Source organism: Aquila chrysaetos, chromosome 24 (genome assembly GCF_900496995.4).
Source record: "Aquila chrysaetos chrysaetos chromosome 24, bAquChr1.4, whole genome shotgun sequence".
Taxonomy (NCBI): Eukaryota; Metazoa; Chordata; class Aves; order Accipitriformes; family Accipitridae; genus Aquila; species Aquila chrysaetos.
In genome coordinates this window covers 1,377,025-1,644,598 of record NC_044027.1, presented here as the reverse complement: position 1 = coordinate 1,644,598, position 267,574 = coordinate 1,377,025, and the positions used below count along the sequence as shown (strand labels likewise).

The following is a 267,574-nucleotide window of genomic DNA, read 5'->3' as shown; positions in this document are numbered from 1 at the left end:
ACATAGAAAAAAATTTTTTTGCTACCTCATTTTTAATATTCTCAGTGATTAGATTTCAATAACCCGCTCCATAGTAATGTGTGTCTCATTTCCCTGGACAGACAAAATAGGCCATAACTTCCTCTCCGTTAGAGCACTAATGCTGTAATTTAGAACTTCTGTCAAGATGAAAGATCTTTCCAGGGAGTTGCAGCAGGCCCATGGCAACACTTTGGCACAAGGCTGGATAATGAAGTTTTCATTATTAAATAAAGATATTTTAGGAATGTCATAACCCATAAATCCATTCTTCTACAACGCATCAGCACATTATTTTGTTTATTTCTCATCCGCTGATTCCATCCTGCCCCTCCCCACTCCCTTATTTTTGGCTACCTTTTGAGCTCTCTTGAGATGCCATAGAGATAAATTCAAGTATCTCTCCCTGCGGTCCTGGGGCGGCAGGGATTGGATGCAAAGGCCGGAGTGCCGATGGCAAGGGCAGGGGCTCACGCCCCTTTGCTGGCAGATAGTCTAAGCCCTGCAATTTGATGTTACCTGAAGGAAATGCTAATGTGGATCATCAAGCTCAGAGGCATCAAGAATTATGGAAGGAGGGTTTTTTTCAGGAGGAAATTTAGTACTGCTGAATGGTGCCAGGCTGGCTTTCAGGTAAAGGCAGTGAGCAAAAGCAAAGGCAGATTTGCAGTAAAAAAGTTTCCCAGCACTTAAGGCTCATTGAGATGAATCGATAGATATCAGCAGGGTAACTTGTTGCCTTCTGAAGACACAAGAAAGAAAATTATTAATTGCACAAAGACAAGCCTGCTCACCTATCAGAAAATTATACTTATTTTTAGAGTTTAAAAACAAACTGTAAACTCTATCAGCACTTGAATTAATTGAAAATAATCTTCCTGTTCCAGTGTTAAGCAAACAGGAAAGTTCTGTGTCAGAGCACGAATGCTGTCTGTAATGGTTTGCTAAGATTCTACTAATTAAAAAAAAAAAATCTCATTTGAAGATAGTTAATGGATTCTGCATTTCTACAAAGTATTAGGAAGGCAACATTTATCTGAACTTGGGGCCTGTGCTGATTACTACTCAATTTGTCGTCATTCAATTCACTAAAGAAAAATGCCCGTTTCATTAGCAGAAAGAAATAACCACTGGCCACAAAATAAATTTCTGGAATTGCTCTACCAACTGGTTTGATATTGTGTTAAGTTTAGAATTTTCATGCTGCCACAATGCTTTAATTGTAGCCCTGACTTCATGTCACTGGGCTCAATTCATCCTGTTAACGCTTTTCTCCCTTTCCTTGAGACAACCTCAGTGAATACCGCCAAATCAGGGAGTTTTTACTATTCAAATTAGATGCCAGTTTAGAATAACATTCTACAGCATGCGGGTAAAAGTATTTGGGACTTTGATCTGCTGCATTTTGATGACGGAGCACCCTTTGCCAAATTCAGTTGTTGCCTTCAGCACCATTAACAAATGATTCTGGATTCTGCAGAGCAAACACGTCCTCTACTGCTGCCAAAGACAGTAAGTATGGTTGCACAGGTAGCAGAGATGGCATGGTTTAATTTTGCAACTTGAAAGTAGCCAAGGATGCTATGCTAGCTCCCAAAATAAAATCCCATCACCACACTGGGACTTCAGAGCTTAGAGCAATCAATGTGAAAATCATATTTTTCCACTTACGAGAACATATAAATCTTGGTGTCCATTCTTGGGGGACAGGGGCACGTGTGCTGGATAGGACAAAACTAGATGCAACGAAACTGAACAAGGAGCTTCCTGCCTTGCTTTTTGCTGCTGCTGTTGGGACAACTCTTGATGAGCACTCTCTCTAGTATTATCTCATCATTTGTGTTGTCTCACAACATATCCCATTCTTCTTTGGGGGTCCCCCTCTTTTAGCAGTTTTGTTTTAAGCAATTTTTAACCTCACTTCCTCAGCACCGATAAAGTTGTTACTTTGCACAAATTGATTTCAGTGGCAATGCTGAGATATGTCAAATTTCCAGAAGGGGATCTATATTCCTATGAAAATAGCCTTGAATTCCAGTGTAGTGTTCCCACGATAAAGCTGAAGAACAGCTTGAGGCAAATCAGGACCAAAGGAAATGCAGCACATAGATAAGTATCAGCATTAAGATTGTGCTTTCGTCTTCCTTAAAATAAATAAATAAATATGAAGAATAAGGAAAGGAAGATAGTGCGAGGAGAGGATCTCTCCAAGGAACAAAGCTTGGGGAAATTCCAGCTCCCTGGCCACTAGGTGTCTGTCTTGACTCAGAATCATGACCTGGCCCCAGGGAGCCACCAAAGCCCGGCTGGGGAAGCTCGCTGGTCCCCAGCATTTGGGTAGATGAAAGCAGTGCTTTCCATCTTCCCTGGTTTTTATCATATTGACAGGGTGCTCAAGTCCTGGACTTCTTTGTCTCTCTTTACCGTACCAGCAGCATCTCTGGGGATGAAGTTCAAGCCCCCCTTGCTCCCCGCCTCCAGGAGCACTAATCTGGCTGAGGTGGTTCTCACCGTGCACCTCGGGGTGGGTGGCTGGGCTGGAGCCCTGTGCTGTTCTTGGAAGCTCTTCTATTTATGGAAATTAATGTCTTTCATTTCACTTAATTAAAGCACCCAGGAGCTATCAGGCTCATGTTTTTCAGGAGATTAAAGTGTGCTTTTAGAAGGCAGAGAAGGGCCAAAGCCTGAAGCTTAAATCTGAACCAACTATTAGTAAATCCATGCTGCTGGGATTCAGCGCTATCTCAGCTAAATTCTGAAGTATGATTCCTACCAAGAAGTTTAAACAGGACAAAATAACACAGGAAACACGTTCTGGAATATACTTCTGTTTCCACTACTGGCCAAACCCAAACCCAAAAGTATTCAGGAAAAAGACAAATAAAAATGACATTACAAACTATATTCCACTTTTTGGATTTATCCAGTTCTAGACCAATTCAAATATTCACCTGAAATACATGTTTTTCATTTCATAGCAAAATTGTGTGATAAAATTCTACTGACATCATAGAAGTACTACTCATAGCAGTAAAAACAGATAAATATCAGCAGGTCAACCCCACTACTCTACTACTAGATTGACTTACAGGAGATCCACTGGTGTAAAGTCAGTTTGGAATTTAGCAAAGGTACATGCTGGGAGTTATGCAGGTGAGGCCATCCATCAGAACCTCAGTATATTCAGTTTCCATTTCATATCATTATCTAGTCTAGCATCAGACATATATATTCTGATCTCATTCACTGCATGGTAAAACCAAAACCAATATTAACACTACAGGAGACAATGGACTTTTGCCAGTGCAACTGTGGTGAGATCAGCTTCAAGCCCTAGGCCATTCTGCGTTATGAGTGGCTATCTCAGGCAAGCACCTAAAGCCACTTTAAAATGGCAAAAAGCAGCTACACGGATGATTACCTATTTGTGTTTTCCAGCTAGCATCAGAAATATCTAAAACTGATACATATACAATGTGGGGTGAAGTACTCATTGTTATTTAATTCACCTAAACTTTCTGGGTCCAGAAGGTGTATGCTAATGACCCGTTCACGTGCAATAGCTGCTTTCTATCCTTCCAAGTTGCACAGAAAAACACATTTGTTATCTTGATGTTTTCAATGTCTATCCGATCACACTGCTGTCACTCCAAGACTGTTTTGCTACCAGTAATAGACTGTATGTACAATAAAATCTATACATACCTACAAAAGTTGACTTAGTTTTGTAACTTCAACCTGCATTTTAAAAGGGAGCAAAACTACTCTTAGCAAAAGTACTATGAGAACTCATCCTTTCAGATGTGGCTCAGCAGCAGAGACAACACCATGAGACACATGCTTGACCACTCTGTATTTCTTATCAGCGAGTAGCTGACTTTCCCCAGGGTTCCCCTTGAAAATGCCACATGAAAATATTCTGTGGTTCCAGCTGGCCAGCTAGGTATTGGAGCAGAGAAATGAATCTGCTGAGCTAATGCAGCTTAGGTCAGAACTGTGTAAATACTGTAGAAAAGAATTTGCAAACATTTGTTCAAATGAAGACTTTGAATTAGTTTCAATAGCACCCACGAGTCATAACATCTCTTATACGCTCTCCTAGAGTACTTGCACAAATGAACTGTTGTTTAAAAGAATATTCAGACAAAGCGTCATAAAAACACAGGCAAATACATGCTCAAATCTGAGCAGTTACGCAAATATTTCCTCTGATGACTAATGACACCAATGACTTTTCATGCTATTTGTGAACTTGGGAGTCATCTGCCTAGGAGTCTAGAATGTACCATGTGGAAAATAACACAGATCAGTAAAAAGCACTGTAGTCTGAGAGAGGTGTTCTTGTAGGATTTATTAGTTATTTCTACTAAGATTCAATCCAACAACTTTCACCTGATTAGAAAGTCACTTTAATATCTTTGGAATCTATTCTTCATATCGCCCAATTTATCTAAAAGCCTCTGAATTCCTCTTCGCAGGAATCTGTACATCCCAACGCTGTTGCAAACATGTCTTCTTAATACCTGTCACTAATTTCCTAATATCAAGGCTTTAACAATGCCAATATTCGTCTAACAAGTAAACTACCTACTTGAGCACTGGATGGACCAAAATGTTGTAAAATCAAAGCAGGGCAGCTGTTACTATATAACAGACACCATGTCTGAACAATATGGGACTTTTAAGGAACAAGAGGAGGTGAAAAGTGGAAGTCTAGGAAGTCAGCAGAGCACTAATGAGAAGTCAGCAGCAAGATATATGGGTGGAGAGTCCGGAGGCCCCACAGATCGCTGAGGTCAGAGATGGGATGAAGATGCACTGTAGAAGAGTTTCTGCAGGGTTCTGGCAATTGCCCACCCTAAATCAAGCTCCTACTAGCTCAGTTGAGCTCAACAAACCTGACACTTAGCCAAAAGTCTTTAACAAGCTGGATCTTGAAGAATAAGAAAACAACGCCCTGACAACATTTGTATTTGCATAAACATTATTTAATCAGTTCTGTGCCATCTCATTTCTACAGTAGGCTGTGCCCAGACAATTTCCAAAAATGAGTTTAAATGCATTTAATTCTGGTGGGAATAGTTTTCATTGTGACAGTTCCTGAAGGCAAAGCGCACTAGAGGAGAGGCTAAGCAGGGACAGATAGCACAAACATCTTTCTGCTGGGCTGCCACTTCAGACACAGCTTGGAGAGACACTTGCATTCAGAAGCAAGTTCAGCCTAAATGGTCCAATGCATTTAGCAAAGAGGCTAGCTCGTGGATGATTTTATGGCAACTTCTTTTCCAGGATTTTGAAAATAATAACTCATTTCTAAGAAGCTATTCAACAGACATTAAAATTATATATTGTGAGTAGTACTGATCATAGTTTCTGAGCTAGCAAATAATCCCTGTGCTTTCTCCAGGGCTTCTGCTGCTTGTTTCTCCAGAACATTCATGCACATTCGACCTATGACACTTCGCTTCTTTCCTTGAAAGAACAGATCTTTCTGGCTTCCTTTGACTTGGTAGATGGAGTGGGAAAGCTTGCTAAGAGGAACTCAAAGCCTTTGAAGATAATTCATACTTTGGTCAACAACTGTAATAATGTAGCTAAAATTACAATGTGCTCCAAGCACTAAACATTAAAGACTTTGCATTTTATAAAACTAATAAATCAAACATGGTAAGTGCTCAACTTCTGGCTAAATCTAGATAATAGGTGCAGCTTCACTTCCCTGAATTGCAGAGAGGTTATGCACTTGAAGTAACTCTGCCTCCAAAAATCATTGAATCAGCAGTAGATTTTGCAATGTCTGGTCAGCCTGTTTGACATTCAAAGATTCACACAGAACTGTTTATCATGAGAAGCTGATCAAGAGTGGCCTCTCTTCCTTTCTTTCTCTCTCTCATGTCTGGCTCTGAGTGCATTATTTTGTTGACACAGACAGAAGCAACTTCTTCCGAAGCCATACATTGGTGGTGACACATTTTTGAAAAACAAACCATGTATATGTTCTCATATACAAAATAAGAGGGTTTTTTCTCACTTTAGCTAAGTTAGAAAATGTGTCTGCAAAGACCCTCATCAACTTACAGATAAAAGTAAGGCTTTTAAGGGCGGGAAGTTGATGCTTACATTTTCATGGTGTATCTATCTAGTCTGTTCTCATGAGAATGCATGAGCAGCCTTCTCCCACCAACCTGAAAAAGTCCTGGAAAAGCAACACAAGCTAGGGCTAGTTTCTAGCTTTCTTCCTTTACAATAGTAATAATATTATACATATAAAAACAAGGAAGACGTGGTCTTTTTCCTTGAACAAAGGAGGAGCCCTTTGCCTAAGGTCAGTACAGTTGCTGATTTAGGTCCAATGGCAACCAGAGAGTTTAGCTGGTTTGTGTTACTGACAGGACTCAGTGGTACATGTGTGACTTCTCCATGCTTCTAACACTGAGAAAGAAGTAAAAAAGTACAGTACATGACTCCTTATGTTGTCATCTTGAACATCTTTTTCACTTTCTTGCACCCTCAGATTCCATATCAGCATAACGGGTGGTCTAGTAATGGTTGATCTGTGCAGTTCAGTTCAACTTTCTGAAGTAGCCTGAGATCCTCAGCTCAACGGCACTAGAAAATGCAGTGACAAACGCATAAGCAGATGTGAAACATCGTCAACAGGCACAAGGACTGCCACTGCAGTTCTCCTAACCTGGCTGTGTTTATGTACTGTCCTGTTCGTCCTCCTGAGGTTGTGGATTCACTTTGTTGAAAGCAGAAGCTCGAAACAAAGGGAATGGGGAATGGAAATTTACTTCCATTTAAGTGTGACTGGGTTTTATGTGGAAAATGCACCCCACCCTCTCTATCTGAGAATCAGCAGGAGTGTAACTCCCAGTGCTGTTGCTCAAGGGAAGATCTCCACTGTCAAGTTGATTTGTGATGCGTTTGAATTGACAGATTGCCTTGGGCAAGGGAGGAGGTGGGTTTGCAAAGGAAGGAAGGAAGGAGATTAAACCTCCATCAAAATGTGTGGTTACCTATGTTAGGGAAGGGGAGAGGCAGTGGGGGAGGGTGGAAAGTCGAAGAGCATATGAGAAAACTGCATTACCAAATAGGGAAAAGGTGAAAAGACTTTAAGATTTTACACAAGATCTCCAGCTTTCCAACCACTTCTAGCACAAAGCTTCACTAGGACTCCACAAGGTGTCAAAGACTTTCCTCCAAATCGGAGTCAAGAACCTTAAGAAAAGCTTTAGCAAGAACAGAGTCAGGAAGCACCAGGCATCTTGATATTAAACAGCAGTCTGCAGACAAGGCAGAAAAGCGATTATGTCCTAATTTTCAGATATGCTGACAATGTGCAACTCCGAAGCTGCTGGAAACGTGGACTGTTCAGTACCCCTGAAAAAAAGATTCCAAGTGATTCTAATGCTGTCCTCACACTCGGAGAAGAGTAACACACTGTACATGTTGGAGGCACACAGATACTCCCCATCCTGGAAAAAATACATAGTTACCATTGAGGTAACTGTATGACTCCTTCTGGTTGAAGGGGCATTTAAAAGTAATACCTTGAATGACACTGAAATTGCAAGTAAAAAAGTCAGTATATTTTTTACTGTTATGCCTGCAGAAAAGCGCATGAGCATGATCTCAGAGGAGAAAAATTACAGCTCCTCCTTCATGGCCACACACTTGAGTATCGCTAAATTTGGCTTATCAGACTTGATCTGTGACTGAACCAAGTAAAAAGTCAGAGTTATGTGTTTCCATCAGGTGGTTAAAATGCAAACACCACACACCTCTGTTCTTCCTCTCTTCATTCGTGCATTTTTTCAGACGTAACATCTGTCACCATCTTTGAAAACGGCATGGATTAATAAGGACCCTGAAAAGGATTGTGAAGCTGCTGGGTTCCTTTTTCTATAGGTGCAGCGTCCCCTCTCTCAATGGAAGCAGGTTACTACTGGACATTAGATGGGGTTTGATTTTCAAAATTTCTGCAGGTATAACCTTCACTTCTCTGGGTGCATTTCTACATCCACAATGTTGAAACGCAGCTGAGCCTTCTCTGGTTCGTTCCTTGTGAGTGGCACTTCCACTCACCTCAACACCACGAACATATGCAAGGTATAGCACAGACAGCACAGCAGATTGTCAAAACTCATGATGTACATGATGTAGCACAATGAACCATGAAGCCAAACAAAAAATACCTATAGCATAGATGGGAAAAATCTGTGAACCTTATGGATCCACCTCACACCTTCTCTTAATGCAGCTGCCAAGGGATTTCACACATAAGGTTATTACCAAAGACCAATAAATATCTAGAAAGAAATAGGCCTCCCTTATGCAATGAAGTCAATAAATTTAAGTCCCAATTTCAAAATATGAACATTTCAATAACTCTGTTCCTCCTCCTAACTTCACAAGCTGTGAGAGGGGATTAAGACCTACAGTTTCCATTCTGACTCTATCCTGACGATCTGTCCAAACGTGAATGTAACACCTCATGGGAGTCTGGATTACAGGTACCTCTTGGATTTTGTTATGCACTTACTGGAAAAAGGGCAAGGAGAGGGATTGAAATTGTCTAATGGAAATACAGCAGATATTATGCTTGGAACGTCCTACTTCAGTAACTCAGCTTAGTACGTAGCCCTAGCTAAAACATAATCATCCTGGAGGGAAAATGTAAATCATGGGATTAAATAACAACAGAGAAAGATCATTTACAAACTCAAATTACCTATTTTGCTTTTATTTCTATCATATTTCTAAGTAATAATTTCATATTGGAAAACACAAAAATATATTACCCAACCACTATTTTTTCCATTATAATTAATTACTTCCAATTCTTATTCTATTGCACATGCACTAATTCAGTTATATTCTAGTTCAGTTCTTGTTTAGTGCTTCAATATATTTATGTGGCTGTCCACCGATGTGCCTCAATTCCCTATTAGATCATCCCCATAAATCATTTCTTTATTACTTATCCTAGAATTCATCCAATAATTTACTTTTAAGATAATTGTTTGTATTTTTGTTTTCATATAAAATGCTGGACTTTGTAACAGTCCTGTATAGCAACCATCTTTTCCAGTAGCTAAACAATCTCAGCTGGAGACATAACAGACATTCCTACGCTCTCGCCATGCCTTAGCTTCTTTCCTCAGCAAGTTATTATTAGTAATTAATGTTTTACGTATTTAAACTGCCAAATATGTTGACATGTATTGCTATCAACAGCCAGATAAACTTGTCCAAGATCTTACTGACGTTTTACAGCTGTGTATTTGGTATTATCTTTACTGATCTTAAATCCATTTTCTTTGTTACTTCCTCTAATGTTTCAAACACCCTTGCTGCCCTCTGACAGTAACAGGACAAAAAGTTGCTACAGACTATTTAAACTTACTTCGTCCTGATGTTTTCACAGTCTCTGCTAATATTCTTTCCCAGTGGGATGTAAAGAGAAGCAGAGATGGCATTGTATAAATCCTATTACAAGCTCTGCCTTTTCAGCATTAAACAGCAAGCTTACAAGCTCTGCCTTTTCAGCATTAAACAGCAAGCTAATAATTTTACTGGAATTCTAAATTGTTGTACAGCCAAGAGATATCTTGAGGAATAGATATATATTTTCTTTAAAAGTTTATAAAATAATACATATTTTTCTGACCACATTTTCAAATTCCATTAAGCGGTTGAGAAACACAAAATTCTCTGAAAAAAAATTAAAGTATTTATTTTTCTGGAACTCATAGCAATACTTTCTTCCCATATCCTTTGTGCAAAGGCTAAGCATATCAAAGACAAAACTGGATGAACCAAAAATGGAATTTTATAGATCAACGTAAGAAGGAAGCATCAAGACGCCCAACATGACTACAAGGAACAATGCCAATCTGTATTTGAACACACACTATTTAAATATCATGAAGATGAGAGTGGTTTTAGAAAGGTAACTTGTCTACTGCATAAGATGCACGGAAACATCACCATTGGTAATTACGACCAAAATTAGTTAAGGAAAGACCTTGTTAAACTTTTCATCAGTGAAAGCTTTGGCACGACTTCCCCTTAGACTTATTCCTTTGATGAAGACAAGGATTTCACTCCTCCATACGCTATACCCAGGATTCAGTTCAGATGCTGGTAACACAGGGCTGTTTGGGGAAGGGAGAATTTCAGGGGCTGGTCCTTAGCTAGGTGCCAGGACAACTCTTGACAGTCAGTTTGTTTCTATTGATCACACTTTCAGTGGTGGCTTATGAGAGAAGTCGTTAAGAACTGGTAATGATTGCACACTGAAGGATTACCTCTTAAAACCATGAGGATCAATAGAAAAATCTTTCTGCTAAAAGTTCCATTGATAACTTAAGACCCCAAACACACAGTGGCATTGTTCTCTGTCTCAACACCAAACATTTTTCTTTTTAATTGCCCAGTGAATTAAAACTTTTGAAACTACTTAATTACTGGATTTATACTTCATGAAAGGATCAGCTGTAATTACAGGTTGTTTGGGGAAGGGGGTTTCTCTTTTAATTCTAATTGCAAATAATTGACTGTAAAACATTTTTGAGCATTAAATTTAGAACAAAGATATATGCTTTGAAGTCAATATTTGGTTTATACCTTTCTGCAAAGGGGATGCACAAGAAAAACACATCTTGCTTCTAGTAATATTAACTTCTTATTATGGCAGCCATTGCAGTACTTGATCAGAGAGCTAGACCTTTCTGTGCAAAATACTCCACTAAAATAAAATGGATAGTCCCTGCTCAGAGAGATCACAAGACTTTTACAGGGCGATTCAGTAGTAGGTATCAAGCAAAGAAATAAACAAAGAGGAAATGGTAAGTGCTGAATCAATCCTGACCAGTTCACAAAGTATCGTTTTCCATACCCTCATTTTCTAGTCTCCTTACCCTGTTTTTAAATGACCTGTCACCACCATGAATTACACTTAAGAAGGGAAGTAGAAGGAGGCAGTCTATCACTGTGGATTTTAGTTCCCATGGGACAACACACTTAAGCTGGTCTCCTGGAATAATGAAGCTTTCTACCGTATTACCTACTTATACAAGGAGAAGAGTTTTCAGGGTAAGAACTTCACACTTGAACACATACATTTCAAAGGACAGAAGAACTTGAAACAAGGCATTGAAGGCTTGGGAAACATCAACGCAGTTTGGAAACCTTGACATGAAGTACAGAAACCAGATGGTTTAAAAGTGAGTCTGATCTGGTAATCTCTTTGAAATTTCTACTCAGAGGAAGGCATGAGGAGCTCTGGAGGCTCCACACAGAGGTAAATTATGTGTTTATTTAGAAAAGAAAGACGCCAACTGAAGAAAGTACATACTGAAAGGAACACTGTTGCCTGTGCTGTCTCAGGAAAAAAAAAAGTAAAGTGTTTTTGTTCTGGGAGAGAATTTATTTATCTTCATTTTCTACCAGTAAAGCATGAAGCTATTTAAAGACATTTGATCATTCTATTCAGTAAAATAGTAAAATTATTCAAGATGACTAAAAAGATTTGGGCCTAGGCTTGCAAATTTTCATTATTTTCTCCATGGCCTTGAGGGTGTGATTCATCTGTCTTTAAACGTCTGGATCTAAAATAGTCACCTTAGGCTCCCTTGAGAGATAAGAGAGAGAAATCAGCACTTGCAAGGTGTGATTCATCTCATCCTAAAGTAGACATCTAAAACTGGTCCCACGAAGCACCCTTCGGAAGCTTCTCTCCCTCTATCTCAGTTGAGTGTAAGCAGAGCCTGGGCCACCCAGCCCTGCCTGGCCGCAACAGAGACCTTGGTGAAGGGTGTTAATTTCAGACGTTTTGAGGGGTCAGACTTTTCCTGACTTAATGCCTGTTTTCAGATGAGGAAATATATATGTGCCTGTGGTAAGTACAGAGACAGCCTAAAAAAAACCCAAACCTCTTAATTTACTTCTGAAAAATAAAAAGAAAATCAGTTAGTCTTCTTTCATCTCCCCTGTTTGATTGTACTCCTTGAACTCTCTGGAAAATCAAGTTTTATCCCATCTATTGAATAAAATATCTTTCCTGTTCTTGGTTGCTTACATTTCAGTAGCCAGTTATCATCCTTCTACTTTATTAGCTCTCCGATAAAAAAGGAAGTCAAGGTTTTCTGGATCTGATTCCCCCCTATATCCTAGATTAATGTATCCTAGATTAAGTTTGACAGAACTAATATTAGTTCGATTGTTCCTGGAATATCTCATCTGTAAAATGAGAGGAGAAATCAATTCAACAGAATACCTAGGGGAAGAGAACAGGAAAAAAGGACTCCTTCATAAAAGAAGGTTTTGCCATGATGAGGAAACAAGAAAAAGTACAAATATGGGGTTGTTTTGACAATAAGCTTTTGCCTGTAGGAATGCCCGTTTCAGGAAGCCTGACAGTTATGATATAGGCAAGTGGCTGTAGGAAAGTAGCAAGAAAAAAGAAAAAAAAAATACAGCAGAGAGAAAAGAAGGCCAGAGAGAAATAATAATAATGAGAAAAATGTCACATTAAATTTTGAGAACAGCATCAGCAGCTGCCTACACCTGGAGGGTGAATGAATGCAGACGGCAGCCAGGGCAGCATGCTGCGTCTTGCGAGCATTCCTGCGGCGAAGGCAAGTCCCTGCAGCCCCAGGAACATTCCACCGCCTGCCCTCCCGCCCCTCACACGGTGCTTCCAGCTCTGCTGCTTTTCAAAAAGAAATAAAATACACATATGCTGCTAACATGGCCCCAACCCTGCACTTTATGGTTAGCCGGGTCTCCTTAGAAATCCTGGAGTAGCACCACAGCATCTTCTGATTTTCAGTTAAGGTGGAAGCTGCGGAGGAGCAAGCCAGAGCCCTTGCAGGACAGCAAGGTGGGACAGTGTCGTGGCCCCCCAAGTAACCTCAGCTTCCATCAGTGGTCACACTGACTTTAGATATTCATTTGTAGGAGAAGGAATGCTATGCATGTACAATGGTTTGCTCAGTCTATGTTTCACCTCTGCACACGGATAAGGAAGCAGAGGAGACAATGCAGCAGTTGTAAACGATCATGAAACGCAACTATTAAAAGATAAAATGAGCCTTTATTTCCTACCCCATGCTTTACAGCCCCCTCTGTTTCTCTCCTGTGAGAAACTTTGCCCAATTTTTAACCAGCTACTGACCTAGATGTGAGTTGCACCTCAAAAAAATGTTAACAAGCACTTGATTATCCTGATGCTTACTGTTCTGTGTCTGTTCCTGGGAATACAGCTCATTCACTCTCCAGTACGTTATCTACACCATAAGGGGTCTAAGCACACACAAGCAAATCTGATTAATCTCAGGACTCCACCAGCTACAGTTCAATGGGACCAGAGCATCAACCAGGAGCATTGTCTCCTTGAACTGCTGCAGTCTGCAAATTTCTGGAACACAACTTTCAGGACTGACCTGGTACAGAGTTAACAGAGCGAATTTGTCTTCATGTATTCTGTTAGGATCCCCAGCTTGTACTAAAAAAAAGCCGGGAAAAGTAGATGGATGGAAACAGAAAGCAAGCATATAAAGGCTCAGTTCAGCAGATCTGTCTTTGTGCTACCTCCTTCCAATTCTCACATGCTGCCTGCTGAGCTGACAAGAGGTGTACTGGAGCTAGATTTTTTTTTTTTCTTTCGCCTCCTGTTGTCTTCACAGAATTTTAGAATATGCTGCCAGATGCTCATTCATGCCAGAGCACGATGAGTAATAGTTTCTTCATTCCTAAATGAGCCCCTCTGATTCATGGTATGTGCTAGTCATTTTCTCCAAAAGCCAAGGGAATCAAAGTTTCTCATGGGCCCCCCGTGGAAAGATTAACATGCTAGCAAAAGCTTGATTGGGAATGTGGGTAAATAATACTGGTTTGTGTATTTTTTCTTTGCCTGCAGTTCTTCCTCTCTAAGCAAAGCCCATCAGCATTTCCATGGATATTACATCCATTATCATAATGAGCATGAGGTAAATCTTGCTCACCATCTTCTTGCTAATTCTGCCCTGACTGTGCTGCTGTAATCTTCATCAGATTGCATCTTCTGTAAAGCTGCAATAGCTGTAGTTATGAGATCATGTCCAAAGAAGCCTTAGGTTCATATGCACTGCTTTATACATTTTTCCAAAGAAAACATGCACAGAGGAAACTCATACAATGTCTGCTCCTTCTTATGTTGCTTCAGAACTAAGAGACTTGTAAATCATTGCTGAATGGGATGGTATATGCTTTTCTGCCTCTATTATGTATTATGGGGAAATTAATAAGTAATGGGATTTGCAAAATGAAAAGCAAGGAAACCCATAGGGTAGGTGATGGAGAGGCATAATTTAAAAAGTCAATGAAAGGTTCCGTTAAATCACAGTTAAATTATGCTGATATTCACCAAAGTCCTGTGGTGAAACGCTTTTTTCATAAAATATTGAGACTCCTTTCTACAGTGACAAATGAAGGTTCCCAGAATCCCGGAGGACTGAAGGCGCTGGAGACAAGCCCTTTTTTATATCATGTGAGCAAGACAACATGGTGTAGCTTCAGAGCACTGTCTCATCATGTCCCAAAGCTGCTTTCAGGTGCACTGATCCTCAGGACAGGTTCAGAGAATGTGCAGCATGGGTTCAGACTTCCCAGGATATGTCCTCTCCCTTCTCACCTCTTGCTCCTGACAAATGTGCTCACAACATTAATTCAAATATCCACATAACTTGCCTTTAGGCTCTCCTAAAACCAGGCCTGCTCCACTCCCTTAGGTCCTGCCCTTGCTCTGCATTTTCAAGGGAAAAGGAAGCTCTCAGAGCTACCTTCTACAAACTGTGCAGAGGTCTGTGGGGTCGTCCAGCCGTCCATCTAGTTCACTCTGCACTCTACTCACAGTAGCGAGTGATCTCCTGTTTCAGCATGTGCCCCACAGCACAGCCCTGGTCTGGCACAGAGCTTGTCAGCACAAGTAAAATGTAAATAACCCTCCAGGCAAATCCCCTGCAGTCCTTCCAGTTCCTGCAGATCTATTGGCCTCCCAGTCTGGCATCATGTCTGCACAGCAACTTACCCGTGTGAATGAAGTGCTATGTTGGAAATTGGCGTTAATGTTAATTTTACCTTTAACCATATTGCTGCTCTATGTAGTATGAGATAAATCCATTGGTTTTACAAGTTGTGCCATGTCATCAGCACAAATTGGTACATAAGCCTTCCCTTTTTTCACAGAAAAGAAATGCCTTCCACTGAAACTTCAGAAGTTTTGCACTTGAGAAACCATTTTATCAATTTGGTTGATAAGGCAACGGAAACAAAGGGAATTGAAGACGGTCAGTACAACAGTATTGAACATTAGCTTTTTGATTGGTGAAAATGGGTGCAATTCCCAGTCCCAATGACAAACGTATGAGGGGAAAAGTATGTCAGGTGAGCAAGTGTTTCAACATATAAAACACAAATGCCTCTTCCTAACACCTATGGATTCAGAACCCCACTGGGCTTGATTTTCTCTCATTTACACTGGGATATGGCTCTTATAGTAGCATCCTCAGACTGCATAGGTTATGTTGAATTCAGTGAAATAATATCAGTTTGCATCCTCCATAACTTTGCCCTGCTGTTGTCAAAGGTAATTTGGCATTGGCATGAGCAAGGACAGACTCAAACCCTCTCTTACATGCAATCACATAGTATCTGCTAGATGAAGTCGTGTAGAAAATGGTTCAGCAGTGAAACTCTACCTTGGATCACATCATTTTAATGCCTTTTTTTTTTCCTCCTGTTAAAGCTTGTAAAAAGTAATCTCTGTCTTATGAAGAATTGTTTTGCATTTTGGGACCTTAGGGAATTAGATGGGGCTAAGTTATTATCAGGAAACTTTCATGAGTTGAATAGAAATGGACTAAATGGGCAGAAAGCTATACAATGCATTAAGATAAGGAAAGTAAAATTCGGGAAACGACTAATAAAGATAGTCTAACCTTTCTGTGGGCTTCAGCCCATCTTGAATTGATTTGAATACATATTTTAAAGGCTGTTTAAAACTGTCTGCTCAAAAGTGCCAACATACCTTTGTACATCAACACGGCCTTTGACCCAAAGGAGAAGAAATCTGCCTCAGCTCAGATCTTTTCAAATATTTATAGACATATTTTCCATTTTGACCTTAATTTGAATTTCACATTTATTTCTAATAAAATTCCAACATCTCCACTGTTGGCCAAATCTACTGAAATACTCACGGGAATGGGAGAGAGGGAATGAATATTGAGACAAGACTTAAAATTTGGAAGCAAATTTTGGCTTCATGTGAAGGGATGAGCAGAGGCAAAGTACTTCTGGAATAAGTGAAAATGGCACAGTTAAGCACATGGATGCACCAGAAGTCAAACCTGGCAGGGTGCGAGCTCACAGGATGGTAGTCATCCAGAGGACATTCAGGGACAGAATTAGCGCTGCCCCATAGGAGTGAGCACATGCTGTCAGAGTAAGTAAGGGACTGCAGAGAAAGTGAAGAAAAATCGCATCTAGAAAAACATATGACAAAGATTCAGTGGATAGAGGCCCATAGTCTTCCAAGCACTCTCAAGAAGTCGTATTCTCTGCTCTCAGCTTCATATTTAAAACAAACAATATTCCTTTCTCTTCCAATTTGACCATCTGTCATTCAGATTCAGAGTGCGACTCCTGCACATACCGCACAGCCGCCTCGCTGGCTCTGACCTGTGCCGAGGTGACAGCACAAAGGGCACCATCTCCAAGTTCCTCTAATGCAAACAATAAATTATTATATGCCATCAAAGTCCTACACATGGGGTACCTGCAGCAATTTAGTGTGGATTACAATTACACAGGTACAAAATTATGGCACCACCAGTGACATTGGCTACTCTACCCCCAGCAAGTGGTGCAACCAACGCCAGATTGAGCATGGCTCCAGGAGATGAGGGAAATCAAGCTAGAATTTCATGAATACAACTATTTGAAAAGTCTTCACCTGTAGATAGAAGGAGAGTTGCCTTCAGCAGTTCACACAAGCATTTATTACTACTTGTCACATCTTTTTTTAATAAAAAGAGAGAAAGATTTTTTTTCCTCCTTATTTGAGGAGAGACAGAAGCTGTGCCCTTCAGGCAGACCATGTGGAGGAATGTCCATCTCCACATCAAAATGCTGCAGTGACTTATTGCTATTGCCACTGCTTTTCCTCTGAGGTCCTGCACAGGCAGACGCTGCTTGAGATCACACCGTCCCCACAAAAGACAACAGTGTTGGACTGGGGAGGAATGGACAGCAAAGCAGAAGGCGAGGAGAGAGACACTGCTGTGCCTGGCTGGGCACATCCGTGCATGAAAAGCACTGTTAACAGAGGGCACCGCAGCTCAGCATGCGATCTTTCATGGAGCCCTCCGCTGGTAGCATTTCAAGACAACTGATCCCTACATTGAAGAAAGGTGATCACCTTCACTAGCTCCTCCCAAGCAGCAGCCCTTATAAATAGTGTTCTACAGCTGAAATTTGCTCTTATGCCAAGGGCTAACATAGCATCACACCTACACCTCGTTTTAGCCTGCTCCAAGAGGTCCAGGTCCCATGCAACCTCCTCCATATCCGTCCCACCACTGCCCAACAGCTCTGGGGGCCTTCAGCCTCGTTCCTTCACCATTCTGAAGATGCAGCTGAAATAAAGTCCTTTTACTCAAGGGCACAAGAAAGCTCACAGGATTTCATTTTAAAGCAAGTTATTTGTAAAGAGAAATCATCTGTTACTGAGGGTGAAATGGCAGGAGCAGAGCACAAAATGGCAACAGGGATTTTAATTCTTATTAAGTTCTGTAGTTTCATTACTTTTTGCATTGAATAGGTATGCAGTAATATGGCATTAGTGGCTGCATCTGTCCATAGTTTCTTCTCAATACTGCTGTATTCCTTCCAAATAATTCCCCCTGTGTTAAAGGTGAAACCTGAAAAAAATTTCCCTAATTTCCTACAAAAAAATTTCAGTATATCTAACATTTCCTCTCACCTTCCATCTGGGTCAACAGGTACCACATATGCAAGACTCAGATCAAGTAACTGCACAAAATTTAAGCATGCAAAATCTGATGCAGATTTAAAAATAAATAAGGATTTCTGTGCTACTGGAGCAGCAGAACTGATGCAATGGAGCCCAGCAAGTAGGTGTGTGTTGCCTGCAGAAACATCAGGGAGTGCCTGGTGCTTCCACTGGGCTCTGCAGGGGTGCCCATCACCTGCCTGCACACACCTGGGACGAGCCATGCCCTCCAAGAGCAGCCTGGTGCTCTTCTGTTCACACTCATGCTGAACTGCATGCCTCCCTGTTTCATTACATCCCATAACATATACATAAACACAGTCAAACTTTAATAAGGTCCTTAAAAGAAAAAGAATTCATTGATTAAATATAAATTAAATATTTTTTGCTGTAATTAACCAGAGCACATTTATCATAACTACAATGAAAAACAGAAATGAGATTATGGTACTGTTTAAATAGTTTCCTCGTTTGTTTTATCACTTATACAAGCACAGTGCATGATCTTACAAGTTTTTATTATTGAACATATTAAAATTCACACCAATATTAATTTTAGAGAAGATTGAAAGGGATTAAAGTAGTAATTCTCTTACTTTCTAAAAATAACTGCCTTTCCAAAAGAAACCACCCTCCTCCCAAAAAATATCTCTAAGATTCAGGATAAAACTTCTGCCTTGCAGAGTTACATCCCTATTTTTGCACCAAAAGCCGGTGTCTACCACTTGATTTTTACAGTCCAACAGAGAGCAAATTTGCTTAGAAACAGCATGACAAGTGAGGCTGAAATTTAGGAGCTTTACGACACATTTTTACTGGGTGATTCCACTTTTATCACACTGGCATTTTCCTAAGATGCTGTTACAATTACCCATTGTTCTTTCTTCAGTTTTCACTGGGGCAAATCCCAGTGAATTAGCAACTTTATATTACCCTTGTCACCAAGAGAGACATGCCGCATACCCCTGAGATGTAAATTTATAGTGCCACCGGCAGCATCTTGAAAAAATATAAAGACCTTATTCTTGTCTCCATCGTAAATGGCTCACAATCACAGGAGCATAAAGATAACACGGGGAAGACTAATTACAGAGAGGTTAGCACTGCCTCATGAAGACATATCTTGCTGTTCTTACTATGCTCCCAACTCTACAGCTCATGCCTCTGCCCCTCGTTAGAAAACTGCAATCTCACACAACCACAGAGGAGTCTCAGCAGCGTAGAACAGGATCAGGCCCTGTGTTTCCATAATTGCTGCATGAGGTGTAACATTAAAGTCTAATCCTGCTTTAATTTTGAGACACGCATGCACATCCAGGATAGCTGTAGGGAATCTTTCCATTTCAAGGGAGAAATGTGCAATTGTTTTTAATTTTGTTTTCTAATGAAGACAACAAGTCTCCCTACAATGATCACTGAAGGGGATGGGGCATCTTCCAGTCCTTGGATTGGCTTTGGATCCCCTGCCTTTAACCCCCAGTGACAGGCGTCAACTTGATTAAAGGGGCTGTATGTGCATGTGTGCTTAAAGGGGGCTTTGAATTGAAACTATAAGAAAACATCGGCCAGGACAGAGGTTTTTATTAGGGTTAGCTATTATCTTATGTGTGTGCGCACCTGATCCGGGGGGAGGAGGAGCTGGCTGTTAGTTTAAGACGCCCTTTTCTTTTGTGCTGTGTCTGGGCAGGACCCATATGTCTGGAATGCACCTTAAAACAGCCTTATCTCCAGAACCGATCATTACATGGCAGGTGGTGGAGCCTACTTTATTTTCTCATTTCTCTTCTTTTTCTTCTCCTCCCTCTAACTTCCCCCTCCACCCCAGGGTAGGAATTTCTGAACCTCAACCAGTAAACGTCGCATGGCTCACACACCTGGAATCCACTCCTCTCCATTATTGCTCTAACACAAAAAAATAGTGGGAGGAAGAACATGAAAAGCCATGACAGAAAGACCACAGGCTACTCCAGAAGATGAATGCCCATAATATTTTAAACTTGCACAGAAATTTAAAAATTAATGTTAACTTGTCTTCCTATTTAGTTGCCCTAGTCCACGATAAAGACAAATTGTTTCCCATTCTAAAAATCAGTAGAGGCCTCAGTGACACTTCAGAGGTGGTGGCACTTAGCTGGAGAGATGATCTGGCAATGCTCCATACGCAGTGCTAAAATGAGCATTTACTACTCCGCTCTCCCAGCAAGTGCTATTCACAGAGAGCTGCTGAACACCCCAGGGGTACAGCTCATTTTGGCAGCAAGCTCTGCCTAAAGTCCAAGCCAACCAAGTCCATGAGGCTTAAGTACGATGACACAGTTTTCACCTGGACAAGAGAACATGTAAAATGACCTTCTACCTGCTCACAATGCCTTGGAAAGCCTGACATTATAATCCTTTTAAAATATGTTTTGGTTCAGAGCTTTGTAATTGCAAGGGTTGGTTTAGGATCATTTACACATTCAGTGTAAACGGTGTGTTTCTGCTGTGTGGGCAGCCTTTCCCACGTTTCTGTGCTGCAGCATAGCCATCCTTAGCTTTGGTTTTCACATTTGCATCCCAACAGAGCCCAGTGCTCAGGTCCTTCATCTATTAATGCACAAATTTGTCTGCCTGGAACAAAGGAGGAATGGGTGCTGCAAAGCCTGGACTAAGCCTGGACTAGTCTGACTATTAAGAACTTTTCAGATCTAAGATTTGGGTGCAGGATGGGCATTTGAATGTGATATCCTCCAATGTGCGATAGGTCAACACTAACTGTAGCATATCTAGTTTGAATTAACTGTGAAAGTGCTGCCATGATCAGTTTCATGGCACTGCCAAATTTGCCATAGGGGGCTGATAAGAAAAAGAAAATCTGTCAAAGTCACTGATGGTTACTTTTGGTTATTTTCTGTTTTGCACTTTGCTTGTTGCACACCTGGATTTTGAGGCAGCTGAGCACTTCTGTAAAGACAGTCCTTAACACCTGGAAGGCAGAAGCCAGCTAGAGCCCCAGCCCCAGCTCCCCCACGGCTGCAGCACCTTCCATCAAGTGCGGCAGCTCCTGGGGTGGATTTGGGCAGAGGAGAGCCTGGCGTTGTTGTAACTTGTGCAGCAATGAACCGGCACAGAAGAGCCTAAGGATTAGAAGTATGCAAAAAGACTGCAACTGTATCGCCTTTGCTCTGCCATCCCTGAAAACATAGCCCACAGTTATACTTTCTGCGCTGGAAAACCCCAGAAACCACAGCACACGAGTAGCAGTGGAGCTGGAGGTTCTGGTTTAATTAAAGGAAGGTATTATCGCTTACAGACTTCACTGGGCTGCAAGAGTAGGGGCGGCACAAAGCTCATTTTTGGACGGGTTCAAATGCCTCCGAACCCAATGCCTGGGGGAGGTCAGCCAAGCCCGTCAGGCTGTCTGCTCCTAGCTAAATTATCCAACCTGCAAACGGGGGATGCGACTGTCCTGAAGGGAGAAGGGTGACGATGTTCTCAGCCTTTCCTTGTCTACTATTTTTAGCAGACAGGCACCAGACCTAGTTTTCTTAATACAGTTCAAAGAAAATCATGCTAATTTACAGGATTAAGAAATTAAAAATCTGCACGAATCCTTCCACTGTGTCTCATTTGTCTTGTTTCCCCTGAAGAGCTGGAAGATGACAGACCGGGGTGATGGGAACATTCACCCAAACACAGGAGAAACTCGACAGTGTTATACCCTGGTACTGTGTTCTCTTAATTATCTCAATTTACACCCATGTAAGAGGAAAGGGAACAAGGCTCTGGAGTGACCTACACCCAGACAGCATCTGACAGTGCTGGCATTTGTCCTTGTTTGCCTCAAGAGGTGAATAAATCTATCCCCCAAGCACAGAATCCACTGTGGGAGAAGAATCCCTGCCCTGAGGATGCGCATCTTCTGGTGCGCTGCTCTGAAACCCCGAGCATGGCTTTGGAAAGCATAGCTCAGGAAAGCCATGCATGCCCACATCCAGCCTTTCTTATTTTTATATTTTATTTTGTAATCTGCTAAGGCTAAGGTCCTTTTTGGCCCTATTTCCTACTATTAAGGGGATGATTATTTTCACATATTTCCTATCAATTCAGTTTTGCCCATCTGGAGCAGAAACAGCTGTACGCATTTGTTGAGCACCTCACAATACCCCAGCCCAATACAGACTATGGGTCTCTGAATACTCTTCCAGGTAGGTAGATGCTGACCACCTGAAAGTCTCATTCTCCAGAAATCCAGATTACACCCATTATGGGACAGGACACAAATGTGCTGTTTCCAAAGCCTCCTGAACTTCTCAGGTTTATCTTGCTTGTTCACTTTTGAAAAAAATCTGACTTACAAAGTTACTTCAGGTCTGTGCTTGAAACAATCCCAGGAATAAATGAATCAATGTAAGAGGCTAAACATAGAGAGGCATTTGGTTTTGTTTGATTCCTCAAACTTGGAACAATTCAGAGGCAGAAAATCTGCATAAATTATCTGAATAAAATTAATACTCAGAAAATCCCTGGAATTTAACCTTTGTCTTTTTTTCTGAGGCTAGAGAAACAGCCTATATACTTTTGTGCTAAGGAATAGATTGTGTCGTTTTAACCAAAGATGTTCCCAATATAATTTAATAGCATTAAAAGGTTTGCAAATTAATTTCAACATCACTGAACTGATTGTGCAATAAAGTCAAACAGAATCCTGTAAAAATTTCTGGACAATATTTTAGAAATCAAATTAATGATCTTTTTAAAAAAAATCATTTGAAAATAACTTTCTTTTGAAATGTTCTTTGCTCTCACTTTTTTTTTAAAGGAAAGTGTATGAAATATAATGAAATATTATGCTAAGAGAAAAAGAAACTGCTTAATTCCACCCCAACTTTTTACCCTTGCATGTCTGTGGATGCACTGAGGGGCAACAAGAGCAGGCTGAGCCTAGAGCCTCCAGGGATCTGATCCTCTTCATTGTTTTCATTTGTTAAGAGCTCTTCAGCTCATTGAACTGGACTTCTTTTATCAGGGGATAAGAGAAAACTTTGCTGAAAACTTTGTCAAACATCCCTGCTCCGAGCTCCACTCCCGTTTGTGGGAAACCATTGGGAAGCAGCAGGTACTTCTCGCTGTCTGGATCAGTCTTCTGCCTGACAGCACCAGGGATTTGAGACTAGCTGCGCAAACAGCCCAGTCAGAACATACCCCACCAGAGTTTCTTTGTGTTCCTGGTGTGCTGCCACTCTGAGACCCTCAGCGGCCGTCTGCAGCCCAAAGCTGTGACCCACAGTTGGGATATAAAGCACCATAAATACCAGGGGATGTTACAACAGCTGGAGCAGTATCAGCTGTGGCGTAACGGCTAAACTATGAGACTGTCCTACCCAAGGGCCCACTCTGATTTTGCTGCAGGATTAGCACTTTACTGCAGATGAAAGAATTCTGAACAAGGGAGAGGAAAAAAAAAAAAAAAAAATAGATACAGACTTCATTTATCCTGCAGAACAAAAGTGAATGGTGGTGAGCAGCTGTGTGTGCCTGTGCATGTATTTCTGTCCGCACAGCCAGCAGCCACTGAAATACTTCCTTCTCTCCTGCACATCATTATGTGTTGTCCTTATCTCCTTTATGAGCACTTATGCTAAAGACATTAACTGTTTGTGGTGAGAGAGAACCTCGGCTCTCAGAATGCCATTAACTTTGGTGAAAGTTGTGGACCTGGAGTGTAACGTTCCTGAACCTGTGCCTCTCTTTCCTATATTGTAAATTCAGGAATAAAAATCTATTCCTTACACCTAACTGCACAACAGCCACGCATCCACTTACACCGGGTATCAATTTCAACCCAGCGGTGGTAGCAAAACCGTGTTTGTGCTGCATGTGCAGAGTCTTTGGGGATTTTTACTTAGCTTTATTGTTACAGCTGAAATGCAGAAAGAAAAATTCAAATCAGGGAAATGCAATAATCTCTGAGCCTGCTGTTCATCAGCGCATCACCCGTTAAAGAGCAGAGTCCTTTATTAAAAAGGACACGTCTTATTAAAAAGATATGAAACAAAAGTGATTTTTAATTTTATTGGGGAAACAGAGTCATTGCCAGAGACAGCCCGTGGCTACGTGTGATGATCAAGTCAAGAGGGAGGGCAGTGAAGCACTAACACAAATATGAAGCTAATAACTTTTTTACTCTTAGGGAAAGTGCCGTTCAATTTCTGGTGCTCCAGGCGTGTGCAGCTTGAGTGGAAATTTAGAGAAATTACATCCACCTGCTTCCATTTCTTACATCCAGGGCCAGATCTTCAGCCAGCGTAAATCAGTTTATCTCCATGCAGCCAGGCAGATTTATGCCAGCTGAAGATGTAGCCCCTGGTCTTGCACTTCAGAATAAGAAGCTTTAAAATACAAATGAGCATGAACCCCTTAAAACATTCTCCACTCATAAAACTCAGGAGGAAAAACAGACCTCCCAGACTACCTCCTATCATCTCACAGATTGTGCTGTCTTTGGGGTAATGGACGATACTATCCATCACGGGGTTTTTTTAAGTATGTATCTAAACCCGAAAACACTGGTCAGGTTTTTTTGGTTGGTGGGGTTTTAAGTATTGATTTTTATTCTTTCACCAACACCTACCAGACCAATGTTTTTTTAATCTATTTGGATATACGCAAAACTAAAAGGGATTGTTTCCCTTAGGTCTCTGTGCCTGCTCTTAACCTTAGGAAGCTGCTTGGCTGCCCACTACCTCCAAAGACATGCACATACTGAATGTTTTTGTACATTGTATTCCATACATCTGCATGACAGCTACAGGAATAAATGAACAGCAGAGACACAAATATCAGTATCTCTTATTCCCTTACCAGACTCTCCTCAGAACAGACACAGAGCAAAAGTGAGACCATACCACTGCTCCTCGACAACTCACATAATACTTCTAAGAGAGTCACCAGATAGTAAACAAGGCCAGCCATGGGCAGAGAAGACTTGTTGCTTATCTGCAGTGTGTCGCCCACACGTCAGGTACACCCCTTCCCATGATGTCAATGAGATCTGAGTGTAAGGCACATGCGTGCTGAGCTCTGCTCTGTCTTTCAGAACAGTCACCTGAGCCCAGGCAGCTGCCACCAAACACTGCTCCACCATCTCAGGGATGCTGCTGTCCAACACGCAGCCTGGCACAGAGCTCCTCAGCGAGCCCCCAAAAGCAGACCAGGTCACTGCATGCTTGTAGGCAGATACAGGACTACACAAAAAATGAAAAAACTGTAAATAACAAATCTGGGATCTGGTGAGTCTAGTGTATTTTAGTTTTGCAGCAGGAGGGAATACCGGCTTCTCAAAGTCAGTGGCTTTGTGAGGTTTTGCAAGTACAGACAAAGAACGGTTTGCATGTGATTGAGAAACTGAATATACCTGTAAGACAGTGACTGATGTCAGACTCCCCCAGCTGCTCGATGCCTCTGCTACAGTAATTCCAGAGCAATACATTGATCAAGCAAGTTGCGTCATGTTTGCTGCCTAAATAAAAAAATAAATTAATTCAAAGCGGATGAGAATTTAGCTGTAGTATTGAATGTTGCTGGATACCAAGTGAATGACAGTTGCAGCAAAGTGTGGGCTGTGGACCTGCAGCACTTGTATTCAGATTTGTTTGAAAAGGGGAAGTCTTGTGAAATCGGTGGCAGATGCTCTAAAACTGTAATGAAGTCAAGGACCAGCCAAGGACCCTATTATGTCACCTTCAAATACATGTGTGCAGCAGGTCTTCTCAAGTCACTGACCTGGCTCGGGGGTGGGTGACAGACTGCCTGGTGCCGGGGCATGAGGCACTGATATGGCACTAAGGAGGTTTTTTATCTGAGCCCAGGCAGACAGACAGGCAGACACCTCCTGACACAAGAACGTCACTTGTTCAAGTCAGGTGAGATGAGCAGCAACGGAACCGCTGCTCCACCTGAGAGCTTATGGGTGACACAGCATGATCCAGGGAGGGCACACAGCTGGGTGCCACTGCAAACACCCTCTTTGATCAGGTCTAAGCCCTTGCCAAGAACCTGATAGCCCAAAGCAGGGACCACATCCCATCCTGATCCTGCCTGGACTTTCTCCCATGTCAGCCAAAGATGCTACTTGACATACTCCCAGCTAATGCCACATTCAGCCATGAAAAGCCTCAGGCAGAGGCAGAGTATGGAAATACTTGCAGAGTTTCAGCTTGACTTTCTACTTCCTTGTTCTGGTAGAGATCTGGAATAACTGCCTCAAAATGTATTCAGATAAAAGGAGCTTAAATAGGGCAGAGTGGTGTCAGATAAAACTCTGCAGTTGCGCCAGCCCTAGAACACACAGACAAGGAGATAACTTGTGCTTGTCCTGTCACAACAGCCTCTTACAGTCACATCATATAGATTGTCTCTGAACTCTATGTTCCGAGAGGTGCCTTGAGGACACCCTTAAAAGCAGGTTATCTCCCAGTGCACCAAGTGGTCCCAGGGCACAGTCCTTGGCACAGCTAGCTCAGCGCAGGCAGGCGGACTGTTCCCAGTTTATCACAATACGGCCAGGTATGCGTGGACAGGCTGTCAGAAGCATGGCTGGGATGGAGCAGGAGCAAACCTTGCTCCTAAGTTCCAAACTATTCTTTAAGAGCCACGTAGGCAACCTTATGCAGGAAAAGGAGACAGAGCATGTACAACTTTCAATTCACGGTGGAGTCTCCCATATCAGAGTCTTGCCCACACAGACCTCCCAAGAAAAAGCATAGCTAATATGGATGGAGCACTATTTGGGTGTGAATTCTCTTGATAGCTTTTGAGCTCAGCCCCTGGGTGCTCTGGCTCAGCTTCGCAGGGGCAAAGGAAAAATTCTGCATTTTTCTCAATAGGATGGGGGGGAGTGAGTCTTGGTTTTTTCCTGGGAACATCTACAATGTCTGCAAAATTACCTTCTGTCCATCCTGAGTCAAGACAAATCACTTGTATCTTTACAGCAGTTAGTGCAGACCTTTTCACTGTTCATGAAGTCAACCAAAAAAAAAAAAGACTTTCTAGCTGCGAAACAGTGTTAACTCTTGGCTGAATGAGACAGATTCCCTAAAGCAGCATCTATGTTTATATTTAACATTGGTTTCTTACACATCCAAAAACGCCCTCTCAGAACATGAAAATACAAGATAGCATCAGGAAAGGCAAGCTAATGCCTCACTCAATCATTAATAGAACAATGACATACTGGGATTCTGCATAAAGCCCCTATACATCAGGTCTGCAAACAGGCACAATGTAAAACATGGTCTCACGTGGTAGGGATTTTGCTGAGAGTTAGAAATCTTCAATTTTTAAAAAGGCAAAGGGATCCAAATCAAACCTGAGCTGCCTCTCTTCCTTTTTCTCATTATAATTGTCGTCATCAAAAATCCAGAGTTGAGATGTCACCTTAGACAGGAGAGCATGGGTATACACATTGCAACAGTAAATAATGCAAGAGAAGAATATTAAGACTATTAGTAAATAGCAACCATTTTATGTTTTTTGCTTCTGTGATGCTGGAAGGTAATAACAGACCACCATTTGCAAGTACAGTACCTTGCAGTTCTTAATTTTTTTTTTTTTCCCAAGGTGTGGTCAAAGTTACTGTTCATCAAATGAATATGCCCTGAAGCTATGCATCCCACACTGGGAGAGGCAGAAGACATAGGGAAAAGCTAAAATGGGAGCCAGAAGCCCCCACAGGTGGCAGCCAGCACATCGGCACTTTGGCTAACACACACAGGCCATCCTGGTTCTGATTCAGCAAAGCACTCAAAGACATATACAACTTAAACCACGTACTTCAGATCTTGCCAACAGAGTTTCTTTATTGCCCCAGCTACCCCAGTCTGAAACCAGCAAAGCCCATGCAGAGCATGTGCAGGTTTGGTGTTACACTGATGCTATTTCTAACGCAACTCATTTTTGTCAATCCAGAGCTCCACTGGAGTGAGGCAGGCTTGCAACTCACCACCTGTGGGGATGGGTCTAAGTAACTGCCCTGGTAAAAACATCACACTTCTAACCAAAATAATTAAATTAGTATTATTAGTGTTGGCTAGGCCTCAGTCCCTGTGACTTCCAGCAAAGCTGAGGCATATACTTTGAATACTTCTCTGAACCCTTTCATCTCCTGCTCAACTAAAGCCACACATATACGAATACTCCTCTGTTCCCCCCAATCTACATAAAGATCAGAACATCAGCTATTATGCAGAATGATTAAAATTATCCATCTCTTATTTTAATATACAGCTCTGAACAGAAAGGTGCAATCGTTCCCACACACAGGAAGATGGGAAGGAGCTGTAGGGGCCCCCTTTGACAGCCCCGACTTGCGAGTTCACCCCTGAGCCCCTCCTGAGCCACGCTGCCTTTGACCCTGCAGTACAGCCTCTGGCTGTGCTTCACCTCTTCCTCGCATTTTCAGGTGGGATACAGTACAGGGTTTGCACAGGGCCTCCCTTCGACCAGAGTTTCAAAGACCCCCCCAAAGAAGGTGATTTTGCCTTTGGAGATGTCACTTACAGACACAGAAATGGAAATTATTGTTTTTTCCCTTCAACACAGCAAGGTTCAAATTTCAGACTGTGTTAAACAGCTGCCAGTCTCCGTGTGCACATTCCTAAATGCTGCCAGTACACAACTTGGTCAGAAGGATGAAGCCTCAAATTGAAAATTATTTATTTAAACACCATATAAAAGAATCTGGGTGTTACTTGAACACACCCAACTAAAGCCAGGGTCCATGCACATGAGTACATGTTATCCACAACAGCATCTGGATTGCCCCAGCTTTTCAGAAGCCATCATACATGGCACACCAACCAACCAAAGCATGGCTACACTCAGATGTCAAGTCGTTTTCTTTGGATTTGAACAAGCATTACTGGGCACTGAAAGCTCACAGGTAGGGCTCGCTCACTGATGCACTGTTAGCCTAGAGAGCATCGCAGAACAAGTCAGGACAACACAAAGCTGAATAAGGCTAAAGAAAGGAGCGTTCCCAAAGGCGTGTCCTTGGCCCAGGCTGGAATTGCTGCTCAGATAAACCAGCATGTACCTTCATGTCAGGGAAAGGGAAGGGCTCAGGTTACTCACAAACTGCACTCTGAGCTGCAGACAAAAGGCCAGGAATGAGTTGACAAAGCCTTGCAGCTTGGCGTGCTGGAACAGCTCCGAGGAGCCAGCTTACAGGAAGGTCTGTCTCTGACCCACCAGGAAGCAAGCACAGGGAACGCGTGCATCCCACAAAGCGAGCCTGGCAGGGAGCAGATGCTGGGGATAGGCACCAAGGTCACGGGGAAGGAGTTAAAGCGGGGAGTGGGTCGAACCAGGACCTGTGTTGCTAAGTCTGTCCTCAACACGGTCACTTATCCAAGGAACTCTCTGAATTGCGTACGTCAAACGCTAGGAGAGACTTTTCCCCCAGCACACAGTCACAAGCAGATACATAGTCAACGGCTGCAGAAACTTTTAAAGAGTTGGTTCATACTTCTAGTCCATAAAAATGCAAAAAGAACCCAAAACAAAAAACACATCTCTCGGTGTTTTCAGCTTCGCTCAAGTCATAAAAAAAAAAAAAAAAAAAAATCACATCCTGACTTCTTATCAGTAAATGGATTTAGAAAAAATAGCAGAAAAGTCTAGAACATTATGAAAAAGCTTCCAGAAGCCAAGGATACTTATCCAAACTAAACTCAAATTTTTCACTACTACATTTACTACTTAGCTTTGTCAGCACTTGTAATTTTGTAAGGATGGAGTCAGAACAACCGCTGGTGTTGTTGCTCTGTGAACACATACGTACTCATAAGCAGCAATTGCATAATCCCCGTGCAGCAGTGCACGCCATTTCACAAGAAACCTTAAGCTTCCCAGAAAACAATCAAGATGGCACAAGTACTAAATAACACTTCTTCATCTAATAATTTTTTCACACAAACCAGGGGATACACATTTTTTACCTGTGCAGGTAGTTTTTCACTAAAGACTGGCATACCCTTTGTACAGAGCAGCAGAGCAAAGCTTACGATTTCCCCCCGAGCCTCTGCTCCACCAAGACAGCAAATCCAAACTTAGGGGTCTGAAAGGTGTTTGTGCCCAAATCCTTTATTTAGAATCTGGCGCAGAAAGGGCAGAGCCGTGGCTGCATGGTGCTCTGCATTCCTCTTTAAAAGGAACATGCTGGCACATGCTAAAGGTAACAAAAGCATCACTGCAGGAAACAAAACCTAGCCTGCAGGGAATCACAAATAGATTAATTGCAAGAACTGGGAGAAAACTGTATCTGCAAATAATGTCAGACCTTCCCATCCGTGCCCTAAGTATGAAGATGGCTGAAGTCAGACATAGCTGCTTCTGAAACCGTAAGATCAGTCTCACACATTGCAACACCCTGCTTATTAACGTACTGTCACACTCAAGCATTAGCCTGCCAGCTGCAAAACTGCCTTCATGCTGCTTTGCTTCCTGAATTGGGAAATCTAATATTCTCTTCTTCTACTTGCACACTGACAGAGCTGCCCAGGAATGGCCTGTTTGAGCCAGGTAACAGGAATGAAACTAAAACCCAACAACTTTTAGGAAAAGCTTTCTAAAAGAGCAGGCAGTACGTTTCATTTCAGTGTAGTAACTATGATATTGACTCCTTCCTGAGGGTGGGGGCTTTGTGTAATTTTGGGGCCTAGGTCTCCTGTTATAGTGGGTTTACAGCAATGTAATTCATTTATCTTCCCCGGACATACTGCCGCCACAGTTCATGCAGTTATAGATGCATGTCCATAGTGCTTTCAAAGAGGCTTGGCTTTATGGCTTTCCTAGTTCAAAAAAAAAAAAAAAAAAAAAAAAAAAAAATATATATATAGTGCCTGTAGTCCACAGATTCCTTGGAAAACAAGCTATCCGCTGTCCCTCCAACCTACAAGAATTATCAAATTCTTTAAAATGCCTGTTACTGTGGAATGTAACTTTTTAGTGTTGGTCTAAACTACAGAACAGAGGGAGGAATATTACCTCCATGTTTTCCAGGAAATAGCTTTCTGCATAATTTAATTTTCCATCCTGTGCTATGTTTCTCTGTACTTTTTATAGTATAAATAACACAGATCTCTAAAGACATGTATCTGTTTCTGTGATTCAGTTGTATCAGATTCCTGATAACGTTCCCTTCTTAGTCCTGAACTTCTGCCATCAGTTACTTCATTTGGTTGGGAGCGTGCAGCAAGCAAGACTCCAGCCTGGGAACAGGCAACCAGGGCTCTTAAAACGCAGCTGTGTATGGAGAGGTAGAGACCTCCACAGACCGACAGCTAAAACAATGCCCAATGTTTTTCTCAGGGCATTAAAAGGGCACTAAGGCATTAAAATTCACAGAGAAGTCAGAAATTTCATCTTTTCTGCTTAGAAGTTCATTCCCTGTGATGGTAGATGCCAAGACCTTTTTCTTGCTGCACTGCGGCCCCCCCCCCCCCAGCCTTTTTTTTTTTTTTTCTTTTGCAAACATAAAACTGAAAAGTATAGTCCTTAGTAGTGCTCTGGTGGGTTTAGGCCACATACATCAGCTTAAAAGGTTTATTTTTAAATTACTGTTGCATTAGTCTTGTCAGCAGGATGATACATTCTGCCTTCTGCTATCAAACCAAGTGTGCAGACCCAAGTGTGCACAGAGAGTTTTAATTCTGAAGTGACCTGTGACTGCAGAGTCTATTTTGCCTGATGGCTCTGCGGCATGCAGGTCTGGAACACACACCTCAGCACAAATATCTTTGTTCAATAAGGTTTAGACAGACTTTACAGCGGAAACTCACTAAGAGCAATGATTTTGAGCTACCCCAGCCAAAACACTATGTTAAGATGGTTTGTTGATCTGATCAATTACTCATGTGTGGTTTATAGAAGTTCTCACACACACTAATCCCTTGCACCATGCATAAAGTAGTTTGGCTTTTAGGTTTACTCACAAATACCAGCCAGGGAGCAATGTGTTACTGCAGAACTGTAACAAATGCAGGAAGAGATAAATTGACAACTAACACTTGCATTTTATTCATCTTCTAATGCTGCTGTTTTTAAACACAAATCTAAAGACCAAGAAAAAATTTAATAGCATATAGTTATGTTCTAAAATAGAAATTCAAGAATTACTATAAATTTTAGTTCTTGACCTCTTGCAGACACAGAAAATGCAACTAACCTTCCAGTAATTAAAACACAGCCAGTCTGTCTTATCTTCAAAGGCAGAGGAGAAAAGACCTGCTACCTTTAGAGCCTTGGGATACTGTTTTACAATTAAGGTATAATCAATCTTTAATTATTTCGTTTGAAGGTTATTTAAGCCCTTCCCTTGTGACAGTCTTAGCAGAGATGGGGCAGCAGCTGCCGAGTCTCCTCCCCCCCCAAAGGTGCTCTGGAGCAGCAGCATGAGCCAACATGGCCACGCTGCAGCTTTGGTCCCCGCACAGATTTTGTATCAGTGCAGCTCTATTGGCAGAGAGCACAGTTTTACACAGAAATTAATATACACTAGCACATCATCTAGCAAGAGAAGATATGTCGGCACAGAGGCACCTCATCATCTCCTCAAGGAACTTTGTGTCCATATTACCTCACTTCAGCAACACAATTGCATCCTGACACCTGCACCATCAACAGCTTTAGACTTGGCATTTTGTTAATGCTCAAATTTATGTACTTTTTCAGTTGTTCCTGTCAAAAGTCACTTTTTTCCCTGACACAAACCTGCATCACATGAACACTGGGGGCTGTTATTCTTCTAGTTACTGAAATAGCAGAAGAGACCATCTTATCTACAGTTAAAGGTTGTGCTTCCTTCTTTTTCCTGGTTTAACGCATCAGGATTTAGCTGATTAATACTTCATGCCTCCGAGAACGTGCAAGTCTGAAACAGCAAAATGAAAACCACTATGGAAGAAACAGCAAGGTTCTCAATTTTCTACTTTACTGGAAAGGCAGAAAAATCCTTTCCAGTGTCTCAGCACCCACAGGCATGCTCTTAAACTCAGCCTTAGTTTGTCATCCCATAAACATTGGTGGGAAATACAGAGCTAATGTGATGTGTCACCAGCGTCCTTTTATAAGCTCCGAGCACTGTGTTGAAACATGGACGTGGCACCTAAAAGTAACAGTGCAGGAGAGCAGGTTACAGCTTGTTGGCTTTTTCCAGTGGTGTCTTAAGTGAAGGGTACCTTCTGAAGCAATCAAGTGAAGCTGAGCAAAAAAACCATGTACAAATGATTTTTCCTCAAAAACTTCCTTCTTTTAAAGAAGCAATATTTTCATGGAAATGTTCCCTGCTGCAAAGACAGAATTAAGTCTCCTAGAAAATGGTTTTCCTCCTCCTTTTTATTTTCCATCCTTTCCTTTTTCTGCTTATTTTCATTTTACTTCTTTAGTGATGAAAGAGTACAAGGGGAAGATGGCAAAACCAATCTTGGACTAAAAGACTCTAAAGTCTCAATTTTTTTAAATTTTTTTTTTCAGAAGTCATAACAGAATGAAAGTCTAATACTCTGTTATGCTACCATGTATTTATTTTCACACTGGTTCAGTTTGAGAAGAGCTCTGCTGAAAACAACAGGGCAGGACATCTACCTCTGTGCAGGGAGCTCTCTGCAAGGAGCGCAGACTCCATGAGTTACCATGCCCTAGCATCTGCAGGCACCTTTTTTGTAACTTGTCTACTTTGGAAACACTACCTGCTATTTGTTGCACACTTGGACTTCACTCAGAGCAGCCACTGACCCTACCCACTCTGGCTTGCTTTGCCGTATACTCCCCGCAACCAGAGGCTGTGAGAGTTTGAGCATGGTAGAAGTCCTGTTCCTCGGATATCGCAGTGAGGAGAAGCTGGGAGCCTTCCTGCTCTGCTGCAGGTTCATCAATACTGAACTCTCAGGAAAGATGCACAGGACTGCCAAGGATACATACTTCAGTTGAATCGGATGCCTCTAAAGGAAGAAAAGAGCCAAACGTATTAAAGTGGAAGAGCCAGATACTTAACTATGCTGCAGAACCAGGTGTGCTAGCTCATGCCAACTCCCATTGCCAAAGGGGGAATGGGAACAGAACAGAGGCAGTGTTTTCTTTTAAATTTGGAAGTGGAAGGGAGAAAGTAAACTTGCATGGAGCCTGGGGATGGGGTGAAGATGACAAGAGAGGTTGGTGCAATTGGTTTTCTTTCCTCTGGAAGTTGCAAAGGAGCAATTATGGCTAAGAATATTTGAAATAAAATTACTGGAACCTGTCATCAGTTGATTGACCTCTGTACGCAGATGTCTTGTTGAATGAGGAATATGACTACAGTCTTGGCTATATCAAGCCGTTAAGGATCTAATACCATTTAGTGTAGACATGAATTCATCAGGACAAGTGCCCCAGAAACATTTTGGCACGTTCTTCCTTTTTCCTTGCAAGTTCCAGTAGATGCAGTCTTAAAGTTGATATAGGTGCCTTATGCCATCTCAGAGACATCTGCTTGTCAGGGATGAGCAGAACTCATCGAAATGGTGAAACACTACATATTTCCTGTATTGCTGTGATGTAAATGAGAACATACATTTCTGAACAGCTACCATCAGAAAGCAAGAATACCTGTGAAGCAAGCTTTAAAAAGAAGTAAAAGTAACCAGTAATTCAAATGATAGAGCTCTAGTCTCAAACAAGTGGTTAGGTGATGGTACAGGGATAAATCTCAAAGAAACCTAAGCAAGTCTTGATCTTTCTCCTTTTCTCTATTGTTCTGGAATACAAAGACTTTCTTACAAGCTTTAAGTCTTAATTTTGCAATAAGTATTTCTCGCTATTCACAGCAATAAGCTTCAGCACATACACATTTCCACAGAGACAGGAGCAGCTGTAGAAATGGACTGACTGAATAATGCACACGCTTTTGTCAGTGTTGAGCAAGACTGAACCGTGCTCCCACAGATGACTTGCAAACACTACAGGTCTCACCACAGCTATGGTTTGAGGAGACTGCAGGAGAACAGAGCGGGGAAGATGACTCCCTATGATCAAACAAGGTTTTTTGGCTTCACTTCAGAAAGGTTACAAGATGGTTTTCCTTTTATGCATGTGGGAGAGTAAGTGCTGCACAGGGAAAGGGTACAGGAAGGCTGGTTACACTACATACAGCACAGCAGAGTCAAAGAAACCATGTAAAATAAAAGTAAAACACGGCGTTACTCTGTGGTTCATTTTTCTGTAATGGGAAATATTAAGAATGCATAGTCTGAGGGCTCCATTTAATCCTTACTCCTATGTAGGCAGTTACTTTATAAAGATGTTTTTCACAATCATAAATAAACTTTGGAGGCAAACTGGGGAAAACCCTCAAGTAATTATTCTCCACCTGCCTGTGGACTGAATTTACAGTGGGCAATTTCAGGAGACGTGGCCCTGAGCTTTCCTCTGCTGTGTTTGATGTCTCAAACCTGCAGACCAAGTAAATAATTTGATTCCATTTATTGGACAAATTTAGAGGTCAAAGCTGACAAGCCTTCAAGACCACACAGGTTTCCTCCTCAGAAGCCAAACAGTGGAATGTGCCTTTCAGACACTGCAGGGAAGAGCCTTCATCCCCTGACATATTTCCATCAGCAGGGTTTGAGAGCTTGCAGAAGCATTTTTATGATGTGTTGGCAGCTTATTCCACCTAACGGGTACGTGTTGAAAGTTTAAGGGAACTGATAGCTGAAATGATTGGGTATTATGGAACAACATTACGTTCCTACCCAGCTATCCATGCCACAGCCAGTCCCACCACATCTGTCCTTGACAGTAGTAGTTGTAAACTTCAAAGGTATTGGTTATTTTGCAGCAGCAAATAAAACAAATAAAGAACTGATTTGTATCTAAAAGAACTACTGCCCTGGCTTCAAACTGTGCAGCAGTGCAAAATTGTGGAGAGTTTGGCTTATTGTTTCACACAGCCCTAAGAAAATAAAAGCAAGCAATAAATAGTGATAACCTTCAGTACATATTTCTCATATGAAAAACACTGACTTCCTTTTCTCTGAAAGTATCCAGCAGACATGTTTATAGGCTAGTATATTCACCTCCAGGTTTAAAATATGACAAAAAAATCAGAACTTTTAATTCCTAGTTGTGGGTAGTCACAACGGACACTGCTCAGTAGAATTCAGCGCAATCAAAATTAAAGCAGCAAACCTTGCAACCTGTGTCATAACCAAAGCAGCCTGAATTTAGAATCTCTCCTTTACCCAACGAACAAAGAGAAAAGCAGGATTCGTGTGCAGTCCTTACATGGAAAAGAGTGTGGAAGAACAGTAGCAAGTTGTTAGCACTATAAAAAGAAATAAGTGAATTTTTTGTTTGTTTGTTTACTCAGTTATCTACACCCTGCTCCACTGGAAAGGCAAATTAACTGAAATATTTTGATTTGTGCAGATTAGTAGACTTAAAAGATCCAGAAGTAATCTGCCTTCCAGACTATTTTTGCTAAATGCAAAGTACTGGCACCTCAAGCCTGGCCTGCAGAGCTCTCCCACAGCAATGGTTTGGGAGGCTGAAGGGCAGACCCTGCTCTGGGAGCGCCATGCCCACTCCCACGTGGCACCATCAGTGCCAGTCAAGATGGTTGGGCACCTTCCACCCCCGCACCCCATGGAAAAGGAGGGCAAAGATAAGGGTTTAAAAAAAGAATCAAAAAAAAAAAAGACTGGACAGATTCACATAATACACAACGCAACTCTAGGAGTCTCACTATAAACTGCCTTCCTTTAGAGCTGGAATTAAAACCATTGCATTGAAGCCCACTGGCAGAGCATCCCTACGCTTCACAAAATTCTTCTCTCCAAATTCTTTGCAAGGAGATACCCCACAGCAGCGCCTGAATTACTAGTTTACAGGGATTACATTACGGTCCCAATCTCACAACACATTGCATACTCAACAGCTAGCTCTCAAACACATTTTCTGTTTCTTCAGCAGCTCCAGAAAAGCAAAATGAAACGTTTCTTACACAGAAGAGTCAAGAAAGAAAAAGTTAGGCAACTCGATCCGAGAAAAATTAAAATGCTCTCTTTCAAATTGGTCGCTTACATTTTGTATTACTGTTGTTTTTAAAAACAACAAGCCCTTTGACAGCAAAAGGCCGCCTAGAGACGCTCGCTCCGGAGTTGTAAAAGCAAAGCTGCCGGCTCTTGTTGGGCCGTTTCAGCGCTTTCTGCAAAACTAAAGACTCCGGGGGCCCGAGGGTGGATGGAGGCACAGCCACAGCCGCAGCCTCCCGGGCCGCGCCTCCCCACCTAGCAGCTCGGTTCAAGCCTTCGGCCCCGGCGGCGGCCGGGCCCCAGCCTCGCTCGGCAGCGGGACCCCGACCCCTGGGCGCGGCGGGGCCGCTCCCCGCCGGCGGCCGGGCCGGGCCGGGCCGGGCCGGGCGCCCCCGCGCAGGGAGCGCGGGCGGCCGCGGAGCGCGGGGAGGAGCCGCCGCCCGCTGCCCTCTCCATTGGCTGCGCCCGCGGGTAAGCGCGGCCTCCTGAGCAGGCGCGCAAATAAAGACTGCACCTGCGGACACCACCTGGAAGGGGGCAGAGCTTCTCCTCTGCGCTCCAGCACTTGTTTTAGGAGCCCCTGCGCTTTTTGGTGTGTAAAGAGCGCCCTGCGCGCCTTTCCGCTCCTCTGCCTACCTCTCCTCCCCTAGCAAACCTCTCCCTCGCTGCCAGTCCGCCCGGCTGGACGGGACAGCCCAACGCTTAGTGCCACCCGAATAAAGGACCATCCGTTTTCTTCTGTTCCACCTCCTCTGGGATTCTGTTCAAAAGAAGGACGAAAAAGAAGACAAGAAATAGTCCCTGAATTTATTTATCTACCAGCTGTTTTATTGTCGTGTCCTGTCTCCTTAGTCTTTTTTTATTTTGGTTTAAAGTTAAGCAAAGCAGTTTCAAGACGGGATTGGTACCTAGTTAACCAAGACAGGTGAGTGAATGGTACGACCACGTGTTCTTATGTATTGTATAAAACTGTTGTGAACTGGGGGAGCGTCGTGGCTGGGAGTGACTTTGTATAAAGGTGGTTTATTTGGAAGGCTGCTGCGTTGGAGAGAAGATGCAGGAGGCTGTAATGAGGTGTATTAATACCATTCATACAGCAGAAGCGCTGCTCATTCCCTATGAACATCAACGCAGCTGCCCTTTGCTGTTTGGAAACTGAGGCCAGGAAACAGCTTTTAAAAGGAAAAATGCAAACATCTTAAACATTTTCTATGGGTATTTTAAGTCATAAATAATGGCAAAGTTATTCAAAGCAGCAATTGATGATACATGGAGAGACATGTCCTAAACTGGCAAGATTTATGTGGTTATCACTGACCTTTAAGAACAATGTAATTCGATTAGAAGTCATGGAGTTGCTCAGGATTTACACTAGTGCAATGAATACCAGATTGGAGCAGCCATCTAAACTACCATTTGTAAGAATTTAGCTTAGTTTCAAGCAGTTGATTCTTCTCTTGATTGTCTATACAAATCACTTGAAAAATGTTTTCTTACCTATCCAGAGATATCATGAAAAAGTGAAACATTTATGAAAGTAGTCGTATTTGTTATTTTTCCTTAAAGTTTTAACTTGCATTAGTTTGACAAGTACTTTGAAGTCCAAAAGTCCTGTATTGCTGTGTGGCATTATGGATACTGAAGTATTAGGCCAGATGAGCTTTCTCCTGAAGAGGCAGAGCTTATCTCTGGCATCAGAGGAGCCAGTGGGCTTAGGTTGCGGATGTCATTGTTTATGCTGGCTGTTGTGTACCAGCAAAAGAGAGAAGTCCAAAGGCCTTCTCACTCACTTTTAAAAGAGAATCATGAGCTTTGTAAATGACTTCAGCTACTGCTGTAAAATCAGGTTCTTCTCCAAGAGCAATGTGTGGCGGTAAAGCCAACCACAAATTTAAATTACTACGATGTTGTAAAACTCGCTCAAAATCAAGAGAAATGCAGAGCTGTTTTCCCTTTAAAAACCACTAACAGCCAGTTTCAAGCAAAGGCTTTGGAAAATTGTGAGGGTAACACTGGAGTAAGGCAGAAGAATGGAAACCCCTGAATGAGCAGCAGAACATGCTTTGAGTATGACCATTTCCTAGAAAAGGCCCAGGCAAATGTCATTTTCAGACATAATACCTGGATCAGGTAGGGGTTGCAGAAAAGTGTTGCCTCTGGAAGTCACACGTGTCAGATCTGAGCTTCAGAAAGCAGTTTTTACTTATGCCTAATTTTAAATACAAGCTTATGTTACAGCAAAACAAATTATTATATACTTTTCTAACCAGGATTATGAACTATACTGGCACTTCTGAGAGCACGCAGGGCATTGCAGTGAAAATTTCAAGGGCTTGCAATCACCGGGCCTAATGCAAAGTCCATTTAATGTAACAAATGCAAGGAGCTTTGGCTCAGAGCATCTATCTTTATCTCTTAGTTCCCCTATAGACAAAGAAATATAGAAACATTTGCTCACTTTAAAGTTCAGAGAAGTCAGTACAATTTTATCTGACCTTTAGTTAAAGGTTTGCCACTTCTGAGGATGCAGCAGATCTTTACTGCTGCTCAGGTAGATGCAAAAGACTACAGCCTGACTCTCAAGACTTCTCCCCAGGGAGAAGCAAAAACCAAGTGGTATCTCATTAAAGGGTTGAGGAGAAGAGAGGAAAAAAAAAAAAAAAAAAAGACCACCACCCAACATACTGGTAACCTTTAATTTACTTTAAATTGGTTGTTCAAGATTGAGGGGTGGTTAGCTGTTGGAGGTGGGTCCCTGGAGCTTGTATTTCAAGTTTTTATTACCATTGTTTTAATGTGTAAGATTTTGTTGATAAGCACCTTTACTTAATAATCTGAGCTGTTCCTGAAGGAAGCCAAAGCCAGCCTTGCAGCTGTTTATTTTCTCTCCTGGGCATACCGGCTTTGTGAGTTCCAGACACTAAGTGGTTAATAGCTGGAAGCTGTGCATTAGGCATTTATGGTGCTAAAGCCCGTTGTAACTTGCCTGATAAAAGGCATTTCAAATAAGCCAGGATTGCATAGAGGAATTTCAGTTGATGAGTTCCTGCCTAGGCCACCCTTTCTCAGGACTTACCCAAATGCTTTTAACATGTCTTGACAAAATGAAGGGAGAGGCTTCAATGCAGCAACAGACAGCAGGTTTATATTTAAAAGCAGAAGTGAGAGAGAAACACCCTAAGCTATTTATTCTGTTAAATCCTCTATCAGCACCTCCATAGTGGGGGGCTTTTGTGGGTTGGCTCTTTTTTTTTTTTTTTTTAAGTACAGGCAAGCATTTCAGTTCATCTTCAAGTCAAGTTTTTGCATCCCAACCTATCTCTTCCCAAGCAGCAAAATACAAACAAATTAAAAGTTGAAACATTAAGTTATGTAAGCACATGGGAAAGTTGCCAAAACACACTGCTACTCGGAACTGGACCCTTCATTTCACTAGGCTCTTTGAAAGTCCCAGTTTTCCCAGGTACCAAGGAGGCAGGAACTGTGACCTGGGTCCCTTGATTTGGCTTCATGTCCTTGTGAAGCCAAGCCACCCAAATTGGAAACGATATTTGCCATTCTTTGCTGGGATAGGGTGAACTTTCATTTCACTCATGGGATTTGTATATTTCAGGGTAGATTTTTTTTTTATGTTTTCAATTCTTTAGATGAGAAGCAACACAGAATGCTAAGTATATGCATTATATTCAGACTTCACTATTACTTTTACAGGTAAAAACAGGACATATCTCAAAAGAGTAAAATATTTCAATCTATAATCAGATTCCTTTGCAAGAATCTCAGAAACATCTTTACTACATAGATGCAGGGATGGGTTGGGTTAGGTTTTTTGGGGAAAATATTTCTAACAGTCTTAATTTTCTTTATTTTTGTCTCTTTCACAGATTGGAAGTTCTTTGGAAGAGGCTACACATCTTTTAGAGGGTTTGGATAGTACTTAGCTTAACTATTTGAATCTTCATAGTACCTTAGGGCAATCCCATAATATACATAATCCATTTCACAGATGCAGTAAGGTGTGTCCATAAGCAGTGGCAGCCTGGCAATGCCATGTCAGGACAAGTGATGTATTCCTTGCTCTGCTATCTGCCCATGCTTTACAAGAAGCCTGAAGCAAGCAGACTCCAATTTCCATATCATGTGGGGCTGTGACTAAGTAAGATTATTTCTCCCCTATCTAGGCTAAAGGGAAGTAGCAGCTTAACACATTCTCATTATTGCCAAAGGTCTTTAAAAAGAACCAGCACATAGAAGAGAATTGCCTACTGGCATTCTTTGGATTTTGCAAATTCAGGGGTTTAAAGCCAGAAGGGACTATGGTGATTATCTTGTTGGACCTCCCTTCTAAAAGCCATAAAAGCTCAAACCCTTAAGCGTTTAATTTGGAGAAGCTCCTAGTAGTTTAAGACCTGCAAAAGACAGGGAATTGCCCCGTCCTTTGGTAAGTTGTTCCCACAGTTAACACTACAAAGTTTACCTGGCTACTTTGTTACAGGCAAAAGTTAAAGTGAATTAAAAACAGGGATATGGGGGGGCAGGGGGAGAAATAAAGAGAGCAAGTGAATGTTTCAGCTCGTAGCATCCCCATAAGCACCAACTGTAGAGTTTCGTGCCTCCTACATATGATTCAAACACCACAGATGTACCAGCTGTGCTTCCCTAAAAGGTATGTTAACATGCGATAAACTTGCCTGCATTTTCCCGAGTGAAATAAGGATGATCCATGGGTTCTGTTGTCCTTCATTCCACCGGAGTCTGTCTCATACCTAACCAGATTTCAGTGGAGTGAAGCACAAGAGACATGGAGATGAATCAGCAACAAGAGGAACTGCTTCCCACTGAGAGAGAAGGGAAACTGCATGGAAATTTGGATACACCAGGCATCCAAACAGAGATCAAGCGTGCTGGGAAATGGAGAGGAGCAGTACACCGAGCATTTTAATAACCTGAATATTTCTTGCAAGTCTCCAGCAAGAACCCATTTTGAGAATGTACTTACTTTCTGCATAAGATGTAAAGATGAAAAGTATACAAAGATCACAAGCTACTTTCTAAAAGGCTTAAATACCTTATTAGCAGGAAATTAGACCTTAACATGGATAAATTAGATGTGTAACCTCATTGCTTTCAGTCATCTTCTCTCTAGGATGGTATATCCAGTAAAGAAACCAGAATGTAACCTTGTTTCAGTGCACGTGCACCACTCAACGTGCATTCCCTTGAGGATCTTTCTCCAAAGAGTCACATCAGCAATGCCTGCTTCCTTTCAACTCTCCTGCCACAATGCCTTCAGAATCTGGCAAAACTCCATTAGGATTTTAGACCCATTTATTTTGTAATAAAATGAATGTAAATAAGATTTAAATTGAGGGAGAATTTAGATTTTTCAGGCTGAGCATGAGATAGATCTTTTGAGGTGTCAGTGTAAATTCCTCAAAGGTTAATGCAGTTTATGCATCAAATATGTTTAAAGCATCACATCTAACACTAATCATTCACCAATTGTAACTGCCTTTTCAAAGTCCTCACCTCCCTGAGACAAATGCCCCAAAAAAATGAGGTCTGGCAAATTTAAACCAAAAAACAAATAATGTCCTCCTACCATCAGGACCTATTATTTGCTTTGATAGATTTAGTACCAGATTTCAAGAATTTATTGTCCTGAATTATTTCTCAGCTGCCTGCCTAATCCTTCTTCCTCCCTCCCCCTCCTATTTGACTTTAAAAGCTTTCAAAAACTACTTGCTGATGGCTTTTCTTACAAACGCTGACCACAGAAAGGGTTTGCTCCCTGGAAAGCCAACAGCCAGCTTCCACATACAGTGGTGCTGAGCGCTTCCAGTAAGCAGTGCAAGTTCTCAAAGCTTCTGACATTTATTTCCAGGCTCATTCTTAAGCATAACATATACCCTGTGTTGGGTATCTTACAAAAACTGTTTTCCCTACTTAGTGTTAATTAAAGTTATACTCTATTTCAAATCAAATCATTATAACAGGACCATAACATATTTTCAAACCAGAATCTAGACAACCCTATACTGTTTCAGTTTTCTATACGTTCTTATCCATCTAATACTCCATCTCTGTAGGTATCTTGAAATACGTAACAACCAAAGAGAGCTCTCGATATCTTTTCCTTAAGTATTTTTCTTCAGGGCATCCCAGAACAACTGAGACCTTAACAAGCCATTCCTTAGAGTTCTGGTAGTGATTAATGGTGGAGGGTAACAAGAACACCGAAAACAAATTGGGGTTTTTCCCCGTTATCTTTTTAGTGAGACGAAGAGTGAAAGTGCAAGGGGGTAAGTATCATGTGTCAAGCATAAGCAGATGAAAAATGCACAAGTTTGCTTATTTACCAATTAAGGGTAATAAAATAAGGGTACCTACCTTCCCAGTGCCTGGGCAGCAACAGGTCTGGACGGCAGGACCCTCTGCTGGGAAACTGCTTGGTTCTGCTGAAAATCTGTTAAAGCATGATACTGCATTCACCACCTTCTCACCCTTCCCTCCCCAGCTGGCTTCAGCTTCCCAGGCGTAAGAGGCCTTCATTTGTAGGGCACAGAGAGCTCCACGGATGGAGACAGAAACATAGCTGGGTATTAATGATATGCTAAGGAATATTTACAGCACTACCATTAATACATTACTTAGCCATTTGTTCTTTTTTTCCATATGAAGGACATTTTGGCTAACAGCTTTCTATACATTAAAGCAATGAATATAATGAGACAGCAGACAAACTGCCAGAGACACACATTGCTATGGACAAGTCTGTCAATACACTCTGCAGTTCGCAAAACTCCTTTAAGAGATGACAGGTGCTATGTAAATGCAAGCTCGTTATCAAAGAAACCATGGCTTGTTGCTCACACTGATGCAGCACCAGAGACAAGAAAAACCTTCAAGTTACTCTATGGAGTAATATGTTGCAGTCTAAAGACTGAATATTTCCAGACCTTAGAAAGCAACTGATGATATAGATCTGGCAATTCAGACAAGAACAACTTACTTTCGGGCAAGAGGAATGAGATCAAAGCAGAACAGTCAAAAAAGTACCAGCCACTAGTCTTTGTTCATGCATTTGGAAGCTGCTTCTTGGTGCTGCCAGCACTGGTACTTGGGGCATTATGTTAAACCTATACTTATCAAAGGGGCCTTATTAACACCAGGTACATCCATACAGAGAAACACAGCCCTTTTCTAGCTGCAACCCCCATACACACTTTACTATTTGCCGGCTTACTCACAAAGACACAAAGTTTACATGCATAGAAGAACATAAAACCCGGCGTGCTTTCCCTCTGCTATTTGTAAACACCAAGTCCTGAATAGTGTCTGTCACTGCAACTTGGTGAGGGAGAACTGGAGAACCTGGTTGAAATGGGGTCATTTGGGGCATATTTATTTGAAATGTTGGTTACCAACAGCCTCAGTATCAACTTCACAGAATACAGAATATAAGCCAGACAAATGCGGTAGCTGAGTCTATGGAGAGGGACCTCTTTCTGGAAAAGGACACATTAGCAAGAACGGGAACCACACCAACTTGTTTGACTTCAAAGACTGCGTTTCTTAGACTCCAGTTAAAGGCACACAAGCCATGAACAAGCACTTTGATACTGTTGGCTTTCACCACACTCTTTGCAACCTGTGAGCTGCTCTACTCCCAGAAAGGGCTTTGGCACAGAAACCACAGCACAATCCTCTGCATGTGTAAGTCATTTGCTGTATTGAGGTGCATTAAAAAAAAAAAAAACAAAAAACAAAAAAAAAAAAACAAACAAAAAAAACCCCACAAACCTCAAGCATGGTATAGACTAGAACTGGTATAGTCGAGGAAAACTATTTCACATAACTACCCCAAGCAGGGCAGTGCTTTCACTCAAGATTCATTTACTCGGCAGCACAAAAGCACGTGCACAGCCACTCCAACTTCCCTGTCAAAAACTAAAACTGGCATGAGCTGAAAGATGCCTGAAATGGCATGAAACCAGGCTAGCTTATACCAGTAAAATATCTGTCCTTTTTGATTCTCTCCCATAGGGAGGAAGATGAGAAATACTACTATTGAGCTGAGCTGAATGCCCAGGGAGACAGACAGGTAGAAAACCTAAAAGTTTTCAACCTTTTTAATAGTTACATTTCAGTGTTGTGCCTAAATTCCTTACCTAAGGTCAGTTTTTATTCAGTAGACAGCGAGGCCTCAAATATTCTCTCAATACAAACCTTACAGCCTTTTCTTTGAGTTGCTTCAAATAACCGTTGCCTTGTGTCTGGTGTTAACTTTGCAGAGCTCAGAAGTAGAGGGGAGGCTTGGATAAGAGGCCCTTTGGAAACCCTTTACAAATGTAGATTTGATTGACTGACTGATTGAACTTAATTGCAGACATTCTCTTAATTGTACACTTAATTACTGACACTGTGTCAAAAGATTTCTGATGCAGCACCTGGAGGACAACCTTGCAAGTGCCAGTCAAAGCCAGCTGCACAAGACATCAGGGAGGTGCTGCATATTGCTACAGCTTGGAAGGGGAAAAATCATAATATTTTAATAATATACAATTAGGGTTTCACCCACCCTTAAACATGCGTGTGCACATACACACAATCACAAATCTCTTCGCAGGGAGGGCATCTAATACATCAGGAACAGAAAAGAAACAAAGAGTGATAATTATGGGACCATGTGACAGTTCCACCCTTTTGTGGTCCCTCCTAATATCTACAGTATTGTGAGCTGCAGGGGGAGGGCAGTACGCCATCGTTTTTGGCAGGAGTGATACAGCTGCTGGCCACTCTCAATTTAGTAACTCCAGATTTTGTATGTTAAAATTGTAACCAGAAATAAAATCCATGATACTTGTTCAAAGGTTAAAACTGAATATTCTCAGCAGTGATTTTGGGTGACCCAAAAAGCAGGTCTTCCTGAAAAAGCTATGCATGGAGCAAAGACAACAGCATTCTTACTGTTTGTAATAAGAAGTGTCCACAGGAACTTTGTGATTATGGCTCCTATACTTCTCAGTAGACAAATTAGTATTTGTGAACACAAAATTTAAACCCATGCTACAACAGCTTGTATGTATAGTGTGTATGATGCACAAATAAGCAGAAACTAATCTGCATGCATGCTTTTTTCCCCCACAATATTTTTACCAATAAAGTCACATTTACAAAATCTTGTTATCAACTAGATGTGCCAGTCAACAAAAGTGAGCGGCTGCAGGGTATTAGAGATACTTCCACTACTGCTGCATGCAAATCATTGTGGGAATCACAATCATCATCAGTGCATTTATCCTCACTACATTTCCAAGCAGTAGCTCTGTTATTCCTGCCAAAGATCCAGGCACAGAGACTGACCGACCTATAATTCTTACCTGGGTCTTTGAAAGATTTTCTGGCCAGTGGTCAGGTCACCTACAAGGTCTGTGGAAGAACCAGAGCCAAGTTCTGGGCTAGTGACCAAAGGAGGGATAACTGAAGATAACATTATCCATACAGCAGTGTTCCCCAGGAAGTTTTTTTAGGGTCATCCCACAGCCCCATGCTGCCTGGCTGCACACTACCATGCACATATAGCTAAGCACACTTCTGCTTGAGGTGCCATGAAGGAGGTGACATCCTTCCCCTGCAACACATCATGCCTGTTGATATGTAGACCAGCAGAGCTCCACATCTCTGTTCAGAAGTACGAGAGGAGTGCAGTAGCCTCAGGTCAGTTATAGCAAGGGAATCACAGATGCAGTTACTGGTACATGCTGCACAAGGGAGGCCAGAGCCATTCCTCACTGCAGCAGCAAGACTTCTGCGTTAGGGAGGGGAAAGGCAGCAGATGAGCACCAAGTGAAAGGCAACAAGACACTGAGATGCAGGGACCAAAGAGAAGCTGAATGATGGCAAGTGGATGAAAAGGGAAGGACGTCTATTGCGAAGCACAGAGGCTGCAGTGGTGTTTACAATCTGGCTTCCTGCATCTGAATCCCCCCTTCACATCCAGGCACATACAGCAGCTGCTCACACATCTCGTTCAAGGCCATGATATAGAGGCACCATAACTCTCTGTGAATTAAGGACTGCCAACCTCAGAAAGATGGGGGGGTGGGGAGAGAGAGAGAATTAAACTTGTTGGAACACTGGTTACAAGTTCACAGTAGCATAGAATAGGTTGGGTTGGGCAGGACCTTAAAGATCATCTAGTTCCAAGCCACCTGCCATGGGCAGGGACACCTTCCCCTAAACCAGGTTGCTCAAAGCCCCATCCAACCTGGCCTCAAACACTTCCAGGGATGGGGCAGCCACAACTTCTCTGGGCAACATGTTCCAGTGCCTCACCACCCTCACTGTAAAGAATTTCTTCCTTACATCTAATCTAAATGTACCTTCTTTCAGTTTAAAGCCATTACCCCTTGTCCTCTCTCTACATGCCCTTGTAAAAAGTCCCTCTCCAGCTTTCCTGTAGACCCCCTTTAGGTGCTGGCAGGCTGCTCTGACGTCTCCCCAGAGCCTTCTCTTCTCCAGGCTGAACAACCCCAACACTCTCAGCCTGTCTTCATAGGAGAGGTGCGATCCCTCTGATCATATTCATGGCCCTCCTCTGGACCCATTCCAACAGGTCCACGTCCTTATGCTGGGGGTCCCAGAGCTGAACACAATACTCCAGGTGGGGTCTCACCAGAGCAGAGTAGAGGGGGAGGATCACATCCCTCAACATGCTGACCACGCTGCTTTTGGTGCAGCCCAGGATACAGCTGGCTTTCTGGGCTGCAAACACACATTGCCAGGTCACTGCCTCAATAGCTGGAGCTCCCTCTGAAGCACCTCTTAGTCTAGAATAGTAACAGAAACTGGCACAATCGCTGCTTCTGTTGGGTCAGAGCAAGTCTGAAAACAGTCTGGATATGCAGGCCTGGTCAGAAAAGGGAACATCTTCCAGAAAACAGTAGCTATGGATTTTAAGGATCTCTAAAATCAGGGCTATACAATATGTAGCATATCACAGAGAACCTATAAATACAGCTAGCTCAGGCATTGATACATAGCTACATTCCTCAAAAAAAAAAAAAAAAACCAAAAAAAAACCCACACCCACCAAAAAAACCAGAGCACACCAAAACTGTACAGACAACTAGCAGAGATCAGAATTGTTTTACATCCACATAAATGCAATTTGCTCAACACACCTGGAGTCTCGTTAATTTACCTGTGACATGTTGCTACACTTAATTGCCTTTGACAATTAGTAACATTTCAACACCTCCTTTAATGGCCCAATTATGAGAACACTTGTCGTCTTTGCAGTAGATAGAAGAAAATAGATGGGTGAATCTCCAATGCAAAACTCCTCTGCAAGTATTTTAATGAAGAGCTTAAAAAACAAACCCCAAAGAGGCCATTCTGACTTTGTCTGGCTCACGGATAGACAAGCTACGTTTGCTCTGCTCTCTGGTCATGCCCCTCCTGGTGCAGGGCTGTGACAGCCACCACTCTGAGAACCACACTGTGAAATTAATTACAGGGAAAAGTGCTAAGCATTTGCCTCCCTCCATTCTTGCACTTGATGTTTTATCAATTACTTCTGTACACCAAACAAACTGCATGCTTTGTAAAATAAGTCCCATTTCCAAACTGGGAGAGGCATGATGAGCACAGGAAGACAGGACCACCTCTTCAACTACACAAGCTCCTGCCTGTCTAATGGAAGCCTTTGTTAGACTAAAACTTTGCAGAATTGCTCTGATGAAATACAGTTACAATTGCTGGCTGCAGTCTGGTGGCCATTCTCTCTCAGAAATAAGCAGGTAACTTCATACACTACTTCAGGCTGGGCACAAATGCTGGATTTGACAACTACATTGAGCAGAAGAGACTGGGGGAACCTTGCTGCTGTTTGTAAATTTGAAAAATCCCTGCTGATAAATACTGCAGAACTCGGATATAAAATGAGAGCACAAGAGGGAGACTGACAGGTCCAGCCCCACATGCAGTGCTACTGCTGCTAAGCACAAGCTCATTACTGGGCCCATTCTGCTCCAACAGCAGTGGCAAATGAGTGCACTGCATAAAGACGACTAGGTTTTGCACACATTTTCAGTTCTGCAACATGCATTAGGATTTTCTGTGCTTTCCCTTTTCCTCCTGCTCCTCACACCTTTTCAAGTTCAGTTCTCTCTCCCCAGAGACTCTCAGCTGAGCAGCACGATTCATCCTCAAACTCCTGCAACACTGTTGTGAAAGGAAATTGAGAGTTGACATCTCTGCTGAACACCATGCTTCCTCTCACTCTGGTACCTGCATTTCTCCTCTTCCAGATATATTTAGTTTTGTGAATTATCTTCAGCTTCAGAGGTTTAAAATCTCCACCAACATCAATTACTGCAACTCCACTAATACGGTCAAGCAAGTCTGACTTGCACCATGCACACCAGTGACATACCACAAAAGGTTTCACTGAAAGCTTTCCAGCCAGATCTTGCAGGGATTGTGGGCTCTCACATCACCAGCATAACAACTATTGTTCTTTTGTGTTTCCTTTTTAACAGCAGCTCTTAAATTGTTTGGGTCAGGACATGATCTGTATGCTGATGGGCATTTGCTGACCAGTTTTTGCCTGGGTCCCAGATGACTGGAGAGCAGCAAGCACTGACACAGCTTCGGGAAGCACCCGCAGGGCTGGATGGGGCCACGCGCTCACTCCAATTTAATCTCTTCGATGCAGTTTTAGCAACAGGCAAAGCCTGTGGTGGGACTTACCATCCAAAATGGGGGGTGCAACTGTAATGACCCATTTCCACCTCTGTTGGAATTTCCTCTGCTGGATATTTTCTTGACAACTGTACTAATGCCAAGGACAGCAGCCCATTTCATTCTCACTGCAGGGCAATGTCTCCGAGAAGGAAGGGGATCCCGCCCTCGCTCACAGTGATCTCCATGTGCTTTCTCTCACTGGAGTTGTGCAAACTAGGAGCAAGTCAGAAGAAAGTTCACCAGCCACAAAGCTAGCCCAAACCATCTTCTCCAAAAGAGCCAGTGTAGTCTTAATGCTGAATAGAGTTTAAAAATAAAGCAATGTTTTATTAAACTACTATTACATTTTGATTGAATAGCATTTGGACTACATAGGAGCAGACATATTCCTGAAAGTAATTGGTTTTCCACATCTGCTTTCTCTCCTAATTGGACTAATTACTTCAGTGTAGGATCATGTTCACTACTCTCCAGAAAGCAAGAAACCTTGATTTACAGTGAGAAGAGCAGCAATTAGAGAGAATTAATTCATACGGCAACATCTAAATAAATCATATTATGAGAAGACAGCAATGTAATTATTGTGACTGGTGACTCCCTTGTGGAGAAACATCATCCTTAAGCCTAAATCAAGCAGCTCAGTTCTCTGAGGAATCCACCACAGCTCCTCCAATTTCACAAAGCATGTACTACCAATTTTATTTTTAAGACCTAATTGAGGTGCATTGTCAAAAACAATAGGGTCCAACACTCCTCAGGCAGCTGAGAAAAACAATCAAATCCTTGACAACTCCGTGTTTGTCCTCTGAATCAAATGTGTGTACAACAGCCATGGATAACATATGCCAGCAGCAGCTTCCAATCAAAGGTGCATGAATTTTACAGGTGTAACACCCTCCATGATGAGCCACCCCATCCAGACAGCTGATTAAAAGGCTTAGTGAGAACATGCTGAACTACAGGATTTCAGAAGATGATCCTGCTCCACACATCAATAATTTATCTTCCTACTTATACATTAGCATTCTGGTCCTACCTTCTTGATGGTGATCAGACATTTCTTTGCTACTTTGGCAAGTGGTGAAAGCCATTTTACCAAGGCAGAGCTTCCTTCATCTGCTTGTTATTAGTTCTGTCCTTAATGTCGTTCTTATCAAGTCACTGGGAACTTTGGTGTTCCTCTCACAAATGCCTCCTGCTAAGGAAAACGCTACCTTCCTCTCATATTTTCACGTACTTCCAGAAAAAAAATCCACAATTACTTTTTTGCAGGAGGAAGAGATCATTTCCATACATAAACCAGTCAGCACTGAATCTTCCATCCAAGAGCCCCATGGCTTAGAGTTTGCCATAGCTCTGGGCATGGAGGCAGAACAACCCAGTACTCCACCTCAGTTAATTAGTTCTCTTAATATAGTTGTTCTACTTCCAGAATGTGTCTCTGTACAACTCTCACCCTCTGAATTAGTATTGGGCATTCCCCATTTCAGAGACACTTGCTACTTTTACACATTAAGTAGTCACACCGTCTTACACTGACATATGACAAGCATAAGCATCACAAGAATTAGCATAATATGATGTTATACTTTATGTCCGCAACCTGACACATCATAAATCCCTTGCATCAGTAAGCCAAGTTTCACATCCAAACAATCACCCTCTTTTAGCAAATGCTTGATCCATTAGGAATTAGGGTGATAAATTTTCAGTTCAGACAGGTAGAAACATATCCATCTCGATTTGCCATTCTTTTGCCACGGCAGATAAATACAATCATCAGTTATAGCGCCTGCTTGCTACAAGCAAGGCTCCATGATTTGGAGGGAAAGGTGTTTAAGCTTGGAAAAAAACAAAGCTTGTAGCTTTGTGGTTTTAAGCATACACATTTAGAAGCCTTAGCTCTTTCTGTTATTGTTTACTGCTATTCAAATCTTCTTTCCCTTTCCTTCTGAGGAATTTCCATGGCTGCCATTAAACCTCTAAAGGTTTTCAAAAATCAAGAAATAATAAAAATAAAATCAAATAAAAACAAAGAAGTACCCCCTGCTCTGAGAGTTGATCCAGACTGTCACACATTTGCATACATAAGGTAAGGATCCCTTGGGTTGGATTTTCTATACCCCATAACTTGGAGGCCATTTATATGCAGAAGAAACACATAATGGGTGTAAAATGCTGCACCCCACTCCAGTTGCTTTCTGTACTCACTGTGTGTCACAGCTGGTAGAAATTTGAACTTCAATGACAGCAAGCAGTTTAACAGCTCAGAATTGAGCCCACCTCCGCAAACATCTACAGAAAAGATTCAAAGCAGTACAAAACTAGCCCATTTGACTTCCCTAGGTTGCTTCATTTTTACACTAGTATTTGTTGCATTATCCTGGCCTAGAAACAGAATAATGGAAAAATGGATCTGATTACTTTGGAAGCATGGAAGAAAGCAGAGATTTTTAATTTATTTTAGCCCTCTATATCCGTAACAAAAATATGGATGCATAATTATCAGAGGTCCTAAAGAAAATGAAGGCCACAGGAACCACATGCACATTAAAAAAGAACCAAAAATAAATACATTCAAGTATCACAACAATGTAAGAACTATTTTGAAGGTAAGTGGAACAGCTAATAATTCACAGCCATTATTCTTTTATCATTGTTCAGCTGAAGGTTGAGAAGATTTTAAAACTGCAATTATCAACAATAGATTTGCATTGAAATAAGCTTCTCTGCTGCATTTCCCACTCCTCTCCCCTCCTCCCCCTAAATAAAGAGGTGGAAGCAACAAAGAACACAACATCTTTAATATAACAGAGAAAGATTTTTTTCAAGAAATATCCATGCAGTCAGATATACCAAAAAAGGAAGAAAAGTAGAGCCTGCCTGTTCGGGCATTTTTTTTTAAATCAAATTAATTAAGACATTTTCTTTGTGTCAGGTTGGTCAAGTAAGAAAATAGGAGAAACTTACACACACACAATTTAGCCACGGTGATATATCTTTATATCTTTTTAGTCCTTTTGGCCAAGGTTCAGTTATTACTCCTTGTGGACCACTCTTATGAGGTCACCAGTAACAGGAAGTCTTATACAATTGGGAGTAGTGGAAAGGAAAAAAAAAAAAAAAAAATCAGATCCAAGAAACAAGGCTGAACAGCCAGACTGGCTCAGCACAGGAGCAGGCAGGGAGAGGTCTTACTGCACTTTGCAGAGAGGCAGCACCATTCTTCTATCTCCCCAGCCTCCATCACACAGACCAGTGACAGCTCTTCTAAGGATAGTTTACCCCCCTCGTTAAGAAATTTAAAATCAATTTTCTAGTAAAGGTATCACAGGCAACATACTACCCGCTTCGGGTTTGTTTTTCTTTTCTGGTGCTTTCTTCCACCAGTCTCCTAATAACCATGGATTAATGAACAATTACAAGCCTTCATTCTTACCGCCATATAATTCCAAGAAAGGAAGAGCATCTTTCTGGAACATTATGCTTGAAAAACAAAGGAGAGCTTTGACTGTCAAGTCACTGATGTTCCCTCTTCACTTAAAAGCTTTCCAATTTACTTACAAATTATAGTGTTTTTAATGCAAATTAAGCACTAGAGAACATTCTTTCCTTCCCCCAGATTAGCAAGAACCAAATTGACCAAGAAAGCCAAACATGGAATCTGGACTCAATGAATATTCAAAATAATGAGCCTGTTTAATTATTCTGATTGGTGAAGTATGAGGTTATTAAATGCCTCTGAACTGATGACAGGGTTTGAGCATATGGTTTTGCTTTCTGAACACAGAGAAAATGTTTTCTGATACTCTGTGTTCCAGTATTCTTTGTTGAATTAACTATGGAGATGACATACAGCTACACATGCTCAGATACCTTTGGGAAATATCTCTTGCTTCAGAAGCAAATACCACAACATGGAAGGCAGAGACACTCTAGGAAACGGCAAGTGAGAGCACACAATTGACCAATTTCTGCACAAGTTACCTGGCTCATTCTAGCTACTTAGGAAAAAAAACCAAAGTTCATTCAGTTCTGCTTTTGCTCCAACAGGTCACCAAATTTACATCTGCCTGGTAAGTTTCCACTCACTTATGCAGGAAAACCCTAAACCAGAGGGACTTAGTTACAAAGATACACTGTACTGAATCTAACAAGAAAATACACCAAATTCTCTGTATTTCCTATTAATATTGTAGTAAGCATTATCCAGCTTTCTTATTTTGAATACTGCAAAACCTTTTTAGCCATCAGGCCTCTAAATGCTCATGAGTTCAACCAGGCAATTATGCCTTCTGTGCCAAAAAGCTATTATATGGCACTTTCCTCCCAATATCCTGCATTGTATTACTGAGGAAAGCACACTCTGCAAAAGGAGAGCATGAACAGGGAAAAGGTGATATGCCCAGAGTCCCCAAACAAGCAGATAGCAAAGTTATCTCTTTGCTCTAACATCAGGGTAAAACTTTCCCTGCTCTGCTTTCATAGTATCCATCTGTACAACTCATCTTACTTAAGATACTACCAGGTTGCCTTTGTTCCTTCCCCACTGCACTCAACAGTTTGGACCCTCCCCTTTTATTTTGGGATTCAAATTCCAGAGCATTTGTGTTTGTTTACAAATACTCTCAAGTTCAGAGGCGCTTATCTCCAGACAGAGGGGAAAAAAGTGAACAAGCTTCTTCTACTGGAGGTTCTGATTTTTCTAGGTATTGAGCACCTGCTGCCTCTCTCAATTTCACAGACCTTTGGGTCAGTGCTCTCCACTTCCTGACAGTCATCCATATAGGAAAACTAATTACTCTGAAATAACAAACATGCTTTGCACAGAACTGAGCTGAAGCTTGTGACCCACCCACTCTCCCCATTATAGTCTCTATACCACCTCTTTGGCTGGCTCCAGCAGCCAACTTCTTAAAAGACGGCAGTTTCAGGACAGCACAGTGCTCTCACAGGGCCCATGAAGAGGTTACATGGGTGAAACAAGTTCATATCCCCATGGCAGCTCATTCACACCTCCCGATTCCTAGTGCCATCTGCTCCTCCCTGAACCTATCTTTGGCTTTAATTAGAGATTCTGGAACTTCTGGAGACGGAAGGGCAAAGACGTGAATGAGGGCATCTGGTCCACACCTCCTGGCTTGACATCTTGTACTTTAAACATCCCTAATACCTAATGACTCTGGGCACAGGGTGACTGCCTCTGCCCTTTGACATGCACTGAAAAAGGTCAGAACCCAATGGAGAAATTCACTGTTCTTAAGCTTTTTAGTATGGATTCCCATTCTCCTGGTTTCCTATGTTTTGGCTTAGTCAGTATGCACCTGACTCCCATCTGCCACCCCATCTCTTGCACTGCACCAACTGCTTCTGTTCCCTCAAGGAGGAAGCTGGAAGCAGCAAAACACAAACCGCTGTGATAATTACCTTGTCGACATCTTTCCTTGAGCTAGCAGGAAGGAGCAGTTGGGGATTCATCTGAATTAAACTCCCCTTTACTCTTCCATTTCCTCTTGGCTTCTTGCACTCTAATGCAATTATGTACCACGTGAAGAACATTTTAACCCTAAGCCCAAGACAGGTGCTCTGAAACAGTACAGGGGAACACAAGCGAGAACAGAGATCAGGCATTATTACCATGTGGGCTCAGAAGGACCAGACTGGTAAGAGTTTCAGTTGCTGAGCAGATTTCTCCATTATTTTGTCAAGGTGTTTTTTGTCATTTTTTAAAATATTTACAGTTAGCATCTAATTCAGAATGCTTTAAAGAAGCCTGGTGCCTAAGGGTAGGAGCCTAACCCTTTCCCAGAGACCAGGGCACCCAGCATGGGCAAAACCAGCTGCCTTGAGTGGCCACAGGCACCTAAAGCCAGGTCTGCTGTAGTCTATCCACCAGTTTACTGGCAAAACACATCCTAGTGCAGTTCCCACTGAGTTTTCCCACTTCTAAAGGGGCTGGCAAACTTCCCCTCAGAAAAAAAATAAAAATTCAAACTTCTACCTAACAAGAGTTACTGAACAACAACAACAACAAAAAACCCACCACAAAACCCACAAAAGCCAACTAAGCAAACAAAAAGGAGATAAAAGCAGTTTGCTTTAAGGCAGCAGCTTTTCTGAAAGCCCACAGTAAATCTTTAAGATTATCAATAATGAACACATTCAATGTCTTTTTTCGTCTTCTTTTAAATCACTTCTTCCAGTGGAAAGAAAGCAGTCCAGGGGGTTGTTCATATGCGAGCTGCATTTATTATCAAGGGATTGAGACTGCTACAGATGGAGAGAAGTAAAATGAGCCTCAACAAGGCTTGGGAAAAAAAAGCACACTGCCACTTTATAGTCCTTCCTCCACGTATTTGTCACAGCACCCCAGTAATGAGCACTGGAATTCATCTCTCTCTAATGACACTCACAGTGGTAGATGTTTTCCCAAATTTAGTCAAGTGACAATACAAAGTCTTTAATATGCAAAGGAGTCCTTTGTGTAACTCACCATAACTTTGGTGTCTTGTCATGCCTTACAGAAATTTCAGGAGAAACAAATTGCAATAATCATAGGAGTGAACAAGTTGGAAGGAACGTGTCATGGCAATAATGAAATCTTCTGCTGATTTTTGTGTATGTGTAGACATACATTACATAAAACTAAATGTAGTTTCATGAATTTCTCATAAATCACAATAATTTAGCCCTATGGAGACCACATACGTATCACACACCCAAGCAGCAGTAAACACAGTTGTCACTTAGTCACTCCCCCTGTTTCTCACCTGCCTCAAATACAAGTATTGTGTCTTAAGCTCTACCTTCTATTCCTGTCACATTAATATTTTCCTCAGCTACCGAGGCAGTATGAAAACCATGGCTCACACTCTTCACATATGTCAGAAATTAGCACGTTTAGAAACCAAGAGGACTTCTTTGCAGGACCGTTTCCAAGCCATAGCAGAAGTGGTGCTGCCAACCCTCACGCTACATAAAGCACAAGCTGGGCCTCAAAATAATGAAACAGGCTTTGCAATCACAGAATTGGAAGAAGAAACAAATCTGACATTCGAATGTTTTGGGGTTGGTTTTTTTTTTTTTTTTTTTGCTTCTAAACTGCTACCTGTACTTCATATTTTCTCAGCCCACATGTACCAGTGACAAAGCGCAGCCCCAGCTGGTGTCAGCAGGCAGGTTGTACGTGAAACTTCACAAAAAGATGAACGTTCACGGGCAAATAAAACACCGAAGAGAGGCGTGAAACAGCACGGACGCTCCTGTGGGACGGTGCCGTGCTCGGCCACCTCCCGGCCCCGCTCCACCACAGGGCCTGGGTGCTGCTCACCGAGCGCCCGGCAAAGCTGCCTTCAGCACAGGGAGCAAGACACCCCCGCAATGGGTGTGAGACGAGGGCTGACCCCACCCGGGAGGAGACGCCAGCCGCCTGCCGAAACCCACCGGGGAGGGGAAGGCGGCAGAGGAGCAGCAGCACCGCCGGCGCACCCTGTTCTAAAACCCGCATCCCCGGCCCCGTTGGTGACACCGCCTCTCCCCCGACTCGAGCGCGCCGCATACGGACTCACACCACGGCTGACGGGTCTCGCCCTGGCTGTCCTCCACCGGCGTCGGGGGCCCCGTTCCCTCCCGGCGCGGCGGCGGCCGCCATTAGCCGCAGCCGGCGGGCCCGGGTCGCGTCCCCGCTCCGCCTGCGCAGGGCCCCGCGCGCCCGGTCCTGTCAGGGCGGCGCACGCGGCGGGAGCGGGACACGCACGCGGCGGCGCTGCCGGTAAGCAGGGGCGGGCGCGAGGCCGGGGCGGGGCCGGGGCGGCTGGGCGGGGCCTGGGGTTCCCGCCGCCGGCTGCTGCCTCAGGGCCGGGATCCCCACGTGCGGCGTGGGCCCTGCTTACAGCTAACGGGTTAAAGCGACCCGAAACGCGGAGGGACGCGGCAAAACGACGTTTGATGGCAACGACGAGTTGGCGGCGGCGGCGTCCCGCCGGGGATCCCCCAAATCCGCCTGTCCCCGCAGCGCTGGGGGACACCAGCGAACGTCAAACCCGCACCAGAGACGGGTCCCGATCTTCAGATAAGTGCAGTTTGTGCTATTTGCCTACCAGCACACTGTCAAATCCATTTTTGGTCATTGCATGCAATATTAAAGCAACTTACCCCCGATTTTGCTCCTAGCGTTCCCAACCAGCCTATAGCAAGATGCAGTACGGTTTCCCTTTGTCTTAAATAGGGAGGAAATAGAACAAAGTGATGCTCTCCTCCTAGCCTCTAATCATCACATTAGAAAATCCTTCCGGCTAAACACGTTGCAATACAAGAAAGCGTCATTTTCTCCTGATAATTTTTAATTGATTGCATCTACACCATAGGTAGAGCTGCTTGGCTAGCAAGGGTCCACATCAAACAGTGTCCTATTTGGTTGTGATTTCCCTAGGGCATCTTTTAAACCATTAAAATTTACAAACAACTTGATTTCTTATTAACACAGTTTCTTAATTGCTTCCATGGGAAAAGAGTCAAGTTATTTGCATCTTCCTTCTTAGGGCTCCAGGGCTTTAGTGCAAACATTTAAGGATAAGCTTTTAAATGAAACAAAAGCAGAAGTACTGCTCCAGACCCGGTCCAGGCTCAGATTTGGTGGTGTGGTGCAAATGGAGCCATCTCCTCCTGGCTCGCTTGGATACCTGCACATCCCACAAGGCCATTTTGAACCTCTTTGAGGCTGATGAATTTGACAAATAAAGGGATGGTTCTTGGGTAACATGTTATTGGCAGCTTACGTCAAGCCAGCTTTTTTGTCCCCCCACATTTGCCAAAAGCTTCAAACGAGGGCAGCACCAGAGACCTCCATCTCTAGAATTTAATACCCAGCAGTAACATTTCAGGAGGTGGCCTGCCCCATCTGAATCTACAGAAAAGCACCGTGTTCACAAAAATCCAGTGTGGTGCTCTCAAGCACGGTATAATACAGAGAGCTTATAGGCAAGTACTTTCTTATTCCAACCAAGTACCTCATCATTTTAATGCATTAATCAAATCTCCATGGTTCAGGACTGAAGTCCTCGCATTCATCATCAATTTGAGATGAACTATTATTTAGGTTCAGAAAATTACTCACTAAACACAATCAAGCGTTACTTTTCTGAAGTCTTTATAATACAAGTGTTTTCATTGTTAAGAATACCACACAGCAGATCTCCCTTTGGCTTTTCCTCCTGCAGCTGCTGCTGCTGCATCCTCCCAGGTGCCCAGGGCAGGTAGCAGAGACAGGGCGAGCATCTGAAGAGCCACTAGTAAGACTTTATCTCACTTCAGTTTAACTCTTCACCTGGAGTGCACATCTGAAGCAGACACTCCAGCCACGCCATTAGACCAATTTTAGCATTTTCTGTCTGTTAGAGGCCCCTTCAAAACCCCGCAAGCCTGCTGTGCTGCACTGCGCTGCACTCCTTCGGGGCAGCTGCGATGCCACCGCAGTAGCACCAGCCTCTGCGCCAGTGCTCAGCAGAACCGAAGCTGGAGTTTTCCTTACCCATCTTTTTCCCAATGGGGAGCTTGGAGGGGGCTATATGAGAGAACAGAAAAACATGTTGCCGGCTGTTATTCCCATGAGGCTTTTGATGGCTGTCAGGGGCCAAGAGATATATTACCTTAATTCACTGGACAGACTCTACCTGGTACATTTGGTAACAGCATCAGGAAAAGGCAGCAGCCAAAGACTTACACGGCGCCTGCCAAGGGAGACTGCTCAGACTGACCCTCCTCCCTTCTTGCCCCAAATCCAGGTTCCCCATGGACTTGCAAGCAGTTTAAACTTCTGCTAAGCCTTTTTCAACAGCAAATTGTGTTTCTGTAACAGAAATGTTTGTGGCGAGTGTTGCATTCTGAGATTTTTCATGTATGCATATCCATTTGAGAAATACTCCAGCAGGGTTTTTGGATCCATCAGCTGTCTGTGGGAACAGATTTAAAGGAAGTATCTACATCTGAAATGGAAATCCCCAACTCCTCCCACACATTTTCCAAGGAGACCAAGCACTGCTCTAGTTGGTCGACTCGTGCACTCTCGCAATCAAAAAACTTACAGCAAATGGCACCTAATTTGCCATAAGCTGATACATTTCACAAACGCACTTTGCATATAAAGACTAAAATATAAATCCCAGTGCTATATTGAAACTGGATATCACCCAAAAGTCAGGAGTCTATTTCTTGACTTTAAATATCACTAGGAAATATAAAGGGATCCTTTTAGTTAATACTAATTATTATTCAGTCTATCATTAACAGCAACTGCACACACTTTGATAGATGGGTTGAGAAGAAGCTTCGGGGGTTTTTACTGATTCCATGACTAGTTGCCAAACTTTTCTTATTACTGATAATTAGATCCTGTTAGTCTAGCACCTGCTTCTGCTCCAGCACCAAGTGCAGAGGGCTCCTCACACAGGAGGGTCTGTACCTAGGACAGGAGAGATCTCTGAGCAGACTTCCCAAAAATTTGAGTAGGCAGGAGCTGCTGCCTGCACAAGGGCAGGGGAATACATTCTTTGCCTCCTTGGTCTGAACCAATTTTAATAAGATGACCTTTGCAGAACACCAAACTGCTCATCTTCTTTCCAGCATATATAACAACTTATATGCAATAAAATGATTGGCAATGGCAACATTTAGGTTTCCTGCTGATAAAGGTGGAATAGCTTAAGGTATGTTTTTGCACTTCAGACACGTCCATCAGGGTATGGCAGAGAAAGCTGGGGCACAGAGAACCCATTACAGAGCCTTTCTCAAAATTCCTATCAGTTGATTCATACTTCTGTAAAACAAAGACTCTGCTGATGTCTCCTCAGGGCATAAGAAATGTTTATAAAATGCCTATTACACACAGGGACTATGAGCAATTTGGAGATTTATTTTCATACCTAAAATTGATAAAAATCTCTGAAAATTTAAAACATTACTTTAATGAAACGTCAGGTTTGCAATTCCTTTGTTCTAACGTACGATGGAAAACAATGTTCCAGTGACCTCCAGTGGGCAGCAGGGGAAATACACCTATCCTCTGCTTGGTGTGGCAGAACTCTTTTTGTTTGCAAAACCTGGAGCAGAGACAGTTGGGCTGAGATGCCTCTGCAGAGGCTGCCCACTTTTATTGCCTGATGAACAAGCAGGCCAAATGGTCTGAGATATCGTCCTTGGCATTTTTATCCAAATAAGCTCAACTCACCTGCACATCCCTCTCATCTGTAGAGAGCACAGGTGAAAATCTTCACTGTTCTGACAACAGGATAAGTGGGGGGGAAATCACATGGAGACCTTGCTAGTCTCCAAGCCTGGGTTCATATTTTCATGGGACACAGAAAACACATGAAATCAACATGAGCCAACATGTATGGAAATCACATGAACCAACTGGATGCTTGATGCCAGAAGCAAAGCAGCATTAACTATTTTCAGCTCAAGAGTATTAATCTACTGGAAATAGGGACACTTTATTTGTAAATAAATTCATCGTTATGGACTGAGTTCAGACTTCTTCAACTTGTGCACAGTGATATAGCATCTTCAATTGTTTTACCCCAAATTTTTAGTATCTCAAGAAATACAAGCCATGAGAAGTCTCCAAAGACATGCTAACCTCTTGAATCTCTCCAGTGGGGATGAGTTATCTGTGCCAAAGTTATGGAACATGCGTGGTCTGCAGAGCAAAGATCATCTCCATCAGCAGCTGCCGTTGTAAGGCTGTGCCATATCTTGTACAAAGCAGCCTGATCCCAACGAAAACAAAAATGCTGCAGAGTGGTTCACCCTCTCTTCTGTCAACACAAGTCAAGGTCTCTTACATCAGCCTCATTACCTGGTTATCTTACTAATGACTTCTGGAGGCAGGCATCAACTGAAACACGTTTAGTCTAAGATTAATCCCTCCCTTACTTTTGTTGGTGGGGGCCAGGGAAGAAAAGGAGGAAGGTAATTTTTAAAGCAGAAGTCCTTCTTATCACCATCTGGCCCTGATGAATATGGGAAGAACTCCGTTGATACATTAATAAATCCAGTATTACAACGTAGAACAGATAGCAGGAGGAATGCATCAGTCATCAACAGAAAATCCTCTGCTAAACTTAGAGGAATGACCTTCAAATTAAGAAAAAAAAACAGTAATAGAAGGGGAAAACCTGTGTCACATGACATATATTCTGGCCCTGATTCAGGAGCCATTTGCCATTTAGAAGGTCAACAGGACTAAACATATTAAAAATCTTCTCCTGATCTCACCTTTCCATAGCCACCATCCAGGCCTAAGACCTGCAGCAAAGCTTATCTGTAAGTGGGTGGCCTGGGCCACCATTCCTTTTAATGCACCTATAGAAACATCCTGCAATTTCTGCTGCTTGTTGCTCCTGGAGACACCAAATACCCACAGGGTATCCCTGGCTGTGCTAGCTCAGATGGGCTCCAATAGTCACATAGCCATGCCATGACCCTCGGTATTCTATTTTCTAAGTCATCCCCAAAACAGAGCGGCACATGCAGAAAACTCTTCTCCCATACCATATTTCCAAGAGGATTCACCTCACACCATTTCTTCCCAATAGCGCAAGACAAATAATTGTGCATTTTGCCTGTTTCTTTGTATAATGAAAGAACTAACATTTCCATAAGAAATCATTTAATGTCCCAAAACATCATTCCTCATTGAAATGAAACTTCACGGAAGGGCAATTCTTCATCATGGAAAAAACACTAACACCAGTGCAGGGTCTCTATTTGCTACTGTCTGCACAATATTAATGTAGAAAATAATATATTGGCTTGAATCAATACTTCCCTGACTTGTCCATCCATCAGCTCCCCCTTCGTTTGATAAAAGTCCTTCCATGTCACGTTCTCCCAGACTGATGAGATCACAGTGCCTCTTTCCAGCATGAGTGATGGTGTGTAGATGTATAATTGCCCAATAAATCTCACCCTCTGGATCAAAGATCTGAGATCCTCTGGGTGCCAAGGAGGCACACCAAACATCATAAAATACAATAAGTTAATTAATTACAGCAAGATTTTTACCACCTTTAGACAGGGTGAGAGTATCACTTGTCACATACAGATATCATGAAAGATTCAGCCAAAACCACCTTACCGCAGAATTGGGACCTGAAACTATAAACATTTCAGGGTAAGGACTGTGGGAGCAGTGTGGGCAAAGGGCTCCAACACCCTACTGCAACACAGAACCCTGAGAACTACAAATAAGACTGAAGCATCACTGTTGTTCCATGCCCACGCAGTGACTGCTTTAGGACTTCAAGCAGGGCTTCTAGCTGTTAGAGGACTGTCTGCATCTCAGGAATTTCATCACATGAACCACAAGAACAGATTGGGCAAGGCCAGGTAGAACAGGTCTGCAAAAGGTACCTCTTGTTCAGTATCTGATTTCCATTACCAGCCACAAATACCTGCTGGAGCAACCCTTTCCCTGGTGCAACCTCCCTGCACGCAGCCCTGGAGCAAGCTGGGATTCCCAAGGTGCCTCTTCCTTTCTGCTGACCTTCACACATCAGCTGCTCGGCATCCCAGCACTACAGAAACAAGGGTTCCAGTTTGTCACAGTGGTGGGAAAAAAACGTGTTTCTGGCTGCTGTCTAGTGGACCTTGTGCGGGTGCCAGGGGCAGCAGTCACATCACCAGGGCCCTGCTGGCCTCAGGTCACGGGAGTTCGCAGGAATAGGTGCTGATAAGATGCGTGCCGTGTGCCTGCACCCCACAAAGCTTCCTAACCACAGCAGCAAGGCTGTTTAGAAAACACATTAATTGAAAAAATAATATTTCATAGCCACAAGGTGCAGGCATTATTTCAAGTATTTCTGATAGAATTTGATACCATCGAAGCTTGAAGGAATTAAGACCTTCCTGGCAGTTCCCACCCTTGGCCCAAGTGCAAGCCACGCGTCTCCGTATGCTCCATCTCGGACTCGCACCAACAAGCACGTTCACCCAAGCAAGCGAAGCCGCAATCTGCTAACTCGAGCTCAGGAAAACCAGTAGTGCCCAGAACCCTGTGTTTTACAGGCATCTGATTCCACAACCTTTAATCCTTTCTGTCAGCCCTGCAAGATCAGGTATTAACATCTCTGTAACCTCTTGTACTAATTAAGATAGCAGATCTTTGGTATTTGCCTCTACTCTGGCTGGAAAGCCAAGCAGTGACAGGTTGCTGAAGTGTTTGTGCATTTCAGTGAGTCGCCCTTGTAAAACAAATTACAACAACCCCACCACAGGAAGCTTTAATAAAAGTAAAAACTATGCAATCATTACAAAATGACTGGAACTAAAAAAACTTGAGCTAAGCTTTGGAAATTAACAGGTGGGAAGCTTACAGTTCTGGGTGGCAAGCTTGGTGCTATGGAAAGTAGCCACTGTTCCCAAACACTCTGCAGGCACTTGTTAGAGACCTGGACACTCTATTCAGCATCTGTCCTTTCTACAAAGCCACATTTAAATGGCCCCAGAGCTTTTGCTTCTCCAAAGTATGCATCGTATTACAAGCAACCTTAAAAGCAGCAATGGCTTCCAGTAGACTCTGAAAAGAGAAGCCAAGCAGTTCGAGATAGACTCCCTGCTCATGTGTTTGTCTTCTCTGGGCTAAAGTGATTTTTTTAGAAGTACTTCAGACATACAGACACATCCCCAACATTTTATTATCTAGCTCATTTCTTAGCAAGTCCAGCCCAGACTTTTGCAGCAGTGAGAGGTTTTTCCACTCCAACAAGCTCACCAGCTCATCTCCTCTGTCAGTGACCCCGCTCCTTGCCCACACACCTGGAACAGGGCTGCACAGGCAGGAGCCAAACTCCCCCAACACAGCCTAAGGCTTTTGGATTCAGGCAACACTAACCACGTCAGGAAGGTTTGACCCAGCTGTAGATGAGGTTTGAGCTTAAGGCACAGCCCAGGATACAGGATTGAATAAAGTTTAAATCCCAAAAGCTGCTTAAGACTTAGTATTGCTATTTTTTTGCTTGTCCGTACCCAGACATACTGCACTGATGAGAGACTAAGCACTTTCTGAACTTGCAGTTTGAGATACCACAGAGTTACGGGGAAAGGGAGCTATAAAAGATGCTTTCTATATAAATATCACCAACTCTCTGCACAAGCAGCATAGAACGCAGATAGGATACAGTTAAGAAGAAACATTTGCAAAGAGACAAGAGAAACAGAAAGTGGGTTAAACTGGCAGGAACTAGAATGACTCAGGATCTCACTCAACAAAGAGAAACCTCATTGCTTTGCAGTTTCTGTGGTTACATAAAAGAAGCTTGGTAAACAGGTCCCTGTCTCATGCCCCAAGACCAAGCACAAAAGAGTTCCCAACTTCATCCCTTCTCCAGCTTTAAACAGAAAGGTTACTAAACATAAAAAACTTTGTGATTTAGAGAAAAACAATCCTCTTTTCCTCTGATTACTCACTCCAACAAAAACATCAGAGTAAATTTCTTCCAGAATTCCCTAACCACACATTATATCTAAGTTGTGTAGCAACCAAACACTCAGAGATAACAAAAAAAGCAAGAAAACAAGAAGGAAAAAGAAAGCAAAATCTCCAAATACCTTTTCTTTTCCAGCTTTTTCAGTCTTCCAAGGCCCTGAACTTCCATTTCTCTTTTGCTACCCCATCACAGTCTTTGCTAAATAGGGTTTGCTGCACATGTCACTGGTGGAGCCTCCTCATTTCAATGCAATTCACCTTTCTCCTATGATTCTGCATCTCCTTCACCTGCTGGGTCTCAGCTAGGCCAACCCTGCCCCAGAGCAGCTGATTTTAATACAACTAATATGGCCATAGAAGTTCATATCTTTGTACCCAGTGTCCCTGCTCTGCCCTTGGCAAAGATGCAGAATTAAAAAACAACAACAACATCAAAAGAAAAACAGCCAAAAAAAAAACCCCTGAAACAAAACCCCAAACAATCTTGGTGGGAAAAAAAAATCATTCAACTGGAAATTTCATTACTTTTCTAAACATCTCTACTGGATTTCACTTCATGCTAGTCTCTCCTAACTTAACAGCATACTTGGCCAACTTAACCTTTGAAAAGGTTTTTTTATTGATCAACTGTTACACAGACATTTACATTTCTTGGAGGGAGGAAGAGGCAGGGAAGAAAATTAAATTACTTTGCTTAGTGATCTTAATTATCTGAAATAATTACCTTCAGTCAATTCTCAAACAAGAACTCTCTGGAGAACAGTGTATTTTAGTTTGGATAAAGGAAAAGGAATTGAGTCCAAAAGAATACATTTTGTAACTTTTTCAGATATACCTAATTAATCATCTGAGTGAGGAATCCAATCAAAACTTCTCCATTACATTTAGTTATTAAAAGCTGGGGGGGGGGGGGAACAAAAGGAGGGGTCTAAACAAGCTCTCTACAACTCAAAGGGAGATTTTAGCAAAGATTTCAACAAATGTGTGAAAGGAGACCAGAAGTAAAATATTTTTAATAAAAGCGATTCATTTTCTAGCCAGGCCCCGAGAGAGACTTGGTAACTCTAATATTTTGTATACAGCTCTACGCTGGAATGAGCACAAAGATTTTTAGGCTTCCCAGAAATGGGCAGAGCTTCATTAAGACCTTTTCAGTGGAACGCAATGGAGACGCTTTGTTCTCTATGCAGCAGTGACTGACAGTTTGCAGAGACGTTGACCAATTAAAAGAAATTATCCCTGTTATATTCATTACAGAAAGCATTAAGAAGTCCTCCAAAGAGTTTTTGCATGGATTTGTGCATCCATATGTGTACCTCCCAGCCCAGAGAGCGAGAAAGCAAGTCTTGCTGCTGAATGCTTGTAATAATGAGAGAGAATGGGATTTGGCTTGCTTTGTTTAGCCAAAACCCCATGACTAGATATTTGCAGCTTGGGGCGGTTAGCTTCTCTGCAGAGCCAAGAGCAAGGAAGCCGATGCCAGGGGCTGGCGGAGGTGCTGTATGTCACCCCACCTGAGCAGAGCCTTGTTCCCAGCAGTACGCTTCTTCCCTCACTCTGCTTTAGCTTTTCACAAATTCATAAGGCAGAGGACAATATTCCTTTATTTATATGTGAATATATTTAGCAGGAGTGACCCCTTCCAAATATGTAATAGACTCCGGCACAGCAGGATATTCTAATTTTGATGAAAAAATTCCCTGTCTGCATCCCTGTGCTACAGTGGCTCTGTCTCACTGCCCTCTCGCCTCTCTCCACCTCTGCAGAAAGGGGCTGCTCTTGGGATAGCACATGGGCGCAGGGATGGATTCGTGGCTGGGCTGCAGCCAGCTACTGGTCACAGGAACATTTTAATCCAGGGGGTTTATTAGATTAGCAAGGCCAACAGGCCAGTCCGCGCCAACACACCTAATGTCTCATACAAATAATGGCACTGGAAGGTTCAAAAGTCTGAAGAGTGCAGAGGAAGGATAAATTTATCTTACTTCCTTTATTTTCCTCCTAAATTGCAAGGAAGTTCTTGGTAGCTTTGGCTCTCCTCATTCAGACAAAAGAAATGAGAAGGTTAGTATATAACTGTTGCTTTCCCAGAAAAAATTGTATGCACAGGATCATGCAAACAGGGGTGACGTGCCTGTCTTAATGCTATTTGACTCATTTCTGTCTTTTGTCAGATTTGTGGAGAACTAAGACTGAAGACGACCTTACACAGTCATCCAGCCCTTACTGAGGTGACATTAATCTCTGCTGTTTTCCCTTCTGTAAAACAAAATTAATAACTCACTGCGCATCATGTCAGTTAATAGTTATAAGATACTCCAGGTCCCCTAGATGAAGAGTATAACATTGGTTTTATGCAAGCAGGATAGTTCCTCATCACAGGTAGTTTCTCTCCCAAATTTCCTTGTGCAGAGAAGTTCAGCCTAGCTTGTTAGCCCCCAAGGTAATTCAAGGACTTAAAAGCAGGATACTGTTTAAGGGTTCAATCAAAGCAAACAAACTGCTAAAAATAAATTGGCATCCCATCTGTTGCCAGGCAGGGAATTTAGTCTCAACAGTCAGGGGACGGGATGAAAGTCTGTAATAAACACCTTGAAATGGATATCTGAGAAATTCTGTGGCCTCAGGAAAATGGTCTGAATTTCTCTTCCTTCTCTTACACAAAAAGTTTTTAAATTCATTTTTCCTAAGGGAGAGCAGTAAGTGTAGGCTTCTGCAGTACAGGGAGGGAAGCAAACAAATATCGAGCCTCAAAGATTAACAATATTCAAATGAACTTTTGCTGATAAACTTTATTTCATTGGCAGAATGCGAAGCACAGGGAGGGGTGTGACATGACCACAGTGCCAGCCTGCTGGACGGTACCTGCTCCCAGCAAGCCGTATGGCAAGCAGTGGGTTGAAATCCCGTTCCCACAGCATCCTGGGAAACTACCCCATATTCTGCTCTCTCCCGACAGCAAAAGCCATTCTGTAGCAAATCCTTTGCTCAAGGAGTAAATATTTTGCAAATCAACAGCATGCTTATGGACTATAATAGCTGCTATTGCTGCAGGAAAACATACGGTCCCTGTGAAAGTCCATTTCCACAGGAAGAGGTAGAGAGCAGCAGCACCCTGCACTGTGCTTCAGATAAAAGGTACCCAGGGAGCCGTTTGCAGAGAATCATCACTATCTGCTAAAGGTACATCCAAAATACATTAAAAAGAAAATGAAGAGGAAAGGGCAGCAATTAAAGGTCATCTAAAACAAACCGTGTCATCCTGCCAACAGCAGTGTTGAGTGCAGGTGCTCAGCAGGACCAAAACATTGGTAAAAACTGCACATCCCGTGTCCCGCCTGTGACTGGTGCACCCCAGTGCTGGTAGAATTGTTCATTTGGGTTTAATAAATAAAATATGAAGTGGTTTGTGCTGAACAAGAACACAAAGTAAAAACATGATGAATAAATAGCTTTCATACTAGTGAGATGCCTGGACATATCATTTTGGGATATCTCTGCAAATTCATTAGTTAGTTCTGGAAACTATCTTCCTTTTGGCAAGTGTCCCTCTTGTCCCCCGAGGAGCTGGCATCCACATCCTCCAGGATACTCACTGTTTGGCTTCTTATGCTGGCAGTGATCTGCACTAATATATCATATGTGATTGGACATATTTTTTTAAGCAGAGTGGGAAGGCAATAGAAAATAATGAGAAAATGCTTTGCTAGGAAGTATCCGGTAGACTGGTCTTTGCTGTTCATCTGCTTCTCTATTAATTATCTGCAGAAAATATCAACATTTTAATTCAGTGAAACACCACGTGAGAATGATTTCAAGTCTGCATTTGCATCTACAGAGGCCTTTCTCTTCCAGAAGGACCACCTTTTCCTAAGAAGCCTGTTTTTCCTGGCTCTGAATCCCATGCCTCCTTCCAGCTCCCATCCTGTCTGTCCTTTCGCCTTTCTTTTTTTCCAAACCTGGCTTTACTGTAACTCAAGAAAAGGCAGCACTGATCAAGTCACCCACATGCACACAAGAAATAAAAAATTTGACTCTGTAACCATGAAGCTTTCATATTAAATCCACCCTCACCTTGTATGGTGGCAGCTCTGGTGTGCTATCACCATCTCATACTTAAAATCTTTTTGTGATTTTCCTCCCATATCCTTGTGAAAGCTGCTTAGAGCTTTTGTTGTGATTTGAGCTGTGAGATTATTATGAACCAGAAGCTTGAAATGAAACTTTAAGATGTAAAACAATAAAGATCACAGCCAAGAAACCTATTTACCAAACAAAAACAAAACAGCTGTTTGAACTCAGGAGAAACTCACAGACCAAGATCAGTGGAGCTCAAAATATACAGACTGGTTTAAGCAGAAAGAAAAAAGTACTAAGTCCCCTCCATGCTGTCTAGAGCTGTTTGTGAGCATGCGGGTGGTGGTAAGCAGGACGTGTATCTCCCCACAGCACGTTGGTACTCTGCATGCCAGCACGGGAGTCGCGAGCAGCATCTCACGTAGAAATAACACTTTCATTCCTCGTTTTGCTCCTTCTAAGGTGGCCTCAGGGCAGTTTCTCTTTTACATCTTGCATGTTGGTGGGGATGCTCAGAATACCCTGCATTCCTCTCTGCCAATGCCAACCTGAAAACAGACACCTGACAGCTATTTCTAGTTCTTCGCAATATAAATAATGAATGGTTTCATACTGGGAGGAATCAAATGGCACCAGATGACTCCCGTAATAAATCAGGAGAAAGGCAGGTGGTCTCTTGTCTGGCATCTCAAAGCTAATGCGCAGCTTTATGAGGAGGGAGGTGGCTCTGGTACAAAACCCATCAATACAAATCTTAGACGTTAAAAGCTATAGCACTTTTCATGCCGGTTTTAAGTGTTGTCATAATTCTGGTCTCATATGAAAAACCCTTGGCAAAAGAACACACCTGCACCACTCTAACTTTGGGGTTTATGTTTATCACTGTACCCTAAATCATTGTCATTCATTGGGGGACAACTCTCTTGCTGCCAATTTCACAAAAAAAAAATTGGATATTTGGGAGTGGGAAAAATGGACATAAAAATCACTTTCTTCCACTTGGCCACCTAGGTAGCTTGACTTGCTTTTAGACCTTAATTAATCGCTAAGCACCTCTTTCATCGCTGCCATGCAGTCCACGATGTCCGTATACGTGTGCCCGTGCAGGATGAGGGGATCCGTGGGGTGCCAGAGAAGGGATGCCCCCGCCACAGGCACTGTGCTTTTGTGGTTGTGTGAGGAGCAGAGACTGCATGTTTGGAAACTGCCCCTGCCTGAAACAACTGTGAAAAGGGTTTAGCTAAATAAAGCCTGCAAACCCGGGGGTGTGCTCCTCTGTCTGCCAACAGCTAGCAGCTCCCCGGGCACATCGGCTCTATTCCCTCGCCACCTTCTGTGGTTTTCCTTCCCAGCATGCAAAATGTCAGGGACATTCAACACATATTTGAGTAATTTATCCCTTTCTTTACTCAGCTATTCTAGCCTTATTCTCTAATGTGCTTAGAAAACTTTTACTTCTGGGGGGGGAGAAAAAGAGACTATGTCACCATCTCAATTACCCACTTAGACGGTGTGGCTGAGACAGATCGGCGGGTCACCTGAGCAGCAAAGCCATTATCTGCCGTGTACACTGTCAAATTTCATAGGAAGGAGGTGGGAAGGTTCCTTCTGACAAGAAGTGGTTTTGATTTAGTGCTGCTATAACGAACTGCATGGTGTGTTTAAAGATGACAGAGTACCTGGAAAGTAGTCTATTTACCCTTAAGGATAACTGCCATCTCTTTAAACAGTACAGAGAAAAGATTATTTAAATAGGTTTGGATATATTCCCTGTGTCACAGCAGACATGTTAGCTGCCAGCAGCCATCCTACAGATATTTTCAAATGGTCAGAAAACAGATATTCTGAATAATTACATCTAGCAGGATCCAGGCAGATAAAAATTTCTCTGAACATCACCAGACCGGGGTAATGGCCCGTTACAAGTAACAGCACCTCAGGAAATTATACTAAACCACGTCTCTGGTCATCTTACGCATTGATGAGTAAAGCGAACACTTCCAAATCCTGATGGTCAGCCAGGTCTCGTGGGAAACGTGAGGGCAATATTACAGAGCTCCAATCAAGGGTACTAAAGTGCAGTTTACAATTTCAGGCAAAGCCGGCTTTTATCAGTACTCCCACATGCCGGGAGATGGACTCTGTGACTGCTTATGAAATGTTTTGTCATCTAGCTTCCACTTTTCAGCAAGCTGATGAAAAAAAAGCATAAATCCATCAGACATGTTGTCTTACCAACTCCTGATATGTTTTGGCTACTTACAGAGAGTAAGAGAAGTCTTTGGAGCAGATGTGAAATTCAGATCTTGTTTGCTCACTTGTCATCACTCAAAAAGCAAAACAAACACTCCTGCTCCCGCAAAAATTAGCCCTCGTGTCCTGCTGCTCTGCCTCGCCACGCTGCACCCTTGCTCGATCTCCCCATGGGCGACGGTTCCTTTTGGTCTGTAGCCCAGTCCCACATTCTTCAAAACTTGCTGTGAAGCACCAGAGAAGAAGCAATAGTTAGCCCAGGAAATTCTGTAAATCAGTCTGTGTGGCAATTATGCTGAAGATATCACTCATGTAAAAAACATCTAGAATGCCATCATACTGTACCTGAGAGCAAAAAGTAATCCAGAGAGAGTCATGAAAAAAGATTTCATGAACAACTTCCTAAACACTGATCTCTAGCCAGTGTGTTTATCAGTATTTTCACTGTGTGAGTTCCTCTACCTCAAGAGGGGTATTTTACAGGTACACAGAGCCACCTACAAACTCTGGATAACACAGAAGCAGCCAGGATATCGGGTTATTACAAATGTCCATCTTCTTTCTGATACTTCACCATGCTTTCCAAACTTCATGATGTTTCTCACGTGATACTCGCAAATGTGGAGCTGGTTTGGCAGGACTTCCACGTACTTCTCCAGAAGTGACGTATGCAGTTTTTCAGCATCTTCTCCTAATACCTTCGCTGCCCTCCCCGGTGTTTTGCAGTGTTCCCCAGGCGAGCGTAGAGCCGGGGTACGACTGGCTGTGTGACCGGCAGCAGCAAGGGAGGGAATGGAAACCCAGGTCAAGGCTGTCTCCATCCTCCTCCCGGACTGCTGAGCAGATCAGGAAGGTGGTGTTGGTGTGTCACTTATAGGAGGGTTTTTTCCTTCTTGTTCTTGCACCTGTAATCACAGATAAAACAGAAAAAGTGATTTGAAGCTGCTATCTGGCCCAAGAGGAAACAAATCTTAACAGAAACACACATAATCCCATATGAGACAAACCCAGAGGAATCTAATTGGATTCTTTCTTAAACTGAATTCTACAATACCGTTATCTCCTTGATTATTTACTGCACACAGTAATAAGAGTCAAAGAAAAATTGCTCTTGGTAAAGTCTTTCAGCCAGATTTCAGCATCCTGAAAGATTTCTTTTTTAACTGAAAAAGAAGAAAGCTATATTTTTACTGGGAATGCCTTAAAAGGTTTGATTTTTAACAGCCATCACATGGTGTAAAAATAATTGTTCTGCAAATTCTCAATTTTATTGCTCCTGTTATCTATTTTTTCTGTAATGACTGATATATTTAACCTTCTCCCCATCAGGATTATGTAGCAGGGAGGTGTCCTGCCATTCAAAGGCAGCCAGTTTCCCGTTTAGAACAGGCATGTCACTGATGACTTTTAGAGGACGCTGCCAAGCGCACTGCCGAGGCCGGAGCCTGTTCTCCACCGTGGTGCCTGTCCCCAGCCCTACGTGGACCAAAGTTCCCGGGGCGATTGCCAGCTGGAGCCCGAGGGACGGCAGTGGGGAGCGGAGCCCAAGAAGGCCGGGTGAGGCGGCTGTGGGACCAGTCCTCGATGCACCCACAGCGCTTCTGTGGGAAGGACGCGGAAAATAAAGCAAAGTGTAGACCCGGGCTGTCCTTGTCTGTGCTTTGCATCAGTTATCTCCACCTTGCCAGCGAGAGATGGTCGCTCCCTCTGCGTCTCTCCAAAGGGATGAGCAGTTGCGGCAGCGGTTGGTAAGGATGAACTTTTCAAGGCTCCACATGGATCACCAGCCAGCAGTCACCGTGATTTCCTGAGCCTCTCCTCCCCAGATGCACAAAATTAAGTTTGGCTTTTTATGGATGCATAACTAACCCCTTGAGTAAACATCTATTCAAACCTATGTAATTAGTACTTAATTTTTCAAAAAGCTAATGAAAGGCCCTTTTGGGTTCCTAATTGGCTGCTACTTCCTATTAGTCAACTCTGAGTATGAACTATCAACATGGGAAATGCACTATATGGCAGGAACTCTGCAGACCGGGAACGCGAGGCTGAAAGCCGACAAGCAGGATGGCCAAGCATCTGCGTGCGTGATCAAATATACCTCATGTGGACTGTCGTTGTGCAATACAGGCTAAATGTGATTCAAAAGCAGCCATTCTTCAGTTGAAGAAATTCAGTCTTAAACCCCAATCCACAATGTTTGATCTTTAGGTCACAGGGTGGTTGTAGATTTTGGGACAGTGGTTTAGTAGTGGGTCAGGACATGTCCCAGAATGACAGTTTTCTGTGAAAACAATGGCAATATGAGGGACACGTTAGTTTGAATTATTTAGGGACAGATAATCAAGCTGTACAGTAAACGTACCACTGAACAGCTTAATTAACAGCACATGCCTATCAGGAGCTAATTACATGATTCTCTACCGTTTTAAAATGAATGGTTACCGCTTAGTTCTCAGGACCATAATTACCAGGTTAAGAAGAATGCATAAAACCTGCAGCTTTTTTGGGGTAACTCAGTTACCAATTTAACCGCTTTATTTATAAAAATAAAGCCTGTAGAAAAGAGCAAGTCTTTCCAACTGAGACAGTATAGATTCAAAGCAGCAGCATCTAGTTCTACATTAACCCATTCCCAATCACGCTATAAATGAAGGAACCTCCTTGCTTTACAGTCAGTGTCTGTGTTTTAAGACAACAAGAGAAAGCAAGTAACACTTACAGATTCCACTTGAGAGGAATAAGTTATTGAATTGCACGTTATTTCAAGGAGCTCATCTAGGATAACACCTTCCCCAGACGAACCGGTCAGAAACTCCAGCTGCATTGTTCATAAAGGTCCTTATTTATTTACTTTTGCTCCAAAGGCCATGTTGTTTTCATTGGTTGTGCTGCAGTGCTCTCTGCTGGCACCAGCCCGGGAGTTGCTGGGATGCTACAGCTGAGCGAAGGCGGTGACAAGGCTGTCGCACCCGAGCCTGTCCACCTGGGGATCGCACTTCTGGTGCTCTACAACCCACGAGCCAAGCTCCTGGAAAACCCCGAGATTACCAACACTGGTTCTTTGGATTTGCTTTCTGAGTTTGTATTTACGTTCAGGGTGTCACGTCTCAAAACTTCTCTGCTTGAAACCCCCTGTGTGTGCGCCTCCTGTGCAAATGGCCCTGCTGCCCTATTTGCCCTCTCACTGATATTTGGGAGATATTTTTTTTTTCTCACTTCTTTCCAAAAACACGCAGAAGTGTTCCAGGTCCCTTCTCACCAGAGGATACCTGAGCTAAGTCCCACCGTTTTATTCGTTTCCAAGGCAAAGGTCTGGCATTGTCTGATGAACAGCACCCAGGACCAGGATCAAAGATCAGATGTGATTTTCCTTGAAAATCTCTTTTGTGCGTAGTTCTCTGGCCTGACGGCACCTTTCAAACACCTCTGCAAACAGGCTGCTGTAATTTGCACATTGTGCTGTTGGTTTCCATCACACCTCCTCACTTCTGATTCATGCCATTAAAAACTAGATTGTTGCTTGCTCTGAGTGTCTTTGGTTAATAACTGCTATTTTAGCTCGAGCCCATTGAGAGCTCAGCAAAAGTCCCTGAACTGAATTGCCTGTTGTCCTAGATTTCTATCAGGCAAGGTCGAGAGCCACCATCTCGATTGGTTCTTTCCACAGCAAAGCACACAAGGGAGCTTTTCCCTCATGCTCCCACTGGGTTGTTGGTGGTTTTCTCCGTGTGTTTCTGAAGGCCAAACTCTGAACACTGTTGATGTGGGGAACGTTGCAGCGCTCTCACACTGAAGAGCCCTGCTCTGCTTTCCTTTTTTTCAGGCAAGTTTCCTCCTACTTCTAACTGATGGCTGTCCCTAGCATCACCCTGCTGCAGTCATGCATTTTCTGTAAGATTTATAACACATTTACAGCAAGTGGTACAAGAGCAAGACGAAGCGTGCATACCCACTCCAGTTTATCACAGCCATCTTCAGCACAACTAGTAACACCACACAAACTCCAAGGACTGGAGCGCAGTAAATGCTTCCCTTTTGTTCTCGTTATCTCTGCCTTAAACTTCTCCCAAAGCAATCACATTATCGTGAATTGTATCATTTTTAATTTCATTTGCCCTTAATCACCCTCCAACTAACCCAGCCTGGCCTGACTCAGTGCCCCCCCACGCAGGGCTGGCGAGCGGTTCTCCGTGCAAGGCAAAAAAACCCCAGGGGTCAGACACCAGCATCACAGGGAAGATGGATGCTCATGCATACATGCCAGTTTGTTCTCCTTACTAGTGCTCTTTTTGGAATTATGATCGTAATGAACCTATTTCAATCAAGGACTTGTTGCTGTCCTCCTCTGCACGTGTACCGACTACCTTGCCAGTGCCTGCGGGCAGCACTCGGCTCTGCTGCGGTAACGTAGGTTCCTTCAGCTGAATCTATCTTAAAATGCCCTCCATGGTCCAGGGTGTCCTTTGTTTCTGTTATCTCACAACACAAATTTTAACTGTGGCCACTAAATTTCTAGTTAGGATACGACTGCTGATAGCTTTTGAGAAAGTGAATGAGATTAGTAAGAAAATCCAAAATCTTATGAAATAATAAGAAATGGGCTGAGAACTGAATATGACAGAGACAATAATACTGAAAGCATTAAATTGCTTTTATGTTTTAAAACTGGAATTAACAGATGGGAATGAAAGAGCAAGAGGCAGAAGCGGCCAGCGCCTTTCTCAGTCCAGGTCTGTCCCGAGGCACAGCGGGCAGAGCAGCCCTGGCCAGGCGCAGGAGGGCACTGGGCACCACCAGCACGCAGGTCCAGCACCCGGGGCAGGCGCTGTGCCTCCCTGCCCAGGGCTTCTGCTCTCTGCCAGCTGCCATGGGTTTTACACCGGGGCGCAAATGGAAACGTCTGTGCTGCAGCAGGACCAGAGGGATTGACCTGCACGTCCACGTTTATACCTACATACGTGTAGGGCATATATCTATATGTGTGGTATAGATACACCCTAATAAATGACCTCACGTTACTCTGATTTTGGTGCCTCTCCCAGGATGCCGGCAGTGGGACGGGCTCCCCCTCACTCCCGAGGAGGTGCAGACGAGGCCACACAACCGCTTGTGGTGCTGCCACACAGAAGAGATTAAAGGAAGGAACAGATGAAGCTTTACAAGGGTTTCAAGATTAGATCAATGCAAATTCCACCAAAACCTAGAACTGAAGAAAACCTTAGCATTCAAATCCATATCCAGAAATTCTGGCCAAAATCCCTGACACTATGGAGTTCACAGTGGTGGAGTCCGGCCAACAAAGAAATGAAGAATACCAAACAGCCTTCTCCTTGGAACTAAGCTACTGAAGAAAAAAACACTAAGGAAAATGTGATTTTCTAGTATTGCCTCAGAGTTGATTTATTCCTGATATAAAACTAAACTTCGCAATGATATGTTCATGCATTATTCTAGATGGCAGTGTAAATCAACTGAGACTGCAGTCAGTAAAGTTGTTATTGCCATCTCTAAAAATCCTACACTATAGAAAAGATTCAAAAAATTATTAATATTTCCTATATTCACATGTGCTGTGCTTCTCAGGAAGGCACACACACGGAGGTTTTGAAAGTCAAAATAGAGCCATTCTATGGTTTAAAATAGTCCAAAACTCTGGTGATAGAGATTAATCTCTGCTGCAATGATTTTTCTCCATGGTCTTGTGCCATCTAAAAATGGTGGAGAGCATCACCTTCCCAGCATTGGAGATGAGAGAACTGGGGTGCTGGAGCATCCTGGCGGGAAACCCTGTCCTGCTCCAGTCCTGCTTCACCCTCTGTGGCCCCACAGAACTCCGAATGTCACACAAAAGAAAATGGGGCAATTTTTTAATGCCGAGAAGTCATTTGTTCGACTAAGGCAAATTATATTTGCATTCCACCCAGGAATATTTCAATACCAAACTGGATACTTGCGAGGAGCGGCTGCTGCTGCGCACCGCGCACCATTTCTCCCGGCAGCAGTTGAATCAATTCCTGCCGGCGAAGCGCTGGGGTTCCCGTGTGCGCGCTGCCAGGTACCGCTGCCGTTATTGACGGCGACGTGCATGCACACGCACACCCACGAGCAGCTCGTGCTCGTGGCAATTTACTCCCCGTGAAGTGCTGCCTGGTTACCATCACGGCAGAGCCACCTCCTCCTCCTCACCGCCGGTGAGCACCCAGGCAGGCTCTAATCCCCACAGACCGCGGGAGCCGAGCCGGAGCAGCAGCGAACAGGAGTTGCTTTGTTTGTGCTGACTTGGGTAAGCAAAATATTATTTTCTTCATAGCCATTTGCTTTTCCTGTCTGTTCCGTGCAGTGAAGCAGGTGGGATTCTGGCTAACCTGTTTTTTTAAAATGAATTTTATCTAGTAACAGGAAAACACTGGAGGACTTCTCTGCACAGACTGTTAGTCTAGTATCCTACAGCACTCACGTTATATTTAGCAATTTCATAGAAAGCTGCCTTCTGACATTTTACTTCAAAAGTATTTTAAGGAATCTGAAATATTTGTAATGAAGATTGTGGTTTTGCAAGTGTTCATCAAGGACTACTAAGTTAACACACTGCTTTTGAATTGATGGAATGGTGGGATGAAAACAAGATGTTTAATGTGGGTTTAATGGTGAGCTCATGTTTTCAATTTCTTGTTCTTTTGTCCCTGAACACAGAGGCTAGCCTGGCAGTTAATTCATTCACATGCAGATTGCTTGTTTTGGTGTATTGTTTTAAAGCAAACCCCTTTGACTTTGTATTGTCCTTTTTTTCTGTAAACTTCTTTCTAATTCTAAAGGCAAAATCATGAAAGCAGCATGTATCTTCCCCCTCCACATGTAACTTTGTCACAAGACTATTAATCATGTCTTACAATAATTTTGCTAATGCAGTATATCCATTCAGAAGCAGAGTGTCTGTCTGCAGATGGATTTGTTACTGTGTGATATGAAAGCGGAACAAATTTCTTCAGGAAATATTTAAGCAAGGTCATAATAACATTCATTACATTCTAAGTGATGATGTGTCATTTGCTGGATCAGGCAAGAGTATAGCAGCAGTCACGTTTATTGACTTAGTCTGTAGAAGAGCCCAAAGGTTAGACATTAATATTGAAACTATTTACTACTTTCAGCATATACTCATCAGATTGAAGTCCTACATGTTGCTTAATCTATTATGATGGGGAAGAGGGAAGCTAAACAAATTAAACCAATGTTATGTACTTCATTTTAATCTCCAAAGGTCTTTACCTACATTAATTAATAAGCGTTTCCATTTTATTATGCAATCTTAACACACTACTGTTCTTGCACTGTCGAAAGGCGAACAGGCAAAAGGGCGAACACAGACCCTTCTCTAGTTTAGGTGTTTAAAATAATGTATTTTTCAAGTGCACATTGGGTATGCTCTGTCTGTGCATCCCACTGCTGTGGCTGGAAGACATGCCCACCGAGCCAGGGGTGATGCACGTGGGGTGACAGGATGGATCTGACAGACGAAGTATGTCAGGAGCGTGATGGAAGTGCACAGACGGGCACATCATATGGCAGGAAAACCTGACAGTCCAAGCACCAAGTCTGTTTGCCCAACTTTTGTTTTGATGTTTTCTATTCCTGGGGAAAGTAAAGCTTCTTCAACTAAGCGAGTAGATACATTAAACCCCATTTACCCATATGCTGTGTACTAGCACCAAGAAAGATCAGGACATTGTTGGGCCAGAGCCTGAATAAATAACAAAAAACAGACAACAAATATATCAAACATTGCATTCTCACAAACTGCTGCGAAGTGCAACAAGTGGCTTAACCAGATCGAGAGACAAAGTAAAGATGAGTTCCCAGAGCCTGCATCAGGAAAGCCACAGGTCTCATAATCCCATAATCACGGCTGGACCGAGAGGCCTCTGCATCCTGCACCAAGCCCCTTTGCAAATACTCTCCCATGTATCAAAAGAGGAGAAAGTATTGAGAAGAGTGTGATCCAACGTGAGGAAGGAGGAAGGTGGGCAAGTATTCATCACCCGAGCATATATGCAGCTTTATATTTTAGGCAATTCAAACATTTCATTATTTTGCTCTCAGAATAGCAGCACTTACTCCCCTTCCTCGCAGAAAGGCGAGGGGAGGCAGGAAATGACTTGCTCGTGATGGCACAGAAAAACTGAGAAGCAGGAAATCAAATACACGTGTAGGGAGTCAGAGCTATTCATCCAGCCTTTCCTCCAGATATCAGCAAAACCAAATGCTGTACACAGAGAGCGACAGAAGGAGGAACTATAAGATGAACCGATGATTCACAGGAGACTAAAGAAAACACGATACTACCTTCCTTTAGAAGCAAAATCCATTTAAAAAAGAAACTTGTTGAATTCACAAGGAATTAAACTTGAGAATACTAGGGGAATCGAGCTTAAAGGAGCAAATATCAGGCAAATTTGACACTTGTACTCGAATGGGCCAAATTCACAGAAGTGAGCGTACACGGCTCCACTGTCACCTCCCGCCGCGGGAGGGGACCGTCACCTCTGCCCTGGTGCCTGCGGCACGGTCCAGCCTCCCCAGGAGGGATTTCTCTGCACCGCACTGCTCTCGGGCTGCCCCCCCAGAGCTGGGGCCAACCGGGCTGTGCTTCAGCACAGGGGCTGCACGGGAACGGAGACTAAAATACTGTTTGTCCCTGGGGCCAGGCTGACCTATTTTTTTTTTTTTTTTACTTCATATTCTTTGTTTGACGGTAGGCTGGGAAAGAAACGGAGAGGTCATCTGAATTTTATCCATCATTCAACACCACACTGGCATCATGCATTTGCTATTTATTTAAAGTGGATAAAACTCACCTTCCACCAGCAGCTGAATGCCTCTGCTGAAAATTCTTTTTTTTGTGATCCAGATCTGTAGAGATTTGGGATGGGCAGACAACTGCGAAAGAAGACTTCATTTGGGGGCTCAAAATATTGGCAGAAAGGTTTCTGCTAATTCATCAGCATTTTTCTGAAGAACTTTTGATCTTCACTGATTCTAAACAGCAAGATATGGCTGGTTTTTATAAGGAGTTGTATTTCTAGGAGTTACACATGCATCAGAATCCAGAAGGTAAATAAAGGTCAAGTGCACGCTGGCCTGTGGTGATTTTATGGACTGAAGCCTTCAGCTGTTTACAACTGAGTCAATTTTGTTTTCAATAATGTTAAATTAACTTTTTAAAAAATTGTGTCAAGGAGCTCAAAACCCTGAAACCATGCTAATTAAGGAGATAAACTAGGTTCAAGAGGAATTCAGTATCTAAGCTGTCTGTCATGAAACAAGATCTTTCAGCTTTTTCTCTGCTTTAATACTTCTGCCTTTTCCAAATGCTTGTTTTTACACAAAAGATTGTGCTTTGTCTTTCGAAGGCTCAGCTGTGTCTCACAGGCTTTGGGGCAACCGTTCCTGCTCTCAAGAAGTGCCATGTTCCACGTACCAAAGGGATGCTCCATGTACCAAGGGGATGCTCCACGTGACAAGCGTGCTGCTGTCAACACCCAAGCCCCTGCTGCCTGGGGATATTTTCAGTGCATTTCTTTTGTATCCTGATAGTGTGGACAAGCCACTTTTTAAAATGTTTTTTTTCTAGTCTCAGGGCTTCTTTCTCACCTTCCAGGATACTTCTAGGTCTGTAACGTTAGACCTGATCTTATTAAGAGTGCTTAGATGTTTGTATAGCATTTCACACCTCCCAGACCTTGTGCAAGCTCTAATTCTCCCACCGCTGTGGTGAGCTCCCCCCAGGCTGACAGCGTTACTTTCTGTATTACAGCAGTGCTGCCCAGCCTGCACTCTAAAGAGCTTAGCAGTGGGGGACTGAGACCTGACCAAGGTCAAGCCGCCCGTGAGCGGCAGCATGTGTTTCAGACATGCGGATCAGCCGGGAGTCCCGCGGCTGCATTTATCGACAGACCAGATTTCTTGCAGTTACATCCTCCAACGCCGATAACACACGCTCAGCCGCCACCCCGCAGAGCAGGGGCGACTGCAGAAAGATGCATTTTCTGCGAGCCGCTCTCGCCGTCCCCTGCATGCCAAGCGGGTGGGGGGGGACTGCAGGCGGGGACCACTTGCTCCAAGTCTGCAGCACAGACACCCCATCAGGGCAGGGCACTAAAAGCTGGGCACCCCTTCGCCTCGGCAGCGGCCTCCCGCCAGCCAGCACCGTGGCATCGCAGCCCTGCGAGAAAAAGGCAACGGGAAGGTTATGACTCAGAGCAAAAGCAGTCTGTCAATTAACAAAAATTAAAGATGACAGCAGCGCAAACTGTACAAGACAGATCAACAAAATGTTTTATATCAATTCCCCTCCCTGCAGTCATAAGCTCTTTAAACTATTTATTATTTGAGCGATAAAGCAGCTCGACTGAAATCCATCTCCATCGCTAGTTGTACCTAACTTTTAATCCAGGAAGTCATGGATGCTTTAGTTAAAATTAGCAACCATTCAGCAGGGCTTTTTTAACCACTAAATATGTAGCACAATATAAACATTTGTAATTGCCAACACGCGCTAAATGAGTATACTGACAAGAGAGTATTACCATATGGTCACCGGCTCCTACCCAGCTGATCTGGTATTACGCTGCACTGACGGCTGGAGCGGGACGCAGCGGCAGGGACGTGGTCAGCACGAACAGTTGCGAGTAGCAAGAGCAGCACAAAATTTCACATGCTTGAAAAGTCTGACTCCTCCGACCGAGTAAACATCATTCACGGCATCCTGAATCCCGCTGGCTCCTGGGTAGTCCTGTTGTTCACATGAGCACCTGCCACATCAGTCACCTCTCCTCCTCCTCTTCCTCACAGCGCTCCCTGCTTCCACTCTGGAGGAGATGGGTCGTAAGGAAGAGGATGACAGCAGCTCCTGGAAGAAACAGACGAGCAACATCCGAAAAACATTCATTTTCATGGAGGCCCTGGGATCGTAAGTACCACGGCTGCTCTCCAGACAGGGCCACCTCTAGATACCGGCTTCCCAGCCCAGGGCAGCGACTCCCTTCCCAGCACTGGCCAATGTCACAAGAAAACGGCTCCGTGTGAGACAGGCACCAGTCTCCAGGTGAGGGGTGGGAGCCCCGTCACTGCTGCGTGGCTGCTGCTGCTGCTCTGGTTCACGGCTCACGCTTGCCAAGCGGCACCGGAGCAGCTCCTTCCCACCCAGCGCCGCGGCACGGCTCCGGGTCAGCTCTGCCCTTTCCTCCTTTCCCTCTAAGCCCGCGTGGCAGCTTAGTTAAGTTTTTTGCTCTTTTCCTGCTGAGCACACTGGTCTGCTGCTGCTGCAAGGCCAAGCAAGGTCAAGGGATGGCTCTGAGAGAGGTATTGTAATAATAAGTTGTATATTTAGCTCACAAACCCTGACTCAGTTGAGGGATGAAACAAGAACAAGGATGTTCAAGTCGTACGTTACTTCTCTGTGAGTTAACAGCTTAATTTGCCTATTCATGTGAATCAGACGAGAAAACATTTCCAAGGTGGTGGAGGAGGAATTAGATTACCTCCACCAGCGAGTTCTGTCATGGCCAAATTTTCTGTGACTTTAGAACCCACAGCAAAGCTCCCCAAAAACAGCTACTCCAGAGCTCGGCGAGGTTTTAAATTATCATGTACCTGGTCAGCCTTAGAAATTAGTTAAATTATACAGCAGCTTTTTCTAAAGGAATGAGGTTAGAAAAAGCTTTGTTCTCTCCTAGCCAACTTGTTGATTCATAATTTTTTAATAAGGGGCATAATTATTATAAACTGTTTGGGACAGATATATAGAACAGATGCCCCAGCATCTGATTTGTAGGTTGTTCATTTCCTACTATTACATTAATAGGAAAATTTAGCATTAGAAATTGGGATTTTTTCCACATGCACTGCTTCAGCTAGCTGAAGACTATAATTGAAGATCTGGGACCTAAAACTACCTGGAAACTTACTATCACCTTCCCCAGCATCCACAACTGTTGAATTAGGGACCTTAGCAAGGACGTCCCTGCCTATTCCCTGAGAGCTCTCGGGAACTTGAAAGGTATTTCCACAAAACAGCCTTCAGAGTTTATACAGATAAAAGGAGAAAAATGTGTGAAAAAAAGAAAAGGTCCCAACACCACCTGCTTTTTGCACCAGAAGAGAGAATACCGTTACATATAATTTACTGGGTGAAACAAAGATTCGAATTCATCTATTGGGATGCCTTCCCAAAAATCTATGGGGTTTTTTGTTTGGGGTTTTTTGTTGGTTTGGGGTTGGTTTTTTTTTTTCCTTGCTAGGAACCAGTTCTGGCACAGCCCAGTTCCTCACAACCCCAATGGTTTTGCACATTGCTTCTGCAGCACCCAGGGCGCCACTGGAGGAGGAGGATAGCAGAGCGGAGCGAGGAGCTGCCTTCGGCTCCGGCTCTCCCCTGCGTCATCTCCGGCTGCCACTTGCTAACAAAGACACACGAGCAAAGCGCCGCGTGCCAGATGGGTACGGCTCCGTGCTCAGCCAATCTATCTGCACAGCATGCTGGATTCTTTGTTTAGTGGATTACAGGAGATACAGGTTTTCTGCCCTTATTTATTGGGTTTGCCGTAATAGCATCCCAAGCAAGAAGGTGCTTTCACTGCTCTCACCTTCCTTGCTCTGCCCTCCAGCTCCCTGCAGGGCTTTGCAGACTCAGTGGCAAGTTCCATTTAACTGCCATCAATTAATCTGTTGCTCATTTGATGAAGATTATTGAGGACTGACCTGGCAAAGTATGCACTGTCACTGTCTCGAGACACGTGTTCAGCTGCCTGAGACAAACCTTTAACAGGATTGTGAGCTTTAGGCATGTTATAAATACCTGCTCATCGCTGCACTGGGCTGAACCCTTATCAGGAATGTACAAGACACTCGTTGTCACTAAGGGTACGCAGGTATTAGTGGTCTCTGCAGAAAGAAAAACACATTAGATACTGAATGAAAATATTAACTGAGGTTATCCAGTTATTTTGCACTTTAGATATACAGAACGTTGGTTGATTTACCCAAACTGCAACATAAGTGGGATCTCCTCACTGCAATTAGGCTATCTCGGTCCTCAGGACAATGATGATCAGGGAAAGTGAAGGACTTCTTTAAGACGATGGGGGCTTTGAGGAAACATGATTTGTATTAAGTAGGAATTTGGCCCTGTTAGAGTGGAGGCTGTTGAGGTCTTTCCACAGGGGGTTGTTAACCCCAGCGAGCACCCAAGCTGCCGACCACCCCGTTAGCGAGGTGGTCATCGATAGAGCCCCTCAGCTGGGCTTGCACTTAGCCCAGGAAAATCCTCCCAGTCCCAATGGATTCAAGTGGAAAGGTTCCTTGAAAGGCAGCGAGCTGTGAGACCACGGACGGTCCCTCCTCCCGCACCCACCCGAGGCACGTGCCGAAAGCCGTGTTTGCCATCTGCCTCCCCGGAGCTGTGCTCTGAACCCGGCACGGCTGAAGTTCACCCATAGCTTGGCACATGCAGGAGCAAAACACTTGACTGTCTTTACAGATGGTCCCGAAGAATGTGATTTAATTTCATGGCAGGGGCCTTTTTTGTCCGCTACCTCAACACAGCTTCACGATGAACTATGCAAAAATAACCTTTTCTCTACAAACAGAAAATTTTGCATAATCTTGCATTGAATGTCCTAAGTTTGGGGCTGATGGAGATGTAGTTCTAGCTTTACAATCAGCACCCACCTAGAGTTAAATTACTACCATATTTTTTTTTCTTGCAATTTCCTTTCTCTCTGTAAGTATCCTTCCAGTTCACAGCAGCAGCATCTACTGAAATGCAACTTCTTCTCTTCTCTGCAGAGGTGCCTTTTCAGAAGTTTTCCTAGTGAAGCAAAGAAGCACTGGCAAGCTCTTTGCTCTGAAATGCATCAAGAAGTCTCCTCTCACAAGGGATAGCAGCTTGGAGAATGAAATTGCAGTGTTGAAAAAGTGAGCATATATACATTGTAACGTCAAGTAGAACAAATGTCCTTTCCCAAGATGTGTGGCTCTACAGTAAGAATAATATAAAGAAAGCAGTATTTCTTTTTAAAGAATATATAAATATTACTGTGAGTTAGTAATTAGTAAAGTTTCTTCTCTCATTCCTTGCCTGGGTTTGTAACCCCAACACAGCCGTACTGCCCCAGATCTGTGGAAGGAAATAGGTAGAAGCAGAGCAGTACACAGGTAAAGAAGAACCAGGGTCGATACTTTTGCCATCCAAGTAACATGCCTGATGCAGAGCAGGCAGCTGCTTATAAACGAAGGGTCTGCTCCTCTGCTGTTGGTGCCTGGTGCTCCAAAGGGAGTTTTCAGTGGCGTCAACGATCCTCTGCCACACAGTGCGAGGGAGATCAGCCACAAAACAGGCCAGTGAACTTTCACTGGTGATTAAAGCAAGATGACTGTTGGGTTTTCCACTTGAAAAGCCACTTTTGTCCTTGCCAGGTTTGTTTCTGACCTACATTTATCTTTGCAGAATAAAGCACGAAAACATCGTCACTTTAGAAGATATTTATGAGAGCACAACCCACTTCTACCTGGTCATGCAGCTGTAAGTATCAAGCAGAGCCATTTCTTCGTGGGCCACAGAGGAAGAAGAGTGGCAGGACAAGGGTGATGCATCATATTTCAGCACCTACACACCAGAGTCCCTCACGTGTAAAAGTTGTGTGCACAGGAGCCGTTCAAACACCCCTCACTAACGAGGCGAGAGCCGCATGGTTTGAACTAACCTGGACACTTCTCATGCTGTCTTGGCCTATGCTCGTTTCAGCAGCAAGTTTCTAAACCAAGATTAGGATCTATTTATGCAAATTAATTCATCACAGTTTAGCAGGGCAGAGACAGAAGTATTTCTAATTAAAGCTGTGCCATGCAGGGTTTCTAGAAATGAAAATGGGCAACATGTCAGCTGCAGAGAAAGCAGCTCGCTGCGGGCATCAGCTCTGAGCACCCGGCTGCTACTGCTAACTTGCAAATTTAGCTAAAGGAAGCAATCACACAAAAACATATACCCGCTTGTGTAGCTTCTGTATCCTGCCAGCAGTGGTGGATGCCTGCGGCTCAGACCTGCTGGGAGTTGTTGCCTCATAACCTTACCCAAATTCCCTAGGTTTACCAGTAATGCTTACTGACACCCTGAAATTGCACTCAAGAGCATACATCAGCCTCAGTCTCACAAAAACTGCTACCCAAGGAACAGTTCTTCTGTAGGTGGAGTTGTAAAAAGACCAGAAAATTAGCTGGCCTAACACAAAAGCGTGATTAGCTTTGTTTAACCTTTTTTTTTTTTCCAGTCTTTTTCTTTCTGAACTACCATTTCCACAGGGTATCTGGGGGAGAGCTGTTTGACCGAATTTTGGAACGGGGCGTTTACACCGAGAAAGACGCAAGTGTGGTGATCCACCAGGTCCTGACAGCAGTGAAGTACCTCCACGAAAACGGAATAGTTCACCGCGACCTGAAGGTGAGACCTGTCCCGCAGCAGCAGCAGCGCCTCGGGGAGCTGGCGTGACTGCAGGCTTTACCGGCTCTGCCCCATGACTTTCTGTTGTTCCTTTCTGGCTTTCTACCATAAATTTCAACTTCTGACCACTTCATGTTCACAGCCTGAAAACCTTCTTTACCTTACTCCTGAAGAGAACTCCAAAATCATGATCACAGACTTCGGCTTGTCTAAAATGGAACAGAATGGCATCATGTCCACTGCCTGTGGGACTCCGGGATATGTTGGTAAGCCAAGGATCAGGAATGGGCTTGTGCTGGTGGGCCGTCTGGAAAAAAGCTTGTACACGTACAATACGTTGCCTAGCAGAAAGGAAAAAAAAAAACAAACCGTAATTACATTAACAACAACATGCTACTCACAGATGCACTATGTGGACCACATAAAGACTGGATTACAGATGAGTTTAGAGACTGCAAAATCCCAGAACATTTAAAAGTTTGAAGAAAAGGAAAATTTTAAGAGCAATATATTTCAGCATTAGTCATGTATTTACTGAAAAATTACAAAAATAATTTTAACACAACAGGATTTTGTTTAATGTCCACCAGACTGCATTGGCTTGATCCACAGCTTACTGGTTAAAATCTCTGGATGCAGGCAGAAATTATCAGTGGTTCTTTCCATTCAATGGCATAAAATAGATACAAAAAGCACAGACCAATCCAACTGGTAAATGGGGCTCATACTGGCTGATTCTCTGCACTGGCCCCTCAGAGACCAAGTGTACAAGAAACTACTGCTTTTCCCAGTATTGGATAATTTATTATTGCTTGGAATTTTCATTTGGTTTTGCTGTTCTGCAGCCCCTGAAGTCCTCGCCCAAAAACCATACAGCAAAGCTGTAGACTGCTGGTCCATTGGAGTCATCACCTATATTCTGTGAGTAAGAGCAAACAGCATCCCACTTACTTTTCCATGAGTTTCCCAACTCCTCCATCGCTTCATACATCTCTGCAGAGCGGCAGTGCAAGCGGAGGCGATACTGGACCTCCCATTTTGCTGCGGGAACACAGCAGCACTGTATTCTTCCTTTGCATAGATTCACTAGACCATAGAAATGAAAGGGATGTGGGGAATCAAGTACTGGAGCAGAGATGAAAGGAATCACATTTTCTCTATTATGTGCCTCATCCTATGCTTTGTTTTTTTCAGTTGCCTACAAATATCATTCAGTCTTCCTCGGTACTTTTTGTTTCATTTCCTCCCACACTATGCAGTTATGTACCAGCTGTGGCTTTGTCCTTTCGCTGCTGCAGTTAAGTTTTTGACTCTCTTCTGCAGCTTTACTGATACACTTAGATGTGAGGGACAGATGGATGGATAGAGCAGCCTCCTCTGTCACACACTCACTTGCTCACTCGTGTTGCCCGCGCGTGCCCAGCCTGGCCGGGCTGCGGAGGAGCCTGTGCAGATGTGGACAGCCCTGCTGAAGGGATGCTGGCTTTCTGTTCTGTTCCAGGCTGTGCGGGTATCCTCCTTTCTACGAAGAGACTGAATCCAAACTGTTTGAAAAGATTAAGGAAGGCTACTATGAGTTTGAGTCTCCGTTTTGGGACGATATCTCCGAGTCAGGTAAATCTCCAGCACTGGGAAGTGCCGCGCTCCCTGCCACAAGCTGCAATCCAGAGCCCTGTGACCCGCGGGCACGAGCCTGCACTGGCCAAATCCTCACGCACCCCCAGCCCACCCCCCCAAACGCCCTTCGCCTGCCTCAGCAGCGACGGGAAAGGATGAAGCGTTGAACTGAGTCACTCACGCAGCAGCAAACCCCCAGACGTGGGAACTGATTGCAGAGGCTCCCGGCACCACAGGAGCGGGGGTGATGACGCCAAAGCCAAGCTGCACTGGCAGAGTTTGGGGTACTTTGCATCCTGCCTGTAATGCAGCATCCTTGGCTGACGCCTCTGTTAATGTAACCCTGATTTTCACAAATGATTAGCGAGATCAGAGGGGGCTTAGTGTTCCCTTGGAAGTAGGGGAACTCCAGGGTTTTTTCAGCTTGTTTTTCTGGGTTCAGTTTGTTTTCTTCTTTTCCCATGTGCTTTTCTTCCCATCAAGTCACACATCCTTACAGCAACACAGCGACCCGTGTCAGCCACCCCTACACCCTTCCACCAGACTAACCTGCTTGTGGAGCTCACCTGCACAGAGTTTACTGAAGTCAGCATCTTAGCAGCATAATTTGAACATCAGTCTTTTATACATACAAACAAAACTAGCAGGAGGTTTGTTAGGACTTAATAACAAACATCACAATCCTCCCTGCAAAAGAAGAAGAAAAAAAAAAAAGAGAGGGATGTAAGTGCTCTTTAGGGCAACTTCTAAATCTGCTCAGTTTGCACTTTATGTTTTTTAGAGGTATTTTTTAGCTGAATAATTCAACTCAAATTCATGTAATTAAGCGTGAATTTTGGTACATCCCTCCCCAGTTAACATTTTTTCATCTGGAGCCCTTCACTGCAAATATCTCCCTTTAACAGAGTAATGAAGCGGTACAAACACCTCCTTCTCGGGGCTGACCTTTGTGATGTTTATCCACCAGCGTTTGCCATGTCCTATTAGGATCATATCTTGGAACAAGGAGAAAATAACCTTTTCTCTCTGCTTTTCCTCCTCTCCAAAACAGCCAAGGATTTCATCAGACATTTACTGGAGAAAAACCCAAACACGAGGTTTACCTGTGAAGAAGCCCTGCGGCACCCATGGTGAGAGGACCGGGGCCCCGGCAGTAGCTGGCGGCCACGGGGATTTACCAGCCTCCGCGTCTCGCTCCACGTGCTCAGTGGTAGCTGAGAACAGGGGTGTCTCCCCAGCCCCCGTTATTAACGTCACCGTCTGCCTCCGCGTGGCCCTGGGTATTTCTTTTTTGTGTGCAAAGAAAGAAAATGATGAATAATTAAAGATGCAATTTGTGCATATTTGCCTCCATAAACAGAGGCAAAGAAGAAATCCCATCCTGAGCTTTTCCAAGCTTTGAAGTGTGTGTTTGTGTTACATTTTGTTGCTGTTTTTCCTTTGGGTTTAATTATTGCTGATTGAACGTACAAAGCAGTTAGTTGCCTCCAGAATGTGGAATGCCTTACAAATGCCATCTGCCTACGAGCCCATTTTCTTCTCTCCCCATCTGCAGGATTAATGGAAATACAGCCCTTCACCGTGACATATACCCATCTGTCAGCGCTCAGATTCAGAAAAACTTTGCAAAGAGCAAATGGAGGGTAAGTCGTTTGCTGGTGGGAGCCTAGAGCCATTTCACTAACAAATGCCAGTTGCTGCCATCTAGCAATAAGCAAGGCTTCAGCTGTGTGGGTAAGCACCCAAAAGCTGAGATCCTCCAAAGGCTGCCTGAAAATTGTATGCAGTTACTGTTTATAGTATGTTTGGACCAATATTCCCTGCTGCAATGCATACTGGTAGATTCACCACAAACATTGCACTATAGTGGCCTCGCCAAGAAAGCAAAGGGGAGAGAGAAAGGAACATTGCCTTTGTACTGAGGGAGAGAAATCGGTGCTCCATCAGCAGACCTTTTGGGGAGCTTAATCCAGCTTTTCCTTTCAGCCTCAAAGATAAATTGGTACTTCATTTACATCAAGAGTTTTAGTCAGAATTTAGGTGGAGAGAGGAATGCCATAGGAACCACGTGTACAACAGCATTTTAAATACTTACATTCAAAATTCAGCTCTAGTCTCCATTTCACACTGTGGGGTAATTTACAGCTGTTCCCCTGATTTCCTCACGTAGAAGTGGTTGTAATCTTCAAAAGCATCAGCAGTTTGCACTCAATGGAAACCGCGGTGTTTATGCCAGGAACGAGCACATCCCACTTTCTACGTATTGTGCAAACAGACAGTCCGCGCTAGCCCGTACAGTGGTCCCCCCCCCAGCACGCAGTCATCGCCGCAGGGGGACAGCCCCTTCGTCCCGCAGCACCCGCCCAGCTGGCATCACCAGGTGCTCACCGTGGGCTTTTTGTCTTCTTCCCCAGCAAGCCTTCAACGCCGCAGCCGTCGTGCACCACATGAAGAAGCTCCACATGAACGGTCACGCGGCGGCTGAAAGCACCCTCCCCGTTATACAAGTCTCAGAGGCGTCCAGACCCAACACGCCCACGGTGGGCACCCAACCAGCAACGCCAAACAAAGACAAGGACGCGTCCCTCCCTCTGGTCCCCACAGAGAGCTGCCCAAACCGTCCCACTCAGCTGGAGCAAGACACCGGAATGAGAGAGGAAAAGCTGCAAAGCCACTCAGATAATGGACCGCTGCCCACGGGCAGCAGCCTGGTCCTGCCGGATAACCATAGCCCACCAACCAGAACTTCTTGTGGCTGCAGTCCAGCCTGCATGGGGCACGAGAAAACAAAGACGTCCTTCTGCTCTGAGACAGTGCTTCTTAAAAAATCTGCAAAATCCCAGTAGGTATCCAAGTCATTAACCATAACTTCCAATAAAGTATATGGGAATAACCATCTCTGGAAGGAGTTGCCTGGCACATAAGTTGCCAGGCCCAGGTAGAGGTAGAAAGGAGGGAGGAATAAGGACAGAAGCAAACGCTCTGACTGGCTGGAAAGCGGTGCCCAGCCAAAGGTTTCCATGCTCGTGCGAGCATCAGGTGAGGCACGTTGCCCAGGCTGCGTGGCAAAGCTTGCAGTGAGGTGAGGCAGCAGGGCTCCCCTGCCGCACTCCATTGACTTGAGCACATTTGCTTTCCAGAAACTGAAGTTGCCTGTGGTTAAAGCTGCTGATGCCAATTACTCAGCTGGTGCCGAGTGACTGGACCCTGCCTTTGCTGCAGCATTGACTTGCACCCAGCTCTGCTTTGCTTTCAGCAGCTGATGTTCTTTATATTAAAAACGCAATCTTGATTCACCTGCAGAATGATTGTAAATATTGCTATTTCTCTTTTTTCTTCTTTCTCTTCCGATTCTTCCATTTCCAAGCAGTCATTTCAAATCAGAAGTTCTTGTTCCAATGAAAACCAGTAAACACTCTTCCCACTGTGGTACTGGGCAAACTGGAGTTTGTTTGATTATGTGATGAGGAGGCAGCCACCGAGCTCCCCACAGCGCCAGCGGTAAGTGCTCCACAATCCAATCACCAGCTGCTTTTAATTAATCCCATTACGGCATGAAAAAGGGAAAGGCACAAATAGCAAAGTAATTGTACATGAAATAAATTGACTCACAGGTTTTTTTGCAGCAGAAAAAGCCTTAACTAAATAATCTTTCAAGGAAGAAATCATCTTTCAGCTTCCACTAAGGCTAGTCCAGTGACTCTGAATCCAACAGGCTTTACATTACAACAGGGTTGCCCAAGGAACATGTGAAAGGAAGCCAAGCATGGACCCGTCATATCAAACTCTACAATTATTCAAAGCTACTCACTGGGAACCACAGTGGAACCAAACAGCTTCATCAGCTGGGATTGGGGCTTTTCAGCTGGGTCTTGGTTGTGACCATGAGCAAAGGGCTGACAACAGGCTGCTGGTCCATGGCTGAGCATAGGCAGGACAGCTCTGCAGCCTGAAGGGCCATTCCCTTTCACATATTCGGTCCAGGCAGGTCAGTTTAAGTTGCTTTGTTACCAGAGAGCAGAGCATGGAGATGTTCACTTTGTAGGTAAGCAGAGTACAATCAGGAAAGTTTCATCCTGTTTGACCATAGTTTGGATTAATTCTGGACTACCTAAACTGTTATCATTTGCACCACATTATATATGAGCAATAAGAAGTATTGCTATTAGATTCTGCAATAAAGAATGTTCCTCAAAGGCGAGCATATGCTAGCATAGTTCTCCACAAAAGCTATACAAAGTGAGCTACCTCCTATCATCTTTTATGATACTCTTTACTGATAAGATTGTAAGAACAGAACTGTAATATACAAAGGATTAATAGAAGAGACAAATGCAAGCAAGATCTACTATAGGCTCCAAAAAGGTCCATTCCAATGATTAGTGATGTAATAACCCTTTATAACTAAGACACACAAAGGGATCTAAGCTGTTCCTAACCCCCATGCTACTGCTTATTAACAAAGCACAGTTTGAAGGTAGCAGTCTAGTGAAACAAAGTTCAATCCTCAATTGAAATTCCCTCTCTTGCAGAAACAGAAGGGCTGTTTTACTCTTTTCTGCACTTCAAAGCCAGATATCAACAGTGCAAGGAAGAAACAAGGCTGTGTCCCGCCAGGAGCAGGCAGGCAGCAGTGTCTCAGAAAGCAGTGACTGACTGGTGACAAGCAGCACGTTCGTCCCAGGAATCCATCAATGCAGTGACCTCGGGGTGTTTCTGGATCGTTAAAGCTGGGAGAAGGCAAGGGAAAGTCTGAGGCTACTGCTAGCATATTCAGTGTATATTATCCATACAACATCGCTCAATGCTATAAGCTTTTGTTTTCTGTATACTGTTTAGTTGTCCAATGCATAATAATCGCACTGCACAACATAAATCCTACAAACCAAAGCCATGCAGAGTTTTACTCACTGGCAGATCAGTTATTTTTTACAATATTCACCCTATCCACTACTTGGGTTTTGGTTAGTCCCTGGCTTTGGCACTCTGAAGTTCAGCATCCACCAGCTGCCCAGGCTGCACAGTTCTCACTTCAGCTACAAAAGGAGAGACAACCTGCTAGCAACCTCCATATGTCCGATAATAATCACAGCGAGGTCTAAGTTCCCTGCTTCCAAGTCTGTAATTGCACAATAAATACTTGCTTAATAAAGCTAAGTTTTGTTTTGTAAAGTGCCTCTTGGTTATTCATAGAAATTTGATGCAGAAACGGTCTATTAAGTCCCTTCTAAAGCATTCCCTGTGCATCTGCAGACCTGCTCCCTCTGGTATTCTTCTGGCAAAGCATTACATGGTAAATAAGCAGATTGTGGCAGAAAGTCAAACAAGACATTTGACTTCACCTTTGAGTATGAGGTTGTGTTTCTCTTATTTGTATAAATATAGGTATGTTATATAGATATGATGGAGATAAAATTCTCCATTTCTGTGATCTGGTCATTTGAAGAAAGCTCTAGGATGGAAGTACTGAAGCCACAGCAAGTTTTAAGGATTAACTGCAGCACAGATAAAAAGTTTTAAAAGACCCCACATGAGGGTTTTAATTTGAACAGTGAAATTCAGCTTAAAGAGCTTGAATTGGCTAAAACAAGAAAAAGAAAGAACTTCTTGGTTTATAAACCCCTCTGGAAATAACAGCTTTGGGGATGTTTTTATTTGCCATGGAAGACTCATGTCTCTCCCTCTTTTTCCTCCAACCACCGGGCAGCTTCAGCCAGTCCAACCAAAGTTAGCCCTCTCCACGCGGTTGATCCTTTGGCTCAGTGCAGCTATTTTCCAGAGCTACAGAAACTCAATTTGCTAAAAATAGAGACGTTAGGCACATGAGAACTCCAGGCAGAAAATGGGAATAAATACACAAGTCAGTGTCTGCAGAGGAGGAAGGCAATGCCGTTGGAGCGCGGGCAGCTCGCTCAGGAGCAGCTCTCGTAGTAGGCGACTCGCTTGTTGATGGCGTCCCGGATCCTTCCCACCCGCTCCTCCAGGCCCAACAGCCTGGCCGACTTGGACATCAAAGCCTTGTTGCTTTCCTGAATTTCCATCTCTAAAGCTGAGGAGAGAGGGCAGGAGGGGGTTACGTGATGATCGGACTGAAGGAAGGCATCGTGGCTGTTACCCACCCCAGCAGGTTGGGCTGAGCCTCCACCTCCCTCCTGCATAGCTCTGGTGGGGCCAGAAAAACACATCCCGTGTTCCCCCTTCTTCCCCTCAAAGAAACCCCCAACATGACTGCTCTGAACAAAGCCATTAGTTTTGAATGCCTAAAAATGGAGGAAAACGGGGGCACATTGGCATTGCAGGCAGGGGGTCCCTTCCACGGCAGCACACACACCCTTGCGAACTCTAAATTTACCGGGGCAGCACCAGCAGATACAGCCCAAATCCACACCATCTCACTGCCGAGAGTATGTTGTCTTCCTCACAATTTCTTTCCCTCAGTCCTCTGGGAGTCAAAAGCCCTTCACCAGTGCATGAGATTATTACACTGAGTTCACAAAGAGCCTTACTTTCTATCCTGAGCATCGTGGCCAAAGTTTCCTCAAACAGAGCCTGTGCCTCCAGGTCTATGCTTTGCACCCTGCTGCCCTGCTCTCCCAGAGCCGGGCTCTGCTCCATCCTTCTCTTCAGCTCAGCATACATTTGTTTCACTTGTTCGAAAGCCTGTGGAAGAGTAAATAAGCAGTGCAGGTAGGATCGAGCAAATAGACTGGGGGGGGAGGGGATTTTCCAACGTTGAATCCATTTTAAATATTAAATGGCTACTGCACTAGAGCTTTGTCGCTCCGTTATCATGCGAATGAGTAACAGTTTGTGATGCACTCACAAAGATGCTGACTGACAGCTGTATGGGCTACATACAGGCGGGAGATACAGCAGAAATAAGTTTCCAGCAAAGTGCATTAGGACTGAGAAAGGTCCTGGAAAAATTCACTAGTGGGATACTACATCAGATTAATAAGAAGTGACACGACAGCGCGCAAGCCACGGCTTGAACAGGAAAGCCTCCTCGCCTTATCTAAAAACGTGCCAGGACACAGCTGGCTTTGCTGTCTGATGACAGCGGGGAAGCGGAGCACAGCTGTGACCGTCCCGGCCGGCGACGTGCCGGAGCCCGGTACCTGCTGCGCGCTCCCGGCCTGCTCGCCCGCCTCCCCGGCCGTCTGCCGCGCGTCGGTGGCCCGCAGGCGGTTCTGGTCCGCTCCGCGCTGCAGCCGCGACAGCCTCTCCATCAGCCCGTCCAGCTGGCCCGCGATGGACTTCACGTTCTTCTCGGCTGGACCGAGAACAGCCTCGATCTAAAAGCAGAGCGCTCCACATGAAGAAGGAAATCACATCCAAAGCCCACTCCTAATGGTTTTTCCCTCTGTGCAGGGACCAGCTACGCTGCCTGAAGGACATATCGCAGAAGCGGGGTTTCGGCAGGGAGCGGGGACCGCTCACTGCGCAGCTGAGCACGGCAGCCCCGGGACTTGTCTCAGGGGGCTCCGACAGGGACCATGACTGGAGTTTGGAGAAGCACACCAGTGAGGTACAGCAGAAAGAAGAGATTTTTACAGCAAAAGCTTCACCAGGTCCCATTTCCCAGCTGTGCTGGTGCAGCACTCTACCAAGCGGGGAAGTTTCAAAGGAGCGGTGAGCAGGGCACAGTATCGTTCTTGGGAAGTCACTGTGCATCACTTACCTCATCAACGCGCTCCTGGATGAACCGAAGGGAAGAGCCAGAGCCCCTGATAGCACCCCGAGCCTCCAGGAGCACCGTGTTTGCTCGTCGCAGATTCCCAACCACCTCTTCCACATTGCCCTCCACGGCATTCGCCCGGTTCCTGGGGAAATGTGGGAAACGGACAGGGGTGAGCATAGGTAATTGCATGGGCTGGAAGTCAAGGTTGCAGAGACAAAATAAAGAAGCTTGAGACGCAAGACGGGATTGTTACCGAGACGGTTGCAATCTCCCTCCCCCAAAAGCCACAAACCCACACATCTGGACATACTACACTCCAGCAGGTTTCCTTTCGAGAGAAGTGTTACTTCCATTTCATACCCCCAAGCAGAGGAGGCAAACTGAGAAGGGGAGAGAAACACCTTCCTTTAAACTAGTTAGAAACATTTATTTTGTAAGTGGTGCAAGAAGAAGTATTGAAGGGAAAGCAATAACCACTGAACCAGTTTCAACGAATACTTTTCTGCTTGCAGTGGGACTATTCAGGCAGGGTGACAGAGCTCTCCATAGAAAGCCAGACTTCCTTGTCTCATCATTTCCAGCAGGTTAAGCAGGTGTCAGACATTATCAAGGAGTTTACATACTTATCCCACTAACCTTCTCGCTGGGATATTGCTGCAAGTCAACATGTGACAAAGTAGGTGCTCCAAATTTGCAAGGACACTCTGTAATTACTTTTAAGGGACCGTGGGATAATCCTCCCAACTTTCACCCAGAAAACAAATAGCCCATTTAATCTCCTCATGCTCTCTTGTGCAATTAGGATGTAGGTCACCAATATCAAGTAATACCAGGGCAACCCTGTCATCTCCCAGCACAGGGACTCAAGAGATAGAGAAAAGCCTCCATTACTTTTGGTAAAGACCTTCTTGTTCTAGTGTCTATAAGAGGATCTATTCTTGGCAGCCAGATTTTTTATTTGTATTGGGGCACCAGGGAGGCAGAGATTGCAGACTCATTCTTTGAGGCACTGTACAGACATAGAAGAACCTGGCCTAAAACTTCAGATTGTGCAAGTCAGTACAGCTCCAGCAGAGTGAGATTTCAACCCAACCGAGAACTATCACGTTCACTCCAGCTGAGTGGCTCTCAGCTGCCAAAAGCCCTTGAACCCCAACCAACCTGGCCTGTTCTGCCTCCTGCTGAAGCTGCTTGGCCTTAGCGATGTCCTCGGCCGTCTGGGCAAGTATGCTCTCCGGGCACTGCAGCTTGGTCGCCAATTTTTGGATCTCAGTCATTTTTCTCAGGACTGCGGCAGCATCCGTGGGGAGACGTAGGGAGAGAACAGACTCACTGATTTCCTGGAGAGTGGCAGGGTCCGTGTCCTTGTCTACAGAGCAAACGGACAGACAGCGTCAGAAACGGGAGAGGGGAAAGGTGGGAGTGCAAATGCAAGGGAGGATGAGGGCAGACATCCAGCCGTGCATGCTCTCACGGACACAGTCTCTTCATTTCAGACAGCTGCCAGGATCCACCCTGAATTTAATCCCCTTGAATTCCATGTACTTCTCATTCACATCAGCAAAACTTTCAGGAAAGGACTGAAATGATACCTTTCGTTTGGCAACAAGAACACCCTGGCTAAGCCCAGAGCAGTCAGGTAGACCTCACTGAGCGGATGAGGTTGTGTTTCAAGACAAGCCTTTTTTTATTTCACAAATAAAAGTTAATAAACCTGAGGAATCAGAAGCAGGCAGAGCCCAAGAGGCATTAGCCCAGCGATTAGCTCAGAAATATCTTCACTCATCATTAACACCAGGCAGCACCAAATGACCCGATTTTCTTATTCGGCTAATACTCATGAGGCTCATTATGTTATTACAATCTGTCTGTGAACAATAAGTCATCCCATTGGTTTATAGGACAACAAGGAATTCTCATCTGATTAATAGTCTGCTCCAGAGAAGAGTTGTCTTGTTTATCTCTGGTCAGCGAGTGTTGCCGGTAAACTTCTGCGCATCGGGTCAATGCCGACCGCAAATCCTTGGAGAGCACCAGCCGCGGGGACGAGTTTGTCCTCGAGCGACGGCACAAGGCACTGAGGCAGAGAGCGGGACTCAAAGCAAGCTGTTGTCCATGCTACAGACAAACAGACCACCTCCTTCACAGCCTTCCACTTAACGGTAATTCAGTTCATTGTTTTAGAGGTAATATTTGAGAGCAGTTGCTGGGGGGATGTTGGAGACCCCTCCACGAAGCCCCACGCACAGCAGGTCACGGCCGTGTGGTACCTCCTGCCCCGTGGACCTCACAGACAACCCCAAAATGTCTCTGTAAGGAAGCAGGCAGGGTTTGCCCCCGTGACATCCCAGGGAAGCCGACACAAATAAAACAGCCAGGATTAATTTGGGTCAATCTGAACAGCACGGTTAAGCCTGAGCAAGTCAGCTGCAATTGCTGACAAAGTCACAGGCTGGTATACTACTGGAATTTCTTCTCTGTTTTTCAGAAAACATTGTCCAAGCTTGCCTTGCTGCCTCAGAGGATGTGTGTTACCTCTGCTATATAAATACCCATGTGCAGATAAACTGGATATTTGAGAGCTTAACTGGGGTGAGCTATTCAGCTGCCTCCCTTATACTGTACTCTCATACATAGTATCACTGTGAAAAATAGTTTTCTCCATGCACAGACCAACCCGCATACGCATACTTTACAGCTTGCAGAGCACTACCTGACAAGAAGTTTCGAACTTGCTGGATGAACTGCTGGATGCGCCGCACATCTCCTTCTATCTGGGTCCTCGTTATGCTTATCTGGTCCACAAGCCGCCGAGTATTGCTTTGAATCTGATTTGCAGACGTCTCCGTCATTTTAATCTGCAAACAACAATATCCTGATGGAGTCATTTCTTCTTGATCTGGAATCCCAGCAGCCCTACCTCAACTCTGAGTGAACGGGGCAAGGCACTTTGAAATTACGCTATTCCCCGTTCTTAATATGCCGCCACTTTAAAGGATTGTAAATGTTAAAGATTGAGGGTTGGATTTGCAAAGGAAACTCTCAAAGAAGGACAGTACTGTTTAGCTTTATAAATATATTTGAAATGGATTTTGAATTACTTTGGAAATTCACTTTATCTTTGCAAGCACCCGAGAGGCCGTAGAAAGAAGCCACAACAGCACTAACATCCTCTAATAGACTGCATCAAATGTTAGAGCAGATACACCTGCGGAATCAGAGAGGTTTCTACATCCCCACCCCCTCTGCCATACTAATCCCAAACCAGGAGGAGGTCAGGCTTCCTCGTGACATTTCCAGAGCCGCTCGTGTGTCTCCAGCTCTGTGGCTCCTGCGCTGGGGGGAGGCAGCACCCACGCACGCAGCACTCCCACTCAAAAATTCCCGAATTTCTGAAGCTGCCCAAATGATCAAGTCTCAAACAGAGTTTGAGACTGGGTATTTCTCACAGCTCACTCTTCCCCACAGCCGTCCCCGCAGGCTCCGCTGCTCGACACCAAAGGACCGAGCGTGGGGCTCGGCCGTGGGACGGGCAGCGCCGCCCGCACTCACCAGCTGCGCCGTCTCCTCGAGCCGGGCGCTCAGGCTGCGGAACTCCTTGGAGGCTTCCCCGGCCGCGGCGAGGGCCCCCCTCGACAGCGGGAAGATGCCGCGGCAGGGCCGGCCGGCCCCGCAGGCAGTACTGTTGTCTCGCGGGCAGAGCAGCCCCTCGCACCGGGCGGGCGTGCAGGGCTCCGCTCGGAAGCCACCGCAGATCTGGAGAGGGAGAGAGCAGCGGGGCAGCGAGGGCACTCGCCTCGCTGGCGAGACCTCGGTGCCCTCGGGGAGGCAAACCAGCGCGTCGCGGGGGGCAAAGTTTCGACAGACCCTCGCCAAGGGAGCCGGGGAACTTGCCGCGCTCGCGCTGCAGAAGCTCTGCATGGGAACAGGGATGGAGCCAGCCCTGCCCGACGGGCTGACGGCGATGCCCGTGGCACAGCCCAAATGACTGGAGACCGTGACCGTGTCAGAGAAGGGCAGCCAGAGCTCCGCGCGTGTACAGCAGCGCTGAATGCCCACACCTGAGACAGCAACACGAGGTCGCGGTTTGCTTTGGGAGAGAGAATGGGATGAGAAGACCCTGCCCTCCTGCCTGGACATCAGTGATTTTAGTTGCATGGCATCTTCTGGAGTGACCACCCACCAAAGAGCGCACTGCAGCAGGGGCACATGCAAACCCAGAGCCAGTGCAAGCACCAGCACAGGCTGGTCGCTTGGGAACGTGTTGGTGCCCTGAAAAGCAGAGAGGGGAGGCTGGTGGTCTCCACAGCAACCGTGCATTAGGAGACACCGAAATGGATCTCCATGGCAATAACAAAGCAGTGAAGGAGAAATAAGAGAAACCTCATCCAGAAATTAAGTGGGTCTTTGAGATACAAGAACTGATACCCGAGAGAGTCCTTGGAGGAAAAAGCGCGTCCCTGGGAGGGAGTGGTGGGCAACACTTCCATATCTGTGATCCCCAGGCAGGGGATGCTCAGACAATTCTCCACTGATGTCCCAAAGCAGCGGGTTGCTTGGATGCTGTTTATGAGTCTCCCTGGACAGAGACTTTGTCCTGCCATGCCAGACTGTCTGAGAAAAGATGCATGACTGCAGGATGAGACTTCTGCCTCCCTGAGCACTGCAGGGCCCCCTTGAAAACTACATACGCGCAGTGGAGAAGTCAGAAAACCACTTTGCATCTTCACCTTATTTATGACAGGGGTCAGGTTGGGAGCTGAGGCTATCTCGCCCTTCAGGGTCAGCAGCTTGGAGGTGGACTCCGCAAGCCCCCCCTCCAGCCCCGCGGCGTTCCTGCGGCTCTCCCGGGACTCGGCCAGCAGCCCGGAGGTGCCGGCAATGAGGCTGCTGGCATTGGTGGACGCCTGGTAAGCAGATCTGATTGTCTTGAAGGCTCCTGCAGGAATAAAACCGATAAATGACACAAATGCCTCCGTGACTCATAAATGCAGCATAGCTACCTAAACGAAGGCATCGACTATACCCTGCAAATGGATGTGTGCACAGAGAGGAGCAGGACACAGCCAGAGTGATTAGTCACTAAGGCATAACGAAAAAGCTCCTTTTATTTCCAAATGCCTTTCAGCCATTCCTTCAGTGAGCTACAGACCTCTCCTGAAAGACTGAACTCTGGCTTGGGGTTAAAAGACTGAAACAAAACTAAAGCAAGACGACGTGCACGCGCTGATCCTGGGCTTTGCTCTGTGCAGCCCAGAAGGGCTTTGGCAGCGCAGGACAGGGCTTTCGGAGCCCTTTCCCTGGCTCCCGAGCAGGCCCCACCATTCCCCTGCAGCCCAGCCTGGAAGGAGGAGAGCGGTCAGGACACGGAGCTCGAAGCCCTGCTCGGACAGCGAGGTGCAGAGCGAACCCGCCCGGGCAGCGGCCGCTCGCCGCGGCTCGCACGTCCCCGGCCGGCTGAGCTGCAGCGGGGAGGGGGAGGCAGCAATGAGACACCGGGAGAGAATTAGCTGTAGCAGGGATATAATGGCAGCCTACCACCAGCATCATCACAGGGCTTAATTAGCTCTTCCAAGCGCCTGACAGCCGCCTGGCTCTCTTCCCCACCCTTCCATCCCTTCCATCTGTGCACAACCGTCATTATCTCAGCTTCCTCCCGGGTTCAGTGACACGCTCCCAGCGGGGCTCCCCCCTTCCCACCGCTCCCGCTGCGCCCCGGCAGCAGAGTTTGTGCTGGCCGGGAGACGGGAACACAGTGCCCATGGAGTGAGCCGTCCAAATAACGCCGGAGCAAATAACCCGATAGTGTGAAATCCTGGGTCACGGACCAGAGGCTTGGTGGAAAGCTTCCCTCTCATTGGGGAGGGAAGATCTATTTGCCGTTCCTAAGCTGACAGCAGGTTAAAAACTCCATCTCATCCACCTGGCCAGTGGGAAACCACCAGGCACAGTCACGCTGAGATAAATTAACGGCTGAAAATTAAGAGATATTACACCTGCAGCACCGTACCTGACAGATCCGTGCTGCGGCTGCTTTCAAACTGGGTCTTCTTGCTCTGATACTGGGTGTTAGTGATAAGCAAGCTGCTGTTGAGGGCTTCGAGCTCCCTCGATAGAGAGGCGGTGTCATCCAGAAAACGAAGGTCAGGATTCATGCCTTGGACCTGCTCTCTGGGAGAGAAAAAGCAGAAAATGTGAATTCAAGTAGAGAGCAAAGCACCTGCAGACAGAGAGCAGGGCTCGTCTGTCCAGCACCCGGTGAAGAGGCACTTCTGAGCCCGCAGAGCTGACGGCCGAGGACGCGCCATGGCCTCGCAGGTTTGCAGAGGCGGCAGAGAGCGGGGCTGGGCTACAGCTCTCCTGCACCAGGCCAGCTTCCAGGGCCGAGCCCACGCGTGCTGAATACGGCCTGAGGATGCCGACTGTCCGGAGACTGTCCACCGGCCTCCTGCCTTTGCAACATTTTGCACAGGACGGGCACACGCAGAAGCGCTGTTCTCTTGCATCCCTGGTCACCTCGTGAGCGGAGCGAGATTTTCAGGTACAGAAACGAAGCAGAACACGTGCAAGCGGCCCATATATGACAAGCGGGGTGAGCACACAGAAAAAAGCCAGCATCTCCTCCCAGCTAAGGGACGCACCCCATTAGCAGCACCCATCCCTCACCTGATCGCGGCGAGCACGCTGCCCACCTGGGCCAGGCTCTGGTCTGTGGCAGAAGAGCGGCCGAGGATGCCCTGTGCCTGCTGCACGTTGCCCTCCGCCTGCGAGAGGCGGGGGCCGAAGCGGGACCCCCCACTCCCAAGGGGCAGCCGCGAGGTGGAGTTGCTGAGGCCAGCCTGGCGCAGGCGCAGGCGCTGGATGTCCCCGTCGTAGGCGCGGAAGCAAGGGTGGCACAGCTCGCAGCCGGGGTAGGTGCTGCAGTGGCCCCGCTGGCACTGGTCGCAGCGGGGACCCGTGACGCCCGGGCGGCAGAAGCATTGGCCCGTGGTCTTGTCGCACCCCACGTCCTCCGTGCCCTGGAAGTCGCAGTCGCACTCTGGGCGATGGAAAGGTGGAGAGATATAGAGATGAAGCCCACCGAAACGGCAGGGGGAATACATTTTTTTATATATACAAAATCAGACCCTGTTAATGGGATGCCAGCACAATCTGAAGTCCAACCCCACCCACCAGCCCCTGCAGCATCTGGGAAGAAGGTGGCACAGGCAGAAGAACATGAAAAGCCCCCAAGCCCAGTCGCTTGCCCAGCCCCTGACCCTGCAGGGCCAGACCGGCATGGCCAAGGGGCTCACCCAAGGCTGCTAGGAGGGGACTGGTGGATACCTGGAGATGGAGGTGAACTGGGAGGCTGTTCTAGAAAGGGGTTTTCTCTTGCAAAATAGTGAGGGAAACGCTGATGTCAGGACATGGGCCAGGTGCTCTTTCCCAGATAACCCATGATTTCACAGTGCTAAGAAACACCAAGCCAAAATGAAACAGATGCTTCCTACCTGTGCACCCTGACCGGACATCTCCGTAGTGCCTGTCTGGGCAAACCTGCTGCTGCATGGCAGAGCACGTCCGTCCCGTGAAGCCTTCTCTGCACGGACACTGTCCTGTGAACTGAGGAAAGAGAAATACATCAGGGAGATGCGGCTCTGGGCACTTTCCTTTTCCACTGCTCTTGAGCACTAAAGCCAGCACACGGACAACCTTCTCTACTCAGCCTGTGCCCCAGGACGTGCCCATGCTGCTCGTGACAGGCTACAGGCTCAGCCACAGTGATGCAAACAGTCTCCAAACAGCCCAAGCATTGCAAAGCAGAGTTTTAAGCTTTGTTTCAAAGACAAAGGAATCGCCCACAAGCAGCCACTTTGAGATCTCAGGTCTCCTCCCTGCACTGAGCTTGTTTGGGACCTATCTTTGGCTCTTAGAATTTGTCATGGGGTGGTTTTTTTCAGTTTTTTTCACATTTAACTTTAATTTTCCCAGTTGTCTCTTAAGCCTGAAGTGACACACATGCTTTTCGTTGACAAATGAGGATAATTAACTTGCCTCGCCTGTATGAAGATCTCTTATTAGGACTTCCTTGCTAAATATCAGGCCTTTCAAAATGGCTTAATCTTGCCTTGATAATTACTGCATTCATTCATTTTCCTGAGTAGTCTGTCACATTTTCTAGGAAATGGGAAAAGGAAAATAAGAGCAGGACACGATAGGGAATGCATGGCCCTTTTTGTGGAGGCTCCCATGGATGGGATGGGATGATGGAGCCATGCAAAAGGTGGTTTCGATGCTCTGAGCGATCCCTGGCTTGGTGCTGCCTAGAGGGGACCCATGGCACTCTCAGCTGTGCAGCTCAGCCACTGCCACCAGCAGCCCCTCACAGCAGCGTTTGCAGAGTTGGGAAAGGAAAAAAGCAAGCAAGCTTGCAGGTGCATGCACGAAAGAAGTCAGGGAAATGAAAAAGAAATATTGCTGAAATATGCTGAATCTGCCCTGAGGATGCTCAGGGCGGGCTGGGTGGTACCTGGTTGCACTGGGGGCTGCGGGAGCCGCGCGGGTGGCAGCCACAGGGCCGGCAGCCCTGGCCGCTCCCCACCTCCCAGTGCTCGGCCGCGCACTGGTCGCAGTCGTTCCCCACCACGTTGGGCAAGCAGAAGCACCTCCCCGTCTCGTCGTCGCAGGGCATGTCCTGCCGCGTTCCCAGCGCGTTGCAAGTGCATCCTGAAATGGGGAGGGTTTTGTCATATTAAAAACGGGTGCAGAGCACCAGCCTGGCTTCCCACAAAGCCAGGTCCACAGAAAGACCTTGCAGCCACCCAAAGGTGAGTTCTCCTGTCTCTCTCTTCATACCTGAGCTCGGCACAAGGGACCCATGCCGCTGCTCTAACACCGCGCTGCCCCATCAAGCGCTGCAGCAGGGCTCGGCAGCCCGAGAGGCCTCAGCATCCCTCCAGCCCAGCCGCACACACCACGCCGACCCGAGCCCCGGCTGTGCACAGCCCCGCTTGCCCGCATGGCATCGCCTCCTGCATCCCCTGCGGCTTCCCGAGCCCTGCACACCCGGGGAGGCACTCGGGAAGGGGATACAGCCCAACCCCAGACCCCGCTTTCCCTGTGCTTTTTGCCAAACTTATACCTGAGACAAGCCATAGCCTGAGCAAGGAGGTTTTAGAAGCCTTTGCAAAACAGTCCTTTGGCTTGGAAACCCCAAATCAAAGCTGACCAGGAACCAGGTCCCTTTCAGAGCCACTGAGGATGCTGAGCGCTGAGCTGGGGTGGGAGCACCCCGGGAAGCACGGATGTCTCCGGGTGTACTCACTGCGGCACCCCATGGGGTTGGCGTTGGCCAGCTGGGCAAACCCCGGCTTGCAGAGGTGGCAGCGGTCCCCCTGCACGTTCTCCTTGCAGACGCAGCGCCCCGTCAGCGGGTCGCAGATGGAGCCCGGCACGGTGCCGTCCGGGTCGCACTCGCAGGCTGGAAACGTGCAAGAAACAGCACTGCCGAGGGGTGCGAGGGGCGGACAGGGGGGTCCAAGGAAGGTGCTTCGGGGGGGGTAGCTGGGCACTCACGCAGACAGGCTTCGGGATGGGCGAGATCTTGCTGCTGGTTGCGAAAATAGTTTGTTTTGCAGCGCTCACAGTTGTTGCCTTCGGTGTTGTGCTGGCAGTGGTCACAGACACCCCCGCTCGCCCCTCCGCTGGCGCGGTACAGCTCCAGGTCGAAGTGGCATGAGGCCGAGTGACCGTTGCAGTTGCACCCTAAAAAACAACAAAAAACCCCCAACAAAACAGCCCAGCTAGTGCTGCAACCGTGCAAACCCCTCCGGCAGCGGCAGCTGCAGCACTAGAGGGTGCCCGAGGCCCCTGCGTGACATGGTGACACCCGCCAACCGCCCCAGCATGAAACTGGTCCCAGTCGGACAGCGTGGCCGAGCACTGGTGCAGCTCACAAGCCCGGAGCATCGCCTGGCCACAGCCCCGCAGAGCAAAGCCCAGAGTGCAAATGCGTCGGGGTGCCTTTTGCACAGACACCCCTGTTAACATCCAGCCCCGCAAAGGGTCCCAGCAAAAGGTCTCCGGAGCTCGCTCCCGCTCCCGTTGCTTACGGCTGGGGAGGATTTAGGAAAGGCCTCAGGAAGAGGAGAGGGGAAAGGCACTCGCCGTACTCTGGCACTCGTGGGGATCATTGTCTTCTGCAGGTGCCCACGGCCGGTCGTTGTAGAGAGCGGCGCAGCGATCGCAGTTGGGACCGGCGGTGTTGTGCTGACACACGCAGTGCCCGTGGACCTGCTGCAGAGACAACGCTTTACCCCTCCTGGATGGTAGCTGCTCAGTTCAGAGCTTCATCCTCCCGATGCCTTTCTGGCACACGCCTGGCCTGCTCCCACCCCTGCACAGCCCCCCTTCCCCGCGCAGAGACGAAGCTCCAGCACCCAGGCAGGGCTGCTGCAGCACCAGGGACAGGCTGCTCCTCACTCGCAGCCGCAGGGAGATTCCCACCACCTCCACCACCTACCCAAGGACAACCACGCTCAAGGCAAAGCGGACAAGCATAAGCTGGGGACAAGAAAATCCCACAACAGCTAACAACCTGCACTGGCAAATCTTCCTAGGCATGAAGGAGCCTGCTGAAACCTTCAGCATGTCCCCCCCACCCAGCTGAGAGACCCAGTGCTGGCAGGAGCAGTTCCCCCCAGAGCATGACCTCCCACAGCCACTTCGTAACTCTTATAAAACCCCTCCTCCTTCTTCCCGACACAAAAAAGGGGTTTACGTGGGGGTAGCAGAGCCACCATCCCATTGCTGCAGGCAAACTGGGGCATTGTTTTTTCCCCCATTACGAGCAGCCTCTGACCAGGCGAAAGACTCCCACACCCCACCGCTGGTCATCCCGGTCAGGTTCTCCCAACGAGCACTCCTGGGCATGTGGTGGAGCCTGATAGCACAGAGCTTGTCTTTAGGCTTTTCGCTTCACCCCGACGCTCACCATGGCCTGTGGATCTTCCGAAGGGGCACAGTGGTCGGCATGTCCATGGCAGAAGCAGCTCCCCAGCACCCGCATCTCCGTCACGGCGTAGAAGGTGCTGGGCGAGTGGTAGCCCTGGCGTGCGACGTGGGGGAGCTCGGTGAAGTTGATCCGCAGATTGGTGAACTGCCCCAGCTCTGTTGGGGACCAAGGAGAGGGGTGAGGGGGCAGCAGGCACCCAGGCACCGGCTGCAGAAGCGCGTTGCAATTCGCGTGAAGGGCTCGGAGCAAGAGACAGAGGCATCGGCACGAAGAGCGGCAGCTGAGTCATCAGCAAAGACCAAACGCTGCTCCTTGACACCTCGGAGGCACCAGGGCAGCAGTCTAATGTGCAGCTCGAGGCCTTGTTTGCCGAGGACCTCCTCTCCCCCGTGGGGTGACCCCAGCTCAGCGCTCTCCATCACATGTAGGAAGAACCATGAGGTGCGTTATCCCCCTCTCCCTTTCTCAGACATGAAAGAGACCGGTCACTTACTATCGACGGTCTGGCTGTAAGAGGTAGTGATGGTAGACGCCAGGTCTTGGACACTGAATTTCACCTTAGAAGGAAAAAAGGTAAGTTAAAAAGCAGGAAACACAAGGTGCTTTCTTCTTATGCTCTGGGCAGCGTGTGCTCTGGACCTGCCTCTGCAGAACATCACTTAATGCAGCCAAAAGGCTTCAGAGTTGCAGAGGATTTTGCAGGAAGACCAACATAACACCTCGCTTGTCACAAAGCAGCGAGGGTTTTCCTCCCAGAGGAGCAGGAATCCTCCCGAGGACTCCCCTCAGCAGTCCTGGATGTCCACGGGCTCCATCCCTTGCCAGGTATAATACGTGTAAAAGACTTCCAGGCCACCACATGTTTCTTCAGCGTTGTGCAGGCCATGCGCCCCGAACCCAGGGTCACAGCGGGGGGAACGGGCACGTGTGGGAGTCCCTGCCACAAAACCCCACAAATCCTACCTTGCCCCCGTGCAAAGTGTACCCCTGCAGCGCCTGGCACCGAGCGTCCTGCCAGCTCTCAGGGGAGCCGCGGGGGACACGGGGGAAGGCGGCAGCGCAGTCGGAGGCCAGGTACTGGTACACCTCCCAGGTCTTGCCGAAGTCAGTGGAGCGCTCGATCAGCATTGCAGCGGGCAGCGGCGACTGCAGAGCAGGGAAAGAGGCACATCTGTAACACGGCACACCCCAGCCGGCTCCTGCCTGGGGCCTGGGGATGCCTCTCCTCCTCGTCCTCCTCCTCCTCCCTCCCGGCTCACGTCTCCGCAGACTGCCGGAGCGATCCCCTCCCCTGCAGGTTACCAACAACTTCTTGGTCCGTCCGTCCCCCCCCCCCTCCGCCAGCCCTGCTGCAGCCGCAAAGCACACATCTGCACCAAGGACATTTTTTGGCAGACATCTGTGGGATGGGAACCCACCACCCTGCTCTGCTCCTCCCAAACGCCCATGGGAATGGCCCTGAAAAACAGGGGAAAAGGAAGGATGAGGACCCTGGCGTGCTTGCTATCAGGAGCCCAAAGGGAGCTGTGCATCGAGATCCCCACATCTCGTGGGGAGCCAGCGGGGCCCATCCACCATCATCCGTGAGCTCCTCGCGAGCAGAGATGCCGCACACGAACCCTGAAGTGAAGCAGGACACTGCCGAGCTGGAATGTCTGGTCCAGGTCCAGCTGCAAAGAGACGCGCTCGATGCCTGCGGGCACAGAGAGGCAGCTTCAGAGGAGCAGACTGCGGACTTCAGGAAAATAAAACGCCTAGCTGCCCGAGCCAAGCCATTTATTACCTTCTTTCCTTCCAATCTCTTGAATTCAATGTCCTGGGACAAACCAACGCGCCCAGTAGTACTCACCGTTCTGGGACTGCCACCAGCGCGAGTGCCCGGCGGAGGACAGGACGTTCTCCACGCGGTGGCCGTTGTAGGCGTGCGGCAGACGCGAGTCGCACCTGCAGCATTTCATGCTCCACTGGAAGAGAAAGAGTGGGTGGAAGTGACCGGCCCGGCTCGGCCAGAGGGAAAGACCCCGCTGCAGACCCCGGAGGTGAGGAGCCCGAGCGCAGCATGGACTCACCGAGGAACAAATGGCATCAGTAAACTGGTTTATGAGAGACCTGAAGAACCGTGGTCAGTAAGGCTAATGATACACAGGACTCAAGTGGTCCCCTTCATACCCCGTTAAAAAACACAGCTCCTGGTTTTATGGACCAAAAACTAAAACCAAAATGCTTTCGATTAAAACACATTTTTTGCAAACCATCAAAAATGCCTTTTTTAAGCAACCCCCCTGTTTTCCACCATGACAACACTTGATAGAAAGCTCTTTGCAGCTTTTCAGGACCAGTTTGCCTTTTCCACAGAGCCAAGGGGGCTCTTTGTTTGGGTGAACAGAAAGGCCTTTCTCTCGCACCCAAAAGCCCTGGGTGATGCTCGGCCCCCCCTGCGCTCTCCCCTGGGAGCAGAGTGGAGCAAACAGCTCAGCGGGTGAGAAGTCAGCGGGCGGGAAGTCGAGTGGCTCAAAGTTCAGCCCTTCACTTGAGCAAGTAATTCAAGAGGCAACAGAGATGTAGCACGGGGAATGTGGGGACAGGAGAAAACAGAGTCCCTGAGGAGCAAACAAATACCCAAATTTTGATTAACCAAGCAACAGTCCGTGCAGCCACTAACATGGGGCCACCGGGTGCGTGCGGCACAGGAGCAGGCTCAGAAATGTGTAGAAAGCAGCAGCAAAGAGATTGAGCAAGAGATGGGAGCAGCCAAGGTCCGGACACTGGCCAAGGGGAGAGGCAGGCACGGGGTGGGCAAGCAGGCTGGGCAAGGACCACCACAAAACAGCGGGGAGACACCCAGGTGAGGCCAAGGTGAGGAAGGGCAGGTCCCAGCGGGATGTTAAAATAGCAGATGGTGACAGAGCCCGCAGCAGCATCCCACCGGGGACACGAGGAGGCCCCGTCCAAAGCGCTCGGTACTGGCCACGCTCGGAGCAGAGCGAACACAAGGGGCTGCAGAGGCCACCGGGAGGGGAAAGCTGGTACTCAAGGCATAAAACGAAGCTTTCGGCATCTCCAGCCTGGTGAAATGGAGAGGGAGAGCAGATTCTGCTCTCCGAAAAAGTTCCCGGGGCTGCGCACCGAGGCAGGAAGAGCTGTACGAGCCACGGGATAACACTGTCTCAAAAGGGATGTGAAACATTTCAATTAGAAATTGAAGTTGTCAGTGGCCTGAGCAGTGAAGCAGCCTCCCAAACGGAGCGGTGGGACACACGCTTCACACCGACACGTCCCAAAGCCTGAGAAATTGGGGAAGATCGAGAACAGGGCTTGCCAGTAATGGCAGGCGCTGGCCTCGGCGGTGCAGGGCAGGACAGCTCGGAAAGGTTGTCCAGGGAGGAAAGTGGGTTTGGGGGAGAGGAGGGGAGCGTGTCTGGCACAAGACCTAACAGCTGACACCGGGAAGGCAACGAGATACCCCGCTGCGAGGGCTGGCACTCACTGGGGTGGCATAAGGTGACACCAGAGGCAGGGGAATGTTTGGGACCCCAGTGATGAGATCAACTTTCAGTGGCGGAGCAGAGACATCGGGTGACAAGAAACACTTTATATCCACCTCTGTGCTAAAATCTCCACGTCTGATACTTAAAACAAACGAGCCAATTCCAACCCAAACACTAAGCACGACCCTACACACGTGCTGGCGTCGGGAGAGATCTGGGCCTCGGAGAGGCAGCCGGAGGTGGTGGCCAGTGGCCACAGTGGCATGAAGATTTCTGGTTTCCCCTTTAAAAGATTAATTCATGGTTTACACGTATTGCCTTGCTCCTGACACAGGCTGATCTAAGCCAGCCAAGTCTCTTATTTCTACAAAAAGTGACTTGGCTTCATAAGAACTACGCTTTTTTTTTTTTTTAAACATAAAGAAAAATTCACGGAAATTTTTGTCCAGAGTTCCCTTTTTGGTTGCTCTCACACAAAACCACACAAGGAGTAGGCTGGCCTTGACCAGAAAGCACTAACTGGTACCACACCAGACGCAAAGCCACCCGGCGTTCTCCCAGCCCGCGGCCGTGCTGACCCCCGGGAGCAGACGGCACGCAGCGAGGTGGCCGGGCAGCAGCGGACAGAGGTGAGCTCCGACCGTGGGTTGGTTTTAGTTCCTAACAAAGCCCAGACCTGACTCTGCTCTGCCCCTGGACCTGGGAACCTTTCAGCAGTTGGGCAGATACTAAGGAGAGATCCTCACTTTAAACTGATCTGTTTCCATAATATTTTCCACAGTCTTTATGTTCTCTGTCTATAAATATCCCAGAACGGGAGTTGGCTAACTCCAATATTTATAACAATATTGCAGAGTAAGCAAACAGAGAATTCAAAATATATAATCATGCAATTTCCCTGGCTCTACCAACTTCTCCTGGCTCTGCCAGTAAGAATCAGAAATAATATAATTGGGTCCAGGCAGAAGAACTCATTTCAGATAATGACTACTAGCACCAAATTGTCAGGAAGCTACAGGAATTACCCACAGAAATAAACTAGATTAAACAATGCCCAATAATGATTAAACTTCACAACACTTCTGACTGTGATTAGGAAAGGGAGAAGGAAGGCTTTCTGCAAGGGGAAAGGTTAATCTCGGCTAAATTATTCATTAGGAGTGATTCATGCATACTTATTAGACCATTCACAAGCCAGAGACACAAGTGCCTTCTAGTAGCTACAATGCAATGTTGGCAAGGAAGCTGCAACCACACTTAAAATGCAGCGCTAAGTAAAAAATGAAGTTTAAACTGTGTGAGACAGACCCTACCCAGGCAGCCTGGGAGCTGTGCTCGGTGCAAAAATCTTCTACTTTTTTCTCCACCCCCCTGCCCCACCCCCCCCAGCTTTTTAGTTAAGGCTAAAATTATCACTGGAAGCAAAATTAATTTCACATCCTTGGAGCAAATTGTGAAACCCCTCTATTGCACAACAGGAGGATTTGCTATTACTGACTGTGACTATGTGTCTCAAAGTTCCTTGGGACAGAGGGAATTACAAAAAGTGACAGTCCAGCGCTGGGCTGAGGGCAGATTTACCAAGCGCACACCTTTCCCCAGCTCTCACCTTCTTTTTTTACCAGCATAGCAACAGGCTCAGTAGATGCCTCAGAGCTGGGCTTGCCAGGAATGGACCGGGGCTGTGGGACTACGTGACAAATGGAAATGAAGAGGTCACGGTTAAAGCTGGGTCACCAACCCCCGGGGCAGCCCGGGCTCTCCAGCACATCGTCCCCTCCCTGCCAGGCACCAAGGGCCCCAGCCCGTGTGCTACTGCCGCAAAAAAGAACCGGTACGTGTTTGAGTAGGTATGGGATGTGGGGCTGAAAAGGCCTATAGGAAGGTAAAAGAAGTTGCAGGTCTGCATGGAAACCACTAATCACCCTCTGCGCCTCCAAGCTACTCTTAAGAGTCACCCAAAACATGGGTTATGGGGGTTCAGAGATTAAAGGAAATTCATTCCAGCCTTTTAAAAGGTAATTCACAAGGCAGTCATTTTAGAGGGAAAGCTAGCGTGTTGAGAATAAACAGATTCATGTCTTAGAAATAAATGGTGGAGAGTGAAAAAAAAGAAAAAAAAACAAAACCAAAAAAACCATGTAGAAGAACAAACAGGTATTATAAAAATTGCCCACATGCTACACCACGCACCAAGGACACTTCTGCGTGGTGCATGCAGGGACATGGGTGCAGACCCAGCCCTCGCTCGTGCGTTCTCTGCAGCGCTGCTGCGGGTTTTTGCTGCTCTCCTCCTGCTCTGAGCCTGGGAACCAGTTGCTGACCAGCCTCCCATGCTTCCCCTCTCATGCAGGGGCAGAAAACCGCAAACAATTTTAAGCTGATGGACTCAGACCAAAGTATTTTAAGTAGCTCTAGCTGCCATTTTAATATGAGTAGAGAGCCCTTGAAATAAAACCTCCTGGCATAGGTGCACAACCCAAAATAAACTGAAGCTATTCATCAGCAAAAATGGGAAGCTGCTTCTCTCCAGTCATGGAATGATGACCTTTCATAGCTGCGGAGACCTCGGTGGTCCTGCGTTTAACCCAGCTCCGTGTCAGAGGGAGGCACTGTGTCAGTCAGGCTCCTGGCACACAGCCTCCCATATGGGAGCCTTGTGTGGTCTTGCACAATTAATATTGTATAGGGACAGTAAATACTGTTCCAAGTTTATTTGGGGACAATCCGGAAAGCAGTGGGAATTTCTATGTATACAGAAAGATTGAAGGTTATTAAAAAATAGGGTGGGCAGCAAGAGTAAGTTACCTTGGGAACAAAGGCACCTGTTAAAGCCAAGTTATGCAATTCTCTATTCCAACCCATTTTCATTCCCTGTTAACACTAGCTGCAGGACATCACTACGCTAGGCTCATGGAGCAGGGCTCATCTTGCCTGTGAAGTACTCCATACATTTTCCACGGGTGGTAGAAGTTACCCATGGTTATATCATCATGGTTAAACTTCTCAGTGAGCAACTAGTATTTGCTAAACTGGACTGTGCTTCAACTTTGAAACATTCTCTTAGCCGTAACATCTAACGTCACATCTTCACTTGGCCAGTCAGAAGTGACACTGGAAAATGAGCTCTGAGGTTATGCTCCAAACACAAATAGAGGGCTCTGACCCACAGCTTGGTGTTACCAGAGACCCCCAAATTCAGAGGCGACAGCAGAGAAGGGGGAGAAGACACAAGGTGGACAAACATCCTAGGTATGGGTTTTAAGGAAATGAAGTTCATTTCTCTTGCTTAAAAGCAAGCACGTAGGTGCCTGTTTTCCTCACCCCGTCTGTTCTCACATCATCTCCCCTCAGCAAAACTTCATTTAAAATCTGCCAGGATGACAGTCTGCAAAACCCATACTGCACCAGCTTATCTCCACACCCCGCACGCATCGCCAGGGTCTTGTTGCCTCTGCAACTTGTCTGGGAGGGAATGACGTGATGTCTCCCAGGATATGTGTCAATTTGCAGTCAATTTTTGTGGCAAAAAAAGATACAGAGAAGGGAGGAGGAGGAAGAAAAAATAATGGGAAATAGGCTTTTTCTTCTGCACGTTCACTGCAGGTAGGGACATATCCCTGCAGCAAAGAGCAGGGTGTGTCTGAATGCCAGAATAAAATGAGATAAGCACCGAGCAGCAACTCAGGGTTGCTGTATTACCTTCAACAGGTTGGGAATACAAATTATTGAGTGCAAGCCCCTGACGTGAAGCAATACCCAAAACTAGAAGCCCTGCTTCCAGCAGGGGGTTGGACCTCCTGTGGTCCCATCCGACCACAGTTATTTCATGATTTTGTGGATGCGTTTTTCTGTGTAAAAAACGAGTTTGTCTGATGACATGGGACTGGAAAGCATATGAGCTGGGAGGCACAGTGGCTTTTCAGCATGCTCTCCCCTGTTCCAACACGCCTAGGGCCTGCTGAAGCACTCCGCAGGCAGCGTGTTTTGGATTGGTACCGAGCTCCCTGACTGACTCATGCAGGTGAGCAAGCAGATGTAACCATCAGACGGTAGCAATAAGGCAGACAGAAGCATTAGTCTTGCACATACTCTCTTTCGCAGACATTGGCCTGTATTTTTGGAAGCAGCCACAGACAACTCAGTGCTGAGACACCACAGGGAGAGATGCTACAGACGAAGCCCTGCCAGGCAGCTGCGACCATCCGTCAGCAGGAGGAGGAACCCTCTGCCATGCCAGGAGCTCTCCTGCCCGGCCGGCTCACACTCCCCCCCACTAACTCATTTAGGGATTAGGCTTCTCTAGTACCTCTCGGCTCAATTCCTACCTGGATGACCCCATGTCACCACGACACAAGGTGGGATAAAGGTGACTTCCCACCCTCCATTCCTCATATCCACCAAGTGCCCGTGAAAAGCAGGGGAGGGAAGGCAGAAAATCTTGGTCCTTGACCTTACGCAAACAACATTTTAACATCCAAAGTCTCCCAGGGTCGGGGCGTGAGGACCCACGTAGCTGCCACACACACAAACTGCTCCGCTGTAGGATGCAGGAAACGGAGCAGCAACACCGGCACAAGGACACCAGCTTCGCTCCTCTCTTGCCTGTTCTCTGGCAAAAGGTTTCAGTGACGTGCAGGGTGCTTGGGGTACTCTTCTAAATTAATAAAACAACCAGAAAAGTCTGTAGCTATTTTCTCGTTCTAAATACGCCTTTAAGCTGAAAGCAGTGCACAAGCCTGGAGGAAAGAAATATACTCTCCCTCCAGAGAAGCGTTAATCTTGCTGGGTGTGAACACGGCATGGGTACTGCTGCTTCCAGTGGCAAAGCAAAGAGCCAAAGGCGTGCACAGCCCTCGTGCTGTCACTCAGAAGAGCCAGGCCAGGCGAGGGGACCGGGAACCTGCTAATCTGCGTGAAAGCCACACTGTGCCTTCCCTTGGCTAGAGCTAGGCAGCGTGAGCTACTCCATTTTCCTATGCTTTACTTAGCATTTAAATAAAGAGATGAGTTAACTGGGCCTTGAATCACACCTCGGTCAATGAGAGTCTTTCCACACACTTTACGACTCCAAATCCAGGCTCACGTATTTTTCTATTTTATTTTCAGTTTCCCTCTTGCTTTTACTTTCCCTGCTGACTCGAACAGCCGTTTCCCAAGCACAAAGTGATTTCCAAGCCAGACCATTGGCCTGCCTGGTTACCACCCCCCATCACTTTTCTAATCATCGCTGCAGTCCCCTGCGCTATAAATGGCAATGCTGAGCATCCCTCCCAGATTTGACTAGACTGAGCCTACAGCCAAGGAATGGAGCAATTAGTAGTGCAAAGTATAAAGGTTAGAGGGATTTGGAGCCAGAGCAGACAATGGAGCAGAGGCTGAGAGCAGTGACCCACCAGAATTGCAAAAGAGGACCCTGGGGCCAGCGTGGGCTGGTGGCAGGGCCAGACAGCATGTGCCCGCCAGCTGGCATGAGGGCACTGGCAGCCAGCGAGAGCAACCCCTCATCCCATGCCCTCTGCTGAGATTGCAAAACCGACTCCAAATTTGCACCTATTTGGCAACAAAACAAGAGCAAGACTTGTAGCGAAAAAAGTCATAAGAGTCAATAAATTAAACGTGCTTACTTTTTATGGGAGGGGAGTAGGAAAATTGAGTTCAGGGGATTAATTTTTCCTTAAATTAGGCAAGTAGAAAAAGGAAGGAAAAAATTAGGAAATGCTCAACACATGGGGATTTCTCCTGCAAAGATAGGAGCTGGTATACTCAAAACTCCCATTAGCCATTACAGCTGCAGAACAGAAATAAGGGTCTTTGAGGAATTTGCTAGCAGTAATGATCCATGTCTCATTTCAGTAAAGGAAAGGATCACATATATGTAAGGAAGCAAAGACCCTACTCCCAAAGCTAGAATTGGGGAATCCAACTTAACATATCAGTGTTAATTGTTCCATATCCCTTTTAACCCTGGTACTTGTAAGGAAAGGTATAAGGAATATGAAAACTGAATAGTTTAGGAACTTGAAGACTAGAAGAGATTGCTGCAGTCTTGCTCTCTGCCTTCCTCCACAGTACCGCCATGAGACCTCACTCACTAATTCTGCACTGAACGGATCATTTCTGCTCAAGGTATATCACAGGTGTCAGAGAGACACCCAGTCTCCAATCCACAAGATTACAAAAGATGCAAATGATCACAACTGAAGGCCCTTCAGAGGGATCTCTCAAGGTCAGGCAAAGGGAATAACTAGCCCACTCCAGATGGTATTAGGACGACCAGCTTAATCAAGGTTTTGCACGCACTTGCTTCCCATAGTACAAGCCCCCTCTTCAAGTAAAAGTCACTGTCAAAAGTCAATGTTAAGTGAAGACTTCAGAGGTACATTTATGCACAATTTTCCTCAAGTATAAACAGAAATCGGGAAGAAAAAAAAAAATTAAGTCAGAGCAGAAATAACTACTTGCTTTTTTCCTGTCCGTGGGCCACAGCACCCCTGAGAAGCAGCGGGGGTTTGCTGGGCAGGCAAGCAAACAGCCCTGCTCCCTGGGAGCAGCAAAACAGCTCCAAAAAAAGTGAGTGGGAGCCTGAATGGAGGAAATGCCTGACCACAACTGTCAGCCTGCAAAATGACCTGACAAAGGGCAGACGCTGCAGCCAGCCCAGCACCCAGAAGGACGTGATGCTCACACCCGTCAGGGCCAGGGACCTGCTTCAGTTTCATACCAACCAGCAGCTCCCAGCCATCCCTGGGCCCACAGCGGAGCAAAAATCTCTCCAGCCCAGCGAGAGCACCACTGGCTCCGCAACAAATCCACTTACTGCCACATCTTGGCCTTCAGCTTGAAGGGGAATTAAAACCAGAAGAAGGCTGACTCACTCAAGCTGGATTTCACTGTAGAAAACACTGCCTCACTGGAGGTCTGCCATTTCCTTTTCTCTCGAGCATCTCTTCCAAGACCCCTTTTGCCTGTCCTGCACTGAACCCGCTCCCTTTTGAGCTCCTCCCACAGCAGTTACAGGGTTGACACTGCCAGACGGACAGAGAAAGGCTTTAGGAAGTGCTCACGTCGGGGACATCACCCCTGTAGCGTTTTCAGCTCTGTGCTCAGGCAGACTTATCCTTAAACTCTGACTGTGGCAGCTTTGGAGCCTGGGAATCTGCAGCTGGCTGAAACGTTATCCTCCCGAGCAGGATCTCCTGCCCCCGCACGACCAGCATAATTGAAAACAGTTGTTCGGTTCAGAAGCTTTTCCAAGTCTTTGTGAAAGACCTGAAACGTTCCCATTTTTGACAAGTGAAATACGAGTTTAGTTTATAACTAAAAAGTCCAGGGATAGGGAGGCTTGGGATATTTTGGATGCAAAAGCTTCCGTTTTGCCTCCAGTGCTTCATCGCCAGAGTTTTGCTGCCCTTTCCCTGCTGCTGCATTCGTGCTCGGCTCCTCTTCTCGACCGTGGGGACGGTAGAGAAGGGCTCGAGGGGACACCACAGGTGGTGCAATGACCCAACATGGCTAGAAGGGGGAATGAATACCTGAAATAGGTTAAAACATCCCCCCAAAAGGGTAGGAAGGATAGGATGGGTAACGGCTTTAGCATCCCCACGTGAGGTTTAGGAGCGCGGCGGGAGGTGAACGTACCTCTCCGTGGGGCGTGCAGTACGTCTCGGGCTTGGCGAGGCCGCAGGTGGAGGAGGCTCGCAGGTGGTGGGCTCGTCCCAGCAGGAGATCTCCGGCCGGGGGGTAGCAGGCTCCGCGGGAGCAGGTTCCCTGTGCACACAGCAGCCGCGGGGCAGCTGGAACAGCAGGAGAACAGGACTTGGGGCTGTGGCAGGGGGGCAGACAGACGTCAGCCGGCATGCCTGCTCTTTTCTACAACAGACCAACTACAAGGTCATGCCTGGGACAAACCTACAAAATGCGTATGCCAAAAAGGACAAAGGTGTTTTGCTCCTGAATTACCTTTATTTTTAACGAGAAAAAGGCACTTTCAAAGTGCTCTGTACTAACAGTTTTTTCTGAAACTCTTCTTTGCCATGACCCCAGCGTTTGGGCTGCAGGGATGCTCAGTTCCTTGCCCATCATACTGAACAGCCCTGTTTGGTGTCCCCTCTTTACCCATACAGCCAGCTCTATAGTCGGTCGCTCAGGACAGAGCAACCTTTTGCCAAACACCAGCACTATTATCAAATACTGTTCTCCCAGCCGCTGCCACAATACTGCGACTAATACAAAGCTTACATTAGCAGCGTTTCTATTTAGTCAGCTTGCCCCATATCCTTTTAGAAACACTGTATGGTGAGCCTTACCCAGGAGGACAAATAATGCCCATGGCCAAAGCTGGCAGCGAGACTCCATACCACCAAGGACACACCTAGAGAAGAATTTGCAGCATGAGTTAAAATGAGCAGAAAATGCCAGTTTAAAGCTCAGTTCAGGTCCTTCACATTCCTTCTCAGTTTACGGGGAGATAATTTTAATTGATCTACAACAGAATAACATGGGTGAAAAATCAAGAATAACAAAGAGGAAAATCAGATGCTTGGATTGTAGTTGGTTTTAATGTACAAAGAATCCCAGCTTTTCATCTAATTCACAAAGCATACACAAGATTCTCCCAAAGTGCGTAAGAGATTACCTTCTTCCCCAAACACTATCTTTGGATCTTTATGATATTGCCGAGGTGAACCACAGGTACCAGCATGGCACCTCGCTCTCAGCAGAGCTGGGATTTCTGACTGCCTGGCTCCCTGGGGACATCGAGAAGCCGCAGCCCCCAGCACCGCAATCCGCAACGGGCAGGGAATCGGTGCCAATGCCAGGTCGCAATGCACGGCTAGAAACGATGCCCTAACGAGCGTGCACACACGCACACACACACACACACGTGCACACACGCTTGCACACGCAGCCACCTCTTCCCAGGCACGCCGCACTTTCTGATCTCCAGCCCCACCCTTTGCCCTGTGTTTCCAGAATTGATTCCAGATCAAAACTCAGCAGCACCCGCGACAGCCCAAAGTCTTGTTCTACGAAAAGAAGAAACCTGTAAAAATCGCTGCGGAATAGGTGTCTTCTGCAGGGTCTCTGCGGGGAAGCCCTGCAGGAGAGCCCAGGGGATGCAGAGCTGCCAGCACACCCTCAGCAGCCAGAAACCTCACCTGCCCTCTTCCCTGCGTGAGCGGGAGCAGTGTCCCCGGTCCCTGCGGTGTCCCCGGCTCACGGCGAGGGCTCTCTCCCCCCCCGTGCCACCCAGCAGCCGATCTGCAACCGTAAGAGCCCTCTGAGCACCGGCTCTCTCCTCTCCTGGCTTTTAACAGGCAGCTGCCTCACCTGGGAGAGAAGGTGCCTGTGGGTGTAGTAATGATAAAGGGAGTGATTCAGGGATCTTCAGACATACACACCCAGTTACCGTATAACTCATGACAGCTCCTAGACGGGGCGCACGGCTGCAGACATAAATCACTCTTTGGCCGAGAGTGACGGCAGCGTGAACCAGCTGCTCTGCAGGTACCCAGCAAGTGGAAGCCCATCCATAGCTAACCCACCTGGGGCTCGCACGGCCACCGCCGGGACACCGCCAAGTCAGCTTGAAACCAGCTCCCTCCAGAGCCGCTGCACGGCTCCGCATCGGGCAAGACACCCGAATGTTCACCCACCCTCTCAGACAGGTTTTGCATATCATGCTGAGCATCGCGATGACAAGGCAGTGCCGCTATCAGCGCCTCAGCTTAATCATTTAAAGCTTAATTCGGGACGTCCATGTGAGTTATAATCACACTGGGTAGTCACATATCAGACTTCAGCCTGAAGGCAACCTCGAGCGCAGCAACTGGGCTTTACAGACAGACTCAGTCGCACAGCCCCTCTCCTGCCTGCAGTACTGGCATTCCTCAAGACACAAAATTACCTGAGATGAGCTTGAGAGTTATCTACGAAACGCAATTCTGCGAACTCACCAGCTGTGAAAAAAGTAAAAAAGTCAATTTTTTTAAGAAACATAATTCTTGTTTGGGTACCTAGCTGCACGCCCAGCTGATGAGGAGCCCCTCTCCCCTACTTTGGACCCAGTTCAGAGCTCTCTTGCACTTGACATGTTTCAGTGGTCACTGTTGCTTTAGGTGACTATTAATGGAAACAGTCTCATAAGTTTATTTTCTTTTACAGTGCCAGCAAAGTAACAAAATGTTAACAAATCTGTTTAAACTGAGGACTATTCAGTGAATGCAGCTGGGAGTGCAGCTCAGCAGCTTGCACACACGGCCACCCCCCCCCCCGCCCCAGGGCTCCCAGGCACCCCTCACGTCCTGCCTTTCAGCTGAAACGCAGTTTTTCATCCTCAGCAGCACGTTCATCAAGGCTTTTCCATTTACTTTACTGAAATGACCCCAAAATCACATCCTCTCCCATACTGGTCAGGGGCTCAGCAGACCACGTCAGATGACTCTGGCTCTTTGCTCCTGTGGCTTTGCTGGTGTGTGCTACCTACCTCCCCGTCCTCATGCTGAGCGACACCAGCGCGTGCAAGCTGAGGATCAGGACCTCAGAGAAAGGGTATGCACAGAGCTGGAAATAAAAAATACTGTCCCTAAGGCTACAGAATGTGAAATATTGGCTCGGCTTCCGCCTCCGCTGAGGTGTGCCCGCAGCACTGGGTGTGCCTGCCCTTACCCTGTAACAGGCTCAGCAATGTGGTAACACCACATTCCTCCTCCTGCAGCGAAGATGCCTCCTCCCCGTGTCTCAGCTGGGAGCAAAAAGGAAGCGGGAAGAAACACTGGAACGTTTTACAGAGAAAGCGAGGGATGAGATGTGCCATGAGCTGCTGACACCATTCCTGCACGCCAGCTGCGAGCGGATGGACCCCTGCGCAGTCAAACCCATCAACAGCGTAACCTCCTGCAGTAAAGTGCTAACCACCTACACCAGGCTCTGCGAGAAATCCCATCAGACTCTCTAATTTCCTCCCCTGGTGGAGTGACTATGCTGGAGAAGGCAAAGGAGAGGAAGGTCTGACCGATTTGGGTTTCTGCAAGGCTGCTGGTGATACTGGACATGGCACTCTTGCAAGCCTTGGCTAAACAGCCACTGCTGGGTGCCTGTTCTGCCTGGTTTAAAGCCATACCCTAAAGCACTGGTAGTCCAACTGGGAGGCTGAAGCTGCTCTTGAAAAAGACTGTAAATACCACCTATCAATCCTGCCAGAGCCAGCAATACTGAGCATTAATACGCTCTGAAATGGTGATGCTTCACCCCAAATTACCGCAAAGCACAGGACATTGCAATTCTGCCACACAAGGGTAGGACTGGAAAATGCTACCTCAACCACAAGCTGTTCAAATGAATTATCCAAAATACCTTGATCCATTCTTTCCTCCTCCAACCTGCCCCCAATGACTTGCCAAAGCAAGGTAAACCATCACCTGGAATTTCAGGCTCTGCAAGTTCAAACAAGAACAAAAGGAAGGAATAGTCTCCTTTACAGAATGTCTACGGCAAATCAATAAAAACATGAAAGAAAAAAAAGCAGCTGTGATCAACTGGGTGCTCAGGGACAGCGTGGCTTGGCACAGGGGATCCCAGACACAGCCCTGTGCCCCGATGGGACTCAGGAGATTCAGGCTCAAACGCTGCTCCAGGCTGTACTCTGCCCACTTTACCATGTACAGATGACAGCGTTGTCCTCAGTGCCAGGATATGAAGATGCGTTACAGATTGAGACACATCAAGACAGCAGGGCCGGATAAATACAGAGGAGACATAATGGTAAAAATGCACTACAAAAAATAAAATATAAATGTTGGAGCAATCCTCTGCGATCAGCGAGAGGGACAAGAAAGATGCTCTCAGGACTTGCAGTGCCTTTTCAGTTTAGCCTACAGCTGTACCAACCTGTGCCGAGCTGCGTCAGAGCCCACAAGCCTCGGAGGACTGGGTAAGACATTCCCTGGAAAACAAATAAAACTAGCTCCTACAGGAAATTGTGCTCTGAGTCACGGGAAATACCCTGTCCCAACATGGTGTTAGGGGACACTATCCTGCTGGAAGCATCTTCTCCAGGACAAGATGCACGACCAGCTCCTGAGGAGCTCCCGCTCCCCACTGTACCATCACGGAGCTGCTGCTTCCTTGCACCCACTGATGTCCATGTGCGCAGGATAATTTGAGCTCCTGCTCCGTGGTGCATGTGTAAGATCTGCTAAGCAGCTTCTCTAGCCTATCCCGGAGGTGCTCGTCAGAGGCAGAAAAGCTCCACATCATGCAATCCGGTACCCATGGCAATGGGCTGGCATCAGAAGATCTTAGTGCCAGCAGTAGGCTGAAGGGACACACTCGAGAGGACCCTGTCCCTTCCACACTGGCAGCGACCAAGAAAGATGCTGCTGGGCTGGCTTTAAGTTTCAGGTGGAAAGAAGTCATAGCATTGAGAACAGAAATGCATCACAGCCAGCTGTTTAAAAGCTAATCTCCCCCTAAAAACGAGGGAGGATGCAGAACTGCCCTGCCAGCTGGGGACACATGTGTCACTCAGTGTCACAAGCTCACATTCTGCAATGGCTAATACCTGCCAAGCCTCTGCTTTTATAATTAGGGTCCTTAGCTGGGCAGGCAGCCAGAGCCCCGCTGCCACGTGCAGTCAGATTCCCCGCTCTCTTTCTAGGCTCCGACGTCAATGACGGAGCGGGACGAGCTGCAGCGGAGGGAGGAACCGTGGGTTCCTCGTCCTCGGGCACCTCGCCGGGTGCTGCACCCAGAGTGAACTCAGTAACGAATGCGCTCGGGCGGTGGCAGCCAGAGTTGGAAAGGATGTGACTCCTGCATGAGTAGCTTTGTTTTACTTCCTCTGATCTGACATTTGCTTTCTGTTCAGATTAAAGGTACACGAGTACTTTACTCCTTCGGGAGCTTTTCCAAGGACACCATCCGAGTTCAGTAGCTTTTGATTCAGTTGTTGAAGTGTGACACGAGTTAGTCAGCACTGACCAGTCTGGAACAATTGTGTTCGATGAGTTTTTAACTCCTCTGTCTGGAGTTCAGAGGAACACAAAGGTAACTGGAAATCAGGGACAGAGCACTGGATGCAAGAACACTTAATCTCTTGAAATGCAAAACCTCCATTGAGTATGATTTTATAGCTTGAGCATATCAAAATAAAAGAATACTTAATGCTGCTGTTGCATTTTTCATTGAAGGATTAGTGAGTACCTGAAACACAGGTTTCCTGAAAGTACATTTGCTATATTGGCAGCTGCTATTACACATAGAAAAATAAGGCAGAGGGGTAATTTGCTTAGTGATGCCAAGCAGGATCTTGGCACAGGGGACGGCAGACTCCAGAGTCCCAGTCCCCTCCAGCCCCTGCCTTCCCAGAGCTGGGATGAAACGCCAAACACTCTCCATCGTTAGGCCAGGTACAGCCTGTGTGCATCTTGTCAGCTGCATGCAAACGTTCATGGCAAAAACCTGGAAGGAGGTACAAGACCTGGAGCTGGAAGCACTGAACCCGCACGGGAAGAGGAAGGAAACTTGGGAAGGTTTTGTCAGGGGTAAGAAATGCTGTCCCATGCCGTAACTTTTTGACAACTCTCTCTGCTGATTTCAGTAACAAAACAATGTTTCCTCCACCTAAACTTTTCATTTCCCATTTTAATTAAAACCTGACCGGCAAACCACCTCCTCATTCCAGCACATGCAGATGATTTAAAACACCATCTTTGCTAATTGTCATGTTTTCTTTTAAAAGCATTTCAGGAATTTCTAATGAAATTCCAATTCACAACCTGAAATCCCTACACCTGCTCTGAAAGCAAATAAAACTTTGAACCCCAAACCAGCTGACCTAGTTTAGGTTTAAAATCAAATTGCCTCGGGAGCTGGCTCTGGAGGGCAGTGCCCCTCCGACTCAGCCTACCCAGGCTGCTGCCGCCCGTTGTGGTCCCACTACGGCACGTGCCCGGTGCTGGCTGCAGGCAGGCCCGGGACGCGGCTGCGCGCTGCCTTGGAGGTGGCCAGCCCTCGCTGGCACAGCAGCGTGGGACCTGCTGCGTACTGGCTGCAACCGGCCAAATGCCACAGGGCAGCTGATCCGTGCACAGCAATTGCCCCAAATCCCGGTAAAGGTGGGACTAGCTCTCCTTCAGGAGCGATGCACCAGCTGTAGATTAAAGCTGAAGCAAAGGCTGTCAGTCTGTATTTGCCCTTAAGTCAGATTTTGCTTTTTTCCCCACCGTGTCCTTTCCACATCCAGCACAGTTTCACGTGCCCAGATGCACACAGGGTTGGCACAGGACCCCAGGCAGAGCCGGACGGTCTGTGGCTGCCCACCTCCCACGGCACAGCCCTCCCCAGGCACACACCGATACGGGCAGCAAAGCTGGCAGGGTCAGCGGGCTGGGAAGCCTGCCTGCTTTCCACCAGGAGGTTTGATAAAATTATCCTTGCAGGGGACATCTTTATTTTTGTCACGTCCCCATTTTCTAAAGGAGAAAATATTCCATTATTAAAGTGTCCGGCTGCTGTCTGGAGGATTTCAGCTTTTCCAGGCTATGGTGATGGAGCAGGGGGGGATGTCTCTGCACTCCTGCTGCTGCTGGCCAGTGGAGACCCTCAGCACAGCAACCCTGCCTCCGCCTGCAACCATCAATGACAGAAATTTTAAGCTAAAGGGGTATTTAGGAGCCCCCTTTAAGCCACGTATCCTCCTTGACACTGCAAGTAGGGACTGAAATGGAGGTCACACTCTTTTCTGCTCCTGGTTGCCAGCTCGTTCCTCCCCCCATCTGCTGGAATTGAAACAAGGGATTCGCTGTGCATGGGTTGTGATCCTGCCAGGGTAAAATACAAGTGGTTTGCTCCATCTTTACTCCCCTCCCCGGGCGGCATGTCTGGCTGGAGCAGGTGAGCACAGCCCTGCGTCCCAGCCGCACCGTGGAGCTCGCGCTTGTCACGGACAAAGTCCGGCAGTGCCCGACCCTTGTCCGTGCACGGACGTGTGGAAGATGAGGCAACATATCTTTTCACCTCAGCACTGCTCCTGCTGAGACCCACCAAAACGATGCTATGCCACATTTTGGGAAATGTCACCAAGAAGCAGAGGTCACCTTGGCATTTTGTCTCAAGTTCCCCTCCACGACTCTGCAAAACCCAGAGCCCCAGAGCCACGGCCCAGGCTGGTGGGAAGGGATCTCCAGGGATCGTCGAGGACAAGGTGCCGCTCGGCGTGGGGCTGGCCTCTCAGCTAGGTCAGGATGTGCCCCCAGACTCACAATTCTTGCACAAAAGCATTGTGTTAACTATGTTTGAACGTCTTCCTCCAACGTAAATAATATTAAATGAAAAAAAAAAAAAATTTGGATTCAGACTTTGGGTTCAGACAGGAGAACTTGGTGAGCAGGTTTGCTGGAAGAGCACCCGGGTGCAAAACTGTGTGAAACAGGGGCCATATTAGGTGCTAAGCACCAAAGTCCCTGTGACTGTTCTTCTGCGACCTCCTCTGCTCCAAGAGGCAGCGATCACTCCTCGAGACACCACAGCTGAGCCACGTGGCCGTCTCACACTCCACGTTTACCTGTCTTCACTCTCTGCCCATCGCAGCCCGTAGGAAGGTTCTTCTGCGCCCGCACCGAGCAGGCACACAGCGCTTCGGTACAGCAAACTGCCAGGGTGATGAAACCAAAGTTTTATCATTTTACCCATTTTTAATAGGGACAGGCCCTTAATATGGCTTGCTGGGCTTTGGGGTTTCCCTTTCTTTTTAGATCCCTATTTTACTCAAGTGTTTTGGGGGGACAACGCCTTACAGCACACTTGTGCCCAAGCAGACCAACTGTCCTGAAGATTTCTTGGAGCTTCATATGGGGACGCTCTGGCAGCAGGGGCTGGTCCTTACGCCACGGTCGTTCCCCTTCCAGCCCCTCTCGCAGCAGCTCTCCCCCCGTGAGCCGCCAGCACGCACCCGCAGCGTGCCCAGCGCCTGCTGTGCCCCTGCCCGGGACAGGCAGCTGCCTGTGGCCGCACTGCCAGCACGGAGCTGTGTGTCGGCCAAGGGACACAGCTGAAACCGGAGCCGACCCCTCTCCAGCCCTTCTGCAAAGCTGGAAATTCTCACCGCTCCTCTCCTCAAGCACGTCCACCCACAGCAAGGGCAGAGCTCTCGCTCCCGGTGCTCCCATTCCCAAGAGCATCACCAAGGTTATCCTCGTGTAAAACGAGCCGCACCAGCAGGAGAGTTAAATTTGGGCTCCCGCGGGCAGAGCTGCCCCACAGCAGCAGTGGTTGCAGCACGGCTTCGCCTGCACCCTCCAAAGCAATTTCAAAGCAGCTTTACCGGAGCCGGTGACTCCGGCGCTGCGCACCGGGCGCCGGCCAAGCTCGTACGAAGCCGGTGAGCGGAGCTGGGCTGCAGAGCATCATCGCCCTGAGCCGCTCTGCGCGGTCACACGTCTTGGCCTTCCCCCGGCCGGCAATATTTAGGTTAAGCCTCAGGTGCTTACACTGCTTTGCATTTTCAGGCAGAGCTCTTCTTCAGATGACGTTAAACTCATGCAGTTCTCCCAGCTATAAAGCCTGGTTTAATCAAAGTTGCAATTAAACCTGACAACCTCCTTGTGTAGACTCTCCTAAATAAGATTAGGAACAGCTAAAATTAGTCTAATTTAGTGTTAGTCATTAATCCTTTTATCCACTCTTAATCCAATTTAAATGTCCACACAACGAACTTGCACAGACTTTGTTACTCAAATTTAAAACAAAATTGAATTAAATATTATTTAATTAAATCAACACAATCTGAGTGCTGCTATAAGAGGCATTTGCCACAGATGATTATCAGCTGCTTGGTTAACCCTCAGAATTATCCTGAGCTCTGTGCTCTCCCCACAGCTCCAGCTCTTAGTACTTTGGGATTGCATGGACATCTCCATCTATATTTAATAACTAAAAAGTACCCTTCCTAGCCCTCAGGTGGAAAACAGACTTTCAAATACAAGGTTCAGGAGGCAAAGAAAATCCTGCCTCAAAAAAAACCCTTTTTTTAGGCAAAATGTTATGATTCCAACACGTCACACTGGCCTTTGTTTCTGGGATTGTATACTGCACAGACATGCTGCTTTCTGGTGTTTGTGCAGGGCCAGAACAGCTTACACTGCTCATCGCTCTCCAGGGCTGGAAGGAGAGAGCACATATTACACCGCAAAGAGCTGGTAACCTCACCATGCAGCAAGCCCTGGCTGGAAGTATGGTGACCTTGAACTTTCCCTGTCTAATTGCTGTCTCCTCCAGCTATCTTTTCTGCAATGGTCATTTTTCAAAGCGTTGCAGAAGAGAAAAAAACATAGCTTAAATGCAGGAATCAGCTGCAACCTTTGCTGCCAAGTTGGCAGAGAAGATAAGGACCTTTTATTTAAAGAAAAAAACCCAGACGCTGAGGAGGGATAGACAAGTCTTTAGCAACTTTTACAGCTGGTCTCGCAATACAATTTCCTAAGCACATTCAAAACTTGCAGAAAAAACCCCAAGTTTTCACCAGCAGTTTCCTTGGCGTGCTCTGCTTGCTGTGCAATGCTCTCCCGCCTGGCGCGGGTGCTGCGGGGGGCAGGAGGGGCGGTGGCGGGGAAAGCCTCCAGCCTCCTGACGACGACGTGCGGGATGTGAGGAGCGAGGGGTGACTCACTGCTCCACACATGCCCACGGCAGAGCTCAGCAAGGAAGGGGAAAAAAAAAAACCACCAAACCCCAACAAATTCAAGCACCACGTCCCTTTGCGAGGTGGGCTGGTCAGTGCCCACGCTCCCGCAGTCAGGGAGCCGAGCGGTGTGCGGAGCATTAATGCCTGCAGCCCGGGGAGGGCAGGAGAAGAGGGGATGAAGAGGAGGAAGACTGCATGGTCCTCACCCAAAGGATTGCTATGCAAAGTTTGGAATTACAGAATCAGAGAATGGTTTGGGTTGGAAGGGACCTTAAAGATCATCTAGTCCAACCCTTTTGAGTCAGTTCAGTGATGTTAGGGCAGAATTTGGGCAGTGTCACCTGGTAGGGCAGCTTATCAGAAGGGAAAACGTTTCAATTCTCCAACAAAAGAAAAAAGGGACCCAGCTAACTAACACATGCTCCAGCAGTTCCCACATTTCTCAGAGCTGTCTTCTGCCCCTTCCCCACCCTCGGGGACGAAACCGGTGCTCGGCCGCAGCTGCGCCACGCACGCGGACACGCTGGCTGTGGCACCAGTGACGCTGCAGGGGCAGGAAGGGGAAACACGGCACCAGTCATTCACATCACAAGTTATTCACATCACAGAGAAGTTTCTCCTGGGCAAGCTGAGATAAAACCCAGCTCAGGGGCCTCAAACCCCTCTGTGCAACCATCCTTCCTTCCCATGCGCTGGGGGAAGGGAGTAAGAGAACCCCCCTTTTTCCCTCCCTGGCTTGAGGACAAGCCCCCTTCAGCTCCAGCTTGCTTTGGGGGCTGCCTGCCCACCCTTCGGGCTGCAGGAGATTCAGCCTGGGGAGCCACCGGGCAGCAGCTCCTTCACAGCACCTTTTGCAAAGGCTCCCTCTGAGCTTCACCTCTTCCCACATATACCAACAGCTCCTTAAAAGTGCTGCTACCACATCAGCTCACACTGTATTGCAATTTCTATATACTGCCCTGGCAGAGCAATTCCCACCATCTCAGCTAATACAGATCAGATGAGAAATCTGTCCAGATGCCATCATCTGCTCTGCAAAATCAGAAGTCGTAAATCCAAACAACTTCTTGTGGCTTTAGCAACCTTTCTAAGGTCAGCAGCTGCTGAAATGCGTATGGTTCTTCCAGCCAGAGCAGTCTATGTGCACTGATGGAGCCACCTGTGAGAGCAGATGATGTAATCTGCTGTATGTTATTGATGCAACGCTAAGAGGCAGCAAGCCAGGGAAGAAATGTGACTGCTGCCTTCTGTTTTTCCCCAAAAAGGAAATATGCTGTCCTTTAGGTGAATCACAAGGAGTGTGACACTTAAATGGGGTATTACAGAGTTTCAGCATCAAGTGCAGGAAAAGTGAAAACCAGGGTCTTAACAGGATGCCTGTAACTTTCACTAACTTTGGAATTTCCAGTTATTCTCTTACTTCCAAGAAACCAAGGTGCTGTCACACGGTGCATCTATCTGCTTTCTAACGGTTGCCCTTGCCAGGAGCCGCCTATAGAAACCTTTAAGAAACGTCTTCACACCTTGTCCTGGGTAACGCCTTTGTTATGCTTCCCTGAGGTGTTATTTACCCACTTCACTACAAGAAAGGGCAGCAAGGCAAATACATCTGTTTTCCTGAACTGGACTTTGCCCAAATCCAGGCGCTAGCTCCAAACACCGCAATGTTTTCCAAGCTGCGGACACGGACCGTCTCCCTCACTCCCGAGCACTAGCTCAGTAAAGCCCCCGCTAATACATTAAACATTTCTTACAGAAGCAGCCACGGAGCTGCATTGCGAGTCGTACATAAGATCTCTGGCTCTGAAATCAGATTTGGGGGTAGGTTGGTTGGGGTTTTTTTGGGGGGGGGGGACGACACTAACAAGTTTTGTAAAAGAAAAAAAATAGGGTGGGTGGTTTTTTTTTTTTTTCAGCCTGGCCGGATTAAGGGCAAGCCCTGCCAAGGCGGCGGGGGGGGGTACTGGGGGGGGGGCGGCCCGTGCTGGCGGCGTGTTCGGGGCACCCTGCCCGCCCCGCCCGGCCCCGCCCGCCCCGCCGGCGATATAAGGCGGCGGCGGCGGGGGCGGCGGGCAGCAGCTGCCGAGCCGAGCCGAGCCGAGCCGAGCCAGCCCGCAGCGCTCACCGCCCCCTCCCCTGCCCCGCAGCAGCAGCCGCCTCTAGGTAAGGGGGTGCGATGGGGAGCGGGGGGGGGGGGGTGCAGGGGGGTGCTGTGCAAAACGCGGGGGCATGCCGAGGTGGGGGGCGGCTGGATTGTCGTGTGTCCCCCCCCCCCCCGCCCCGGTTCTGGCTGCGAAGGGTCTGGTCTGCCCTGCCGGGCAGCTCCTTCCTACAGCTGCCCGGACGGCGGGGCGGGGGGTGGATGCGTTTCCCTGCAGTGAGCATCTAGCAAAAAATAAAAAATCCCTACTTAAAGGAGGGCCGTGGGGGGGTGTGTGTCTGCTTGGACTGCCTGGAGGGCTCTGACCACTACGGGAGAAAACAGCTGGATTTAACTAATGTCCCTCTCTCTTCTCTTGTAGAACTGACATCTGCTGAAGAAAAAAAAAAAAAAAAATGGAAACCATGCATGAGCTGATCCCTTTTGCCAAAGAAATACTCAGCCAGAAGCCCAACAGGAAGATGGTCAAGCTGTACATGCTGGGCAGCATGCTGGCTTTCTTTGGTGTGGTTATTGGTCTGGTGGAGACAGTGTGCAGCCCTTTCACCTCGGAAGGGAGGCTAGAGGAGGAGGAGGAGCAGAAACCTGCCCCGACGCGAGAGCAAACGCATCCCCAGAAACAAGAGGATTTGATCTTGGAAAAGAGCAAGAAGCCGGCCGGGATGCAGAGGGCCCTGGTGACCAGACAGCACGCCTCCTAAGAGCCCTGCGCTGGAGAGGTGCCTGCTGAGCAACCGAGCACAAGAGACTCTGCTGTCCTGTTGTACCTGGTGGTGGTTCCAGCAAGAAGAGAGAAGGGTTGGCTGAAGGAGGAGACCGCAAGTGCAAGACTTGAAAGAAGTGAATGGTTATATTTGCTGCTGTGCAGCAGTGGGAAAAAATACCTTTTGTTGGTATAAAAATGTGCAAGATGCACAGCATGGTTTCTTATTTTTATTACAGATGCATTTTACAACATTTTGCAAAATCAATAAATATTTTATATGGTACCAACGCTCTCTTAGCTGCATTTATTTTCAAAGTCTTCTCTTACCGATTTGCAGATAGGTTTCACTCACACCTCTGGCTCCTCTCGGGGGTAGCTGGGGGGACCCAGGGAACAGCTGAGGGGGGTAGCTGCACCCTCCCAATAAAGCCCCCCTGAGTGAAGCTGCTCTGGGACTGAGGGGGGTGGCTTTTCCATACCTCTAGCAGCTGCTCCCTTCCAAAATGGGCTCACTGGGGCAGGGGGAGGAGGGGGCATTTGTCTCACACGGATGACAGACACATGCCCTGAGTTGGAGGTAGGGTTGTACTTTATGGGGTTATCTGGGTTTAATGGCACAGATTCAGGTCTCTGCCATGGCCATGTGTGCCCAGAACTGTTTAAAAAAAAAAAAAAAAAAAAAATCCACACAAAAAAACCCTGTCCATCCCCTAGCAATGCTCTAACAGGCTACAGTTGCTGCCCAGCTAAAAAACTTAAAAATCTTCTACCTTTCCTGGGATCCTTCCCAACCCACCACAGACACCTAACTGTGCAGAATAATATTAGCTTCCAGTATTATAGGGGCATCACAGATGGAAAAACTGAAGCATAGAGAAACACGATGGCACAGTCAGCCTGGAGGGTGTGGAACCAGGGATCCAAGCTTCAGGGCTGTACCCAGGGCACTGCCAGACTCATCAGAGGACTTTCACCTATTTAAAAATCTTCCCTGGGCTTAGTAAGAATCTGCTGCATTCAGGACTATGTCATGGTAGTCAAATAAACCCTCCAGACAGCCACAGCTGAAAGATCCTGACCACACTACAGAAGGGAGGGAAGGGAAATAGTCCCTGCCAGTCATGACTGGGGCAGAAAATCCCTCTTTATCTGCTCAATGGCAAAGACATGGCCAGCAGGGCAGAGGTAGGAGCAGGCTACACATCTTGCACAGAAACTGGGAGATGTACCAGCGGTATGCCACTACCTCACTAAAAGCAAAACAATACAAACAGCAGTAGATTACAGAAAATGAAAAAGTGCTGCCTGACACCAGTGCAGAATGCATAGCTCCTCTCAGAGCTGCATAAGTTAAGATCAGAATCCGAAAATAGAAGAACGCAGCTAAAGTTCACCCTTACTTACATTTTCAGAATACATAACCAACAATTCATTTGGTTGACAATTATTTCTGTTAAAAAAAACCCACAGCAGCACATTATGGAGGAAGAATCCTACCAAGTCTGCACAAAAACTCTGTTCAAGCTTTGAATCAAGTGTAAAGTCCATTTTCCTCATGGGGAAAAAAACAGAGTTCAATTAAAAATGGCCTTTGAGAAATCATTTAGTCCATAACCAAGCCTTTGGTCTCTGGCAAGGTTGAACAATCCAACACCTCATTGATACCAATGGAAATTTCACAGGCAAGCATGAAAGGAGAATTCAGGCCTGAAGAAAGCCATCAGCTGACGAGTGTCTGTCATCCCCCCCCATTCCAGCTTTAAGCAGGTTATACGTTTGCAGCACGGCCTCAGGGACAGGGAAGGCTGACCTGGAATTCCCTGTGACACGCTTGGTGCATGGATAAACCAGGGATCTGAATGTCTGCGGCTGTATCAGGCATGAAAATATTGCCAGGTCTGAACTCCTGCACATTACTGTCATTAGAAGTGTTGCTGCTGTGGCAAGCAGAGCTAAACAGTTGACAAATGGATTAAACCAAGATGAGAATCACGTCTTTGTCCAAGGCAGCCGCAAACTCTGTTAATCACACATCGATTCCCAAGATTAGCGCTTCTCCACAAGTCATAGGTGTCTCATCCTGCCCTATGGGAAAGGGAAGATTTGAAAAGAGAGGAGACAGAGCTGGTCTCAAGCAGCCCAGCTTGTGAGTCCAGAGGCGACCGGGGAGCTCCAGGCGACCGCATCCAGGCTGACCTCCACCACTGCTGGGTTTGGACCTCAGGTTTGTCTTCACACCACATACAGGGTCTCCTCACAACGTGCCAGCACCCTGCTGCCCACACCTCCTCTCCGCAGTTATCCAGTCGCAGGGTTTATGAGCTTAAAGCAAAGAGGAACAATCAAAATAGCTCCTCCTAAGACAGCTAACGAGATTAGACAGCTAAACCATGCGCTGCACCGGCAGTTCTGGAGCCAACTTGGTAAAATCGTGTCCTGCAGAAGACAATCTCCTGCCTCCTGACGCACTGCAAGCTCAGAGGTCATTACCTCCTGCATATTACCCCGAAAGGTCAGTCTGAGAGGTCAAGCCTACGCATTACCTTTTCCACAGCAGATTGCATTGATACTAGACAAGACCGGCTCTCTGCAGGAGTGGTGAATTAGACACATATTAATGGCTGATTTTACCACAGTGACCACATAAAGTCTTCTTTAAACCACACAATGATAAATTCAGTGTGCACGGAGGCTTAGTAATCTATTTAATATCACTTTAACTATGACAAATGACAGACTTGCCAGATGCAGTAGATTAAAAGGCTTCAGCAAACTTCCCTGTCTTTAAACCATGGCACGACTCTCCAAACCAGCCTGTTTCACAGCCCCATCTCCTGAGCCCCCTCACATCTGTATTTCAACACCAGACAAACCGCAGAAAGCCCTGGCCAACACAACTGCCACAGATACAACCCCATGCAACCAGCATCCGCGCAACTGGCAACGGAGCACAGCGGAGTCATTCCAAAAGCCCGCTTGTGAATTGCAAAGAGAAATTTTAAGTACTGGGCTATACCAGAGAGCAACCAAATGGAATAAGATGTACAGTCAGTACTAGTAAGGATACCTCAGACAAGCTACAGCACAGAAGCATGTGGAGCATTTAAGACTGAGTTAAACCAAAGACCGTAGAGATAAGCTCTAGAGGAGGGCCACACATTGCCCAAAGTGTGAGTTAGATTGCTGAGCATCACATGGAGTTGATTTCTGTTATTCTCTTCCTTTTAAGACTTGTCTGAACCCAGTTTACTTTAACTGTAAATGTGACGTTTTCCTGGTGCATTAAATTCTCAGGAAAATTACAGCTGGCATGAGATCTGGTATTTGTCTGTACCCATCCTGCACCACCTCCTCAAAGATCTTATTTCAGCTTGGCACCATTGTCCAGGCTTTCATCATACGGAGTTGAAAGCCACCTAAAACCCAGCAGCCCTCCCTCACAGGCCAATCGTTTCAAGGGCATGAGCCGAATGTCATTAGAGAGTCCTCACTCACTATTTGCAGTTTGGACTCTGGATGTTTCAAGAGCTGCCAGGCTAAATTTAGGGGCCCAGATAAGCATATCAGCCTCTGCCACCCAACACCAAGGGCATTGGAAACACAGATAGCGGCCAAGACTCAAACCAGCCACAGTACCAACAATCAAATATCAAGGCAGCAATTCCCAATTTGGTCACACAGGAAAAAAAATTAATTTAGCGCTTGGAAATAACTTAAACATCACACTATATTCTCTAAACTGGCAGTGAGTATAAATATTACGTCAGACCAAACCCAGACCTACAATCATCTCGAGTCTCCCTTGGGACCCGAGCATGCGTTTTTCAGGAGCGGTGCAGCTGTGACAGCGATGGCGTTTGCAGGACGTCGGCACTGCCCGCGGGCCGCGTCCAGGAGCCACGGCGAGGCGGCGCGCAGCCGTGCCAAAACACACTCCTCACGGCCCAATAGCATCCTGTTGATGTGCACATCAGCCTAATGCGAGCATAACTGAGGGCAGCCCTTTATAATGGTGATATCCCTATCTGTAAAGAAAGGAATTAGATCTGTGTTCGTGGTAAAGTATGCTGGGAGAGCTGGGTATGAGATATAATGGTTTAATGTCTACGTGATAAAGAAAGCAAGAGGGAAAGAAAAAAAAAAAAAAGGAAAATCCTGTGCATTTAACAAAGATTTGATAAAAAGCCAACTATCACTCAAAGGACAAAAAAAGAAGCGGTATCCCAATTCCTGCCAAGTGCTTTTGAGTCCCTGAGCTGCATGCACAAACCTGCCCAAGCCCCAGCCCTGCTCCTGGAACGCGTTCCCACCAGGCAGTGCCGGGCTGCGGGCACGGCGGGGGCTCTCCAGCAGCTCCCCTCTGCTGCTCTGCCTGTTTGTTGTCAGAACAAGTTTCCTTCACATATTCGTTTCCTCCAAGCAAGCTCCAGGCAGCACTAAATGAAGAACCTCCCCTCCGCAGAGCAGTTAGCACAACACCGAGCATCACCCCTTGAAAAGAGGCTTCAAACAGACGAGCGATGCAGAAGCGACCTGCAGCGGGAGCATACATCCAGGATAATTTGGATGAAGCCGTTTCAGAAGCAACGGGTTGCTCCTCCTTGCCCCCCAGGTCTCCCTGTCACCGGGCCGGGGCCGGGCACACCACCGGGCTCCCCTCTGCCAAGGTGCCAAGGTTTGGCAGCAGCAGGGCCAGGACCAGCAGAGATCAGAAAACACTTCTCCGAAGTTGCCCCTTCCTGCCCTCCTTTCCCTTCCCTCGCTCCCCACCCCCAGGAAAATGTTAGCAACAAGTTCTTGAGTTGCACACAGCAAAACAAACCCAGAAAAAGCTGCGAGTGGGAGTGAGGAGCAGCAGTGCCCTGGAAGGGTGATGGGCAGGCAGCGAAGCACGGCCAGATCCAGTGGCTCCTGCTGCCGCCACAGCCCCCAGCCCTCCCAGGGTCCACGCCAGCACCCCCACCTTCATTTCCACACAGGACACTCTAAATAGCACATACACAAATTTTCTCATATAAAAAATTTAAGTTAGGTCCAAAATATTCAGTGTTTCAGTCCTTTATTAGCAGCTACTTTGTTTCACGCAAAAATCCCAAACAAACTCACAATTCTTATTAAACAACACACCAGCAAAGCAAGCGCAGCGTTTGGCTCTGTACCCACCTCCATGCCCACCGGGTTGCCTCCGGCCCCACATCGCCCTGTGCCGATGCAGAGCAAAGAGCACGCTACCTTCCTGACATGCTTGCAGACGGTGCACAAAGGTTGACAGTTATTGCTTTACTGCAGTATCCTAACGCTAGTAATAAACAACAATAGCTGAAAAGAGCCTTTCTCCCTGCCGGCCACACAGACAAGATCACAGCTGAGGTAAGGTTAATTAATTCATTTTTTTTCAAGCCAAGGAATGAAATGGTTGCCCCATAATCATGACCCAAGTTCGAAGCAAAGGAAGGCAGGAAAAGGCAGAGTGACCGTACTGGTGTTATCTGACCAAGTGTGGGTTGAGTGCTTCTTATTAGAGGTTAAGTTGAGACTGCAGTAGAAAGGCAGAAAATAAAAAAATAATCTATAAAGCAGAAGCAATGCCAGAGAGTTCCACTGCCCTACCGGGTATGCCACTAAATTAAATCATCTTTATTTTAGAGCTGCAATAGAGAAAAAAAAACCAAAACAAACAACTTTCGTTAAATAATTCTTTCTGGCTGGCTATAGTAGAGAGGCCTGAGAGGGACAACCACGGCATTGTGCCCAGGTAAATCAGAGCATGGCACAGCCCCTGGACTGCAGATGAGGCTCTTGTCCCAGCAAACAGGGCTTCATTCCCCCCCCCCCCCCCCCGAAAAGGCAGATGCTCTAGCAGGGCAGCTCCAGGAGCACACAAAGCTCCCACAGAGTGTCCCCATCCCAGGTACCGCAGCAGGTACTGGTACTCTGCGATAAAGATCCCAGCAACAGACCAAGGCAGCAATATAGTTTATACTTATTGCGTGAGATTGATGGCATTGAATTTGCTGCTGCCCAGACCCAGGAAGCCAGCGGATATTACATGTTTTTTTTTCCTCAGACTATATTCACTTAAAAACAAGAACAAAGCTCTTGCAAAACTCAAAGCAGGAACCATGGCAGCAAGAACCCTTATTACTCTGCAGAAAACAACGTTCAGTATTTCATTGCAAACCTCCCTGTGCCTGAACGGCCCCTTGGCTTGGAGCTGGAGCAGTTGCACCCCTAGTGACGGGTCCAGCTCAGCCCCTACTCCCTCATCTGCTCGCAGGATTAGAGATGAAAAAATAAACCCTGCCTCAGCAAAGCATTTTCGGAGCTGTTTGGGGGTGATGCGCATCGCTGGGCGCCTGCTGCCCACCATCGCGGCGGCAGTCCGGTGTTTCGGGGCGCAGAGCAGCGATGCCCCGGGGAGCGCGGGACCCTTGTCACAGGTCCTGCTGCATGTCCCCCCGCAGCACAGCAGCCCCCGGTCCCTTCCCCGGTGCCCGACCCGCCGCGAGCGATCAGACCCGGCTTGCATCTCCGCACGCACCCGCGTAGCGTGCCAGCAGGAATAAAAGACGATGTTTAACCACCTGCACTAGGCTGCCTCTGATGTTCTCAAAGTGAAACTTGATGCTGCTCAGCAAAGACACACCTCTTCCAGGGTGTTGTGCAAAATTCTGCATTTTAACGTAGGACAGGAAATATGACAAGAGCCAGGCAGAACCCAAACAGCCAGCACTGCCGGTTAGGCCGAGGTTTGCCAGCTCCAGCGGGGAGCAAATCAAAGGGTTTGCTTCGCTTATCTACCCACCCGTGATTTTCCAGTGCTTTGGGAGTTGCAATTCCTTCGCTAACAGGTTTTAAAGGACCGGCTTTGCTGCTTCCCTCTGGAGCAGCTCCGCAGAGGGGTTTTTTTTCCTCCCTTCTCTCTCATGCTTTATTTCCCGACTCCACAGTGGGATGGGTCGGTTGCAAAAGATTCTCATTCCCTTTTTGGGATTGGTTTTGGCCTTCTGGTTTTATTCTGCGAGGGAGAATTTCAAACCGGGTAAGTATTAAAAGTGAATCTGTCTTTAAGGAAAAATATTAAAAGCCACATTTGAGTGTTTTGCGTAGAAACTGTACAGAGCTTGGACCAAACCCCCTCTGAGCCTTTGTGTGGTGGCTGATACTGGAAAGCTGTTTTAACAAAGATTTGAAATCAAACTGAGCGAGTAATACGCAGAAATACTTCCTGAAGGAGCAGGTGAGGCAGGGGGTCTGAGATGGAGAGGGCTCTGAACACTCCGTTTTCCAGCGTGTAGCAAAGAATTTATAAACATGACTTTTAAATGTTGGATTTTAAGTTTTGAAGCATGCACTTAGTGGATGATTTTTATTACAAAATAGTTGGGGTGTTTCTAAGTTGTGTCCTGACTTGTGGAAAAAAAAACTGCTGAAAGAATTGAGCACTGTCCCCATGTCACTGCATTCATGAGGAGCTGCAGCTGCTCCTCAGCGCAGCTTTTCCCAGCAGAGAGAAGAGACATCCTGGTGCCGGATGCTTTGCACTTGCAGCCTTACTTCGCTTCCAATTAACTACTTTGAAGGGCGTTAGGGGATTTGTTTTGTTTTGTTTTTAAATAGCATTTGGATAAATTAAATCCCTGTGCCTTGGTCCCCAGAGATGCTGAAAGGGAAGCGGGTGATTGTCACCGGAGCAAGCACTGGAATTGGCGAGCAGATGGCGTATCACCTGGCGCGGATGGGATCCCACATTTTGATCACAGCACGGACAGAGGCCAAGCTGCAGAAAGTAAATGGCAAGCTGAGCACTCACACATGCATGTTCATGGCAGTGCACACACAAACATACAAAGGCCAGTCTCACATCACAGGTACATGCACGAATACATGCACGTGTAATTGCCACGGCACGAATACCAGATAGGCACGGTTACGTTCACGGGTATGCATACTTGTACTGTCTGGGGCTCCTGCATGCGCAGGAATCCCTCTCCTGCAGATACATGCACTCTGCATAGCACATATTATGATACTTGAACTTGCTTACGTATGCACACGTATCCCCACGCTCACAGGCTCCCTCAGCGCACACACACCCTCATTCCACTGCAGTGATATACAGGCTCCTGCTCACCCTACACGCATGCAATTCCAGCACAGACTGCACCGATAAAGAGCCAGACTGCCTTGGGTAACGCATTCGCCAAAGGAACAATTTCTCAGGCTCCCTTTGAAGCTTAAAAGGCTCCAAACATACTTCCGAAGCCGCCGTTTTAAGGCGGGGACACATCACAGGCAGCACAGACGCCCTCTTTTGCACCGCAGGAGGTTTCCCAGGGCAGGGGAAGGGGTTTCTGGCACGGACAGTGGTTTCTGACACGCTGTGTTGGTGTGGCAGGTGGTGGAGCGGTGCCTGGAGCTGGGGGCAGCCTCGGCACGGTACGTCAGCGGCACCATGGAGGACATGGCCTTCGCCGAGCACGTGGTGAAGGAGGCAGAGACCTTGCTGGGTACGTTTACAGCCTGCTCTCTGCAAACGACAGCGGAACGCTGCATCTCGCTTGGCCGTGCTGCTCTTTGCCATGTGCCCGCTAAAAAAAAAAAAAAGCGGGAGAGATTTTTCCCTAATTCTGCCCTTTGCGGTCCCACTTCCCCACCCGGCTTCATCACTCCAGCTCAGACTGAACTGCGCTCTTGATTTCAGCTCTGTGCCCTCATGACATCCTGTTCCAGTATTATAATCCTGGATTTCATCACCCCCAGCTACTGTGGTCTGAAACCGCCCATCAGGCCCACAGCAGCCTTGCTATTGCGGTCATGGGTCACAGCTGCAGAAATGCAATATTTCAGCTCTGCGTGGAACGCTTCCTCTCCCACCCTGGGCCCACAGAAAACTCAAGGGCGATCTCCCTTGTGCCATGGTATTTGTGTTTTGAACTGGGGGGGGGGGGGGGGAATCACAACAAAATTTTTACTGTCAGCCACAATCTGGACTATATCCCTACTCCAGAGATGACAGGCCGCAGCTCCGACCCAAAAACCTGTTTTCTTCTGATTACATTTATTCTCTGCCCAGGAAAGGCTCTGTTTTGCTGGTTGTAGCCCTCTCCCACCCAGCACTAATGCCTGCTCCTCTGCTTGCAGGAGGCCTAGACATGCTGATTCTTAATCACGTCGGCACATCGTACTTTGGTTATTTCAATGGGGATGTTGGGCATGTACGAAAGCTCCTGGAGATCAACTTCCTCAGCTATGTGGCAATGACCACATCTGCCCTGCCCATGCTGAAGGAGAGCGAAGGCAGCATCGTAGTGGTTTCATCCATGGCAGGTGAGTGAGGAGCGAGGTAGGTGACACGGGATTCAGTCAAAAGACACTGTGGGCTGATTTTCAGAAGTAGCATGCAGAGACACCAGGCATCCTAAAGGAGCCAGAACTGCTTACCACACTCAAAAAAAAAAAAAAAAAAAAAAAAATTACAGATCTTTTTTGTATTTTCTCGATGGAATTTGTTCTCTGATGCAATCCAATCACCACAGCTTGCTTTTTGACCAGCCCTGTAACTAAGCCCCACACCCTGGTGTCAGGCTCATTAAAGCAGCAGAGCTCATATACCCCCAGTTTTATGGGGAAAAGCGGAAATACAGTAATTTCTCACTGCATGGGTTCTCTGGCTGCCACCTTTGTTTGGTAGGTCAAGTTCATGCTAATATTTGTAGAGTGAGTTATCGACCGACTCTATTCACAAAAACACGACTCTGTTCTAATAAATTTCTGTTAAGTCAGGAACCTAAATTACTAACAGATGTCCCCACTCACAGCTGGTATGTTGGTTAGTCTTCTGGTGATCAGCTCAGCTCTGTGTCCAGAGACAAGAGTTTAAACTTTGCTCCATCTCTCCCCTCTGAGGGTTTCATAGTCACTGCGGGTTGCTCATACCCTGAGCAAAGACATGAGACATGGTGTTGGCCTTAAGACCTTGAAAAAGCTGGAAGCTGACGGGAATAGTTGTAATGCTGCTGTTCAGGTGCCAGGATGACATTTCACTAACAGTGATGTCCCTTTGGGTAAAATTCTTTTTCTGATGAAGTGCAAAACAGGGGTTTAGGCAGAGCAGCTTTCTGCGCTGTAACAGAACTTCACTCTGTGTCCAGGTAAAGTCGGGTTTCCCTTTACGGTCCCCTACTCTGCAACTAAGTTTGCCTTGGACGGATTTTTCAGCTCCCTGAGGCAGGAATTCAGCATTCAGAGCGTGAACGTTTCCATCACGCTCTGCATCCTTGGCTTCATTGATACTGGTAAGATCAGTGCTGTCCGATCCAGCTGTGAGGAGCCGAGCGTCACCTCAGCTGCTTCTCCTGCCCTTCGCCTCCCTCTGCCACCGACTCTCCGCTGTCACCTCTGCTTCTCCTCCCGCCCTGCTGTCGCGCGGGTGCATGCCAAACACCCTCTGCTCTCCCCTCCACCAAAAAGCGGTCCCAAAACTAACTTCTCTCCCCGTGCTACGCAAAACCAGCCCCCGCCGGTTAGGTGCACGTTCCATTGGTCCAAATGGAAGTGCCGGCCACCTGCCTCCCACTAATCCCATCTAGGGGTGAGAAGCTGGTGAGGGGCCTGGAGCATAGGTCTTATGGGGAGCAGCTGAGGGAGCTGGGGCTGTTCAGTCTGGAGAAGAGGAGGCTGAGGGGAGACCTAACTGCTCTCTACAACTACCTGAAGGGGGGTTGTAGCGAGGTGGGTGCTGGTCTCTTCTGTCAGGTGGCTGGAGATAGGATGAGAGGAGATGGCCTCGAGTTGCGGCAAGGGAGATTTGGGTTAGATATTAGGAAAAACCTCTTTACTGAGGGTTGTCAGACATTGGAATAGGCTGCCCAGGGAAGCGGTAGGGTCCCCATCCCTGGAGGTATTCAAAAAGCGATGGGGTACTCCAGAACACGCTTTAGTGGGCATGGATGGCGGTCGGCCTCGATGACCTTGAAGGTCTTTTCCAGCCTACACGATTCTATGATTCTAAGGCGAGGGCGCGGTTCGGGCAGAGTTGGGGGGGGGGGGGGGGCCTTTCCCTCCCGAAGCGCCGCGTTTAGCAGCCGCCCGGCGAGCCCCGCTCTGCGTGTAACGAGCCGGCCTCCCCCCCCCGCCCGACCCCCGTCGCCCCGGTGCTGACTGCCGCCCGGTCCCGAGCAGAGAGCGCGCTGCGCGCCGCCGCCGAGGTGCTGCTGGTGGCGCCGGCGCCGCGGGAGGAGTGCGCGCTGGAGATCCTGCGGGCCGGGGCCCTCCGCCGGCGGGAGCTCTACTACCGCTACGGTTCCACCCGCCTCCCGCTCCTCCTGCGGGACTGGGCCGCCGAGCTGCTGGACTACCTGGTCAGGAGCCGCTACCGCCTGGACGGCCTCAAGAGGAACTAGCGAGCCGCCCCGCGCCGCCCCCGCCCGGCTAATTGAGGGGTGATTAAGGGCGGACCGCCGGCCCGGGCCGGGGCTCGCCGGTGCGACACCCTCCTCTGCCGGCGGAGACGGGCCTCGCAGGGCGCCGAGGGCTGCTGCCGGCCCGGCGGGACGGGCCGCCCGCCGGCAATCTCCGCTTGCGCTTCGCCGAGCTAGTGATTTCGGGTTTAAGTAGATCGCATCGCCTCCGACGGGGCTGGCCGGGAGGGCCGGCAGCGAGGTGCGAGGGGGGCAAAGAGGGGAAGCCCCTGCAGCTGCGGCATCCCGTCCGGTTAGAGCCATCCCCTTCCCCCGCCGCGGGGAGAGTCGGGACAGACTAATTATTGAATAAAACTTACTAACCTAACAGCCTTGCGTGTTCTCTTGGGGGGGGGGGGGGTGTATCCCCTCTTTCTCCACCGCTAAATCCTGCTGTCAGGGGGCACCGCTCCTCCGACTTGCCTTTTGCAGGAAGGTCGAATCCCTGCAGTAATCCTTCAGTATTTCATTTTAGGCATAACAGTCTTTTAGCCCTTTTTTGGTTGTTGTTGTTAGTCTAACGGCCGAATTAAAGGCAGGTTTTTACCCCAAGCAACACTCTCCAAACTTGGTAGACTGTTTCTTGCACAAACATTATAACCGGAAAATGCCTTCTAGATGCAGAAAGCTGCTGCATCGCCACCCTAAGCCGAGAGCTCAGGCACCAGGAGCGACGCATGGTGAATGCAAAGCCTAAGCCCGCAGCGAGCTCGGCACCGCTTCCCTGACCCTGGCAGCGGTGCCCAAGTCAACACATTTACATCTACCCTGGTTCTGGCCATTTGAGCACCAACCGTTACCTGTCCCAAGACAAAGCAATGCAAAACCTCCCCAAATTATTCCCACTGAAACACCCCCCAGGAGCGGTTTGCTCCTCACTTTCAAAGGGAAATCAGAAAGCAGCATTTCTGTTCTCCTTATCCCAAGATCGCCTACACAAACCAGTGCACGCAGAGCGGGTTTTGCCCTTTAAACTTTCTCTTTCAGAAAATTATTTGTAAATCCATTTGCCATATGCCCACGCAGATGCTGAGCAGTGTGACACGCAACACTTGTGAAAGCTGAAGATCTTTATTATTCACCCGCTTGGCTCTTTTACTGCCTTTTGCAATCAGTCAATTCCTCAAGAAAAGAGTGCAATTTTTTTAGGTGTAAGAGCCACCCAACGCTGTCAGTATTACACCGGTGGTGGTATCACGTAGGATAAGCCAGAAGCACCAATAAGAGCCTAAAACCACAAACTTTGCCAGCCCTGCTCTCTCTAGATATTCCTATGAACCTGGACCACAGTCATCGTTGCCGATTAATAAATCCTTGTGGCAGCCAGCAAGGAAGGGAAGCGTTGCCTCAGTTTTAGACGTGGACTGGAGAGAGAGAGAGAGAGAGAAAAGGATGCCCGTCCCATGGAGGTCTGCACTGAGGGGACATGGGTGTCCCAGCCCCGAAGGCAGCCACCGAACAACACGCTCACGGCTCTATGAAGCCAGAAGCTTTTCAGTGCCTTTCCTTCAATGCTTTCCAAAAACACACCTGAAACTCATGGCAGGACAAGGGTGCAAAGGGACAGCCTAAAGTCCAAAGCGACACTTTCCGTTAGGTTAATGTTTGCTAAATTACAGGAAGCAAGAAGAAAAGGTCCAACAGATACCAGCAGACTTACGCAAGACAAGAATCAGTTCAAAACTGCTATTGCTCCCAGCCCTGTTTGCAACCTACTAGCACATCCACCTGCCCACAGTCAGAGCCACAGGGTTGCTGTCTCTCCTGCCTGTACTTTTGCAGAAGGATGGGTCTGCTCCTGAAGATTTTCATCCCCTTGCTGGGACTGGCACTGGCCTTTTATTTTTATTCAGCACCTGAGAATTTCAATGAAGGTAAGTAATTGGAAAAAACGCGCTTTAAACCCACAATCAGGAAGGCTGCTGCCAGAGCAGCAGCGTGTGCCCACGCAGAAGAGCACGGGCCATTTGAAGGGCCTTTCAAAGCGCAGCCAGGAAAGCCAAAGCGTGGGAAGGGCTGAGGGCTCGGAGGGGAGCAGAGGCAGCCCCCGGTGCAAGGGGTCAGAGCACCCTGCGCCACACAGGAAAGCTCACGGGATTATCCTGGGTCTGCTGGGATGCACAGTAAGTGTCCAATCTCAGTAAATTATTTATTTAGGAAACATGCAGTCTTCCACTTTAAACATTTAATCCTTTCATTAGTCAACTCTCTTCGCTTCTAAAAGCCACTCCCAGACCAGGCTGGAGGCAGACCTCAAGCCTCGCACGTGTTCCCCACCAAACCGGGACTAACGACCAGACTCCAGCCAGGGGCTGCGTGAGCGGTGCACGCCGCAGCGCGACGGTGCTGCTGCCCGCAGCTCCCAGCGCCCGAAGGCGAGGGGCGGCGGGGGCAGAGGAGCCCCAATGCCCGCACGAGGGGGGACGGTGTGGGCTGTGCCGGCTCTGAGCCCTGTGCCCTTCTCTCCAGAGATGCTCCGGGGGAAGCGGGTGATCGTGACGGGAGCCAGCAGCGGCATCGGGGAGCAGATGGCTTATCACCTGGCACGCATGGAGGCCCACCTCCTGCTCACGGCGCGGACGGAGGCCAAGCTGCAGAAAGTAAATGGCAAGCAAAGCACGCCGGGTCGGCAAAACACATTTACAATCCTGAACCCCCCAGGCGGGCAGACTGCAGATACTCACCCTGGCCCGGGCACGCGGGGATGCCAGATACCCTACAGGTCCACCCCAGCATTTCCCCAGCACGAGCTTGTGCTAACACACATCCTCCACCACAACAAAGTGTTTCCAGTGCTGGCAGCACGGCATTTCTTTCTCTGCAGTCTTCAGCTGTGAATTCTGATCTCCACCACCAAGGACAACACCAGTCTGCCCAAGTCCTGGTCTGATCAGCCCTTGCCCTTTCTCAAAGTCTGAGCTGGTTTTACATCCTGCATACAACAGAATCAAAATTAAGCGGTCATATGCAGTATTTATAAATACTAAATATTGGCTCAGATGTGCTGTTGTTTAACTCTGCAGCCAGAAACATTTCTCTGAGCAACATGTCTCCTCCCATGAAGCGAGAAGGGTTTCCAGCAGGACAGGGAGATGCGCTGCCCATCCACCCCAAGACAGCAGCAGCCTTTGTGGAACAGGGGGGGTCCATCGCCAACATTGCTCTCGCTGTCACTGCAGGTTGTGAAGCGGTGCCTCGAGCTGGGTGCCGCGTCTGCCCGCTACGTGAGCGGCTCCATGGAGGACACCACGTTCCCCGAGGTGGTGGTGAAGGAGGCTGAGAACACCTGGGGTAGGTGGTGAGGAGCTGCCCCTCCTCACTCCCCAACACACCCCGCGCTACGTTTCGGGGCCATCCCAGCCAGCAAGAAGCTGCTTTGTTTTGAGGTGCCGGTTGCCAATAGCAAACATGCTCTGCTTCCAGGAGGCCTCGATGTGCTCATCCTAAATCACATTGGTTACAGCTACTTCAACTACTTCAATGGGGATGTTGGGCACGTACGAAAGCTCCTCGAGGTCAACTTCCTCAGCTACGTGGCGATGACCGTGTCTGCCCTGCCCATGCTGAAGGAGAGCGAGGGCAGCATCGTCGTCGTTTCATCTGTAGCAGGTGAGCACAGAAGGGGCCAGGCTCTCCCTGCCACATCCCTTCCTCTGCCTGCAAGGGATCCCTGCTGCAGCTCTTCTTCAAAAGACAGAATAAGGACCATAAGGCAGAGAGACATCCCGCTAGGAGTCGGGATCAGCGTATGGTTTATATCCTGGATGCACAATTCAAGTCCTCTGGGGGATTTATATTCTATGCCTTGTCCTGCTAGGCTCTTCGCACCCACTAATCACCTTCATGCGTTGCAGTCGATGGTACACCACTGCAGGTTATTTTAGGTGCGTGGCCACATATTACACATGCATTTGCTATACATGGGTGTATATGCAGGAATACAAGAACAGTATCACCCACAACTGAAGGTGCTTCATGCCATCATACGCCATATATTACATTTTAAACATTCCTGCATTTGTTTATTTCTCTCAAGCATTCATGACAGCTTACCCCATCACCCTAAATCACAATATTGTAGCTACCTGAAGGGCAAGAGGAAGGGAGAGCCATGCAGGCTGATGTCTATCCGGTACACGAACCCTGACATTGTCTCTCTGCTCCAGGGAAAACTGCCGCCCCATTTAGTGCTCCCTATTCAGCAACTAAGTTCGCCTTAGACGGATTTTTCAGCTCCTTGCGACATGAATTCATCATAGAAAAGGTCAACGTCTCCATCACACTCTGCATCCTGGGCTACATCGATACAGGTAAGCTCAGCGCCACTGGGTGCCCACGACTCGGTGCACTTCCAGCCAGAGCCAAGCTGAGCCCACCACCCGCCCTCTGGCCCCCGGCTGCTCAGCATGCTGCTTCAGCACCGCTGCTGGTCCCTCAGCCTGCAGTGGCAGTGCAGTTGTGGAAACAGAACCCCAACTCTTTAAAAAGTGTGGCCCGAGACCTTTGACTCTGCTATCCTTGCAGTAAACCCAGGGGAGGTGGGGATTCCCTCCTACGGTCACTCAAGAGGTGGAAAGGAATGGGAAGGACATCACTGTAATTGTTTGTTTGAACTATTCTAAGCCTTGTTAAGTAGGTCTGATCCCCAGAGTTTGTCGGTTTGTTAGAGGAAGCTACAGACACCCCGACTGAGCCAGCGGTGCCTGTGGCAGCCCCTCCATCCAACACTGCTCCTTCCCTCCCTGATCTCCCGTCCCTCCAGAGAACGCCGTGCGAGCAGTCTCACACGCCATCCGGGACACACCAGCCCCGAAGGAGGAGTGCGCACTGGAGATCGTCAAGAGCGGGGTGCTGCGCCGGCGGGAGCTGCACTACCCATCCCGGGCGGTGGGCAGCCTGCTCCTCCTCCGGGACATAGCCCCCGACTTCCTCGACTCCCTCATCAGGAGCAGCTATAAGGTGGAAAACATCAGAAGAACATAGTCCCTGGGGCGGTGAGCGCACCAGCACACTTTGGGCCAGGCACAAGGCATTTGGGTGTTAATCCGGCTACTCGGGTGCCCTTTTCCATGCCACCGGGGCAGCCCCATGCTGATGCATGCTGGCAACCTGAGACAGGATGCCCCAGAAGCCTATAACACACAGCATGAAAATCTCCTTTTTAGCAATGAACTCCTGCAGCTGGCTTTTTCTGACCAAGAAGCACTTCAGAGAGGCTCCTGGCAGCAGGATCTGCTGCCAGTCTCCAGCTCCCCAGCAGGTTTTCTGCTCAACCTCCAGAAACTGTTCCCCCACTGAAAGCCACAAAGGCAGCGGTGCTGAGCATGGTGGGCAGCAAGCCATGCCACGGCCCAGAATGAGGATTTGGGCCAAGCAGCACAAACCACCCACAGCCACAAGAGGGTCTTTGAACCAGGAAATTTTTTTATCATGTATCTCTTCCAGGCTGGTCTTTGTAAAAAATAAATCCTATGCTACTTTACGGGATCTCTGCTTTTGCTTGTGTTCCTTCTCCACGTGCATAGGCACAGAGCCCTTATCAGCACCCGGCTGGTTGAACCGAACTCCCTCCATGATTTGCATTAATGCAGCTTTCACTTCTCTAAAGACCTTAATGAATTTCTGCCATTCGTGACCTCTCCTCAGCTGCCGATACACACTTTTTTTCCTTTCTAATCTGCAAGAAGCCTTAAAATAATAGCATTACTGTACTTCCCTAAGTCTGGATTTCTCTACCCCAAAGCAGCTCAGGGAGACTCGGTCACAGAGTGCCACAGCCAGCTCCATGAACCAGCACTCAACCTCCGTGTGTCAGACACCGATAAAGGGAGATGGCCCAAAAGATAGTTGCTAGCTCTGCTTAGAGAGAAGCTGGAGACTTTGGGGGCCCAAGATAACCCAAATCCCCCCCGCGAGCCAGGCTGCGAGCAGAGACAGGAACCGGGGCTCGGCTGCGGCTGCAACATTTCCTGTTTTACAGAGCGAGAAAAAGAGTAAGAGCAGCAAAATGAGGTGGTTGGCACAAAGATGGCAGCTGGAGCGTGTTCGCGCCCAATAACCCCCCGCTCACCCCGCTCCTCCGCAGCGGTCGAGGGGTAGGACGGGACCCCTCGGGCCAGGTAAGTGCCCGCAGCGCTGGGGCCAGCGAGGGATGGAGGGGAGCGGAGGCTGCCGTGCTAAAGGCAGCGGTGTGCACCTTTTTTCCTCTTTTTTCACCCCACTTTCAGTCTACATGATTGACACTGGGAGGCTGTAACATGAACCAGCAAGAAGACTTTTTTTTTTTTGGTTTCCCTTGAAGCGAGAAGTGTAACAGCTTGGAAAGCAAAGAGAAAGGACATGTTTGTTAATTAGAGAGGGTAATTTGGGGTAACAGAAAGAGGAAATAGAGTATTAGCTTGTCAAGAAGGCCTCAACAGTTTGCTCAGCTTGGGGTGAGTAATGGACTGTGTATTTCTTTAAGCTTTACCTTGCTTTAAAGCACATTTTTGGTTAACTGAGGCTGTTATAAGAGCTGCTCTTGGGATGCACTGTGACAGGCTGGGCAGCCCGAGGGCAGGTGGGAGAGGGGCTGAGCTATTCCTGACGGGAAGGGCTGGGACCTAGCAGGACATCCCAGGTCTGTACTGAATGTGCAATTGGGCCATTTCTAAAATTAAGCAAAATTAGCCAAAAAAGGCTTTTAAAGTGTCCTGAAGAGTTCAGAGAAGTTTGGCTGTAGATACTCACTTTGTCCCAGCTACGGAGTTCGTACCCAGCTTCAAGGGAGCACATTGCGGGGTGTCGGTGTACACCCAACTTGCATTTCTCGGTGTGAAGCTGTTGGCCAGACCTTGCCTTGCCTCCTGGGCCAAGGAAAGCAGGTGTGCACCAAGAGGAAAGGCCCAGGGTGAGCACAGTGGGATTGTTATGGTACGGACGTGAAAGCTGCAAGGGAATAACCGGCTCGGCCTTTTATACCCCAGACTCCTCCAGCTGTAAGCGTATCACAATCTGAAACACCTGAATAGTGAAATACTGTTGGGATCCTTCAGTAAATTTAAGCTAAAATTACAGACACTTCAGAAGCTATTCAAAGGAGAGACTATTCCAATAAAAATGAATAAAAGCACACAAGCAAGTGCCATACTTCAGGGCTCTCGAAGCCCCCATCCCACGCGGGCTCAGCACTGGGAGCAGTGTCCTGGCTGTGGGTTTGCAGGCACCTTCCCTGCCCAGAGCAAGAGCTGACCCCCCCAAAAGCACCGCTTTCCTTCCAAAGGAAGGATCTACAGTGAAAAGACAGCACTAGTAATAAGCTTTGAGTACACCACAGCCAGCGCAAGGACAATAAAAGGAATTATCAAACAGATTTTAATGCAGACTAAAAAGCACGGAAGTATTATATGTGTAAATGGGGCTTACTTGTTCCCATTTTTTTTTCCATTTAGACTCAACAACTTCCTACTTGCTCGAGACAGAATAAGACCAATGAAGTTTTGGTGGTTTAACACTGAATAACATTTAACTTGAATTTTCAGACACTAAAATTCCCCCACACACACATTAATGTGATTTAATAAAAATGAGAAAAGCCCCACACCAGACATGGCCACAGCAGCTCCCAGGCTGAGCCCCCCAGGGCTGGGCACCCTCCAAACAACGTTCGGGGGCTGTGCACGAGCCTTTTCACTGCCGATGGGGCGAGGGGACAGGAGGGGGACACAGCTTTCGCTCGACGGGAGAAAGGAAGAAGAGCAGTTGTGGGTAGTCGTTGCTCAGCTTTCTCTTGTAACCGCTGCAGAGGCAAAGGCCCAATACACCCAATATGACCAAAGTCCAGTAAAAAACATTGCACTGGTGGCTCGCAACTGTGCGGAGAAGTCAGCAGAGAGGGAGGAGGTTTCATATCTACAGCCTGTGTGCGCACGTAGACGGTGCAATAGTGCCAAAATGGAGGAGCAACTCCTTCGGCAAGGCCACTGCCTTGTTTGGGCCACAAAGTCCCCAGAAATGGAGGCAGAATTTGTGCCCGAGGCAAACTGGTACCATTGAGAGCCTGTGACCCCAGTTCTTGAGCACAGCTGAACAATGAATTAACCCCAAAGTGTAACAATCGGTCACTACGCTTGTATTTGCAATGAAGGAACCAAGGCACAGCTTGGCTAACAGGCAGACCCGGGGCTGCAGGAGAAGCGAAGGTCAACAAGCGGAGGGCAAAGCGTTACACAGCATCCAAACCAAGAGCTGGGGAGGGAGGGAGCAACCAGGAGGTAAGAGAAAGCAGCACTCCGCAGCTGTGGTCTTCAGAGAGTGGGTGTGCTCAGACCTGCCAGACACTCCATTGAAAAAAAAAAAAAAAAAAAAAACAAAAACCAACCAAAAAAAAAGCCCCACCACACACCCAAAAAACCCCAACCAATCCCCTACAACACCACAAGGTTCTTCCTGCTCCAGATCCCTCTGTGCACACAGAAAAGGCAGCCAACACTAAGAAACACAATGCAGCTGCTTGGAGAGTAAGGCACACCACACCACCACTATATTTGGCCCTATCAAAAAATCAACTGGCAAAAGAAACACACACTTAAAATATGTTTACTGCAGAAATAGCAGCTATTGCTCTTCCTGTGTTTTCATTGTTTTCTTTAGGTTGGCTAAAGGGCTGTAACAGCACGCACAAAAGAATCGGTTTGAATAAGAGGGATTTTATTTTATCAGGAAAGGAATTCTCCCAGAGGAAGCAGTGGAAGCACCATTACTTGGTAGCGAGGACAGCTTCATGAGGTTGTGTTAATTGTTTGAAATTCTGTTCCCGGCATCCCCCAGGTCAGCACCCACCCAACAGAGGGGCAAGAACAGCATGGTGTTCAGGGACAACAGACTTCCCTAGGAACACCGCTTCCATCCATTGCGCAAGGACTCCAGAATCAGCATCCAATACCTCACATTCCTTTAATCCTAGAAATAATTAGTTTTCACTCAAACTGTGCCTTTTCCCTTGGTGTTGTCAGGACAGAGGACCCCAGAGCGGACGGGGCTGTCACAGACCGGCAGAGCTGCGCCCAACATGATCAGCCAGCCCGAGAAGGCACGGCTGCGGCACAGGCGCGCGAGCGAGAGCTACGACGAGAAGTGCGAGCGGCGGCACGAGACGCGGGAGAACCTCCGGCACCGAAACAACGTGACGACCTGCCGCTGCCTCGGGAGGGGAGCGGAGCAGCCGTCGCAGAGCCCCCGGCAAAGGCTGTTCCTGAGGAGGAGAAACCTGGCAAGCGATGCTGGAAGGACGCTGCCGGGACAGGATCCCGAAGCGCGCGTCCCCCCGGAGCCCTCCTCACGGGTGGAGGCGAGCCCACTCGCCCTGCTCCAGGTAACGCCTGCCCCCCGAGCGCAGCTCAGTGCTCTGCCTGCTCCAGCTAGCACCCACCGAAGCATCTGCAGCCTGTCCACCGATCGCAACCGCATCGGGATCCAAATCAAAGTACAGCCCAAAAGTGAGAATGCACAGGCAAAAGCGTGCATTTCCTTACAAACTGCAGAGTCGGGCACGGGTAAATGCTGTCCCGTCCCTCCCGGCGTGCTCCTCTCCTGTTTTGCCAGCCCTGAACCAGACGGAGATTTTCGGCCATTCCCCCAAGCACAACCCCACATCCTAGCTGCCAGATTACAGTTTTGCACTTATACAAATTATTTTTACCCTTGAAAACTGAGCTCTAGACACCTGGCTTCCCTCCATCACCTTTTCTGTTAGCAGGAAGGGTGCAGGAATTAGGAGACTCCCTGGTACTCACTACCTACCCTGTGCTGACCGACTAACAGTAACCCAGAGAGCTCACTGCCTTCAATAACATCTATAGAAAGATGCAAAGCAACACACCCCAGTCTGAGTGCCAAACAGATTTCCTTCTAAAACTTAACATCCTGTGCAAAACGAACAGTTCCACTGGTACGTTGTGAATTCATCCTAGGGGCTTCACAAGCCTACGTGAGCAGAGACAGTCAAACACGAGATGACTTACACAGGCACGCCCTCAAGCTCCCTTTGCAGCACAAGAGCGTGCAATTACCTACCTCACCAGGTTTAATCACCTGCCAGACAGCAGGAATCTGGAACAAGCATTTACATGCACATGGCCCATGCAGGGTGCCTTCCCCTGTTTGCTTTTGCAGAGGTAACAAGGGGCAGGAGGCTGTGGGGGCGGGGGGCAGGCAGAGGGGCAATGGGGTGAGCACTCGGCTTCCCCAGCCCTGGGGGGAAGCCAGGGCAGAACAGGTACCTCTGCTCCAAGGCAGCCAAATGGCAGCAGAGACCCAAGCCAGGACCCAGCTCCCTGCCACCAAAGTCCTCATCTTTTCAAAAAATATGTCAAGATGCTCTGGGGGGAGAGAGAGAGGGGGGGGAATATCTTTGTCCTGTTCTTGTATCCCCCCCCCAAGAAGCCAGCAGGTTTTCTCCCACTTCCCCACTAAGCTCTGGAGCTGCTGCAGCCAAAGCAGCAGATCCTTGTGGATTTGCCATGGTTTCTTGGCACCTCCTTGATGCTCTTCACCCAGTCACCACAGGTACAAAGCCTGACATGGCCACAGCCCCTTCCCCTCCATTCCTAACAGCCCATTTTGGAGAGATGCTGACTTGGGCTGCCCTCTCGTTCCAGCACCCGTGGAGCTGCCCTACGTTTCCCCCTGCACACTCCCTGCTCAGCCTTAGCGTCCCCCTCGGCATTTCAGCAGGAGCCGTCCCCAGGCGAGGTGCCTCCGTGAACACCCAAGGTAGGCGAGGGGTGCTCGGGTTTCCCGGCACAACAGCAGCCGCGGCGTTTCCCTCCCACCTCTGATCTCCATCGAGTGGTTTGGGACATGAGCCAGTAGCTCCCCCCAGCCCAAGCTTCCCTGCCAGCAGCCCCACACCTGCACTAAGTTTTACCATCCCAGTCCGAGTTTCCCCTGCAGACTGGAGGTGTTAAAAATATTTTTCCTGTGGAGGGATAAACCAGCCCAGCCCACAGCTTAACAACCAGTGCTGCTGAGCAGACGCTCTCACCTACGGCTTTGCTGTAAGTGTCCCAGATCATCCGGGGGTCTGGGGGCCAACTTCAGTCTGCAGGATTACTTAAGTTCTACTTCTCCGTCCATCAGAGTAGGACTCTTCTTTGCGTCTTGTCCCTATTGAGTTGTGTTACTGGATGCTGTTTAAACAACTGCGCTCCATCCTAGAAGCGATGCCACCCTGCGAGCAGAGATGGACACCCAAACAGAAGAACTTCACGCCCCCTCGGATGGGGGGATCATTCACATCCTTTCTCTTTGCTTTCACAGGAACCCAGACCCTTACACATCCCAGTGCAGGAGTGAAAGACTCAAGCCAGCAGACAGAGTAAGCCGGTCCTCCCCTCCCTCCCCGGGCTCTGAATTCAGATACCTGCAGGGCAGCAGCCTCCGATGCCCAAGCCCAAACGCATTTCACCTCAGCACAAGCTTTTGCTGCACAAATACCCACGCTCTGCTTGGGCTGGGGGGAGCGGCTGGTGTCCAGAGCCATGGGCACTGCTGCAGACCCCCACATCGCACTCACCTCAGTAACGCACTTTCTTTTTTATTTTAGTTGTGGAATAGCAGTTTTAAATAAGGTAAGCAAAACACAGACAATAACTAGCCTTGAACTCCTGCAAACACGATCAGTTTCTAAAACTTCTGACCAGGACACTGACTGGTGCTAAATCTCTATAGTTTCAAAAATGATGACACTGCTGCTATGGGAGAGAAAGGCACTTCTGTCCCATGGATATCTACTGTTCTCATTCAGTAACTGCCCTGATTTGATACAGTACATGGCAAAGATACCATAACTCCAATGATGTAAGTTGCTGCAGAAAATATTTTCGCTTCCCCGGAAAAACCAAACAAATGAACCCCAGCAGGCACTCATCCTCCACCCAGACATAGGCTGTTAACTTCAGTTTTACTTCAAAATATTTGGATTTTGTAGCCAGTTCATAAAATGTTTATAAACTGAAACAATCCTATCATTTTTAAACATTTGCCCTTTCCCTTTCAGGAAATAGTGCAGCTGTCCAACTACCTGAAGGTAGGTACCAGATGTTGTTAAGTACCCACCGGGAAAGCAGGTCTTCAGCAAGTACAACAATACTTTTTAAATTATTATTTTTATTAAATGAAGGGGTTTTACATGTCCAATTTTAATGTGGCCAAAAAAGCCTACAGATAAGCCACTGAACTCAAAGACCTGTCTGAACCCCCCCGAGAGGCAGAAGCCCTGACCCTGAGCTGGAGGGGGGACCCAGGCTGTCGTCCCTGCCAGCTCCGGGGGTCCCTCTGACCAGCTCTCCCCTTCCTCGCAGGAGGCCCTGCACCGCGAGCTGCTGCTCAAGCAGAAGATGGTGATTTTGCAGGAGCTTTTCTCCACGCTGCTGCAAGCGTCAGAAAAATCCTGGCAGGTACCAGAGAGCTCAGGAGGCGATTCCTGCTGGGGCTGGGGGGGATTGCCTCGGCGGGACGGGGCTTGTGTGCAGAAGCAAGAGCAACCCACGGGTCTCCCTTTCGTTCTCGGAGCCAAGCTCTAGCTCTGCCTGGCTTCGGTGCTGATGTTACAGGTTTAAAATGCAATGCTGTTCACCTAGCAGACAAGACGCTGTGCAGAACCGTTCGCCTGCAAGTAGCTGCTTGCCCTGCCTCTTTCCTTGCTGTCACCTTTCTTTTTAGGGAGGGCTGAACACAAACTCAGAAGTTAGGGAGTCACTTTGCTTGAAGTTTTTCCCTTTTGTCCCCCAAAGGATTGTTACAAAACGTACTTTGCTTTCAGATCAACTGGAAGTGTAAAACTCTTTTCTTCTGTAAGCTTTTGGTGGGTTTTTTTTTGTTGGTTTTTTTTTTTGTACTTGCCTTTCCCACTTTTCCTCAAAAAAAGTCAAACAGAAGTATATAAGTGGGGAAAAGAATTGGAATAAACCCATATAATCACCTTGCACCAAGTTTTCTTCCCTAAGTCAAAACAAGTTTCAAATATTTTGAACCTTTTTTTTTTTTTTTTTTTTTTTTTTTGACCAAAATAAAAATTTTAGATGCACCCAACTGGTGCATCCAAGTGCTGGCAAACACTGTGTTGGATGGGGGCAAGACAGGCTGTTTCTTAATCTGAGAACACAACAGCTAAAACCCCCCACCCAGCACACACAGCCTTCCTGCTGAGCTCCCTGCCGCCGTCTGCTCCTCGCAAGGATCTGCAGGGACATCCTCCAAACACACCACTGCCCTGGTTCCTTTTGGGGACGTATTCTGGACCCCAAACACAGGTCACAGGACCCAATACCACGATGCTCTGGCACACCTGCTTAGCCTTAGGTGCACTGCTGAATTGTGGCCCTGCATCAAACTATTTCCCCACAGCTCAAACAAAATCCTCTGGGCAGCACCAAACCAGGACCCATTCGGTTTTGCTATCAGGAAGTAAAATTAAGGTGATGCATTTTATGCAACATATGAAGTGTTTTATATAGGGTCATTAAATCAAATATTAATTTACAGTTCATTGTGCCATTAAAAAAAGTGGTTTAAAAGTTCTGTTGGGACAGAAAAGCGAGTGATTGGGTGAGGTGGTATAAAAAAACCCTTGTGTTAGATGTTCTGTGGTTAGAAACTTCCGCCTTCACTTGCTTCTTCAAATAATATGAGCAGGAAAAAACACCCTGACACACTCTGCAGGAAGTAGCCATGAAACCTCAGATTAGATACAGGTGGGTGCTCTTTGCTTCTTGCTATCTCTGCTACAGAAGAGAGCCTTTGCTGCTGCCTCTTGCATTCAGCCCTTCATCAGACTAAAAATTAACTCGCCGCTGGCACTGGACCCAACGGAGCAAACGAGGCAGATGCCGCGCGCTGGGGGGGATCCCCCGGGAGCTGCGCGGAGGGAGGCAGGCGGGGGGCAAGGGGCTTCTCCGGGAGGTGCTGGCAAAGGGAGGGATGGACAGGTCCTACACCATAACACTGTGCCGTGGAAACTGATGGTTGGTTGGTTGCCCATTTCCAGGCCCAGGTGAGATACCAAATGCTTATTGCAGCAGCTTTTTAATCCTTTCTAATTTGGGGGGTTTCAAAGAAATGCTATTGAAACAGCCACAGAGTCATTTTTGAGGTGCTGCTCATGTTTGTGGGTGCTTCTGGCTTGATGGAGCAAGTGAATGCTCTGCAGGAGTATGAGGATGTCATTAAACTTAAGGGATAAAGCATTTTGTTCCTTCCCCCTCCCACAATTTCACCTCTAGGTTAGAGACCCCTTCCTACCACAGGTCTGTACCTTAAATCCCCCACCTGTTGTAAAACTTGCTTAGCCGATTCAGAAATGCTGCCAGATGAAGGAAGCTAAGTAAGTCTCAGTTATGATTATTAAGGGTAATTAATTTTGAGCCGTTCTCTTCTTAAAGAAGAAAATTGCTACTTTAATATATTTTCTTCCCTTCCTGACCTCTGAGGTTGAGCCTGACTTTTGGAAGTACCTTGCAGCTCTGCAGATCTTAAGCTCTTTGTCATTTCCAGTGTAATACTACTACTATGTGGACTTAGTTTCTAGCACAAGCATCACATTTGGGCAAACTGGAAGCCTTCCAGAAAGAGCATTTACTATTATTGCTTTAAGCCAGCTGTTTAAAATGACTAAGGGAAGGAGTATCAGAGAATTCACGGATCACAGGACACCCAAAACACTACAGCTATCAGCCAAAACGAGTTTAAAATACTTATATGGCACTTAAATGACAGCAGTAGAGAAATGCAGAAGAGTTTAAGTCTTGGAGCTGCCCATTCAGGTAACCTCAGACTCTCTGAAGAGGGCTACAGAGGACTCAAATCTGGTATTTGCAAGAGCGGGCATATTTTGAGCATGTTAGCCCTAATCCTTTCCTCTGCCTGGCTTCAGGTAGGTGTCTTTGGGCTCTCTAGCAAGGTGCAGCGCAAGGATCCCCAGGTCACATTCAAAAAGTGTCACCAGAGACTCTGCAGATGAGAGGAAAAACCACCACTGTCTGACCATGGTGGCTATGGGGGGGGGTGCTGCTGTTTTGTTTAGTTGTGGGTCAGGGTTTTGTTTGGTTGGGTTTGGGGGGTTGTTTGGGTTTTTTGTTGTTGTTGGGTTTTTTTTTGTTGGGTTGTTTGTTGTTGGTTTTTGTTTTTTTTTTTTTTAAACAGCCCCTTTCACGTAGATAATCTTGAACACAAGGGCTTGACCAAGATTTGCTCACATAACTTTTCTGGTCAGAAGCATAATTTCTTATGCCCTCCCACATATGTGCACATATTCACTCACCCCTCACTGCCATGCTGTTCTGGTAACAGCCCTGACAGACAGCTTATTCCATTTAGGGAAATCTTCATACTCTTATGTTCTTTTGCCAATTTATAAGCTGCCTCTCCATGAAAGGAGTTTGCCAGCTCATTTCTGCTCTGAAGCGTAGGAAGGGCCCAGCACTCTATTGCCTTGTACTTTGCACAGTCATTTACATCTGTGCACAACGGCCATCACACCACCACCCTCCAACGGGAACCTCTGCAGATAGCAGAACAAAATAAACTGCAGAGGAAAACTAGGCATAATGTTTCACATATAAAAATGCTTTTCAAAATTCCACCTGCTTTCTAAGAGGATAGAGCCTTTAGTTCTTCATACCAACAACGAACTGAGAAGATTTAGTCTTTGGGACTGTAAACTTACTTCTGTGCAAATTTTAACAGTGCTAAGACATCAGAGAATCTGGTTTTGCTTGGGTCTAACAGCTATTCCTTTAACATCACGAAGCTGCTTTTCAGAGGCTTGACTTCAAACAGCAGTGAGCAGAGAGGATACCGGTGTCCTCAGTATCAGTGGTGGAAAAACAGCCTACATAAACTCTTTGCTAGAAATTTTATCTGAATTTGCATGCAGTCTGGTTTCACAAAACCCAAGAAGCCTGACTAAGACTGAGAGGAGATTATAATAAGGAAAATGAATCATCAGTGTTGCCCTCTATCCCCCTGCCCAACTGCTAGATGTTGCAATGCAGACCCAACCTATTTCCTAAGGGAACCAGCAAGACAAGACCTTAGCACCAGCTGGAGCTTCAAGCAAGGAGCATTGCAGGGACGAACCATCAGCCGGGGAACAGGGCTGTATGCAGGGACAGGCAGCAGCTAGGCTTCTGCCAGACCCATCCAGACTAACCTGAAATCCCCTTGCTCTGCACTCAGTAACCAGTGGAACTGCCTCAGGAGAGTTTTCAATGCATAAAAGTTTTACTTTCCCCATATCCCATTCATTCTGAGATTGGGAAAGATTATTTGAACTCTAAGTGTTGGAGAGACTTTGACCAAATTTAGCCACAGTATTATAGATGAAGGTAGAAAGTGAATCAAAAGACAAACTAACAAAACATTGGGGGCATCTTGCCTAGTTCATGATTCCACACATCCGTTCAATTGTTTTTTCCCCCAGGGTCAGCTGAATGAAGATAAACTGAAGTGTAAACTAAGGGCACTTGAAAATCAGCTGCAGGCCTGCACCCAGGTAATGTCTGATTCACTGAGAAACAAACATGGGTGAAGAAAGGCATGAAAACAAAATACAGAACCATGTAATTAGGTCGGGTCTCAGTTTCTAGAGCGATCCGATTAGATACTGATCTGAAAACATTTTTTCCTCTTTGCCCAAGCAATGCTTCACAGCAAACGAGCATTAGCATTTACACACTCTGGATTTGCTAATATTCAGGCTTAGCAAGATTAGGAATATGTCAACCACTTGAATTCTTCCTTTAAAGAGTTACTCAAAGGAGTGTGTGAAGAAGATCCTGATAGAGATGGAGGACCAGAAGCAGACCTATGAGCAGAAGGCAAAAGAGGCTCTTCAGAAGATGCTGGAGGACAAACTCCAAACAGAACAGCAGCTGCAAAACTCTCAGGTAACATGTTTTACACCTGGCTTGGTTTTAATCTAGTCTGTGACAAAGAGCCCCCACATTTCAGGGAAAGGTGATGGCTAGCTTACCATTAGCAACAAAGATGCAAAAGTACCATTTTTTAGCTACTGGGCAATAGCCAAAGCAGCTTAGTGGCAACCTGCACTCGTTTTGTGAGCCACATATCTGCTTATTAAAAACAGCACACAGTTAGGGAAATATACTGCTGTTTGGCAGCTTTAAGTGTAATCCCTTCTCCTCCACCACCTCTTCATCCCATTCCCTGCTCTGCACACACACAGGGAGCAACAAGCCACACACAGAGACATCCAGGGCAGGAGGTCTCCAGAAATGCTTTTTCTGGAGTTGCTCTTTTATATGAAAATAGATTTTTCCCCAAGAGGTAGCAATTTGCTTTGACCCACACAATATCTGGTATTTTCAGAAAAACAAGTAAGTCTTATCCCAAATACTACCAGGCTTCTAAATCCTCCCTGCAGCATGGGAACTCAGGTTCCACAGCAAACCCTCTGCCCGTGTTCGCTCTGCCCATCAGATGGCATCAGCCCCACGCAGGTTGCGATAACCCTGGTGCAGGAGGCAGCAGCTCTGCCCCAGCCCCACGCACAGGCCAGCCGATGCGAGAGCCTGCAGATGTTATTCAGGGCAGCCTGGCACGGTCCCACCGGGCCGTGGGTCCCAGCCCACCCGTGGGTCCTTGCTCTCTTCCCTAGAGAAGCCTGGCAGCAACGAGAGAGGACGCTGCCTTCTGGAAAGAGTGCTACACCACGCTCAAAGCCGAATTGACCAAGATGACCACAGCTCACGCCGAGCTCGAAAACAGCTTCCATGTTTTGCAAAGCGAACTGCAGGTACGTTAGTTCCCCGCAGGAACAGCGCCCACGGGAGTTCACCTTTTCCGACTTGCAAGCAGGGAAGCCCCCAGGTTGAGATCCCTGTATAAAAAACAAACAAAAAAGCCCTTTTGATGAAGCACAGCAGCCACCTGTGCAACCCGGTCCTCAGCTCGGGGCTGCCTTTCATTGCCAGAAAGCCGGCAACGCCGCGTGCTCGCCAGCTGCCCACGGCACGGTGCCGGGGCTGGGCTGATGCCGGGGTTCTTCTCGCCCCCAGCAAGCGGACACGCAGAACACGCAGCTCTGCCAGGTCCTGCGCAGCCTGCAGAACGAGCACGCCGCGCTCCAGCAGCGAGCCAGCGCCTTGCGGGAGGACAACGACCTGAAGGCAGAACACATCAGCGCCATCGAAGGTACGGCGTGCAGGGGAACAGAGGGTATAAGGAAAATACTCTTAAAATCCTGGTCCGTAAAGCCAAGTACACACGCACGCTAAAGGCGCGCTCTCTCCGAATGTGCTGCACGCCTCAGCTTGCCGAGAAATTTCTGGTTTCCAAAGGGCCCCTAAAGTCATTTCCAACTAGATTAAAGGGCTTCAGAGAAGTCAAGTGGCTTTTCTAGAAGAAAGGATGGAATGGGAGACCTGAAAAAAAAAATCAAGGATGAGTCCTCAGCTTTGACAAGGACTTTTGCATCCTTATCAGACCCATCAAACACAGCAATGCCAGCCCACTCGGGTGGAGAGGCAGCACCCCTCACTCTCTGAGGTGCTGCTGCCTGGTGGTGGATATTACCAGCGTATAAATACGTGCTAATAGCATCCTAAAGCACCAATTCAGATAGAGGCAAGGAAACTCACACGTACTTCACGTGGCTGTTTTAAAACACAATTAAGGAAGAGTAAATGGGTGGCAGTACTATTTTCATAACAGGTCTCGCATGAACAGCTTCAAAATAGACCATAAATTAATAGAATCTAAGGCACACTAGAAAAAGCTGCCAAAACTGAAAGGGCAATTAACAGCTAAAAATCACATCCCTTCAGAGAAGAAAGTTCAGGGTAGCCAACAATATCCATGCCACTTTACACATGTGGAGAAAGGGAAAGTTGCCATCCTTGCATAAAGATACACAGAGATTTACATCAACCGTGATTTTCTTCTATCATTATTTCAGATAAATTGCAAAAAGAACAAAATCAGAAGGTAATGCTGGAGACAACAATCAGCCATTTGCACAGTAAGTAACACAAAGATGTGCTAAGTAAGAGACCTGCGTTACCGCTGTGGACAATAACAGTGGTTTTTTATGCTCACAGACTTGATACAGAAGCAGACCAAGGAACAGAAGACCCAGGAGGTGACGGTGCAAAGGAAAGGTCAGCAAACTTTGTAACTCCCACCTAGCACTCCTCTCACTGGACACAGGAACTTTAGACCTGCCTCTGGGAGAAGTCTACATGGCTTTAGAATAAAGGATTATTTTAAAGCTGCACAAAGCGAGTTATTATATTTAGCTAGTTAACATTAAAACATAAGTGTATTTATGATGGCAAACACTTTAAAAAAATAAATGAATTTAATTGCAAATTCTACTTCAGTGGTTATGCCATTTTTTTCCCAAACAAAATACATTCCAGTTTATAATTGCAGTTACAGCTATACTTGAAAAAAAAAAACAATAAAAGGCATTTTAACTCTCCCTCCTCTCCATTTCTGGCAACTACTTAGAAATATTCATCTAAAGATGATTAACTTGTACCTATGGCAGAGGCAAGCCTGTGATAACTAACTCAGCTCCTGTGTCCTCTGCTGTGTGCATAGCACACAAATATTATCTTTAAACTGCGCTGAGTAAACAAGATCTAAAGCAAACTGAAAGCCTGGACCTGTTTCTCATCAGAAGCCTGACTGTTTTCTAGACCAGGTTTTCACCACGCAGACCCCACCTCTCACTCCTGCCAAGGAAAAACAAAACGCTCTGTTAGAGCACCCTGAGGAGGAGGGAGAAGAAAGTCTGAAGGAAGAGATGCAGAAAAGGACATCCCAGCTTACAGCAAAGGAGAATGAGGTGAGGAAGTCACTGAATCATGGCTGGGATGGAGTTCCCTGCTGGGGAGCGAGCTGCTGGTGTAAGTGCTCCAGCTGTAGCACAACACAATGCACCAAAGTTCCTGGAAGTAATCTAAGCTTGGTATCTCCTGTAAGGATTATCTCTGTTGAATTTTTATACTGATACCAGCCTCACCTAAACACCCAATGCACCATCTGCTTGCAAGGGCAGGGCACCAGCAGCCTGGCGCCCAGGGCTATAGCAGCAGAGCCCTCTCCATACAAACCCATTTCTGCTCTCACAGACAGGAGAGCCTCAACAGTCTCACAGGGAAAAGCCAAAGCCAAAGCTACACTTTAAGAGCTGAAACCCTGAGCACAAAGGAAGGAGAGGAGGAAAAGAAGAGGCTTGCAAATAACAGGAAGCATCTGCTAACAAAAGCAATGCCCATACAACTGGGCTGCAAAAAATTTCAAAGCTTTCTGGCCTCTCACAGGCTCTTTCCTATCAAGCTGTGCCCTCTGCCAACCAACAGCCCCAGAGTTCTTACAGCAGTACTCAGGTAGCAAAGATTTATAAAAAAAGGATTTATAACTTACTGAAGCACAGCTTAGAGCCACACAGGAGAAGAGCTTGTCCTACTAACCCCCGCTGGTGAGTGCACCACCAGCATCACACATCACCCAGCATTACCTGGGCAAGGGTTTTGTAAAGCACAATCACAGCAAAAGGGAACAGCTGGGGGGGCCAGCTGCCCCCGCAGCGGTGGCTCTTGCAGCCTCTGGGCACAGGCAGCCTCCGGGCACAGGCAGCCTCCTTCCACAGCTGCTGCTAATGTACCGCTCACTGGGAAGGCAGCAGGGTCTCATGCTGCTGCGTGGCCGTTCAGGAAAAAAGGCACTCCCTGGGTTTTGGGGTTGTGCAGCACAACCAAGGTACCTGTCCCATGTCTCAGAGGGTTTAAAGGTCTCTGCAATTGCTCTCGCAGTCAGTGAAATGCAGAATGAATTTCAGAATGAGAGGCAAACCCTGCCACGAGTTTGCACTACGCATCTTTCTGACCTGCACGCTTCTACGGTCATAAAAGTAACCATTGCTTCTTTCTCCCATGCGATGTGAGAGATGGCAGCGAAGCCAAGCACATCACGGGATGGTAACGGACCCGGCATTGCCTCTATCACCGTATTCCCAGTAACACTGAGATCTGCTCTGTCCCCTATAGGTACATATGGACACACAGGTAGCAGAAGTGAAAATCCCCCCTCACTGCAGTGCCCGTGCAGGGGCGAAGCGCTGCAGCCGCTGCGGGAGCCCTGCCAGTCTCAGTGTGTACAAAAGTGGGGGGATCCCTCCTGCTAACGGCCCCTTGCTGTGCTTGCAGTGCACGGAGCTGCGCTCGGAGCTGGAGGCCCTGAGCGAGGAGTACCGCTCCTGCCTGACCAGGCTGCGCCAGTGCCGGGACGAGCTCAACCACTTCCAGAGCAAGCAGGCAAAGGTGGGAGGCATTCCTCACCCCCACTCCCAGTGCTTTCGGACTGGGAAAAATTCCCCCGTTTATTTCTGCAGTGCAGAAAGATCAATGACAGGTTTGCTAGGGGTGAGATGAGAAGGATCTTCTCCCCACCAATTTCCTAGTAACGCTTGCTTCTCCTTCCAGAGACAGCACGGTCACTGGATCCCTCTCCTGGTGGCAGTGATAGCAATGGCCATAGCCATCTTCCTCACAAGTTACAGACCATGAAGGATCTTCTCGATGACTGACTTCACTGCAGGAACTGACTTCTGCTTCACCAACAGCAACGCACCCTCGCCACAGTGCACCATCTGCTGTTTTGTACTTGCCTATTTGGTTCATTTCCTGAGCTGGTCTCACTCCAGACAAACTCCCGAGGCTCCAATAAATGCTGGGAGATCGCTCCTTCCCTTGGCTGCTTCGGTTACTCTGCCTCAGCTGAAGGCTGTGCTGCCCAGTTCCTGCGGCGCTGAGGGACAAAGCCACTCCAACCGCCGCTGCCGGGGCTCACGGGGGTCGGGAGGGCCAGAGCAGCAGGGACGGGGCATCCCGTGCCCTTGGGATCCAGCCTCCCTGGTTTCCGTGCCCGGCGGCTGAGAAGACTACAAAATTCTCTTTCTTTTTTTATTGCCTCCCTGAATGGGAGGTATTCGACCCTGGACCATCTCTGCTGATACCTGACAAAGACATCCAGCTCAGGGAGGCTTTTTAGCACAGTCCCCCCACACTTCCCCCGTGCACTGCCTGTCCCGAGCAATTTTCCCACCTCCCACCCTCCAGGCCCAGTTCAACCCACTGCTCTTCTAACCTGTCTCGTGGCCAAGCGTCCCCACAGCCACGGCTGCTTCCCCTCCACTGCCAGCGCCACATTAATCTGACAAGGGACAGGGGTTTTAAGCCCCTTTTGGAGCTGCACTGTGCAGGTTTGATGGTAGCACTTGCCCCTTGTTCAAGCGCAGGCTCAGCTACAAGGCAGTGCGTGTCACCACCTCGCAGGAGTAGTAAATAGGATATGGAGCCTACAATAAACTTCACAAATTCAAAACACTGTGCTGGTCAACTTTTTTATTAATCCTCAGCTGTTCGCAGCAAATAAATATACCCTGACTTGACAGGGCACACTCCACAGTCCGGATGGAGGCTGCAGAGCAGCTGTGAGTGCATACATCCACACACTGGTCTTCTGGGAAGTACACCTGCTTGATTTGCAACTGGCCCACAAGGTCCAGGCCCTGAGATTGTCAAAATTCAGCCTTTGGTGCTCAGGGGCCTCTTGAGAGCGCCTCAGTGGGCTGCACATACAGGAACCAGATCTCTCGCCTCAGTCCCTGACGCAAGCGAGAAACAGGCCAGAAAGCCTGACTTTGCGCTTTACAAGGCAACCGCTGGCAGAGACACGACCTCGCTCGAAATGCAGAGATCTACAAAGTCACTCTGCATGCTGAAGGCCTCCTTCAGCTCCTCGCACCAGGCACCCAGCACCTCCTGCAGCTCCGCGCAGAGGCTCTCCGGGATGCTGAAGGAGTAGATCTGGACCCTGAGACCGTCCTTTATCCTGGGGCAGGAGGCCCGGACCGTGAACACCCTCAGCGGCGTCAGCGCCAGGCAGTTCTCGGCACCTTCCTCCGCGGCGAAGGTGTACGCCACCGGGTAGCCCAGCAGCACCCCGACGACGGTGCAGAGGTTCCAGCCCGCGGGGACGACCTCGCTGGAGGACACGGGGCCGGAGCCGGCGGCCTCGGCAGCCCCTAGGTGGGCGAGGAGGGCGGCGAGGTGGCCCCTGACGGCCTCGGCCTCCGCTGGCCCGCAGACGGCCGGACCGCGCCGCCCCGCCGAGACGTCCACGAAGGGAGCCGGGCGGGCGCGCAGCACGGCTGCCAGCCTCCGCCGGGCGAGCCCCGGCTGCAGCAGCAGAACCGAACCCTGGGCGCCCAGCAAATGGAGGCGGCGGGGGGCCAGCCCGGCCTCCCTTAACCGGGCCAGGTACCGCCGCAGCTCGGCGGGGCCCGCCGCGCCGCAGTCGTACAGCAGGGCCGGCTTCAGCCCCGCCGCCACCGCCAGCACCTCCCCGGCTAGCTGCAGGGCGCGGGCCGCCGGCCACCGCCGCCGCCCGGCCCCGGTCCCCAGCTCCTCCCGAGCCGCCGCTACCAGCCGCGGCACCGACAGGGCCCTGCCCGCCGGCTCCTCCGCGGCCATGGCCGCGCTTGCGCTGAGGAGAAACCAAAGCCGGGCCCACCGCTTCCGGGTCGGCCTCGGCGCTAGCGTAGGCGGTGGCCCGGGGCGGAGCGGCCTTTGCAGGCGCTCCGCCCCGGCCGAGGCCCGGGCTCGCCCGGGACAGCGGCCTTCCCGGGCTCGCCCGGGCCTGTGTGGAGCAGCCTTCCCCGGGCAGGCCCAGGCGCCAGCGGCCTCATCGACGAGGAAGAGGTCGTTGAGGAGCGGGCCGCTGCCATCCCCCTCAGCCAGAGCTTGGAGGGGGGACGCAGCTGAGACCCATCGCCCAGCCTTCAGAGCTGGAGCATGAGCGTGCTTTCAGCTTCAGGTGGCTCCTCACACCATGCCGAGCGGGTTTGTTTTTTTTTTTTAACTATATATGCGTGTACAGTGTGTGTATACATACCTATAAAAAAAAAGCACACTGGAAGCAAGCGTCAGCCTCCCAGCCAGCAGCTAGAGACCAGATAAAAAGTCAAACTAGACAAGGTGATATTCTCCAGGTGGTTTTAATAGAGCACAGATTATTTCTCCCCCCCCCCCAATGATCAATTATTTATATACAATGTATCAATAGTGGATTAACAAAAATTACAGAATTGAAAATGTGATTTATACATACTAGTTGCTTAAGCAAACAGCTCGAAACAGTAAAGGGGCTAGAGGTATTCCTGTAATCCCCTCTGTTTTGAACACTTCCAAAACAAAAGCACCATAGACTGCTGAAATTGCATCAGATGACCAGATTTACAGGTTTTATTCAGATTTAGGCAAGGCACTCGTTGAGAAATAACTTTTTCTGTATGTACAATGTAAGAAACCATGGGGCAAAGCAAAGCATCTGTCACTGCGCCGGGAGCGGCTGCGCCATGTGCATGGTGGGGGTCTGCATCGGCCACCCTTCCTGGTGGTTCTGCAGCAGCCGGTACAGCTGCTTCAGGTGAGCCACGATGTTATCCTTGATGTCGGGTGTAGAGATCTGGAGCCGCACGCTGCCACTGTCAAAGGAGCGCGTGAAGTCACCGGAAAACATTTCGTAGATCATCCGGGCCACAACTGGAATGACCTGTTTAAGAAGAAGTCAGTTGTTTTAGCCTAACGGTCACACAGTATATTCCTGTTATTCTGCCGGAATCCCCTGCCCTGGATGCAGGCGACGGTTTCCACAATAACCTAAAACGTTGTCACAGACTGATGCTATTCGGCACACGTAGCATTTGTATTTGCCGTGACAAAACCCACCAGCCTTACTGGGGTTTCCCGGGGTCAGTAACCACAACAGAGAAGAGGTGGTCTCTGGTATCCGTGGGCATCGATCCAGAGCCAACGCACCGGCCCTAGCAAGGCTGGCACATGTCACTTCAGGGCCTCAGCTCCTACCTGAACCACAATCAGCTTCCTCTCCCTGGGTTTTCCATCAGGCCATTCTTCTCCAAAACAGAAGTAGATCTCATACGGTGGCTGCTTCTCAATTTGTCCTTTCTGATGGGCAATCAGCTCTAGGAAGAAAAGCACAATGCTGTGGCTTGTCCTCTTTCGGTTAGAAACACTCACCACATCCCACCTCGTTATGTCATCCCAGGTCTTACCTACACACTATCCTTTGCCAGAGCCACCTCTTACGCATACACAAGTAAAGCTTATTTCTTGCACCCAGAAGAGCATTCTTTAAAAGCAAGGCCCTCCGATGTTTTTCAGAGCATTAAATGAGTGTACATTCACTTTCTTCTGATGTGCACCTGCTCCCTGGTCCGCTGAAGTTGGGGAAGCGGTGACCCCTACCCACGCTCCACGCACAAGCAAACTAATTGGTGCATCCAGGCTGAGCCCCAGTGCAGAGCACCCTTTCCAGTAGTGCCACCAAGTGCCCAGACCAGTATCCAAAGCTATTTTCCAGAAGCAGAAGTTACCTACCGCTTAGGAATGTTTCCAGGCAGAAGAGTTTGACTTTCTTTTGTCTCTCGATCAAATTTGGTGTAGTGGAGGAAGGAGCACAGGGACCAGACCAGTAGACTTTGCACTGGCAGAGCCGGACAGCATAGATGGCATGGCCGCTGACCTCCAGGATCAGTCCCCTGTCCATAACATCCAGCAGCCGACTTGTGAAGATCTTCTGCCTTTCATTGGTGATTTGCTCTGTTCCTGGAAACTTTACTTGCTCCAAACTAATAGGCCCAAAGAGCTCTTCCTGGTCTGGCATAGGACCCAGCTCTCCGTAGAAAAGTCTGCATCCCTGAGGGTTGCTTACAGTCGTCGTCGGTCCAGTCTCCTTTCCTCGATACTCAAACTTGATTTCTAGGTCTGTCACTGAGAAAGACACTGTCAGTATGGCTTTCCCTGGACCTTTACATGTACTGCATCAGCAGTAGAGACACACCACGCAATCCACGCTACAGTCACAGGGATGTTTAAACTATACACAGGTCTCCATGCTAACAAGCAAACAGCCACAGGAAAAAAGTCAAAACACTTTTTTTTAAGTACAGTGACAGAAGCGCTACAAATCCATATACGTACTTGGCAGAGAGCTGATCCAGAGCTCAGGGCTGCTGAAGAAGTCATGCTGCAGCGCAGTTGGGGGCATTTCCATATCTAGAGGTTCATTCTTTGGCCACACAGCTTCAGGGCTGCAGTTGTCTGCACTGGCTGGAGCCATTGGAGAATCTACAAAAAAGAAACAATTCTTCAATAAACCAAGATTTTATTTCAAGCATGCACCAATTTACAAGCAAATACCTTCACTAAGACATTAGTCTATGCCACCAACCATTGATATTAAGAAATGGAAATGTCTCTTGAATAGGGACATGCTGAGATTGATTCAATTCTTCCTCCTCTTCATCATCGAGATCATTATCCTTTTCATCCCACGGAACTGAGCCAGTGGAACCTGCAAACAAGCACATTCTTTTGGGTAGTCAATCAGTGTGAAACACTGCAATGCATTTCTTGAAAAAATAAATGTAATCTTCATGTTGGCACTGCACAATATTGGAAATTTGTGTATTTTCCAAATATAAGTAAAAAAGGACAAATCTGATCTGTACAACATACTATTTTCAGTTTAACATATAATTCTAGAGAGCTAAGGATACAAACTATTGCCAACGTTGGACTGTTTAGCAGAAAACATGCAACTGCGTACAGCTTTAGTACAGGTACACTATGGTTCAGAGTCCTCTTAGTTTAAGTACAACCGGGCTTACGCATGGCAGCTGCTTTCTGCTGCACACAAAGGCAGCTTGAGAGTTAATGCTGCGGAGGGAAAGGAACTCGCACTGGACAAATGCCTGCTCAGTAATCAGACCTGTGTCAGCAAGGCCCTCACCTGGATTAATGATTGATCCCTGGGACTGCGGGATATCGCACACTTCATAAATTTTAATAGGATTCATGGGCACCTCCTTGGTGCCATCATACATCAGATTAAATTCCCGGCTTTTGTTAAGAGCACATCGGAGCTGGGCTTTCCACTTTGCAGGGTCTGGCTCATCGACTCCTTCCTGGTACTTTCCCGTTTCCACAGCCCATGCCTGGGGACAAAGTACACTGTGCTCAGTCCAGCCCTCTCAACAGAGCAGCTTTTATCAGAAATCAAACTTCCAAACAAATTCACTGTAAAATCCTTCTCTTGCAGAAGTCTTAACTATAGCTCTTCCGATAACAACGATGGAACTTCCCACTTTAATAGTTTTTCCCATTAAAAGAAGGGGGAGAAAAAAAGCTGTAAATCCAAATTTCCAAAAATCATTAGCAATTCTGAACATGCATCTTCATACAAGTTAAGAAAGTATAAATTGTACAGGACTGTGCACTGAATTTTTTTAGATCTCTTAGGTTCAATATCAAGTCATTTTTGACAGCCATACCCTGCACAGGAGGAATGGGCTCAGTTAAAATGGAGTGGAAGAGCAGCCACAGGCATCCAGCTGGCCCTCTCCCTCTCTCACCCCAAAATCAGACTATCAGTCCAAGATCCCTCCAAGGCAGAGGTCAGAAATTCCTCAAAGGAGTGTATGAGTTGTAATGAATCCCTTGGGATAAGAATATTAGGGACAGCGGGGATGAGTACTGGAAGTTTGTGGTGGACCTCTTAAGATTTATGCAACAGCATTTAATGGTTTGCTGCTAAGAACAAGCCAGCTACCACATCCTAAACCAAGAAGATGAAGCAAATAGCAGTAATCTTCCAGAGTCCATGCAATCGGACATTGTCTGGCCTTTGGTGGTCAGAAAGGGTTAAAGAACTCAACACCGTTTCAGGCAGTGCCAAGCTTGGCATCCAGGTGCACAAAGTGGCTTTTCTGAGGTCAAAGAAATAGGACAAAATGTGCCTGGAAACAGCTACTGAGATGCCTGTCCAGCTCCTGGGCCAACAATTCAACCCTTTGTCTCTGTTTAAGAGCCGTAGTATATCAGAGCTCTCTCACCTTGAAGATGGTGTTCTCCTCCTCGTGCTGCGGGCTGTGCCGAGTTGCATGCTTCCAGGGGATTTGAAACCGCTTCGCTTCTCGGTTTAGCCAGATAAGGCCAGGATACATACCGCTATCGACCTGGGCTACCAGCCACGGCTTCAAGCGAACTCTTCGCGGGTGTAATGCCATTGTCTACAAAAGACAGGGATAATAGTAGACCAACTGCTAAAGGTTAGTTGAGACTCATATGCATTAAAAAAAAATTAATTTCATGACAAATGACCCTATGCCATGTTACTGCTATTGTTTGTTATGTTACTGCACATTGAAACCACTAATTCAGATTCAGCTAGATGACTCTTCTGCCAGGAGGAGTTACAAACGCATCACTAAGCGGGGACCATAATTGTTACAAAAACAACAACTCACTATTAAATATTCCAGTGCAGAGAAGGCACGTTATTTGTGTTAACTGAGCGCGTGGAGGGCGAGCCCCAATCAAACCTGAGCTGTAAACGCTGCGCAGGAGATAAAGCCACAAACAAGCCACAGCAAGAACAGGCAGTAGGATTTCAAAAGCCTCCACGTACACCTTAGCGAAGAGGCCTATCTGATCTAGTTGTTCTTCAGTCATGTCAGACTTGCATCGAGGAGGAGAAAAACTAATATGCACCAAATTAGAGGCTTTTGCCCCATGTATTGGATCTGGCTGGATCGGGCTGAGAGGGAGTTAATTCTCCTCATAGCAGCCCTCCTAGTGCTGTGCTCTGTATTGGTAGCTAGAAAAGTGTTGATAACAGACCAGTGTTTTGGCTACTGCTGCGCAGTGCTGGCACAGCATCAAGGCTGTCTCTCCAACACTCCCCCCTCACCAGTAGGCTGGGGGTGGGCAGGAGCTTGGGAGGAGACACCGACCCAAACTGACCAAAGCAATATTCCACACCATATGATGTCTGCTCAGCAATAAAAGCTAAGAGAAAGGAGGAGGAACGGGGGGCATTCATTATTTACGACGTTTGCCTTCCGGAACAACCGCTATGCGTCCTGAAGCCCTGCTTCCCGGGAAGTAGCTGGACATCGCCTGCTGATGGGAAGTAGAGAATAAATCTTTTGTTTTCCTTTGCTTCCGTGCACGACCTTTGCTTTCGCTTTATTAAACTGCCTTTATCTTGACGCAGGAGGGGGTTTTTTCCCACTTTATTTTCTCCCCCCTCGTCCTGCTGAGGAGAGGAGCGACGGAGCGGCTTGGTGGGCACCTGGTGTCCAGCCAAGGTCAACCCACCACAGCCCAGTTGAGATAAAGGTGGAAGCGTCAGGCTGAAGCGGAGAGGACCATTTTATCACAGAGACAGACGTTCTTCTGAAAGTCATTTGACGGCTTTTTCATGAATGCTCTGAATGCAGTATAGTCATTCGCAAACATCACTGACCTATAATAACCAGGATGTTTATCCAGAAGGACATGAACTGCAAGTCTGCCTGCACTCGTGCTAAAAATCGAGTGATGTTGACTTAATGTTTAAGTTTTTTTAAAAAACAATGCTGTAGTTAACTGATCAAATCTGTTGTTGTTTAAGTAGCCCTGTGTTGCTACTACATTTGCAGTCAACCAACAACATTTTTCTTGTGCTGAACAGATACGAAGCCAAACAAACAAAATTAACGACTGTCCCTTGGCAAGAAGCAGCAGCATTTGGTATCTTTAGATTTTGGGAGGGGACTTTTATGCTACACATTTGCTTAGAAGGTGTATCTCCAAAATTCATTTGTAAATCTTCGAAGAGATGCGAGAAATTACAAATAGTCCCATAAATAAAGCAGTTACAAGATAAGTAAAACGTTTGCCATAAGCCCTGAATACTGCTGCGGGAGTTGCAAAATGTGTCTAGTAGCAGAGACAGAGAAGATTAAAAAATTCTATCCAAGAACTAGGCTAGGAACAGGTTTTATTTGTTCAAACACCTGCAGATCCCATTCAGATGCAAGTGTTCACACAAAATTAATCTGAACACAACTTATTTTATCTGTTAAGCAAAGAAAATGTTCAGATTCAATTGCAAATCATCTCTAAATAACAGTTTGAAAACGTGCTTTGTCAAGTACCTGGGCACGTTAGCAGACTGCTTCCCAGGAGCTGCAAAGGATCAGAAAGCAATCATCAAAATTATTCTTGTGCTTCTGAAACTTAGCTGTATTAGTTATCTATGTCAAAAATGCTATCAGAATTAAACTTTGAGTAGCATGTTTGCAAAGACACAAAGTCCAGGTTAATCCTGGACTTGAAATTGAGACCAAAACCAGGTATCGATTTTCCTTGCAAAGGAAAAAAGTGACTTCTCATTGTAACAAAGAAATCCTAACTAAAGCTTGCTTCCACAATCTCTTTTACAGTTAACTTTACAAGCAGTCCCCTCTGCTTCTAATAACATACACTACGTACACACACATTTGCAAGACCAGGAGTAAATTCAAACCCACACAACAGGGAGAAAAATTCATGCCTCTCCCAAACAAAATACATTTGGTCACATGGAAGGTGTGCTGGCGCTGCCGTATTAGGTTTGAATTGTCCCTCGGATCACAGACAGCATCTGTCAATACGCGACATTACAATGCTTTATGACCCTTTATCACCAATGACTTGTTGACACAATAACCAAGAGCAAATCAACTTGAATCCCATTGCTCAGCTCAGACGGTGAGTCAGCCTCTTACAACCTTCAACGTCGATCCAGTGGGGTTCACTAACACCAGAGGCTGCTCCCGCTCCGCGAGCTGCAAGGGTGAGCTTGGCGAACATCTTCACGCCATTAACTGGATTTGCCAGGGGAGGCTTGGCCCTCATTCAGGACTCCTCAGTGCACATACCCAGGAATCCTCCGGTTTGCTTTATTCCCACTCAAATTGGGCGGTGCGGGGGGGTAATTAGCACATCCCTGTGCTGCATTAAATGCATCTCTGGTCAGTGACGTAATAATTCCCCGCACCCCAATTATTATTAACTAAGTCAGACATTTTTCCTTGGAGGGGAGACATTTGCCCCAACAAGAACAACTCAAAGCAAACTGAGGAACGAGCAGACATCCTGCAGCCACTTCCCTGACGGCCGAGTGACCAAGGTCAGGGACAGCCCCGGTTAGCCGTGGTGACTCTTGGGGCTCCAGTGCGGTGCCAGCCAGCATAACAACACGCAGCACACCAGGAAAACGCGACCTGAAGCCGGTCTCGGCCCTGCTGCACAGATGCTTTCATGCTCGGTGTGTTCAGTGCTCCCGCTCCACCCTGTTCATGCAGCCTCTGAAACAGGAAGGGGGCTTCTCTGGGTTCATCGCTGCGATACCACAGACCTCATTCCACGCTCCTTACCTTTGTTTGATTACATTATCCTGTATTTTGTGGATCTGTATTCATTTTTTCAAAGACAAGCGGCTCAATCCTTCACATTAGCATTTCCACAGAGAAACGGGCTGAATTTTCATCTCAGTGTCCAACACTTCATCACCTCCCAACACTGGGAACCTGTAGTTCCCACGTTTCAGAGATGTGGGCATCACTTTTCTAGCAGCCACCCCTGCTCCCCTGCCCTGCGCCGGGCAAGCAACGCACCTTGAGCACAATTAACTCTTAAAATCCACAGTCCCTGCGCCCCAATCTGGCAACCTCAGCCCTCTGCCATGCCCAGACAGCCCATTAAGTTGGAAGGGGCATGAGTTGTTACAGATAATTTGGGTTCTGGGGGTGGTAACGGCTGTGGTCCGAGAGCAGCTGCCGGTGAACGGGGTGGGGGGGGTAAATATTACCCTCACCCTAACTCTAGGCCTCGGTTTACGCCAACTTGAAAGACGTAGCCTAGGGCTAATACAGCACAGGCCGCGGGAGCAGACGGGGAAAGGAGCAATACATAAATGCCTGTAACATCTTTACCCTCCCGGCTGCCTTCGGACCCGGACCCGGACCCCCCCGCACCTTCCCAGCCCGCCCCCGAGCCGCCAACCTGCCCACGGCCACCCGCGCGTCTTCCATCACCGACCAACACCCCCCCCCCACCCCGCCACGGAGCCCGCTCCCCGGCCAAGAGCCCCACGCGGGAACGGGGCTTCGCGAGGGGCCGCGCCGCGATCCCACCAGCCGCCGGGCGGATCCGCGGCGGGGGTCGAGTCGGGTGGGGTGGGGGTCGGTCCCGCCGGGCACCGCGACCCCCCCGCCGCCGCCGCTGGAACTTACCCCTCCGGCGGGCGGGGACCGGCTCCAGCGCCCGCGGGGGCTCTCGGCCGCCCCGCGGGGCCCACGCGTGGGCGCAGCGGCGGGGCGGCGCCGGGCAGCGGGGCGAGGGGAGCGCGGCCGCGGCGGACGCTCACCGCCAGCCCCGCCCCGCCCCGCCCCGCCCTCACCTGCCCAGGTGCGCCGGGCGCAGCCGCGCCGCCGCCCGCTCCGCCCACGCCCACGCCCACGCCCACGGCGGGGGGGGGGGATCCGCTCCGCGCCCGCGGAGCTGCGGCAGCGCCGCGTCCTCCCGCCTCGGGGTCTCCGCGGCCCCGTCGTTTTACCGCGTCTCTCGTCGGTTTGGTTGTTTTTTGGTGGGGTGTTGACGAGAGAAAACAAAAGGAAAAGCTCCGGGTTTGGGTTTTGGTTTTGTTTTCCGCGGTGCAAAACGTATTTCGCCCAGCCGGTCCATAGCGCGGAACAAAGACAAAGTCCGCGGTCCTTAACGCGAAGCCGCGGGCACCCGGGTTCCTCCGAAACGCCTAAAAACCTTCCTCTTCCCCGCCCGCACACCTACCGTGGGCTGCGAGGGGGGGACCCGCAGCATCTGCCCCCTGGCCCGGCCGCAGCCTTCCACCGCGGTCTCCGCCAGCCTCCCGGTTCGCTGCTTTTCTTTGTAGGTGGAGAACCGTGACTCAGTGGTGAATCTTGGTTTCAAGAGATCATACAATACTTCACCATTCAGTTTCAACGAACCAGAAAAAAACAGTGGGAATTTCCCTTCTCCTTTCCATTGTGAACACTACGGATAGCCCAGCATCCTGGTTTTGGAAAGGCTGACTTGCTCAGCTCAATCCTGTGCCAAGACTTTGGAACCACACAAAATTTTGAAAACCTTCACGCACAGAGAAAATGTATTTCTGCATTTTTCTTGGAAAGTTTGCCTTGCAAGGTACCACGTGCAAGACAAATCTTTCAGGCTTCATTCACCACTGAGATGTAGCCGCTCAGAGGTAACACTTAGCAGGAGTTTGTCAGCACATAATAAAATCTTTCTGGCAATAAGCAAAAGACAATAGGTGACACTCAAAGGTTAACGTTTTCCTTGTGGGATAGCACTGCAATGGTGGATTTTAGGTGGGTTCAGTTAGTTGTACCTGACCATCTTTGATATGCAAAACAAGGGACAGCCGCTTCTGTAATAATACCTACTACCATGTCGGTTTTTCCTGCTGTATAAAAACCTGCAACAGTATGGCCAATTTGGTGAGCAACCGGGAAGAGACACAGAGAGACGTTGGGCTGAACTCCCAGCCAAAGTATGAGGGATCTTTGATCTCTCCTCAGATGGGTCAGCACAAAAGGTGCCGCTCATCCTCCCTGCGTTCCTCCTGTCCACATGTCCATCCTGCCTGGTGGCAGGGAAATTTAAGGATGCTTCAGGTTTGCTTTCTTTGTGGTCTGATGCTCGGGGAGCTTTGGAAGCAGACGCCAGCCGTGATGCTGCACACTCACCCGCGCCGTCTGGGACAGAGGGCTGGGAGCAGCCCTGGGCAGAGCTTTGCTCTTCTAGGCCCGCTGTAGGGACACTGGGGATTGCCCAACCCACAAGAGGGGTCTTAGGGCAGGTCAGGGCTGGGGTATTTAAAACAATGGAGCGATGAGGCAAGATGACTAGGCCAGGGCTGCTCCAGCGTGGGCGAAGGATCTAGTCTTGCCTCCAGTTTCATTGAAGTTGGTCCTCTCGCACCCGGCAGCTGTGCCTGCCTGCACCCTGCTGCCTTTGTTACAGCCTCTGCTGCCTTCACAGAGTGGTAACACAGATGCCAAACAAATGAGTCTTCCCAGCCCTCTGCAGGGTTTGGTTTTTTGTTTGGTTTTTTTTTTCTTGAGTTTCTACCAGCCTCTGCTGAAGCATGTGGCAGCATGTTGTATTAGTGAACTGATGGGAAATAAGCTGTCTTTTTCCACGCTCTTGGCTGGGAAACTCCACAGCTTTTGAGCTGTATAGGTGATAATCTAGGGATAGCTCATTAGGCAGGATATGTAATCAGACGTTAGCTGTTTGCAACTAATCATCCAAAGTGTTCGCTCTGACATATGTAAAGCATTGATCCTAACCCTTCAGGCAGCCAAATAGCACCAAGCTCTTTATTGTAGCGTTTTCTAGATATCATTCTTTTTATCTTTAGTTCTCTCTGCTTATATTTACCTCTACCTGCATTTGTTTTTCCAAATCAAATGAAAAAATCCTTTGGCCAATAAAACTGTACTTCATGAAGTGACATCTTACTGGCTGAGAGACAGCAGCTCTTTCGGTACAGTCTGCAGGGCACACTTGTTGGACAATGAGAGCATATGCTGAGGGAATTTCATACCAGAAGCTATAGGATTTACTTTATTTCAGTGCCAAATCAACATCAGTACTATTTATCAACACGATTGTATGTCGTGATACCTGCAATAGCAGCAGCTAGGCTTTGTAACCCACGTCTCTTGCAGTCCTTTGTTCCTGGCTGGAAAAGATTGTAGTCATCAAAACAAAGGGGAACCATTTTCTCTCTTGGGAACAGATCACTAAGTTCCCATAAGGCAAAACAAAATTATGCAATGAGGCAAGACAATGTCCTGGGCATGTGGAGTCTTGTGTGCTCTCAGCGCTCACATTCCAGCATGCAGCCTCGGTGCAGGAGAGCAGTACAAAATGGTGGAAGGCTTCACACCAGCACCTGCAAATCTCCCCAGCTGTGCAGCAGGAAAAAGTGCGATGAGCCCTCTCCACCCCTGTCCCAGCAGCAGCACCTCTTCTTCTTGAAAGCTGTTTGTGACCCAGAGACAACTCATGCCCTCACCAGATATTAGCCAAGATGATTCAAAAAATATTATTGAGGGAAAAAAGCTATTTCTTTACATGGTATACATAACTGAGAGTGGGAAAATGGAGACTGCAACAGAACTATTTTATAAATAGCACAGTGACTGTGGCTGCCAAAGACTTCTTTCTAGTAGGTCTAGCTAAGAGACAAATGCTGGGGGGTAGATCCAGTATAACTTTTTTTGATGAGCCAGACCTCAAGCTGCTCTGCTGCAGACAAGTGGTCTTAGACTCAGGGGCTGAAGCATTTACAAAAGGAAGGATTGAGTTTATTAATCGTGTTGCATTCTTCTAGGCACAAAGATAGACAAACAGGATTCCCCTACATTATTAAATAAAAATATACCTTTTCCCTGAAAGAGAACAGCCTTAACCTTTCTGGCAACTCCTCCAGTCCTCCCCATCAACCTCCATACTTCTGCTGTACTGCCTATATCCTCTTCTTGCTTAAAGCTCTTAAGTGAAACCATACATTGCCTGGGTATCCTTATGTACAGAAGTGCAAAGTTATACTATACTCCTGCTAGTCTGGGTATGTATATATACATGCACATGCAATACTACTGATGGGTTACTTACACATGTGAGTAGATTCAGAACAAACCTTATTCTTACAGGGGAGTAAAAATCACTGTACTGTTCTGCAGTATCAAATTTTAGACTGATTCTTAACTGGTGTTCTTCCATGTGAGACACTCTTCTTTCCAAAACAATGGGGAAAAAAAAATTCCAAAAAAGTGAACAGCTTCAATCCTTCTGGGCCTTTACATTATTGTAATTGGGAGTCTATTGTTTCCTATTAATGCTGCTCTAATCCTCTTAAAGGAAGAATCCTATCTGGATGTCAGGCTGGCTCAGACACCTTTATAGCTACAGGTCATTTCTTTACAGCTGACACATGTAACGGTTGGATTCAGAACACCTGGTATGATATGGATAAAAGCTGGTGGCTCCAGTAAGAAAAGAAAAGACCAGTAGGTTGTCTGCAGAGAGGAGGGTTTGATCTCTGGTGGTAGATGGCTTTGAGCTCTCTGCTACCAGGCTGTGGTGAGCAGCTGCAGAACAGAAAGAGGCTGGGGTAGAGCTTTATGTTGTGTCTGTAATAAAAGTGGTAAGCAGTATTCAGTGGGAAGGGTAAGTAGGAGGAGTATTTCAATGGATAAAGGCCCAAATGGTGGAAGGGGAAGAAGGAGAACTCAATACTTCAAAAAATAGGGAAATAAAATGTTCCTGTTATTTTTTAACTGAGAGTTTTAAGAGTGAATTGTGAAAATGAGAGAAATATGCATATTTGTATCTATCTGCATTTATTGGTTCTCTCAATCACTTTATATAGAGTAAAGCCTATAGTAGGCATTCAATTAACTTTATGCATTAGCAGTTTTTTTTCAGGGGAGTGGTGTCAGTTGTGTGTGCTTGTTTTTTCAGGATTTGCTCTCTGTAATTGTTGTTTGTTACTGTGCCCTATTTCACTGAACCATTGAGTATCCTCCACGAGCAGGTAATGAATGCCAGTATTGAAAAACTAATGTTAGGGAAGTTCACTTACAATCACTTTTTGTTTCTAGAAAAACTACAGTAAAGTGAGTGGGGTTGTACTTTGTGTGTAAATGGAACCTTGGCTCCTAAATTATTTGATGTGAAGGTATTAATGTGCAGAAGGACCCTGAGCCTCTGGTGTCTGCTCCTAAATAGGGCACAGCTCAGAGCATCTGAAGGTCTCTGACTTGTAGGTCAGAATCTCCTAATGATCTTAGTTATTTTTATACATGCCTGATACCACATGTTATACTGCCCTAATGCAGAGAAGCAACTCTACAATCACCAAGTGAGCACACAAAACTGTGGCGGTGAAAACTGTAGGAGAGAAAGAGGAAGAAGAAAGTAAAACACACGAAAAAAGGTGAAATAGCAAGACACAATATTAACATCAAATAAAAGCGCAAGACAGTGAGAAGAAAAAGAACAAAAAAAAAAAAGCAAATAAAGGTGATAAAAGGACAATACAAGCAAAGGACTTTGGCAGTGTTTTCCTTTTGTTCCTTCTTTGTTTAATCTTGCTTTACGGAGTAAAATGGGACAACAGTTCACCAATGCCGAAGGGGAGCAAGCAGAGATTGATGTTGCAGAATTGCAGGAATGGTATAAGAAATTTGTGGTTGAATGTCCCAGTGGGACCCTCTTCATGCACGAATTCAAGCGGTTCTTCGGGGTCCAGGATAACCGTGAAGCAGCAGAGTATATTGAAAACATGTTCAGAGCCTTCGATAAGAATGGGGTAAGTGGTGAGGAGTTTTTGCAACTATTTGTCTAATAATTTTCATGTCTGTCTTCTGTAATTTGGAGGTGGTTTGGTGCAGTTCCCACCCTTGTTGCCATGCTTCATGAGACTAAGGTAAGGGCGATGGACCTGCTAGGGCAGGAGGAGCAGCGTATGCTGCACTACTTTGTATGGGCTGGTATGGATTTATCTTCTCATAAATCTGTACACAAATTAAGGACAGAATGTCCCCTTAAGGGACTAAGGTTGAATTAAAAAGTTGAAATTTAGGCAGTCACATTTTAAGACAGTATTTTTGAAAGATCCTCAAATTGCCAAGGCTGCTACATGGAAAAAAAATACTTATCTGTTATGATACAGGGGGAATTATAGTGGAGGAAAGTCCTACTCAGACTTGCTATACATTGGAGGAAATGCATATATATTGTATGAACAGGTGGCATGTAACAAAATATTGATTTTAGCTGCTCAAAAGTGAAGGAATGCTGAACAATTCAGACATTCTGGTTTTGATTCCCTTTGCTGTATTTGTCATCAGACACCTGGGAAAAGTGGGCTTTCTGGTTTAGTAGCAGTTCATGCATACCCATGTATTGGTGCAAACCATAGCCTAATCCTAGCCTGTGATGTTTCAGATACTCAAAAAAAAGTCGTATGGTTGGCTTTCTCGTCTTGAAATGGGTAAGCAGTGCTTGCCAAACAGTTCAATTTTTTTCCTGAAGCTCTTGATCATATTCAAAGTATGGGGTTGTTTGTTGCTGTGTATCAATACAGGAAAAGGGGAGACAAGTCTGTCATCTCTCAGCTATACCAATTTCCCTTAAGCTCCCTTTGAAATCAGTGGCAAAATCATATTAAGGTGGCAATAAAGGTCAGTTTGTGAGAAAGGATAAAAAAAGCTTTGGAAGATGTGGGCAGGTCAGAGACTTCTCTCAGAATTTGAAGTTGGCAAAACCTAAATTCCTGCAGAAAACTGAAGGTCTGGGTCCAAATTGTGTTATGAAAGCTGTGCAGAAAGGATTGCAGAGCAAAAGGTGTGCATAAAAGGTGAAGTCCCGTTCCTAGTTTATAGGAGTTTTCCTAATAAGACTGAAAATCTGTTTTTAAGGGATGCTGGTACTTGCATATATTAAAAACACTAAATTAGGCCTGGGTTCATGTTTTTGCTTCAATATGCCCATGGTATATAATCAGTTGAGCAGGACCTAACAATCTAAAGGATTATTAGTAATATGGTAAGAAAATAAAAACAATGCCTCAATTGTCTTTTTGTGCTTGCTGGCCTCCGAGGTCCAGGAGTAGCAGGTTTTTCTCAGTTCCTGCAGAACATTTCAGTGCCTGCAGCAGAGTGTGCCGGGCAGGAGATGCAGAGCCCAGATCTTCCAGGGGGTTTTGCTAACTGGGTTGGGAGGGCTGTAAAGCTTAGCCCTGGGGATGGTGTTGATCTGCATGAGGACCATTTGCTGGGGGCTGCCAAGGGAGCCCTGCATCCCTTCCCTGTCTGAAGTTTTTAGGAGGATGAACACCTGATGTAAATCCTTTATTGTGGGTGTTCTTGCTGCCTCCTTCTGAACTGTGGCATTTTCATTGTCATGGTCTTCCTCAGATGAAACAAGATCAAACAAGGGGGAGGGATGGAAAAAAGGGGTAATGGTTGGATGTTAGTCTCAGTGGTGAAGCAGCTGAGGTCATTGAGAATGGCGATCCCTGCCCAAAAAGTCAACACCACACTGATCTTCATCTGCCTCCCTATCCTCCATGTAATTTGTGGTGTTTGGGAGTATTTAAATTGCTTATTTTTAGACTCGTGGTGGGTGTCCCCTCTTATTGCAATGTAGGAGCATTGCTTTGCTCTTCACTGTCACACTCCTCATGAACTCATCCTTGGTGCAGAAGGGTATGGCTGTGCTTACTGATGGTCTTGAACAGGCACAGATCTGTAAAGTGGCAAATAGATAGCTGTCCCATCGATTATCTTTTTGGCAGTTATGCAGGTTTTGTAAGCAGTTTTCTATCAACTACACCCAGTTAAGTGTCATTCAGCTGCTGCTTTTCTGTTTCTACAGGATAATACCATTGATTTTCTGGAATACGTAGCGGCCTTGAATCTTGTTTTACGAGGAAAACTGGAACACAAGCTGAGGTGGACGTTCAAAGTATATGACAAGGATGGGAATGGCTGCATAGACAAACCTGAGCTGCTGGAAATTGTTGAGGTAAGTAGGCATTGCCTAATCACTTATTTAAGCAATCTCTGTTCTTTGGCAATTTAATGATGTATATGGGTTTTGTGATAGATAATCAGGTTTCAAGGCAGCTGTGGACAGTGATGAGGTGAAAATGCCTGACCTTGGTGAAAGGGTTATGTGCTCAGTGGTTTGGTGGAGCCTGCTGGGGTGGCTAAGGGATCAGTTACACCCACTGTGGGCAGCCTGGCCCCTGCTGCTGCTGCTGAAGCTGTCCAGAAATGCAGCATCTGGGTGCTTTTGTGGAGTTCCTGTATCTCTGCTCTGCCTTTCCTTTCAACCTTTTTATGCTGAGATTCATTGCACTGGCGGGTGGAAGAGGGTTTCACCCCATGCCCCTTACAGGAGCCAAGTTTCCTGTCTGAGTAGCTGGTGAGAATATGCCGAGAGGCACAAATTAGTACAGGAATCCCTTTTGTAATTATTCCTTTCTGGGTTTCTGTTATGTTCTGCATTTAGCTTTAATTAGTGACTGTGTGAAGGTGTGAGAGGAGGCATGGGGCTTAGCAGACAGTCAGGCACAGCATACCTGAGTTCTCACTTTAGGTAAATACCTTGGTGACTGTGCTAGAGTCACCCCTGCACCACAGGTGCTGTTACCCTTGCACAGCAGTACTTGTGAGGCTTAATCAATGGTTATCAAACATTTTAGGGTCTTGGGTGAAATGCAGTATCAAGAAAACATCAGAAATTGAATCTGTGGAAAGCAGGTCCTTTTGGCTGGAAAGTGTGACCGGCCTTTTACCTGTAGCACCAGAAGCAGGTGTGGGAGCATCTGAGGAGCTTGTCTGGGGCAGGCTCAATTATAGTTTTGAGGTCAGCCAGGAATTGGCCAGAGCTGTGTTAGGCCCTTGCTAATCCCCTCTCTGGGAAGACTTCAGACAAACCCTTCAGCCTAAGGAGTAAAGTTAATAATGAACAGGCGGTTGTCATGGGAGGAATAGATAAAATCTGCCCCTTTCCAGTGACAAAGTGGAACAGAAACTATGGGTCAAAATATGTGCTAATACAGGTTTGATCTTGCAGCTTCGGCACAAGTTCCCTGGGAGAGAGAGGGCTGGGTAAGTCCAGATGTGCCTGGGTTCAGATGTTAGGAAAAAAAAAATCATACTCAAAAGTCAGATGACTCTCCCATCTGTGAAACTCTTGCCTTGTTCTTTGCAAAGGAACCCTGAGGTCTGACCAATATATGTAAGGAAAATAGGAGGGCAGCAGCTTCAAAGAGCAAATGAAGTAATCTGCAGTGTGTGTGAGCATAAGGTCAGAGGTTTCATTAAAGGTCTGAGGCTGTTGAGTGGCAGATCTTTCTAGAAAGGTTAAAACCGCAGCCTTTGTAAAAGACCTTTACACTGTTGGGAAGATAGTGGAGTTCACTGCTTTTCATTTTCTTCTCCTAATCTGTGAACTTCTTTTCAGTCTATCTACAAGCTGAAGAAAGTGTGTCGGTCAGAGGTGGAAGAGAGGACCCCATTGCTCACACCAGAGGAGGTTGTGGACAGGATATTTCAGTTAGTGGATGAGAATGGGGATGGTAAGTGATCGGTGGCTCAGATTGCAGTCATTTGTAATGAGAAGTTATCTGTACTGGGCAGGCTAGCTTTAATTACATCTATCAAGAAATCACTTAGGACCATTATGTAACTCATATTAGACACATTGGGTTTGGTTCTGGTCTGTTTCTTAGAACCGAGAATAACTTGATGCAGCAGGATGAAATAATTTTCATTGTTATTTTAATGTAAAATACAAAGGGGTCACTATTCTGTCTGGATTTTGATGCCACAGAGATCTCATCCTCTGAAAACACCCAGTAGCCAGAGTGCAGGTCCCAGTCCCAGCACAAATAGCCTGTGTAAAGACAGTGGCTCCAGTCAAATTGGAGCTTGCAGGATCAGACTTGCAATCCTCCTGGAGGAGCATGTGTAAGCTAATGCAACATTTCATGTTAGCCGACGGGGATGGGGTAGGTGTGAATGCGTTGGGTTACAGCGTGGTGGTTTGTCTTTCGGCTAGCTGGCCTAAACTACATGGGGAAATTAAGTATAGCTTTTGTCTTATTAGCATATTTTTCTGAAACGTAGATGGCTTTTACTTCCTGCCTTCTTGTCTTATCTGTCCTGTTTTGTCTCCCTATCTTGTGTCCTCATCTCCTACACAGGGCAGTTGTCTCTTGATGAGTTCATTGATGGGGCCAGGAAAGACAAGTGGGTGATGAAGATGTTGCAAATGGATGTAAACCCTGGGGGATGGATCTCTGAGCAGAGGAGAAAGAGTGCTTTGTTTTGAGAAAATTCAGTTTTGATACAGCTGAAAATGTGATGCTGACTACAACTGTGGCTCTCTTACTCTAGGGTGGTAGTGACTTTCCTTTTTAATACAATCTCAGCATCCAGATGAAAACTTCAGTGGTTTAAGAAGCCATATCTCAATCTAAACCCCATGTGCTGCATACTGCTGGTACCCAGAGTCTATATTTGGCCCATGAATAAGTCTTTCTCTGGACACAATATGGTGTTTGCCAGCTCTGGTTTTTGGTTACACCCCAAGGAACAAACTTTTTGTGGCTTCCTGCAGTGGATCCTGGGCAGGGTTTTAGTGTGATGACAGGATCGGGAAGTGAGAAATCCTGACACAGTGGTACTGTCTCCAGTGCAGACTAGTGTTCGCATCATTCATGCCTGCAGAGATACAAACACATCAAACCCAAAGAGGTGCTCTGGCAGGCTTTATACATTCAGGGGGTCTGTATGCATATTTAGTAGACAGTACTACTGCTAATGTAAAATTATTGAACACCAACATACCGCTATCAAAAATGAGAGTTGGATTATAAGCGGTAGCCAAGACAGTACACAGACTTGAGGAAAACATAATGTGTGGGCTGGAGAGGTGGAGCAGTAAATCCTTGCATCTCCCTCCTGTGGACCAGAGTCTGCTCCTTCTACCTGTTCAGAGACCTGGGCTTCTGTGAGGCTGGAAAAAGGCTGTTTCCAAACACTGAGCAGCAGTAGAAATTGTACCTCTTCTTGGCAGCCACATATAGAGGACAGTTTTGCACAAGAGTGATTCTGTTCCTTTTGAGCCTGTTTCTTACTGAATCATCACTCTAGAACAGCTTTTCCTGCCCTGTGAAGACTGAATGAGCTCGGGGAGCTCCAGGACTTTCACTGCACTGGGAGAAGTTTTGTGTGGAGGGGGAGATAAGGGAAGAGCAGAGTTTTGCTTGGCAGCATCTCTGCAATGAGAGGATTAGCGCTGCTTTATTGGCAGGACCACAGAATGGAACAAGTGACAAAATCAGAGTGAGTTACTGAAGTAGTACAGTGGTTTTACACTGGACTTAATTTAGCCACAGACTATAGAAATAAAATTTGCACAGGTTGTAGGCTGAGCTCTGCTATTCTAACCCATATTCCTACATATACATGTATATGGAAAGAGAATTTGGGTTGAACCACGATTTTGGTTCACCATTATTGGATTTATTGGTTTATTTGCAAGAAAATTTTCCCCAGGAAAATAACACGTGTTTCTCTGTTTTATTTTAATTTTCCCATGGGATCAGTGGGCCAGGTCATACCCAATGAAAAGATTTGTAATCCCTTTTTTGTGGCCTTTAATTGTGAATGTAGTATCTTTCATTAGTTGATTAGTTTGCTGGTTTGTGGTCTTGTCAATTTAACCAATGTTTAAATTCAGGAACATGAGGAAGTATTCAGGATAAGATACAATCAGTGCTAGAGTTCAAATGCATATACATTTCCACTTCTAAATAGCCTTTCGAAGAGTTCTCTGTAAATGCACACTAGCTTGTGGCATGTTTACTTATCAGAGCTGATTAGGCTTCTAGTTTATGCTGCTGTAAGGCAGCTGTTTAAAGCTCATTCAAGTCAATAGTTTCAGCCAAAGATCTGAAAGAAAAAAAAAAAAAATCTTACTTCTGACTTGAGGGCCTGGAAGAAAAGATTCACTTTACTGATTTTCCAACTTGTGGACAAATGTTTTGATGGGAGGATACAAATCTCGAATTCCTTAAATTTCAGCATCTCAAACAACATAACACACTCTGCTTCTTGCACAATTTTTAAGTGGATGTTTAGTTACTATAGTTGTGTACTGCAGGTTTACTTAAATGCTTTAAATTCTCTTATTCTGTTCACCTGGTCAGGTCAGGCATGGAAGAAGCTGTTTGGTGTCCCCCCCACCAGCAGTCCTCTGCTGGGGTGGTAGAGGGCATCCTAACACTGAGCACTTGTACAGCTCTTGGTAGAAATTTTGTAACATATGAATTTAATAAAGAAAGATTTATTAAAATTCTATCTGTTTTGTGGTATTTATTTTTCATTTAGAATGAAGGTGAAGACCTGTGTAAGCACCTGAGTATCTGACCAAAACTGTAGTCTTGGAGACTGACACAATGAATTTAAGGGAGGTGTTAAGTGTAAGAGCTAACCTGGATAAGACACATATAAGGCAGAGATGGGGATGCTATTGCAGATGCAGAGTAGGAAAGGAGTCTCTTTTGTTTAACTTCTATGCAATGACAGTGAAAAGCATAAATGTATCATTTAAAAAAAAAAAAAAATCTCTCCATGGAATTTGAAGTAGGTGGTTAGAATACAGTGAACTGACAGTGCTGCAATGAGATGGCCCCTGCCAGGACTGAAACAGGAACCTCGAAGAATTTAGGGCCTAGTGTTGGGCTTGGCAGCTGGATGGTTCCACCTCCTCTGGCCTGAGCAGACTTAGGATGGTAACGGTGCATGTGGTGGGTAATGCTTGTGTTAGTGCTGGCATAACCCAGTGGAAAATTGTTCCTCTTATCAATTGTGTAATCTTTTGTCAAGGTGCTTTAGTCTTAGTCCTATTTTTATATCCATAGGTATAAATGCTTTGATCTCCTCCCAAACTCAATTCAACATTCACATCAAGCTGTTGATGTCAGACACTTTGCATAATCCATTTTTCCAGACTTACAGCCCAGCTAGAATTGGATTTGACTGATCGGATTTATTTTTGGTCTAAATTGGGAAACAGGATGGCTTGGAAAAGGCAAATGCTTGTGATTTTTCTGAGCTGCTACCATCTGCTCTGATGTTTGATGCCCCTGAAGTTGGGTAGGGTTGAAGGTGAAATAATCAGGTTAAAAAGCTGAAGGTGAGGTTCTTGTTGAAAGGAGCTGATGGGGAGAGGCCCCAGAGAACAGGAGCCAGGGAGGCATCACATCCTAAAATACTCTGGAAGGTGCGTTCCTGGGGCAAGTGCTGAGCAGCAGAAATAATGAGGCTGAGAAGGGAAGAGGACAATTACATCTAACTATGCTTAGCCATGCTCTTTATTTGTCTATACACCTGATGTTCTGAGAGGTGAGGTTCACCCATGGGTAGCTGGGGTTCGGTGGCTGCCCAGAGGAAAGGTTTGTGTCCAGGTCATTCCCAAAGCACCCATGGTGCAGCTTCCCCTTGAAAATGTCATGTTGAAAAACAGAGTGGCCATGCCAGGATTCACACAGCCCTGTGCTGACTGCTCTAGGGACTTTTTGTGGTCTCCCCATACTCATCCTTTCCTCACAGTGCTCGTGGTCAGCTCTGGCAGTATGGGAAAATACTCTTCTTTCTTTTCTCTTCCTCCTCTTCAAAGGAAAGCGCACCTCAGAAGTTTAGAAAGTATCTCAAACACGTTACCCTTAAAAACCCCGTATTTAAGGTAATCTAATGGTGTTCTGGGATCTGATGCGCCGTACGCTGTGCTGCAGGGCAGCCGCATCCCCTGGGGATGAGGGACCTTTAGAAGCATCTGGCTGAGAACCTGTTTTGTCTCATTTCTTCGCCTTTCAGGCCTCACGCCCTAACTTAGCACGGGGATGCAAAGGGAAATATTTTTGCAATTTGCCACCGTCCGTTCCCGGGCTCATCACCTCGCTTCTGTTTGATTTTGCTGCCTGGAGAGCCCACCGGCTCCGTTCCCGGCGGGTTCCCGGGATTCCCGAGCGCTGCTCCTCCGCAAGACCCAGCCGTCGCCGCCGGGCGAGCCCGTCCCGGTTCCCGCCGCAGAGGGCACTGCGGGGACGGGGACCGCCACCGGGACCGGGACCGGGACCGGGCAGCCCCGGCTCCCCGCGGGGAGCGGCTACCGCCGGGGGCGGCGGGGCTCCGGGCCGGGCTCTCCTGCGGCGGAGACCGTAGCAAGGGCTGAAGCCCTGCTCCACATCCTCCAAAACCGGGCTGGGAATCCCGGGGAGCCCCGCTGGCGGCAGGACGTGGGTGCGGAGCCCACCCGAGACCCTCCCAACCCCAGGTGGGTCCACGCAGTTCGGATTTCTGCGTCTCTCAAAAGGCAGGCGTGCACTGCGCCTTTTACGGCCTTTTGGCAGCTAAACCCCGCTGAGATAAACGGCGTGGTGCTGCAGAAAGCCGCTTGCTGGGTGGTTTTAGCGTAGCCGCAATTCTTCCGAACAAACCTGGCTCCAGGGACTTGTCCCAGGTCACCGCAAAGGGGGGGGCAGAGCTGGGACCTGCCGCACGACCATCCGGCCTCAGAGGCCCATCGCCCCTCTGATGGCAGCTCCCCCAAAAAGCCATTCCCATGCTCCCTGGAGGGGTTGTGCTGCCCCTCATTCACCAGTGACATTGTCACAAGAGTGAGCAATGCGTCTGTGGCTGGCACCTGAACAGCCACCACTATTTTGAAATAAATTAATTACGCCTGAGTTAGGGCAAAGAGAGTCACAATATTAGTTTTTAATTATTTTTAATTTGCTTTCTTAGAGGCTGAAAAAACATCCTTTGGAGAGAGACGCTGAGGTTCGAAAGGTGCCTCCGGCCAGCCGGCTGTTCTGAGACAGCCCTTTTAGAATAACTTTGTCTTTATAAATAGAAATTGGGCTTGTCAGGGCTGCTTTTTGCAGCTTCTTGGGCTTGCAGAGGAGAGAGAGGCTGAAGGAAGCATGGGTGGGACTGAACGTGTCTCTGCGGAAGAAGTGTGCACAGAAAGCCCACGCTGAACTCGGCTCCCTCCTTGCTGCTGTTGTAAAGGTGAAGTGCAGTAAGTTTTGTGCTGGTCATTTGTGGGGGGGTTAATTTTGCTGCAAAGAGGAGTATTACACATTGAGTAAACAGCTCAGCCTGGCTCTAATAAGATGGTTGCAGCCTGCTCTCTCTCTCACTGGTGTAAGTGGGGTGCCTGGACAAGCTGGCCTGTCAAAGGGTTCCTCTCCGTGGCCTTTTGGTTTGTGTGCCTGTCCAACACCACCAGATCCCGAACCAGGCTGCCGGGGGCAGCTGCCGGCGGGGCCGTGGCCGTGCATCCCGCGCTTGCTGCCTGTCTGGGCGGAAAACGGGCAGGAGGGAGCTATGGGGCTGCCACACGTGGCCCAGAAAGCAGCAGGGAGGAAAGCAGGAGGTGCCTAGAAATGTCGGTGGGTAAAGCAGAGCTCCAGAAGAAAGAGTTGTAGGACTACCCAGGGCGTGAGGTTTTATTAAAGTACGCTTGCTCAATGCAGGTGAGGTTCAGAAGAGCAGGCAGCACCGCAGGATGCAAGAACCCAGGAGCAGCCCCTTTTCTACGCTGATTCTGAAGAAAACAGACCTCTCCCCACACTTGTGCTGTTCTTGCAAAAGAACTATTTTAACGAAGGCAAACCAAAGGCTTCCGCACTTGCAGAACGTGAGACAGTTAATCTGTCCTGCTGGAAACAGAATGATTGATTGAAAGAGAGAAAAAGCACAACTGGAAATAATCTTGTAAAATATCTTTATTAGTTCACTATAAGATTGGAAGTACAAAAGCTTGCAGGTAAAACACTGTCAAGTGAAAAAGATGCTAGGAAAAATGGTCAGAAAGTTGCTTATGAATTGCAAGCATTCAGTGCTAAATAACAAGTCTTTCAGCTAGGCAAGAAATCCTTCCTGGTGTCCTGTATTGCCTCGCCACACCTGAAACTTGCTCCCATCAGATGAGGAAACTCCTCTCCAGGAGCAGCCAAGGCGCAGCCCCGGCTCGGCACGGGGACGGCGGACGGTGCGGGGGCGAGGCCGCTGCTCTCGCAGCCTCCCTTGTGCGTGTGCTCGGTCCTGGGTACAGCCCCTCTCGTGGCACTGGTAATTAGCACCGGCTGACGAGGTTGCTGTGCCCAGGATGCTCTAATAAGGGGTGACTGGGTTTTATTCCACAGGGGGCAGTACTTGAGCCCACTGTACTGTGGAGGTGATGGTACCCACTGCCTGCTCAGGAATACTCGGGTACTTGCGGATGCTCGTGGCGCGGACACTGCGTCTAGCCTGTCTCTAGCAGCACACCCCTCCGAACTGCATGCAGACGATTCGCTGCCGTTGTAGTTAAAACCACCTGATGCTCGAGGGTGCCACAGAGTGTAACTTGCAGGAGAGTTTAAGTTTGTTGTAGAGGTGATAAGACATGCAGGAATATTCCTACAAACATGCAAGACTTTTCCCTCTCAGGTTACTGCCATTGCAGCCCTTCCAGACATTTCAAGGAGAAACATGCCCTTAAAGTTCAGATAGTTGTTCAAAAAAGGCACCGTTCTATGTTTTTAATGCTTTTAAACAAAGAAAAGCCACTGCATTCACCGCTCCCCTTTTTCTAGCTCATAGATGTTTTTGTCTTACATTATCACTAGTGATTGCTAACAGAATAATAACAAATCAAAGAACAAATGACCAAACCCACTGATCTCGTGCTCTGGAAATACATACGGAAAGAGAAGGTTCAGGTCTGCTTTCTAGGTTTTGTACGTGTGTCCTTTGGGGACTTCCCTCACCGGGGCCAAGTGCCGGGCAGCCCTGGGGTTCGTCCCCCGCAGCGGCTGCAGATGCTGGTGTTGGCCACTGCCTCGGTGGGAATTTTGAGGCTCTGTTGGTGCGTTACCTAACTGCATCGTGTGGTGCCGCTCCCCCTTCCCGGGGAGGCGAGAGTCTACCCCCTCTCTGCTCAGCAGCAACATCCAGAGGCCCCCGCAGAGCGAAGGGCCCCGTGGCCCCGTTGGCAGTCCTGGGGGTGGTCGTGTGCCTCCAGTGTGACGAGCTGCCATGGCAGCACCCCCTCTTCACAGCAGCCCTTCCTCTCACCAGGGCAGTGCCCGGTGAGCCCCGGGCTCCCCCGAACCATCTGCCGGGGGAGCGGCACCTTCGGAGCAGATCCCGGTCCCTGCGCTAGCGGGATAGTCTATCGCTGGTCACACTAGCGCTGGGACAGCTCACCAGCTCCCACAACCACGACCCGATTTGTTTTAATAATGCGAGGGGGTAAAAGTAGAGACGAAGGGAAGGCGTCCCGGGAGCCTACTGGGCAGCCTCTGCCTCCTGCTCCGGCTCGTGAGGGTTCTTCCCATCGTTCTGGATCAACTGGACGATGTGTGTCAGGTCCAGGCTGCGGGTGAGGATCTCGAGCAGCACTTCATCCTTTTGCACGCCCTCCATGAACTCTTCCAGGGAGAGCTCGCCTGCAACGGCATGTTCAGAAAAGGTCTGTTAAATCCAGCAGCCCTTCTCCTCCCTCCGCCACCAGCCTCAGAGCCGCCCCCCAGGAGCTGCACGGACCATAAACCAGGGCCCTCCCGGACGTCCCGGGTCTGTGTATCGCCCACCCCAAACCCCATCACAGCTAAACCCCGTGCAGATCCCCACCCTGCCAGTATGACGAGGGGCACTTTGCAGTGTCCCCTCGGGCTGGCTGCAGCCCGTGGAGGGCACGGGGAGGTAAACCGTCACGGAGAGCCGCTGTCTGCCAGCTCTCCTCATGTTCTGGGGTTTTAGGACATCCAGCATCTGGAATTGCTCTGCCAGACTGAACTGCAGGTAAGGGGGAAAGTGGGAGCAGTACTTGGCATTGCATAAGAAAATTCCTCACCATCTCCATTTATATCAATTTTGTCAAACACCATGTTTGTGAATTCCTCAGCCGTCATTGTTTCGTTGCACCGGTTGATAGCTCGAATAGCCTGGAGGGAAAGAAGGGCATGGAGGACCATTACTGAGCGTTGTACAGATTTGTGTATCCATCAGTACAAGTGGCTAAGTGACCGGACATGAGAGCCCAAACTTTTTTGCAAGGAGTTAGGTTCTGAAAGGAGTAAGTCTTTTCTAAAACACTGGAGATTAAAATAATTTAAAAAGGAAATCAATGCATTAAAAGATTAAGTGGGCATACTGGGATAATCCAGGAGCCATTCACCTCTGAAAATCCTTAGATTAAATTCAAGTGCTTATCTCAGCGCAGGTTTCAGTGGATGTGGTTAAACAACCTGCAATGAGAAGACAAGGGGTTCCTGCGTGTCGGAGCGTGCAGGTGCCGTGGGGGGTGTGGGGTGCTCGAAACAGGTCCGGCGAGGGAGGCCAGCCTGGTGGGAGGACTGGCAGAGGACAAGCAGCAGGTTTGGCCAGTGCCTACTAATTTACCAGGGAGTTGTCTTTTGGGTTGGAATATTCCTGTAACAACTTTTCTGTCTACCTGTGTCTAATGACTGTAGTCTGTGATAGAAATGGAAAAAGCTGAGCCCACTCACTTTGATGATGTTCAGCAATTCTCCCCGGTCAATGCAGCCGTTCCCGTCCACATCGTAGAGCTTGAAATACCATCGCAGCTTCTGATCCACCTTCCCTTTCAGGACCAGACTCAGAGCTGCCACATACTCCATAAAATCTATGTAGCCATCCTAAAAGCAGAAGGTTAGAAGCTAGATGAGATGAAAAGCAAAAAGTCAGGCAGTAAGTGATTCTCCTGGTCACTTTTGGAAGTCCCCACTGGAAGACTTCAGCATGTGGCCACCACCTTCAGAGCAGGGGCTTGGGGAGTGCAGCAGGGTGCGGGTTCCCCACACACCCACCAGTTAAAGCCAGTGCACCATATGGTGAGGGCTCCACGTTCATTTATGCAGAGATATGAATGAACTCAGTGTGTGTACCTGGCTTGGGGACTAACGAAGCCTCAAAATCTAGCCTGTGCTAAAGAAGCCTCTTCTTGCAAAGCAGTGGTAATTCAGAGGTCAAAGAGGAACAGGCTTATGCAGATGAACCCTGATGGATTACCTAACCTTATCCTGTCTGCGCACACCTATAGCTCTTTTCTGCTGCAAAGCGGTCTCGCACGCAAACTTCTAGGAGAGGAATGAACTCAAACTCAGGAATGACCCCAGCACGTTGCTGACATCTCGGGCTGGAAAGGCGCTGCTCTGTCCCTGTGCCATTTGTGTATCTGCTTGACATTTGGTCACGTCAAAAGCACAAACAGTTTTATCTTTGACTTTCCTCCCAGGTGTTTGCCCGCCACCAGCTCACGCCGCAGCGTTGGAGACGTTCAGCTGGGCCCGCCGACGGCTCTCCGGCCAGGGTTATGGAACCAGTGCAAAGCTGGGCTGGGCTGAGCTCATGTGCCACCACCCTGCCTGCAGACGCTGCCCCGTGATGTTCACAGCTTCTAGGAAGTTTGCTAGAACACGTGGTGCTCGCCACAGAGCATTTTGATGGCACATACCATTGAGATACAAAGCGCTTTGAAGGCAAATGGTACGTACTATAAACCACGGAAAGTCTTTGGGAGGGAATAAGCCAGGGTTTTGTCAATGAACAAAGCCACCGCGCCACGGGGCAGGTTCAAGAAGAGATCATCTGCTTTATCCCACTGCTGCAAGAGCCAGATTAGGTATAAATAGCTACTGAGCCCCATTCCCAGCAGGATTTCCTGTGCATCAATTCCCTTTTCAGGCATGCATTCAAACACAGGGCAGTGAGCAAGGTAAAGGCCAAGGCACAAACAAAATACCTAAAGGATTTAGGGCCTAAATTGTATTATTTTCAGTGGGATTAAGCCCACTAAGCCCTTCGAGTTGCCATAAAATATATTCCTCATCTCGCATGAGGTGCAATTTCAAATCATTTGCAAGCAAAGGAGGGTGTTGTTTCCTCTCAGAGACACAGCATCCATCTGCTTCTCTGGCACGGCTCCCGAGCTGGGCAGACAGTGCTCCCCAACGCGTGCAGGCGCTCCGGGACTGCCCCGCGCCGGGGGTCCGGCACAGCGACAGCCCGAGGCGCAAAGCCGCTCCGCAGGGAGCAAAGGGCCCGAGCTCCTTACCGTACGGGACTGAGCACATGTAATAAAATCAATGAAACTGTAATCCATTTATAATTTGAAACAATAGAAAAACAAACCCGATCTGTTCTGTAAACCATAGCTCATGCCACGCTGCGTGGCTCAGGAACTCGCTGTTTCTGCATGAATGCAGCGCTTGTTCTCACGCTGCTCGCTTGTTCCTTACTGTCACAACATTCGATATTTAAGGATTAAAGGGCACTTCATTTTAAAGGGATCACAGACTACCAGATAAAACCCCACAATTTTAATAATTTAAAACTAAAATAATTTAAAACTAAATCAATACTGGGAGAAGTCTATTTTCTTCCAGATTTTTTGCTGACATTTTTTGCTTACATAACTGATTTTACAATTTATGAGGCCGTAGAGAATCGGACCGTATATACTTAGATATACATCTATATTGCATACACCCAAATATACCACACCCGATCGCACGCAGGGAGCCGAGCACGGCCGATCCCGGCACAGGCTGAGCGGGAAGAACAATATTTACCTTATTAAAGTCAAACGTCTCAAACATTTGCTCAACGTATTTGTTCGCTGCCGGACTCAGGTTTTTCAAGCCAAAAAACTGTTTGAACTCATACAGGGTGAGCTGGCCAGAAGGACACTCCGTCATGAACTTCTTATACCACTGGTGGCACTCGGTAGTGCTCAGCTCCTCCACGGATTTCCCGTCCATGTTCCCCATCTCCACGCCGAGTGCTGGTCACTTTGCAACCAAAAAGGGATGTTTTCTGCAATCTGAGGGCTTTCTTTTAAATTCTGCTTCTTGCCTTTAAAGTCCAAATGTCACCAGCGCTGCAGGGATCACAGTATCAGGAAAAAACAAATTGCCTTGTGTGTGGGCTGTACCGATTCAGTGGTGATGGATGCAAAAGACACCTCTGCCCAGGAAAACTCAAAAGCACAAAACCCTCTTTGGACAAGAGGGTGACATTTAAGTACCCAGCAAATCCCTCCCCAGCCAATGAGGCTCGGGGGGGGGGTGTGATGGGCTCCTGCCAGGCATTAAGATTTCAGGGTTAAAATAGAAAGGAGGTAAAACGGGGAAGTCTTGCAGATTACAGCCCCAGCAGGAGATTATGAGGGTGGAATTTTCTCCATGATGGTGTAATCTCCTAATCCACTTCATTTATGATTTTGTGTGGGCTCACATGAGCAGTAACTTTTGCACCAAAAATCAGAGTAAGAAAAACAAAAGAAAACCACTCGGAAGTCTCTGTGCTTTACTGTCTTTTTGGTCTCCCTTCACCTTACTCTGGCTGGAGGATTTCCAGACGGGGCTGTCAATTTGAGCCTGAAATTCAGGGAGGTGGAAGTACCATTTCAGCTCCTATAAGAGATGCTATATGAGGGTAAATTTGGTGTGCTGAGACAAACATAGAAACATAATTGCTTTGAATGGTAGAGCTTTAAGTGCTTTAAATACAGACACCAGATGCTATGATGATCTCTCCTGCGGAAGTTCCCTCTCCACCCAGCTGCTGGGTGCCCGTGTCCATTCTCTCTGGTCCTGCCAGTTGAGTGTTTCTTCCACAGAATCACCCCACCTGCGGCACGTCCCGGAGCGTGTCCTGGCCGCTGTGCTACCAGAACTTGTCTGACGCCAGTGGAGTTGAACGCAGCTTCTATTTTCATTTATGATGAATTACCATGAAAAATTCTCCATGTGATTATGACCAAAACCAATGTTGTTTTTACTCTGATGCACAGCATTCAGAGAAGGACTGGGAGATAAAAAAGTGTATCCTCAGAAAGTAGCATGGGCCAGATCCTCCACTAGTAATGAAATGGATGTGACTACTGGATCTCTACCCGCAGAGAGTCTGTCCTGTAACACTTACTTTTTTATACCTGACAACTTTAAGACAAAGAGCCCGACGTTTATGTGTTGCAGAGTTTGGTATTGCTTCTGCACTGAAGCAAATTAGGAACAACTCCGCTAAAGCAGGTGGCATTACACAAGCGTAAAACAGTTATTTAAAAGGCATTAGATTGAGGAACGCTAATTGGATGTGCCAATCCTGCACTCGCCAGCAGCAGCAGGCACAGGTCCCCGCTGTGCACAGCACCTGTGAGCAAGGTGAGCCTTCAGTGGGTGCCCTGGGCTCTGACCCACCCACCAAAGGGGACAGGGCTGGGATAGCCTGTCCCAAAGCACAGAGAGGGGTTGCAATATTGAGGCATTCATTAATAGTAGAAAAGTTGCATATTAAACGTGGATACAAGCTCACCAAGTATTTTAAGAAGTACTTGCTAATGGTGCATCCAGTTCTCCAGAACGGGCAGTGCAAAAGCTGAACCATCTTGTGCTACCTTCTGGAGAAGAGCTGCAGGGACGTGCCGCCTGAATTTCAGCTCCAATTACTATCTCATTTCTGAGTGCCACAAATGAAACATGCTTTTCCATTCACGAAGAACAATACTTTGCCTGTGTCTAGGAAAGCCTAGTGAAAGAAGATGTCCTTTCAAAGAAGGAGCAGAATTTAGGCTCAGATGAAGAAGCTGGTGAAACCTTCCCAGGTTTTGCAGTGTATTCTAAGGCCAGGCTTGTGCAGATGTGCCTGGCTGGGTGGCCATGCATGCAGTGCCATGTGCTGCTGACACCCAGTGCCTCTGTGTAGGCAGGTGGCAATAAATGACAGGACAAGTTGGACCGGGTTTTTAGAGCAAAATCCACGCTGCGTGTTTTTCTGGGGAGCAGTGACACAGCCTCACCACCCATTCCTTGGCTCACGTGCTCACTGTTTGTCGTAACACAGACACTCAATGGGAAGCTGAAGTCACACCAGTCGCTGGTTTCATTGCTTGGGCTTTATTGCTCTCGACTACGGCTTTGTGCCCAGAATGGGTCTCCATTTCACAATGTTTGCACTCGAGACATCCATCACCTTCCTGGTGTGATCAGTGTCGCGGTGGTAGCGGTACCCGCAGGTTGGCCTCTGCGCAGTGTAGAAGGGGCTGTATGAGTTGGAGCAACTTGGTGTGTAGAAGAGAAACTTGAAGGAGTTGGGCTGACGGCCCCCAAAATGGGCAACAAAAGGAATGAAGTGAGTGGCCAAAGGCTGGTCCCTGTGGTGACATGCTGGAGACTGCTGGCTTGTTGGGATGGGCGGCATGCGAGAGACCTCCTGCATTGCTTTGGTCTCCTCCACTCCCTTTGGTCTCTTGCGGTCTTTGCCAGGGGCTTCTTGTGTTTTAGTCACCTGTGGAGCAAAAGAGCCAGACAAATCCGTGACAATTGCCCACACACTTTGCCATCCTCATCAGTTCTTAAGGCCCAACGCAAGAGTTGTGTGCTGGTGACCAAAAAGCAGCAAGTTAAACAAACCAGGAGAGCTTAGGGAGTGCCAGCCTGCTTACCCTCGCTGCAAGGGCAGTCAGTACACAGTATAAATGCTGAGAAGTCAGGTGTTTACATTTCTTTAGCTAAAAATCTAAGGTGGTGTTATTTAAAGAGAAAGTGAGTTTAAAGTCAAATGATGTACTGGGAATGTGGAAGTGACTTAGTGAAAATAAAACAAAGCGTACCGAGAGAATACACATGGCGAGACTCAAAGGACTTGATTCTCTCTTGACTTGCATTTCAGCTGGTTATTTGTAACACTGCAGAGTGAACATAAAGTGCTACCCAGTTTCTGATGTTCCCGCTGTCAGTCTGACCTGGCTCACCCTTTCATCACTTTTGGGGGATACTACATTTTCCTTCTGTGTTTGGCACAGGGGAGCCCCGGTCCCAGATCAGGATCTCAATTACAATAGCTATAAATGACAGCAATACATGCTCCTTGTAAAGTCTTCACCAAACTGCAGCCATGGCAAACCAGCCATGAAAATGGTTCAACCCAGCCTGACCCACAAGACGCAATGGGCCGTATCAGTGATGACACAAACATAACACTGCCCTTTACAAACACAGCCCGGGGCAGCAGCTCAGCAGGCTCCAGGTCCCTCTGCAGGTACCTACCACCACCCTGTGCCTCGTACTGCTGTGCTAACTGCTCTTGCTGAATCTCTAAGTGGGTTTTCCCCCCCAGAAACGTGAAGAGAAAAACAGGGTTATGGAATCTTGTGGGGCAAACTCTTTCTCGTCATCAGTTGGGTCACATTTCTGAAGCCTTGGAGCAATGGCAGTGCCATCACCCGTACGCACGACACGGGGGACCAGGGACTGCAGAAACAGCCTGTTTTGCCTGTGCATTTGCATGAACCCTTTCCAGAGGAGGTGGTGTGGATGTGTGCCCCAAGACACACATGGGCCTGACTTGTCACGATGGCTGCTCCAAGGCTGTGCTTGACTGGGAAAGTATTTCTGCTGCTGTTATTTAACCGTGACTCAGTTATCTTGTTTTCATTGATGACACCCCTGTGCTAATGGAAACTGGCTCTTCCCCCTGGCAATTAGCTGCTTTACTCCTGGGCGTCCTAAATATATGCTTTGCTGTCTGGCTTTATTTTTAACCTTGTAAAGAGGTTTCCGAGTTTCCGTGACGCCTTGGCTTACTTGGTGCTCTATTTCTGTTCCCTGTAGCTGGCTGTGAACACTAGCTCCTAAACCTATTAAGAGGGGGACACCCGCAAATTGTTTAGAAATCTCCTTAAAGCCTTTGAGGGAAATGACCAGATCGGCACAGGTTCACCACCTCTTTTTGTCACTCATTCCCCCAGTACAGCCACCTGCCAGATGCTTGAAAGGCTCCGTTGCTGGAGCTCAGGACAAGTGTTATTTCAGCACTCGCTGCCACAAGGAAACGTCAGTCTATTTTATCCACAGGGGATAAAACAATGGGATTTTGACTCCTGAAGAGCAGATTTTGTACCACTACAGTCATTTCAGTGTGGTTTGTGTATCCCTGCTCTGAACACACTTAGATTTGTTCAGAAATTATTATATTCACATACGTGGATGATTATAGCTCATGGCCTTTCTTGCTTTGGAAGATAAGACAAGTATGCACACGACTGCGCTGCTGCAACTGCATCCACCCAGCAGGGAGGCATTAATGTTATTAAAGCAGTATATTTGGGGTGTGGAGGTGTGTTACTTTGAAAACCCAACTGCTAAGTCACGTAGATGCTTTTGAGATGTGCAAGCCTTGCATGTGCTCAGCGATAGAGGGCTGACAGTCATTTCCAGTGATGGGCAGGATACCATGCCAGGGAGTGCTGAGCTTTGGGCTTTGCTCTTGCAATGGGGTTCGCCTGCCCTGGGGGTTCTGGCTCACCCTCTGGGGCATCTGAAGCTTGGCAGAAACATCCTTTGTGCCTGGGTGAGTGCACCTGCTTACACGATCACTGTCTTTGAGGGGAAGCACCAGCTCAGTGTGCACGGTGCTATTTATGGCACTGCCAGAGCTCCGTGCCTGAATTAAGAGTCCCACATAATCCTATTGCATCTAGTCATATGTTTAGAGATCCCTAATCCCTCCCAAATTGTCTGTTGCCTCTCAAAGAAGATCCTCACAGGTGAGGTCACAGAGAGAAGACTGACTTCAGTAATCAAGAAAGCACGAAGGGTTCAGACGTCCACCCCGGATGAAGTGTCCCCCCCGCCTGGCTGCCGGTGCTGCCCGTCCTGTCCCTGCACCGCTGCCATCCCCCTCGCTCTGCAGCGGGGAGTCCCCGCTCCTGCAGCTCCTGGCTTGTCCCTGCAGAGCCATCGCAGGGCTATCGCATGCGATTTGCTCTGACATCTCAGCGGCCACGGGGGCAAAGCCGGCTGACGGCGGTGCAGCCGGGATTTGCGCAGCAGGGGAGGGAACGATGCATCACACCGACAGCACCAGGACCCTTTTGTCCCAGCCACCCTCAGGGCAAGGGTCTTCCAGCCCCCTGCCCACAGGAAGGGGACACGGCGAGCTGGAGTCCCTCCTGCCAAACCGTGAGCCCGGGGCTCCCACCTGTGAGCTCATCTTCCCGGCGGGGACCCCGGCATGCGGGGCCGTCTGGGGTGGAGGCTGGAGGCAGCACTGCCGGGGTGGGCAGCGCTGGCCGTCAGGGCCATCATCAGGGTCATCGGGGCCATTGTGACCACCGGGGTGTCACCGGGGTGGTGGCTGTCATAGGGGTGCCCAGGCTAGCAGGGCTGCTCGGGCAGAGGGTGCGCGGGAGAGCAGGGGCTCGGCCAAAGAGATTAGGAAAGTGCTGTTTCTCCTCACCCGACGGGAACCACCGCTGCTGCCCGTCCAGCCGGAGCACGGCTGGGGCCGCTGCCGGCTGCTCTGCCGGCCCTGCCACCCCCACCGAAACGTGGCCTTGGCAGCGTGGACCCGCTCCCCGCCCCAGACACGAGCCGTTTCTCTCTCCACGGGTGCAGTTTGCTGTTCTGCAGCCACGCGTAAGGGTTTCTCCTTCACAATCTGCGACCTCAGATCAGACGTGGCGACCCGCTGAATTTAAGCATGTTAGTCAGCGGAGGAAAAGAAACTAACGAGGATTCCCTCAGTAACGGCGAAGACTCTGTATGCATTTCCTAATACTTATTATCAATTAAATTAGGTGTTGTAAATTGATAATTAGGTATTGTCAATTAGATTGTTTGGTAGGAAAAAAAAAACCTCTGAAAATTGCATTTAGCAATTTCTCCTCCCGTCCCCTCCCTCCCTCCTTCGGGTCCGGCTGGGGACCCGTGCTGCACAAGCACTTCGGACACCTGCGAGTGCGGCAGGGAACGATCTGCAACTGCAGGGCGCAGCTCCTCACACTGATGGAAAAGCAGATTGTTCTGGGGTGTTTACCCGTATTAGGATCAAAGGCAGCCTCACACTGCGGTGTGTTACATCAGAGCAGTGCTCACATGGCTATTTCTATGCCATAAAACCTGCTGGCGATCTTCCAAGGGCTTTCCTGTGCTTTGTGCCCAGCCCGGCCCACCTGTCCCTTTAGCTGTGTGGCCTCCGTCACTCAGGAGATCACGGCGAGTGGCAGTTGTCCTCCCTTAAAATTACAGCCATGCCACCAAACTACGCATCTTTTCTTCGTCTTTTGAGTTTGTGCTTTGCAGAAGTCCGCCTGCCCCGCAGCGTACCTACGACGGTCTTCTTCTAGTCCTGAGCTTTTTCTGGTCTTCCGGGGGAGGTCCATGCTTTACTGGGAGGTGGAAGGTAAAGAGCGAGTATTTTTCAGCTGGAACAAATACACAGGAGCGTGCACATGAGCTCTTGCAGGCCTGTTTGGCAGCTTATGTTCACTGGGATAATAAATTCACCTCAAAACACACATCCCTTCATGTTGTGAGGAATATGTTTTCCTACGCTCACCACCCAGGGTGAGGCAAAACCATTGTTGGTGGGGTGGCACGGGTACGGCTCATCGCCCCCGGAGCTCACGGGTGCTGCTCTGGAGTCCCCCCAGCCCCGGGGGCAGAGGAACACCTCGGGAGCAATTGTCAGGGAGCTGAGTCACACCTTCCTGTTCCCGCAGAGCATCGCTGCAGCCCTGTGGCCCCTTTGAAGTCTCTTTGGTGTAACGACATTTTGTGGGACACCTTCGTGCAAGAGTCCAGGCTTTCTCATTCCACAGGATTTTATTGGCTTCTCTTCTAAAAATAGTTTCTCTTCTCATTCCCCTTTTCCTTGTCTTTGTCTCTCTGTATATCCTGTTCAATTTGTTCAGCCAAAGACTCTGAATATCAGCGAGCGCATATGCCTTGCCTGTCTTGCAAAGATATTGTGTCTTTTGTCTTTCCAGTAGCGAGTGGGTCCTTCACGTCATCTGATTTCTGCTTTCGAGAGGTGCCAATGTATTTTCTTTAAATGTCTGGGGCTCAGTTAGATGGGTTCCCATGAAGAGCTCTCAGGAGGAATGCTGTTTCCCAGTTTCCATCCTATTACCACTCTTATCTGCAGGCAGGACTATCCCCTTTCCTGCGATCTCGGCTAAAACACGACTGTAGGTCCCTGCGCTGTGTTCCCTGCACAGCGAGCTCAGGGTGTGCAGGAGTCACACTCGTGCAAATGTTTGCAGGATGGTTTCCTTTCCCTGTCTCACACAAACAGCAGTTAAGATAACTGTCAGACAGGGTGCGAGTCCCACTAATTGCAGGCCTTGTGCACGGCACAGAGCTGTCCCTTCGGCATCGCCTGCTGCTCCTAGAGCGGATCTTGGGAGCGGCAGCGGGAGCTGGGCACAGGCTGCCCATGGAGACTCCCCGCTCCCCGGCCGGGAAAGGTGTCTGACCAGCTGGATGGAGCTGCACATCTGCAGAGCAGGCTAAATTCTCTGAAAACTATCTTAAATACTTCTAACCCCTATATTACAACCACAGTATTGAATCCACGTGGTATGACATTTTATCTCTCCTTTTCTTTCCCCATTTGCCATTCATGTTAATTCACTTTATTTAAGTGCTGCCTGACAATTTATGCCATGATTAGATTTTCCTTTTGAAGTATCATAACAGTGCTCATTTTTCATTGTTCATGGGTGATTTAATGTGTTGCCGTAATTTGTACGTTGTGGCAAAAAAAGGTTGTGAAAAGCATAATTTCAAAGTGATTAAAGAAGTGATTCTTATCACTGAAAAAAGACATCTGTATCATTTTGACTCTCAAAATATGCTGGAAATATAGAAATAGGTGTGACAGGATGACCTTACCCTGATGCTGTGAGCTGTGTTTCAGAGTTAATGTTTCAACAGCTATTTTGGGTTTAAAGTTCTCCAGAAATCCCAGCGTTTATTAATAACCAATGTTACTCATTTACTTCCAATTTTTACTTGCATGACCCAGAAAATTGTTGGCAATGTTAGACACTTGCTTTTGTACCTGAAACAAGACACGATTTGGGGCCGAGTCCCACTGTCTTTAGGGTTTTGCATCAAAAACCATCCCAGCCCCTAATGACACGCAGGTCGCGCTGGGGAGGGAGATGTGCGTGGCGGTGCGTAGTCCCACCGAAGCCAGTAGGGATCTGCAGCGGGGCTCACAGGCGTGGAGGATGGGGAGTTTAATGCTTAGTAAGACATTTCCTAAAAACTCAGTGCTAATTTGCTTCCTAGCATACACGTGGCAGAGGGAAAGGATTACACTTCAGCTTTCCCCTGCCTCTGGCTGACGTTCCCTTGTATTGCACGGACACCTGCAGATCTTGGACAGGGACTTCAGGTCCCAAGGCTGGTCTTGGGGCAGGGGACCCCAGCCCTCGGGTCGGGACTGCCACGGCAGGCCAATAAAAACACCGGAGACGGTGAGACAAAGATCAAAACTCTCATACCTAAATGCTCGGTATACCACCGACTTGAAAAGATGGGTAGTTCATGTCGGGTCGGGGATTTTTCAGAGGACTTGGATGTTCAGCGACATTTACACTGCGTGCCCCGCTGCCCCTCGGGGTCACCTCGCCTCCTCCCCACCGCCCCAGCAGCAGGAAGGGGCTGACAACCAGCCCCGCTCCTGCCCGCGGCCCCGGGGACCCCCGGCCCCTCCGCGGCCGCAGAAAAGCCCCTCGGGCCGGGCCGGGCCGGGCCGGGCAGGGACCTCCGCTCCGCTCCGCTCCGCTCCCGGGAACCCCCCCACCCCGGGGGGGCAGCCCTGCCTCTACAGACCCGCGGAGGCACCGGGGGTTTCCTCCACCGGGGGTTTCCTCCACCGGGCAACCCCCGGGGCGGCGGGAAGCACCTGGGCGGAAGGAGGGGCTGAGGGTGGGGCCCGCCCCGCCCCGCCCCGCCCCGCCCCGCCGCCGCCGTGGCAGCGGCCCCGGTCCCGGCCCCGCGCCCGCCTGCCGCGGCGGGGATGCCCGGTTAGGAGCGCGGCGGGCAGCGCCCGGCTCCGCCAGGATGAAGAAGCATCATCATCATCACTCCGTGCAGGGCACCTTCAGCCGCCTCTTCGGGAAGCGCCAAGCCAGCCCCGCCGCCGCTTCCCTCTTCGCTACCAACCCGCCCTGGATCCTCACGCAGGAGGTGACCTCGGACAGCGCGGGTGGCACCGGTCAGTGTCTGTGTGTCCCCCTCCCCTCCTCCGGGCTGTGCCGTCCCGTCCCGTCCCGGTCGGCCGAGGAGCCCCGGCGCGGCCGGTGGGAGCTCTGTGCGCGGCCGGGCGGGCTGGGACCCCGGGGAGCGGCGGCGGTTTATCCGGCGCCTGGTTGGGAACCTGCGGGAGGCGTTCGGGAGGGAAGGGGCCGGCCGGGTGCGGGTCCGGAGCCGTGTCCCGGCGGGCCCGGGTGCCGGAGCCGGTGCCGGAGCGGCGGAGGAAGGCGGCGGGGCCGGGACAGCCCGCGGGTCGCCCGGGACCGCGCTCCGCTCCGGGAGGTGAAACTCTGGCCGAAGCGGGCTGCCGAGGAGTTGGGAAGCTGTCTGGGTCGCTTCCAGTAGCTCTTTCCCACGCCATGTTTGATCCGCGCCTTCCCGGGTTTTAGTTACTTGCCGATAAGCCTGTTTCTTGAAGGACTGCGTGCGAGGGGGGAGCCGAGGGTGGCATAGTCCTCAGGATTTATTTGGATCTCTTTGTGGGTTTAATTGCAATGCTGTGCCCTGGGGGCTCATGTAGGAGGGAGCCAAGTTAATAGTAAGGGAGCCAGGTAGATAAAAGATAGCAGCTTGTGGATGAAGTTTGGTGGCTCCACGATTCCAAGAAACGCTTCCAAGCTGGAAAATGGAAGCGCTGCTTGCTGAGCTGGGCAACGTGAAGTATTGTCCGCTAAAGCGATTGCAAGGTGGTTACACCCTGCAGGCCAAGCCGGTGAAACTGAGATAAAATGAAAATGCGATGGAGAGTTTCATGTAACTCTTAAACACAAAAGGAAAACTGCTGATTTCTAACTGTCGTAAATCTGAGGAGGATTCAAGCTTCCCTCTGATGTGGTTTGGATTTAAAAAAAAAAAAGTTGCTGCGTCTGCTTATTACAAGCCTGACTTCCGTGGCTGCAATTGCAGTACAAAGGTATTCCTTTCAGGTGTGGGGAACTGCTGTGCCGATCAGCTTGCAAAGTAAAAGCCAGGAGTCCTTGAAACCTGAGCATAAATAAAAGCTGTTGAATCACTCCTTACCATCCTCTTGGCATTTATATCATTAATTTAATTTGTGCAGGGTAGTGTGACACACAGAAGCTGAGTGTCTGTGTTCGGAGTAACCTGTGCTGAGGGGTGGGCTTGTCGCGAGGAGCGGTATGCTCACAGCTAAGCAGTCCAAGAGGCAGATTTTATTGTACCTTGATTTCCACAGCACCACGGTCCTACCCAGTGAAGACCCATGCCTAGCCCCGTTTCTTGAATATTTGCTGCATAGCTTCATGCCATCGCTGCTGCCAAAAGGGGTCCATTGCTTCTGCTAATCCCCACCTTAGTTTTTCATACAAGGTAAACACAAGTTAAGCAATGTGGAATGGGTGTAGGTTTGCATGTCACTGACTCAGAGATTCCTGAATATAGTGACTGATGCCGCCTCCTCGCTGTGAGCTGTGGATACCCCAGCGTCAAACCTGCTACGCCTACTCCAGGTGATGCAACCCTGAAGTAGGAAGAAGTTCCATTACTTGTGTTGCAGATTGCTTGTTTTATTTCCCATGACTGAGAGGACACAAGTGTCTCCAGGACAGGCTGAATGTCAAAAAGTGGCCAAAGCGTAGCTGGGGCCAGCTGCTTCCGACAGCCTCCGCAGGCGTGTTTCCTGATCCCTCCTTCCAGGAAATGAAGCTGGCAGAGCACAGGTCTTACTGGTGACAGGCTCTTAGCAGGCAAGTCCTGTTTATCTAGCAAAGAAAACACAACTACAAGCACTTCATTTTACTTTAATTAAATGCATTCAGGTTAGCAATGCTTAGTAATCTAGGATCAAAGACCTTGTGATCTTTAATCCAGTTTCTCACTGAGTTTACCTAGTGTCTTGTTTAATATAAAACTCTCGTCATTTCAAGTCCCTGAACTACTCTATTGCTGCTCCGCAAAGCTGTCTGAATCCAAACTCTCATGTTGCATTGGCCTTAATTCTTGCTGCTTATTCGCCGAATGTAGGGTTACCCAGGGGGTTATGCAGAAATAATAATAATTTGCTGGCATCTCTGCCGTCCTTGGGACTCCAGCAGCTCCTCCTTTGTGCCTGGGCGCCTCACAGGCAGGGAAGTGTTAAACTGTTGGTAGGACCACACTAACTGCAGCGCGGGGTGATTAGTATTTTGAAAGGTGAAGAAAATGGCCTTTTTGTAAAGAATCCCTTGTAGTGGGAGAAGTCTGGGATAAGGGAGAGGAAGTTGTGACTGACCTTCAGGACAGTGATAGCATGATGGATACTCTTGGGTGTATCCCAGTGTAACTTGTGGTGTAGCGGGTGGGAGAAAGGAAAAGCTTACATGCTTGCTGGACTCAGTGGCATGTTTCAAGGTTGTGCGGAATTCATCTGCCTCCAAACCCATAACTTCATCAGAGGCTGTGGTAGTTCACGCCCAGCCCCTGGCGTGGTCAGGTTCTTCATTCCAGGTGTTCATGCAAGTGCTTTTCTTCTGTGGGAATACACACACAAGCATTCGCCCTCCTCTCTTTTCACTAAACTCCGTGTAAAGCTCTGATTCCTTGGGAGCTTCTTGCCTGATCTCTGCCTGCAGACCACAGCTACATGCCATGGCAGTCCACGGTGGGCTGGGGAGCCCAGCTGTGTGGTCGGGCAGTGTACGGAGGGCACAGGCTGTGCCTCGGGCCAGCGAGGGGACACGTGGGAGGGAGCAGAGACGCTGGCTGGGCCATGGCAGTGGCCGGTTGCTTGCACAGTCTCAGTCAGGGACTTTGGGGCACAGCTGGCTCCTCGGGCGGACAGTCCTGCTTCGGCGAGCACTGCCCTCGGGTTTTGGAGGCTTCGAAAGAGAGCCCAGCCCCTTTGCCTGTGTGCGGAGCTTACACAACCCTCAACTTTCTGCTCCTTGGCTTTTAATTGCTGTACGATACTTGACAGAAACTGTTTCTGTGCTTCAAGCTTTAGTGTGGGGTCAGGTTTGAGGACTGCTTCCAAACTTTTTTTTGAGGGGGAAGGTATTTACTTCTTGGTGTTTGTGTTGTGGGGCAGAGGGGGAGGTTGTTTGCTTCTTCCATCTCACTGAAACCACTATCAAAATCTGTTAGGTGGGAACACTCCTGCAGAGTTTTCTCTCTGATCACAGCCATTTTGCTCACTTTCTCCCTCCTTCCTCAAACCCTCGTATTTTCTTTAATGTTGGTCTCCTTGGCTACAAATTATTTGTGTATCTCCTTCCAGCCAAGGTGGGGTTTACGTGCTTCAGTGCTTCTGCTTGTTAATTCATGCTGTTAATCAGACACAAAGAACGTAATTAAACTAGTTTTATGAGCTTTATTCACTGTCAGAATAAACTGGCCTAAAAGGTGTGGTTCAAGGTAAAAGCACAGGGCTGGGAACCAGGAGTACCAGATGGCTTCTCCTGCTTGTAACAGGAGGGGCTCTGCGACTGCTTTCTGCCATAGCGTCTCCATTCATAGCAGTGTTTTGTGGGAAGACATTCAGAGCATTTCTCCATAAGGCAGGCTGAAGTGTGAAAGTGTTGGGCAAGCATGATTTGCCCCCCCAGTGCCAATTGCACCAGGGGTCAGAAACAGATTGTTCCAGCAGCACGCAGAAGGATGTTGCGGGCGCTGGTGGTGTCCATCCACAGCAGGGAGAGCAGCTGCGGCACCTTCCTCCTGCTGCCCTCAGCCACTGGCAGCAAAACGTGGAGGGGAAAAACCTCCTTGGGAAGCCTCTGCGTGTCCCGTTTCCATCGCTGTGTCCGAGCGGGGCAGCGAGGTGTTGCCCTCCGCTCGCCCTGGTCTTGCTCAGCACAAGCCAGCGGGCAGCCGGGGGTCAGGGACACCTTCGCTGTCCCTCTCTGCTGCGTAAGTGACAGGGACCTGTGATGGGGCTGAGTGAAGAACCTGTATTCAACTCTGAGCTTTGATGTAACCGCTCTGCCCGCAGAGTGGTCAGCCCGCAAGGAAGGGCAGGAGCTCTCTCCCTCCAGTTGGTCAGACTCTCCTGCTGACTCCCCCCTCAATTCCAGCCGCTGACGGATCGGCCAAGATCAGATCCTGCCCGTGCTTACGAGCTGGTTTGTGTCACCTCTGTGGGCACCTGCTATGGACCCATCTCCTGCTCTCCTGGGGGTCAGAGCCTCGTGGCACTGTAAAGAGACGATCCAGCTGCTCCTGAAGCATTTTCCTTCCCTAAACATAATCTGGGTGGGGAGTGAATTGAGTGCTTGTGCTAACGTTTGACCCTCCTGAGGTAAATTTAAGTTAGCTACTATTAGAAATAAGCCTCTCAGAATAGACTTTGACATCTGTGCTCATTAAACTCCAGCATCTGGAGCTCTGGGAAGGCTCTCTGTGCCTTGCAGGTGTGTGCTGGGGTTGCCAGTGCCCACCCAGGGGTTCCGCTCACCTGGGACCTCTCTCCCCCCATCTTCAACTCGGCTCCAAAACACCCAGCTACTCATCAGAATCTGATGGATTTTTCCCATTCCTGGGAGCTGGTACAGCAAATTCTTCACAGTGCTTTTTAAAATCAGGTGGTGTCCAGTGTTGTTTTTCCTGTTGTCTCAAATGCAGTGCTGCTGCTAACAGTCTTCTCTTCCTCTCAGGTGATGTGATTGAAGTGTATTATGGTGACAATCGCTTCGGGACAATGACCGACTCTGGCACAGCAACGCTTAAACCTCGTCCGAGAGTCCGGCCGCTGCTGACTTTCTTACCCCTTGTGAGTATCCGGCTCGCCGCTGGGGTTCATTACGGCAGTGCATGTAACTGGTACCCAGAACCAGCTGGGCTGGCTGCTGCTCTCATCCTCTACCTGAGGGAAGAAAATAAATGAAAAGCAAAACCACTCTATAATAATGCTGGATACGAGGGATTAGGAGGTGATCTGAGTTCAAGGCTTGTGTTGGACATAGGCAAGATACTCAAGCGAGAGATGTAAGCATCATCAGACTTGTATTTTCAATTTAAAAAAAAATTGCTGAGCATGTAGATGATAGATCTGGCTTGCACTGCGTTTTATCTAACCGCTACTGGCAGTTATCTCTTTCTGGATCAGGCATGTTGCTGGAGAGAGCAATAGCAAAACTGTGCCCTGTTTACAGGAGGGGAACGAGGAGGCGATGCAGAGGCTGTCTTTCCAGTCTCTGTATGAGGGAAACGGTTCCCTGCAGAGCTACCACTGCTCCAGCAGCAGCTGGATGCAGGGACTGAAGCAGCAAGTGCCAACACAGCTGGACCCAGAGGTGGCTTTGACCCAGCTGGGACTCCAGAAGCCACACATACTCATTGCTGGCTTTGACGCTCTGCTGCCGTGTGTGCCAAGCAAGCTTTCCTCCCCCATGTAGCACACCTTTTCAAGGGTCTTATCCCCTAGAGTAAAGTTCATGATTGCTCAGAGATGTTTTGGAGATGGTAATAGCTAAACCTGAAGTGATACATGCAGGTCACTGAAGGTCAGTGAAGGCAGTAAAACCCTTAAAAGCCTTTGGTCTTGACAAGGAAATCCTCTCTGAGAGCAAGCGATGTTTTTCCTTGTACATCCTCGCCCTTCAGAGCAGCCATCACCTACAGCAGAAAATGGGCTGGTCTGCTGTCACCTGGGTTCAATTAGGAGTTAATGGAGTTGTGCATGTGTCATCTGGAGGACAACTGGGGGGGGGAGAGGGAGTTTATATATCTATTTGAGAGCATAATTAGTAAGTTATGGGGTTACACAGGTTCTATAAAAGGGTTGTGCCCTCTGTGATGCCTTCCAAAAGATCACAGCAGGTAAAAAATCTCACCTGGGCTCTGAGACAGGTAACTGTAGGACTGGTGCCTGAGAAACTCCTCTCCAGTAGCACAGGCTTGGGTGTGTGACTATAGCTGGTGCCCCATATCACCAGGTTTTTAGAGTGCAGCTGGCCTTTTGCATATTTTTAGAGCTTTCAAAAGTTTTACTGGTGGAAGAGGAATGAACTGGTAGGTGGTAGAGGAATGAACAGCACAAATGTCCCTGGGATGAATACTATGGGCTGTCACCCCAGCCATGCTGCTTTCCTGCTGCCTGCAGAGGCACAGCTGGCTCTGGGGCTTCCCCCCCCCCCTGCCCCAGTTGCCCTTGTGAGGGTCCCTCTCATGGTACTTCTCTTCCGAGAGTAACAGGTTTAACTGAAAAAATTAGTAGGAATAAGCAACACTTTTTAAGGACCAGTCTGTGTTGGATATTTGCATTATTTTCATTAGGTTTGATTACTATTTGATTTGGCACAGACGCTTCTGCTGCCACATACATATCTGCACTGGGCTGTTCTGCAGCTCCTGCCTTAACTCTTTCTTTCCACCCACCCACTCTCCTGCGCGGGGGGGGGGGAGGCTGAGAAGCAGCTGCCTGCGTATCTGTGAGTCAGGAGGATGCACACACCCTGCCCGGCAGCCGGACCCGCCACGGAGCAGCTGCCTTCCCCCCGAACCGCCTGGCCCTTGGCCGTCCCGAGCTGAGTCGCAGCAGAGATGGCAGGAGAGGGGGGCTTTGCTGCCAGCCTCTCGGGTACCACCGCATCCCCCTGCCCACCCGGCTTCCCAGGCACTGCAGGTGCAGGCAGAGCTTTGGCTTTTTTTTTTTTTTTTTTGGCTTTATTTGGAATGAATTCCTTTAGTTAACCACCAAGCTTCCCTAGCTCTGCTTCAAAACAAGAAGTTTGGGGGTAGGTCTTCATATTCAGAGAAATCCTTGGCCTCTCTGAGACCCCAGGATGCTAAGCAGTTGTATTTTGGTGCTTTTATTGTGACAGGCAGCCTCAAACCTAGTTCATTTAATGGGTGGGAAGTGTGGGCTCCCGGCAGACCAGGGGAGCTGGGGATCATGAGGACAGACAGGCTCCCCTTCACTGGGGACAGGGGTATCTAACTCTGTTCCAGCGCTGAAAAGCGATTCCTGGTGGTTACGGTGAAAGCTCCCCTCAACGGGATCCTCGGCACACATAAATCTGATGCAGGTACCACAAACTGGAAATGCAGGTTCCTGGCGCACCACCCCAGCACAGCAGCCTGCTCTGAATCAGCTGGAGGTTTGCTGGGCTGGTCGCACCCCTAGCAAACACAGCAGAGGGAAACAATCTTTCTAGTCATCTCTGGAGACTGGCAGCGTACTGGAGATGCTTTCCATTTTAGAGGCCAGCTCATGACGTGAGGATGGGTGGTTTTTGAGAGATGCTGAGCATTAGCAACTGCAAGAGAAATTTTTGGTGTGAAACAGGCTTGTCCAGTTTTTAGGACCTGTTGAAATGACATGTCCAAAATTACTACTTGTTTATGAAATGTGGACTGTTTCCTCCAGCTTTGCATAGATCTCTTCCGACTGTCATTCCCTTTCTACTCCTATCCAAACATGTGATGCATATGTTGCTTTTAATTCAGTGCTCAGACATCTTTGTTTCCCTGTAAATGAGCAGGTATCCTCAGTGTGCTCTGGAGACTGGCAGCAATGAATTTCCATAGCAAATGGGAACTGCTGGGGTTTTTTTCTTTGTGGTTTTTGGTATCTCATTGCTCTGAACAGTTTCATTATTGGCTCTCGAAGTGCCTCTGTTAGCCTTTGTCTTCCCTCTGGCTTTCAGCTGAAGTTAAGGATCTTTCCTCTGCCTTGTACTGTATCTTTGGGACCAGTAAAGAGGTCTTAGATGAGGCTATAAGGCTCACCTCTGATGTTTTGCCACTAACATATCTGTCCTAATGCCTTAACAGACTTTGGCTTCTCCATCAGCACAAAGTTGTCTGATCAGTTGTGCAATCCCAGGAATTTGAATTCCCACTCACTCTCTCCTGGCTCACCAACAACTGGCTCATTCCCTTGTGGTTATAGAGGATCTTTGGTCATCTGCAGGGTGATGGACTTTGCAAGCAAAGCATGTGTATTTTCTTAATATTTTGTCAAAAGCTGGGGGATTCCAAGGCCCTTCTGAAGGAGCCCAGGCTGCTGCTGTTAATGTCAGCTCTGCCCCAGCAGCTCCTGTGTTCCTGAACCCCCTACACCCAGGGCAGCGTGTAATGTTAATGTGCTGTCTGAGCCCTGGATGGGGCTCGCTGTATAAAGCCAGCTTCACCTTTGATCAAGGAGACTTTGGAATCCTACAGCAATCTCTTGTAAAAATAGTGATAATGCCAGTGAAAGGCAAAGGACACCGGCTCAATCATTATCTAGGCTTTTGTATACAGAAAACCACTGCACTGAGCAGCGCAGGCTGATGGTAGGATAATGTTTCCTTTGCACAAGTGGCTGTTAACAACTAATGCAAACAGCTGCCTGGGGTGAGTAGGAGTGCAACAGGGTGGACCCTGGAGCCTGGGAACGGCGCAGTATGTCCCTCACCACTGCCCGTGGGGTCTGCGGGCTTCTGCTTGCAAACTGTTATTTCCTTGCTCTGGGTCTCTCCCAACGCTGGTATGTGAAAGTCCAGTCCACCGCCTCAGTCACTTACCTCTGTGCTGCCAGCCCGATTCAGCATCAGTTTGTGTTTCGGACGTGGGTGCATTAGTGTACGTTTCATGAGCAGCTCCAATCCCTCTGCAGAGCAATATTAGCTGTGAGTCACTGAAGGAAAGGAGAGGCTTTCTGCTTCTGGCAGGTGTACGAGGCAGGAGCCCTGGTCAGCGCTCTAGGTGAGTCAACATGCCATGAATATCTCATGGTGGGTGGCTGTAATTATCCAAAGTGCCCTAGCTGTAAGCATCCTCGCAAACGTGTAGGCTGCTAAATTGCATGGTCCTGTACCAGCTAAATGCACTGCTGAGTTTTCTGCATGAATGCGAAGGGAATAGTTGAGAGTGAAACAAACCACACAAGTAGCAGTTTTCCCCAGAGTGTTCAGATATGCTGGTGCCAGTTTCCCAAAAAGCGGGAAGTCTGTCTGTGACTTCAGTGCGGTGTTGTACGTGACTGCAGCATGAGCTGGCAGTGCTAGCTGGAGAGCAATACCCACAAAACCCGTGGGAGCTATTAAATTTGCTTGGTATGTGAATGGTGAGAAACTAATGCTGCTGATTGTGGGCTGGGGAGCCCTAAGCTTGGATGTGAGATAGCCGTGCTCTTCTCCAGCCCCTCTGCACCTGACTAGCACAGGGGAATTGTGTCCATGGCTTGTGCAACCTTGATCACATCACTCATCCCCTTAAAGCCTGTCAACAGCAGCTACCGCAGGGACCTCCACATGTTGGGAACGGCCCTGGATCCCATCAGGCTCCTGTTCGTGTAGACAAATTACCAGCTATACAGGCTAGGGCCTGCTTGCCAGCGCTTTGCTCTGATACCCTGGGCGTAAAATTAACAGCTCCGTTTTCTCAACTATTGCAGAATGCCCAAGAATCCCACGGGGTGGCTGTGCCAACGCCGTCGGTGCCAGAAAACTTTGAGGAAAAAGCAGCTCTTGGTAAGGGATCTTCTCTGCTGAGTCCCGGACGGACGGTGCTAAGTGCTCAGCAGTACCGTGCCCTCCGGGAAGGAAGTGTGTGTGTACCGAGCTCTGGAGCAGACAGTCTGGTCATGAGATTTTCATGCTAAAATACAGTCTACTATGAATTATTTTTTGAAGTCATTGAAAATGAATTCATTTCTAAGGGGTGAGGCATAGTGGCTGTTACAGTTCAGCAAGTTTTAGACAGCTGCTGAGCAAAATAAACTGGCTTCCTAGGAGGATAGCTGGCCAGAGGGGATGCCGGCCGTCACAGCGCTGATGGAGAAAGTGCTCACACCGCCGTGCTCTCGCTCTTCCTTGCAGGCTCTGGCTCCCAGATCAATGGGAACTACCGAATGTACAGCTCGGTGGGGGACCTGCGCCCACAGGCTCTCGAGGGCGATGACCTGGACGAAGACATCCCTCCGCCGCCGTCGGTACCCCCACCGCCCCCTCCAACGGCACCAGCGCCTGCGCCACCACCTCCAGCCTCGCCGGCCCCTCCACCGCCCGAAACGCTGCCTCCGCCACCGCCACCGCCCGAGACGGTGCCGCCGCCTCCTGCCATGGCACCTCCGCCACCTCCAGCCTCCGCCCTGTCCTCCCCCAGCACGCCGGCTCCTCCAGACTTCATCCCGCCAGCCCCACCGGGCGCCTCGCCGCTCAGCCAGGCCCCGGCACCCTTCGCCACCGGCATCTCCAAGTGGAAGTCCGAGACGGTGCTGAACACCAGGCAGGTGGATGCTGAGGGGCCGCTCTGCCCTGCCGAGGCTGGGGTGCCCGCTGCCCCCGGCCCAAAGGAGAGTCTGCAGCCCAAGCACTGTCCCGAGCCCCACCTCACCTTCCCCAGGTCCTTCAAGGTGCCCCCCCCGGCCCCAGCCCGGTCCTCCTCCATCCCTGTGCAGGAGAGCCAGCCCATCCAGCGGGAGCCCTTCCCCAGGCAGCCTCATGCCTGGCCTCCCCTCCCGCCTTGCTTCACCATAAGACCCGCGGCCAAGGCTCACGCAGGAGGAGAAGCCGACCAAAGAAATTCCCCGCTGAGACAGGCCGTCGCGAAGCCGGCTGTGCCGACACCCCCGCCGCTGAGCCCCAAGCCGGGTCTAGGGCTCAGCCAAGGGATGAATCCTGCTGGCTGCCGGTCCCCGCTGCCAGGCTCCGAGATGGAGAAGGTTCCCCAGCTGAAAACAGGTGAGGGAGACTCTCCTCCAAAATCCGAATCTCTCTCTGCGAATGACCTGGACCTCCCGCCTCCGGACTACCCGACCTGCGAGGACGACTGGAGGGACGCCAGCAACCTGAGCAGGCTGCGGCATGAGCTCTCGGCCCTCCTGCGCTCCCCGCGGAGGGAGGAACGGCCATCGGAGAAGCCCCCTGGTCCCCGGCCCGTGGACGGCAGTACCGACCGCACCGGCAGCCGTGAGCCCAGCCTCGGCGGGCCCCAACCTGCCGGAGCTGCTGGGAAGGACGTGCGGTCACCCGCGGGAGGGGAGAATGAGAAGAACGAGGTGCCCAGCAGCCCCCCTGGTGCCAAGGGGGGCTCTCCCAGCACAGCGCTCCCTGCTCCGGAGAGCAACCCCACTGCGCGGACCTGCAGCGTGATGAAAATCAGGAACGAGCTGGAGGCTGTGCTGTCCCTGAAGAAAGAAGGGAAGCCTGCCCTGGGGCTCGGCAGCCAGAAGCAGGGCACCGAGGATGGCAGCAGCACCCCACGTCTGAGGAAGAGCCCCCCCGACCCGAGGAAAAGCCCCCCTGACCCAGCTGACTCGGTGCTGCCAAAACCGGCCCCAAGCCCGGTCCCAGCACCAGCGGCTGCGTTGGAGAAGGATGAGATGGGGCACGAGGACCATCCCGCTCCGGCCGCTAGCAAGGCCGCAGAGAACCTGACCCCTGCTCCCGGGTCTCTCGACAGCAGCGCGAGCCCCCCAGACCCACCTCGGGGACCAGCGGAGGAGCCCCCTGCTCCCACCTCTCCCTCGCCCCCCGTTTCCCCCGCACAGAGCCCGGCACCGCAGCCCAGCGCGGCCATCTTCCAGTACAAAGTGCACCGGGCTGGGGCCAGCTCGGCCGAACCGCCCTGCGCCTCGAGCTCGGCCGAACCGCCCTGCCCCACGAGCTTGGCCAGCGGCCCGCCGGGCGCCTCGGGAGCGGGACGAGAGGAGGTGCTGATCCACCCCGTGACGGGCGAGCGGGTGGAGCGGGGCTCCCCCATGGCGCTGCTCCTGGCAGCCCGGCAGCGTGCCCAGCGGGGCCGGCAGGCTGGTGAGGTGGGAGCCACGCCGCGGGCGAAGCCGCCCCTGAAACTCGGCAGCGCCTCGTCGGACACCGCCTCCGCCGGCTTCTACCGCCACGAGTCCAAGCCCTACTCCTTCACCGTGGTGCCCCGGCCGCCCGCGGCGGGTGCGGCGGCGGCGGGACGGAGCAGACCTCCGTCCTTCTCCAGCTCCTCGGAGCAGGGCCGGGACGCGCGGGCGGCGGGCGAGGCGCAGCCCTCGAGCCTCCTCCCCGCGCACCGGCGGGCTGCTGCCTCCAGCCTGCTGCGGGGCCTCCTCGAGTCCGGGCAGACGAACCAGGCCGGCGTGCCCAGGGAGGAGGAGAACGGGGAGACGGCGCTGGACTACGGGATTATCCCCCCGCCCCCCGAATTCAGCAACGAGGCGGGCGAGACCGAGGGGTCCCTCCCAAGTCGGGAGGAGAACCGCAAGTGCTCCAGCTTCCCCGACTGCAGCCGGGGCTCGGATGCACCGCGGTATTTCAGGTGGCCCGGCTACGGCCGCGGCTACGGGGGCAGCCACGAGCCGCCAGCCCCGCTGCCCTCGGAGAAGAGCAGGAGGAGCGTCGACTTCACGCCCCAGTACCCAGATTTCGGCGGCTCTGCTGGTTACTTCAGCCGCTGCCCGAACCCCCGCCCGCTGATCAAGAAGCGCCTGTACGTCTCCGAGCCCGACAGCTCCTACCCCCGGGCAGCTGCAGCCCCCCGGGGCACGGGTGCCCTCTCCTCCTACGGCCCCGGGGGATACAGCTCCCCGGCTGGGGAGGGGGTCCGCCGCCTCAGCTCTGCCCACAGGAACGGCCCCGCGAGCGCGCAGGGCAGGCGGACCTCCGTCGATGCTGCCGGGAAAGCCGCGCCGTACGGCAACGCCGGGGCCGATGCCAAGTACAAGGGGCAGAACGGGGATTTCTCGCCCGCCGGTGCGGCGGCAGCCGGCAGGTATGTGCCCCCCCCCCGCCTTAGCTGACCCCTTCCCTGCCCTCTGTGTCCCTCTGATTTGAAGAAGAGGAGGGCTGAGCCCTGGGCTGGCCCCAGAGCAGCGCCGAGGCCCGAGAGACGTCGGTGCCGCTGGCTGAGCTCGCTCCCGGCCGGGGTCTCCTCCCGCCGCCTCGGTCCGGGGCCGCGGCTGCGGCGTGGCTGCTCCCTGGTCCCAGCCATCACCCTGGTGCGCATCGCCCTCTCCTCCCCGCGTCGCTGAATGGAGACGTGAGGCGACAAAAGTCACCCTGCTGCCACTAGGAAAAAAAAAAACCCCAAACAAACCATAATTGCAATATCGAATAAACCCAAAGGGTTTCCTTGGCTTTCGGTGACTTTCCCTCTGTTTTCCCTCCAGACCTGCCCACGGCAGCTCGCAGTACAGCGGACATACCAACACCTTCACGGTCAGGCCCGGGGCGCGGCAGCCCATCTCCTACACCTACCAGAGTGGCCACCGATAGGTTTGTCCGCAGGGCTGCTCCGCCGCCTTCGTCCGGCTGGGAAGGGGTGAGAAGGTGCCTGGATTGGTTGTCTCCTTCTCTGCGGGCACCAGGGACGGTCCCAACCCAGGCAGCAAACGCACTGCTTGAAACTACTGACGGAGAAGGCGAGGAGTGAACCTGGGACTCGGACTCTTCTCAAAAGACTGTCACGGAGCGCGGTTACTACAGAGGACAGGCTGCTGTCTTGTTACGTGAGCAAACACAGTTTTCCTTCTCCTATTTCCCCCCCTCTGCCCTGTATTATTTTCAAAATTGCAGCCTGATAGGTCTTCTAAGAAAGCCAAAAAGCATCCTTAGTTCTCTTTAAAGAGCATTGCCACTGGAGAGATTGTTTTCAATTTGTTTTTTTAGTTGGTTTAAATCCGACATGCTTGGGAGTCGGGAGAAACCAACTGCGAGATGTGCATAATGGAAGCAAGCCAGTGTATAGCTACATGCAGGGGAATTAAAACAAGAATGTGAGGCCAATGGGATAGAAATAGAGTTTAGGATGTCTAGGTCCTAACCTCTTCTGTCCCCACCTCCTCCAACAGCCTTGAGCAAATCAATATGCCGATGCCTTAAAAACAGCTCCTGGCTTTCAGTGCCTGTCCTGCCGAGCCGGGGGCAGCTCTGCCGTGAGGGTCTGAGCCCCCTTCTCTGGGGATCAACTGCGGGGGGGGCAGCAGCTTCGGGAGCACAAGCCCTTGCTTTCCTGTGCCTTTTGGTCACTGTAAATGTTTCTGTTGGTAATTGTGCCTCATGGAAGAAGGCTGTGAGGCCTGGATGGATGGCTGTAAAGCACTTTGGAGACTTAAGACATTGAGCAATTCCTTTCCTTTATCAGCTGGTGGGTGTCAGCAGCTCACTGAGGTGCTGTGCTGGTGGTGCTTTCCTCGAGGGGCCTCTTGCCACTTCATACCCACGTAAACCCCACCTCTAAAAGCTAAGCCCTGGAGTCCTTATAAATTGTTATACTGAGACTTGGCTTTAGTTTGCCTGGTTTGGGGTACTGAGAAGCTAAATTTTGGTGTGGTTGTAGAGTATTCGATGCTCCTGGTGTGTGGAAGGTCTGCGGTGACGTACCTAAGGGAGCTGGCTCCTGCTGTTTCCGTAAGCGCTTGCCTGGGTGCTGGGCGTGCGTGCAAGCCTGTCCCTGCTTCCTGCCAGTGCCTCTCTGAAGGATCTAGTGATGGCTATGCGGTGAGGTGGGAGATAAGTGTAGCCTTAAAGAGGGTATTTTATACTACAGAGCAAGCAATACAGTCTCATGATAGCTGACCAAAGTTTTGAATAGCCAAATTCCTGAAGTTAGAAATATATAATCTTCCTCATAGGTAAACTTGCTGAAAATCACTGTAAGATAAGTGTAAAAACTTGTAGAGAATGTTTTCTAATCACTGACAAACTAAAAGCACTTTGAGACATGAGTCTACTTTTATGGAAAGCACTTTCTATTTTCAGTACTACACAATATCATTAGTTCCACTCCAGCTTATCCTGCATTGCATGCACGTGCATATCTGTGCATGTAAGCAGATTTTGCTCTACAATTCAACTCAAAATTCAGTGATAAATTTTCCTTCATGGTGGAATTTTGAAGAGAGTTATCTTGTTATTAATGTCATGTTGTGGACGTTCTACGTATTATTTTATTTCCAACTTTACCTAATAATTTAACAGCTGTTTCAAATATTGCAGCAGCTTCAAAGTATTCTGAACTTTACTTTGCTGTGAATAAAATGAAAACGCAAATACAGTAATTGGTCTAACAGCTAATTCAAATGGCATTTTTATGCCAGTAAGTCACAGTGACTTGGAAGATTTCCAGACATGCTCACCCCAGCCAGTATTGAAATAACATGTTTTAAATATCTGGGTGTTGGTTTTTAAAAACTGCTTATGGAGAAAAGTGACTATGGAGTAACTATCTGGGTACTTAAGTGTGCCAGTGTGACGTAGAATAGCCCCCCCCCCCCCCTTAAAAGATGGAAGTTCCTCCATGCGAGGAGCATGCTGAGGATTCCTTATCTATGGAAGTAAAGCCGTGATCCTGTTTGGGTGGCTCCAGGGTCATGTTTTAGTATTGGATGAAGTTTCACCAGTTTAACTTGAAACAAAACAAAGAAGCCTTTCTGATAAGATTGCAACCTAACTGTTTTTTTTTCCCCTGATACTTGTTTTTTCAAAATAATAAGTTATAACCACAAATTAATTGTCAAAAGCAGTTTTAAATTTAAAGGCTTGTTGGGAGACTTCAGCTTTCAAGATTGACTTTTCCCAGAAAAAGGAGGGGGTGTGTGCAATTTTCCCCCTCAAGAATTCTCCTAAATTTGAGCATATCCCCAACATAAGTTGGTTTTTTTGTTTGGGGTTTGTTCTTTCTTTTTTTTTTTCAAGAGCAAAATGTGAAACTCCAATGGTGGCACTTGCTTTGAATTTCACATACATTATTTCACCCAGACATGCAATTCATATGTAGTTGTAATATGGTGTTCTATAGTGTGGAATGTCTTGTTTCTAGCAGACGTGTATTTGTTTATATTAAATATTAGAAGCATGATAATATAAGTAAGTTTTATGAAATAGCCATTATTCATTCAAAGAACACCCATTCTGGGAATGCACAGTGGACTAAGCTGTAACTAAATCAGGTAGGACTCTCTTCACAGTTGTAAAACTGGTTAGCATGAATGTTTTAAGCAGTGGAACTATTCTATTCTTTAAACACTTTGGGCTATCCCTGCTTCTTTTGAATGCATTAAGCAAAATTCTAGTATTTCAGTAACAACTAGACATTTATGCTGGGGCCACTGGGACCTGTTTGTGTTACAAAGAAACCACTGTCAGAGCTGTTGGCAGCTAAAGCACTTAGGGAGAAAGTTAATCCATAATGAAGAGCAAGGACTTCTTGGCTGCAGGGATAGGGAAGAGCTCCCTCTTCCTTGGTCAGGTAACTTTGTCAGGACAGCACATAGGTAAACTGTACTCCAATTCCTGTTTCTGCTCCTCCCCAGCTCTGTTTCACTATATAAATTTAGCAACAGAAGAGGAAGAAACTAAGGGGTAGTAATGGAGCAAAGCAACCCACCTACCGTACAGCCCAGTCTTAGCACTGAAAGCAATCTTGAAGCCTGACGATGGAATTATTCTCACTTCAACCCTCTGATGCAGTTTGGTCATTCAAGTCTTGATACAACTTAAAATATCCCCTGCAGCTGCCTCTTCCTCAAAAGTACCTGCTAATGTAGTATAACTGAGAGCTTTACTTGTAAAGTGTTGAACAAAGTCTCTTATTTATGAGTGCCATTGAACACCAACCTTCTTGCATTAAATATGTCTGGATGTATTGTTTTATTACACGTGTGGTCTGACTTTTTTTTTTTTTAGTATTGCTCAAGTGGTTCGTCTGCTGTAAAATTGAGATCTTTTGCATTTAAGATTAAAAGGACGGGGAAACGTAGTTCAAACTGGCCTCAGCAACAGTCTGAATTTCAGCTTACCTAGGGCTTGGTCCAGTTTCTACCTACCAGTTGTTGATATAAACCCTGTGGCAATTTAAGTGTTTTTAGAAGCCTGATGAAAAAATGAATGGGCAGCTAGCCCTAACTGCCCTGTTGCTCTAGAAACACCCCTCGCATCCAGCTGGTTCGGCAGGCTGGCAAAGGAGCTTGTGCAGTTCAGCCTGCGCTGCTTCTATAAATAGCTCTTGGTTTTGAGCTTTTCATTAGTAATGAAACTTGCATACTTATTTGCAAGTCCTAACTAGAGTGATGTACTTAAAATTGAAAATGCAGCGTGAGCAATGCAAGCAGCAACATAAAAGGCAGGCTTGTCTTCATAGTGGCTTATTCTCTCCACTCCTCAAAATTATACTTCTTTGCATTCTCATCTCTTTAATCCAGCTCTGGCTACAGAACCAGGTTCTTAGTGAGGGAAGTGTGCAATGTGTATCTTGAAGCTTTTACTCTAGCCACAATGTATTTATAGAAGTGTCCTCAAACCTGAACAGCATGTAGTCCAGAGAGAGTGTGAGCACACCACAAAACCCAGAGAATTCGCTCAAATTCCTTTGCAGATAGTTACAAAGTCAACAAGCATTGATGTGGTATTGCCAGTGTTTCTGCTGCTGCTGCCTGCATGTTGGTAGAGCTATTTAATATAGACTTGCTAGCAATGGTACAATCCATCAGGAGCCAAGCTAACACAAGTGACTGCTAGATAAACTGTCGCTCTTCTGTGCTTCTCTTAGGATGGTGAAAAAACCCAAGCGTAAGTGGTAAAAACAACAAAGGTAGATACTCTTTAAAGACGTGCAGATGGTTGGGGCAGGTATGCTGCCTTGCCACTTGTCAAGCTGGCAGCTGCTGCCCTCCTGTGGCAGAACGTTAAAGCTTCACCCAAAGATTTGCCAGATGATGAAGCCTTTGAATCTTTTTTTTTTGCACTGCCGCACTAAAAGTCTTCAAGCAATTGAAAAAACAGGATTAATACATCAGTAATGACCTGTTGTTCATATAGACTTCACCTTCCACTGTTGTGTTTTGCTCACAGTGTGGCAATGTGAGGAACTTAATGTTGTTTAATACCTGATGTCCTGGTTTCAGCTGGGATAGTTCATTATCTTCCTAGTAGCTGGTATAGTGCTTCCCTTTTTGCCTATGTACAATGGAAACCCTACTTCCAAGTTTTGGGAAGAAAAGCTTCCTGAAAACAAGCAGGTCTTACAGCCTGCCTTGCACTACTGCTGAAGAATCATAGTACCCTAGCATTAATAATACCGTGCACATTTATTTAAAAACGGTTTTAATTTCAGGGACTGAAATCACAACTTCACTTTAACTGTGTGAATTATCTCAGCTGGCTCTTCAATACTACAGAAGCGGCCTGGTGAAACTTACACCCAGTTACAAATGAAAACTATGATTTATTTAAAAACTGTCTTCTACTTTTCCAAGACAACTTTTTCACAAACAGCACAAGACCTGTTCCAGTTTTCAGAACACCATCAGAGGTCTGTAACAGGTAACTTTTTGTTGTTGTTCGAGGGGTACTTGAGTAAACTTGTCAGTTTTTATAATCATTTACCTTTTCCTTGTCATACGCTGCTCTAGATCGGTAAGTTTGCTCTGTAAACACCTGTATCACACAGGAATTAAAAAAACAGCAAACAAACTTTTAAAAAGAGTATGAGAAAAGTACAGAGCCTGGGAAAGCTTAGTCTGCCTAAAAATTAATTGCAGGCTCTGCACAATTTGGATCAACTAAAACCTATGTTTATGCAGGGATAAGCCCAGTGGAAGTGGTATACATTTTAGTGATGCTGTTGTGCTAAAGAAACAGGAGTGGCATTCATTTCAATGGTATTTTTTGTTTCATTAGGCAGGACCTGCTTTATTCCATCTAGGAAATATTAGGCCAGACCAAGCCATACCTAGAGCAGCGGCAATGCATGCAGAGCAATGACTTTCTTCAGTTAAATATGTTCCAGGGAAACAGTTTAATTTTAGAAGTATGTGGTACACTACAAAAAAAACACTTCTAAGGATTATGTGGAGTCTGTTTTGGGGATTATGGGAATGCTTGGTCCCCTCAGTTGCCGGCACAAAGTCACTCATCACAAGCGTGTAAGGAATCTCATTTATCACTAAGCAGAGTCTGTTTATAGGAGCAAGCAAATGAAAACTGAAGTCCTTAGTCCAGTTTTTCCCTTACATAAACTTTTGTTCACCGGTCTTTGAGTAAGTTGTCTTCAGCACAGAGGAGATGAAACACGGTGATTGTAGCAACTGCTAACTTCTCTTGGCTTTCAGCATGCTACAGTAACAGCCCCTTTGAGCTGGCCTCAGCTGCTAAGCCAATGTTGAGCATCACAGGTCTCAGTATTTCACTATGACACATGTCATCACGAAGGTGTTTAATTACAGGGGTGCAGCTGGGATCCTTATCATACAACATACAAGACTCCTCACACCAAGAACTGGTATTCCAATACCAGTGCATAAACAGTGCTCACCATAGGATCCACACCAATAGATACTGAAGACCAACCCTCTATACCACATGCTGCATTAAGGACAACAGTGGAACCCTTCTAGTCTTTAGATGCTAACATGTCTTCCCACTCGGCTGGAAGAATTGATTTACATAGCAACGATCTTTGCTCGAGGGTGAGGCTCTTGCATCCAACTAACAAGAGGTGTTGTTTTTAACCTCCCCCAGAAAATGTTTCAATTAATTCCATGGATGGTTTGGAGAAGCAAGGGAGGAATCAAGTCTGTCCTTTTTTTTAAATTATACCTAATGCCCCATCTCTCCAAGCCTCCTCTGTGCCTGAAGTCAATTTTTTTCTGGGTAAAATACTGAAGTCTTATCACAGGTGAAGCCAGCTCCTGAGGAGAGGGTAAAGCTTGGTTTGAACTAACTTATGGCTAATTTAAAACTACTACAGGAACCTTCTTAGTCACAAGCTTCAAGGCAGATAACAGACCATACCTGCTCCAGTTCACACACTCCTTTGACTTCAGCGGAATCAAAGTAATGCCAGGAAGGAATTTGGACCGTGAGTTTAGAAAACTATTCTTTTACACAGTTGACTCCAGAACCTTCACCAGTTGGTATGGGGACAGTGTGATGCAAAACCTGATGATCCCATCCAACTGTAGTGAGCAAGGCATTGTCTGAAGGAGACCACGATAAGCCTTTTACAAAGTCTCGATGAGAACGGTTTCTGAACCTGGAAAACATGAACATTCATTTATTTATTAGCCATAAAACATTGTCACTAAAGTTTATGGGCTTGTGCAATTCCTAACTGCTAGTTTGTTAGAGCAATGCTCCCCTATTTAAAAAGTACTTTCATATTCCACTTAGCATACAGATAAATAATTAACTTAATGAGAACTCAACAAGACAAATAGCCACAGTAGTGAATACATTCTGTCTAGTACTTACAGCTCTGAGAGGTCTGAATCAAGAACAGCTACTGAACAGTCTTCACTGATTGAAGCCAGTAAGGGTGAACTAGAGGACAGAGATGAGACCATGGTTAGAACAATCAAATACAAGAAAGCTTCTTAGGGACAAACTTATGAAAAGCACACATCTTAGTGAGCCTGACCCAGGTACAGTGAATTAACAGACACCAAATCTTACAAAAATGTTTTCATCATCATTTGGCAGGTTGCCAGCACACTAAACAAGAATATTCTATTTGTGTTGGAAAGTAAGTAATCCTTCTTCAAGCAGAGGTGACTGTAACTAGAAAAATCCCCAGTGAGTGGGTCAATAATTCTGAATACTGCAAAAGTGTTCTCATGTACATTCACACACATCTTGTCAGAAGTGAGACGTTGTTAGGTTTACTCTATTCTTCACTATTGATCTCTATGAAAAGATCAAAACTAGTAGTCTCATAGGTTTTACTCCAAAAACAAATACGGCTTTCAAGTATATGTAGTCACGCATTCTACGCCAGCATATCAGACTGTACCTATGTGTAGAAAATGCAAACCCCGTGATACTTCGGGCATGCACAGTGGAGCTGAGGGCGGAATCAGGATTCTTTGTGTCTACTAGTGCAACTGTTCCATTTTCATCACCTTTAAGAGAGGAAGGGAGAATGAAGTTATTAGCAAAATTGTCATGTGAAAAGAAAGACCTTGATTTGCCTGCTGAAAGTCAAATAATAAGATCACTTCTTACCCAAAGCAAAGATGTCACTTTTCTGTGGATGCCACATGACTGAGGTAGGGAGGTGATTACAGGCACTGCAAACTACAAGTAAATAAATTGGGATGACTGTGAAAAGAGTCAGTACAAAGATATTCCTGCACTATCTCATTTAGCACTGCTACTGCACTAAGACAAATATTTAAAAGCTTATTGTACTTCTGGGATAGTGTTAGAGTTCCTTAGGTTGTAATAGGCTTTTCTGCCCAAATGGTCACATTGCTAGATTTGAAGTTAGTCATAGTGAAGTCAGGCATAAAATAATTTAATGCTTCCAACAAAAACTCATACACAAGCAGTAACTGCATACAGAAACATACCAATTCGAGTAGCTGGTTTGGGGCATCTGGTGTCCCAGAGTAAAGTTCTGCTGTCCTATAAATCCAAAGTGAATGAGAAGGTGTTTACAATTTCTTTGTGGCAGGGAGTAGGCATAAACTCAGATTCACTGCAGAACTGCTACTGACCCACATTCAAACCCACACCACCTCTTCCTTTGTGTTAAAATGATGCTGCCGTTAACTGCAAGTTAGTTTCTTCAGTCATCCCTAGGACAGACCTAGGAGCTCCCACATTTTAATACAAACCTGTAAAAATCAGCTTGGTAAGCTGACTGTCAATTTATCAGACTGGAACATTGAAATAACACAAGTATGCAGCTTGTAACACAATACGTGGTTTCCCAGTAAGTGCATTTAACTGTAAATAACTAAAGTTATATCTCGTTTTTATCAGGTAGATTTAGACAGAGAGCAAACTTTACCTCAGCACAGGACAGGAACACAGTGTCCTTACCAGGACAGGAAGCCACACATGTCACTGAACCGGAGTGAGCTACCAAAAGCACAAAAGGATAAAGAGCCTCAAAGATCGTATCCAACTTTCCCACACATTCCCAGGGACCTCTGAAGGCACACCAATATAATGAAGAATAGTTTATGTCCAGATATAGGGTAACTTCTACTTGGCAATAGCCAACGGCTTCCTAACAAATCCTGCCAGATCCAACCAGAGCCGCTGCAGTCAAGTCCCTGTGACACACAAAAGCTTGAGGAAGCCCCTCCAGACAAGAGGTCAGTCACAAAGGGGCTGGGGGGGGGGGGGGGAGGATCAAACACAGCACGGCCTCTGCCGTGGCAAGAGATCACAACACCGCATCTCCAGAGATCGGCATCTCAAATGAGCTGTTGTTCAAAACAAGTATGGATTAGGAGATCACACAATCATATGCAGGTGGAAGATTTCAGTACGGAGGAAAAACTCTAAAATACGCTTAGAGATGCAAGGCAAACTAAACCTTATAGCATTCATGTTATGGGGAGAAACAAACAACAGACAAAGAAACAAAGCTGTGCCAGAAACTTCACAGACTAGCAAACGTTAGATCGCGGCCCCAAGTGTGGTTTGGCAGGCGGGATGCTGCAGGAGTAAGCTCAGCCCGCAGCAACCGGCGAGCGGCCAGGAGGAGCCGGGCGATGGGGCCGGCGTGGCACTCACCTCTGTAGGAGTGCAGCACCGTTTGCTGTGGGAGGTCCCAGACCTTCACGCTGTGGACAAGAGCGAGCAGTCAGCACCCAGCACCGGCCCTGGCGCACGGCAGCCGGGCTGGGGACACTCACCAGAAGTCCCTGCCGCCGCTGACGGCCTGGGTGCTGCTGGCCAGGACGGCCACCGTCATCACGATGTCGTCATGCTCGTATTTACAGAACTTGTTGACAATGAGCGTTTCGTTTTCGTCCAGCTCCCACAGCTCTACGGCGCCTGGGCGGGGGCGGGCACCCACCTCAGGTGTGCGGGAAGGGGGGGGGGCACCCACCTCAGGTGTGCGGGAAGGGGGGGGGGGCACCCACCTCAGGTGTGCGGGAAGGGGGGGGGCACCCACCTCAGGTGTGCGGGAAGGGGGGGGGCACCCACCTCAGGTGTGCGGGAAGGGGGGGGGGGCACCCACCTCAGGTGTGCGGGAAGGGGGGGGGGCACCCACCTCAGGTGTGCGGGAAGGGGGGGGGCACCCACCTCAGGTGTGCGGGAAGGGGGGGGGGCACCCACCTCAGGTGTGCGGGAAGGGGGGGGGGCACCCACCTCAGGTGTGCGGGAAGGGGGGGGGGCACCCACCTCAGGTGTGCGGGAAGGGGGGGGGGCACCCACCTCAGGTGTGCGGGAAGGGGGGGGGGCACCCACCTCAGGTGTGCGGGAAGGGGGGGGGGCACCCACCTCAGGTGTGTGGGGGAAGGGGGGGGGGCACCCACCTCAGGTGTGCGGGAAGGGGGGGGGCACCCACCTCAGGTGTGCGGGAAGGGGGGGGCACCCACCTCAGGTGTGGGGGAAGGGGGGGGGCACCCACCTCAGGTGTGGGGGACGACGACCCACGGGGATCGCCGTTGCTTACCGGAGTCGGAGGCCACCAGGATGCCCCTGTCAGCCACCCAGCACAGGTCGGCGACGCCCGCCTCGGTCTGGACGCCGGCGGTGCAGAAAGCCCTCGCTGGGGGCGCGGCGGGGGTCGGCGAAGACCCAGAGGGAGCCGGCCCAGCAGCGCCCGCTCAGCCCCGAGGCGCCCAGCAGCAGGGCCCCGTCTGCGGGAGAGCCGAGGGGAGAGGCCCGCTGAGCGCCCACCGCCGCTCCCCGAGGCGGGGGGGGGCCGGGGCGGCCCCGACCCCCGGCCCTCCCCCGGGCCGGCGGCCCGCCCGCGGCCCCGCTACCTGCGCGGTAATGCGCGCCCTCCAGGTGCCGCTCCATGCAGGCGGGCGCGTTGGGCGGGATGTTCCACTCGGGGCCGGACGCAGACGCGTCCTCCCCGCCCGCCGGGGGCGGCGGGGGCTGCTCGGGCGGCGGCTCCTCCATGGCGGCGGCGGGAGCGGGGCCGGCGGCGCCCCCCACGTGCTCCCGCGCCGCGCGCGCCGCCGCTCTCTCGCGAGAGCGCCCGCGGCCCGCCCCGCCCCGCCCCGCACGCGTCTCGCGAGACCTTTCCTGCCGCCATCTTGGCGCGGTAGGTGGCCGGCGGTCAGCGGGACGAAGGGGATCGTACCGCTGCTCGCCATGTTCTCCCGTCTCGTCCTCCGCGCCGGTGAGAGCCGGGGGAGAGGAGGGAGCATCGTCTCCCTGGGGTGGGGGCGGCGGGGGCGGCGGCGGGTGGGGGGTTGTCCTGGCTGAGCTCTGTCCCTGACGCGCTTTCTTACCCCTCTTCTTCCCTCAGCCCCGGCCGCGCTGAGGAGCCTGCCGCCTCCCGTCACCGTGAGGTGAGTACCGGCGAGGAGGGGGCGGCCCGGGGGCCTCGGCGGGCAGCGCTGAGGGCTTTGACCTCCGGCTGAGGCCTAGCGGCGGCTCTCGTGTGGCAGGCGGCCCGGCTTGGCTGCCGTCCCCTCCTAGGGACAGGCTGCCTGTGGGGGGCACCTCAGAAACCCACCGGTGGTTGTTTTAAAATAACGTTATTCTGGAGCTTTGCCTTCTGTCTTTCTCGTTAACGTCGTAGGCTTATAAAACAGTTACGGTGGGAAGGAACCTCTGGAGGTTATCTAGTCCCACCCTCTTCCTCAGAGGGGGCGTGTCTAATGAATGCCTACCTATTTAATTGGAAACGCGTTTGAGCCTCATCTAAGGGTGGGCTGGTTTTGTTTTTCAAAAATAAGAAGCGTAATGGAAACTTTCTCATTATTTATAGTGTATTGCATACCACAAGACCACTGCACACAACTCAGCAGTGTTTGGCTCCTTTGCCGCCTCTGCCTGAGAAAGGAGGCGAAGTACGTCATGGTTTGATCCCGGAGGAGTTTTTCCAGTTTCTGTATCCTAAAACAGGAGTTACAGGTTAATATATACTTTTATTTATTTGAAAATATATGTTTAGTCATGCTTATTTAGTTCTGTCCACCACTTCCAGCTGCTGAAAAGGTAAAATATTAGGGAAGATTATTTTTTTGCTTGTGCAGAAGGAGGTTGTGAGGAATGAGCCAGTGCAGCACTTCCTGGTTCTAAAGCTAGGCACCAGTGATGTAAGTAAAGGAAGAACATCACGAGCTTGATCTTGCAGGAAGATTTATTTGCCTGCTGACCCTCAAAACCTTTAAACAGAGATTTTTGCCTGTTTCTGAGTGAGCAGAAGCAGCAGCTCCCGCGCAAGGTGCAAGTTGCTTCCACTTCTGGTGAGCGTCCTCATGGCACCCTTCCCCTTAGTTGTATGGGGTTTTGCCATTTTGTCACGTTAAGAGAGAACACTTCCTGATCTTCTTGTAAGCCTTAAACTAGCTACCCCTTAGGTGTTTGACTTCAGTGAGCCTCTTTACGCCTTGTACAAATAATGCTGCTTTATTTTTTTTTTTTTAGGGCCTTACATGTTAGGAACTGGACTCCTGCTTTACTTGCTTTCTAAGGAAATCTATGTAATTAACCATGAGACAGTTGCAGCGGCCTGCATATTATCAGTCATCATCTATGGCGTAAAAAAATACGGGTCTGATGTAGCAGCTTTTGCTGACAAACTTAACGAGGTAACGAAACCATAATCTAACTTTGTAGTAGTTAATAACTACTTGAAGTTATCTGCTTAAATACTCAAAAGAATACTGTGCCTAGGCTGTCATAAAAATCTGAGTCTAATATCTTCAGAATGTTGCTTAAATAAGGTATGTTTTAGATCTTATGTTGGTATTGTTATGTAGGTCTTCAAAAATAAAACACCTCATACCAGCACGAATTATTTTTTTTTTAAAGTACGATTGACTGTGAATCCTAATTCTTCTGTCTTGTCGTCCTTTAACCTCAACCACTGGCATAATCCAGTTTATGCAGACATTTCTCAAATCGTAATGCAAAATTTCAAAAGTTAATCACAGATCACTTGTTTTCCTTGCATTTTACTTTCATTCTGAAGCATGTCTTTTGCTTCTTCTTTCAGGAGAAAGTTGCTAAAGCTTTAGCTGTGAAAAATGAGGCTATTAAAAATCTTGAGACTGCCATTGAGCAGGAGAAGAAGGAGCAGTGGCGAGTTGAAGGCCGCAGTTACCTCTTTGACGCTAAGCGGGTACGCAGTTCCAGCTTTACTGTTTGCTTCCACTGCAGTCTCTGCTGCTTAATCTGGGTGCCTCTTAAATTGCTAACAAGTAACAAACTGTTTACCCTCTGTGTGTTCTAGACAGGGCCTGTTCCACTGCCTAATCCCCTGACTTTTGCTATAGAATGTGTTCTGCCTCTGTTTTGTGTTCTTGCTAAATGTTAACCCTTTGGTTTCATCTTCTGTGCCTAGAATAATATTGCAATGTTGCTGGAAACTAATTATCGAGAAAGATTACTGACAGTGTACAATGAAGTAAAGAAAAGGCTGGACTATCAAGTGGCTCTGCAGAATTTAAAGCGTCAGAAAGAACAAGATCACATGATTCAGTGGGTGGAGAAAAATGTTGTTCAGAGCATCACACCTCAACAGGTACTTGCTTATTTTAATCTGCTTGACAGTTTTGTCTGTACAACTACTTGCTGTCCAGTGATACTGACTTAAGCCAGAAGATGATAAGTCATCTTTGGGTGACTTGCAAATGTGGCTGCAACGCATTCCTACTACTGAGTAAGAGCTAGCAAGCCCAGTTACTAGGTACCAGGTGCTTGTGTGCTGGCGATTTAAGCTAGAATCGTGTGTGGTGGTGGTTGTTGCAGCATAGAACTAAGCTTGTGATAGGATGTATAGCTAACAGGTCAGGGAACTCCCCTGTAAAATTCTCTGTGTAAGACCATGGCAGCTTAGGATCTGCAGACGGGTTCTAGATGTCCTTTCTTTAAGGAACGAAGCTGAGAAAAGAGAAAACATGTTCCTAGCACTGCATGCAGATGCTTTAATGCAGGTCGTTGTTTGGATTTGAATCTCTGACTTCATGAGCTATAATTATATCCCTTTTAATCTGTAACCCATTTTATGGGTCTAAAAATTCTTTTGCTTGTTTAAATGTCTTCCGTAAAGTCTTTCTTCTGAAAGCTGTTTTCCTTTCTTTTGCAGCAGAAGGACAGTATTGCAAAGTGCATTTTGGACCTGAGGGCATTATCGAAGAGCGCACAGGCAGCAGCGTAACCACCTCTGATCCACTGACATGTGTCTCATTACTTACTGTTGGAAACTATGTGATTCTAAAGTATCATTAAACCAACAAACAAAACACTCCTCTGTCTTTCACTAGCAGTAGCAACAGTAATTTCCTTTTTGTGTTTGAAGTAGCTAAATCAGTCACAAAAAACACTACAGTTAGTTTGCAGTGGGGGATTACTTGCAACCACAGTACGCGCAATTCTGTCTCGTTCCTTGTTTGGTCATGAACGCTTCCAGAGATAAGATGCAGAACTTCACGGTGAAAAATTCTGGTGCTAATACAGTGATAAGTGTTTAGTTTAGAATCCTGTGTGATAATGACCTATAGGTATCTACTGTAATCATAAACATGTTCTAAAATCAAAATGAGTGCCAGTGCTCCCATTCACCTAGTCCAATACTTGGAGGTACTCTGAATGAATGTCCTGATTTTAAGAATGAATTGAAAAAAACACTTTCATAACAAAGCTTCAAATAGTGCTGAAAGCATCATCCTGTTTGGTGTGAAAAAGGATGCAGCTGGCAGGAAATGTATCAAAAGCTACAAGAAAACTTAGCTTTAACTGAGCTTGCCAGTAGTAAGTTGAAAATGGTGAAATGGATAGGTTTGTTCTAGAAGGTAGGTTTTTTCTGGATTTTCACAGAAAAAAAAGTTGCTTGCTTTTTTTTTTTGTGTAACAAGGAAAGTAGTTTTATGTGTATTATGATAATACACAATATAAGCCCTTTCATTTTCTAAGAAACTCCCTGAAGGATTTTGTTATATCTCAAATGTCCTAGCTGAGCAAAGCACTTACCTATGTGTAATCTCCTTTCTGTATTGGGAAGTGATTTATTTAGTAAATAAAGTAAGCAGACTAGGGTGTGCTTATGTGCCTCTTTTATGTGGATTGGTACTACAGTAGGGAAATGCTTATTTTTAGTGGAGTTAGTAAAATAGCAGTTTTCTACACTTTTCAATACAAGAGTTACGCAAAAAAAGGTGTTCTGTAGAGGTAAGAACCTTACTTAAAAGTAAGCTAACTTAAGCTGAAGCTGACTTATTTTTAGATAAACAGGTCCTGAGAACACAGATGTTTTTCAGTTTCCTGTTTTTTTTAATTAAAAACTGAAGTTGCTCAACTTCCATATTTGTGTAACCCCACGTTTGAATGACACTTAAGCTTTAGCTAGTTTGACAGACGTTCTTTTCACAAAGCAAGCGGTTAAACTGCTGTGCTAACGCTTCAGGAGTTGTTCTACCAGGAGGTGGGCAGCAGTTCTATGGAGTGAGGTAAGATGGAGCTGTATCACTTATTCTTTATTACTGCAAACAGCATGCTTGTCGACTTGGTGTAGGAAACTGGGAGGTTTGAACCATTTCACTCTTCTGGAATGTGGGCAGTAATTGGCATGTGGTAGAAAAAGATGACAGCAAGAGAGAACAGAATGTTTATTTTCACATAGCTGTCGGCATTACTTCCATGTTCCTCACAAGGTACAGTCTGCAAGCCATGTAGTGAGAAATACCAGGGTAGGAAGGTTGTAGTAGACTGGTATTTCTGTATTTTTAAGACTCCACCCCCAAATTTGAGAAGAAAGTTACTGTTCCTGCTTTGGTGGAAAAAGTCAATGTAACTTGAGAAAGAAAAAGGGCCATTTTTTCAAAGCTGCTTCTGATTATGAAGATGTTCATAAAGTTCACTCAGTTCTAGCTACTGCAAAGATAATATTGCGGGTGCTTTTTTAGTTATTAAATCTACTCCGTCCTTTTGAAAGAAGGCAACATGTTCATCAAAATGTGGCAAATGTGCATGTGTATGCACAGGAACAAGACATTGGGGACCAGGATTCACGCTGAGTAACTGCTGGTTTGCTGCTGTGGCTTTGTGCCAGTTTGTGTAAGATGTCTGAAAAATTGATAAAAACTAAAGCCTGTGACTTAGAAGAGGGTGACAGGTTTGTTTTGCTCTAGTGTGCATGTGTATATGTATATAAATACAACTTTTTTCTTTCCCCTCCTTTTAGCTTCTCTTACTGTTCAGTGGTATTTGGAGAGAATGGGAGGTAGCACCTCAAAAGCACGTGCAGGTATTTTCTTTAAGGAGTTTTCTTAGATGTAGTATTCTTGACTGATACTGTCCTGACTCAGAAAGGACTACTATGGGGGTAGCTTAGCAGGAGATGTATGCGTTTGGAAGAACTGCATGGCTGCCAAAGGCTGCTGTAGGACAGTAATAATATGAATAACTAAATTTTTCTGTCTGGCGTTTTGCGCTTTCAGCCCTCTGATAGAGAAATGTTATACTTACAATAATACTTGCTTGAATAGGTGTATGCCTCTACGTAGTTTTTGTTGCTTCTCATATTACTGGAGAAATTAACACATTTTAAAATCAGTTTTTGTTTGTTTTTTTCTTTTTTTTTTCTATTCAATTCCAGTTACACCAGCACCCATTTCCACTACTCTCACTGTACCTACCACTGTATATACCTCTACAGTTGGCTTGGAAGCTTCAGAAGTCAAATGCTGGATTGATAAGTAAATGTTCCACCTTTATTTCCTGACTTCAAACACAGAGTTCCCTGAGACTGCGGACTCCTGCAAGGGACGAGTTATATGTAGTACATTTTATGTCTTGGGGTTTGAAAAGGTTGCTTAGAATTTTCTAGTCTGTGCACTAGATATTTAATTCATAGTGATGCTTAATGCAGATACACACCTTTTAATCTCATGGGGCTTGGGATAAGTGATGTATTACATTTCATAAAGCTTTGGTGAATTTGAGCATTACTGATTCTTCAACACCACTGCTAAAACTGGAGATTCTGACACTATTTTCTGTGTATCAACAGCCATGAAATACTCTGGATGTTGCTAGCATTTACCTCTGGCATCCTCTTGGCTGTTCTGGTTTTTGCAATCATCTGCCTCTTCAGAAAAAGTAAGTGGCAGAGCGGTGGGAATAACAGCAGCATGATGATCCAGACCTGGTGGCAGAGAAGTGCTTAACATCTTGTGCTGTACATCTTACATGGAGGGTGCTAAGTTTCTGTGCTGCTCTTCTTCTGGGCTGCATCTTACAGCACCAGGGTTTCAAAGTAACTTCTCCAGATTATGTCTTCCTTGAATAATTAATGTATTGATGGACAGGTCATTCATGGCAGTAACTCCTCATGAATCATCCCAGGGGCTGTTTTCATGGAAGAATTAACTTTAGCACTGATGAGTTGTGGTGGGTTTTGTTGGTTGTGTTTTGTTTTGGGGTTTTTTGTTGGATATTTTTTTTTTTTTTTTGCATCCTAACACTGGCCACACAGGGTTCTCACCAAATTCATCAGTCACTTTCAACCTAGCCACTTCCAACAGGTGGGCAGGGATTTGGGCTACCCTTCTGCTTGGGCTGCTAAACTGCTCACTTTGCAGTGAAGGTCAGTGACAGATTTTACAAGCTACGTCCAAGCCACACACTCTGGTGCTGCTCTGTCTTGAGCCTCTCTTGCACTGCTGTCTCCAAACACGGTGCAGACAGCTGAGACTGTTATCCCTCTCCTTCCTAGAGTGTAAGAGATCCCACCAAAATTTACAAGAGCAAGTTCCCTCCCAGGCAGTGACTGAGGAATCTGCTAAGAACATCCAGGTAAAGGTCACAACTATTACTTCTAAGACTTTATGCAGAGACTTCAGATTCTTGATAGAATGGTAAATATTAATTTGAGGGGGGAGAAAAGAGGTTTGCTCTTGCAAGACTCAAGTGTTAGTTGACAGTTCTTTTGACTAAGGAAACGTGCTTTCTTTTCTGCATCCAAGGCTTCAGCCTGTATTTATAGTAGTCCAAAGAGTTACCTGAGGAGGTACTTGGACAGTAGGAGGAAAGATATTCCTTCTCTGTTATCCCAGGGCTCAAATGCCATACTCCCCACATATTTCAAGGATGCTGGGACTTAACCACTAATTAGGCAGGTTAGGGGAAAATCTTTCTAAAGGGCAAACATTTCTGTAGTTCTCAGTCATGATATTCTCTGGAAGCCCCTACTGCAGAGTTGACCCAGGATCCTGAGCTAGACTAATAAGTGGTCTGATCCAGCATAGCGTTTACTAATTTCCCGTGTGCAGGGATAGGCTGTGACTGCTTAGGGAGTGTAGCGTTGAGGACAAATTAAAAGCAGGAAATTCATGCCTGAGATGTGATGCTTGCATGCTCTCTAATGTTTGTGGGTTCTTTCACATCTCCAGAATGAGGTTGCCTACACCACTCTGGCTTTCCAGCGAAGTCAGACACCAATGGTTGCGTGATGATGAATTTTCTAGTGAAATGAAGACACTTGCACTTTCTGAATATCAAAAGCTACCAGAACGTTATATCAAGGCCTATAGTGCTCTGAGAATGCCAGCACTGCCGTATGTAACATCAGCTCATTTTATAATTGTAAGGGGAAACTAATGTCTCCTATTCCAAACTGCTTGCCAACGCTTGTGGACAAATTGCTTTTTATACCCTATTTCCTCATCTGTAGAAATCTCAGTGAGTCCTTACAATGCACTTGTAAAGTTTCCATTTGTGTTTGCTATTGCTTTGAACTACCAAAGAGAATTGGAAAATGGAAATGTTACTCTGCGTTTATTCGTGTCTGTCTGTGCCCTTATGTTTCCCTTTTCTGTCACTGACTATAGCATTTTTCTTGTTTTATGATTGCCAAGTGCTCTGATTAGTTATTTTCTGCTTATTGAAGTTATGATACAATAATGAAATGTTTGTATGCAAATGTCTGCTTCCTGATTGGGTCACATAAAAGAAGTACACAATCACAGTGTGACAGTCAAAATTTCTGGAAATGTTCATTCATGTGTTATTACCCATAGTGTTCCAAATATATTGTAAAAAGTTAAAACTCCTCCCCTTTCCATAAACCGGGGAATAAGCTACCACTAGTGATTCAGTCTTAGTAGCCACAGAGAAGCTTCTCTGCCTGTTCCTGTGCCCACAGATGGGAGGTTTGTTGTCCAAGTAAGTACAGTGATCTCCATCTGTTGTCCAATGCTTCTCGGGCAAGGCTGAATCGGAGCAAAGTTTCCTGCCCTCAGCCCTCTGGGCTTCAGAAGCCTCCTTGTTTCCGGTCACCAGAGAGTGTCAGATTCTTGCAGGTATTTCTCTTTTCTGAAAATGCAGATGTTTGTGTCCGTGCTATTGTAAACACCTCTCTAGAGGAATCTCTTAGGCAGGACAAGTGCCTCGGGTCCTACAGCCTCCTGTGCGCTGCAGCTGAAGACAGCAAGTCTGAGGCTTCCAGTGAGTGAGACTGGATGTGCCGCCTGATGACAGCACGAAGCCACGGCGGGACAGCTGGATTTATCTCAGCTTAGATGTGGTGCATTTGGTGTCTTTCCAACAAGCAGTTAGCAGAGCAGTGGCTCTACCTCTGCCAGCTCTGTTGAGTTGTCCTGCCGCTGTGACTGCAGAAGCTGGTGGAAGTCTGGGGGACCACTGAAAAGCAGGTGCACGACACCATTACATTCTGAAATCTGGCTTGAGAGGGGTTGTGCGTAAGGCTGCTGACTGTTTTACAGGGTCAGGAGTAGAACTTGAGCTCTTTGTTTTACTATTATCTGCTCTCATCTCAGTCACAGCAGTTTCTTCAAGCACTATTTAATAGAGAAAATACCATATTACTCGTATTACTCCTCAAAATGTGCAGCTGCTGAGAGGTTCATGAGGGATGATTGTGGTTGGTGCACAATTTTTGTTTTGTTTTGTTTAAAATTAATAACAATGTTACTCTCCTGCCTGACAGCAACTGAGAAATAAGAAGGTCTGAAAATTTACTGGGCTTGCAGAAATGTTACTTCACCATACCAACAAGAACTCTCCCTTCCTGCGTTAGATACTGTCAGATGAGATCCTGTGTTTAGAAGTGCAAGAAAAGGTGACTCACTGCAGCCTTTCCCCCCTGCCCCAGTGTTAGAACATTTTCAGTCATGGGTTTCTCTAGTTTTGCTTCATTAACAACTCAGAGTTGGGCCACCACTGCAGTGAATGGCAAGCTTCCAAAAATTTCTCAGTCTTATATACCTTTTACCACCCATTATCCCAGTCCAAAGACTTTGTAATTTTCCAGTTGATCTCGGTTCCCATGTCGTTATCATTCATCAATTTATCTCATCAATTCTCGTGTCCCAGTTCTTCTGAAGTTAGTGGTCGTAGGCAGAAGGTCTTGGGTAACCGCAATCACTTATCTTCTTACACATCAAAAATCACCTTTGAATTTCTGAAAATCACTCAGGCTATTCTGTTAATTTATCTTGTTCTAAAGTTAATCACTTACTCCCATGTCTTAGGTCTAAGATGTATGATCCTTCTTCTGTTGATTCAGCTTGACTGGGTTTTTAGCCAGCCATGGTGGGGGCTACACATAGGACAAATAAGCAGCTTATGCATATTGTTTTGTAAGCACCTGTATTCTATTGATCACATCTAAAGCAATCTCTAATCATTAGTTATATGTCTGATATGAATAGTCTTAGAAACAATGAGGCTTAAGGCCTAGTTCCCTTTATACCCAGACCAGCTAAGATGTCGGGTTTGTCATGTAGGTGTTTCCTCACCGTGAATTGTACTGAGACTTAGCACAACCATTTCATGTACTTTGTGGAACATTGCCAACCGCAGCACAGCACTTTTATGTGCCTACCTAGAGAGCTGAGTGTGGTACAGCCTTTGGAGCTGGAGGGTGACAGAGAACCTCCATTTGTTGTGTGGCTGCTAATGCGTCCCAGACTCATCCCAGAGCACCCGCCTCTCCCTTTCCCATGCCAAGAGCTCTGTATAGTCATACACAGGTTTTAATGGTGGCCATCAGACAACTCTTTGTTTTATAGACAGCTAGAGGAATTTGGGACAACTGCACCTGCTAATCAGAATAGAGGAGGGGTTGCGTGTCCTCTGTTTTGCTATTCTGGCTCTCCCATTTTCACTATTTCAGTAGGTTTCTGCTAGAGGTGTCTGTACTTGTGGTCTCCCTAAAGACAAGCTTTCACAGAATGAATTTGCCTGGGTACGGGAAAGTCCAGTACAAATTGTCCAACCCTGGGAGGGTGGACAGAAACGGCTCACGGGTCAAACGGTGCTTTGAAGGATGCATGGACAGTAGCGGCCCATGATATTCCCTGGCATTTTGGAATTGACATCTGGTTGCAATGTTAAAAGGATGGATTATTAGAGCTACAGCGATGATGTTGATGTGACTGTCAGGCTGCATTTCCCTCAGCCAGCAATAAGTCGGCTCTCCCAGGAGAGCTAAATCCTTTGCTCTCCCTGGGTGATATTTGTATACACATGGACTGTTAGTATGCTCCTTCACCCATCTTTGCATCTAGTTTAAGTATTGTTCAGCCTGTCTGATCTCTGCCTGGGTCTGAAGCCACAACTATTTCCAGAGTAACTGCTGGAAGTGAGAACCAGCGACCTAGACCTGCATGAGCATTTTCCAGCCAGCACCGCCAGCGGCAGAAGCCAGCTGATGAACCTTCTCCCTCAGCAGGGCAGATCCTCCTCTGGTCGCCTTATGGAGAGTGGCTGGGTCCAGCTGTGGTGAGCACCTTGCTTCATCACTAAAAGGTGAGCTGTTGCCTGGAGTTCCCTCTCGGGCAGCTGAGCAGGGTCAGTCAGCTTGCTGAGACTGCTCTCCTTTGCAGCCGCCTTTCAGAAGGCAGGATGGCTTCCCCTGCTCTCCGTCCGCTCTGTTTCTGTTCTTTCTCCATATGCTCATGCCTTGTTCTCTTGGAGTTTGTCAGGCAGCTTGCTGGGCAAGCTTGGTGCTGGTGGTGTTCCCTCTTTTCTCAATTTCTCAAAAATACATGGGGAAAGTTTGCTGTGCATCATTGTAATGAATAATTTTCTGCTCTTTAGGTGGGACCTGTTTTTCTGCTGAAAGCAATCAGTTCTATCAACCGATAATGAAAGATCATGTAGCAAAATTCTGATGTACTTATGCAGTGACTTCCTTTGCTGGCCTGTTTATTAATAGAGTTAAGTGTGTAATGGGCAGAGCTTTGGCCTGTGACAGGGGTTACATCAGATAATAAATTGAGATGTCTGATCTCAGTTAAAGGAACAGACGCCAACACTTTCTGAGATAAATAACAGAATGATGCCCTCCCTTTTCTGGGTTTTTCTAGACCACTTTAATTATTTAAAGATGGAGAAAAAAGAGCCTGACCTTTAACGACCTATTTTCAGCTTGACCCATGTTCCCTAAAAACAGGCCGTGTGAACTGTGGTGTAATATTTACTGCAATTTCTGTTGCCATCCTAGTCGAGACACCAACTAAAACAGTGTGGAGATTTCATGCAGGCTGCTTTTTTTGATTGTCATGGGAGACAAGCAGGCTTAATTAATATAAAATCCATCTAATATTTATTATTATTCATGAAAACATGACAACACTGCAGCACAAGTTGACCAGACTCAAATTTAGTCTAAATTGACAGAGAAGACAAAGGGTATAGGAATAGTCTGTGAGGACATGCCTGGATTGTGAGCTGCTCCATTACCAACAACAAAGAACATATTTTTCCTATTTTTCAGTGGACCCAACCAATCCTTATGTAAAAAAAGCAAACAACACTGGACAAAATTTCTCTTAAGTATCTCTTCTGTATTTTGAAATGATTTAGTACAAAGACGTATATAGACACATATTTACATATACCTTTACAGTAGTCTTCAGGTCTGTAACAGGTTGTTACAAAGAGCAACTGTTCTTCAGGTTTACAGAGGAGACTTGCAGCAAATTACATTTGAATCAGGTGTTAGGAAAACAGTTTGTGATTGTAGGGAGAATTAAGCATGGGAATATGCTGTGCAGGAAGAATCCCCCAAATGGATGCTTTTTAGTAACAAATAAGGAAAAGGCATCCTTGATGGTTTTGGGATAGTTGATTCTATCCTTGGTCAGGTAGCTGGGGGAGGAGGGAAGAACTTAAAGATATCATTAGTTAATTTTTTGGCAGTTATCTCTTCCTGGCATGCTCCCCTGTACCCAGCATATCTCATTAATGAAGAGCTTCAGTGTGTTCGGCAGTTCAGCTTTTGCCTGGTGCTCTATATCTGAGGCCAATTTTGCAGGCTTCTGGGGTGAGCATTGCCTTGCTTTAAAAGCAATGGAAGCCTCCCACTGACAGGGTCTCCCTCAAAGAAGAAGGAGGTCACCAAAGTCAGTGCAGCTTCTGGCCTTTCAGCTGAGATGGTCAGCAGCGGGACTATCAGCAGCGGGTGAGGGTAATTTCACATTGCAGGTAATCTGCAGGTGGAGGTGTCGCAGGAGATGCTATAGTTTTATTGCACAGGTGCTACTGGACAAAACCAAAAAAGTCAGGGCAAGTCTGTCTGTGTGTAAGCAAAGGGCCTATAACTGGGCAAAAAGTGAAATCAAAATTGTAACAAAAACTTCTCAGTTTTGAGTTGAAGCTAGAAGTGAACAAGCACTGGTTTTTACCAGCTGGTCGTGGATCCAAGCTGGGGAACTAGGAGCAAAATGTCTGCCTTGGTAACAGTGCTTTGGGTTGCTGCTCTACCAAATAATGTTCAAGCCAATAAATAAAAACGGGAATGTCCTGTTAAATGAAGATGCTTGCCTGGAAGATCTGGGCTTGGTACAGCAACCATTAAGCAGAGTTCTCTGGGGTACAATAATGCAGAAGATCATAAATGATCCTTTTGGGCTTAATGTCAAATGTGCATCAGATTGAGTAAGAGGAGCTTGCCCTTACCATAGAATAGTTTCTGCAAGAGCGGGAGTAAATTAAACAGAACACACATTTTCCCCTGAGTTTCTTAACAAATCAAAGTGGTTTATCAATGGTCTGGTATATACTGTCAGGTCAACATTTGTTCTTTATTTATGACTGTTGGTCTGTTGTTTGCTCTGTAAGAACTGGGTCTGTTTTTTTGCACAGGATATAGGTCCTTAAAATTAAAAGGTACGTGGTTTTGAACTTCTTTATCTTGCAGGCATAGACAATGGGGTTCATGGCAGAATTGGCATGGGATAACAGGATTCCCAAGTACATCAAATACGGGGGGATGTGACACTCAGGGTAAAAATAGGAAACACAGTTTATAATGCACAGAGGCAACCACGATATTGCAAACAGGAAGAGAACAAGTGCTAGAGATTTGGCTGTCTTGAACTCCTGTCCATAAAAAGCTCCTGCCCCTCTCAGGTTGGTTGTACCTTGACTTAGCTTTGTCCGGATGATGTAAAAGATCTCAACATACAGAGCACACATGATAAGCAGAGGGACAAGGGTCCATGTGAAGAAGCCAAAATATACCATGTAATCCATCCTCATCACTGAGGTAAATCGACACCTGAAAAGGTCAGAGTTTCTTGGTTCTGTCTTGTTCCATCCAAACATGGGGACTAATCCTACCAGCAGGGACACAGACCAGCACAAACACAGTGCCCACCAAACTCTTCTCTCTGTAGTGATTATTTTATATCTGTTGGGGAACAAAACCAGGTTGTGTTAAACAGAAGTGTTTAAAATAGCTAAGGATGGTTTCAAGAACTCGCATGTTCAAATACTACAGGTTTATTGTCACAAAGCGGAGCATTAACTTTTTTTTTTTAGGGGGAAACCAAATCTTGTTTTGAGACAAGCCCTAACTCTTCATTTGTAACAGTTTGCAGCACCTGTAAGAAGAACCATGTTTAACTTCCCCCCCTTTATAATTGGATGTTTTCAGCTGTTTCATTTCTTATTTCATTATGATCTTAGTTCTCCTCTTGCCTAGATACTGCTTTTCTACTATTAGCAGTCCTATATTATTTCTCAGCTTCCTTGGGTGTACCTTACTCTTTACATTTGGTTTATGCCATTTGTAGGACCAAACTGTTGTTTCATTCTTCAATTTTATAGGTCCTTTCCCCATAAAAAAAATATGACTTCTTTCATGCTTGAGGTTATGCTTTGCATTTTTAGCTTACATACTTTTCCATTCAAATACAAAAAGTGAACAACTTCTTAAGTTAGCACTTAATAAGTCTGTTACTTCTTTTGTATTTTCAGCAAACACTAAAAGGAACTTTATTTAAAAGACTAGTCTCAGAAACCCAAAGAAATCTATAGTACTCTCAGCGTCTTGTGCAATTAACAAAACATCTGAAGAATTCAACTGTTTGACTACAGACTCATCCTGTGGCCAAATTCTGATCAGCAATAACACCGAGCTGTCGGCCCCATCTGAACCCCACCAGGGTCTGTCTGTGCTGCATTATTAACTGCCGGGACTGGGTCCTGCTGTACAAAGTTTGTCTTGGGTGGGCTTTTAGGCACAGGTATTTTTCTCCATGTGCAAGCAAACGTTTAGAGTAAATATTTGTTAGAAAAGGGCCAAGTTAAGGAGGCGAGAGGAGGTGGCACCCATGGGGCAGAGGCTGGGTGTGGGAAAGCTGGCAGGAGCGGGGCGAGCGGAGGGCCCCACGGTGGTCCAGCACTCACCTAGTTGGCAGCTTCACTCGCAGGTACCTGTCGATCGCGATGGCCAGGAGGGAGAGGATGGACGCGTTAGTGAAAACCACCATCAGGCAGCACATAAATAGGCAGGCGTAGAAGTGGATGCTGATGCCCAGACTCACCACAATGGCCAGGGGCATGACAAGGATCCCCACCGCAATATCCGCCAGTGCCAGGGAAACGATGAAGTACAGAGTCGTGTTCTGAAACGTCGAGTTCAGCTTCACCACCCATATGACCAGGATGTTACCCAATGTGGCAAACAAAGCAACCAAGCACTCTGTACCGATGTAAATCCCATCCAGGCTGCTCAGTGCGAGGCTGTCGTTTGGCATGGCAAGTTGCTGGAGATGCTCCCACCCTTGCTTGAGCTGCAGAAGGGAGCATGGGCATTGATGACCGTGTGTGGGATTAGTCCTCGGTGTCTGGTGCTCAGTTGCTCCAGTGACTCTCCAGTGGGCAAGCCCCTTCCAGTGTTTCACGTCCTCAGCACTCGGGCAGCAAATTGGCTGTTGCCTTTCCACAGAGCTGCAAGTACCTTAGCATCCAGGAGCTGCTCCCCGCTCTGGACACATCTCCTGAAGCTCACAGCATCCCTTCAGCAGCCTCGTATCAGTAAAGTACTTTGGAAAGCTATTTTGAAGGGAAAAAAAATTTAAAAGCTTCCACAAGCCTGCTTACCAGCAATCTGTAAACAAATACTTTAACTGCTGCTTCTTCCAAGCCACAGTGTGAGAAGTGGGAGAGCTGTAACCAGAGTTGACTGTGTGAAGTTGCCACTTATCAATCTAGATAATCACCCTGCAGTCGCTATAGGAAATGAGGCGAGTTTGGGGGATGTTAGAAGGGTGTTTTGTTAAATTCCAGTGCTTGATTTAATTCAGAGTATACCATTTCAGTTAGGGCCCTGAGGTGGCCGAAAAACACTCTTTACTCAGACCTTTCTCAGTCTGACAGGAACACTTGTAATGCAGGTGATGTTTTCAGTGAAAGCCCTCATTTCTGCTAGAAATCAGTGACGGCAAAACAAGTCATGTTCAGAGAGTGGCATGCTTTCCTATGCTTTGTTTATGGGAGATGGAGAAACTAAGGAAAGGTGTGGGAAGTGATGGGAAGTAGCCAGGAGAGGGTGTGAAAGCTGTGATCTGTTTGCTGCAGGTGAGCCTGGCAGTGCATGGTGCCTTGCTCCTTGACATGGGTCTGCAGGGAAAGAGCTGCTCCCATTTCAGATGAAACTGAGAAGAGATGCAAGCATGTGAGCTCGTGTCAGCCTGTGAGTCGCAGGGTGACCTGGCTCTTGGGCAAATAGAAATGCCCACTCCCCAGGAATGAGCAAAAAGCAAGTAAACGATTAGGTGGATGGTGCCGTATTAGTGTAATGAAGCCTTAAGCAAACATGGGTAGTACTCAGTATCCCAGACACCGAGTCCTCCATCTCTTCCACCCAACTTTCTGGCAAAACTGAGGACAGGGAAGTGAAATCAGCCCTGGGAGGAGACAGAGCCAGAAATAAATGAGACTTCTTTATTCTCTGCTGTCAGAAGAGTTGGACAAATTCCTCTTCCTTGAAATTGATGTAAGTGCTTCTTGCTCCCTGACTACCTGGCATTTTGGTAGAATTACTGCTGGGAAAATAGTGAGCTCTCTATAGACAGTCCCAGTCCACAACTGCACTTGGCTGTGCTGGTTTTCTGGTCAAATCTGACACTGGATATCTGTGGGTGCAGGAGACAAATCCCAGGAGAGGCATGTGAAGGTCACAGCCGGGATGTATGCTAGGCTTCTGCAAGCTGAATGAGCTACTTCTCTGCGAAGTACCTGGGCAGCTGGCACTTTGCAGCTTTGAGCGGACGCGGGGAAAGTCTGTGTCTTTGTGGCTGCCGGCCACGCTTGGGTAAGAGCACTGCCGGCTTCCTGCGCCCGCTGTGCATCTCCTCTCTTGACCTCAGCTGCCAGCTTCCTTTTTCTGTCACCTACTCCCGTGGCTGCAGCCAAATGCCTCTTGCAGAGACAGCTACTGCAAAGCTGAGTTATAGGGGCTTTAGTAGGGCCCACCCTCCTCTGCTGCCCTGCGCCTGCTGTAAATGGAGCTCCTGAGAACAAGAACTTGGTATGGCGTGGGACCTTAGGGGAGCAGCTTGTGTAAAAGAGTCAAAACAAAATGTTTCTCCCTCCATTTGCCTTTTCCTCACCCAAAATCCAGCTGAGTGTCTTCACATTTGCCCTCCCCGCCCCTTCTTTGTGGCAGGGGAATGGACTAGATCACTCAAGGTCCTTTGACCCTGTTTTCTCTGATGCTACATAATGCATGTAGTATAGACTGAGCAGGCTTTAAAGAAGCTCAGAGACAGAGCAATCTAGTTGCAATGCTGTAGAGCTGTGCATTGGCTAATTCACCCTGCTAGGCAGTACAGAGCACCCAGCTGGGAAGGAGAGGGTGTGTTTGGAGTTAAAATAGACTAGCAAAATTACCACATGCAACAGGTAACCCCTGTGGTTTGTTCATAGTGTGAGCTGCCACTATATAAAGTTGACTCCTCTACAAAAGCATACATAAATGAGCTGAAACCTCAAGAGGACAGAAAGATGTTACAGGATGTGTTGTAGAAGGTCTGATAAATGGATCTTCATGGACAATTTGCTCCACTCATCTTTAAAGAGTTGTGTATGCAGATTGGAAAGTGTGCAAAATTCTGAGTGAGGGACTTAAATTAAGGCAGATCAGGGAGGAGCTGGCTTCTGACCTGGCTGTTGGAGGGGAAAAAAAAGAATTCAGTGGAGCATTTCTTAATTTTGGATGTAAACAGCCTCAGATGTCCAAAATGTCAGTAGGCAGCCTGGATGTGATCTATATCACGATAGAGTCAGTTATTGGGATATTTGCAGTGGTGGGCAATGCCTTGGTGATCTGGGCAGTGAAGCTGAACCCAGCTCTTCAGAAGACCACCTTCTTTTACATCGTTTCCCTGGCACTCACTGACATTGCCATGGGGATCCTTGTCACACCACTGGCTGTCATGGTGAGCCTGGGAGTCATCATCCATTTTTACTCCTGCCTGTTCATGTGCTGCCTGATGATGATCTTTTCTCACGCCTCGATCCTGTCTCTCCTGGCCATCGCAGTCGACAGGTACCTGCGAGTGAAGCTGCCGACCAGGTGAGTCTGGGCAAAGGTCCCATCTCATCATATTTCCCCATTTCTCTCCTCCCTTATATTTTCCTTCTCCCTTATTTGCAGCATCATAGGGCTTCCTGTGCATCATCGGTTCTCTGAAACTCGTGCAAAGGCAGAAGTTCCCAAAATGTAGGCAATGGAGCACCAGCAGTCTGGGCACTCCTGGAAATTCAGCAGTGCCTGAAAATCTTAAGCTACAGAGAGTCAGGGAAGGGTTGCTCATAAATGTGTATGTGCTTGAAGTCTGAATAAGGTGGTGGTCTTTATGTTTTCCCCTGGGAGACAACCATATTTCTCTACTGATGCGAGTCAAAATGGACCAGTATTTCTGAGGAAAGGGTTTGACCCTGCATCTGTGGGTTCTCATTTAAAAGGGATCGGTGACTGTTTGGGGATTCCCCTGTAGTTTCAAAATGCATTTTAAGTATCAGAAGCTGCTAAGGACCAACTGCACAGAACTGTGCTTAACTTGAATTAGACCAACCAGAAATGAGTGCTTAAAAGCACAAGTTCCTGAATATTGTATTCTTTTTTCACATCAAACATGGCTGATACTTCCTGTCCACCCAGGTACAGGACAGCCGTCACAAAGAAAAGGATTTGTGTGATTCTGGGACTCTGCTGGCTCCTGTCTGTGCTGGTGGGGCTGGTGCCCATGCTGGGGTGGAACCAGCACATGGGCAGCTCCAGCTACATCGAGTGTCACTATTTGGCTGTGATGAGAATGGATTATGTGGTGTATTTCAGCTTCTTCACCTGGATCCTCCTTCCCTTGCTCATCATGTGTGCCCTCTACACCAAGATTTTCTACATCATGTGGATAAAACTAAGCCCGAGCTCAGCAAGTCCTCCAGGAGGAGGAACAGTTTGTGGGAAGGAATACAAAATGGCCAAATATCTGTCCCTCATTCTCTTCTTGTTTGCAGTGTCTTGGCTGCCTCTGGGCATCCTGAACTGCATTTTGTACTTCTGCCCCTCCTGCACCATCCCGCAGCCTCTGATGTACCTGGGCATCCTGCTGTCTCATGCCAACTCGGCCATGAACCCCGTCGTCTATGCCTTCAAAATACAGAAGTTCAAAGAAACATACACTTTCATTCTGAGGACTTACATCCTGTTCCAGAAGTCGGAGTTGGTTATTTCTAGCGCAGACCACGCACCGGAGCAGGGAGCGAGCACCGTCTGAGCTGTGCCCCACTCATCAGTCTGTCCGGGCTGGATACAACAACTGAAACAGCATGGGAACAACAAGAGTGGGGTGGAAATGGCACAGGCACCAAGATGTATTTCTTGGATCATGTGTTCTGAAGCAACAATTGTGTGTATATTTCTGTGTTCAGCTAATTAAGCTCTGGACAGCGCAATGCCGAGTTCAGGTTCCTAGCGAACTCCCCAAACAAACTCCCTCCTTTGCATTTCCGAGGCAAAAGGTGTGAGAGGTTTGGAACAGAGTGGTAGCTCGGCGGGGAAGTGCTGGGGAGAGGTTAGCCTTGCTCCTGCTCTCGGGTGTTTTGCTCCGTTGATACCAAGCCTGCCCGGGCTCCCGCAGCTGCCGGGAGGTGGCAGCGGTTCCCCGCGGGTCCGGGTCCCCGCTGTGCCCTGACACGATGCGGGGTCTTCCTCAGCCTCTCGGGGTACCCACTTCCCCATCCCCGACCCTCTCGCTTGGGCTGGCCCAAATATTTCTGCAGCTGCTGGGGCAGGAGCCAGAAGCTCCTACTGACGGTGAAATGGAGCGCAAGGCTCTTGCACGCAGCCCACCAGCGGGCTCCTGCAGCGAAGCGCAGGTTGACAGTGAGCGCTGACATTAGCCTTTGGCACTACTTTTGCCCCTGCTAACGGCTCTTCCTTTAAGAGTATTTCCTTTGTCTTTTCAGCTCTGTTTAAGGAAACTGTTTCTCAAATTGGTGGAGCTACAATGAAATGCTCTGGTGTGTTGCCACGGAACAAACCTCTCTGTAAATGCTAAGGTACTATAGGATGTAACAAGAAGCCCGGACCCTGGCTGTCAGATTTCTGGTTGCTCAAAGAGCAGCACAGCAAAATGCAGTCAAGAGGATCCCGGCTTGGGTGAGGGGCTCAGAGGCCAGCTGCTGGCAGGAGGGTGCTTCATGGTCCAAAAATGCTCTGACCTGGCTCAATGGGACAGCAGCACCCGCTTACGGAAAGGTGCTTTGGAACAGAAGGAAAACAAGCAGCCTTTGCACAAGGTTTTGTTTCACCAGCCCATAAAATTTAATAGCAATAGATTGTCCCATAGCTTTTTCTTAGCCCGTCTTCAGTAAACCTGTGTCCCTGTGCCTGCGCAGGTGTGTGACCTGGGACTGGAAGCCTGCCACTGAGCAGAGGGAAGGGGTTTTGCTTCGTATCTAGACTGCGGTACACTGAGCCCATGTTTCCCAGGCTGTAGGTGAGGTGAGAAATGCTTCATCAGCTCATTTCATGACCCTCAGGCCAGATCGCACAAGGGGCTGCTGCAGGCATTACTGCAAGAGGAGGGAACCATCGCCTTCCCCAGCAGGTACGTGACTAATCCCTGCTTTCGTTGTCCCAACTCCCTGTGCTTCTAAGGAGAAATAAAAGACCCGAAGGAAAAAAAGCCCTTTGGGCCCCTATCCCCGCTGATGCAGCCGAGGGCGATGCCATCAAACCCAGCTGAACTGCACCTGCCCTGACTGGGGCTGAATCGGGACATTTCCACCCAGCACCCCCTGTTCCCACCAGGTTCCTGCTGGGGAAGGCACAAGGTGCACTTATTTTCTTCAGATGTTTCCTCTGCCAGGCAGCATCTGTTTCCTGTCCTAAATATGACAGAACCAGGTTGCTGGGCTGCTGCAACTCCTCTGTCATCAACGGAGGACGAACCTCTGCCCTTCCGCTGTCTCTGCCCCGCCTGAGCTCAGCTTCACCCCCAGCCCAGGGATGCCCTGGGCTGCTGCGGATGCTGCGTCCCTCCTCGTGGCCCCGCACCCTCCTTCCGTGGGCACTCAGCTCTTCTCCCACTGCATCCTTCAGCCCCAGCATCAGGAAACACTGGGCTGGAGGTTTTTACAGCTTGCAAAGTGATTAAACACTCCCTGCACAGAGAAGCCAAGTGGGGCCGGAGCGTGGGATCAGGGAGCGTTTTGGCATGGAAACCAGCTCTGCCCTCCCCTTCTCTCTATTTGTTTACAGGCATCCAACCCCAGATCCCGACCGAAGCGTTCCCTCCTTTACTTCTTACCAAATTGCGCTCCCATAAGCATGTGTTGTGCTCCTGCCGAGAGGCTTAGGGAAACATATGGCTGAGCTCAGGCAGCAGAGCTCTGTACATCGGTGCTAACAATCCTCCACTTATTGCTGCTCATGGCTATATTGTCTGTGTGTACGCATATGTATACATATAAATATATGCTGCCATAATATATAAACCTTCTGCTAGATGTGTCGGTGTGGTTAGAGTATTTGGATGCCTTTGCTGCCACATACAGTAATACTTTTTCATAAAAAGAGTTGTGATTTGAAGCAGGTCACCTTGTGCAGGCTGATAAAGCTGGCAGCAGGAGGGACTGTGAGTTCTCTAGCCCTCTGATGATCTTCATGGCCCTCCCCTAGATGAGCTCCAACAGAAGTGCTGGTGTGACCCAGCCTGAGGTGGAGGAAGGGACCAGACCCCTCTTTGCTCCCCACCACCTTTTACTCCCAGTCCTGCTGCGTGGCATCCAGCTGGCTCTCCTGTCCCCTGCTCCTGCCTGCCCAGGCTGCAGGCTGGGCTCTTGGAGCTGGGGCCATCCCTGGAGCACTCGCAGACCAAGAGAAACCCAGCCGTGGCTTTGCTGTCACACAAAGCTACCCGCCTGTGAGCGGGTTGCAGCTGGAGTAAGTTTGAGAGCCAGCAATTTAAGGCTTTGGTTTAGATTAGCGTTCGAAGGTGTATTTTTAGATCATGTTATTTAGCTGACGCGGCAGTGCCCGCAGAGCTCCACGGAGAAGGCGGCTCGAGGAGGAGCCCGTGACCGGGGCAGGTCAGGCTGTGTGCCAGGGTGGCTCCCATGCGGTAAAGCCCAGGGATGTCATAGTTCGATGGGGTTAAACAGCGTTTCAGATCCTGGTCCCCGACCACTTGATGGATTTGCCATTTAAAGGCTGTAGTCAGCTTGCTCGGTTCTTGGATGGCTCCAGTGAAAGGCTTCCAGCTATTCCCCAAGGGTCCTCCTACATCCTGGTGAGATAAGGATCAGGAAGGGAACGGTCTATCTGCAATCTCAGCTGTGGCTTTGAGCACAGATTCCCTTCTCACATTGGGGGTGGAGGGGAGAAGAACAGATTTTCTAGAAAAAAAAAATATTTCTAAGTGACACAGAGATGCAGGGGAAAAAAAATCCCACAACAATGATCTTATCCTGTGAGTCAACAACAGCGACAGCCGCCTTTGTTCTGGTGGGGCTGTAAAACACTTGCAGGGGGAAAAAGGCAGCCTCCTTGCAGGCAGTACCCTGCCTGTGCATCCCACCTGGGGGTCCCGGCCAGCCCCCCCGGAGCCTGCACTCCTATGGTACCGCTGTGCCCCGGCTGCAGCCGGGCCTCGTCGCTTTGAGGCATCGACATACTGCATTCTCTTTCCTCTTTCCTTACTTCTGCTCTTGTGCCAGGAGGTGTGGAGGAGGGTTTTTTTTCTGGGACTTTAAAATTTAATGTTTACCTTAAAGGAAAAAAAAAACCAGCAGCTCATAAAGCAAGAGGTGGTGAGTGGCGAGTGCTGTCCTGGCTCTTCCCTGCCTTGAAAGGAAGTGAAAGCAAAGCAGAGAGAGGATGTGAATGTGAAGCAGGGTAACATCTGGTTTAACAGAGAGGGATTGTGGGCTGGTGAATAACGAGCCAGAACGAGAGTCTGGAGCCTGGCCTTGGTGACCAATGTCACGTCACTGCTCTATGCCTCAGTTTCCCCGTCCATGGAAAGAGGAGGGTCAATCTGGTCTTGACAGAGTGCTCTGTGAGCTGGGAAGGACTGGACAGGAGCAGGGTCCTTTTGGTTTCCTTCTGAAACTTCCCATTTGGGCATTGTTTCACCTGCCCCTTTGGATACGGGGGCATGGTGATGTTAAAAAAAATGCTGTCAGTATTTCTCACAGGTGGGAAAACCTGAAGAAAACTCTCCCCCCCCGGTACACATACAAGTTTGCTGAAAGACAAAGTTCACTGTCCTTAGAATCCAGATTTTGTTCCAAAGATGATTTCAACCCCTGTCAAAAGCAAATTGTCAGTGGAGAATCAGATCTGGAAAGCTCTTCTTCCCTTCCACGTCCCTTTTCCTGAGCTTGAACTGTGCTGGAAATCGGAAGATTTCTCCTGGTGACTCATCCGCGGTGTTTTGAACAGCCAGAAAAGGTGCAAATGTGTATCTGCTGCTGACTGCTCTCCAGTGCAACGGCAGTGCATAGTCTCAGTCTTGGCTGGTCCTGAATGTTATTTAAAGCAGAGCAGTAAAGCTAGAGAGTGTGTAAAACGCCGAACTCGGTTAGCACAGTGGTGGCTGGAGCTGGCAGAAGGTGCTTCGAGACGTGCCGATGCCCATGCCCAGCCGTGTCCGGCTGTGCGGCAGCGCGGCAGCCCCCCAGCCTCTGCTCTCGCTGACCCCCAGCCTCTGCATCGCTGCTCTGTGCCCCTGTGCTGCCGGCACGGGCAGCCCACGGCACGAGCGACCGCAGCCCTCCGGGATGGCCTTGGCCCAGGGTCTGACAGCGGGAGAGGTCAGGGTGGTCGTAATAAGCGTTAATGCCAGGAGGACCACAGCAGCGCTGGGATAACCTGCATCGCGGACGTTCTCTCGGTATTTTAATTCCTGGCAGACAGCAATCTGTGGCTTTGCCTGATTTCTCGAGGAGCACGCGTGGCGACCCGGGCACCTCCTGCAGAGACAGCCCATCCCTCCTCCCCGCCGTTTGACACTGCCAGTGGGAGCGGAGCGACCGGCATCGCTCCCCGGGCTCCACAGATCACGGCGGTGGGGACGAGCGCACGCCGACAACCCGCCGATCGCAGGAAACGCGGCCCCAAACTCTCGCGCTGGGCGAGCGGGGAGACTGCCGTGAGACGCTGCCTGCCGAGTTGGGTTTGCACCTCTCCCGAGCAGGCTGCCAGCTCCTGCCTCACAGCCGCTGCAGGAAAAGTTTCGCTCCTTTTAAGTCCAGGGGGCCAGTAAATCTCCCCCGCGGCAGCCGTCTCCATGTATGGGGATGGCATCCCTTCCCCGGGAGGGTGCTCGCCGCAGCGGCTGCCTGGCTGCTCTCTGCGGGCACGGCCGGCCGGCCGCTCTCGCTGCCCTGCGCCTGGGCGGGGGGAGATGCTGCTCCAGAAGTGAAACCTGTACTTGGAAAACGGCAAGAACTGGCGCGATACTTACTTGCGCTCCCTATGTGGTTTTGCTCGGCTGGATTATGTGGCTTTGGATTTTAAACCTCCTGAAACCTGGGAGCGAGTGTATCTGTTTGCTCTTCTCGCTCAGCTTGTTAGGGAGCGCAGCGCCTGTGTAGGAGGGAGATCGGGCTGTCAAACCAGTATGGCTCGGTGGGTTTGCCCGCCAGACAGCAGGGATGCAGCAGCTGCAGCTTTGAAACGGCTCCTTGTTGTCAGCCCCTGGAACTCCAAGTACAAACAGGGCAGGAACGCAGGGACAGGGGCTTGGACAAATGATATTTTTGTGTGTTTCAAAATTAATTGCATTGTAATTGGAATTTTTTACGGTTTTCTTTGGGTGCGGCTATGGAGTGGGTGAAGCTGCAGTCAGGGCAGAGCAACCGGCACAGGACCCCATTTGATGCCAAATCTGTTCACCCACACAGCAGTGATCTTTCCCAGCCCGTGGGAGCAGCGATTCCCCCCGGTTATCCAGCTCTCCCTGCCCAAGGCTGTTCCTTTTTTCTCAAAGTACCTGGGGCCATGAGTGAACTCTATCAATCACACTGTGTTTTTCCTGCTGACCCATTAGTTACGGGCCAAAAGGATTTGGGGGCTGCTGCAAACAGCTGACCCCCATTTGTGCAGTAGTCAGAACCCTTCCACGGTCTCAGCCCTCCTCTCCCTTCCCCACTAACACCAGATGGCTTTTGGTGCTGCCACACATCACACAGCAGTGGGCTGGTCCCTGTCCCACCCCGTCGCCTCATGCCGGAGAAGCCGGGCAGAAAGCCCAGCGCTGCCTTTGCTTTTTGTGCCACGCCATCGTCCCAGCGGCCAAGGACACGTCACGGGAGCTGCCGCTGCTGCGGCGCACCTACCCCTGGGTTCGACACCCCCAGCCTCCGGCTGTGGAGGTTTGGTGTTGGGTCTGGGTTTGGCGAGGCAGGGTGCGTGTGATGCCGGTCCTGCGCTGCCGGAGAGGCTGTGGGCAGTCACTGCATCCCCCCGAACCTGCAGGGCTCTTTTCTTTCTCAGCTGGCAGCTCTCCCAGGCCTGGCAAAGCCCAGGTAACGCCGGCACTGAAGCGTTTACGGCTGTGGCGTGAGCTTCACCTTATTCTGTGTGTGGGGCGGGTTTGCTGGAGAGCTGCTCCACCGGTGCCCAGCACACCCCGACAAACTTGGCAGAAGGGGAGGAAAACGGCGACTGGAGCGAGATATCCTGATGCTTGTGGCCATCCCGGGTCCCTGTACTGAAGCAGCAGAGAGCTGAACAAACCCCATCGTTCCCTCGTGCAGCAGTGCCGATTTAGCAAAGCGAAGGACCAGGCTGGCCACACTGTTTCCCTGCAGGTAGTGCCATCGCAATGCTGCCGTCTTCTGCATCCCAGCCAAGGGGTGTTCCTGCCCAGTCTCCTGTAAATCAGAATTTCTCCTGATATTCTCCAGAAATTCTCCTCATATTCATCTGCACCTACTTGGCATGGTGATAGCCTGTTTATTTTGCAGAACAAACAGGACTCCGAGATGATTTCTTCTGCTCTTTCAAGTGGCTTTGCAACACTTGGGAAATGCAGCTTTTTGGAATGTTTCGTTCCCAGAGGTGCTTCTCCAACTTGTTGCACAGCAATATAGAGACATCACCCATCAAGTGATAGCAGTTTTGAGCATTCACCTCCCATGTAACGTGAGAGGAGATTACCTCTCAATTTCTTTCTAAAAGCCTTTCTGCGTGGCTGTTATCAGGCACCTGGCAGGTGGCAGCTAACACAGGATCCTGCCGGAGCTCGGTGCCTGCCACGCACCCGCCACCACTGAGGACTCTTCTGCACAGCACAGAACTTTCCGTCCTCGCTCTTCATTAGAGATTGTTTTAAAATCCCATAAAACTAGCATACAATAAATCACAAGGAGATGAGAGGGAGGTTTGAGCTGGCAGGAGATTCTTTAAAGAGGCACTATTTATACAAATTGTCTAGCTGACATGAGAGAAACTGTTTTGACGTTTTATAAACTCTTCTGCTGATAATTTTGCATCTAAGTATGGCAAGGCTGGGGGAGACAGAACGGGGTGAAACGCCAGAGCCAAGGGCCTGAGTTCTCTTCCCAGCTCTTATTTTTGACCACCAGCAAATTATTTAGCTGCAGCAGACTGCAACTTACAGTAGTCTTTTTCTCTTAAAAGAGAGAAGGAGGAAAGTGCCGCTACTCCGCCAGTGAGCAGCGGCTGGAGGAGACAAGCTGCCTGGCACGGGCAACACTCACTGCTGCTCCTGCCCTTCCTGGCCCCGGGGCAGGGGGGTTGAGGACACGGGGTGTAAACCCCATTTAGCAGCTTTTCCGTATCGGTTTGTCTCCACAAGGGCTGAACAGACACTGCCCAAAATTTGTGGCTCTATCATCAATCATAATAAAGATATGTGCTTAATATGGGGTCACTGAATTATTCTTAATTTTGAATGTTTAGCTGCATCTCAGCCTACAAATGTCCCAGATTAGATGACTATTATGGAGGTGTACACAGAGACTGCAGCTGGGCTCTAAAAAGTCCTCCAGAAACAAGCTGTATTCATGGTACTTAAACAGAGGTCTGCAAAGCATTTGCTCGCTTTCAAACAATACATGCCTGCCTTTCTTTTGCCTGAGTGAAAATCCAAAATTTAGACAAACAATTGAAGATGCAGCCTCTTCAATCCAACATCAAACTGAAGGCATGGCCGTTTGTTGTCATTTAAAAGCCCATGAACGCGTTCTGAATAGCACTGCTGGCTCCTTTGCCCTGGCTACCTTTCAAGTTAGACAATTATTTTCAACCTCTCCAAACTCTCTGCGTACTTGACCGGAGTTCACCCTCCCTTCCACCCTCGCCCGTGCCCAGCGGTGCTGTGGGCTGGACGGGGACAGTCGCCTTCATCCCAGGTGGCTGCAGAGCAAAACAATTGCGCTGCAACTGGTGAAGATGAAAGATGCTCATTATATGCAGAACGTTATTTTTATTAATAGTAGTAACAAAGCTGATAATGCGTGGTTTCTGCCCAAGGAAAGACCCGTGTAAGGCAGTGGGGCCTTATGGCTATGCAGACATGGGTACGGTAGCAGCAGTGTGAGAAGCGTGCAGAGCTCGGGCTCTCTCCGCGCAGGGACACAAGCTCCTGGGGGATCGTATCGCGCTGTGCCCCCTCTGAGCCACACGGCATGTGGGTCTGGATGCTGCTGAAGCCCCCAATGGGCAGTGATGAGCATCAGGGGGGGTTAATCAAGTCCTATTACCCCTTTCTCAGCACTCTCCATCCCGTCTATTGCCCCAGCCAGTCCCCTCCTGCCATGCAGCTGCAGGGAGCCCAGCGGGATGTCACCCACCTCAGGATCTGGGGATTCCTGGGTCAGGATCAGCAGGACTTTGGTTGCCACCCAGCTGAAGGCTGTGGGCTCCGGGTGTGCTTTGCTTCCCCCAGGTCTGGCTTCTCACCTGTCATGTTTTGTGGAAATCTGCTGTGGGTGACTACTCCAGGATGGGGAACATCTTTGTGTAATTTATTTATGAAACATGACTCACTCTCTGACTGGCATTCATGGACTAATTCATCATTGTCAGCATAACTACTTGCAGGGGGGCGGGGAGCTTATATTTCCCCTGGATATCTTTTAAGTGCTTTTTTCCTGCCTTTAGTTCTCTAATCAAACCAAAGTCTTATTTATAGTATGGCCATTTATGTCTGGGTAAGCCCAGAGTGGCCCCAATGGCTTAAAAGGATTTACCCTAGATTTACATGGGTGTAATGAACAGAGGGATTTGGTCCTGTGGCTGCTGTAATCCTCTTGGAGGTGGAAGCAGAGGCTTTCCCCGGAGGATCGTAATTCGCATGAAAATGAACAAACGAAACCCCACAGGCCCTTTTTGAAGGGGTAAGGAGCCGATGGCTCCGAAACAAGAGGTGCAGCGGTCCCACTGCATGGATGGGGCGTCCGCAGGGCCGGTGGTCCCCATGTCCCCCAAGCCCCCCGGTGCCCCCACGCAGGCTCCCGCAGCAGCAGCGGCAGCACTCGCTCGCTGGTCCCTCTGGCTTGGGCTCTGCTGGGGAGTTCGGTCCTGTTTTGCAATACAACACGTCGGTGCGGAACAAGGCTCAGTGGCCAGCTCACCCAGCCGTGCGACAACAGCTTCCCGGGACAGAAAACGAAGGACAGTCACAAACGAAGGTGCCAGGGAGGAAGGAAAGCCTTTTGGTCTTTATTTGATCTGAGATGCTACTGAAAACAAACTGTTTTCCAGGGAACTGGTCCTGAGAAGGTACAAAGTGCCTGGAGCCTCCCCGGGAGCTTGGCTCCGCGCCGGAGCAGGCGCCGCAAACAGGAAGATGAGCTGGAGGCAGCCGGGCTTGGGAGGCTGTCGGGGTCCAGGTTTACCAAGGAGGCTCTTTAGGAAGGAAGCATTGTTTATACCTTTTTATTTTTAATTTATGTATATTTGGATCTAGCCCTTTCCATGATGGATGGCAGAAATCGAGGCCTCTTTTGTTCTACAATTAACTCAGAGATGTTATTTGGTTCCTTAGGAAAAAATAAGGGATTTATTTTCCTTTACTGTCTGTTTGCAGCAAAACACACACAGATCTCTCATTGTAGTAGAAAACTCGGCTTTTCTAATGACACTCATTGCCAAGATGGCTGCCCTGATTTGGGGGGAAATAAATTGTTCTTAAACATTTGCTCCAATACACAGTTTTGGAGTCTCATAACGATGGGTCTGGAGTTTGCCTGTAAGACGGCTTAGTGCTGGAGGAATCGTAACGCGCTTACTCTACAGTGGAAGGGAATTTAAACTGAGCATATTGCTGGCTAAATAATAACGCAACATTTGTTACTGATCTGAGAACAAGATTTAGTACCTATTTTGTGCAGCTTTACAGCACCTCAGAGCCCCAGAAGGAGCTGCGAGGTGATGGGATGGGTGTATTTATAGGAGATTGGATGGCACAACCCTTACATTTTTTGCTGAAGAAATATGGCAAATGCATGTCTGGAAGGATGGTGAGATAAAGCATTAGTGTTTCCAGCTCCTCAGCTCCTCACCGTTTCCGCTCCGCTTCAAACGTGTGCTGTGGTGGGGGGGAGAAACTGCTGAGCTGGGCCTTGCTCATTTGGCAGACGGGAAATGCAAATTGTGCTCACTCAAGGTTTCCGTGCGGGGATGGAGCCGGGGGACCCCACAAGCCCAGGACCGTGCCAGCAGGAGTGCGACCCGTGTGAGCAGGGCACGGGGAGGGCACTTGAGCTAAGAGCTGGGTTGGACAGAGATATATACAGAGAGATAGAGATATATATATAACCCACTGTTATTAGGTAGCAGGATGGAGTCCGGGCAGCGTGGGGCTTGCATCACCCCAGTCCCAGCTGCGAGCACATGCCGTCTCCAGGAGGGATGGCTGCCGTGTCTCTCGAGCCGCTCCTCATCCCCAAAACTCAGTGCTCGGCTGCGGGGCAGAGTGGGGCGAAGAGCTGTGCCTGCAGCAGACAGACCCATTTCCAGGCGCTGCCCCTTTACAAAGCTGTTTGCTGCACACCCGCAAGTGTTTGATTTCCTTATCTCGTGGAAGTTTAATTTGTGGAGGAAATCCCGTCCCCCCTTGCCTGCCTGGCATCGGCATGGCCTCATGCCGTGCTCCGCGGTCATTAAGGCAGGAAGGATCTTCAGGGCAGCCCCGTTACCGCCGGCTTGACAAGCAAGCGGCCAAGGGTCCATGGCAGATAACGCTGTGCGAGGATAAATCGCAGCATTTCAGGTCCCTTGGTTACCCAAGGCAAACATTGTAATCGGCTCTCAAAATAGTAAGGCCACTGACAAATGGGCGATTTACGGCCACCTTGAGCTGCAGCCTGAAAGGCTCTGCCATCCCGGGGAGCAGAGGCTCAGAGATGTCATCCGGGGCCCTTTGCTGGAAACATAGCTGCTCCTGACCCGGCTTTGTAAGGCTGGGGAGATCGCTGCCCTGCCCAGCACCCTGGGGGTCCAGCCCAGCCGTGCTGTGGCACATCTTTGAGGGAGTGGGTCAGTCTTTGTGTTTTAAAGGGTGGAGAAGCCACAGCTCTCAGTAGCATCACCCAAGAGCTGCTGGTCCGCCCTGTCAAAGGGCTGCATCTCGCTTTTGCTGCGAGTCCTTCTGGCTCCAGCTCCCACGTGCCATGTGTCGTTCTGCCGTCCAAAGCCGCCTTGTCCGCGCGGTGCCATTTTCCCAGGTGAATATTTTGAAGCTTCAATTAGCTCATTTTTAAGGCCCCTTAGAGCAGTTGTAGTCTTTTCGAGTCTCAACCCAAGAGAAGATTTTCAGGGCAGATGGAAGTCTGCTGGCTCTTCTCTCCCATGTTTTCACACCCACTTTGAAGTGTGGACCGGGACCCAGCGCCATGGTCAGTGCTGGGCTCCAGTGGCCCTCACAGACCTGCAGCCAGATGCCAATTCCTGCCCACTGGGAAGGAAAAAGCAGCACCGGCCACACACATTGCTGTACAAGGTGGAGCGGTTAGCACCAGCCAAGCAGTCGTGGGCATTGCTAGGAGGAGGTGATCCCGGCGTCTGCAAGCAGAGCCCACCTCAGCCCCCCTGTTTGCTCAGGAGGGGGGGCTGGAGGGCGCCCGCTGCCCCTCCACACCCCCCGGCCGGGATGGCATGGGAGCTCAGCTTGGAGCAGGCGAGGATGGTGACGGAGCAGCCACTGCTCCACAAGACGTGGGAGAGATGAGTCTGAGGGAGCGGCACTTGCCTTGCTTTGAGGTCATGAAGTTTGCTGCTGGCACTGCTCACTCGCTCGTGGCCCAAGAAAAACATCACTCCCAGCCCTCCTGGCAGAGCGCGGATCCACCAGCGCAGAGGCAACGTGGCCACAGCTCTGCATCGCCATCCCGCCATGCTGCCTTTGGGAATGAGCGCTGGACCCGCTCCATCCCTGTGTGCCGGCTTTCCGAGGCGGCTTTGCCTGCCGTGGGCTTGCACGTGGCCAGGCGAACGGGAAGCTCCTCTGTTCCTCCTCGCTGGCACAGAGGCTGTGCCACCAGTGCTGGGGGAGTATTGGCTGGGTTTGGAGGAGAAACAGCTCCAAATCAGAGGCTCCCAGCCCACACCCGCCTGTTGTCCTCTGTAACCGACGTCCTTGCCACCAGCAGTGCTCAGCTAAAAGCATCACAGATTTGACAGGGTGATGGCAGCGGGCAGGCAGCACGGAGCCTTGCTCTGTAGGGATTTGGAGGTCACAGCACAAGTCACCGTGCACAGAGGAGATGTGGTGACACTGGAAGAACCACACCGAGGACATTTCTTAGCAATTGCAAGATATTAGTCATTCTCATTCTGCACCAAACCTCAATGGAAAAACCCCGTGTGCAGGCTGCCAGGGCACCTGCCAGTTGGGAAGACTCCTGGTGAAGCAGCAGAAGCGACCGAGCCCCAGCAGAGCAAGTGTCCAACAGCCGCTGCGGTCCCGCTGGCGTCGAAGCGGTGGCAGCGGCATGCCTGGAAGATCCCAGTCAGAGCGACAGGGAGGCCACAGAGGGAACCCCCCCGGTTCCCGGCCAGCCCAGCAGGCAGGCAGGCAGGCAGGCATGCTGCAAGCGCAGGGTCAGCGTGGAGAGGCTGGAGCCTGTGCTGAGCTGCCTGTCCGCTTGCTGCCGAGGGACGGAGGGCACAGAGCGGAGCGGATGAGCAAAGGAGCTGCTGGCGGGGATGGGGAGCCCTGGCTCCCTCCCGGGGACGTGCCCCGGCAGCAACGCGGTGGTGACAGGAGCCATCAGTGAGAACCCGTCTGTCTGGTATGCGGCACCTCACCACAACATACAGCGCAGGCAGTAAAACAACTGATTAAATGGTCTGATATCTTTGCGGTTTCTGTAACTCTGGAAATAGAAGTGGAGTTTTCTGTTAAGGTAAACTCTAAGAACTGGGCCCAGTCACCCCATGAGCTTGGTACACCTTCTGGTATATCAAATGGGCCAGCAGTTCTTGGGAGACTTCCTGCCTGTTTTGAGTAAATGTGAGATCTCCTGGCTGATAAATACCCTCATCTCCGGCATGCTTCTTCCTTGAGAAAACAGCCCTGGGAGCACAGCTTCGTTCCAGCCCTCCCCACCACGCAGGCACAACACCGGTGATTTGCTCCTCGCTGCCACTGCCTGCTGGCTGGAGTGGGGCTCAGTCCGATGTCCAGCTGCCTGTTTTAGTGGCAAGCCAAGAAACTAGGTGACCCAAAACCCAGCTATTTGCCCCCACACTGCTTGGGTCATTGCTGGGCTGCATGCTGTGGGGTCTGTGGATTCAGCTTTTTTTCCAATACCTGGCATTGCCTGGCATAAATGCCAATACAGCTTTAGTCCATGAGACCTTGATCTTCACCGCTGTCAGTCCTACACCTATACCATCACCATGTTCATGTACAAGAGTTTGTCATATCCAAGTGGGCGCGCCTTTGGAAAGCAAGAGTTTCTGGTGGCAAATAGAGAAGGAAACCAAAGCACCATCTATGAGAACAAATGGCTGCATTTCTGTTGAAGGGTTGTGAGTTGAAGGAAAAGATCTTGAAGCTTTTGCATGTTAATGCGGGGAGAGGAGCTGCCGTTTCATGCAGTTGGTCACAAAGCAGTGCCAGCCGTAAGCCTGTCCCAAGGTAAAGCTTCTCTTCTCAGAGACAGTCACTAAATCAGTCCTGCTTCAATGGGAGTTCAGAGTCATTACACTTTTCCTTGTAATATGGAAATTATTACCAAACTGTGCTTTTAGGAAATGCTCTATTTCTCACCTTCTGGGCTGTTATTAGTTTTTCAAACCCACGCATGGGTGACCAGGGAAGGGAGAGGGGAAGGCTGCAGCTGCGCCCCTGGGCTGGCCGTGCCTTGCAAGGAGCACTCGGGATGGAGAGGACCGGACTTGCCACGCAGCGGGATGCAGGCGACCCCGCGGCCCCGGGGGAGGCAGCGCTGGCAGCGCCTGGGGCAGAGCCACAGCAGAGACCAGAGATGCACTTGCTGGGCTCTGCATGCGGCTGCACCACGCTCGCTGTACCGAGCCAGTGCCTCATGCACAGATACTCTCGTTAATGCTGAAACAAGCAGGCAAAAAATCTGCAGCACTAAGAGCACTTTTCTGCTGGTGCTGAGTCCTAGGAGGGAACTGCTGCAGCCCCGGGTGCTGCAATCTGTGCAGGCAGATAGCGACAGAGTCCACTTGCGCTGACACAGGCAGCGCAGGCTGGCCTGCTTCTCCGTGCAAACCCATCTGTTACGTTTCTCACATCATATGCAACTGTTTTATCTTTGCTCATTTCTATTGCTAAACACTGGCTGGGACATGAGCTATTTTAAAATGCGTCTGCTGTTATTTATACAAACACTTTCTTTTCAAAGGGCAGCAGAGGAAAGTCTTGAAAACCAAAGCACCCCCAAATGTTTCTAGGATGTAATTGGGCTTCTTTTCTGCTGGTGATGCAGACATGCATGCTGCTCACTAGCAACGGACACGATGGCTCATTTGTTAAAAAGTTTACCACTTTCCATGATCTTTAGCTGCAGAAAGGCAGATCAATGTGTGCTGGTGTCCGGGCACCACAGGGTGACCCGACCCTGCCCAGCCCTCGTGAGCCGGCGGCAGCACTGCCCTACCTGCCCACGGGGAGAAACCTCCTGAGGGTCGGAGAAAGACGAACAAGACATCCAGCCCTTACTCAGGCAAAGTTTCCAGTCAACTGAGTCATAACTGGAGTGGAAATGACTCATGATCTGGTGAGGAGGCAACAGCTGATTTCAGAGATGAATTCATGGTTGCGTTGCTGGTTGGATGGTGACTGTGATATGCTGCTTCTGTCCAAAAGGAGCAAGGACTACTGTACTCGGGAAGGGAACATTTTCTTTTCAGCACAGGCTGTGAGGAGACACAGGTGCCTCGTGCTCCCTCTTATTCAGTGTTTGATTTACTGTTAGTATAAAGTAACAGCCTTTCTGTAGGAAAATACCTACTCTTTGCCGAGCAAGAAGCATAAAGCCAGTATTATTAGCCTGCGTTCAGGAAGCAATCAGAAAATGAAGAGTGCTATCATAAGGCTAAGTGTTATTGTAATCGTAATTATAGTGGAGCAACTAATAAAAAGAGCTGAGAAACAGCCTCTCCTGAAACAGCTGTTTTAAGATGAGCTCCCACTAATACCTGAAAGCAGAAGGAGTAAAAAATTGCTGGAGCATGCTGGAGGGCCTCCAAGGCTATGGGATGATTAAGTCCACTTAGGACAGCAGAGCAGCACTAATTGGAAACACACATGTCTTATCCAGGTACAGGTGAGTTCATTATTAACTCACTGATGTCTTTATAAAGCCTGTCCTGCAGCCCTGTGCCTGTCCTGACTGGCTGCTGGGTGTGCTGCTGGCTTGGGGCTTGGTGGAGCACAGAAGAAGAACTGTCTGAAGACTCGTGGTTCCTGCTGTGTCAGATCTCCAGGTGCTGGTGATCACCAGGACTGACCCTGGAAGGGATCAGCTATCAACTGGGAGAAATCAGGAACAGATAATGAAGAGACACAGGTAATGAAGAAAGCTCATAGATCTCAAGGGGTTCCCAGCAGCTTGTAGACAAGTAGCTGGATTGCTGCTTTTACCTACTAATCAAAAATTACCCCTGGCTATAATATAGTCATTGAGTGACCATGTTTAAACAAAACAAGTGTTTAAAACCCATGAAAGGAAGCATGGGAGCAAGCACTTGTTGAGTTAGTCTTTCTCCTATTTCAATATATGGCATTTAATCTCAAGGCAATGTTTGCCTCATTGTGTGTGGTTACCAGCATACCTACAAAGCCAAAGGAGTGTCTCTGACTTCCTCTAGTACTTAAAACATTAAAATTTTGGTTTTTTTTCTTTTTTTTCCCATACTTCCTGCCCCTTCCCTATATTGCCTGAATTTTACAAAATGGAAGTAGGAAAATGGGAGCTGCATCTGTCCTAGAAACAGGTGAAACCAGCTGGCAGCTGCTTGTGGAGGATGAGGTTTGGTACCGGGGTGACACACCGAGGCACCACCTAGTCATGTGGGGTGAGCGAGTGCTTGGCTCCAAAGTGCTGTACAGGAAGAAGCTGGGTAATAGCAGAAAATATGTGGTTGCGGCTGCCTTTGAGCAGTGAGCACAGTTTGTCAGCTGAAAGAATAACACTTGTTACTGCTCATTTTGCACTCTGCTGTCCCAGCCTTTTGTGCTTGAGAGGGTGTCTCTCCTGGCCATTGCTGCATGGGGGTCTGGGAGATTCAGTCTCCTCTCATTTGGCTTTGTCACATGCAAACCCAGCAGCTTTGATCAAGTCACTTTGCAACTTGTGCATGGGACAAGTGAGGGCAGAATCAGGCCCTGTGCTGTGTTATGTGGGTCTCTGCATGGAGATGCTAGCCAGCCCTGCCAGGGACACTTGTCAGAGGATCTGTCAACACATGTGTCACGATGTGCTCCGTTCTCGTCAGCTACCGTTATGTGAGTGAATCCTGGAGCGTACTGTGTGGCCTTGTATGGCCCTCACCTGGGGTAAGTAACTCTCCTTCTCAGGGATGAGTAAAATATTTCATTGTTGTTGCTGTTCTCCCTTTCACTGGCAGGCACAAGCAAGAGGCAGGCGGCTTTCTGTTTGGCAGTGGGGTAGGACTGCTCCAGTGTTTCCCCTTTGCAGATACCCATGTTTACGAGTGGGCTGGGAGGAGGAACAAAACATCAGTAGCTGGAGAAAGTCCCAGGGTAAAGGAACTGCAGGCAATACATCCTCCAATTTCCTTACCAGAGAAGAGCTGAGTTTGCATCTGAAAGCAGTATGGGTGTAGGGCTGTGTGGGGAGGCTATCTCCTTCTGGGTCTCCAGGCTGCTGCCATAAAAATTATACAGACCTCCCCATCGCCCTCCCCGATTCACGCCTGTTTCTGCTTGGCCCAATACTTTGTGCAGGTATGAGCTGCTGCTGGGTTAGATCCCCCCCAAGCTGGGACCATGTCGCACTGTGTCCCCCAGCTTCTCAAACGCAAAATAATCTTTCCCATCCAAAACCAGACACAGCAAACTGCTCGGTAGCAGCTCTCTGCCATGAATAGACTGGCTATGTAGTGGGGAGGTGCATGGACAACAGATTGCTTGGAAAACTAATTCAAATATAGCTCCACAACCAACACCTGTGATTAAAGACAGGAGAGAGGTACACAGGCTAATGTCTCAGCTCCTGTTTTAGCTTTCCAAGGGTCATTTCCTTGCCAACAGTCTCCTCTGGTTGTAAATGCCAGGCTGCTACAGTTTTGGACAAGTAAATTCTTGCTTGCAGAAAGCAGATAGTAAAACCAGCCCATTATGTTGCCATTAGACTAAAAAATGGGAAACCCTGTGTATGATAATAAGCAGTTCCCTGCCATACCTGAGCAGTGGGAAGTGCAATTTGTGCCGAGTTTCACAGCCTCCTATGATATTTATTTATAAAACCTTTGAACCAGAAACCCCTATCAGTCTCTGCCTTTCTCCCTACTCTGCAGAATCATGAAGAGCAGACACCAGACTGACACTGGGCTTTTCTGGCTTGCTTGCTTGCAAGGTAGGATAATGTTTGGGAAGCTGCATAAGAAGCCTCCACTGTATGCCCCTTTCGGAGAGACCAGTGAAAGTCACAAAGGCTCGCTGGTACTTTTGATAAAAGGAGCCCCGTTCCTGCCTCCTCATCCTTTCTGCCGTCCCTGTGCTCACAGACGTAGACATCTTTAAGGCTCAAAACTGGAAAGTACTTTAGAGTTTGCAGCTACCAGCTGGGGTTCAGCCTTTCCTGTGTTTTCAGGCAACTTTAATGACAGTGGCTGAGTTGGGAGAGGAGAAGGGCAGCAGCACCCAGGGTTGTAGCTCATGGAAAAGCCAGCACAGGCTTTCCCTCTGGAAACCTGCTAGACCTTTTGCTGAGCGTTGCCTTGGGAGCAGCCATCCCTCCCCAGCTTCTGCACCTCCCAGCTCATCTGCCTAATTATCTGGTAGCTTCACCCAGCCAGGCAGTGGGCATGGAAAAAATAGGTCTGTGCAGTCTGAGGAGGGACGGTGTTTTCAGCAGAGGAGTCTGTCTGGTCCTGTCTGTCTGCCTGGGTAACGGGCTCGCGGCTTTGGAGCTCCCCTGCCTCCACAGAACGTGTCAGATGCTGGCATGTGTTCAATGATCCTTTTCAGTCTGATCCCTGGCAAGGACACGGCACCCTCTGGAGCACTGCATCAGGGCGCTGCTCGGCTGGCGATGGGAGATGAAGTGCACGCTCAGTGACCCCTGCATCCACATTACCAGCCAAAGGAGTCGCTCTCAGTACAGTGTCAGTGATGTGGGTATGCACTGTTAATAACATAATTAAGTCATTATTCCTAATGATATGCTGCAATCTCATCTGTAAAGAAAATATTGTGTTTGCACTTCAAAAGCTCATATTGAGCTCTTTGTAATGAGCATTTTTTTCTGATTCTTCCATGACTATAGTTTAAAAAAAAAATTATTGTAAATTTAGAGAGGACCAGTTCCTTTTTTGTGCAGTTCAAGTTCAGACAATCAGGACACAATCATCATGCAGTCAGCACCTTTACTTTTAACAACTAGAGCAATAATAATGTGTTATTAGCCTGTACAGTGTCAAATACACTTTCATTTAAATGTGCTGTTGATGTGTGTTACTGAGCTGACTTCTGCTTTCTAGTCCTGTGATTCTATCAGCCAGGAATCCAAGCTCATTATGTGATTGCAAATTGTTTCTGGATTTCATTAAATCAGCAAATAGGCATTAGCTAGATATTTACATCAGCTGAACTTGTGATAATTTATCCAATTGGGCAATTGTTATTTTGGAATAAAAAAGTCCTGAGGGATTATGGTTCATTTTCATTTGTCTGCATAAGTCTTAGTGCAACCCCTGCAACTCAGCTGCAAAACCAGGCAAAGAATTGCAATCCCACTGCAGGTGCTGGGGATAACAGCGTTTTCCCTTCAGTCTTTCACTGCTGCCACATACGAGGAAAAGGGGAGTGAAATGTTGGTATAATTTAATGATATCAATGGATTTAGATTTGGAGATTTCAGAGAAGACCTTCTTGTGGCAACCTGTATTTTATATAAAATAGAAGGGTCGTGATAAATTACAGTATTTTTATTTTTTTTATTAAACTGCAATGTTAAGGGCCATGAGATATCTTAGGCTGTGTCCAGGACGTAACAGGTTGTATCCTGTATGTGACAATGTAGAGACTCGATTCTCTTTGCCTTATAATCTTGTGGTGTTGTTGAGGTGGTGTGGAGTAGAAATCCCCTGTTTGGGGATGTCAGCAGGTATAAGTGATGATGCCAGTAACACTGTAGATGTCCCTGAAATAATAGGATTTGTTATAAATCGGAAAATGCACCAAGGGAGAGACAAGGTGTGGACACAGGCTTTAACACCCTGTTGACAGATTGAATGTGCTGATGAGCAATCCCTCATTGCACAAGAGATAAGTTGCAGCAGCACAGCAGTGAAATGGGTTCCAGTGCTGGCAGTCTGTCCAGGGGCTGCATCCCTCCTGCGGAAGAAGGGCAGCGTGTGGGGCTGGAAGAAATGAAGGTCCAGACTTATTCCCTGTTGAAGTCAGTAGGAAAAGTCCCTCTGACTGCAGCTGAACTTGGACCCCTTTCTCTTTTAATCATTTCATAACCAGGTTCACATTCATCCAGATCTAATTTCATGTACTTGCAAAATCTGACTCAGCAATAAATGTTATCAGCTTCCATTCAAATCTGCAGAAAACTGAAAAAAAAGTCAACCTTCCCAGAACAGACATTAAATAGGTGCTTTGTCTTGCTGAGTCAGGCCCTGAGTGTGCCTGGACCCTTATTGTTTTGAAACTTAGAAGATGGTCCACAACCCATGAAATAAGTGTTTGA

General features: G+C 47.8%; 15 protein-coding genes and 1 long non-coding RNA gene across 35 annotated transcripts; 10 read left to right on the top strand and 6 right to left on the bottom strand.

The window, feature by feature from the left end:
* The first annotated feature begins 77,631 nt into the window (after nucleotides 1-77,631).
* On the top strand, nucleotides 77,632-93,977 carry CAMK1G (calcium/calmodulin dependent protein kinase IG). 2 transcript variants are annotated; one of them, XM_030000263.1, is made up of 13 exons: nucleotides 77,632-77,975; nucleotides 82,544-82,661; nucleotides 85,538-85,666; nucleotides 86,199-86,273; nucleotides 87,050-87,188; nucleotides 87,331-87,454; nucleotides 88,034-88,109; nucleotides 88,690-88,802; nucleotides 89,857-89,935; nucleotides 90,361-90,448; nucleotides 91,220-91,647; nucleotides 92,173-92,306; nucleotides 93,338-93,977. In XM_030000263.1, exons 2-12 carry the CDS (start codon nucleotides 82,570-82,572, stop codon nucleotides 92,267-92,269), a joined length of 1,440 nt encoding a protein of 479 aa, XP_029856123.1. In that variant the 5' UTR covers nucleotides 77,632-77,975; nucleotides 82,544-82,569; the 3' UTR covers nucleotides 92,270-92,306; nucleotides 93,338-93,977. The 2 variants fall into 2 exon arrangements, with proteins under 2 accessions (XP_029856123.1, XP_029856124.1); XM_030000264.1 differs by having other exon boundaries at nucleotides 77,633-77,975; nucleotides 92,176-92,306.
* A 256-nt stretch (nucleotides 93,978-94,233) lies between these two features.
* Nucleotides 94,234-127,359, bottom strand: LAMB3 (laminin subunit beta 3). Of its 7 annotated transcripts, XM_041119872.1 has the most exons (27): nucleotides 122,329-122,372; nucleotides 121,642-121,717; nucleotides 121,460-121,536; nucleotides 120,881-120,932; nucleotides 120,132-120,319; nucleotides 119,280-119,344; nucleotides 118,612-118,766; nucleotides 109,332-109,446; nucleotides 109,102-109,175; nucleotides 108,446-108,628; nucleotides 107,976-108,039; nucleotides 107,462-107,637; nucleotides 106,641-106,764; nucleotides 106,045-106,233; nucleotides 105,794-105,949; nucleotides 104,999-105,195; nucleotides 103,980-104,091; nucleotides 103,153-103,525; nucleotides 102,497-102,657; nucleotides 101,217-101,425; nucleotides 100,039-100,242; nucleotides 99,200-99,344; nucleotides 97,648-97,855; nucleotides 96,487-96,628; nucleotides 95,924-96,100; nucleotides 95,312-95,465; nucleotides 94,234-94,854 (listed from the first exon to the last, which is right to left on the bottom strand). In XM_041119872.1, the coding sequence occupies exons 6-27, from the start codon at nucleotides 119,326-119,328 to the stop codon at nucleotides 94,718-94,720; spliced, it is 3,504 nt and encodes a 1,167-aa protein (XP_040975806.1). In that variant the 5' UTR covers nucleotides 119,329-119,344; nucleotides 120,132-120,319; nucleotides 120,881-120,932; nucleotides 121,460-121,536; nucleotides 121,642-121,717; nucleotides 122,329-122,372; the 3' UTR covers nucleotides 94,234-94,717. The 7 variants fall into 7 exon arrangements, with proteins under 7 accessions (XP_040975806.1, XP_029856116.1, XP_029856122.1 ...); XM_030000256.2 differs by lacking the exons at nucleotides 121,642-121,717; nucleotides 122,329-122,372 and having other exon boundaries at nucleotides 121,460-121,574; XM_030000262.2 differs by lacking the exons at nucleotides 120,132-120,319; nucleotides 121,460-121,536; nucleotides 121,642-121,717; nucleotides 122,329-122,372 and adding an exon at nucleotides 127,298-127,359.
* On the top strand, nucleotides 98,340-99,905 carry LOC115335075. Its single transcript, XR_003921349.1, has 3 exons — nucleotides 98,340-98,648; nucleotides 98,975-99,078; nucleotides 99,185-99,905. It is a non-coding gene; the product is annotated as an uncharacterized LOC115335075 (long non-coding RNA).
* Nucleotides 127,360-130,740: 3,381 nt separating the features above from the next.
* G0S2 (G0/G1 switch 2) lies at nucleotides 130,741-131,806 on the top strand. Its single transcript, XM_030001212.1, has 2 exons — nucleotides 130,741-130,819; nucleotides 131,179-131,806. The coding sequence occupies exon 2, from the start codon at nucleotides 131,213-131,215 to the stop codon at nucleotides 131,516-131,518; it is 306 nt and encodes a 101-aa protein (XP_029857072.1). The 5' UTR covers nucleotides 130,741-130,819; nucleotides 131,179-131,212; the 3' UTR covers nucleotides 131,519-131,806.
* A 6,283-nt stretch (nucleotides 131,807-138,089) lies between these two features.
* LOC115335436 (corticosteroid 11-beta-dehydrogenase isozyme 1-like) lies at nucleotides 138,090-143,313 on the top strand. Of its 2 annotated transcripts, XM_030001125.2 has the most exons (6): nucleotides 138,098-138,565; nucleotides 139,182-139,312; nucleotides 139,922-140,033; nucleotides 140,668-140,853; nucleotides 141,678-141,821; nucleotides 142,708-143,313. In XM_030001125.2, the coding sequence occupies exons 1-6, from the start codon at nucleotides 138,478-138,480 to the stop codon at nucleotides 142,926-142,928; spliced, it is 882 nt and encodes a 293-aa protein (XP_029856985.1). In that variant the 5' UTR covers nucleotides 138,098-138,477; the 3' UTR covers nucleotides 142,929-143,313. The 2 variants fall into 2 exon arrangements, with proteins under 2 accessions (XP_029856984.1, XP_029856985.1); XM_030001124.2 differs by lacking the exon at nucleotides 142,708-143,313 and having other exon boundaries at nucleotides 138,090-138,565; nucleotides 141,678-142,323.
* Nucleotides 143,314-144,514: 1,201 nt separating this feature from the next.
* LOC115335441 (corticosteroid 11-beta-dehydrogenase isozyme 1-like) lies at nucleotides 144,515-148,472 on the top strand. 2 transcript variants are annotated; one of them, XM_041119891.1, is made up of 6 exons: nucleotides 144,515-144,859; nucleotides 145,455-145,585; nucleotides 146,165-146,276; nucleotides 146,409-146,594; nucleotides 147,152-147,295; nucleotides 147,653-148,472. In XM_041119891.1, the coding sequence occupies exons 1-6, from the start codon at nucleotides 144,772-144,774 to the stop codon at nucleotides 147,901-147,903; spliced, it is 912 nt and encodes a 303-aa protein (XP_040975825.1). In that variant the 5' UTR covers nucleotides 144,515-144,771; the 3' UTR covers nucleotides 147,904-148,472. The 2 variants fall into 2 exon arrangements, with proteins under 2 accessions (XP_040975825.1, XP_029856993.1); XM_030001133.2 differs by having other exon boundaries at nucleotides 144,518-144,859; nucleotides 147,748-148,472.
* Nucleotides 148,473-148,573: 101 nt separating this feature from the next.
* Nucleotides 148,574-164,738, top strand: TRAF3IP3 (TRAF3 interacting protein 3). Of its 7 annotated transcripts, none has more exons than XM_041119887.1 (17): nucleotides 148,574-149,104; nucleotides 149,213-149,419; nucleotides 151,979-152,337; nucleotides 153,623-153,737; nucleotides 154,284-154,341; nucleotides 154,570-154,594; nucleotides 155,023-155,052; nucleotides 155,327-155,422; nucleotides 159,445-159,516; nucleotides 159,770-159,910; nucleotides 160,642-160,779; nucleotides 161,042-161,177; nucleotides 161,941-162,003; nucleotides 162,083-162,142; nucleotides 162,686-162,834; nucleotides 164,039-164,311; nucleotides 164,474-164,738. In XM_041119887.1, exons 3-17 carry the CDS (start codon nucleotides 152,035-152,037, stop codon nucleotides 164,555-164,557), a joined length of 1,743 nt encoding a protein of 580 aa, XP_040975821.1. In that variant the 5' UTR covers nucleotides 148,574-149,104; nucleotides 149,213-149,419; nucleotides 151,979-152,034; the 3' UTR covers nucleotides 164,558-164,738. The 7 variants fall into 7 exon arrangements, with proteins under 7 accessions (XP_040975821.1, XP_040975820.1, XP_029856554.1 ...); XM_041119886.1 differs by having other exon boundaries at nucleotides 151,970-152,337; XM_030000694.2 differs by lacking the exon at nucleotides 149,213-149,419.
* A 641-nt stretch (nucleotides 164,739-165,379) lies between these two features.
* On the bottom strand, nucleotides 165,380-166,857 carry C24H1orf74 (chromosome 24 C1orf74 homolog). Its single transcript, XM_030000698.2, has one exon. The coding sequence runs from the start codon at nucleotides 166,523-166,525 to the stop codon at nucleotides 165,701-165,703; it is 825 nt and encodes a 274-aa protein (XP_029856558.1). The 5' UTR covers nucleotides 166,526-166,857; the 3' UTR covers nucleotides 165,380-165,700.
* Nucleotides 166,858-167,074: 217 nt separating this feature from the next.
* Nucleotides 167,075-175,754, bottom strand: IRF6 (interferon regulatory factor 6). Of its 2 annotated transcripts, none has more exons than XM_029999936.1 (8): nucleotides 175,736-175,754; nucleotides 170,971-171,147; nucleotides 169,869-170,073; nucleotides 169,308-169,430; nucleotides 169,058-169,204; nucleotides 168,455-168,847; nucleotides 167,921-168,039; nucleotides 167,075-167,606 (listed from the first exon to the last, which is right to left on the bottom strand). In XM_029999936.1, exons 2-8 carry the CDS (start codon nucleotides 171,142-171,144, stop codon nucleotides 167,385-167,387), a joined length of 1,383 nt encoding a protein of 460 aa, XP_029855796.1. In that variant the 5' UTR covers nucleotides 171,145-171,147; nucleotides 175,736-175,754; the 3' UTR covers nucleotides 167,075-167,384. The 2 variants fall into 2 exon arrangements, with proteins under 2 accessions (XP_029855796.1, XP_029855797.1); XM_029999937.2 differs by lacking the exon at nucleotides 175,736-175,754 and adding an exon at nucleotides 175,180-175,289.
* A 1,149-nt stretch (nucleotides 175,755-176,903) lies between these two features.
* On the bottom strand, nucleotides 176,904-195,601 carry LOC115334962 (guanylyl cyclase-activating protein 1). Of its 2 annotated transcripts, XR_003921318.1 has the most exons (6): nucleotides 195,168-195,601; nucleotides 193,083-193,232; nucleotides 192,428-192,518; nucleotides 191,647-192,020; nucleotides 188,921-188,923; nucleotides 176,904-176,915 (listed from the first exon to the last, which is right to left on the bottom strand). XR_003921318.1 is itself a non-coding variant. In XM_029999938.1 (4 exons), the coding sequence occupies exons 1-4, from the start codon at nucleotides 195,363-195,365 to the stop codon at nucleotides 191,860-191,862; spliced, it is 600 nt and encodes a 199-aa protein (XP_029855798.1). In that variant the 5' UTR covers nucleotides 195,366-195,601; the 3' UTR covers nucleotides 190,296-191,859. The 2 variants fall into 2 exon arrangements, 1 of the variants encoding a protein (XP_029855798.1); XM_029999938.1 differs by lacking the exons at nucleotides 176,904-176,915; nucleotides 188,921-188,923 and having other exon boundaries at nucleotides 190,296-192,020.
* GUCA1B (guanylate cyclase activator 1B) lies at nucleotides 178,926-186,874 on the top strand. Its single transcript, XM_029999939.2, has 5 exons — nucleotides 178,926-178,988; nucleotides 179,602-180,311; nucleotides 182,381-182,530; nucleotides 183,977-184,091; nucleotides 184,719-186,874. The coding sequence occupies exons 2-5, from the start codon at nucleotides 180,108-180,110 to the stop codon at nucleotides 184,844-184,846; spliced, it is 597 nt and encodes a 198-aa protein (XP_029855799.1). The 5' UTR covers nucleotides 178,926-178,988; nucleotides 179,602-180,107; the 3' UTR covers nucleotides 184,847-186,874.
* An 8,751-nt stretch (nucleotides 195,602-204,352) lies between the features above and the next one.
* Nucleotides 204,353-221,149, top strand: C24H6orf132 (chromosome 24 C6orf132 homolog). Of its 2 annotated transcripts, XR_005931352.1 has the most exons (6): nucleotides 204,353-204,606; nucleotides 209,234-209,349; nucleotides 213,961-214,036; nucleotides 214,385-217,268; nucleotides 217,666-218,004; nucleotides 220,810-221,149. XR_005931352.1 is itself a non-coding variant. In XM_029999935.2 (5 exons), exons 1-5 carry the CDS (start codon nucleotides 204,453-204,455, stop codon nucleotides 217,769-217,771), a joined length of 3,336 nt encoding a protein of 1,111 aa, XP_029855795.1. In that variant the 5' UTR covers nucleotides 204,353-204,452; the 3' UTR covers nucleotides 217,772-221,149. The 2 variants fall into 2 exon arrangements, 1 of the variants encoding a protein (XP_029855795.1); XM_029999935.2 differs by having other exon boundaries at nucleotides 217,666-221,149.
* Nucleotides 221,150-222,581: 1,432 nt separating this feature from the next.
* WDR77 (WD repeat domain 77) lies at nucleotides 222,582-228,418 on the bottom strand. Its single transcript, XM_029999829.2, is given in 11 exon segments — nucleotides 222,582-224,528; nucleotides 224,747-224,815; nucleotides 225,285-225,393; nucleotides 225,497-225,568; nucleotides 225,844-225,898; nucleotides 226,287-226,357; nucleotides 227,021-227,070; nucleotides 227,143-227,284; nucleotides 227,910-227,997; nucleotides 227,999-228,096; nucleotides 228,223-228,418. Coding segments are annotated over 11 exon segments (1,056 nt in total). The 5' UTR covers nucleotides 228,365-228,418; the 3' UTR covers nucleotides 222,582-224,368.
* A 3,166-nt stretch (nucleotides 228,419-231,584) lies between these two features.
* LOC115334923 (transmembrane protein C1orf162 homolog) lies at nucleotides 231,585-236,379 on the top strand. Its single transcript, XM_029999831.2, has 6 exons — nucleotides 231,585-232,866; nucleotides 233,601-233,663; nucleotides 234,015-234,114; nucleotides 234,429-234,517; nucleotides 235,134-235,213; nucleotides 235,810-236,379. Exons 2-6 carry the CDS (start codon nucleotides 233,633-233,635, stop codon nucleotides 235,867-235,869), a joined length of 360 nt encoding a protein of 119 aa, XP_029855691.1. The 5' UTR covers nucleotides 231,585-232,866; nucleotides 233,601-233,632; the 3' UTR covers nucleotides 235,870-236,379.
* A 3,704-nt stretch (nucleotides 236,380-240,083) lies between these two features.
* Nucleotides 240,084-243,932, bottom strand: LOC115334922 (adenosine receptor A3-like). Its single transcript, XM_029999830.2, has 2 exons — nucleotides 243,077-243,932; nucleotides 240,084-242,075 (listed from the first exon to the last, which is right to left on the bottom strand). The coding sequence occupies exons 1-2, from the start codon at nucleotides 243,424-243,426 to the stop codon at nucleotides 241,472-241,474; spliced, it is 954 nt and encodes a 317-aa protein (XP_029855690.1). The 5' UTR covers nucleotides 243,427-243,932; the 3' UTR covers nucleotides 240,084-241,471.
* LOC115335289 (adenosine receptor A3-like) lies at nucleotides 243,932-249,593 on the top strand. 2 transcript variants are annotated; one of them, XR_005931353.1, is made up of 3 exons: nucleotides 243,932-246,248; nucleotides 246,837-248,787; nucleotides 249,441-249,593. XR_005931353.1 is itself a non-coding variant. In XM_030000750.2 (2 exons), the coding sequence occupies exons 1-2, from the start codon at nucleotides 245,905-245,907 to the stop codon at nucleotides 247,450-247,452; spliced, it is 960 nt and encodes a 319-aa protein (XP_029856610.2). In that variant the 5' UTR covers nucleotides 243,932-245,904; the 3' UTR covers nucleotides 247,453-249,298. The 2 variants fall into 2 exon arrangements, 1 of the variants encoding a protein (XP_029856610.2); XM_030000750.2 differs by lacking the exon at nucleotides 249,441-249,593 and having other exon boundaries at nucleotides 246,837-249,298.
* Nucleotides 249,594-267,574: the final 17,981 nt, after the last annotated feature.

What these genes read in the sequence shown, in the direction of transcription:
- CAMK1G (XM_030000263.1), top strand. Translation starts at nt 82,570, where the DNA reads ATGGGTCGTAAGGAAGAGGATGACAGCAGCTCCTGGAAGAAACAGACG. An exon ending in TTCTACCTGGTCATGCAGCT is followed by an intron (nt 86,274 to 87,049) that starts GTAAGTATCAAG and finishes CCATTTCCACAG; the next exon opens with GGTATCTGGGGGAGAGCTGT. An exon ending in GGAGTCATCACCTATATTCT is followed by an intron (nt 88,110 to 88,689) that starts GTGAGTAAGAGC and finishes GTTCTGTTCCAG; the next exon opens with GCTGTGCGGGTATCCTCCTT.
- LAMB3 (XM_030000253.2), bottom strand. Translation starts at nt 120,972, where the DNA reads ATGTTTCTTAAAAAAATTGACTTTTTTACTTTTTTCACAGCTGGTGAG. An exon ending in TGTCCGGTCAGGGTGCACAG is followed by an intron (nt 103,526 to 103,979) that starts GTAGGAAGCATC and finishes TCCATCGCCCAG; the next exon opens with AGTGCGACTGCGACTTCCAG. An exon ending in TCCAGGAGCGCGTTGATGAG is followed by an intron (nt 96,101 to 96,486) that starts GTAAGTGATGCA and finishes CTCTGCTTTTAG; the next exon opens with ATCGAGGCTGTTCTCGGTCC.
- G0S2 (XM_030001212.1), top strand. Translation starts at nt 131,213, where the DNA reads ATGGAAACCATGCATGAGCTGATCCCTTTTGCCAAAGAAATACTCAGC.
- LOC115335436 (XM_030001124.2), top strand. Translation starts at nt 138,478, where the DNA reads ATGGGTCGGTTGCAAAAGATTCTCATTCCCTTTTTGGGATTGGTTTTG. An exon ending in CAGAGGCCAAGCTGCAGAAA is followed by an intron (nt 139,313 to 139,921) that starts GTAAATGGCAAG and finishes TTGGTGTGGCAG; the next exon opens with GTGGTGGAGCGGTGCCTGGA. An exon ending in GGAGGCAGAGACCTTGCTGG is followed by an intron (nt 140,034 to 140,667) that starts GTACGTTTACAG and finishes CTCTGCTTGCAG; the next exon opens with GAGGCCTAGACATGCTGATT.
- LOC115335441 (XM_041119891.1), top strand. Translation starts at nt 144,772, where the DNA reads ATGGGTCTGCTCCTGAAGATTTTCATCCCCTTGCTGGGACTGGCACTG. An exon ending in ACCTGAGAATTTCAATGAAG is followed by an intron (nt 144,860 to 145,454) that starts GTAAGTAATTGG and finishes CCTTCTCTCCAG; the next exon opens with AGATGCTCCGGGGGAAGCGG. An exon ending in CGTCGTTTCATCTGTAGCAG is followed by an intron (nt 146,595 to 147,151) that starts GTGAGCACAGAA and finishes TCTCTGCTCCAG; the next exon opens with GGAAAACTGCCGCCCCATTT.
- TRAF3IP3 (XM_030000694.2), top strand. Translation starts at nt 152,035, where the DNA reads ATGATCAGCCAGCCCGAGAAGGCACGGCTGCGGCACAGGCGCGCGAGC. An exon ending in GCCCACTCGCCCTGCTCCAG is followed by an intron (nt 152,338 to 153,622) that starts GTAACGCCTGCC and finishes CTCTCGTTCCAG; the next exon opens with CACCCGTGGAGCTGCCCTAC. An exon ending in TTTTGCAAAGCGAACTGCAG is followed by an intron (nt 160,780 to 161,041) that starts GTACGTTAGTTC and finishes TCTCGCCCCCAG; the next exon opens with CAAGCGGACACGCAGAACAC.
- C24H1orf74 (XM_030000698.2), bottom strand. Translation starts at nt 166,525, where the DNA reads ATGGCCGCGGAGGAGCCGGCGGGCAGGGCCCTGTCGGTGCCGCGGCTG.
- IRF6 (XM_029999936.1), bottom strand. Translation starts at nt 171,144, where the DNA reads ATGGCATTACACCCGCGAAGAGTTCGCTTGAAGCCGTGGCTGGTAGCC. An exon ending in AGGAGAACACCATCTTCAAG is followed by an intron (nt 170,074 to 170,970) that starts GTGAGAGAGCTC and finishes CTTTGTCCCCAG; the next exon opens with GCATGGGCTGTGGAAACGGG. An exon ending in CCTGGAAACATTCCTAAGCG is followed by an intron (nt 168,040 to 168,454) that starts GTAGGTAACTTC and finishes TTTTCTTCCTAG; the next exon opens with AGCTGATTGCCCATCAGAAA.
- GUCA1B (XM_029999939.2), top strand. Translation starts at nt 180,108, where the DNA reads ATGGGACAACAGTTCACCAATGCCGAAGGGGAGCAAGCAGAGATTGAT. An exon ending in GAGCCTTCGATAAGAATGGG is followed by an intron (nt 180,312 to 182,380) that starts GTAAGTGGTGAG and finishes CTGTTTCTACAG; the next exon opens with GATAATACCATTGATTTTCT. An exon ending in AGCTGCTGGAAATTGTTGAG is followed by an intron (nt 182,531 to 183,976) that starts GTAAGTAGGCAT and finishes ACTTCTTTTCAG; the next exon opens with TCTATCTACAAGCTGAAGAA.
- LOC115334962 (XM_029999938.1), bottom strand. Translation starts at nt 195,365, where the DNA reads ATGGGGAACATGGACGGGAAATCCGTGGAGGAGCTGAGCACTACCGAG. An exon ending in AGACGTTTGACTTTAATAAG is followed by an intron (nt 193,233 to 195,167) that starts GTAAATATTGTT and finishes TTCTGCTTTTAG; the next exon opens with GATGGCTACATAGATTTTAT. An exon ending in AATTGATATAAATGGAGATG is followed by an intron (nt 192,021 to 192,427) that starts GTGAGGAATTTT and finishes ATGCCGTTGCAG; the next exon opens with GCGAGCTCTCCCTGGAAGAG.
- C24H6orf132 (XM_029999935.2), top strand. Translation starts at nt 204,453, where the DNA reads ATGAAGAAGCATCATCATCATCACTCCGTGCAGGGCACCTTCAGCCGC. An exon ending in TGCTGACTTTCTTACCCCTT is followed by an intron (nt 209,350 to 213,960) that starts GTGAGTATCCGG and finishes CAACTATTGCAG; the next exon opens with AATGCCCAAGAATCCCACGG. An exon ending in GGTGCGGCGGCAGCCGGCAG is followed by an intron (nt 217,269 to 217,665) that starts GTATGTGCCCCC and finishes TTTTCCCTCCAG; the next exon opens with ACCTGCCCACGGCAGCTCGC.
- LOC115334923 (XM_029999831.2), top strand. Translation starts at nt 233,633, where the DNA reads ATGGGAGGTAGCACCTCAAAAGCACGTGCAG. An exon ending in CACCTCAAAAGCACGTGCAG is followed by an intron (nt 233,664 to 234,014) that starts GTATTTTCTTTA and finishes ATTCAATTCCAG; the next exon opens with TTACACCAGCACCCATTTCC. An exon ending in GTCAAATGCTGGATTGATAA is followed by an intron (nt 234,115 to 234,428) that starts GTAAATGTTCCA and finishes GTGTATCAACAG; the next exon opens with CCATGAAATACTCTGGATGT.
- LOC115334922 (XM_029999830.2), bottom strand. Translation starts at nt 243,426, where the DNA reads ATGCCAAACGACAGCCTCGCACTGAGCAGCCTGGATGGGATTTACATC. An exon ending in CGAGTGAAGCTGCCAACTAG is followed by an intron (nt 242,076 to 243,076) that starts GTGAGTGCTGGA and finishes GTTCCCCAACAG; the next exon opens with ATATAAAATAATCACTACAG.
- LOC115335289 (XM_030000750.2), top strand. Translation starts at nt 245,905, where the DNA reads ATGTCCAAAATGTCAGTAGGCAGCCTGGATGTGATCTATATCACGATA. An exon ending in CGAGTGAAGCTGCCGACCAG is followed by an intron (nt 246,249 to 246,836) that starts GTGAGTCTGGGC and finishes CTGTCCACCCAG; the next exon opens with GTACAGGACAGCCGTCACAA.